General features: G+C 41.6%; 4 protein-coding genes across 5 annotated transcripts in view; 2 read left to right on the forward strand and 2 right to left on the reverse strand.

Moving 5' to 3' along the window:
• The first annotated feature begins 1112 nt into the window (after positions 1–1112).
• TG (thyroglobulin) lies at positions 1113–150180 on the forward strand. Its single transcript, XM_069005512.1, has 48 exons — positions 1113–1176; positions 2771–2879; positions 3729–3826; positions 4286–4489; positions 4722–4881; positions 9257–9363; positions 10466–10609; positions 12399–12584; positions 15900–16964; positions 18488–19075; positions 20257–20499; positions 20831–20968; positions 21515–21592; positions 22035–22147; positions 23028–23139; positions 23797–23997; positions 27691–27900; positions 30558–30712; positions 31231–31387; positions 33561–33770; positions 38388–38537; positions 40040–40210; positions 43809–43931; positions 45630–45745; positions 46370–46478; positions 47653–47850; positions 49811–49978; positions 50512–50577; positions 51281–51361; positions 53483–53620; positions 54697–54873; positions 55843–55954; positions 56470–56549; positions 58124–58267; positions 60917–60982; positions 69849–69983; positions 70850–71014; positions 72140–72362; positions 75462–75555; positions 79403–79562; positions 84209–84408; positions 118266–118430; positions 119183–119350; positions 128342–128523; positions 132630–132737; positions 144031–144171; positions 144959–145149; positions 149837–150180. The coding sequence occupies exons 1-48, from the start codon at positions 1113–1115 to the stop codon at positions 149947–149949; spliced, it is 8286 nt and encodes a 2761-aa protein (XP_068861613.1). The 3' UTR covers positions 149950–150180.
• SLA (Src like adaptor) lies at positions 86121–110533 on the reverse strand. The gene is made up of 8 exons (XM_069005513.1): positions 110363–110533; positions 104986–105079; positions 98875–98974; positions 95464–95550; positions 94039–94142; positions 92375–92506; positions 90377–90509; positions 86121–89434 (listed from the first exon to the last, which is right to left on the reverse strand). The coding sequence occupies exons 2-8, from the start codon at positions 105044–105046 to the stop codon at positions 89215–89217; spliced, it is 837 nt and encodes a 278-aa protein (XP_068861614.1). The 5' UTR covers positions 105047–105079; positions 110363–110533; the 3' UTR covers positions 86121–89214.
• Positions 150181–187890: 37710 nt separating the features above from the next.
• Positions 187891–222854, forward strand: CCN4 (cellular communication network factor 4). Its single transcript, XM_069005514.1, has 5 exons — positions 187891–188288; positions 215224–215503; positions 219274–219531; positions 221426–221619; positions 222474–222854. Exons 1-5 carry the CDS (start codon positions 188241–188243, stop codon positions 222771–222773), a joined length of 1080 nt encoding a protein of 359 aa, XP_068861615.1. The 5' UTR covers positions 187891–188240; the 3' UTR covers positions 222774–222854.
• Positions 222855–231794: 8940 nt separating this feature from the next.
• Positions 231795–288358, reverse strand: part of NDRG1 (N-myc downstream regulated 1) — a 64792-nt gene continuing 8228 nt past the window's right edge. The window contains exons 1-16 of one of the 2 annotated variants that reach the window (XM_069005516.1): positions 271493–271496; positions 257974–258052; positions 255281–255316; positions 247801–247906; positions 246251–246371; positions 243912–243974; positions 242277–242337; positions 241741–241827; positions 240525–240581; positions 239493–239596; positions 239044–239100; positions 238190–238241; positions 237378–237425; positions 235807–235842; positions 234378–234429; positions 231795–233649 (exon numbers count right to left, since the gene is read on the reverse strand). In XM_069005516.1, the coding sequence (XP_068861617.1) occupies positions 233384–233649; positions 234378–234429; positions 235807–235842; positions 237378–237425; positions 238190–238241; positions 239044–239100; positions 239493–239596; positions 240525–240581; positions 241741–241827; positions 242277–242337; positions 243912–243974; positions 246251–246371; positions 247801–247906; positions 255281–255316; positions 257974–258036 (1209 nt within the window). In that variant the 5' untranslated portion in view covers positions 258037–258052; positions 271493–271496 and the 3' untranslated portion in view covers positions 231795–233383. Of the gene's footprint in view, positions 233650–234377; positions 234430–235806; positions 235843–237377; positions 237426–238189; positions 238242–239043; positions 239101–239492; positions 239597–240524; positions 240582–241740; positions 241828–242276; positions 242338–243911; positions 243975–246250; positions 246372–247800; positions 247907–255280; positions 255317–257973; positions 258053–271492; positions 271497–288358 lie in introns of those variants that run through there. The other variant, XM_069005515.1, reaches the window with a different exon arrangement.

Genomic DNA, 288358 nt, shown 5'->3' on the forward strand with positions numbered 1-288358 from the left:
TCTGTAAACCAAGATAGAACCATCCAGGGGAAGGTTCCTTGGGGAGGGGGGCTCACTTGAGCCTCTCATTGGGGAATCTTTGATAGATATGCTAATTAGTAACACCTATAATGTTATACCCAATGTTGGGGAGGGGGTCAGAGAGGTGTGGAGACAGAAGACAAAGGGAGAGATAGACTCGGTGGGGCGCATCTCGATGCATATGACCTGGACGTGTACACCTAAGGATCCTTAAAATAAATACCAAGGTAAAATCCCTTTTCCCCTTCTAACCGTGTATGACTCTTGATTTTAAGACCAGGAAAAAGGCATCAACAAGAGGTGGCCAATTAACAATTGAAACTCTGGAATCAAAGAAATAGTATTTCCCATACGTTTTAGGATGAGGATCTTGCATGTAATTAGTACCAAAAAGCTTAACAGTCCTTATGGTCATACTAATCTTACAGCTAGAGGGTGAAGCCCAAGAAGTGAAGCTCCTTCTGTCAGGTACTTGGCTGTGTTAAAGTGCATGGTGCAAGTGGGAGTAAAAGCCAAAGATGGAATGTAATTGACTCTGATCCTCAATTCACTTTAGTCAGTGGAGCTGCATCCATACTGTTTTTCACTTAATAAATAACCACATTATGAGTTGTATTCACTCCTAATGTGCAGCATCCAGAGGCCTAACTCTGGTCTGTCCCTCAGCAGCCTCAGCTCTCTGGGAATGCAAAAATGTGCACTTCCACTGAGGAGCGCAGAGCCTGGCTGCACCCTGGGGCAGGTCAGAGCCAGAGCTCTGCCCAGGGTCACACCAATATGCTCAATTTATTTGCTGGAATAACTGAGCCCAGCTGCCACCCACTGTGCCTGCTGCCACTTGGCTCAGTTGTGCTCCCTGGAGCGGGGATGAGAACTGGCTGAGGAGAGCCAAGAGGGCAGTTCCAGCTGAAAGGGCCTCTTGCAATTTGCTCAGAAGCATCATGTGCGTCACTCACACCATTCTGTGCCCAGCCACCAGCACAGAAGTGAACCCATCCCCGTGATGGGTGCTATAAAAGGGCCATGAAGGCTCTGTGGGGTGCACAGAACTGCCTCACAGACAGAAGGGGATGGGGCTCTCCCCTCACAAGATGGGCTCCATCCCATTTTGCACCCTCTGTTGCTTTATTAGCATAGCAACAGCCAATATATTTGGTAAGTACACTTGTCCTTCTCCTCTGCCTGTGCCCAAGGGTGACTGTGATCTTTGTGCTGCTCTGTGTGTTGTCCTGATGAAACATATAATGATCTTGAATCTTGCACACTGCAAACTTAGCTGGTTGTTGAGTGCTGTGCAAACTGAGTCTGAGCTCCAGGTTAAATACTAAACTGTAAGGATCTTTAAGTGGTCAGGCTTACCTGAGTTTGTACACCTGGATTTTGGGTGGAAAAAACCCGTTTTCTCAAGGCTGGAGAAGGAGCATGGGTAAGAAAAGGTGCTGCTGCAGTGTTGTGAAGGTCCCCAGTCACATCTACTTGTATGTGCCATCATCTAATTTAGGCTTGAACTTTTAAGTTATTGGATATCTGAGTGCTGCCTCTAGTTCTTTGGCCTGAGTTTGATAGTCCTGCACAACCAGCAATTTGAATCACTGAATTAATTAGTCATTTAACTCAGATGTCTTGGTAGACCCTCTCTAGCACTCTGCACGGGTATCTCCACACATCCCAGAGCAACTGATGTTTGAGGTGACAATAGGGAGCTTTGCCTACATGTAGTTTCCTAGAGATGAGATCACCTGAAATTTTGCAGTCTCTTGAAAATTTTCACATGGTCTTAAGGGGACACAGTAAAAACTCATAGAAATGGGTGTGATTGAGAAGCACTAGAAGAACAAGAATCCTCTGTAGCAGTAGAAGTTCCATGACTTGCAAATTATTTCAAAAAGCATTCAGAATACTTATGATGTATTTGCACTGCTGTGTGTGATTGTGCTCAGACCAAATACTGGCTTAAGCCAACCTTTGGACTAAATTGCTGTGCCTGTGGGTTTGTTTTTTGTATTTTTATAAACTAATCAGTGGTATTAAGAGCATGACATTCATCAGATTTTGAGGGTGTAGAAAGTGTCAGATCAAGTAATCTGTTCTGTAAAAAAGAACTTAATGAATTTCATCTTTCTACTAAAACCACAGCAAATGCAGCTTTGAATGCATTAAATTTTTTCTAGATGGCTTCAGTAGTTGATCATTTGCTCCAGTGAAAATTGAGAGTACTCCTAATATGAATTAGTCTGATGCTACTGCTAGAAATTGATTTTTTTAAATCTTTCATGAGATTAAGAAGCAATACCTCTCCTTTTGATGAAATAGTGTGACTTAGCTTCAATAAAGAATAATTACTCAGAAACTTTAATAGTGATGTGTGTGGTTATGCAAAGGGCTCTTTTGTGGTCATAGGCATAACTAAGTAAAGAACCCCAAGTACCAGAAAATTATAGCCATGCCAGTACAGAACAGAACTAACAGAACAGAGACTAACTAAGCACAGGCCTGGGAAAGGGGTTCACCACCATGTGCTCATCCTGCAGCTGGCAGAACAGTGGGTTCGTTCAGTACCTCCCTGTGCTGTCCCACACAGAAACCCACACAAGGAACAATGGGAAAACAGCCAGGGAGGACCCCTGAACCTGGGACTGTTCCCCTGCAGCACTGGCACGAACAGGGTTTTGATGAGAATGGGCTTGTGGTGAAACCACCCTTAGGTGTTTTAAACCAACTCAGCTTTTTATCTTCTTGCTGTTTTCAGAGTATCAGACCGATTCCCAACCATTGCGTCCATGTGAACTTCAGAGGGAAAAGGCTTTTTCAGCAGGAGAAGCCTTCGTTCCTCAGTGCTCAGAGGATGGCCAGTTCAGGTAATTCATCCCTGCTATTAATGTGCTGGCATATGACATGACCTTTATTGGTAATGAGAGTTTTAGCCTGTCTTGGAGAGCCACTGCATCCCTGCACTGGAGAATGGGAAGTCCAGAAGACTGGAAGTGACTTCACTGAGCCATGTCACAGATCCAGCCTCTCCCAAATGAATTCCCTGTTGTTGGAAATAATCTCTGGGTTAAGAGGTCAGTTTAAGATTAACAGACTAATCTTGGCAGCATAATTTGCATGTTAAATACTTGGTGCAGTTTGCTGTCTTCCTACACATGCTCATGGGTGAATGTGTGAGCCAGCTGGCACAGCTCAGCCAAGTGACTGAGAACTTATCCACCCTCATAAGTGGCACAGTCAGGTTTCCTTCTAAAGGCAGTAAAGGAACTAAGAAACACACAGAGAACAGTGATTTAGGGAGCAGCATCTTGCTTGAAGGTTCAAGAAGCTAAAAAGTTAAAGTTGAGGCTGAGTACAGATTGTAATTTCTTTACTATTGTTGTTGCCTCTGGTGGCAACTGTGACCATTCTAGATTTGGTTTAGAAACTGTCTCAAAGTGTTTGGTGAATCTCAGATAATGAGAATTGGGGTTCTGTCCAACCTGCTTGCTTCTTCAATGACTTCAAGTCACATATCTGCAATTCCTGAAGAATTCAGAGAACTACTAGAATTAAGGGCTCCCACTGATTAAAGTCACCAGAAATGCAGCTCTTGCCAGTCCCATTATTTGTGATTTTAAAGTATTTGACATGGTTTGGTTTGCTTTACGGTTTTGTTTATGTCTGGTACTGACTACACACACAAAATAAAATATGTTACTTGTGATCTTCTTCAGGACAGTCCAGTGCAGTAGGAATGATCTTTCCTGTTGGTGTGTAGATGAGAATGGTGTTGAGGTTCCTGGCAGCAAACAGAATGGATATCCCATATCTTGTAAGTAAAAAGTTTCTATTTTTGCTCAGATTGAGTAAAGAACCATTTCAATCTGCATTTGAAGAGCTGAAATCAAGAACAGGCTAGCCCCAGACTTTGATGGACTCTAGTTTGTGGTAATTTTCTAGGTCTTTCTAGTGGAAGTTCTGGCCTTTCTTCAGGGTTTATCACAGAAACCTGATACACCTGGATATCTGTATTTATGAAGGTCCCAGTAAGACAAATTGTGAATAAAAGATTGATTTAGTGTAATGGCTTTTGAGTTGGAGAGCTTCAACCCCATCTGTGGTGGGCTTCTCTGTACCAATTTTCATAACCTCAAGTCCATCAATGTCCCCATGCCACCTGGGTGGCAGGCTCAGAACTTGTAGTTCTGAGAAAACTCAGATGTTGCCTCAATAAATGATTCAATGCCCAACGAGAACCTTCCTCTAACAGTGCCCCTCTCTGGTACTTTAGGCTTGTCCTTTTGCCAGCTGCAAAAGCAGAGGATCTTGGTGAGCAGATACATCAATAGCAGCAGTATCTCCTACATCCCTCAGTGCCTGGATTCAGGGGCTTTTGACAAGGTGCAGTGTGACATGGAGCTGGGGCAGTGCTGGTGTGTAGATCCAGAAGGAATGGAGATTTATGGCACCAGACAAAGAGGAAAGCCAGCACAGTGTAAGTAATGTTCAACAAAATGATGGGTTTTGTAAGTTTGAAAGGTTTGGTGTGAATAGGGACACGTAAGATTATTGAGTCCAATTCCCTGCTCTTCATAAAAACAAGATGATGCACCTCAGTGTCCCTGCTTAATGTAATGAATGTAACCCCCTTTTAGACAACAGGGTGGCCATTCAGCTGTTTGTGGGAAGTTAATACACAAATAAACATTACCTTTTTTCCCCATCAGGTCCAGGGAACTGTGAGATCCGGGACCGTCGCATTCTGCACGGGTTTGGGGAGAAGAGCCCACCACAGTGCTCAGCAGATGGAGACTTCCTGCCCGTCCAGTGCAAGTTCATCAACACAACAGACATGAGTGTTTTTGATCTTGTTCACAGTTACAACAGGTAAGAGCTCAGGCTTCTGAAGCAGGAAGGTAATCCTGCATGCCCTTTCAAGGCACCATCTGACTCCTTTTTTGTGATTTTTGCCTCATGAAGCCTTTATTCTGTAACTGCACACGATGTTATTTTCTGTTGAAGAATGGACCAAGTGAAAAAACTTTTTCTTCTGAATTAAATCTGCTGATTAAAAAAAAAAAAAAAAAGTATTCCATCCTGGCAGTTTAATTGGTGTGTCCTCACACAGCACTGGATACCATGTTGTGATCTGTATTTGGAAAAGTAGCCAGGACTACTTCTGAGACAGACAGACAAGAGCAAATGAGATAAATACAGAAGGAACAGAGAAATTTGGATGTATATATGAGGTAGGAAAGACAATTCCATATGAGAGATGAAAGCAGACGGACAAGTGGCAACATGCAAAGATGAAATTCTGGGGTTGCTCACACAGGTGAACCAGCAAGTGATGGACAGCTGTGCTGTGCACAACTGGCTGTACGTGGTTGCAGGGGGTTGGGGAGTGTTTCAGAACACAGGGTGAAATCCTTGTCTGTGGGGGCAGGAAGCTGTTGTCCTGTGGAGGAGCTGGGAATTAATACTGTGATGGAGACATAAGGGATGGGCAAGGGGAACTGCTGGGAGAGGAGTTTGTGTTGGTGCAGATATTCAGACTCTCCAAAGAAACCTTTTGGTGTCCCTAGAAGTGCCACTGACTCAGCACCTCAGTCAGCACCAGTTTCCCTGGTGGAGGGCAGTGCAATAAATATAACATCTCGTTGTGACTTGGCTCTGTAGCAGCAAAGACATTTTATTGTAAATGCCAATTTTGCTGTTTGGAGGGATTTCTTTTTTCTTTTTTTTCTTTTTTCTTTTTTCTTTTTCTTTTTTTTTCTTTTCTTTTGAAAGGCAGGTCTGAACGCACAGTGCAAATTTGTCAGCGCTTCAGGAGAGGTTATTCTGGTGAGAGCAAAATAATCTGGTTCTTTTGTTTGTTGGTCTGTGGAGTGTGGAAATGCTAAAAAAGCAATTACAGTGGAGAAATCAATGCTTTAAATTGACATTTTTTTCCTCCCACTGGGAGATTTGTCTGAAAAGACCTGTGAGATTGGATTTATTTTGTGTCTATGTCATGTAATTAATCACAGCAGGATCATTTCACTCCCAGCTGTCTGCCTTCTAATTATGGCATTGGCTTAACCTATTGCCATCATATCTGAGTATTTCAGGTCATTAATATATTTATTTTCATACTATTCCTGCCTGAAATGTCATTATTCCTTCCCAAAACCAGGGCAGAATATGGAGTTGAAGGGATGAGTTCCACAGCAAAGGACTGTAGCTGGACAGGGGTCTAAACCTGTATTTTAGGTACATATGGAACCAGTGGAGCAACTTTCTTCGGTTCCACACACTGATTTTTGAAATCTAGAGATATCATCCTAACTCTCTTTCCAAATTATTTCCCTAAACCTTCATAAATATCCCAGAATAAGCCAGTATGTTAAACCACCACCCCCAAACAAACAAATGGAGAAACTCAGAAGTTTACAGATAAGACTTTCCCAAAAAGAAGACTTCCAAAAAAAATATGAGCCCAAATCTCCTGCCTCACCCTGAGGGCTTGGCTGCTGTTATTTATTCTGTATGGACTGTGTCCAGGTCCTGCCTGGATGGGCAGCCATATAGAACACCTTGTAGCAGACTGATGGGAATTATCAAAAAATCAAAAGTCAAGGAAGATCTTTTTACTTTCTTGCCATAATCAGTAGTGAGTTGTCTTTGCTGGAAGCCAAGAGCAGAGACTCATAGTTTGAAGAAAAGTTCAACAACATTACTTTTATTTATTTTCCTGTGTTTTTGAGTGTGAGCATTCTTGTTGAAACAGATAGAGACACTATTAAGTTTATCCATAAATTAAATGTAGTCACAGTTGATTTGGACTGGCTCTGATAAATGAGGAATTCTACATTATTACTACGTATCTTGAGGGCTGTTAAAGAGTCTGAGAAAAGAAAAAATGTGGTCAGAAGTGCGTTTTCCACATAAGGTGAGAAAAGTTCTGCTCTCTTGTTTGTATGGGCCTAATTTATATCTGTTTGTAATTTATTTAGCTTTACTCTCAACTTGCAACAAAAATAACCAGAATGTCAAGATGTGATTGCACATCTGCCCCAAAGTAGCATAACTGTGCATGTGACCTCTTAATATTGAGGATGAAAGAAGCAGGATCCAGTTTTTTCATGGAACCTGTTTCACTCATGTAGAGGTTCAGATGCTGAGGTGATGAGCTCCAAGAACTTGAGCAGTGCAGAGAAATTATCATATTCCTGACTGGGCAGTGGGCAGTGCATGATAATCCAGGGCAGCTGAAAGGTCTTGAAATACTCCAAGCTGTTTATGTGTACACTGAAGACCATAGGAATCTGGTATTTATGTGTTTATACCTTATATTGTATTGTTTTCATGCTGTCAGAAGCCCCTCTGGGCCCTGAAGTGTGACATTTTAGTCTCTCTCAGCATGCCAGTGTCAGCAGTGGAGCAGGATTTGATGATCCAAAGTCGAGGGAGTCAGTGGACTTTGAAGATGTGGAAAGATGCCAGGGCAAAGCAGCACTGCACAGGGATGTGCAAATTCTGAGATGGGAGCACTGCTGGGTAACACTGGGACAGCCCTGAGGTTACAGCCCCTTCCTCTGACAGAGGTGCTGCTGCTTTGTGCATTCCCAAGCTTTCATGTCCTGTGGAAGCAGTAACATCTTCAGCTCTCCTGGCAGGAGGTGGTGCAGCTCCCAGGAGTCACCTCTCCTATGAAGACAGGCTGAGAGAGTTCACCCTGAAGAAGAGAAGGCTCTCGGGAGACTTCATAGCACCTTCCAGTATCTAAAGGGGGCCACAAGAGAGATGGAGAAGGGCTTTAAACTAATGTAGTGTTAGGACAAAGGGGAATGGCTTTGGGCTGGACGAGGGTAGGTTTAGATTTTAGATGTTTGGAAGAAATTCTTTCCTGTGAGAGTGGTGAGGCACTGGCACAGGTTTTCAGAGAAGGTGTGAATGCCCCATCCTTAGAAGTGTTGAAGGCCAAGGCTGGATGGAACCCTGAGCAACTTGGTCTAGTGGAAGCTGCCCCTGCCCACGGCAGAGGGGTTGGAACTAGACAGTCTTTAAGGTTCCTTCCAACCCAGAATGTTCTATGATTCAGGCAGAGTCTTGAAGGTGGCAAAGGCCCCTTGCTCTGCACCACTCACTTGAGCACCAGCTCTTAGCCAGACAAGCATTTCATTGCTGTTCTCAAGCTACTCATGCTAGAGCATCCCTGAGGCTGCTGGAGTGTGGCACTGAATTGAGCCTGGTCACATTTTCACAGGATGGCTCGTGAACTGCTTTTTTGCCATTAATCAGTGCCTAATCCACCAATGTTCTTATTGCTGAGTGTCCTTTCTTGGTAAAATCCTAATTTGTATAATTCTCTGAATGTCTTGAGCAGAAAATTCCGCTTCCCTGTTGCTAGGTTTTCCCAAATAAGCCACATGCATCTGGAACACCAGACCTTTATAGTATTTCAGGATAAGGGGATGTGCCCTGAAATAATATGATTGTTTTAGAACTTGGCACTTTGAAACTAGGAAAACTTATCTTTTGCCTGGAGAAACCCTAGGATGTTTGTCAGTTAAGACCACATTTATCATGTTTTTTCCAACTCTGACCCTATTAAGTTTCTGTCTTAAATAATTTCTTTGCTGGAATCTGGCTGTTGTCACTCCTAGAATATTACACTGGAAACCATCTCTTTGATCTCCAGAAGCAAAAATCAGTCTTGTAGCATGTTAAAACCCCTTTCTCCTTCTCCTTAATCAATTGAACCATGCCCTGAAAATGAAAGATATTAGCGAAGTTTTTATCAGCTTTTGTAGTTAATTCAGTGCAGAGAGCATACGTGGCATGTAAGGAAGGGGAAGCAACCTGTTATTTTAGGCATTCTGCCATCCCGTGCAGATTTGTGGAAGGAGCTAATGAAAGGGTGTTGCAATAACATTAAGCCAACGCCCGTCTATTTTACACTCTTTGACAGGCTTTCAAAGGTGAGAATAGAATTGAAAATGAGTGTTAGATGCTGAGTACATGCTTAGGAAGGGTCAGAAATCTGTCTGAAGGGAGATTACCCCCTATTTGTTTAGAAAAAATGGCATTTAGGAGACTTGTTACCCTGCTGAAAGAGCGATCTCACTCATGTCAGAGCTTGGTTGCCAAAAGGAGACCGAAGTGGCCTTGTGCTCAGCAAACATCTTTTTCCTACAAAATCAGGAATGAAACAGCTGATACTTTGTCATTATCGATGGGCCTCCCTGGGCTCTTCACAGCAGGCTACTTTTTCTTCCAGGCTCCCAAGGGCTTTCCAAAAATTCAGCTCCGTGAAGGAAACATTCCCGGAGATCTCTGGGTACTGTTACTGCGTGGACAGCCTGGGGAGGGAGTTAGCAGACACAGGTAAGTGCCTTCCAGCATCTCATCCTTTAATCTGGGAGGTGCTGAATTCCCAAGGGAATGGACAAATAGCAACTATCAGTCTTCAGATTCATTTGGAACTTCAGTTTCATTCTTGCAAGGGGTAAGACCTCTGTGACCAGTGTAATGCCCATGGGAAGGGCTGGAGCTCACTGATTTAATCCCACCCTTTGGAGCAAGAGCTTCAGTCAGCAACAAGTGGACTTGGTGCCTGGGAGCTAATCCTGTCCTCTTTGGGATGTGGAATAGGATTTCTGAATGTCCAATTTCTGCCCACACTAGAAAGCAGTGTCATATTCGATATGTCCTGTTAGCAAAGCCAGGGGAATATGAAGGGCTGAAGAATGAACTCTTTTCTTCTTGCTTAGGTAGAATAATGGAATTGTTTGGGTTGGAAGATACCTTTAGAGAACATCTACTCCAACCTCTCTACCATGGGCAGGGACATCCTCTTCTCTCACGACCTCAGGATTTAGGCATGTTAGTAGAAGGGACACTTCAGAAGAAAGAATGGTCTTTTGTAAGCAAGGAGGAATGAGGAAGTTGAGAACTTCCAGACCTTCCTTATACTGTGGTTTTAGTTTGTAATTTTTTTTTTAAGGGGAAAGATACAAAGCACAATAGCTTAAAAAATTTAGATGACAGATGAGAACTTCAACATTTAACTCCCAGAAAAGAAAGAAGTTCTCAAAAAATCCGTGCACTCACTCAGAGAAACTACTGAATGTCTTGGTTTTTAGTATGCAACCAAAATGACTGGTAATTGGTTTTGGTAACGTCAGTTTCCAAAATACCATCAATTTCTTTAGTGCAACCTGAACCTAACAAAACCACAGCCTACTGCCAGTTATGGGATGTTTCCTCTGCTTGTTTTGGTAGATGTCAAGACATAAAGGTGGTGTCTGGGCACCCAGCACTTGGGTGCAGGATGTGGTGCATTAGGGTTATGTGTTATAACTCCATATTTGACTTGTTTAGAGAACTGGATTTACTTTCCCTGAGAGTCTCCCAGTTTTGCTCCTGTGGTATAAGGTTGACTTCTGTCTTAAAAGCAGGCCCTGTGCTAAAAATCTGTGTTTCCCAGGCTTGGAACTGCTGCTAGACGAAGTTTACGACACGGTTTTCTCCGTACCAGAGCCTGCCCGCACGTTCACAGAGACCAGCATCCATCGGATCCTGCAGAGGCGATTCCTGGGGGTCCAGCTGGCCACCTCTGGCAAGTTCAGGTGTAAGTAGCACCCAGGTGATGCCCTCTAAATGAGGTGGCAGTTTTGGAGCTTATATGTGACATCTACTGTTGGGGAGAGTGGTTTTAGGAGTTTTTTACTCTAAAATCATATAATATGACAGTTTGAATGCAAGAATCAAGGTCTCTGAATTGCAGCTGGCTTTTATTCTCTGCACTGTATGTTCTTTACCAGCAGATTGTACCTGTCCTCTGATCAATGCTTTCCCACGTGCCTGCAGATCACATTATTTGAAATCCCATGAACTCTCCGTATCTCTTGCCCTGAGATTGCGGAGGTGGATTTGTTGATTTATTAAATTAAAACCCTGAGAAAATGCTCCCTAATTTATGTTGGTATACTCAGAAATAGGAAGGATTTTACACTGACCATAACATACTCCATTCCCAGGAGACCACACAATAATTTGTAGAGCCTTAGTCAGCAAGGCTGAACTTTTGGATCTGCTCTTGGGCCCATTCCTTCCCTGGTCAGGGCAGGCACATGGGGAGAGAGTTTCTCTGCCTACAGGCAATGAACTCTGCACGACAGGAGCTCAGGTACCTCCTCCCTCCTAGACCAGAGCCCAAAACAAACTGCCTTGGCTCTTGGGGAATGTTTGAATCCTGTGTGATACTTCACTCTCCCATCCAAAGTCCCAAACTCCTCTGACATGTGTCTGACTCTTGTTAAGGAGTTGCATCACCAGAAATATTAAGCAGATACTGATAGCAGTCTTCTGGCCATATAGTCACACAGTTTTTCTGGCTTTGGGACAAGCTGCTCCTTCTGGGGAGTCTGGAAAGCATCTTCCCTCTGCACTGCACAGTGGTTTTGGCTTAGCTCTGACTGTAGCTGGGGCTGCAGCAGCTGTCAGCACAGATGAAGCTGTACCAGCCACAAGATGGAGATGTGACCTCGTTCATCAGCCACCGAGGGGGCTGCTCTGGTGACTTAACGCAGCTCTCCACTGTCACCCGAAGCCACTCAAATTAGGAACGTTGTCAGAGTCCCCTCGTTGAACAGGTTGCTCTGACATGGTGTTCTCACTGCCTCACACAGGTAGCTGGGTGCAGTTGGAAAGTTCTTGAAGGTGAGAAGTGTTTAGGCTGTAGGATTCAGGTTGACATAAACAAGCAAAATTCGTGTTCAAAGTGTAAAGTCTTGTATTGGAGAGATCATACCCCACAAAATTTACTTGATGAAATTTTGCCTTCTCTGCCATTAAGACCAGTTTGACAGGAATAGGGTCTTCAGTTCCCTGCAGAGGGAAATAGAGAAATGGGGTGGGCTCAGCCCAAATCTCCACAGTCAGGTGCAGACCTGGTTGCAGGAGCAATGCCTCATTCTCTCCTGAAACATTGATGTTTGCCTTCAAAACAGTCCCCTAAGCTGCACATCTGTCTCTGTTGACCAACTTTGCTTTTGCGCTAAGGGCCAGAGCTCCCCCAGCCTCCAGCACGGTTCCCTGGGAGAGATATTCCTGCTCTGCCTACTTGCAACTATGGCTGAAAAATATATTGAGGTTTTATCTTCTGTTTTTAGTTTTCAGAAGTCAATACCTACAGTAGAAAACCATGGGGCAAACTCTTCAAAGGAAAAGAGGATGGAGAATTTGTGGTTTTAGCTGGTGACACTTGATGCATCACTGAAAACGATCAGGAAATTAAACTTTTTTTCTTTTTGTCCTTTTTTTTTTTTTTTCTCCCAAATAGGCAGCAATGGGATCAAACAGAGATGGTTCTGAAACTTCAGGCTTTCCCTGCTTACCGCGCACTGTTTTCCTTGCAGGCCCCTCGAGGTGTGAGGCTGAGCATTCCGCAGCCCTGCGCTTCCAGCACCCCTTCGTGCCGTCCTGTGCCGCCGACGGCGGCTACGCGCCCCTGCAGTGCCACCAGCGGGGAGGCTGCTGGTGCGTGGACACCCAGGGCCGAGAGGTACCGGGCACAAGGAGGCGAGGACAGCCCCCTGCCTGTGGTATGTATGGGATTTGCCAAAGGAAAAATGAGCCCATCTCTCAGCGTCTTTAGAAAGAAACAGAACAGACCAAGTCCTTTCCCGTCTCTGACAGATACAGGTCTTCAAAGATCACAAAACCTCCCTGTGGTTAAGAGTCACATTCTAATAAATTATTAAATATCATACTGCTTTTATTTTCTGTTATGACCTTTCTTTAGCGTTTTAGTTTTGCATATGGCAAGGTTTTTCTTTGCAGCTCTGATATCTGGCTCTTGACTCCAGGAACTAGGGTGTTAAGTGAGACTATCTGCGGTAATATAAGGAAGCAAATGATGGTGATTTTGTGTTTTACCTCCTTCCTTTGGTGAAATCTGTGGAATTTCATCTCCCATCCTTACTGGATTTTTTCCCAACTCTGTCACTGCATATTTTGCCATGAAAACTGCTAAATCCTGTAAAAAAACCACCCAACAAACAATTCAGAAAAGTTCTATAGGTTTGGGCTGTAAGAGATTCCACAGGGAATACACCATCAAATCAGTGCCCCAAATGGAAATGACAGCAGAAATGTCCAGGGGCCGGAGGGGAGGAGGAAAGTTAAAAACCTTTGCTCTGAAGTGCACTACCTAAATATTCAGGATTGTGCTGGAGGGATGGGGCACAGGGTCTTAATGTGGGGGCTGCCTTGGGGGAAGGCAATTTCTCTGTCTGTGAGACACAGCACAGCTTCCCATGCAGCTAAAAAAGAAGGAATCTGCCCTAGGTGCCATGGCTCCAAGTGCTCAGAGCGCTCTGGGCACACACAGGCTTACTGTGAAATGAAAACTTCAGCGTGCCTTTGAGGCTGATCACCAAGGATATTGCGAGGGAACCTCTGAGAGGCCTCTCCATATGTTGGGACTGGTTGTTTTCTCTTTGAGTATGCTTTGCTGACCCCTCCTGATAATTTTTTGAGGGGGGGAAGAAAGGGGGAGGCAATGACTTGAGGCTGCTTGCAGCTTTTATTGGCAGGCTCAGGAAATTTAGGCAGGGAAAAATTTCTGCAGAGGTTCCACAGATTAACTCCTGAGAAGGTATTTCATGAGGATATAGCTGCAGTTTTTTCAGACAGCTACATGCCATGTGTGTTTCTCCTGTTCTCCTCTGTTTTACTTCATGTTCAAAACCCATGTAGATGTGGTACTTAGGGACACAGTTCAGTGGTGGACCTGGCAGTGCTGGGTTAACGATTGAACACAATAACCTTACAGGTCTTTTCCAACCTTAATTATTCTGTGATTCTTTAATGTCTTTGGCTCTCACACTCAGCAGTATGAACACTGGAGGAGTCAGGGCCATAGGTGTGGGATTCTCACATCACCTGGGGCACCAGGCAGTCCTGATAGGGACATGCTTCTTTTCAGACCTTTTACAGTAGATTCACCCCAGCAGTTCCTTTTGTGTTTATTCTTTCTTCCTCTGCTTTGATTTGATTCAACATTGGGTAGGAGGGGAGAGTGTTTATGGCCCGTGATCCTACATTTGTTTCATATTACCGTTCTTGTGGAATTGTTGCTTGCACTAACTTATCGGCCCTCTGAGGAATGTTCTTCATCCCTCTAACCAAGAGCCAACATTGAAAACAGAAGGGGCCCATCCTACAGAAAGTTCTTTTACAAAGAAACTTCTGGGAAGGGGCCCTGAGCTCCTGTCAGGAACTGCAGAGCAGGACAAGGGTGCAAAAGCAGGAGTGAGAAAGATGTCAATCCCAGAACATCAGATTACTTGCTTATCATTTTAGCAGCTTTTTAGGTTTCCAGCTTTCATCCTTACTGTTAACAGGACTTGTGATTGCTTTATCATATTGCCTGGTTGTGGAATAAATGGAGATGGAGTGGGGAGCCCAAAGGAGGCTGTGCTGCAGGCTAAAGCTGCATATCCATGGTCGTGTCCCCTACAGGGACAGCAGTGGTGCTGAGGGAGAAAGTGTGAGAAACATGGAAAATGCACACAGCTTCCAAATATCCTCCTGCAGGTGGGAGGTGCCCCAAACTGGAGACTGAGTCCAGATCATTGTGTTCAGCCCTCCCCTGTGGGGTTAACTTCCAAGGATGTGCTTAATTGCCCTCTAGCCTTTTATCCTTCCTAGCACTCTCTGGCAATAAATTTCATTATCATAATTATGTGTTCTACATCTGGACTTCTCTGTACTGTGAGAAATACTGAATAATAATTGTCTATTGTGAATGATGTGGAGAATTCTGTTTTTAAAAACCTTTATCATATTTTTTTTTGTCCAGACCGAATGTTCTCTCATACTGGAAAAGCTGTTCTGTCCTCAAAATACTTTTGCCTCCCTTCTCTATAGTTCTGCTACTTTTGCATCCCTTCTCCATAATTCTGCTACTTTTCAAGGACAGGTAACTGTGTAAATGGTACATGAGTCAAGCTGTGCATTCCAGAGATGCAGTCAGTGCCATAACCATCCTGTCTGCCTGATTCTTGGTGTCTATATTTTTATCAAGTCTTTCCTTTTCTGCTGTCTTTGGAGCCCCAAACTTAGTCCTTCTTCACAGATGTGTTGCATCCTAACTTAGAGCCCTTGCTGCCTGTGTATCAGTGTACAGATGGGGCTGGATGCAGCTACACCTGTGACATATATGGGTATGGGTGCCCAGGACCACTGTTGGTACCCCCAATACCCTGACATTTGTCTATCTTTGGTGAAATTCTGTATTTTTTTCCCTTAGAACTCATTTGTGAATGCCATCTGGTCCTTAGAACTCTATTGCTGCTAATTTTTACAATTTGTTTTCAAACCTCTTGCAACGAACACCTTGCTATGAAACTGAAGATCTAGTTAGGAAACCTCCATAAATTCCTCATTAGTGGGCATTGTTTAAAATAAATTTCTGTTCCTCTGCAGTATATTTCTCATTCTTCAGTTCACACATTTCACCTGGATCATTGGAGGTTTTCATTAGCAGCAGGCATCCTACTGGAGAGCTAAAATATTTGGAAAAGACATTTTTCATTCTTTCAGCCAAAGGAACAGGGATGAGGATTTACACTGGGAAGCAACAGAACCAGTAAAAGACCACAGAGCAGAGAACTCGGCCATGGGGAAGGAATGTTTCCTTTCATTTTTGGGTCTTGACTGGAAAATTTTATTTGTAGACCATAGGCACTAACATTTCAAATTTCCTTATCAGTGTGCATGGTGCATAGTTGGGAAGCAGGTTAATCTATACCTTAATGTTGTTTCTGCCCCAGCTGCTTGAAAGAGAACAATAGAATTACAGGTTCTGGAGGTTCCAAAATTTGCTTTTTTTTTCTTTTTAAATCTTTCTGTAGGTGAAGAACAATCGTGCATCTCCGAGCGGCGACAGGCCTTGTCGAGGCTCCTTTATGGCCCTGCTGGGTACTTCAGTCAGTCCAATTTGTTTTCCACGCCAGATAAGCAGTCAGACAAAATTGATGGCTTCTCAAGACCCTGCCCTCCCTCCTTCAAGGAGCTGTTTCTGGACTCTGGATTGTCATCCCCACTTACACAAAGCCCGTTTGCCAGCCAGACTCCTGAGCTAGAAACCACCCTTAGTGAAGCCATCGCAGGGATGTTCCCATCAAGGGAACTGGCTCAAGTGGCACTGCAATTCACTGCCAATCCAAAGCGTTTCCAAGAAAACCTCTTTGGAGGAAGGTTCTTGAAGAATTTGATCCAGTTTAACTTCACAGGGGTACTTGGCACTAGTGGGAAATACAGCATTGGCCAGTTTTTCCGACAGGAGGATGTGTCAGAGAGGGTTAATGGCCAAGGCCCTCTGGAATCAGCTGAGGCATTTTCTCTGGAAGTATCAAAGAGGAGTTCCATTTTGAGTAAACCTCTTGTGGGCAGCTTTGGCCGCACAGTAACTCTTCAGGACAATCAGAACATGATGAAATTCCTTTCTTCTGTCCTGGAGCTACCAGAGTTCTTTACTTTTCTTCAACAAGTGATTTCCATCCCCAAAAGCATTGCTGAAGATTTAGGTGAAGTGGTGAAACTAGCACTGGGATCCAGAGACTGTGGTGAGGAGCCAAGGGACCTGTTTGTCCCAACATGCACCAAGGAGGGGAGGTATGAGGAAGTTCAGTGCTATGCAGGAGAGTGTTGGTGTTTGGACACTTTGGGTAAGGAGGTTCCAGGATCAAGACGTCAAGGCAAACATCCAAGGTGTCCCACCGAGTGTGAGAAGCAAAGGAGAAACCTGAAAAACCTGAAGCAAAGCCTGCCTGCAGGATCAGATCTCTTTATTCCCTCTTGTACTGAGGATGGAGACTTTCTGCCACTCCAGTGTTATGGGACAAATTGTTTCTGTGTCGATTTGAATGGCAAGACTGTTCCAGGAATAAGGGGGAAAGCTGGAAAGCCGATGCAATGTAAGTCTTAGGGACTGGGAATTTAAAGATACTTTCTTTTGTATGGGAATTCCATGATTCTTTCTCCATATCTGATTACATCTGGAAATAAATGGATGATGTATGCAAATGTCTCCTAACAGGAAAACAAGTCAGCAGAGAAATAGTGGGAAATACAGAGTGTGTCAACCTTGATATGCCAGGTCCTAAAGGTGGTCAGGGTGTAGGGTAGGCACACTCAAAGCAGAGGAGCCTGAGGTCTTGCCTGGTTAATGAATGTGTCATCGGTGTGTCTGTACCTCAGTGTGCAGCTGGAATGTGTAACATCCATGATGCCCAGGAGACCTGGAACATCTGTGGAATTGAATGTGACCCCTGCCTAGTGAAAAAGCCCTTTTACTTACAGGACCAAGTCACCTGGGCAAGGTCACTGGCTCATCTTTTCCTAAGAACTAAAGATTTTCAGTGCCTTAAACTACGAACTTGATTTAGTCTCTTTAGCTCAAGAATATATCCTCAACTTGGTAAGATATCACAGGACTCCAGACATAGGAGAGGGATTCAATGGCTGATAGGTTTCTCATAAGGGTCACAAAGTCAGGCAGAAAAAGTGAGTTGCAAATGACTTCTGACATCAGTTTGATAGACAATGAACTGCCTCTCCTTGCCCTTTTCTTTATGGAATATGAAGGAAGAAGGAAGCACATAGGCTGTAAATATTTGTCTTTCAAGTTTCTGTGCACTGAAAACGGCACATCAACAGGGAGAATAGACCAAGAGGAGAGCCAGCTTCTCATTTTGGGACGAATAGCAGAGTGTCCAGCAGTTGAGAGTGGTGCATAGTGAGGGAGCTCCTTTGAATAGCAGTTTGCAGAAGTAGTGGGGAGTTTGTTGTAATGATCTGAATTGAGAGAGGATTTATACCTAGCAACCCATCTGTAGTGCAATCCAAAATAAAAAGGTTCAGAATTCTCTGGAGCTCAAAAGAAAATGAGCTCCCATGGTTGGCTGGGTTTGTAGAGCTGCTTGGTGGCAACGTGAAATTTGGCTCTGGAGGAGGCAGAAAAGGCTTTCAAACAAACTCACTCCAGTGTTTTGAGGGATGGTATTTTTATATTTTTATATTCGGCAGCAGTAGAGAGTAGGAAGAGAGGACACACAATCTTAAAATTCTGGTTTGGTTCAAGGGGAATAAAATCAGTATTATTCCACTATTCAGATGGTTTCTTTTTCAGAGATTGGTTGAATAAAGAGTAACAACCAGATTGCTGAGTGTATCTGAAAATACCTGATTGGTGTGAACAGATTCAGGAAGGCATTTAGTGGCACCTGCCCCCCCAGTAAGAACTACAATCTTACCCTGGTTCACCATGTGACCTTAATATTGCTAAGCCCTCTTAGTAACAGGCCAGGAATGTTGTTGTTATTGGGATGAGTGACCAAGTTTTGGTAGTGGTGTTTATTGTACTGGAGGGTACTGGAGGGTAGGGGCATTGTATATCTTCAGTGCATTCACAAGATGTGCATGTTTTTCTTTTCCCCAGGCCCAAGCGCTTGCCAACTAACAGCTGGGCAGGAGTTCCTCAAGGCTGTGAAGCTCCTCTTGTCAGATCCACGTGCTGTGCCTCAGCTGTCCAGCATCCAGCTCCCTCAGTGTGATGCTGAGGGTGGCTGGAGGCAGGTGCAGTGCAGTGGCCCTCCCGAGACAGCCTTTGAGTGGTACGAAAAGTGGATTGCAGAGAACAATGAAGGCAACCCCCTGCCCATTGCTGATCTATTGAACACAATAGCTGGGTATAAAGAGGCATCCTCTGGAGGCTTTTTGGCTTTTGTTAAAGCTTTGTATGAGGCTGGGCACCAGAATGTCTTCCCTGCATTTGCCATGTATTCCTCTTTCACGGATCTCCCACCCGAAGTGCTGGAAGGAAACGTGACCAATGCATCTGAGAACATTTTACTGGACCCATATATGTTCTGGCAGCTTCTGACTGAGCAGCTGAGCTACTACCCAGGACCCTATACTGATTTCAGTACTCCATTAGGCCACTTTGAACTTCGTGATTGTTGGTGTGTTGATAGCAAAGGAAGAGAGCTGGAGGGAACAAAGGCAGGAGCGAACCAGGTTCCAGCATGTAAGTGACAATTTCTGGCATGTATGTAGTAGTGCTTCTGGTCTGTTATTTTATGCCACAAGAGAGGGAAGTCCTTTCAGTTGCTGTGAAGTAGGAGAAAATAACTTGTCAGAAAGATCATCAGCACTGCCATTATCACTGGACATCAGAAGAGGAATGACTCATTTCTGGTAAATAAGTGGTGCCTGAGCTTTGAGAATAAGGAGGAATAAAGTTCCATATCAAGTTTGTGTAGATTTTATAATTTGGAGTTTGGACATATAATGCTTTTGCAGAAGATACTTAGCCAGATGGTAAAGGATATTAGCAAGTGTGAAGAGTTGCTTGGAAAAAGCAGGATTACACTGTGATGTAAATGACTTTCAAGAATGCCATAAAATGAAGCAAGAGGGATTTTCTTTACTGTTTCTTACTATGTGGTCAAGAGTAACAGATATCCTCTAGAAGTCACTAGGAGGAGAGGGAGGCCAGCACTGAGTTCAGTAAGCTCTCTGTCTAGACACCTCCTCCAAAGGTGCTGGGTCCTCTTTGGGGTGACTCCTGCAGATGACCTATGTTATCAATGCCATCACTGAAATGGTTCTCATCATGTAGTATTTTTCCAGCTGTGAGGAAGAAACAGGACAATGAGTGGCAAACTGTTGGAGATTCCAGTTCTGTGGGCAAGTGGGGAATAGATGAAGGAGATTAACAGAGTTATTTTGGAGGAGCAGCTTTCATGGAGCTGGTTTGGTGTGTTGAACTTCACTTATGGGTCAGTAGGTGTATGGAGAGGACAGGCCAAGTGTCAGCTGCCACTCCATACCTAAGGGATATACCTTCATTTTCCTTTCTGACTCACACTTCTGATTTTCCACAGTTTTTTTATGGCAGCAACTGATGGAATGTTCTGTAGAGATGTATTAACTCTGTTTGTAACCAATGAGGACTTGAAATCATCAAGCCTTTGGCCGAGGACATGGAGAATATTTGTGTGACTCCTGGCACTCTCAGACACTTGCTGTTAAACAGCTAGGCACTGACAAGTGTCCTTTGTTTGCTTCATTATGCAATTCCAAACTGAGTACAGAGGGAAACAGATGATCCTAGTTAAAAGACCAGGTAGTTTTCAAATGCAGCTCTTTACTGGATTTAGATGAAAGTCATTAATATACTCTTCATATATATACTTTTTAATGCAGGTCCTGGTATATGTGAAGGTGTGAAGCAGGAAGTCATGAAATTTATGGAGGAGGCAGAGCAGCTCATTCTGGCCTCAAATGGTTCCCAGTTTGCCTTTGGAGAGAGCTTCTTGCTGGCGAAGGGGATCCAGTTCACGGACAGGGACCTCCTGCGCTCTGCTGGGCCCGACAGGACGGAGGCAGTGATCTCCCAAAAGCTGCTGTCAGGCAGTGACTCTGCTCTCCAGCTGGCTGCATGGTCAGGTGGGTGGAAAGGAGAGCTTGATTAAATAGTCATGCCCAGAATCTGTGCAAGAGCACTTGATGTCAAATGAAACTTTGCTGAAAAGCAGGTGCAAGTCAGCAGGTGTAATTAATCAGGGTCATTAACCTGCCACGCCAAGAACTGATTTCAGTAGTGTCATATGTATGACACAGTGCAAATATAAAATCTGGGCACTTACCAGCCTTTATGTACTTTAAACATTTATTAATTTGTCTTCTGAAGTATGGGGAACATTCAGGTTTTTGCAAACGTGCTTCTAATATATCCTGTATTGCGCACTAGCAGCTTTCTTTTATGTCCCTTTTATAGTCCTACACTTCTACTGGCAGAGTCATTTTACTTCAAAACATTCTGCTGGGGAAGCAGCACAGCTGGGATTTCTCCCTTACATCCCTCAGTGTGATGGCCTGGGAAACTGGGAGCCAAGTCAGTGCTATGAGAGCACAGGTGAGCAATTCCTAAGACACTCTGGGCTGTTGGAAAAAAGAAAATCTAAGAAGAATTCTAATTAAAGGATAGAAGACCAGTAGTAGTCAGACTGAAGGAAAGTGATGTGGTCCACAAGATATATGTAAATTGACTGGAGTCAAGTGGCAGCTCATTGGGTCTCAAAAATCAGTAGCTATTCAGTTGCTTGCTGCTAGTTGTGTTCATTGGGGGTTGGTCCAGGTGCTGGTATTGCTTAATGCCTTCAGTCATGGCCAGGATGATGAGTTGGAGTGCACCCTCAGCAAGTTTGTGGATGATGCCATTTTTCTGGGACTAGGTCATAGGGCTGCAGTGGGGGATTCTCACCAGAGCTGCTACATTTCCATTCACACCACTGCTCTCAGCTGAGATCTACTAGATCTCTACTAAAGAGCAAACTTAACTGTGGCTTAGATTTACTGACCCTGTTCTATGGAGCTGCTGAGGATGAAAAACCTCCTGGTATGCAACAAAGCACATTGAAGTACAACATCTAAAATGAAGCTGCTTTTCTTCCCTGGCCAGGTCATTGCTGGTGTGTGGATGAGAGAGGACGTTATGTCATGGATTCCTTGGTCTCACGCTCAGCAGAACTTCCCAAATGTCAGTTGGGTCCTCTTCCTAAATATTTGTCTTTACCTGTTCTTGCAAATTTTAATATTTATTGGAAATTCTAGTATGATATGCATGAAGTAAGGCTTGCTTTTAACCATTGCAAAAAAAGGAGAAGGAATTTTATTCTTATTTTGCTAATTCATTTAATTTCGCTGTGCATGATTTTGGCTTGCATTATTTGAGAGTGGATACTCTACTGTTGGTGGCCCTGCCTGAGCAGGGGGATTGGACCAGTTGTCCAGCCAGGTGTCTCCAGAGGCCCCTTCCAACCTCAGCCATTCTGTGGTTTTATCAAACACCGATGAGGAATTCCCTGCCTGAAACTGTAGCAGTGCCTAATACGGATGTGTGAGGGAGCTGGTGATGCAACCCTTTCCCTTGCTTTGGTCTGAAGCTTGATTTTACTTTAAAAATGTTTTCCCTCTGACAGGCCAGACTTCATGTCAGCGATCCCGAACCAATGCCTTAATTTCCAGCTGGAGACAGAGCAGTGCAAAGCTGGACACCTCTACGGCTGATCTGTTCATCCCCAACTGCCTTGAGGTGATTTAACATGACTGAGGGAGGAAGCAGTTTTGTTTACACCATGCCAAAGTCATGTGCACTTTTAGTCCATGCTCTGTAAGCACCCCTTGTACATTTTTATTAACCTGAAAGAAAAGGGTAAGACAAAAATAACAGCTGGTGTTTCCCTGCAGAAGGCAGAATTTAAATATTTTTGAGATGGAGACTGGGAACAGGAAGCTCTGTGCCTGCCCACACTTCCCTCCCACAGGCTGGCTCTGCCTGGTGCTCTTGCAGAGCTGTGCTTAATCAGCATGTCTTAATTGACTGATATCTGGGGAGCTCTTTCTTCCTGAGCCGTGAGAGAATGACAGTGTGAGAGAGAGCTGGGTGCAGATATCCCAAAAAACAGGGTCTGTGATGCTCTCAAACTGTGGCAGTGAGCAGGATAGAGACAAGCGAGGAACAGACATTTCATGTAATAGAATCATTATCTTATAGAATCACGTAATCATTTAGGTTGGAAAAGCCTGCAAAGATCAAATCCAACTATAAACCCCCATTGCTGAGTCCACCACTAAATCATATCTTTAAGCACCACATCTACACATTTTTTGAACACATTTCAAACTAGGATTTTATCGGAATTTCATGTCAATAAACTTTTAGTCTACACCGTGCTTAATTGGACTCAATGATCTTAGAGGTCTTTTCCAACCTAAATGATTCTTGATTCTCTCAGGGACTAGTCTGTCTGTTAAATTAGTTAGATTGTATTTTGTGTTTCTTTTCAATATGTTGTATTAATGGAAAAGTGTAAATATAATAAAACATTTTAACCAATCTTTGGGGTGTGGGTTTAGGTGTGTCTGCATTAAAGTACATTGCTCTGCAATGACATGTCCTTGATTCTTTGTAGACAGGAGAATACACTGTGCTGCAGAGATCGGACACAGATATTTGGTGTGTAGATCCTGCGTCAGGAGAAATATTCCAACGTGGCAGCAAAGACTTGGATGGCAATCCTGAGTGTGAGTAATGCTTTGCCCCCTGCCTGTGATGCCTCATGCTTTGCTTTCCTTTCCAGAATGCCGCCTGTGAAACATGGGAGGCTCATAGTTTGATTCCTCAGTGACAGGGTGCATACAAGCACAGCAACACAGAAAGGGTATCTGAAGATAGTTACCCTTTGCTTTCATTACACCAGAAAAAACACAGTCTAGACAAATTGATGAATAGGCTTCTATGCATTTTTTAATCTTTGATTTCTTACCACCATTTTAACTATTTTAAAATGTGTATGATCATACAATTGTATTTAAAATTACCTTGATCAAAAATTTTTACTAAAAACATTAACCTTATTTCTTTTTGCCTTTTAAATATGAACACCTAAATTATACACTATCACATTTGTAAAAAAAAAATAAATGAAAAATAAAGAACAGTATTTTTTCAACAATTTTTCTAAAATAGTATCACTTGTACATTAATCTTAGAAAAAAAGTGGGGTTTTTCTAGTAGAAGTAAAATTCCATGTTTCTATAATGATTCAAATTATTTATGTTTTCATGGTCACTTGTCTTTCTTCCTACCAACAAAACAGGCTGGAGGCACTGCTGGTAAAGTCTTTAGGTCAATTTGTTGTCTTCTATTCTGTATCTTGCAAAGAATTTCTCTCTTTACAGGTCCCAGTTTCTGTAACATGCTGAAGTCCAAAACTGTTTCACGAGAAGCTGCCAGAGGCTACATCCCCCAGTGTGAAGGGGACAATGGGAGTTTCTCCCCCGTGCAGTGCAGCCAGGACCAGGAGAGCTGCTGGTGTGTCTTTGACAGTGGAGAAGAGGTGCCAGGGACACGAGTAAGCGGAGGAAGACCAGAATGTGCAAGTGAGTTCCTGCTTCAGGCATTTACTTGTGAGCAAATCCAGGCCTGGAATTTAACCCAGATCCTAAATTTTTCCACTCCCTAGTTGAATTTAATTTTATTTCTTCAGACTTTAAATTTGCTCAAGCAACATGCTTATCTTTGTGTTGTAGCAGATATCAGACCTGCCTGGGCATGATGACCAGTTTTCTTCAGGTGCTTTGTCAGGGAAAAAGGAGAAGGGAATGGACCCTTGACTTTTACTTATTCATAAAATTGGTTGAATCAAACCAGTTGAGCTATGAAACCCAGCTATAAAGCCAATCTGAACAGCTTGCTGCAAACTTGAACCTGCTCCAGTCTGAGCTGGCTCTGGGATTAAAACCCATTCAGCTGACTAAAATAAAATTTGAAAAATGTATGCTTCTGCCATTCTGACTCTTGGCTTGTGACTAGAATTGTGAAAAGGATGTGCCAAAACCTTGCATATTCACAGAGTATTTCCTGCATGACCAGAGCTGTGAAGCACTGGAATTCACTCATGGTTTCCAGTAAGATATCCAAATGTGAGACATTTGGATAAATTTAATTTGCAATGGCCTTTATGCATTTTCCCATCACTGAAGAAAAATTAATTAAACTTTCTACAAGGCTATGCTCCAAAATGTAACGATTAGTGTGGAAAGTAACGACGTAAAAAGAAAACCTTCAACTGGTGTCTGCAGGACACTGCTGTTTTCATAGTTCTTTTGTTGGTGTTCATTTGTTTTAGGGGAGAAGGGTTGAAAAAAATTTAGGGAAACAAGACCACACAATTTGCTTCTGTTTCCTTTTGTGATTTTGCCATATAAAGAGTAACACAGGCTTGTGCTCACCATCCAAATAGATGTGGCATTTGGGGACATGGTTTAGTGGTGGAGCTGACAGTGCTGGGTCAATAGCTGGACTCAATAATCATACAGGTCTTTTCCAAACTTGATGATTTCACAATTCTATTATAAAATATCTGAATGTGTCAACCCAACTGCCTGCAAGGTTTTTATCAACTAGGTAACTGCTCAGCCAACTTGGAAATAATTTTCTTTGAACTCTCTTGTATCAATAGAGAGCTCTGAGGATGGGATTTTATGAGAAACCAGGAGACCCCATGGTTGTATCTGCCCCATGCTTGTGGTGTTGTATGGAGACGCCAGCGGAGCTCTGAGGAGATGAGCTCCAAAGTAGGGTGGTGTAGTCACCTGAATGTAGCCATCCAAGGCAGGTTTTTAGCTCTTCAGAGAAGCAGAGCTGACCACAAGTACAGTGCTGCTTCCATCCTGTACTTTTCCTAGAGAAAATAGCAAATAATAGTGATTAATGACCTTTCTTTTTTTATAATACTGAGCTGAGAAGGAGAACTGCTTTGAAACTGTAGTGGAAACCTGGCTTTACTGAAAGCTATTTGTTTCTTTTTTGCATAGAGATTGAAGTAATCTTTAGTGGTCGCCCTGGATTTTGAAAGAGCAATGGAACTTTTCATGACAAACGACTTAGTTATTGTGTAAAAATAGAGAATCAAAAGTTAGTTTTCTTCTCAGTCTACCCAGCCTTATGCCTCTAGTCTTGGGAATTACTAATAATTGTTCAGGAAAAGGAGTACCATACTGCTACCTTGGAGATCTTGTCTATCAGCAAAATAAGCTGTTGTGGTGGGAAAATATGGTAATTTTCTCCTGCAGCAAGAGAATAGATAGCTGTAAACAGAAAGTAATAACTCAGAGTGGCCAGTGAATGCCAGGAGGTTTTCATCAGTTTAATCACTTCCATTGGAGGTAGAATCCAACTCCTAGTTGACATGCACTGGAGACATGACACTAAGTACAGCCCTAGCAGCCCTCACATGCATCTCCCATCCTCATGCCCACTTCCCATAAGTCTGAGTACAGACAGAGGAGAGACAGATTTTCAGAGAAGGTCCTGGAGATGTTAATTTCCTTGTGGAAATCTTTGGAAACACCTATGAAAGAAGTGTCAGTATTCGGCTGGATTCTCATTCACTCCTACAGGACGAAGAAACAGGACAGTGACAAAATGGTGAAGGTTTGACAAAAATAATAAATGAAGTGGCATCTCTAGAGGGATAAATGGCCAAATTACTGATGGTGAACTGAAACCTCTGAACAACACCAGGAAACCACGGATCACTTCTGTTTTGGGGGCTGGTTATTTCCCTGACATAACACACCAAATCTCATCGGAATGCGCAGTAAGAGATTGTAGTAGCATTCAGCTGAGACTGGATGTGACTTGCTGGGTATAGAAATGTGCTAGAGCAATTAAGAAACCACAGACTAGTTTTTACATACTCTGTATAGATATATTAATGTAATTTCATGGCCAGGATAAGTATTACTATTTCTTTTAGAGAGATTTCTTTTGTTCCTAAAACCTTGGGAGATTTATTAGAAGTTTGTTAAGCAAGGACGCCAGGTTTCCACCTTTACTGAGAAAGAGTCTGGCTACAAGAGTCAATGAGAGAAGAGAAGGAATATAGTGGCCCCACTTACTGAGTTATTGCAAAAAAGTTGCTATAAAGGAGACTTGAACAAAAGTATGCTTTTGGCAATTCAGAGAGGAAGATATGAAATCCTTTTTTGTTGGCATTGAAATGCTTAAAGTGGGAAAACAAAGCTGTACTGCACCCACTGGATCCCAGATTCATCCTGCAATGTTTTAATACTTTAACTGAAAGTTTAATACAAAGTTTTTAATACTTCAATTGAAGTGGCTGCGTGGTTTTGGAATTAATCTTCATATCTCCACCAAAAGTGGAGAGGGAGGGTGCTCAGACATGAACCATCATCAGTGTTTGCCTCTCTCCAGTGATCAGGAAATTTGGGACTGATCTGAGCATTGCAATTTGGAAAATGATACAGCAAGCAAGTGAATCATATGATATGATAACATCTTTATATTTATTTATAAGTGAGGAAGCTGTTTTTTCTTCCTATGTTTTGTAGCTCTGGAACTCATAAGTGTTTAAGTATTACTGGATATATTTAGTAATTGAATTGGGATTTGGCTAATACTGAGTGAAGCAGTTTGTACTGATTAGTAGAAATTAATTATCATTATAATTAGCCTGCTGTAATAGTCTGTTAGTGGGCTAGCAGAGTTTGAATGACTGTACTCATGCAGAGTGGGTTGCTAGGGAAAACTGCTCCAATTACAAAGGTCTACACTATTGTTTATATATATATATAAAAAATGTATATATTGACCTGCTGGTCACTAAAACATCTTTGTGCTGCTGAAGACACCACAGTCACGAGTTCCTGATCTCAAACCTTTCAAACTTCAGTCTAAAGGGAATTGAGAGGAGGTTTGTTTGGCCCTGCCTGTTTCCATTAGAAATCTTTTGTAAAGGTTTGTTCTGCTGTTGGTTAGAAATCTCCTTCTCATTTCCTGCTTAAATTTATTCATGACTGTTCAAAATATATCTGTTCCTAGAAACCATGCACGTCCCTTTCTGGACCCAATGCATTGCCCATCACAGTCAGTATGTGTCTTTCCATCAGCTTCAGTAATCTGAACCAAGCTGACCTCAAACCAGATCAAAATTGATGAGTGGGGAAGGCACAGGGTTTGAATCTGTGGATAGGAGGGGTTTATGGATTTTTCCTACAAGTCATCATAGCACACCTCTAACACACATCCTCTTTCTCCTGTGCCTGCAGGTCCGCAGTGTGCTCTGCCATTTGGTGCCTCAGCAGTTGCCAATGGGGCTGTGCTTTGTGAAAGTGTCCCTGGGCAAGCTCCAAGCATCCAGCAGTGCCAGCTCGTGTGTCGCCAGGGCTTCTACAGTGCCACTCCCAACACCTCATCCCAGTGTGATGTGCGGCAGCGGCGCTGGGTCTCGGCTGCCCCTCTGCTCCAGGCCTGCCAGAGTATGTCTGATCTGATCTGATCTGATCTGATCTGATCTGATCTGATCTGCTGGGGCTTGGGGAGGGCTTGGAGAAGTGTAAACAGTGCAAAAATCAGCTTTTATCACAGAACTACTGTGTGAATAACACCCACAGTTATAGGGGAGTTGCTAAGTTGAGGTGCAGGAGATGAGTCCTGTCTTCTGCCATCTTCACTTCTGGCTCTTGGCTGGCCCCTGTGCCAGAAACTGTCCCTCTTGCCTGTAATAATAGAGCTATAAATACCTATTCAATCTATATGCAGATTTTTCTTGTTAGTTAAAAGATGCTGGCACCATAAGTGATTCTGATGGAACTACTTAGTCCTGGAAGAACAGATGAGCGCCAGATGTTTGAATTTGGCAGAGCTTGACTATTTATTTGCATAATCAAGTCACCCTTACTCCTGCATGTTTTTTTGCAGAAGTCTGTTCTTAAGGATTATTGTTGTATTTGTTGGCTGACTTCTGGTATTTTTCAAACCATTTTGCTTTCAAGAAAAAAATGGCACTTTAAATCTTGGAAGAATTGAGTGTCCATTCAGAGCTCATGTAATTGGATATTAACGTTGGCCTTTTCAATTACTTTAAAAAAGAGATACATTCTGATCAAAATGGCAATTTGTAGCAGTGCTGAACTTTGAGAAATACAAGTCTTTCTGCCAAGTTTGGAGCTACTTTTCATTTCCAGAATAGGTTACACACATTAATCAATCTTTAAAACTTTAAATTTCAGACTGAAACTTTTTTCTGTGATTGTGCTTGTTAGGTTTTTGTAGCACGTTATGAAATGACTTCCATGTTTGCCTGATGGCAGTGGAACAACTCTGTAAGGAGAGAGGGGAGTGTGTGTCAATCTGCTATAAAGTTTACTGTAAGCCAAGGACTTCCCCCAATAATTCATGTTTGGAATAGAGCATGGTTTTACAGAGAGAGGAAAAATTCCCAACACATCAGAAGGCAATTGAATAAACTTCACAATAATGGCAAATTCACCAAAACACTTAGTAATTTGTTCCAATGGATAATTACCCTCACTCTCAAAAATCATATTTCCTGTTCTTTATGTATACATCTAGAGACTGTGGTTAAATCAGCTCTTTAAATACACTCTGAAAAACTAAGCAGAGAGAGGGCTTTGTGCCTTGCAGGAAGAAGCAGGTTTCTGTATCCTCTGGTCCTTTCCACCATTCTGTTTGGAATGCTTCCAGCATTGCCTAGGCTTTCCCATGCTCATTTTTGGGGTGAGGGATGAGGAATTGTGCTGCAGCAGTGACACTTGTATGTGATGCAGTGAGGGTCTGCAGAGGAGCTGAATGAGGGAGAGCTCTGCTGCTTGTTCAGGCTGGTGGGATAAGAGCCAGCTCCATTTGGAGCTGAAATGACAATACGACTCTTATGCTGAACCTGAGATAACAAACTCTTCATGAAGCCTGGGATCAAAGTTACTCCATGGGAGACAAGATATTTGCATCATTTTTTTCTTGCTAAAAACTGATTAAATAGATTTTTATTTTGTGACTGATGAGCTCACAGATGTCATTAATTTGTGTGATTAGCATCACTTAGGTTTGCTATCAAAAGTTCAGAATAGTCTTGTAGACATCCATGACAACGCCATTATTCTGCAAATTTATTCTCTCCTGAAACTTATTCCCAGTTAGTTTGACAAGCTGGGTTTCCAAAAGCCCATTTATGAAAGTATTAATTGCTTTCACCATTTAATTCCTTTTTTAATAGAAGTGTTTTCATGATTGCATGTAAGAAAAGTGAAAATCGACAGGTCAATAATTCTTGTCTTTCTGTTTCTTTTCTAAGTATTGGCATAATGTCAGCTTTCATGTAGTTCTCTGGAAGTTCCTATTTGCTAAGGCTTATGAAAAATCATCAAGTAATGATTCAGATAGTCCTTATCCTTCTGTGAGTTAGTGCTCCAGTGTAAAATATCTCTTCATTATAATCTAAGTGCATCACTTGGCTTTTTCTCTAATGCTCAACCTATATATATATATATATATATATATATATATATATATATATCAAGTGTTGTAACCGCTGGACTCTGCCTAGCAGGCTGCAGCTCCCTGTGAGCTCAGTGGGGGTTTCCTAGGGCCATGCCATTAATTGCATCCCAGAGTCCATTTCAGACAGCCCCTCGATCTGGCTCTGGCAGCCAGCAGTGTTACAACACAGTGGTGATAAAGGAGGTGGAGAAGGGTCTCTCATGAGGGTGGTAAGATGGCTTTATTCACACCTTGTCCTGCACCCCCAGCCACAGAGAGAGAGACCTTGTGATCGGGGTGTGGGGTGCTTTTGTCAGGGGCCCAGGGGCGGTCCCTGGGCAGGGTTGGGGTACAGGAGCAAATAGGGAGAAACTGAGGGAGTGGCCAGGGCTAGGGCAGGCTGCAGGGGGAGTATGGCATCACAGAATCAGGGGGTTAACGGGATACTACCATCAAGCTTGTGTCTTGCTGCTTATTATTTACTACTGACAGCTCTACTGCTTTCCCCTAAAAGTGGGGAGATGATATTGATGCAACATGAGAACCTCAAATCAATGTTGTCTTTTCTAAAAGTAATTCTGAAAGGCAGGTTCCTCATTAGTGAGGTTACTAAATGCCCTTTCTACTTCATTTTTAGAGGTCCAATTATTTCAGACAGTCCAAGCTCAAACACACTTTCAACTACTCCTGCCTCCTGAGAAGACATGTAGTTCTGACTACTCTGGATTACTCCAGGCATTCCAGATATTTATTTTAGATGAGTTGAAGGCTCGTGGTTTATGTCACCTCCAGGTAATCTAAATTCCTTATCCTCCATTGTTGGTAGATTTTGTTTGTTTTGTTTGTTTTTGTTTTCTTTGGTTGGATTTTGTTTTGTATTAAAAAGAAAAAAAAAGGTGAAACACAGCATAGACCTTTGCCTGTTTGAGAGAGGTGGAAAAATGGAATATGCCATGAAATCTGTCAGGATTGGCAGCACCCTCATATGGATGAGTGGGAAAAAAAGAGGTTTAGTCTCATACCACATCAGCAGATCAGCTTAGTTCCAGCCATAAAAATCATGTCACATGAGCTTGTGCTGGTTTGGACAGAGCCCAGTATTTATTAAAAATTTGTCTCAATGGAAGACAATATTTTGACTATTCTCACAGTGAGTATGTGACTTGCTAAAACTGTATTTACTTGCTTCTGTTTTTACAGCCCCTTTTGACAGTGTTACTTTTGAACATGGTACAGTGCAAATGAATAGGGCAAGAACCAGAAAGTGCTCAGGTTGACTAACTGTGGTTTCACTTAATTCTGAATTCGAGGTAAATGCATTTGGAAAAACTGGCTCAGTTTCTGTCTGTGATGATTCCACTGTCTATGTCGAATGCCTGAGCGTGGATCGCCTGGGAGTGAACATCACGTGGAGGACTCAGCTGGAAAACATCCCAACCGCTTCCCTCCCTGACTTACATGATATCGGTAAGTTTTCTTCCTCTGATATTTCTGTGGATTAAACCTAATTTGCTTTCAAATGTTTTGCTTCTCTGTCTTTATAACACTGGTATGGTATAATTGAGCTTTTGGTGTTGATTATTTCCCTTTTCAGGCTGTGACCGCACAGTGGAAAGAAGCTATAATTGAATGTTTCTTTCAGATAGGACTGCCTCTCCCAGCTGCCTTTACTGGGATTGAAAATTACTTTATCGGGCATGAGCTGAACTGTTCCAGATGTTAATTTCCATTGGGCAAGTCCTCCGTGGTGGAAAAGTGTTTCTATTGTACTCAGAGAAACACAATTCACACACTGTTAAAAATGTAACTAATTTCTTCCAAGTTTTTTTTTTTTTCTTCTTTTTTCCTTTTCCCTCTTTTTCTATTAGTTGCATTACCTTTGACACTAAAGAATGATCCTAACATCTGACATCCTAGAGCAACTATGTGGAGACCACTGACTGGCGGATCTTTGCTGTGGTTTCCACGAGAGTTAGGGATGGTGTAAGGAACTTCTTTAAAAGCAGTCAGTATTTTCCTTCAAAATAAAAGATATTAAAAATATATCCCAAGTCCAAATGCCCTCTGTGGGCATATCAAGAATTATGGCCTGTATCGAGAGTAATGTGGCCAGCAGGACCAGGGCAGTCATTGTCCCCCCTACTCGGCACTGGTGAGGCGAAACCTCAAATCCTGTGTTCATTTTTGGACCCCTCACTTCAAAAAGGACATTGAGGTGCTGGAGCATGTCCAGAGAAGGGCAGTGGAGCTGGGGAACAGTCTGGAGCTGGATGAGGAGCAGTTGAGGGAGCTGGGGCTGTTTAGCCTGGAGAAAAGGGGAGACCTCTCTACAACTGCCTGAAAGGATGTGGGGGTCAATCTTTTCTCATAGGTCTCAAGTGACAGGACAAGATGAAATAGGCTCAAGTTGTCCCAGGGAAGGTTCAGATTAGAAATCAGAAATTTTTTCACTGAGAGAGTGGTTAGGCATTAGAATAAGCTGGCCAGGGAGGTGGTTCCTGGAAATGTTCAATGTCACTTGTCACCCCTATAATTTAGGGGTGATTATGGTGCTGCTGGGTTGGTGGTTGGACTAGATTGTCTTGAAGGTCTCTCCCAACCTTGGTGACTCTGTGTGACCTTTTCTCCAGTTTTACTGCTTTGGGATGGTGTTCCCAGCACTAAACAGAAATAGCTCTGTCTTCATGTGTCCTTCCTTCTTACTTTGGGGCTTGGAGATATGTGTCCTACAGCAATTTTTGCTTGATCAGAACTTAATTCAAAATCCTTCAGGACACAGATGGCAGCTGCAGTGGTCCTGTAGTGCCTGGTTCTATAGTCTGATATTGTTCACATCCACCCAGTTGTTCCATATTCTCAGGAAAACACAAAATGCAGAATGATAGAATGGTTTGGCTTGGAAGGGACCTTTAAAGGTCATCTAGTCCAACACCCCTGCCACGGGCAGGGACACCTTCAACTCAGTCAGGTTCCTCAGAGTCTCTTCCAATTTGACCTTGAACATTTCCAGGGGTGGGGCATCTACTGCCTCTCTGGGCAACTTGGTCAACTGTTTCACCACCCTCACTGTAAAAAACTTCTTCCTTATATTTGATCTAAATTATATTTACTCTGAATTATATCTTATAAATATTCTTTTGCCCCTGTGAATATTTGAGCAGTTTGCAGGAAGTGAATCAAAGTATAATTGTGTTTGGTTTTATATCCAACTTTTCTTTTGAAAGTGTTCCTCTTTGAGGACAGTATCTCTTTGACGCTCTCCACACTGTAAATTCCCTGTAGTACAAAAATAGCTTTTTGAGGGAATGATTGTATGGTTTCAGAAGAGACAGAGGAGAATCTCCTCTCTGTATACTCACAGCACCATCATCTCCCATTATGTTCCAACTTCCGTTACCTTCTAAGGCAGATTTGGGTCTTTCTGTGTTCGGTGGTTTTGGGTGTATTTAAACAAAGTGAGCAAAGTAAGACTATGATTTGGTAGACACTGTACAGATTCATTATGGTCAGCTGTTTGTTAACATCCTTGTATTTCTGCATCTGCCTCTGTTTTTAACTTCAAGTTCATCAGTTTCTGTGTTCCATTCCTGTATTGGAAATGTCTTTCGTGCTATTTTGTTGTATTTTTTTCCCTCTTTAGAAAATGCAATTGTTGGGGAAAATCTCATTGGAGCATTTATAAAAGAGATTAAGGATGGTGGTTTTCTGCTGCATTTGGATTCCAAGCAGTTCCAAGCAGATTCTGTCATTGATTTTCCCCGGGATGAAGAGTTTGATCTGTCTCCACGTGTGCAGCTCAGATGTAGAAGTGGGTTTCGTAGAATTTCATCTCCTTATTCACAAGGATGTGGTATGTCTTGTTTTTAGCTTTCCATTCTTAGATGTTGTCAGGAATCAGTATAAAACTGAAATTAGAGAATCATCAGTGAACTTCTGTTTAAGGTTCATATTTGAAAGGTGTGAGGCACCATCATGAATGGGAGAGATGGGAATTAGGGCTTTGCTTACTGTTCCTTCCTTGTGTTGAACCAACGATTTGGAAATTGGCATTGACATGGTAAAGAAAGTTTTGTAAACAGTTTTGTGGACTATTTTAGATCTGTCTGGCAATAGAAAGTCATTCTGTAATGTACAGGATCCTTAATAAGAGGATTTCACAAAGATAATGTAGGCAGAGATTCAGATAATGATACATTACCTGGAATAAAAAACTAGATGCAGAAATGACAGAAGTCCTGAGACTGTGAATTCTGGGGCCAAGTCCAGCCAGCTCTGATGGAAGCTTTTTTGATGCTGGCTAACACCCAGACCTAACTGCACTTCTGCCCTCTTTCCTTCTTCTTTCCTTCTGTTTAGTCTGGTTCCCTGGAACAGGCTGCCTTTCTGCTCACATCCTGCTTAGGGCTGCCAAACCTTCCTTTTCCACAGCTCCCCATGGCTGTGCCAACCTGTCCTTGGTACCAGGTCATGCTGCCAAAGTGCCTTTGCCTTAACAGCCCCACTCTTGTTTTTATCAACACCAACCTTCCTTCAGTTCCTGATTGTTCTTGCTGGCCCAGTTGTCCTTAATGAGTCCATGTCTCATTTATGCCAGTTTGCAGCGTATTCACTATATCTAGCCTTTTTTTATCTAGGGAAAGGAGAAGAGATGTACCACTTGTAGATAAGATAACAGAAGCAGGTATTGGATAAGTTTTCCAACATTGGGAATATTTTCAGAAATTCATCACTTCATACTGTGAAGCAAACCAGAATATGTGGAAAAAAATTATCTCCCTGCTTGGTGTGGTGTTCCTCTTTAAGTTCAGAGAGTTTCCTAATGCCTGGGTAAGGTAATCAAGTGACGAACCACTTTTGAACTGCTGCGGTTTCTAGCCTGGACCTTTAAGGGTAAATTGACTGCAGGTTCAGTTCATCTCCACAGTCTGAAACATTTCAGGGTTACTTAAATACATGAAGAAAAAATATTAATTCCTCCTGAGTCCAGAGTCCATAACAACTCCAGCTACTGAAAAAGATGTAGTGTTGTATTATTTAAAGGCATCATTATTTTTTAAGTAGAATCCGTCACTTAGAGCAGAACTTACAAAGAATTGGATCTTTCTGCCAAGTGCTGCCTGCCAGGCATAAAGGCCCCTAGGAATCAGCGAATTAACCTGCCTTGTGGGTTAATTCATAAATATTTGAACCAGCTAGCTGTGGAAAATGTCACTCAGTAAAGCAAACATCATGGAGATGTGGAAAAAAGGTTTCTGCTCCACTTTTGACAGAGATTTCATACTCTAAGCTGTCATGGTGTACCTGCTGCTGGACACTGGTTTGTGTAGCAGGACTGTATATTTTATTCTGAGCTGGGAATTTAGGAATTCAGCTTCTGGTTCCTCTAATACATACATATATATACACACACATATATATATATGGATATGTCCTGGTCATTCATCCTGTCTGGATCTGTTTCTCTACTAATAATAGGGATTATTAGTAAGAAGTATCACCTGTGACTACAGAAACCAAAGTTGTGTGAGGGCGGCAGAGATTCTGTATTCTCTCCTCTTTCCTGTTACAACTTGTTCTTGAAATGCAAATTGTGTTTTCAGATCCTGATCTTTTTGATGTGTTTGGTTTTATTTCACTGTCAATGTCATTTGTTTTTCCTTCAGGAAGTGTGGTCAACTCAGTAGTGACAGGTTTCTGATGCTCTCAATAAGCTTAATATTTTCATTTAGAAACATGAAACTCACATGTTTCTGCATCTTCAACTCTTATACTTTCCTTACAGTCATCTGCTTATTTAGGTTTGCATCTATTGTAGCTTTGTTTCGTGTTTTCCTGCCTGTAAAATGGGTAACATTTATCATGTGTTAATTTTTTCTAATGTGACATTTTTTCTTAGTCTCAGTCTTACACTGAGTTATGTTATGTCACAGGTATCTATTAATATAATTCTTTAAGAGTTTGGGGTAACAGGTTTTTGTTTTTTTTTTCTAAATTTTAATAGGAAAAAAGGGCACTTTCTTTGCTAAGGTATGAATCAAAATGAAGAGAGTTGGAAACTGCCAAGGAGGACTTTGGGAACATAACCCTTCTCCCCCATTTATTTCAGGAGAAAACTTGAAGCCTATTTTTAAATTATCTTTGTTTCACTATACCTTTTTATGCTAGTTCTCTTTATTTTTTAAAATGCTTGACAATTCTATCGGAGTTGCATTGAGCATAACACAACCCAAACAAAAGGGCAGGCTAAATTGGTAGGTGACTGGCAGCTCAAGACTTCATTTCTAATAATCTAGATCAAGAATCGGATATCCCAAAGTTTTCCAGTACCCCTGGAGGGAAAAAAGAGCAGTGCAAGTGTTGGGCAATGGTGAGTTGTGACAGTTTTTGAGCTTGCCCAGTGTAGTGAGAGCTGAGGCTCCTGCAAAGGGTGGTATCCCTGTGGAATCACTTCAGTGAGTTGCTCCTTACCCTGTATTTTGCAACTTGTTCCCCTGGTACACAGAAGCCAGAGTCAGGTTGGAAGTGGGAGCAGGTTCCATATTTCATGTGCAGGAGCAAGGGATTAAATTTGGTTTTTTGTTTTGTTTTGTTTTTTATATTTTAATTTAATTTTTCCTGGTTTAGGGTTACAGAGTTTTTTCCCAGTGGTAACATTTAGCTCTGAGATTTTGGTTGAAAGCTGTTCTCTAGTTTCTTATGTTGTTAAAATGTATTAATGCTTGAAAGAAGTACGGTATAGTGGTTTGTCTCCCTCGTAGGGTCAAACCAAACCTCTATGTGATTGTGTCAGTGTAGCCTGTAGCTGAAGCGAAGGGTCCCTCCAAGAGTTATAGAGTCTAGAAAATGTGATTCTGCACCAACATTTTTTACTACTCTTTGTGCTCTTTTGTCAATCCAATGTATGAAATGAAAGGCAATTTTTCTTGCTTAAAATATGATAGGAGACACAGATGTTTCTTTCACATTGTGACTAAAACTACAAAAACAGGAGAATGCTTTGAAAAGCTAAATTTGTTTAATTTTAAACTTTAATTGCTTAATTAGTCTCCTCATTCATTGCATTTTGTCTTCAATTTAGGCATGGACTGCACTTTAATTTCTGCTGTTGTACGAGTATTATGCTTTTTGCATGTGTTGGAAAACTGTCTTTAAAATGTATCAGACACTCTTGTGTATTAAGTAATGTGCTTTTGAAAGGAGAATTCTGACTGATCCAGGATTTTTTACATTCTGTAATTGATTTTAGATATGTGTTTTACCCAGAGTAATTGCCTTGATGCGTACTTGGAGGAAAATTTCATCTCACAGTTGTATTATACCAGACCTTTCCACTGGACTATTTACAGCAGATGAAGGAAGATATGATAATTTTTCTACTAGCTGTCTTTTTAGTCTGTTATAATTTATGTGCTCCCATGAGTTAAATTAATTTACATTTGGCTGTTTTGGCCAGAACAGCAATTCATCATATGGGTTGTAGTGAGAATGGCCAATATTGCATTACTGTTCCTCTCTCATGGAGGCTTAAACTTCTGTCAAGATGCAGGGCAAGAACAGAAATAAAGTTTTTCACCTTGTCAAAGTCCCAAAATATACATTTGATAGTGTTTTGAAGGAAATCTACATCTGGAAAGCAGCTGTGAAATAACAAGCAGAGGTATTGTCCTGCAAATATGTCTGTGACTCTTCTGCTTTAATGTTCATTTGAATGCTCTGGAGGGAAAGACAGTATTCCATGACATCCCAGAAGACAAAGAATTTTCTTTGTAAAATGCAACAGGTCAGCTGGAAGTATTGCTCCTGATTGTTTTGAAAATTCTATATACACGAACTAAGAACATCACTAAGAACATATTTTTGTTTGTGTGTGGGTTGTCATGTGCACAACTAGTGACTTTTAATCCAGCCATTACTGTTTAGCTTGGAAGTGCTTAACAAAAATTTCTGTAGCAGGAATTCTGAATGAAAGTGCTACCATATGGTGGATTTCTGTATGATGGTTTAGGAGTTTCTGCTCCTCACAACCTTCCTGTTTCTGTTTGTAGTGTTAGAAGTTACTCTTTTTCTAGCTTGTGTTCCTTTGTTTTCTTTCACAACTTATCCACCTGCATTATCTTATTACAAATGGATTTGACAGATGGAAATCAGGCCTGGACTTGGCCTTTCCAAAGGGCTTCATGTGCACTAATTCAAGAACAGGTTTAGGGTGATCTGAGAAAACAGATCACAGCCTATATTCCTATCATTGATGAGTTTAATGATCACTTAAGAAGTGCTTACTTTGTTATACTTAGAAATACATATATTAAGAGCTTGAAGCCTATGGGAAATCTATCAGCATTATAAATAAATAAATATACACACACACACACACACACACACACACACATATACCCACACATGTGTGTGCAAATGCCAGAACTGGTTGAATTCCAAACGAGTAATGAGGTGATTGTTCTCTTTGCAGTTGTTTGTCCTCCGGGCAGTTATTTCCAGGACGATGAATGCATTCCCTGCCCTCTTGGCTACTATCAGTATCAGACAGGACATTCCTTCTGTATCAAGTGTCCTGTGGGCAAAACTACCAGCTCCTATGGGGCAATCAGTGCTGATCACTGTAAGTTGAACTCATTTTTTCCATATCCTTTATATTCTGGCTTCAAATAACTAATGATTTTTTTTTTTATTCATCTCTAAGTTAAAAAAAACCCGACAACCTCCCTCTGGGGCTTTTTGGATGGATATGATTCCTTCTGCATACATTCAAAAGCATTTTACAAAGTACAAACTGTCTGGTGTTGTGACCAAAAATGCATGAGAAACAAGTGGTCAGTCTCATCCAGGATGTTGTGATTCCTCTAGACATGTTCGTTGTCCTCAGGAATTATATCTGAGTGTTCAGTATCAGTAAGAAACTTCTTATGCAGTTCATTTATTGGCACTTTCATGAACTCTAAAATAGTCTTGTTTTGTACAGCTCTTTCCCCTGCAAATACAAACACTTCTCACAAAGCAATTATTGAAATGTTCACTAAAACTGGTGAATTCAGCTTAAATGATTTGTTTTTTTCATGCAGTTCTGTACAGAAAATCAGTTATTAGGTCCAAATTCAGTTTTGTCTACAGAATTATCTTATATAAAAATAAGATAAAAGTAAGAGTACCAAGAATGGGCTTCTTGGGAGTGTCATTGAGTATATGGTCTACTTTGTTCTCTTTCAACCTATTTGTTCTCTTAGGTGGGATAAACCCCCCATTTTTATTGTGATGTCTCCTAACATCAATTAGCTCTTTGCCTGCAGTTGTCATTCTTCTTTTCCCTGTGTGTTTCCTGGGTAGGTGTTGGACTTGTGTTCTTAAAAGTTTGCTCCTTAGGGTTTAAAAACTTGTACTTGCAATTTTCTTTGCTCCCTGCCTGGTTTCACTTACCTTTGTGCTGCACCTCTGCCAGCCCTCTCCAAAAGCCAGGTTACACATTATCTTCCTACTTTCTTTCATTCCCTGATGTCTCCTTGCAGAGTCTGAAGAGTTTTTCTGAATTAATTGCTGTGATAGCTCTTCTCATTGCTCACAACATTCCACAGATCCACTGCAGCAGGCATTGTATGAAAATAGAGTTCCTCCTCTGTACTTTGCTTTACAGTACTGGAAATACATCAACAGAGATTTGATGCATGACAGAGAATCCAAGAAATGTTTGAAACACAAACTGAAGTAGCAACAAAGCAGTGAGACTACCATACTTTAGAGCATGAAACTCGGTGCAAATCATAGCTTAATTTTCAGTGAAATCTCTGCTGTGCTAAGGGGACTTTTGTCCTACAGCATTGATCATTGTCTTACTGCGTTGACAGGACCAGTGGCTGCACAGGAGGTTCCCTCTGAGCATCAGAAATGTTTTTACTATGAGAACAACCGAGCACTGTCTCAGGTTGCCCAGGGAGGTTGTGTACTCCTTTTCCATCTGGAAATGGTTCTGGGCAGCCCAGGTGGCCCTGCCTGAGCAGGGGGCTCTGACCTTATGACCTTCAGAGGTCCTGTCCAGCCTCTGCCATTCTGTGAAACTCTGTGGCAGCATTATCAAAGCTCCTTTTTCCTTCCCTTGCTCACTTGTAACAGGTGTCACATCCTGCCAGAGCAATGAGCAGGGCCTGCAGTGTGATGAAAGTGGCCAGTATAGACCTTCCCAGCAAGACCCTGACACCAAGAAATCCTTCTGTGTCAACAGCTTTGGAGCAGCATTGAACTGGACAGAAACAGAGGATCTGCTTACAGATGACCAGTGCTTGGGTAAGTGACAGAAGGATATTTTGGATATGTTTTACCCCACATAGGTGAAACCTCCTTATGAAGAGATTAATCACTCCACAGCTTATGGGGATTCACTGTCCCATAGTTATTCACTTTCCTATACTTGTGCCCTCTGCCTTAAGCCAAATTCCTCCTTGGTTTTGCATTTCTTGATGACACTGGGGAAGTTATTTCTGGTAAGGGAAGAGAGAGAAGCAGATTTCCTGCACTCTCAGATGGCTGCCATCTTTTGATATGTGCTGACCTCATGCTCTCTGCTTGGAAAAACCCAAAAGAATAATGAGAGGGCTAATGAGAACGGAGCAGAATTATTAATTTCTTTGTAAAATTATCCCTCATCATTATATTCATGGGAAATAGACTATTTTCAGCGATGACCTCACAGCCACAACATAACATCACCCTCTAGGCCCCTGCTGTAAGGTATCTGACTTGGGGAACACATCCTGGCAGGCTGGGGGAGGTTACTTCTGCTTGAACGCAGCTGTTAAGTGCTGGTTCTCAAGGATGAAAAACTTGAAAAAACAAAGAAAGTAATCTATCAAACAGTCCCCAGACTGCCTGCAGTAAGATCTAATTACTCCTCTCAGCCTCAAAGCTTTTGCTTTTTCCCAGAAGTTTTTATATGCTCATCATATGATTGGTATTGAATTTAATGGAATATTCTGTTTAGAAACTGATGTCATGGTGTGCTTTGAGTTAGACAATGTCTTATGACAAGTGTGATCAGTGGAAGGAGTGTGAACTGAAAGTCCTCGGTTGTGAAGAGGTTGCAAAACTATCTTCTCTTAAAATAGCTTTTTTCCCCCACTAAGCTATTTCCCACTAACTCATTCCCACTAACTCATAGACTAATCATAGTCAGGAACCTCAGGTGAAAGCCTCTGTTGCCCTCAATCACAGGATAGTTGAGATGTTTCTCTGGGGAGAGGACTCAGGATCTCAATTCTGTTACCATGAATCTTTCTGCTTGGGAATTTCTGCCTCTCCCTAGGGTGGAACAGTTGTAGGTACCTGTACTTGTTTTTGTGGAGCATGCTAGAAATATCACTACAAATATTTATGACTGTTGAAAATTCAAGGTTTAAAAAACCAGCAGCAATGTATCATAGAATCATAGAATGATTTGTGTAGGAAGGGACCTTAAAGACCATCTTGTTCCAGCACCCTTGCCATGGGCAGGGATGCCAGCTAAGAATCAGGTAGCTTGGGGCCCCATGAACACCTAAGAAATCTGTTTACTTGGTTGGGTTTTTAAATAATAATTTGCTAATTTATTTTTTTTTTCTTTTAAAGATCATGCTGCATTTCCAGAAATCATAGTGCAAAGTGAAACTGTTTATCTCTATTTTTACTTTTCCCCCCTGCCTCTGCTATTTCCCTTAACTGAATTCAGCACACAGCAAGAGAGTAGGGGCTGAAGGCTGATCTTGCTTTGACAAGAGGCAGGCACTTGGGAAGTGTCACCAAAACCCAGCTGGTCTTTGGTTTTGAGTCTTCAGACGGAAGAAGAATTGCTTTGTATGAATGCACAGGAATAAGCTGTAACAACCATGGCTCATTATTATTGTTGTCTCTCTTGTTATATTTTAGGCCACTTAACGTTTACACTTAACATTTATTATATGAGGGTTGGGACTAGGTGATCTTTAAGGTCCTTTCCAACCTAAACCATTCTATGATTCTGTGATTACAGCAACAGAAGGACCTAGAGCTTTACTCTAGTAATAAGTGAGATAGGGAATTTCTGCTCTGCACTAAGCCTGTGAAATGATTTTATGAGTGCAATTTTTTAATCTATCTTTGAAATAAAAAACCACAATTCAAGAATTTAAAGAAAGGCAGCTTTCCTATTATTTTTTCAATGTTTTCAACTTACTGTTTCATAATGCTTTCTATTTTTTCTCTACTTTTCTTCCATATCATTGTATTGAATACATATTGTATTCAATAACATGGGAGAAAAATAGAGAAAAAATATTTTCTCTTCAAAATGGAGAGGTGGGATGAAACCAGAATTAGGGGGGGAAATCAGAAGAAAAGAAAGAGAGTGTAATTTTTTAAATTTGAATATTGGAATAGACATGAGGGCAGTTTTTAACAAGGCATCACTGCACATTTCAGATGCAGAAGGGATTCAGTTTCATGCAGAAGTTAGCTAATGCTCGTATCCAAGCTGGAGTGCAAGGATTTTCTTGTGCTAACCATTTGACAAACCCATGTGGGTTTCTTTCTGAGCAGAAATGATGGTTTTATCAAAAGCACCTGCTGACTCAGCCCTGACAGTAGTAGACATTTGCTTCTGATTTAGCCCTGACTGTTTTTCTGTAAGAGTACAAATGCTTATTTGAAGAACTTATCCCTGACTTTTATTTTGTGGTTTATCCAGACCTTTCAGGGAGAGAGGCTGTGATCCTCCGGCTGGACCTCTGCGCCTGTGAGCCCAGGGGAAAGAAGGGCTGATCTTCCAGCTCTTCCATGGGCAGATGTCTCCCACAGCTAGGATCACACCAAGGCTTCTGCTTTTACCCTTTTTAGGTCTAGGCCAGGTGTTGGCTGCAAGGAGCCTGAGGTTTGCCTTCACTTGGGTCCTTTAGAGAAGTTTGGTCACCAAGGGATGATGCTAAGTCACCACATTCTTCTCTTAATCACAGAATGGCTTGTGTTGGACGGGATCTTAAAGATCCTCTACTTCCAACTCCGCTGCCACAGGGAGGGTTAATGTGCTGTGCTCACTCCAGTGTTCTGGTGTATCAATCTGTGGCCACACTGTGCCCAACCCCTTGGTAATACAGGTAGTAACAACCTCAGCAGGGTGGTGGTGGCACTGTGTGTCCCTTCACCAGTCTGTAATCCTCTTCAGGGCACAGCCAGGGCCAAACCCTCTGGAGCCTGGATTAAATTCCTCACCCCATGACCTTTGGGGTTTGCATCTCTAGACCCCATGAGCTTTTCTCAGTGTGTGAACAGTGCTGCTTGTCAGACTCCTCGCACACAGGTGCAGTGGGTCCAGTGCAGAGGGAGCAGATAAAAGGGTTTGGTCAGTAAAGTGACAGTCAGGTTTTAAAAGTGGAATGCAGGAGTAATAAAGCAGCATGTAGGACATACTACCTTGGATATCGCTCTGGGCCTGAAATCAGTGGAGATCAGGCTGTTGTGTTTCTGGAGACAAGTGATAAGGCTCCTGGATTTCTTGTCTAACCAAGTGCTGTTGGAGCTGGCTCTTGTTTCTGTGACTGTTTTGTAGAAAGTTGGTTCCCCCTTTGACTCAATAGTTCATGAACAAGTAATGAGAGATGGCAGGTCTGCTGCTGGAAGAGAAGCCTCACTGGAAAGTAAAATCCCAGCCCACTCCTGGCTAACTGATTTTTAAAACATCTTGTGACTTTTTTTTTCAAAGCAGAAATTCTACTCTCATGCCAGCCGTCTCCTGCATGATCTGTGAGGTTATGGTACATCCTTCAATGAGCAGACCTCTCTCCCCACAGAATTCTTCAATTTCTACCTAAAATCTTTGTCTGTTTGCAGTGTGGGAACTGATAATACTACCTGGTTGGGTCTTTTTTGTCTTTTTTAGTGCTCAGAAAGTTTGAAAGAGTTCCTGCCTCCAGCCTGATTTATGGATCAGAACAAGCTCAAATTCTTCAGTCTCAGTCATTTGGGGGAGACCTGCAAAGTACATATTTTCAGTGCATTTCAGGTGAGAAAACTGAGAAAAGCTGGAGAGACAACACTGACCATCATGGAAAATAATAATCTTTTTAAATGATGAGTTTATAGTTAAGTTCATAGATGAACTGTATGTTCTGCAGTTTGGCACCAATTCACTGCAAGGTATTTACAGCTTTTGGTGACCTTGGTTCAGGGTAGAGATCAATGTTTCTTTCAGAAAGAAGTCTTCTGACTTTACATACCATTTCAGACAAGTCATCTGACTTTAAAGCCAGTTGGTGTAGTTTGCAATATGGATGAGGACTGAGATTTAAACCAGGAAACATTCATCAGACTGTGCAGATGTGCAGACAAAAGAAGGATTAGGTGTTCAGGACATATGAAAACCAAGCTTTTACCTCTTCACAAATTACCTGATTGGCACATAAAATGCTTACATCAGAAGGGTATTGTAAGGAGTGCAGAGGTATTCTTCTGCCAAGTCTTACAGTCGATATAATATGTTGCATCTGGTTTTAGTTGGTTCAGAATCATCTCAAACTAAGAGGAATCACCACACTGATTTCAGGGTGCTTTGAGTCAGTCTCACCTTGTGTCTCCTAAGGCTCACACTGTGAAGGGAGGCAGAGGAGATATGTTCAAAGTTAAACCACCCTGGCAATAATAACACAGATGTCCTGTTTGTAAGGCACATAGCAAAATTCTGACTAATCAGTGGCTTTGTGTCACTTGCCATGGTCTAGCTGGAGCAATCACCTCTCCTGCTAAGAATTGAATATGTGAAGCCTTTTATGTGTTACTAGAATGATCTTCCTGCACCAGCTCATCCTGGCTGTATACTGTTAAGATTTCTTGCACCTTCCCCTGCAAATGGAGACCTTCAAAAGCAAGACACTGAACTGAGAGATCCTGAGAACGAACCTGGGGAGGAAATCATGCCCCTTTGCCAGCCAATCTGATTCCATGCTCATAGCTGTATTTTCTTTATAAGTTATGTAAATGGCAGCACTATTACAAAGTATTACTGCTGGAGTGCCCATTGTGGGGTAAGGGTTTATCTTTCCCTCTCTTAGTCCATGTAAAGTCAAATAGCTCAGCTTGCGTTTCTGCTGATGTTTTGATCTAAGTTGGTTGATTTTACACTAAATACATTTGGAAAGTGTTTCATTTGTGCTAGGAGCAAAGCTGTGGGAGTAAGTTAATGGTGAAAGTGTCAGGGCAGAAGGATCTTCAGCCACTCCTAAATCTGGAGGGGATGGCTGTTTCTCCCTTACAGTGGCCCGGGGATTGCTGCAGGGACAGCCAGCATGATTGAACAATTTGATGCTTCCCTCCTTCCTATCACTCCGATATCTGTCACAACCTCCTTGCCATGGGGTTACTGTACCAGGCAGATTGATGTGTTGGCAAAGTGGTTCATGAGAGTCCTGTCTCAGGCAAAATCATCCAGCAGACTTTAAATATTTGGTGGCTGTTTAGACCTGTCTCCAATGTTTATATCATCAGGTGATGAGCAACTTTTTGCATGAATTTAATTAAATTTAAAATCCTTAACCCTCTACTAAAATAGTTGAGTACTAAAGTTCATTTAGCTAATTAAAGTCATGTGCTTGCAGCCTGATAGACATATGGAAATCTAAGTAAACCGCAGTAAGCAGTGGAATTAGTAGCAAACATTTTGCATGTGAAGTGCTAGGAAACATAAAATTTCTTTCCTGTTTTTCAGGCTGTGAGAGAGAAGATTCCTGTGGCTTTGCAACTGTAGCTCCTGCTGGTACCGAAGTGCTCTGTGAATTATACAGCGCTGCTGAAGTCAACTTCAACTGCACCACCTCTGGACTGGTAACATCATATAATCATATAATACATGTTTATCATAGTGCTGTGTGTTCAATGTAAGTAGACAAGATCACAGAACAAAGGCAGGCTCTTACCTGACCCTTGGACAGTGCTCTTCCCTATGGCAGTAATAAATCCATGTAAGTTGGTAAAGAAACTACACCCAGATGTTTCCAGAAATGACATCTGAATACCTCAGTGTTTGGTTGAAACATCACACAGCACTGTTATTCCATCAGACAGGATATCAGGTTGATTTAAAAAGAGGGTTAATCTCGATAGTCCAAACTGGAAGTAGTCAGGTTGGTGATCAGGTCACCTGAAACAATCATACTTTTTGAGTCCCTTCCTCTAGGCCAGGGTTTGAATTCTCTGCTCTTTATCACTGTACTGTTTTCCTATTCACTACTTTCAAACAGCAATGTGTCATTGAGGAGATGAGATCTCAGTTTGATAGAGTAAAAAATGTCTTTATGAGATAGAATAAAAAATGTCCACGTGGAGTTGTGCTGTGATAACCTTTGTGGGTGCTCATTCCTCCCCACGAGTTTCTTAATAAAGAAAATTCATTTAAGGAGAGGAAGTCAATTAGGTTGGATTATTTAGCTTGCCTGTTTTCTCTCCCAGGTGCAAGGTGTCTTGGGTAACCCTGCTGCCACTAGCATCAGTGGCCTCAGCTGCTTGCTTCGTGTCAGGAACCCAGAGGGAGATGCACTGATGGTCTATTTGAAGAGAGGTACCAGATGTGAATCACTCACCTAAATCTGACTCTGTGCCCAAGCTGGTAGTTACTTCTGTAGAGGAGCATGACTAAATGTGGGGAGCATCTTTGTTTAAGAAGACACAACACTTTTTAAAGCTTGACGTTTAGTGACAGTCAAGAAACTTCATCAAGTCTTCCCTTCACATTTTGTTCCCTAGAAATAAGGAATACAGCTTTTTTAAGCCATTTGGATGGCTTTTCCCAACCACTAGTCCCATAAAAACTCGAATTCTTTCCAATATATTGTCCTATTCAGTTCTGTTGTGTTGTGATTTCTCTTTATTAAGCAGTTTATTTGAATATAGAAGGCATTATTAATGACCAGCTTGTACATAATTTAACAGTTTGCATTACTTTTGATTGTGAATTGTTGTAGTAATATACCAGCCAAGAAATAAACTGCTCTCCATGAATCCCAAAACATTTCAGCTGAACTAATGAATGCATGAGACAAATTTTATTTATTTATTTATTTATTTATTTATGGCCTGAGTGTGGCTGATAGCACCACATCCATTGTGCGTCCAGCTTTAAGCCTCATGCCAAACTGGAAGCAAGATAACCAAATGCAGAATGCTGCAGGGTTTGAGTCAAAACTCTCTGCTCTCACTGTTTTCTTTGTACTTTCTATCCAAGACTCTGAGTCTCTATTTATTAGTATTAATAAAAATAAGGATCTAAGTCTCACTTGAAAAAAAGACAAGTCCCCAAGGCTTGTTGCAATCAGTGTAATCTTGTTGATACCAGATCTACTCTAGATTTCTACATCCAAAATTCTATGGCTCATGCCCTCCTAGTCAGCAGGAGCCTTAATTGGCCACATTACACATTTTACCTTTTAAATGAGATAAGTTTATTTCATTTTTATCTGGGAGTTACTAACAGTGCTTGAAGGTGGAATATTGCCAACCTTACTGCATGCATCAGTTCAGGAGCTCTTTGCTGGCCATACATTACGACCAGCTACTCAAGAATAGTGGCACCAAAACATTTGATGATCTTGTATTGCTTCTGAAACTCAAAGTCTAGAAAAGGACTTTTAAAACTGAGTTTTGATCATAAAACTTTCAACCAGCTCCAGTCTGCAAGCAATTCAGAAGCATCCCTTGAGCTCCTCTTGAGCTTCTTTCCCATTCTGTCTACCCAGGACAGGAATTTACCTCCTCTGGACTCAAGGCCTTTGAGAGGACTGGCTTCCAGAATGTGCTGTCTGGTGTGTATCGCTCTGTGGTGCTCCCGGCAGCCGGCACATCCCAGACTGATGCTCAGCTGCTCTGCAGACAGGAGTGCAGCCGGGACTCCTGCTGTGATGGATTCATCCTGAGCCAGCTCCCCCTGGATGGAGGTACCTGATCAGGTTTCCTGATTGCACAGGAAAGAGTTCTGCTGTGGGAAACCAATGCTAAATGAGTAGAAGTCATTGCTGGACACAGTACCCCCACCTTTGCATCATACTGGTGTCAGCAGCCTGTCTCTACATCACTGGCACTTATTGGTGTTGTCAGTGTTTGAGTAATGCCCAAGACATAATCTGTAGCAGTAGAGATAAAGACCTGAGGTAGCAACCTGCTCTTGGAACAAAATGGACATTTTGAAGGGCTAAACCTGACAGAGTTCCAGCAGTGTTTGGGCAATGCTCTTTGGAACATGGTGTGACTCTTGGGGCTGTCCTGTGCAGGGCCAGGAATTGGACTCAGTGATCCCTGTGGGTCCCTCCAACTCGGCCTATTCTCTGTGAGTGTGTGACATCTCATCCTGGTGAGATAAATCATTCTGAAAACACCTCTCTCTGTACTCAGCACAGCTTGGTGGCCAGAAGGTGGTGCCTTTCAGCTGATGCAGAAGTTAAGAAGGTGCCTCCAGAGTTCTTGTAGTGCAAATGGAAATCAGCTCCCTTTTAAGAGCAGGAAAAAAGGATGCTAAACAGAATTATGTTATATTAGTGCATGCAGGAATGCTAAAATCTCCCAGGTCTGGGTGTCTAGCTAGGACAGCAAGTGGGAGTGGGATGGATGGAGCCTGGCAGAGGTGGGACTTGGGCAGAACCAGATTTTTGCCAGCAAGTTTAAGCACTTTATGTCAGTACGCACTTTTTATAGTTTAAAATTCACATGGTACTGACTTTCCCCTTGGAGATGCATTTCCTGTAGGAAATGTGAAGTTCTAAATGACATGCCTCAAGTATTTAAGATGGGCTCTATCAACAGCCAGGAGTTGGACTTAAAGATTTTTGTGGGTCCCTTCCAATCCAGGATATTCTATGATTCTGTGAAATCCAGGCATGTGCTAGTGGCTGCTATGTGACAAGCACTTATCCAGTTTGGAGTGGAAGCTAATCCTAAATTTATGAAAATCTGTGAAAATCTGTCACAAATTATCTGTGAAAATTGTCAAGAAGATATTTCCAGAATTTTTTTTTGTTTTGGCATGTCATAGTTTTTTACATCAAAATATTCTAGATGATCTTGTGAAGTCCATTTCTCTATATATTTACCATCAGATTGTGGATTCTCTCACTTGTGAGTGTAGAAGGTGAATGTTGTAGAGCTCTCTGTTTAGTTGGTGTGACCTATTTGGATCACTACTGCAGTTCAGTACTGCAGATCAGTACCAAATGCATTACTTGGACTTAAGCATTAAAAAAAAGGAAGGAAAAGGTAATATATTCAATATCTCATGTACCCAGTCCATAAAAACAAACTAGAGAGGGCGTTGTAAAACCTTAGAAGTGCCTGAGCTGTGACAGCAAGTGCAAAGCAAGAGCTGAGTATTAGAAGTTATGGGAACAGATACCAGAACATGTGGCCGTAAACTTGCTGGTCCCTCGACTCACATCACAGTGCTGGAGGAGACTCAGGCCTGGGATGACTGAAATCAGGCACCAGTTCAGGAAACCATTGCAGTAAAAATATATAAGTGCTTTTTTTGGTTCAGAACCTGAGACTGTAAGACCATCAAAGGTTTGGATGTGTCTCTGTGGTGCTATAAAGTGCTGAGAACATTGTTGGGTATTATCAGATAATACTATTATTTTATTAGGTGATAATAGTATGTGTTTGAAATCTCTGAAAAACAGCCTACAAATATTTAGTTTGGGTGTGAGTAGCTAACCTTAGCACTCCAATTTGAACATATGGCTCTGATTTGCTTATTTGGGTTTTTTTTTTTGGTAGAGAATGGTATCTCTCTCAGTGTCACAGGTTCAGTTGGCACTTAAAGAAATTATTGGGGGTCTTGGATGAAAAGCTCTGTATAGGTGCAGAGCATTAGTGGAATGATGCAGCTGTGTCTTTGCCTGCCCCTAGGTACCATTCTGTGCAGTTTGCTGAGCTCCCCAGATGTGCTGATCTGCAATGCCAAAGGCTGGAATCCAACACCAACCTCAGCCATGGGTGGGATGTGTAACAGCATGAGCTATGACGAGAAGGAGGAGAGGTTTTCCTTCAGCCTGGGAGGACAAGTGTTCAGTGGAAGTATGTCAATGAATTACCTCAATTTACATTAGTTCTCTTTAATTGTTGTATAGACTCTGCCTTATTCACCAACCTGCTCTTGTACTCCAGTGTTTTTTTCAAGTTAATCCATATCACAAGAGAATAAGAATTCTCTGACTGGATGCTTTGTTAGATAGATGGACCTCTCACATTTTGCCACGTGAACATTAATGGAAGTCAAGACTGTGTTCAGTATGTCACTCTATAGTACTTCCAGCATTTAATTCAGGCAGATCCAAGCCAATATTCTGAAAGAATGGTGAAGTCTGGAGCAAAGATAAAAGGGGAGATGCTCAGATCTGCATGGTAAAAGCAATGATGGGAAATTCAGTAAAGTTTCTCACCCTGGACCCAGACTAGCCCCATGACACCTGGGACCTTCTTCCTTAGACTTTTATACTGTAATTAAGGTGATGCATAGTCTAGTGATGTGTTTTCTATGCCATTTCTGAACATTTAAAAATATCTGTTTAATTTAAACAGCTATTCTAACAAAATTTTTTCTTTAATAGCTTCTAAGTTGGTGGAAGAGGCAGAAAGAAATTTCTCTACCTTTCAGGAAGTTTACCTGTGGAGAGGTAAGTTATCTCACAGAATTTCTTACAAAAACTTATGATGAACTGTAGGAAGTGGCAGCTGTCTATTCTATAATGGAAGTGTCATTATCACTTCATTTGATTCTGTCCAAATTAAGACACAACTCAGAAGTCAATTTTGGCAGGAATGTATAATCTGGAGTAATTCTTCTACTGTCAGTTTAATGAAATTTGAGTAAATTCTTGTGTCTGAGAACATGGCTTATTACTTTTAATACCCTTGATATCATACAGACACCTGCCTTTGTCCCATCAGTGTCCAAGTACCATAGTAATTTGGCACCTTAAGCATAATTACATGGGTTATGTTAATTAGCACAATAACTGCATTTTTTTTTTCTTTATGAATCCTACCATGTACATGGCAGAACCTGCACAAATGGTTTGTAATAATGCTTTATAAGTGCACACAGCCTCCAGAGCATTGATGCTGAATGCAGAGTGATTGAGGATGTGACATTTACTTTTGTCATCCAAACAATGCATTTTGGTTTAGGCTTTCCCCAGAGATATACAGACATGGTTTTATTCATTCTTGATTCAACATTTGCTAGAACTACCAAAGAAGTTTTCCTAAGTGATGCACTTCATATATTTGTTAAATTTTGGGAACTAGGAATTATCTTGTCTTGTGAAAGAAAGATAAAGGGAATTACTCTGCTCTTTGATTCCTGTTTCATTCCAGACTCCGATATGGTCACCCGAATGAAAACCTCTGTGTGTGAGGCTGCTGCTTTGAAGACAGAAAACGACCTTGTGTTATCAGGTATTAGAGCAATAGCAGACAGAGAAGGCAGCAGAAGACAGCAGAGAAGGGGTGCAGAATTTAACCAGAAAATATTATATATTGCCCCATATGTTCATAATTATATAGGTATTACAAAGTCCAGAGGATTTCTCTTAAGAAGGAAGTCTGATACAGGTTTTGAGAAAGAAGTTCAAAATGTAGGCCTGGCTTTATGTTTTTTTACCTTCCCAGGCCAGGCTGGAAATGAAAGTGTTAAAATGTTCTGTGAAACATGTTCTTTCAGACTTACTGAACTGGAGAGACACAGGAAATATTATTTGGCTAAGAAAAAATGTTACATAAACCCAGGAATGAAATCCTTGGCCTGGGTACCTGGGCGTCTTTACTGCTCCTGACAGTATGGCTGTAAATATGATACTTAGAGAAATCCACAATGAAATTGCAATCACAAGAGTTTCTTCCATGCATGATGGCAGTGAGGAACCTGTGAACTTCTCTTTGCTCCTTTGTTATTCCAGGGTTTGCTCTTGGTTATACTCAGTCATGCATAGGCCCAAAATAATTTGTAGGAAGTTACTGGAGTTCATTTGGGCCTTCAGCACCATAATCCTAAGAGAAAGTGAGCAGTGGAGTTTGCTGAGAGCACCTTGTTTCATCTTTAATGAACTGCAATCTTTGTTGAGGAGTCTTGATGAATGTTTGAGGACATGATTTAATATGTGCAAAATTCTAAAGGAAGTGAATTGCTGATTTTGCTTATGAAACTTGAAAGGAAGGTAAAGTAAATAAAAAACCTAAAAATGTCCATTTACCTAGCAGTGCTCCTATACAATTAGGGGTATTTTAAAATAGACTTAAAAAGAGAGGGAAAAAAATTCACTTAATACGGTTGGTGAAATTCTCTTGCTTTTACCTGCTAAGGCATGAGTGCAACCCTCAGGGTTCTTCATTTACCTTGCTGGGGCTGATGATATCATTAAAACCTGCAGTTATGCAAGGAATGCAGTTTTTACCTCCATCCCTAAGTCTTATTCTTGACACCAGCTGTTTAAGAGAAACTGAAGGTTGAAGTTATGACTTGAGAGGTAACGGGAATTATAGGTTACCTTTTTTAGGAAGTCGTGAATGCATCTGGGAAAATGTCTATAGAGCTATTATGACTTGATAATAATTTGTGAAACACAGGGTAACGTATCTTTTCTAGTTTCTGATAGAAAATTCAAAGCTACAGTGCATTTCCAGCTTGTCAGTAGGTGCTTCAGCATTTCAACAGCAATCATCATCATGTCTTTACTTTCCCTTGTTTTCATTATGGTCTGGTTGTTTCACTGCATGTAAGATTAAGCAACACAGTATCTCACAATGTTGGAACTGGGGATGAGACCTGCTGATGGCATTTGATAAATAATAATGTGTTTATGAAGAAATTTGTAAGAAATCAGTGAAGAGCATCCATCTCTTTTAATAATGGACCCTTATAGAAAGGGGATAAATTTGGAAACGGAACAAAATAGCTGTGATTGATTGTTTCAGAGGGAGCTGAGGAGATATAAATAATTTCACACATGTCTAAAGGTCACAGGCAGGTGACAGAAAGGAGTTATTTAATGTGGTCTGTGGGAGCATAAGTTAGGGGAAATGAGGTTAAATGACTGAAATAGATATTAAGCTTGTCAAGAAAACTTTTAACACTGAGAGGTGTAAAAGCTGCTCAAGGGAATGTAATGAAACTGCTACATTTTGGATTAACAAACCTAGATCGATTAAGGAATTGCAAACTTCCTCTGAATCATCATGCTTCACTGTTGGGATATTGTGTTGCACGACAGAGTAGAGAGAACCCTCTAATTTCTACGAGCTGGGATTTTCATCTAGTTTTTGGATGTTGGAAATAGTCTGGAAGTGCTGTTTTGTGCAGCTGGAAGTGCAGCTTGGTGAGGAGGCATGGCCTACAGGAGAGTCACTGTGGGTGGACAATTCTGTTATTAAAAGCAGCCTTTGGTGTATTCTAGCCCTACAAAATGATTGCAGCTGTTTTACTGTGAAAGGCAGGATTTTATACATAAATAAATTTAATTCATTCCAGATCATACTTAATTTTTTTTGGTGGGATTCTTTGTTTGTTTGTTTGTATCTCAGATTCCACAAAGGATCTTTTCTACCTAATGGACAACAGCCAGATACAAAGTGACCAGAACAGTTCTCTCCCTTACCAGCAGTATTGGGTCTTCAGGCAGAAGTACTCAGCTGAGGAAGCTCTGCTTTGGTGTCTGACACGTAAGACATCTTAGAGACTGCTATTCTGTAGGGAATAATAATTAACTAAAAGCTTTTAATAGGTGTTATAATAATGATGAGTAGAAACTTTGGACTTTGAGATTTTATGTAGAAAACACCTAAAGTTTTCATGGAAATTGCCAATGGGGCCACCTGTTTCTTCCTTACAGTCTTTGCCTGCCATGGCATGCCCACAGTTCACCATCAGGGTCCCCCTGTCACGGGCAAGAGAAGTCAAAGGTGCAGCTTGGGCAATGCTCTGCTGTTCTTGAAATATACCCCTCCAAACAGGGACATGGCACAGTGGTAAAAGAAGATAAAAATGCAGATAGTTGGGGTTAATGGTAAAGTATATTTTAATGCAGTAAATGGAGAAGATTTTCTAGCTCTACCAGGAAGTCAGTTTAAAATTAAGCATTGACATACATGTTACAGGAGCCATTGCCATGGTAATTGAGAAATGGGTTTGACAGCTTTGGTTCTTTTCTGAAGATGCTCTATTACCCTGGGGCAAACTTCAGAACAAATTGCTACAAGCAAATGTCTTGAACAGTTGATTCTAGGAAAGTTATGTGTAATTTTGTGTGGTGCTTGAATGCTCCAGAAATATTTTTTGTAAAACGTTCCTAAGACATTGTAGACATTATTGTCCTTTTTATTTGTTGGAGACCATGACTGATGCAGAGTTATTTTATGATTATACAATTTGTATATCAGATTTACTAAAAAAGAAAGAGATCTTCATAAATTAAAATATTAAAGAGAGACCAATACATTGGAGTAATGTTTGTCACTGCTGGGGAATTTATCTTCCCATTTAGATGTGCTGTAACTCCTCCACTGTGCTCTCCAGGTAAACCTGCTCCTCTAGTGCCACTAGAGCCAGAATGTGTCCCTCTTTCTCTTGCACTTTTAATTAATTAAATTAATTAATTTGCACAATTATTAGGATAATACTGAAATTCTCACTTTTAGTTGTTTCTGGTGGATAGCTTTAAGTGCTCTGAAGACATGAAAAGGAGCAGAGAGGGAAAGGAAGCCTCGTGTGTGTAACTGTTCATGACTTTGCTTCCTAGGCTGTGCCCAAGAGGAAGAGTTTTGTCGAATGGCAGATCTGCAAAATGCCACAGACAAATACTTTGTGTGTACCCTCTATCCAGAGGCACAGATTTGTGACAGCAGCATCGACCAAATACCAGGAAACTGTGCAACTGTGCTGCCCTGGCAACCACAGACACTGTACCATAAAATAGGCAAGTTTTGATATTTGTGTGTATAATGTCTGCTCTCACCCTGGTAATGCAAGTCAGTGTTTTGGTTCTTGCTTCTGAGATAAAAAGTCTACATGAATGAATGAGTCCTGCGATGGGATGGTGCAAGGGCAGGTCAGGCTGTCCGGGGTGTGGTTTTTAATTTTCAGTTCAGAATGGAAATATATTAACCATGAATTTCACTCTCTCCAACTCAGCTATTCCCAAATCAGAGGGTCCGAGTGGATCTCAAATTTGTATACCAGTTTATAGCCCTTTTTATAATATGGGTGAAATAGGAATGTCATTGGAATGTCACAATCTACCATTAAAATTTCTATGGTAGCTAAATAATGCAAAAAATTGAAAGCACTAAGTGTAATTTTAAAATTTTTAAAATTATTTTTTAGGAAATGCAGAGCTATAGACATGTGGATTTTAACTTTTGCTCTTTGAATACTTGGGAAGTTCAGTGTTTTTCTCATAGGACATTTGTAAGGAAGCTGGACAAACAAGCCTGTTATCGCTGTACAGGAACATGTAATTTTACTGTGACAAATGTGAAGGTCCACTGAACTGCACTATTCAATCATGTCATTTTGGGGAGCCCAAAGGGCAGCATGGGTTGAATAATGTGTGAGCACACTGGAGTCTTCAAATCTGGAACTGTACCCCAGTTGAAGGCCTTGTGGAAGAACTAGCATCAATACAGATCTCACAAACAAAAGGCCTGGCTGGAAGTCTTGCCTTGGCAATGTACCTTGCTCAGCTTTCAGAGCCTTCACTTGGTGAATTTTTATTCATCTTCAGGCTTAACAATCAAAATTTTGCTGTTGTAACATAGAACTCTCTTTTAATTGACCAGAGCCCAGCATAGAAGTATAGACTGGACCCCTACTATTTGATTACTTGACCAGTATTTGTATACAACAAAGTTAAACTGATTTTTCCAATTTTGTTTTTTCCTTCCAGTCACTCTTAAAAGTTCTGTGAAGAGCTTCTACACACGTGTACCTTTCCAGAAAGTAACAGAAATCTCAGTGAGGAATAAGACTGACATGAGCAGAAAAGCTGTTTCAGATGGGTAGGACATGACTGTTCATTTGTTTTCCCTGGAATTTTAACCATGTCTAAAATTCCAAGGCCTTGTTATGCAGATAAAGGTGATCAGAAGTATTGATCCAAGAATTGCATTATTTGGGAGTTTAGTGAAGAGAAAAAAGCATATGGTTTAAAGGGTATTTATAATTGAGTTACTATAGAATTATTAATTATAGACATGATAATTATTACTTATAATGCTACAAATTACTAGCTGGCCAGTTAGATCTCTTAGTAAGAATACACAAAATCAATTTAGGCTGATATTTTTAGGGCAGATATCAAAATAATAATCTAAATTATTGGATATATTCTGGTAGATGTACTATGATCAAGCATAATTTCATCAACATATGGAAAATGTATGGAAGTGTGTGTGAAGTACCATACTGGTTCTTCAGCCTTATTGTGGAAGGCATCTCTACAGGCTCTCAGTGTATAGTGCCACCAAATTCCAAATGTCTAATGATGCTAAGGGTAATGTTTTTCCTTTCCTAGGTTTTTTGAGTGTGAACGTTGGTGTGATGCTGACCCTTGTTGCACAGGATTTGGCTTTTTTAATGACTCCCAGCTGTCAGGTATTTTTCCAATTTTTATTTTTAAAATAACTTTAAGTCTTTCTTCGTTATCCAAATTTTACCATTCTTTTGCTCTGAAGAGCACTTTAAAAGCCCTTTCAGATCTCATGCACCTCTATCTAGCACCTTTTCAAGTAACCATAACCATTTCTAGGAGTTCAGCCTAATGGCACATTCCACATTTCAGAAATTATTAAGAAAACTTCATGAGAATGAGTCCTTAAGAGGCTGCAGTTCCAACAGCATAAAATTCAAACTGATAAAGCTCCAGTTATTTCTCATTCATCAGCTTCTCTTCAAAAGTGTTGCTTGATTCTTAAACTCCAGTTATTTCTCATTCATCAGCTTCTCTTCAAAAGTGTTGCTTGACTTCTTATAGCGATTTTTACCCCCTTTTATGTTGTATCATTTTTCAAAGCCTAAAGGACTCTGAAATCTAAATATTACTGAAATTAGGTGCATGCAAGCACATAATGTCTGTGGATACTCGGGGGCAGTTTAGCCTTTTGGCTTTCTTGGTTGTCTGACCTTCTCTGCTCCCAAATTTTAGTCTTCTATTTGAAGAAGAAAATCTTCAGCTGGTGTTTAAAATTGGATAGCACCCAGGTCAAAGTCAATTAAATAGATTTTAATATTTTATTCCAAATTTAGATTTAGGCCACTGAAATGTGTAACTTTGTTTTTGGAAGAGCCATGTGCTGATCAACTCTCCCTGAGGTCATTAGGATGTGCTGTTTTTATAATTCATTTTGGAATTTGAAACACTTCAGAAATGCATATTTTTAATTCCTTTTTTTGTTGAGCAGACAAAATTTTCACTTGGTCAAAAAAATGAGTACCTTAGAAAATTAATCCAGTGTAGTTTAGATAAGAATTAATGTGCAAATAAAAAATAGTTGAAAGTTTTCATACCTCCTTATGATCATATGAAATATGAAGTCTTAACTGAATATGACATGGGGTTTCCTTAAATAGTTTGAAAAAAATTACAAATTTTAAGGCACCCAACATGTAAAATGGACACATTTTTAGTTTATCTGATTAATATTTAATATCTGTGACATTTAAGACATCCAGTCTTGGCACTCATATAGTCAAGAGAACTTTCAGTAGTGATTTTAACATGAGATAAAATCTTCAGTAAAACTGTGTTTCAAACCCTCCATTATTTTTCAGGAACAAAATTATTTACACTCAATTTTGAAAGAATTCTTACCTTCATATAAGTAGGGGACATTTTTCAACATACACACAGATTTTTAATTGCATTAACCTGAAAGGGCTGCTTGCTCAAAGAGCCCTGATCTTTGCTCAGTGGGAATCCTCTGTGACCTTGGATCATAATGGATTATAACGCTGGTAACCCACCTTCCCTCACACTGAATTCATTGGCATTTTTCAAAACTAGTTTCAATAACTTGGCAGATTTTAGGTATTTGCTTCCTTTGATTTCTAAGTCAATTGAATTTCATTTAACGCTCAGTGGAATCATTCTGTGTTGTCTTTCCTCACAACACTATCTAGAAAAGGGAATTTTCCCTCCTTATTTCTATAACCATGAATGTCCTTGGCAGGTGGAAAGATCGTGTGCGTGACTCTGAACAGCCTTGGAATCCAGACGTGTGCTGAGGAAAGAAGAAGTGCTTGGCACATTTCAAATTGCAGTTCACCAGATGCTGAAGTCAAAATACACCCATTTGGCTGGTATCAAAAGCCTGGTAAGTGATGCAGGACACATGACCTTTCTAACAAATTTCTGCACATTTAAGTTTATTATTTAGCTTCAGTGTATAAAAATTCCAGCTTCCAACTGTAGGACCCATTTGCAAGGACCACAAATAGAAAAGGCAAACAAGTATGTGCAAAGGAAAGAAAGGTGCAATTTAATATCCATTTTAATAGAAAAGGAATAGAAATACCTCAAAGATGTATAATTTATTTTCTTAGATTGTATGGGGCACTTGGGGCCAATGTTAGAATTCAAATATATTTTGCCTCACTGGACAGTCCTGGTCAGGAAAACATTATTTGTTTCTCACTCCTGGGCTTATAGTTCTATCATCTGTGTGGATGCATAACCTCAAAAGGTTTGGGCTTGCTATAGAATTTAAAATTCACTTTTGGCTGTTTTGGTAAAGAAAGGACCAACACCAAATTCCGAAGTAGCCCTGTATTTTTCAAGCAGGAAGAAACCATCATGTGTTTAAACAGAAGAGCAGTTATGAGAGGTTGGGATATTTCTGCAGGAGGAATCAAAACCCCTCCTAGTCAAGGCTGATTTTGTTTTCTGTGGAGAAACAAAAGGTTCATTTCTTTGTTGAAAACTTTAAATGGATTTGCCATTTGTCACGCTCCTTTTGGGCAGATCTAGATCTACTTTGTTAGACTTTGATTTTACATAACTGAAACAATAACAAAAACAATTACCTGCCTGTCTTTTTTCCCCTTTTTGGGAGGACAGCCTGTTACTTGGTCACACAGACCCAGCTCCAGAGCAGAGAGGCCCCATGGGGGCAGGTCTGGGGATGTTGACAGAACCAGGGAAAAAAATCTGAATGAGGAGTACTTTTTCCTGCTTTTACACTCCCTTAGTTCTTGCAGAGTAAAGAAGGGCTGATAGCTGAGACAAGAGGGGGGCACAAAGCATGGATATATGTTGTCCAGGGAATGTGATAGAAACATAATCCAGTTAAAGCTGTGTAGAGATTGATCAGATATTGTGGCAATACATTGTGTTTTACAGTGTTGATAAAGAAAACCTTCTTTCACACTCTGAGTATCTGAAATATGAACTCAATGTTGAGCTGTTCAAGTCCTGCACTAGCCCTATGCCCACAGAACCATCCGTGTCCTCCTCTCATGGGACAGCCCTTGATAAAGGGTAGAGACAGCATGGACTCACTATGAAAGCTGCGAAGGGGTGGGCTGAGGGTCTAGCACTGAGAGGAAGGGAACAGCAGCCCTGATAAAGCAATGGCAGCATCCTGATGTCAGGGGGAGTTGAGAGGCAGACAGGGGTAAGAGTGAAGAATAGAAGAAAGGTGGAGCAAAGAGGAGGCAGCACAGGTGTAGATACACTTCCCTTTCTTGGAATTGTTTTCCCCTTGTTGGCAAAGAATCAACAAAAAATAAAGGCTGTTTCTCACGTCATGGACAGAAGGATGATGAAGAGGAGCCTGGGGTATATGCAAAGTAGGGAGTGTTAGGGGAGACAGTGACATTTCCTTATGCATCAAGGGAGCTACAGATGTGTTTCCACCATAACATACAGCAAGGCACAGATGTTTATGCAAATGGAGATATTTACAGACAAAAATTTGTATCGGTTTTGCTGGTGAGTTGAAGGTCTGGGAACCAGGAAAAGGAACAAAAAGGTTCAGAGGCTAAAAAAGGAAAATGAGTGAAATCTAAAGGAGTGGTTCATTGTAGGCACTGGGATGTTAGCATGAAGCAGGGTCTTTGGTTTTATTCCACAGTCTTGTTTGCAGAAGGTATTTCTGTCTCCATGTTTCATAACAGGCTGTGTGAGCTGTTTGCTGCACAGCGCTGCCCATGAGCAATTTGATTTTGTATAGTCAGAGCTGCAGCTCAGTCAACAAGGGGCAGAGAGCAGCATTTGAAAGAGCTATGGATAGCCCCAATTCTTCACTGCTGTGAACAGGAAAACCTCAGAGTTCTTAGAAACAGCTATTGGTTGCATGCATGGGAAATACAAAGTGGAAGAAATTAACAGAAAATCAGATCTGTCTTCAGCTTCTGTAGGGATTGTCATTTATTATGTCTTAGTGGAAAATGTATAACTGATTTGACTAGCCAAAGTGTTTTACAAAATATGAAGGCACAGGGGAAACTTCATTTTTATTATTTGTGATTACAAAATATTTATGGGAAGTATTAGGAAATGAGAAGTTTTGTGTATAGAAATGAAGTTTTGTGTATGATGAATTCTTATTTGAACTTTAATTTGGAAAGTGTTGTGCTGAAAAAGGCCTTGTTTCAAATTTGTGTTTTTGAGAAATTCCAGTTTGCTGGAAGCAGAGAATCTCATGTCTCTCCTAATGCAGAACCACAAATACAAAGAAGGGTATAGAAAAAACCACAGAACTACTGAAATCAGTTGCTCATAACTGCATGTGAAAAGTGCTTGTAGGAGTGTTTACAAATACAGAAATTTAGGGAAGTCTGGTTCCCTGTATGAGTTACAAAGGTTTAGATAGCAAAGCAGCCCTTGCATCCTTGCTCTTGGTGTGGAGAAGATGCAACACCCAGATCCCAGAAGTAATGCTGGAAATACTGAGTGTCAACTGCATTTTAAACTTTCAAGTATAATTGTTTTCAGATATGGGTATTTTTTTTTCTGCTTTTAGCTGACTTGAAGAGCACCATTCCTAACCTGTGTCCACCTGTTAGTTTACCTCTCAGGCCAGAAAGTGGTAAGTGTATTTATGTATTAAGCAAAAAATAGCAAACAAAAAGCCCAACCCCCCAAAAAACTTCAGTAAAAATCCCCCCTCCTCTATTTTGTACATATTGCTGAAAGACCACACCATAATGAAATGTTTGTGTTCCCCATGAGGTTACTCATTTAGGTGTTTACTCATTTTCGATAACTGTGTATAATTTAAATGAAAGAACTGTCATATCCATGATGCTGACCTAATTTCTCATACTCATCACCACACGAGAACAGTGAGACAAAATAGTTGGCAGGATTGATGAAGAAATTTATTTATAAGCGTGGATGTCATATCACTTTCCAGATACGATGAATCTTACGGTACTCACATGTGGTTTTTGAAAAGTGGGTGGACCCTCTTAATAAATGAAACTTAACTGCTGTCTTTCAGGGCTTTGTGTCTGTGGCCCCCTAAAAATATATGCAAATCCTCAGCAGCTACAGGCTGCCCTGGCGTGTCCTTTCCAGAAATACACAGCATAGCAGTGAAATGCTATGTGTAACAGAAAGGAAGAGGGTGGACTACTTATTAGAAAACTCAATTTAACCCTGCAGTTATACTGAAATTAAGAAATCACTTCCATCTCTGCCCTTGATTTTCTGTTTGATCTGAACAAATACTTAATCTGTTTGTATCTGTCTTTCCCTAAACCATATGCAACTGAGCATGCAGGAGACTTGATATTTGCAAAGATTTTCAATATTGAGTTCAGAATTTACTATGATCTGTTTTATCATCATATCTGTAACCACCAGTCATGATCAAGTTCAGTCTACTTTTTGGTAGCATTTGTACTTTTTAAATGATCATTTTAATGTAATAGAAGGAAAACTCCTGTCTTCGTAGGTAAGCAAAAATAATTTTTGTGTGAAACACTTTGAGGAGCTGGTAGGGTAGGCCTGGTGTGCAGGTTGGGCAATTCAATTCCTTTGCAAACTGTTTTTCCCATGGGATGTGGAAAACAATTTCACTAAAGCTTGCCTCCTCCCAGATTCAAGCTTGGTAGTAATTTTCTTATTTTCCTTTTACATTTTTCTAGCTTGCTTAAATCTAGGAAAATAGTGACCTAAGCAGCACTTAAGACAATCAGGAAATTAGGTCTTTCTGTCATTTGCTTTCAACTCTAAAGTCTGCCCAGAACAGTAGCCCCAGCAAGTGAGGTGCTCATCTTTAATAACAACCCTGATCTATCATGCCCTTTTCCAGGTTATCTTTCCAAAGGCAGACCAACTAGGGATGTCTCTGGTTTGCAGAGAACTGGTTAAGCAACCCCAGCAAGCTGACCCTCCCACAAAGATGAAGGATTCTGGATTAGAGTGGTTGTCCTGGGGAATGATAGCAATCAGAAGTCACTGAATTACAAAAAGCACATCTAGCTGGGAGTCAAATTAGCACCAGTTTCCTGGACACTTTGGGGCTCTGACACCCGTGGGTGGAGCAGCACATTCAAAGTGCAACTGGACACCCTCTGTCCTTCTTATGTTCTGCCTCATTTCAACAGTAAAAGTTCCAGCCTGGTTATTTAGGTCAGATTGTTATCTGGGCTGCATCACCAGAGGTTCTAGAAAATTTTCAAAAACATTGCTTCCAAACACTCTATGATTGTATGTTATATTAATATGTGCTATAGAAGATTATTTGTTTTAGAGTTGAGCATCACAGAAACGGTAGCATTTACTGAATTTTGTACATTGTGGAAATGTTTCTACATGAGGATAAAAAATTGCTATGGCTGCTCTGTGGTAGCCAGATGGTGAGTGTGAGAAAATGTCACTATTTAAAGGGTACTGCCATGAGTAGGTATGTATGTGTGTGCATGTAAACATATCTATACATGTGAAAAATGCAAATTTTTTCATCGAAAGATCAGAAAAATACTTATATTTGCATACCTTGCCAGAAGGCTCTGTGAAATCATGAAGTTGATGTTATGTCCAATCCAGAGCCTGAGTTAACTGAAGCACTATTAAGGCCTACATTTCACTGACAGGTAATGCATTGACTGCCTCATTTCCCATAGCCAGTTTGCAATGCTCAGGACAAAGTGCCCAGCACTTTGCTTCCTCCCATTTGCAGTCAGGATGCAGCTCCATTCAATATCTGTGGTGTTTGCAGCCCCGGTGTGTTGTGAAGAAACCCAGATGAGCAGACTTACTTTCAGCCTGGTGGGAAGTAGATGTTTTGCCTGTTTTACTCATTGTTCTTCTCAACAGAGAGGGTAGAGGTGTTGTAGGACCATAAAACAACAGAAAGATCTCAACAAGAAGCCTTTCTACAAGTAGCAAAAGGAAGGGTAGGGGAAACATGGGTCTGCTGCTGAATGGGGCAGGAGACCTGATGACAAAGGAGCTGGAAAAGGACAAGGTGCCTTCTTCACCTCAGTCTTTCCTGATAAGTCCAGCCTTCAGGATCTTCCAACGAGGGGGAAGACTGCAGCAAGGAAGATTTAGCCTTAGAGAGGAGGATCAGGTCGGACCAAGCTCGACATTCAAATCCAGGAATGCAAAGGGAGCTGGTTAATGTCATTCTGAGGCCACTCTCAAATAACTTTGAAGATGATGGGGGAGATTTTGTTTTCCTTCTGTTCCCTTGTCTGGGCTTTTGAAGAAGTTCATCAGCAGTAATCATCATAAAATGTCTAGACCTCTGAATCTTCAATAACAAAAGTAATTTTCAAGAATGACTTCTTTTCATGCCTTGTCATAGAGCAGGCTGCAACCACCAAGGAGATGCAAAAAAAGTCTCTTCCCTGTCTAAGGCTAATCTTGGGAGAGACTCAGCAAGAGGGGAGGGTCGAGGTTCTTGTTCTTTGCCTTGTACTGAATTATTCATCCAGCAGCCCAATTCAGCCCTGTGATTTCTCTCAAAAGCCTGAGGCTCCAGTGGGCTTTTCCCAAATTATTTCCCCTACAAACAGCACTACTGTGTGTTTCTAACACTCACTAGATACCCCATTAGCCTGTGAAAAAGAGGAATTAAGTGCTCTGTAGTGCCTGCAGGCCACTACTCTCTAGCAGGAGGGAGGTGAACTGCACAGTGTCTTCTACCTGAATTCTTGTTGATTTGTTGTTGCTTCAGCAAGTTTTGCCTACTTGTAAAAGCCTTTCTGATAGAAGGCTAAAGTCTCCAAGTCATCTCATCACCAGGCTGTCGTGTGTTTAACTGAACGCATAATTTTCGTTTTTAACTGGATGAACACTTCCGTTTACTTCTGTACATCTATTACATGGAGCAGAGCATGCTCCTGCTGGTCTGTTGTGATTTCCACGTAGTTTCTGTGATCTGAGAAATGGTGATGGAAAAATTGACAGCCTGAACTGACTGGGAAAGTCCAAGTTGTTACATTTGGAGCATTTTTTTCCCCTGAAGAAGTTCATGTGCTCTGATGACACTGAGTGTGGAACCATCTGTAGCGAGTTTCAGATATGATCTGTACCTTTAACAGTGGGAAATCATCTATTATTTTAAGACTGCTCCTGCTGAAAATGCTCCTATTTCATCCTGCAGTCTTGGGTTACTTAGGTTGGTATTTAAATAACTCTGCTCAGTTGTGTGAACATACATAATTAGGTTTGAGATGGAACTTCCTGCAGCCAGCTGTAAGCTAGGGGAGATAAGAAAATGAGTTTTTAAATGATATATTTTGTACTGTTATTTTTCAAAAATGCAATGATGTTATTCAAACAGCTTATGCACAATGTTTTGAGTTAGGGTAATTTTTATGTGTTTACAAATTAGTCTGATAGAAGCAAAACAATCCATGAGACATACTACCTGAATTTATAGAAGGAATAATTGTGCTTAAAGCAGACTGGAGAGCCTGAAAATACTCCTGTGAATGAGGGAGGGGTGACGCTGGTGACTTAACTTTGTTGTGAGATTTATTAATTGTATACAGTAATTTTTCAAATTTTAATGAGCATTTGCATCTTCAGTTCTAACTAGGACATGTCTATCTATCTTAGATTTGGCAACTGTTAGGAGACAGTGGCCCTTAAAGGGTGGTCCCTGCATGGCACTGCGGATTGCATACAGATCACGTGGGCTCTGTTCCCACTCCGTGCAAATCAAGTAATTAATTGAGAAACCACCGAGGCATTTGGATGTAATGATCTGTTAGGCCTTTCCTGTTCCTGCCTCCTGTGATCCCCTAATGATTTATGGTCATTCCCTTGAGGCAGGACTGAGCAGAGCAGTGGCTACAGGGTATTCCAACATGGCAATAAATTTCCCACAGGGCTATGTCTGCACATGGGGTATTTCCATTCCCAAGAGAGATGCTGATGGTAGTGCTGATGCAGCTGACTTTGGTGATTAATAGTATCATTTATCTTGCTGTTTTCCCACAATGTTGAGTATTTTTCAGAGACATCCTTGGTGTGAAACAAAGACAGCCTTTTTTAATCCACTTTTGGGAACTGATTTACCATGCTCCCACATAGCAAAATGGATCTCTGGGGTGGAATTACTCTATCTTTGGCCTTAAATTTGATTTTTATTGTTTGTAAATATGAGGATTTTAGCCTTCTGAAAACAGCTTATTTTAAACCTGGATATATATCTAGTACATTTTTAATATCCCCTTACTATATAATTTGCTATAATTGGCACCCTAAAGGAGGCAGAAAGCTTGTATTTAGCAGGAACATAGTGAGATTGCTCCCTGCTAAATGCCATAAATACACAGTTGTTATTTTTGAGACTTGTCTGAGGTGTGATTACAGTTATTATACAGCAGTTTAAAGAAAATACTCATTTTGAATTATACAAATCTCAGTGGATCAACGAAAACAAGAAGTAGTTCTGTTTTAGGGAGAGTATATTTTCTGCAGGTCTGCTGTGAGTTGATGATTTGCTGTCTTTGAAGATCGTTGGTGTACAGACAGGTTAGCAGACTTTATTGAAAAAAAAAAAACTCTGAACACTGGGAATATAAAGCACCAAGTTCAGTCTCTAAGTGTGTTTTGGGCTTGAGTCAGGGCTACTAATATGGCTCACAGATTTCAGAATTAAGATCACAATTTCTCTTTCAAACATATATCAGGCATACTGAACCCAGAGGTCTGATTTATGTACCTCCTTAAACTCATATTGCCATCCTCAACTTCACAAATTTTCTTCTAAATTTGCCTTGTTATTTTACTGCACTCCTGTGTCTCTGTTTCCTTATATCAGGTGTTAAATTTTGCAGCAAACTCAGAACTGATGCCTCTTTTCTTCCACTGAAATCAGTGATGAAGCTTTTGTTGACTTTATGACAAGGATTTTATAATCTCATTGCCTGTGAAAGTGGGAGGCTGAACTCCATGTCTTCAGGAAATCTATTCCAGTCTTGTGATCTTGTGACTGGAGCGGGAACAGAGTAAGACCAGCGTGAGTCTTTTTGCAAATCCAGTCTTAACCTTGCCTACCCAAGCAAGAACATCTGGAAGAGAGAGGCTCTCTGTACAGGACATCTATAATTTTGCAATAAGAGTTACGGAGATGGCTAGCTTCAGAGGGCTGTAATTATCCAATGAAAGCCTTTGCCAAAATGTGGGTTGGAAGGTCAGAGCTCAACCTAAAAATAAATCAGAAATGTCTTCCAGCCTATCAGGTGCACTGTGCATTGCCAGTAGCACAGAGCCAGTCTGTAGCTCTGCCTCGTGAGAGCAGTTTCTATATGAGACAAGTTTAGATCAGCCATGGAAAGTCGTGTTTTGCTCATGGAATGAAGTGGGTGTGCATGGCTGTTGGTGTTCCTGGATCTGCTTCCAGGAGAAGGGAAGAAGCAACCAATATCCAAAATCTCTTTAGCAGTTCACTGCTGGCTGCCAATGTCCACCGTGGTGTCATGCATGTCACTGGGTTAAAGAGTTTTGCTCTGTTGTTAAAATAAGCATTAATGTTTCTGTATCTCTCTGCATCTGAGGTCAGGTGGGCAGATAAAGGGAAATGAAAAAAATTGGGAGTCTCAGCATTTAAATCTGATCTGAGATTATGAATGCTTTGTCCAGGACTGAGAATGAAAAAAAACCAACATAAACCCCAACCCAACCCAAAGAACAGCCCCATGTGGGCGGTGGCAAGGGTGACTTTTGTGAGATTTGGGGAAATGAATAATCAGGTTAGATAGGAATGTATGATCTGTGGATGTTTGCATCATGAGTGGTCACTCTTCCGTGCCTCGCATGGGCTGCAAAGTGCCCAGTGTGCCTACATGTATATAAAATGTATGCTCCCGATTTTACTCTATCCCCCATAAAGGGATAAAATAAATATCTTCTAATGTAGAACTAGAAAGTTTAGCTTGTGAAATAGGTATAGGAGGCAAAATTCAAGTGTCAGACGTGTAAATCCAAAAAGTTTCTTTTGCTTTTGTGGACTCATTTTGAATTTCCTTCCTGAGAGAGCAAGGACCCCTCTGAATGGTTGGCCTGTGGGGAATGGAGGCACGTGAGGATGACGAGACTTGCCCAAGGTCACTCAGTGAGTCAGGGAAGCTGTGGGAAAAGAGTCTGGGTAAATATGTTCCAAAACCACTGGTGCACCCAGACCCACAGCTGGTAATTGGAAGCTTTGTCTTAACCTAGAAATTTTGCTTGTTCCCGTAGTAGGACCTCAGGTGCTGGTACTGTACCCAGCACAGGATAGCAACATGGCTCTTAGGTAAAAACAGACTTTGAGTCATATTGATAAAAGAAATATTTTCTTGTTTATATCTTCATTAAAAAAACAAACCCAAACTGGAAACATAAATTGGTGAAATTCAGTCTGGAAAAGAAAGACCTGGGGGATCTAGTAATGTGGGCAGAAAATCTCAAGAGAGGATGTAATGGTTAATTCCCCATCACTTAAAATTTATGTCTGTTTTTTAATGTATCTTTCTAAATAAGTGCCACAAACTGTCACCCTAGATGTAGAGGCTGAAATTTTGTAACTCAGATCATGAAGTAGCTCATAGGAGATGTTTTTTAAAAAGAGAAACCATTGACAATATGAAAAATAGTCATTTCCACATGACTAAAATCATTCTCTTCCTTTAAAATAATTGAATAGTCAGTTCTTAAGGGGAAAAAAATTCCAACGCAGTCATTCTGTTACACAAGTCAAGGAGTGACTGCAGGGCCATTGCTCCTGACTAATTCAGATCCCCTCTGAATGCAGTGCTGCTGATGACTTTGCCTCTCTCTGACTCAAGTCAACTTGTGGTGTTAACATAAAACAGGGCAACACCAAAATAACCTTTATTTCTACTTAGCTGGGGACCTTCATCTTCCTTCTTTCGGAAGAGTTGCTCACAAGTATAACAGGAATGGAATGATTTTGAGGTGGCTGTAGAGGACTCCATCAGATGTTTTCTTTAGCAAGGGGGATGGCAAAGGAACCAAGCCCTAAGGCACCAGCCTTGGCAGTGGTGGTAGCACATCAGGATTTTTCAGCTTGTCCTTTGTGAGATAATTCATGCTTGAGGTTTACACTTCCTAGTGACGGATGTACCTTGCAAAAGCAAAGACTTTTTGTGTCATTGTAGAGCCCTGAATTGTGGCAGTTACTTGGTGTTGTCATGAATTTTACAATAATTATGAAATCTAAGTTAGTCACTGCTATTCCCTGCCTATTTGCTCAAGGAAGGATGCAGCCTTGTCTGTGGTGTGTTTTGGGTCTTGGGTTCTCATCAACTGGACAAGTGTGTCAACACCAGGAGTTTCAAGTTGATTGTATGGACTCCAGACCTCAGCCTCAGGTCTGATGTTGAGTGCTATGGTCAAACTGTCTTTCTGTGAGGGGGGAGAAAGGAAACATTGGCCATCTTTGCCAGCCACTGATTTCTCAGTAGACTAAAAGAAACATTTAATGAAATGACAGGTCATTTCACATCTGTATGGGTCAATGAACTCAAGGTCAAGACCTGCTCACTAGGAATAGCAGAGGAACTGCTGACTTTGCTCTGTCCTCACCCTACAATTACATGGAGAGGTTAACACCAACCTACTGTTTTTGACTCAGTGGCCACAGCAGGGCCTTTTGCTTTTAAAACATACTGAACTGCTGGAAGGAACTAAAATAATTAAAGGCTTGTTCTGTCCCAAACCTTCTTTTTTGTCTTCTGTGTGCAAAATTGAGAGTTCTCAGATATTTTTATCTGTGTATGTGAAAAAAAATGTTTGTGGTATTTTTTTAAAATATATTGTGAGATAAAAGAACAGTTCTTGAGGAATACCAGAGTTAGTACATATGTGCATATGCATGCTCACACAGGTACGTACGTGTAAAATGTATATATGGAAACATACATATATGTAATAGACATGATTATAGTTATACACATGTACATATTTGTGCATATGTGCCCATGGAATTAAATGAAATCTTAATTATGTAGAAGTTACATGACATTAAAACTGGTCATAGAATTGAAATATAATTCTGTCCACCAAATCAAATTGAAATGATAAAATTAACCTCCAATTGCTTTCCAAGAAGTTAGTGGCTGTACCTTTTCAGGAACTTGTGTGCAAGCATTATGACCCATGCCCTTTAATGCAATTAGGCCTGTTAAGTAACCTTTTATTTAAATCAGTTGTATTTACATTCAAATCTGGATAAAACTACTCTAGATTGCCTATTTCTTTACTAAATACCTTTGTAAACCACGTAATATGTGACCTCTGAATATGGGAATGGATGTTCAAGTCAGTCACAGACCTTTGAATATTTAATTTATTCTCAGTAGATGCAGAGTAAGATGACGCTTGTTCACTGGGGAAATCCCCAATGCTTTTAACTCTATATTAGCTTCCTCTGAAGTTTTTGCTGCTTCTTCTAGCCATTTTATTTTTTTTTGTGGTTCATTTTACAGAGTATGTGGATGCATGGCAACCCTTAAATGTGTCATCTGTTCTCATGGATTCATCCATCTCAAACTTTGAAGTTGTGCATGTTAGTAGAGATATATCCAATGACTTCTCTACTGCCAGAGATTTTTGCCTATCTGGTAAGAAATGGTCATTCACAGCTTTACAGAAAATACTGACTTATGAGCTTGAAAAACCAAGAACAGTTTTCCCATTTCTGACATAGATATACTGATTTTACTTGTTTTTAAAGACTATTAAGAAACTACTGTTTCTTAATCTGAGAGAGGGGACCTAAAGTAGTTTAGCTAAAGAAAAATACAATAGATTTAAAATGCCATACGGTGATTAGGTAATTTTGATACCTCTTGGGCACAGAGATCTCTTACTTCTCCAGGCATTGTACAATATTGTAGCAAATAATTAAAGCAATGATGTCTTGTTTTTCTAAAGAACAATTAAGGGAAGCTCATCGAATGGGACAGATGAGAAACCCACCTGCCATTACCTAAAGCAATCTGTGGCAGGGGTGTGTGAGGGAGGGTTAACTGAGAGCTGGGAGGAAGCTGGGCTTGAGCTGCAGTAACAGCAAAGAGAAGTGCTTTTATCTACAGCCTGAATAGACAGCAAAGAGTCCTTCAATTTCACATGTCTGGGAAATCCTCAATGCCACAGAGTGGTAGAAATAAGGGAAAGTTCCCACTTACTCACTGGGGACTGTTAGAATTCAGATGAGGTTATCAGCACTTTACTAGATGATGTTTTTCTCCTTCTAAAACCTGTGACATTTTGCTGTATTATTCCATTTTAAAACCAATATAACCTTCTGTCCTTTGGCTATTTTGGAGACTTCTGGGATTTGAGGACATTTATGTCCCATTACTCAGCTTTAGAACGATATCATATCCTTGTGGCTTCACCTGTTGTAAAACCTTTCTTTTAAGAACGGTGTAACAATGTGAGAATATATTTTACCTGCTCTTTTTCTTCATGTTTCATTTCATAGCTTGTTCAAAGAACCAGTCATGTACAGTGGTTACACTGGAAATCCAGCCTTCAGCCATAAGGTGCCTTTTCTACCCTGATACACAGATATGCACCCATGGCCTGCAAGGGCAGAGCTGCTGGGTTTTACTCAAAGAACCTGCTACCTATACCTATAGGAGACAAGGTAAGAACAGGTTAAGGCTATGGAAGAAGGACCTCATCTGTGGTGGCCTGTGCACAATTCTTGTGAATGGAGGAGTGAGGTATGCCTCACTAGACATAAAGCAATTTGGATGTCTCCTAGACACTTACCCATGGCTGTTTTAGTGGAGTTACAGCCAGGAGGATGGGAAAAATATCCCCAAACTCTGTTTTAAAAATGCATGAATCGTAGTGTTGCCCTCTAGTGTTGAAACAGGCATAACAGAGGAAGTCTAGTGTATGAAAGATGTTTTAGAAAAAGTGCAGAATAGTAAAACCAAACAACAGTAATAAAAATCCAGCTCCTCCCTTTTCATCTGCAGAAGATGCTTTGATATGCTTTTCCTTTTAAGCTCAGACAATAACACTAGGAGTGTTGAAAAGCCACTGTCAATTGAAAGTATTAAGGACAATCTCTTGAGAAAACAAAAAAAAAAAAGCCAGCCAGACATCCTTGCTCCCTAAACAGGATGAAATAACATTTTAAAGAAGTGAAAATTATTTGAGAAAAAGAAGTTGTGTAGACAGTGTAGATAAGTAAAAATTCTCGTTTGGTTACATACTTATTTGAAACTATAAGTTTTGTTGGGTTTATTCCCCTTGACTTTTAAAGGGACTGCTTTCGTTTTATGTAATATCGATTATTTCATTTATTAGAGATAATTAGAACCCAGGTAACAATAAGGGGAAAGAGGAGAAAATTTTTCTTTTCTTTTCACTGAAATTCTGTGAAGTCAAAGAGAACCTTCTAGGTTGAAACTCAACAAGAGAAAAGGGGATTTATCATTGCCAAGTGAAACAAAATCACAAACTGAGACATAAAAGCTAGACTTGTGTGTTTATTGTTCTGTACAGGTTTTAGTCCCATGACTTAGAATTTTGTTCTTGCCTATGAAATACATCGTTTTAGGAGAGAAACAGCAGGAGGTATCACTCAGCTGTTTTTAATGAACTTTTTAATAGGAAAACTATCACAAATTTATCTGTGTTTCATTTAAAGAAGTGAACACTTAACCATTTAAAACTATGGGAAATTGGTCTAATTTTCATTTCTGAAATGGTACTAACTCTAAAAAAATTTTTTTTTCCTCTGTTCCCCCTATGACAGGTTTACTCCTGCCCATTTCTGAATCAGATTCAACCCCAAGTGTGTACATCCCATCCCGTGGACTTCTGATGGGCAAATCCCAGGTGATCCACATGGGATCAGAATGGAGAAACATCAGCCAGTTCCTGGGGATCCCTTATGCTGCCCCTCCCCTTGGAGAGAGGCGCTTTAGCCCCCCAGAGCCCTTTGCTTGGGTGGAAACCTGGAATGCCACAGTGGCTCGGTAAGGAACCCCCATGACCATCTGCAAGAGTGCCTGTCCCTCCAGGGATAGTGACACTGAACCGTGCCAAAAATCAAATCCCTCCTAATGGGAGAGAATTTTCTAAAAGTCCTTGCAAGGAGTTTCAAAGATAAACCGAGACTTTTCCTGGAGTTTCAATGCTGCCAGATAGTTGTTTATTAAGTCTTATCAGAGGAACAGAGCCACTAGCATGACCCAGGTACAGCACAGAGCACAGAAAGCAGGAGTGAAGTCTAATTATCAAGATTTAAATGGCCTTTTAAAGATAATTTAACCAATAGTTACTAAAAACGTATATTATTTTCATTTTCTTACCAATTATTCAGTAGCACAGGCAGGAACTGCGGAATTCTCTATCCAATCATTCCAAACTATTTTTACTGCAGAATATGGAGTAGTAGAAGAAGGAGAAGAAGGTTTAGAGAACAACAACAATCTTCCATTTTGATATTTTTTACTCTTATCTATTTACTACAAAGAGAAGCCCAAAACCTCTAAGTTTTTCACCCTGTGACAATCTTACATAGTAGTCTACCACCTAATTCACACCATTGTATTTTCTAGTTCTTGTCTGATCATTGGTAATTTTTTCCAAGGTTGGAGGTTAAAACAGTGTTGTTCAGGGGGGTAAGAACCCTTAAAAACAGGCAGAGAAATATTCTCAGCACTCTGGGTTCCTACAGATATGAAAGCTTCTGGAGTGATCACCACAATATTCATGTCCTTTCTTGCTCAGCAACCTACAGAGTACAGATAGACACAAGTTTGAGACTTTGCTTAGCAAAGAGAATAATTTCTCCATCTATATGTTAAAGCATTCAAGTACCTCAAGAAAAAAGGCAAATTCCAGTACACTCCATTGCCTTGAATCTCTGCATAACTCTCCACCAGCTGTCTGCTGCCAGTCCATTTCCATTCTGAATAGTATTTATACAGGCATTTATTTTATTTATACAAATATATTTTCCTCCTGCTGAGCCATAAATCTGTAGACATTTAATCCAACAGGGACGCTTAAATACTGATGTAGCCAGAAGCTGTGGGCCTCATATAGAAATTCTCTGCCTAGTAGCATCCAGGAGATCAGGCTGAAGGACCCGGAAGACCAATCTCTTCTGTCCAAAACATATTAAAAGGCAAATACCTGGGGAGTTGAAAGTATATTTGGCCTTTGGTGATCCCATCCTTCAGGTTGCACCTGTGCTGTGGAGGTGTGAACAGCATAACCACAGCAGCCACAACCTCGTGTACGTCGAAGGGATCTGGTGGGATGTGGCTTTTTGTTTCCTCAGGTGTATAGAGGTGTTAGTTTAGCACACACAGCACCAGTTCTTGCTGTCTGAGCCACAGTGTGGTGTCTTGTAGGGCTTAGTTAGACCCACCTGCCTCTGTGGTCTCCCCTTGAAGACCTGGGGTTTCAATGAGCAACCTGGCTGGGATTTCCAAAACAATTTAGGGACCTTAGTTAATCTGTTCCTGTCTTTTGAATTCACAGTGCTTCCTATCCCCAGTATCATTATCTTCTATTATTCATTTAAGGTTAAAAAAACAATTATTTGAGTTTATGTTTGGGAAATTGGAGAGACCTCACTTTATGTATAGAAACTGTTGAATTTTTTAGGATTCTATATTGATGCTGCTCAATTTGTATATAAGAAATTCCCATTAGCACAGTGCCATTACAGATGGAAGAGAAATATTTATTTTTCAGCTTGGACTTGATAAAAGACTTAAAAACCTTAAAAACCCCAACCAAAATCAACCCAAATCAACCCAACCCAAAACCCCAGCAAGCTATTGAAGTCTCCAGCTGCTGGAACAGCTATGGACTTGCTTCAGCAGGTGGCAGCCTTTCTCCTGGGAGCTGGAGAAAAAAAAGCCATGATAATAGGTGATGATCCCTGCTGCCCTGTGGAAAGCTGTATGAGTAATAGTGTAAGACCTATTGTCCTGGAAGGTTTCCTGCCTGGGATTTTGTATTTTTTCCGGCTAAAATGGCTTTAACAGTTTTGGTTGGAGATGATGTGCTTCACTGTGTTAGTGTGAAAGTTGCTGAGTGACATCACCATCCTAGGAATCTCCCTTATGGAAAAAAAAAAAAAAAATGTAGAATTCCATTGAGTCTGGTCCTTTTGCTTGTAGTTTTCTAATAATTTCTTCACACCTTCAGGACAAAATTTTACAAGGGCATTAAAAACGGTAATTTGGAAATAATTCTCGGAGATATTACCATCTTTTCCAAAGCCTCTTTTGGCTTCTTCACTAATAAATTATGATTTTTTTTCCATAACTCATTGTGTGGCATGGATATAGCTGTGAAATAGAAGGAACTGGCTTCAAACTAGCTTGTCACTGAACAGCAAAAATCATCCACTTGATTCAAGCTTGATATGCTTAAGCAGATGAATTTCATTCAGATGATGGCCAGAAAATTATTTTCTCTACACAGTTGGCTGCTGAATTCCTATTGAAAGGGTACTTTTAACTTTAATTGACACTATTAATGGTCTGCTGTGATGCTTAGAGCAGAGATTTTAAAAATGCATTAAAATTTGGGACTTACCAAATATTCCACAGACCATTAGAATTTAAATTAAAAACAAAGAAATGTAGCCCACAGACCACTAAAAATAACTAAAAATTTATGTAGCCCACAGATTATTCGAAATTTAAATTTATAACCAGCATTTCAGCAAAAGAGTGGATTTTGTAGGTGTGCAGCCAATAGAAGGTGGCACTGTGCCTGAGACCCCCAGCCCTGCTCCCCTTGCAGTTGGTGCTAATTTTTTGCAGTTTATGTAAAATGTGGGTTTTTTGAAAGCATATTTTCAAGTTTTAAGCATTTTAAAATGAGGCAGGGTGTCTGAGAAAGGGTTCTAGACACACAATGTGTTATGTGTGTGCATACAAACCCACACACCTATTACTAACCTATAGGTGGGCACAGTTTTAAATATGATCGAAATTTACAGATTTACAGATTTTATTAACCTAATGCATCAAAATACAAGGAAGTAGCATCAGTGGAAGAAGAGTACAAGCCTTTTTTATTGTAACTTTCTCAATCTGTGTCTCTAGGGCAGCATGTTGGCAGCCAGGAGATGGAGAGGCCCCATCACAGTCTGTCAGTGAAGACTGTCTGTATCTGCACATCTTTGTTCCTGCCACCACTGTAAGTAAGAGATGTAATTAAAGTCGATTTTTTTTTGTAGCTGAACATTGTCTCTTTCCAAAGTATTTTTAATTGGCATGAATGGCTGTTTCTCCTGTGTTGTTCACAAAGCCTGAAAAGTTAAATTAGGTGCTCTGGTGTTTTTACTGGTACAAGAGTATTCCCTACAGGCTTTGCGTTAGCTGCGTTCAGTGGCTAGGAGGACAGCACACTAAAAAGCTAGAAATAAAAGAGAGACAGGGAAACAAAACACGAGAAGAAGGTGGCAACAAAGGAGGAGAAATTAAGGACAGAGATGGCAGTGTTCCTGCAAGGAGACCATCTGTCCAGGAGACAATACTGCAATACAACACATCAACACTTACCACCAGTCAGGGACCTGCTGATGGCTTTTTTTCACCCTCATCTTTACTGTTCCCCTGTTGACATCTGTGGGAGGTCTGTTGGGAAATGAGGGTGGCAAGCAATGCTAGATTTGTGGCCGGCTCACAGAGCTTAAAAATAGACATTTCAAAAATGACTGGGCCATTAGTACAATATGAGGAATTGTCATTGAAAGTTCTTGATTTTTCTCATTCTAAACAGATATAAAAGAAAGCTTCACGTTAAAGCCAAACTAAAATGATTGGCCAACCCCTGGGGGGCTGGGGATAAATAACATGTGAATCCCATTGAAGGGTGGGCCCAGAGACAGGAACTTTTTCTTTCCACAGTACTGGCAATTTTCAGAAGGTGATGGTCGTTGTGATAGAAATTTATGAGTCTGTCATACTGCATGTCTGGAGAGAGCTGGTTTAGCAATCTGACAGCAGCACAGAGAGTCCCTTGCAGGCCCATTTTAATCACCAGAGGGACCAGCAGTCCATCTTCTCCCTGCAGCATGAGACTGTCATTTTGCCTTGAGTGCAGTCACCACTTATTGAAAACATCAGGTCGCTGTCCCAGGCAGTTTGCCATCTATGCTTAAGAGCTGCTTTCAAGATAGTTTATTTGAAAGCATTGTATTTTCCACCAGACTAAATAGGCTTGTCTCTTCTCCTTGTCAGTCCTGTGAAGTGAATCTCTCCTGCCTTTTGTAGACGTGTAAAGTACAAGTAGGTACAATCTACAAAATCAGTTTCACATGCATAAGTCTAGTCCAGGAGCAGACTAAAGTTTCTGGTTTTGCAGAAGTAGCTGGGAACAGAAGGCATTGCATTTTCCTGCCTCTTTTTGTGGCAAGCTCTATTTTTTGCTCACATACAGAGAGGTAGATTTTCAGCCCATGGAAAGTTAAATTAGCTAGTAAATACGGAATATAAAAATCTCCCAGAGAGAAGTGAATGCAGAGGTCATTCAGGAGCATTTTGAGCCTGAAAAAGAGCACTGTGCAGGGGCTGTTGTCTGTCACCAAAGGACTCTCAAAGTGTCAAGCAGTGAAGAAGGTGAATGACATCATTTTGCTTCCATAGCTACATGTACCACCGTTAAACTGGCACTTCTGGCTTTTTTCCTCCTATAATCATCACCACCTGTCACACTAGCAAAGCAAAGCTGTGCTTTGCCTTTATTTAGAAAAGGTTCAATTGTAAGATAAAGACTTTAAAATTTCCATTAAATAGGAATAGAATCTATCTCTCTTCCTACTCCATTTCCTGCACATCCCCACTGCACTCAATTCTTTACAGAACACTATTGTACAGTAGTAAAAACACTGGAGGTTGCCTGTCTTGGTCGAGTTTAAATCTATCCCTGCCAAGTAGCTCATCAAGTGTTTTACAGAAGGATGAGCAGGGAGGTTGGACCAGATGGCTCCAACACAAGGTTAACCATGCTGTCATTCCGTGATGGACAAGATGGTTATGAATATTATGAAGCTTTTCAGACTTCCAGCTGACTTGCAGCTTCCTGGTGGCTGCTGAATTTCATTCCCCCCTTAGGGTTTGCACATGGGACCTAAGCCCCTGCAGTCATGAGACCATGATGGAGCTTCTGGGCTTACCATGGCTTGGTGCAGACCAGAAATTGGAATGCTACATCCAGATGCTTGGCTCTGTGCACAGTCCCAGTGCTAAGTCTTCCCCTGAATTACTCCGTATCTGTTGCAATTGTTGTTTTGGTTTGCCATTTCCAAATTTTACTGCCCATCTTTGCCCTTCTTAAGCTTTTTATTGTGTGAAGTCATTCAGAATAATTTAATATGCAATTTACAGGTGAGCTGGAGGTCATAGTGCTATGGAGGGTGTGGACACTTGGGAAATGCTTAGTGTGAGCCTCAGGCTTAACCATGCTGAGCTGAGGGGATGGAGCAGGCTCAAAATAATGATTAATACGATTTTAGCTGACACAACTCGATGTGGTTGTATTTCAGAATGAATTTCCATGTGATAACAGATGATTTAACTTTTTTCTTCACCCCCATCTCTCTCTGTCTTGCGTGCGGTGCAGAAATGGGAACCAGGGACAAGGCACTACAAGTTAGGCAGTTTCAATTCAAGAGAAGTTCATGAGAAAAAACAACTGTCTCAGTGCTTGTAATTTCTTGTGTTTTCTTGGCAACATTGTCATGTTCACAAGAAGCCCCTGAGATGATTCATCAGAGAGATAAGTGAGGAGTGCACAAAATTTTGTGCAAATTAAGGGCAGTTGAGGGTAGTTTGCCTGCTAATCTGTGATTTTGCAGGATGCTGCAGCCATCACTACTCTGCTGCTTCTCCCATACAGCCGTTTGTTTTTTTGCTGGAGACGTTCTTTGCCAGAACAGATGGGACTGCTGTGTTTAGCTAAGCTCCATCCAGAAAATAACAGCAAGAGAGATCATTGCCCTCTAGGTGCAGGGAAAACCAACCCCAGATGTACTTTGATACTGCTGCAGGGAAGAAAAGAAAAAGAAAAAAAAAAAAAAGGGAAAAAACCAAACCAAGCTCCCCCCTTATGCTCACTGAAGAATATTTCTTTTGAGTGTTATCTTGGCAGACCTGTAACCTGCTGGTAAGTGCTGAGGTGTCCTGGGGCTGTTCTGCCTTTTTGCTGCTCATGCAGCAGCAGCCTGGCTGCAGCCCTGCTGTGTGCACAGAGGGGGTCCACACCTGGTGCTGCTTTGGGAAAAAGCTTCTGTTTCTGTGCAAAATCAGGTGGCTCTGCCAGGAGCGATGACATGGGTGCAGACCAGGACTCCTTGCCATTGCAAGAATCCTGCTGGGCTCTTTTGAGGCAGAGTCCCTCTGTGCTTCATGAGATGTGAGTCTCTCCTCTGCAGAGACAAAGTCCTCTCTGAAGGATCCCTCTATATATCTGGTAGGGGAAAATTTCCATGGGGATTGAAGGAGCATGGAGTGTTATCAATATCAATGTCAAGTGACATTTTTGAGACTAGGCAGTGTTGGAGTGCTGAAGACTTGAGAGCAGGAAGCAGCAATGCACAGCTATTGACTCAGTCTTACTCAAGATGGAGCAACCCAACAGGCCTTTTCTTTCTCCTATTTCTCACTTGTTTGAACTTTTCCTGCATGTTTGTATAAAGCAGATGTGGTCTAGCAGAGACACACACACCACATGTTCAGTGGCCAAGGCAGAAGGAGCTGGCCAAGAGGAGATGTTGGCCGGTGGAACAAAGGGGAGCTGTTAGATCTTTATACTGGAGATGGTGCCCTCTTTAATGATATATAGGTCATTGTGGACAATTTGTGGACAACTGTGGACAACACCCCTTAAATTCTAGACAGATAGGCAGATATCCCCTCTTTATGGTCACTGTTAAAGAGCTTTAAAAGGCTTAGATAATGTTCATGAGGAAGCTGCTTGAGTTCTCATCAGTGACCTACCAAAGTTGTCTACAGGAATATTGATCTGGTCGTTGTCATGGCAGGTCAGAAACATGTCAGTGTTGCTGTTCTTCCACAATGGGGGAAGTTACAACGCTGAGGAGGGAAAGACAACCCTAGATGGATCATACCTGGCTGCCATTGGTAACGTCATTGTTGTGATGGCAAACTACCGGGTCGGTGTCTTTGGCTTCCTGAGCACTGGTAAGTCATGGATTTCCAGAGCAAACACGATTCTGCATTCTGTAACACTTCCGTTTCTGATTTTTATTTGTTAAAGTTATTATTTAACTTGAAAAATCTTTATCTTTCACCGATTATTTTAATTTTTGAAAAAGTATGACTGAGAAATGGTGGAGACTTGATCAGAAGAGAAAGGGGAGTGGCTGGGGGAACAGGGACAGCAGCAAACCAAACCCAAGTATCTATATCAAAGCACTGGCTAGATTTCTGATTTCAGATGAGATTCTGGATATTGAGCTTTGCAGACACATGTGAAGATAGGTTAGTCATCAAAATTCATACTAATTCCAGTAGTCTACCATTGTGGGTATGGTTTTCAATGGTTCCAACTTCCAACCTGTTCCATCCATGAAATTTTGCTGATGCTCTCCTGTGCCCATGTCAGAGTGGGGAAGAGGCAGAGACAGATAACTTCAGGTTCATGGAAAGAAGGATGTGAAAGGATTAAAAGTATGGCACAAAGGTAGTTGGTTGGTTCCTCAGCAGTTCAGTCTGACTTCTCTGAAGGACTTGCAACATTTAATCTAAATCTGTACTGTCCTGGATGCGACTGTACATTTGCATGTTCTGTTTGCAACCCTTCCCCATGTTCCAGTATAAAGGACTTTTGCCCCCTTCCTGCCTCCTAATACCAATTGCCATTAAAAATTATACAAATCCCCATTACAAAAAGGATTTTGTCTTGTACAAAGAGGCAGGTACACATGAAAACGTGTTCTATCTCCCTAAACCTTTTTGGTTGTGCCATCTGGTCTTGGGGATTGTTTTTTTTTTTTTTTTCATCTTGCCTTTTTAAGCAAGTAGGGAACACTTTTCTACTGTCTTTCACTTCTGCCTGGGGCAGGGTAACTTAAGGTAGAGACTCATGGAGAGAAAATGCAACAATTGCAAGTGAAACTCTTTCAGTCTGGTGGCAATCCTCGGTCTCTTTAGTGTGCATTTTAATATATTTATGACCTTTAGGAAGTCATATTTGCCATATTTGAAAATACCTGACCTACATACTTTTCCTCATGATTCTTTTGAGTGTTCAATGCTAGTGATGTTGTTGATTCTGCCTAATTTGGGGTTGGAGCCACAATTATTGGTTATTGTTGCCCTTCTCTGCTTACTGTTTTGTTCAAAGCTCACTTCCAGCAAAGCCTGTCTTGCATTCTGTAAATAGAGAGATGGCACTACAAGCTCCTTACTTAGATAAGAAGTTGGTTATGGGTGTATGTGGGGAAAAAATCACTGTTTTCATCAGTGTAAGCCTGATGTTTATGAAAGTGATACCATCATTTCATTTTGTCTAGAGCCAAATGCAGTGTGGATATGTGCTGTGGGAGCTTCCATTACACAGCAGTGCCCACACATTACCCACCACCCTCCTTCAGCCCTGTGAAACTCACCTAGGTTTCTTCTTAAGTGGAAACTGCTGGCTGGGCTGAATATGATGTAGCAGTATTTATATGATAGCCCATAATTTAGGGATCAGGGAAATGATCCAGTCTCTTTTTCACAGGGTTCCACCTGCATGTCCCAAAATGTCAATACATGAGCTTGGTGTATATGGTTGGCATTCCTGCAAACCTTCAGATAGAGATGATGCGTTACAAGCAGGAACTTTTTGGGGATATTCTCCTGCTCCTCTGTACTGTGGAGCTGTGGCCAAGAAGAAATGCAGTCTTTCCTGGCCTCTTTCTCTTTGGGAAGTCCTTGATGTGTGTTTGCAAAAATCGTACAGTCCTAGACTCATAAAATATCTTGAGTTGAAAAGGATTCACAAGAGTCATCGAAGTCCAACTCCTGGCCTTGCACAGGAGACCCCAAAAACCCCACCATGTGCCTGAGAGTGTTGTCCAAACACACCTTGAGCTCTGTCAGGCTTGGTGCTGTGACAACAGATGGGTGATTATTTAAGTCATTAACCATTAACTTTCCAGTCTCTCGCCCGGTCCTTTGGAACTTTTGCTGCTGGGTTCAAAGGAGACAGAAGTTCACCCTTAGGACCTAGAAGAAGGACTGTTAGAAGGCCCTACAGTTAGAAATAAAAGTTATGAATTTGTGAATAATATTAATTTCATTGTCAAAAGTGCTGAATCCTCTTGAGTTGTTATAAATTGCAAACTAGAAAGGAAGGAGTTAAATGGATTTTTAGGGAATTGAAGGGTAGTGAAAACAACAGATTTTCTTTTGTTTGGATGGAGTTTTTGTTAGTTCTACAGTTGTTCCGGTCTCCCAGTGGCAGGGCTTTTGCAAAAAGTGAAAGAGCTCTTTTTCTTCTATGCATAAAAGATGCTTAATTTAATTTGCTGTCACCCATTAATGTGGCAAAAAGTGATGCACATTCTTACTAGTGCCTTCACCTCTCACTTTGCATTCAAAAAAAATTAAGGTGAATTACCAGTGATAGGGATGGTAAGAATTTGGAGAAGACAGTCATGTTTTTAGGTTTTGTTCTTTTAAGTTTCCATGAAGTCATATAAAACAGAATGATTTTCTTGCTTTTATTTAGCACTATTGTTCTTCTCCTGTTTAGTAATAACAGAAGGAAGCACATAAGGACTCTGGTTTCTTTTCAGTTTCCTGTGGTCCTCAGGAATGTGATCTTTTCCTACAAAAAGGCAGTGGAAAACAATCCTGGCAGACATGTTTCTTTCAGTCTAACTCCTATGAATGTCCATGCATGCATCTGTTCTCCAGTGTGGTATATTTCACAACCCAGTTGTGGGTTTTGCCAGGGAAAAAGGAACTGGTTATGTTTCCCTCTTAGGTCTTTTTGTTTAGTATACTGGTAGCAAGGCAGATTGTGTGGCTAAAATATTTACATGGATCTGCACATAAAAATTTCTTCACCAAAGAGATTGTAAAGCATTGGAACAGGCTGCCCAGGGCAGTGGTGGAGTCACCATCCCTGGGAATATTTCAGGACATGTAGGTGTGTTACTTGGGACATGGTTTAGTGGTGGGCTTGGCAGTGCTGGGTTAACAGTTGGACTTGATGATCTTAAGGGTCTCTTCCAACCTGAAGGGCTCTATGATTTTGCTTCCTTTGGAGTAGTCTCAATAGGGATGCAGCAAGCCCTTAAAATGAGATTTCCTTTTTAAAGAGTGGGTTTATTGCTGAATTGAGAACTCTGGGAACTGGTCATGGTGTGCAGAACAACCTAAAAAAACCCCAAAAAAACAACCACAAAACCAAAAAAAATTAAGCAGGGAAAGCTTTTCCTCCATTGCTTCACTGGTGTGGTTTGGACTGATCATCTGAAACAATGGCTATAGGTCAGGTTTTTGGGCCATTCAGTTTTTGGCTGCCCTACTGAAAGGCTGTTCCTGACAATGGCTGTTGTAGTGTGGGCATCTCTAAGCCCTGAAAGGTTAACAGTAATCTGTTCTGCTCTATATTTATTCTGCTGAATAAACTGGTGTGTTTGATACCTCACTAATTCATTACAGCAGTGCAAAGGATGTGCACTTTAATTGCTCTTTGCCCAAGACCTGTCCAAGAAGTGGCAGCTTTTTGTTCCACACTCTGTTAACTTCGATTCCCTAGTTTCTGAACCTACCCTTATTTTAAACTTGTACTATTTGATTTTGGCAGTGGAAGAAACAAATAGTTTCAGCTGTTTTTCTACTCACGGCTTTTCTTTTTTATCCTCTGGGTTTTTGGTTTTTTCCAAGTTTTAAGTGTGAAGAATTTTAAAACTTTGAAAATGAATGGCTCATTGTGGATTAAAAAAAGTAGACAGGGAATAATAATTTTCTCTTCCTTTTTTACAGACCATGGAGGAATTACTTATTTCTGCTTCTGTTGACATAAAATCAAGCTTACCTACAGGGTTGCATCATTAGATGCTTTCAGCATTAGTTTCTTATTAATCAAAGTATCAGATTACCACTTCTTGGTGTTGGAAAGGAGTGGTCATACTTAGGCAGGAGAAGCACCAGATTAATTATTTATTTGTTTTTATGTTTACAAAAATATGAAAAAAATATAAATATCAGATTTCTATCAGATAGACATAGGACAATCTCAAAGGATATAGACAGAAATATTATAAATTTTAAAATAATACCTGGAAGAGTGTAAAAAAATTCAAGATGTTGTGATTTATAATGATTGGTCAGGCAGGATAAGTGTAAAAGGGATGTGGGAAGGAAATATGCAATCGGATGTACCCCAGGGAAACAGTCAGTAATTCTTATAGGTCCCTTCCAACTTGAGAACTTGGCAAACACACAGATTTTTTTGTTTGCTTTTAATTCATTTTAAGATTGAGCTACTTATGTAGAAAAAGAATCATATGGCTAAATCTATGGATACCTGAGCCTGGACTCAAGTCTCCTGCCATGATGCGTTCTAGTGAAGCTTAGAAGTTGGAGTGTTATCTTTCTGTCCTTGGGACAGACAAAGAGGCACCTCCAGGGCTGCCCTGTGGAGTGGTAAAAACTGAAATGGAGTCGGTGTGTAAAGTGATTACCCTGGAAGAGACCACCTCAGACTTTTAAACTCTGGTATCAGTTTTGTCAAGTTTCAGCGGCAAGAGCTGCTCAAAATGTAACATTTACTCAAAACTTTGGTGTTTATAGTTTTCTCTTCAGCTGTATTTTGTTTTCTACACCAGGTTCTGCTGAGGTGAGGGGAAACGCTGGCCTTTTGGATCAGTTGGCAGCTTTGAGGTGGGTGCAGCAGAACATCGCCAGCTTTGGGGGAGATCCCAGTCGGGTTTCCCTGGGAGCCGACCGCGGTGGGGCGGATGTCACCAGCATCCACCTGCTCACCGAGACAGCCGATAGGGACCTTTTCAGGAGAGTGCTGCTGATGGTAAGTTCCATTCCTGCTTCAGCTTCACCTGCATTGTGAAAGGATGTTCTTACAGAGATGAGGATGTTGCGGTGTGTGGGTGTTGATTTTATTTCTGGCTTACCTTGATGGCACTTACAGGGCTGTTATTGCTGTAGATATTTTTCATCTCACCTGTGACTGTTATCTCCAGGAGCTGGATGCTTCACCAGGATGTACAAGAGATGCATTTTGGTGTTTGATTTACTCATAGTAAGAATCCAGTTTTCGTCACTGTGGTTTTTTGTGAATTATATAAATAACCTTGTTTCGTAACCTGTAGGTACAACAGCTTAGTTTCCATTCCATAAATATGGTTGCTGGTCAGCAGCTTTTACACTCTGAAACTGATGAGTGAAACTCCCACGTGTTAAGTATCCAGTCTTTTTATCAGATCTTATGACAGATTTCATTTAAAAGAAAAACCAAGTTTCAGAGAGTAAAAATCGTTTTACAGATGGGGTTGTTTCCTGTCAGCTTAGCCCATTTTCTCAGTCACTCCAAGTGATCCATATTCTTACAGCCTTTCCTGTGTTGAACCTCAGGACTCTGAGACCAGTTTTGTCAGCATCAATATTGCCATTTATCTTCACAGCCTCAGATAAGTTCACTGTGCTCTGAAATGAGGCTTAATCACCAGAGGAAGTTTATACATCCAGCAGAAATGGTACTTGGACAAAATGATCTCTGCTAGCAGTGTTGCCTTGGAACAGTGAGCAGTGGGATAGAATTCTTGGTTCAGGAAGCTGAGGGCCCAATTAAATAAAATCTTGCCTTGAAAGTAATGACATCTTAATTCAATATCTAATTTTTCTTCACTGTGCCCTTGCTTCAGGAAACATAACTTGCCTTTTGCATCCCCATGGCTCAATAAGTTTATTTGAATTGCATCACTCTAGTGGGGATGGCAAGGGAAGTTTTTGAAAATTGCTGCTCATTAACTGGGTTTTTGAGTAATTCTCAGATAATTCCTCACACAGTTCCTAGATTTTTACTCAGCTCTTGGAATAGAATTTAATTTTCTAGAAGATCCAGAGTACTTTTCTCTCAGTTTCATCCTACTTTGAAGTCACAAACCCTTTACTGACATAACTGAGGATGGGGCCTTGATGCAGTGCAATTTAACAGCTGAGCCACTTATGGAAGAGACATGCAAGGACCTCTTTTCTTATTGTTGCTTCTGGAGAGTAATTCCACATTATATCTTTTCTTTCATAAAAAAAAAGTTTAAACTCATTCTTTCTCCTACAGCAGAACACTGAATAATGGAAAATCATGGCAAATGCAATGAGCAGACAGGTGCACCAGTTCTTCCCACTTTTCTAGTGTTTAAAGCAGTTTTCTTCCTGGGACTGTGGAGACCACTGTGTTGGCAAAAGCAGCATCTCCACTGAGTTTAGAGTAATGTTAATTTCAGATTTCAGAGTAGTGTTAATTATTTATCCTGACAGCCTCACAGTGGATTTAGTTTTCTCGTGAAATACACTGACAAAATAAAAAGTAGGCAACAATAGCAGTAGCTTGCAGCTTAAAAATATACTTGATCTCTCTTTTTTTTTTTAAAGTCGTGCCAGAGTTGGTTTTTCACTTACAGCTCCTGTAAGGGAAGTGTCTTGCTTTTGTTCCAAGACACCAACATCATTCAGTCCTTTTAATTTTACTGTAAAAAAGGAGGCGCACACAGACTGAGAATAATGAAACCGAGAATATATACCAGATACAGCTTTCCTGAAGGAAGCAATACAGCTCTTCTGCAAAAGTCAGCTTTGTGCTCCTTGCTTCTGTCTTTGTTATGCATGATAAAACCATGGTGTTCTGAGCATGCAGAGAGGTGTGGTGTATGAAACTTTCTTTACTGGAAAATGTGCAACTGAAATAGCAAAATGCTTTTGAGTTTCTTGTGTCTGCCCTATAATAGCTTTTGTTTGGAACAAATCTGAAAACAGATTGTACAAGTCAGTGCAAAGCTATCATCGGGACTTTTTTAGAATTTATTTCATCTTTTGTTAATATGATCAGAAACAATTAGTATCAGTGATTATGGTCTTGTTTTAAATGATTTAAGAGTATTAGCCTGGCATTTGACTTCATCTTTTTGATTAATTGATTTCTTTAGCAGTGCAGTTTTGATGTAGATGACTGGATCAATGGCATGGATTGCAGAGCCCTTGCTGTGTTAGGTATCCTCTCCTGGCATTCCTGGTGGGTGTCAATGGCAGCTCCCAGCCTTCTTCCACCCAGTGCAAAGGAAGACACCAGGTCCCTCCTGGCCATGGAAGCAGATCAGACAATAGTGGAAAGAGAAGGTTTATTTCCCTTCTGAAACTACTGCAGTCAGGTGCAGGGCTGTCTGACATGGACCCTAAATATCCCTGACCCTGGTAATTAGCTATTCTTTCGATCCTCTTTCTTCCCTCTTTTCCCATCTCCTTTTTTCCCTCCTTTACCAGTCTCATTCCCTCTCAAACAAACCAACCACCTCTCTTGGTTACTTTTCTTCATGATCCCAGTTTTGCTACATCCCTACCCAAATTTTGCATTTCTGACACCATTTCAGGTAGATAGTGTCAGATTTGTATAAAATCACCTTGGGACTGTCATCCCTTGAAAGCTCATGTTTCCCAAAAGGTTCCCAATACAGTCTTTCAGTTAATTGTAAAAATGGCCAGACCTCTCAGAATTTCCCCATAACCATCTGTGAAATCCAGCCATCCCTATGGCACATTTAATTAGTTTTTGTTACTTTCTCATGTAATTACTGTGAGGGTGACAGAGTGTCTGCACAGGTCACCCAGGGAGGTTGTGGAGTCTCCATCCCTGGAGATAATCCAAAGTCATCTGGACATGATGCTGGGCAAATGGCTCAAGGTGGCCTGCTGGAACAGGGCAGGTTGGACCAGAGGATGCCTGGGGGTCCTTTCCAAGCTGAACTGGTGATTGTTGAACCTGTCAACATCAGAACATGCCTTATCCCCTTCTCACAGAGTGTGTCCAAGTGCTGCCAATTGTGTGGGCTCAGGGATTCTTTGTCACCTTCCATCAAAGATACCTTCTGGCACTGGTATTGCAAGGCTGGGTGCTTGTACCAGTTGCATGCTAGGTTTTCCATTTTCTAAAAGCAACACAAAGCAACTACTGAATATTATTTTAATGAATAAATACAAATCATGACTTAGAAATCTGTAATGCTCCCCATATACATTTCATGGATAAAATGCAGTCACTGTAATGTATGAATAATCAGTAACAGTAATTAGATTATACAAATGCCTAGAGTTCCTGAGTTTCTTTTGCTTTTGGAGGTTCAATGTTTACTGGCCAAATTATACTCACCCTTTAAGTTCTGAAATATGTTTAAGTAAGCCGTGAAATATTTTGATCTCTGAACCTTTCTTCCTAGTGCAAATGACCTGATTGATACAAGAACTAAAGAGCAGGTAGATTTTTCCTAAGAGGTGTTTACAGGTGAAATATATTTTTATATAATCTCTCCAATTCTCTATTTCTCCAAACCTTCATTATCCAAATCTGTGCAAAAAGGTACAAGAGACTATTGGATTGAAACCAACTCAGCTTGAGAACATAGGTTGCAGCAGACATGAGTGATTGCTCAGTTTAGAAAGCAATCACAAGGTAGGTTCAAAGGAACATGCTACCTGCTCTTTTATCACTTAGAAAAGGGTACACACCTGTAAAAAAAATAAATGAAATTTCAGAAAACCCTCTAATCCTTAAGTGGTTTGATGGAAAGTGTAATTACTATTTGACATAACTCTCTTCAGACAAGAAATTAGGAAAAATCTCTAACATCCACTGTTACTGATTTTTTATCTTAGTTTAATTATTTAAAAAGCTACTATTAATATAAATATTATACATAAATATGTGGCTGACTTTAGAATTCAAAGTTAAAATATCTTCCTGTACACATAAAAGGTCACACCTCTGCAAGCCAACCTTTGCTGTTAGACACAATATTATCACATTTTACTTTTCACTTAAACACCCCTTTTTTCTCTGTTTTATCTGCTTTACTATAAGCAGCTGAGTTACATTGTTTGGATATGCCTGAACCCCCACTCAGGGATAAGTAGGAACTGCATTTCTCAGTGAATTAAACCTGTTCTTCATTTCATTACTATTTTATGACACTGCAGGCCATTGCCAGCAGATTAATTAAATGCTACTTGTAAAGTCTGTGACTTTAATTTTTTCTCCTAAAAGGTAAGTATGGAGTCACTATGATCAGGTGTTTCTTGAATGCCAGATGTTAGATACTTTCTTGGGGTTATTGATGTCTTTCTGACCCATTCTCAATGGCAATGCATAAGTCTATCTTGAGAAGAAAAAGGCTTCTTTTTTCAGTGTAGATAGGTTCTGTGAAGAAGGTTTTCAGCCTTATGGAGAATACCAGAGTAAGACTTAAAAATTTAAGTTCTTGAGCTGTAGTTTGTCCTTCCCTGTGCAGTCACCTTTGTACAATGCTGGGCATTGCCCCTGCTGAAGAGTCACCTTCACCACTTGGCTTTTGACTGAGAGTCTCTCTCAGTTTATCCTGCTTGTGAGCCATTTCTGGTGCACTGGGAACATGCCCAGCATATGCCATGGCTGAGATAGCACCCTTGAGCAGGCCTCTGGTTAACATTCAGAAGAGGAAATGCAGAAGCACTGCAGGATTTGGTCACCAGCTGGGCTGATTGTATTTCTCAGCTGTCAAAGGACTGCAGAGCCACAGGATGCTCTGGTTTCTCTTCCAATTCGTCAGTTTTTGTTTTTTTCCTGTTTATCTTAGTCTTCATAGTATGAAGGCGGCAAGTGAAGGGCACTCTTACGTTTGCTCCCTGTGTATATGAGAGACTGGGATTTCTTCTTTCTGGCACTTGCAAAAGAAGTGTTGTCATCCTCTGTTAGGGAGAGGTAGGAAGCAATGCTTTCTCTCAGGCCATAGCTGAGACAAGAGTCATCCATTGCTGCCAGGGTGCTTCTGGCATCTTCAGTCACCTCCAGCCTTTAAAATAACAAAATTTCATTACCATTGGACTGAACCTCTTGGGATAATATTAACAGTTGTTAAACGTAATAATGTTATTTTCATTGTATAAAAACCTTCCTGCCTCATAAATCACTGAGCATTTCTGTCACTTAGCATTTCTCAAAAAAACAGTACAACAGTTATATCTAAATATTTTTTGGTACTTGAAAAGGAAGTATCATCTATATTCTCTTCTTAATCTGTAGGAAAAATTACCTCAATACTGCACAAAATTTTCTTGCCTTCGTAAGCACATGAATGTTTTGTGAAGGAAGAGTAGTAGAGGGAAATATACACTTCAAAAGTAAAAGGTGCTTTTGTTTCTGAGGGTGGTTGTTTCCCCAGCTTCTGAAACCTGACCTACTTTCTCTTGTGGCAGTTGTGATATTAGAAAACTCATTAATTGGGCTGTGTGTTAAGAGAGGTTTACAGGAAGGTTAACAGGAAAGGTTTATTCTGGGATGATGTGTTCATTGCAGCTGTGCTGCTTCCTGGTGTGTGAACAAGGGGGAGCCACTTCTGCCTGCCAGGGCCCACCTGTGAGCCACTGCACATCAGTGGGGATGGGTCAGCAGTGGTGGATGGTGGATGTCAGTGGGCTTTGTGACCTGGCTCTCACACCTGCCCCTTGGTGAAAGGACTCAGGAGTCCCAAAGGGAATGAATGCATGGATAGCTGGATAGGAGAAATTATTGAATGCTAACTGTACTTTCTTTAAAAGTTAAACCTAGATTATCAGTTAGAGAGCTGGGCATTCGTCTTTCATGGGTTAGCTTGATGTCAGAAGATTGTCCAAGCTTTAAAACTGTTTTCAGGAGAAGGAAATAAATAGCTATGTCTTCTGTGTTGCAAGTGCAAGTATATACAAGGCTGGGAAACACCCCTGTTGTTTCTGGCAGCCTGTGTTGTATGTGGTACCTGTGAATGTTTCTCCAGTTGAAATTTTTATTGCGCATCACCACAGGAGGAACTGGATTTGTCACTGTGTTGTTGTTAGTGCACTGGGTAAGACAAGGTGTTGTAAGGACACAGCAGAGACCATCAGCAACTTCTGAATAGGGAAATGAATACACAGACAGTTAATACTTGCATGCTCAAATAAACAGTTTTGAACTCGGCAGTAGCAGTCAAAAAATTGTCTGTTCTCAGCAAGGACACAGTAACACAGGTTTAATTTTTTCCTTTCCTCATACGTTTGCTTTTTAGTTTATTGTTGAGGATATTTCATGTAGTACAAGTGAGCAACTGAGATACAGAAAGACAAAGTGACTTGCTCAAAGACTAGAAGGAAGTTTGTGATGGAGCAGAAACTTAAACCCAGTTTTTCTGAGCCCTCAGTGAGTTCTGCTTTTGCCTCTTATTGTCTCAGCCATGAGTGCAAAAAATATCAGATTGGATTGTGTGTGCACCTATTCCTCTGTAGAACATGACTGTGGAATGAATCGAGGTTCACGTGTTACTTTCATCAATGTTTCTGCTCTCTACACTCTTCTTGCTCCACTAGGAACTTCACAGATTTTCTTCTACCCAAGAAGAGAACATCATGGCTGAGTGCTGGTTTTCTACATCTCTGAGCCTTATTTTGGGGTGAGATTCTGTATAATCTCGTGGTAGGGGAAGGAGGAGAGCTAAATCTAACTAGGTCTCCTCTTACACCTATAACTCAAGTAAAAATGTTAATGGTTACAAGTTTTGGGTTCTGCCCCACTGCCGATTTTAGGCTTCGACTGTTTGCTTCAACTGTTTTTCTAAATGGTAAAATATGTTAACTAGTTAACATGTAAATACATATATATATCTCCTGTCCAAATTCTTACTCCTCTCTTTATATCATTGGACTTGAAAGTTTCATTTGCTTCTTTTGAATGTGAATATGACTTTTCTCCTCATTTTATCAGTGTACTCTTTGGCCAGCACACTTTTTGTTTTACCTATTAAATACTCAGGTATAGTAACTTCACACTTTTAAAATTACACAGCACCCATTGCTTGTTAAAGAACAGAACCTATTGTTCTCTTGTAACTTTTAGGCAATTCATTTTTTGCAATTTCCTTCCTCATTTTGGAATGTTCTCATTATGATGCATGGTAACTGCAGCCACTTAATTGTGTCGTTTGTCAAGTTACCTCTCTGACACAGGTTAAATTGCCATGAATCTGGAAAACTGTCATTGAAAAAGGTGTCATCCACTGGACTGATATTAGTAACAGTGACAGCTGAGTCTACAACTGAGTTAACAGCATGAACCCCTTGATGTAAGTTTTGCTGATAAATTCCAGCCATGTGCTACTTCTAAGAAGCTTAAAACATTTCTGAAAATTTTCTGCTGAAGACAAGGTTGTGTGCTCTAGGGGTTCTTAAGAGAAATGTGCACAGAGAACCTGGTGTTGCATGCCCTGGTGCTATCTGGCAAATAAGTGAATGGCAAACATGTTCATGTTGGCAAACAGAGTCTGGAACCCAGAATTCTGGGTACATGGCATCTGTACAGCTGAACATTTTTATATGCTCACACTTTGACTTTAGCTGTGCTCTGAGAGGGGCCGGGCGTCCCTGACCTGTGCTGACCTCCAAACTGCATTTGGAAGTTCTCTAGGGAAGTGCCAGACCCTGGTGTTTGGCCCAAATAGTGTTATTGACATGGCCATGTAATATCCTGTACCAATACAGGTAGAGCCTATTTGGCTTTATTTAGCTGAGTTCTTGTATTGATTTCAGTTATTCTGTTAAGGGCAGCATATTTTTACTTAGTATGAAAAATAAAGTTAAAGGTATATACCAAAACTTTTTCCATTGCTTGTTCTGTGGCAGTATTTGCAAGTCTTGGACATAGACAAAACTTTGTGTTCTGGACCTTTGATAGATAGTTTTACAGTTGACAGTGGAAAATACGTTTTTTCTGCACTTGTTTTTACCTGAGTAGTGGTTGACAAGGTCCTCAAGGCACTGGAAGGTTTGCCGTGGAGAGATGTAATACCAGTTATTCGGAAGGCGGAAGATCCTGTAATGTTTCACTTGCCTGTGCCTCACTGACAAGGAATATAACCCTGGAGAGAGAGAACTAATTACACCAAAGTAGGGCTGCAATTCTGGTTGGGGATCTGTAGCAGAATAGAGTATCTGTAAGATGTGGTGCCATTACCCAAAACGTCTCAGAAAGAGCTGAAAAAACCTGAGTGGCCATCCTAATTCATACTTATATAGTATACTTTATATGTATAGGTCAGTATAATAAAGGGTATAACATGGCCTGAGATTCTGGGTGAATTTAAATTTCCGGTGTGCTTTTCCTTTATTTTTGCTGGTATGGAACCTTTTGAAATGGTGTAAAGGAAACAGGCCTTTACAGAAGTTGTTTGCCTTCCACTGAATAGGGAGCTCAGACTCACAGGCTGGTATTCTGATTTAGTCAGCTTCGAATAATGCGGTAGCTGAGACCTGCTAATGCAGATCTGCCAGGAAACGGCCACTTGGATTTTTCTGTTTCTTTGCTTAGAACAGTTTTGCAGCATTTATTGGCAAGGAATAAACTGAATGCTAATCTTAAATTTCTTTGAATTTAGTATAGATATTAAGAAACTATTGGCCTGTGGTATGCAAGACATCAGAATAGATGATGTATTATTCCCTTTCATCCGTAGTATTATGGTATTAGGGTGTGTTCTGGTGCTTCAGAAAAGGAAGACAGCACATTGTGCGTGGGAGATTTGTTCAGCCTGGAGAAGAGGAGACTAAGGGGAGACTTCATAGATGTATTCAACTTCCGCATGAGGGGGAAGTGGAGGGGCAGGCACTGATCTCTTGTCTCTGGTGACCAGTGGCAGGACCCGAGAATGGCCGGGAGTTGTGTCACGGGAGGTTTAGGTTGGATATCAGGAAAAGGTTCTTCACCCAGAGGGTGGTTGGGCACTGGAACAGGCTCCCCAGGGAGGTGGTCACAGCACCAAGCCAGACGGAGTTCAAGAAGTGTTTGGACAATGCTCTCAGGCACAGGGTGGAATCCTTGGGGTGGTCTAGGGCCAGGAGTTGGACTCAGTGATCCCTGTGGGTCCCTTACAACTCAGGATATTCTAAGATTCTGTTTCTATGTCCCCATTGAAGAAAACGAAAGTATAACATTGGAACAGTATAATTCCCATGTAGCAAAAGAAAGAAAATAAAATTGAAGGCCTGTCATTTTTTAAAAGTAAATAAAAGACCCTCTCTGTTTTTCTAGGAAACACACTTATCAGCCACCCCCACTACTAGGTGTGTGTTTTCCAGCTTCTTGAATCAATCTTTTGTGGACCAAGGCAAAGCTGTGACTTTTCTTCCATTGAAAATCCCACTGCCTCATGAGGTTTGCATGCGACCAAAGTAAATAATAGTGTTTAAACAACTGTGTCTTGTTTGTGCTGATGCCTGTGGAACTTTCCATGGCCATCAATAACCCTGTTTCCAGTAGGTGACTGGTGAAGGCTGGCACACTGTACTGGGTGCCTTCACCTTCCCATTATATACTCTTTCCGGCTTTGGACTGAGCCATATGAAAACTGTTAATGCCTGAGGTCAAGAGGGAAAGAAATCTGTATTGTCTCACCTTTCCTAGTTTCACTCTCTCTGATCATGAAGGATCCGACCTTGGTGTTGGGTAGCTGTAGAAGTTCCTCTGCTTTTTCTCTTCCCAGCCCTTCAAATAACCAGCTGTGAAGCAGGAAAAAACAAATTCTGAAATTTGGACACCAGTGAAACAGAGACCAGCATGTGGCTGTGAAAGTGCTACATTAGCCAGGAAAAGTGACTGCATAAACAACATTGTGGCTTTCTATAGTTATTCTCTCAACTATGTTCAGGCATATTTCTCCAGTTTATGGAGAAAATTTTGCTGGTTTTGAGTTCCATTAACCTTTGTGAGGTTAAGAGAAGAGTCATAAGGTTTGCACTTGTTAGGGAAAACAAAACTTTCTCAGCTGCTTTGATCTGAGTTGCTGGGGGCAGATCCATGTGGTATATTGATGACATCTGTGGCATTAGTTAAATCTTTCTTTTTCATTTAAACCACTTTTGTTAACCCCAAATTGTATCATGAATAAACCCCAAATAAGTCTCAATTATTTTGCTTCATCTAGGGAACAGTCCAACCATTTAAGTTAATGGGCTTTGTGGACAAGGGAAAGTGGAATTAGTCCTACAAATTTTCACCATAGCTTGGTGCACTGCTGTGTTTTGCCACAGCCAGTGTCTGACCATGCAACTGGGCTTGCTCAGCTGGTCTACAGTTACTGGCATTTTATTTTAAAGTTGTTCTGATGTCTTTGACCCAGTCTGCTGTCACTGAAGCTTCAGAAAGTAGCTTCCATTACCTCACATCTCTGCCCTGCCTTTGGGAAAGCATCTCTTTTTCAGGAGGATGTAAAAGCATGTTAAAATTTAAGCACTTGCATAGTTCACAGTGACATTCACAGTTCATATCCTTAAAATTAAACAGGTATTAAAACATTTGCCAGAAAACTTTTAAGTGTGTGCTTTAATGTTTTTTTTCCCTGAGTGGTGTCTATGGCAACAAGAAATGTCTGAAATTTCCTTAGTTCTTCCAGTGAGAAAGTTCACATTCTTGAATGACTTATTAGTGTTTCTATTTGTTCATTTTGGCCTGTTTTTCATGAACAAACCTAGCTTAAATTTTACTCCTTGTAAACATTAAAAACCCATTCTAAATAGGCTCTCTTCATCAATGTCTTAGAGATCAGTCCATGCAACAGAAGTAATTTAATATCTTATATGCCATTTGAGGTGGTTTTGGCTCTTTCCAGCTTTTAAAAGAAGGATTTTCCTTTCCATTAATCTAAATTTATATGTGGATTTGATGTTCTCAGTTTTCAAAAGAGCTATTTTAGACTGTCAATAAATAAAATTTCTGTCTGTCAAGTCACTATTGTCATTGTTTGGATTACAACTCTGAGTAATCAGAGGAGAATATGTAAAAATGTGGTGTTGAAAGGCTGTGGGAAATGCATTTACTTACCCATGATAAACCTTTGCTACATATTTTCCTGGAATATAGTTTTCTCGACCCGTTGTAAGGGAATGGACTCTCCACCAGCCTCCTTCACTGTGTGAAAACATGAGAAGGGTATTTTCAGATGTATTTTCAGAGTTTGTCACCATTTTGGAAATTAGAGAAGACATTCAGTTTAGCCTGCAGTCTTCTGTGTGTGCTCCTGAAACTATGTATTCAGAAAGGAACCCAGTTTGGTTTCATTTAGAGTAGTTCCATTTCTAAACCTACTTGAGAATAAATTTGGACACAAAAATAAGCTACATTTGTTCCATTTAAATTACGTAAGTAATAAAATATTTTTCTGTAGTTGAAAGAAGAAGGGTAAATACTCAGTGGTTAAACCATGCTGTGCTCTGCCTTCCCACAGCTAGACTTGTACTGGTGTCCAAGATACTCGGTTTACAGCTGAGTGTGTTGTGTCTGGACAGCCATGTGAGACCAGGGTAGGGGTTCCTGGGAAATGGAGCCTGTCTGCTTGGGAACAGGCTTTCAGTCCAACAGAACCTCATTCGTGGTTTACTCTTTTCCTTGTCTTCCATGAGTTGCAGACCAGACTCCAATAAAAAAAGACCTTGTAGCTGAAGCTGCAGACATATGTATTTTCTCTAGTATATCTTAGGTTATTGCTGTGATTCTGAATGCTGCCTTTGGCTCTTGAATCCCTTCAGAAATACAGGGTACCAAGAATTTTCACAGGGATGTGTAGAGCTTTAGTCATAGTGCAAGGATGCTGATGACTGATGGCTTCTCTCCACCTTCCTTTTAAGAGTTTGAGTCCAAATAATAGTGTCTTGTATTTGAATGCTGGTTTTGTGGATGTTCATATAAATGCTCCCAAAATAATGTCCAGACTGCAGAGTCTCAGTGTGTGTCAAAAGAGCTGAGTTGAAATCACTCAGGTTAGATGTCATGAGTTATAACTGCTGAAACCATCGTCCAGAATGTCTGTGCTGAGGGAAAAAGGGAAGCATCTACTGGTTGGAGCTGGAAATTTCAGGATACCTCAAAAGTTTTGTGTTTGGTTTTCCACCTAAAGTGAATTTATCTATAAAAGCTTTAGGTTATTTTGGTCTTTTTTGCCCCCAGGACTCTCCTTGACAGAACCAAGAGTTGCAATAGGAAAAAACTGGAGAGACTCGTCTCTCCCTCCCTCTCTCTCTCTCTCTCCCTCCAAACTTTATTACTAAACCTGAAAGATCCCTATGATGATTAAAAATCCCAAAGCATCACATTTCTCCTGGGGCAGGAAAGACAGAAATTATGTAGATTGGGGCGAATCTTGGAGGACATTTGGTTTGACTCCTGGCAACCAAATGCCGTTGTTCATCTGGTAATGAAAGCTGCCTGACCAGTGTGGGGACTGAGAAGCTGTGCCAGTGGTGCTTATCTAATTCTGCCAGCCCAGAGCAGTCACAAATGTCTGTGAGGAGTTGCATTTCCTGTGGAGTTTCCATATGTCCTGTTCCTGGCAGGGCTGGTGGGGCTAATTACCACTACACATCATTACTTTGGTAGAAGGCTGAAAAGCTGCTGTTGTAGGATCAGTAGGTGCTGCCTGCTTATGCTGACTCTTCTGTGGTGACTCCTCATCACTTGTGCTCTGGTCATGCCATGCTACTCTTCTTTTTTACTGTATTTTACTTTAAATGATGTGGGAAAAAGAATTACAGCTTATGAACAGGAAGAGGCTGTAGGCAAACAATTCTTACTGGCATCAGCATGTGCCCCAGTAGGGGAGAACAGGTCCTTCATTAGGACACAGTGGTTTGCACAGAGTTTTGGACTGTCCTGTCTTCTGTGAACAAGCTCATGATTCAAAACAGGAAGAGGAAAGTTCCCATCAAGGCTTTCTTTGGCTCTTATTTATCCATCAGGAGAAGTCCTTGATCACTGTACAACAAACACATCAAAAACTTCTGGTGCAAGAGCCTGCTCTTCTGGAAGTTGTTCCTGCAGTAGATTGTACTTTGCAGCATGTGTATGCACATGATGTGCCACACATATAATTGCCATTGATATGGGCAAAGGCAGTCACGTGGTGGTGTGAGGGCCTGTAGCTGATGAAAGCTGAGAGTGAGGCTTTAAGCCAGAATTTCCAAGTTAAAAAGCAGTTGTTGTACCATGTCATGTATGTTCTGCAAACTGCAGCAAGGTTTATACCAGAAGCTACCAGAGAATAATTCCCCTGGTTTAGAGAAGCTCTCCATCAGCAGAAAATTTATCTGGTGGTACTGTCTGAGCCTTGGGACTTTTCGGTTCAGGAAGGCAGGGAAAGCACTGTGTCAGCAGAACAAAGGTGCAGCCATTCTGGGTCAGACCAAAAGTCCACATAGGGCTGTGTCTTGTGACTGACAAAGGCCACTGCAGGTCATGGTGGCCTGGAGAAGAGTCTGAGAGTTCATCAGTCATCTGTGATGATTCTCTGGAGTACCTCTCTCCTCCAGCCATTTGACTCTCTGGTTGAGAATTTTTTTTAAATGAGTTTAGAAGTCCTCCGAGGATTTCTCTACTGTTAATGTGTCTGGTCTCCCGTTGAATCCGTCTGCTCCACCAGCTGTAAAAATGAAGTCTTTCATTTCATTTTGAGCAGTGCAAATAGTGGCTGTGGGGCCAAGTAACTTCCAAGAGGTCACTGTGTGCTGATACAAGTTGTGCATAGAACATCAGAGCTGCTGGCTTCCATTTTTCAGGAAGTGCTCTCATTCCCGTGTCTGGCAATATTTGCGCTATGCTTAATGTCTGAACTACTGCTCTTAAGCCTACTTCCCTCTGGGGTTCTTAAACTTTCTGAATGGAACTGGGTGAGAAATTGCTGACTTCTTTTTTTCCCCATGAAGAAAATGCAGAATCGATTAAAAAATAGAAAAAGAAGAACAAAAACACCACTTTTTTAAAAAAAATTTGTTAGATTTGCCTTAAAGCAAGATGAAATTGTAAGACTTAATCATAATGGAGTTGTTAGATTAAAAAGGGTGAGAGAGAAAACGACAGACACACTTGACATAAAGAAATTCAGAATGATTTTTCTTTTCTATGCGATTCAACCTATTTTGGCTCTTACTAGTTTTCCACTAGCATTTAGAGAATACTTTGTAGTAATCATTTTTCAAAGCAGAATTCTGTTCTGAGTCTTATTTTAGAATAGAGTCTGAATACAACTTGAGAAACCTTAGAGAAATCTAAGGATCAGTGAACAATCTGTAATCCCAAATCCTTAAGCTACATGGAAATTTACCTTATGGCTAAGCATCCTTCCTTGAAAATTCTGAACTCAGTTCATTTTGCTGGACTGCATCCAGTCTGGGCCAGGTGCAGAAAACACAGCTTTGTTTAATTGTATTAAAACCTAATTTAAAAATAAATTGATCAACTTACTCTGATAGCACACGTAGTTTTTCCCCTACATGAAATATAGGTTGGCTTATGTCTGCTGAAGGATAGTCATAGAGAACAGCAAGGAAGTCACTCTCCTGACCTGTGAAAAAAGAAAGAAAATGTCACTTAAAACAAAGGTAGAGTTCTGAAACAGAAATAGATTTTTCATTAAGTATGATAGATTTTATGTAGTAGGTCAACAATCTAACAAAACAAAAAATCTCTGAAATGTCACCTAATTAACATAAAGAGCTAAAGATGAACCTATAAATGTATGAGGAATGTGAAGATACTAGAAATGAAAAAAGTCATGTGGTTAATTCTAAGCAACTAAATTTAGACCCCTTTTTCTAGTAATTACAGTATTTAAAGGACATATTCAGTTTGAAAGTGAAAAATTAGTAAGTATTTATAGTATTAGGAAGCAACCCAGTCTGATTAATGCCACTGTCTCTAATTGCCTCCAGTTACAGTTTTGTTGCATTATATTTAAGAAAAGGAAGATGCATGTTGAATTGTTCCATCGTTTAACACCACTGATACTTTTCAAAGGTGTGAAATTAGTTTAGATCAAGGTCAATGAGAGCGTGGCCATCATTGCCCATTTCCATTACTTTTTAAAGGAGCTTGATGAACATCCACTGCACTTTGTTCTCACCCTTGTGTGGCAACCAGTGGTAGCTCAAGATGCCCTGAGCTTCAATGAAAGAAAAGAGGCACACGGGTGTTTAAGATTAAAGCATAGTATGATGGCAATTTGCAGAGCTGAGATCAGCAAAGAGATGAGAGGATCTTTTACATCCGCAGGGATGACTCTGGGTCTTGCAGCCCTGCGTAGGAGACGTGCTGGGTCTCGTTTTCTGCAGCTGAGAAAATGAGGCACTTTACACAAGACTGGGACTATCAAACATAAAATGCTCCTCATCCTGCTGGAATCTGTGGTGCCCAGTAAATGCTGACAGCTGGGAGATACAGAAATGTGTCATGCTGGGTGTTTTGAGCTCTTTGGCAGAAGTCCTGGCGAGAGGGGTTGTGCGACACACTGCTTGCGTTTCTCCTGGAAGCAGTTCCTTCCCTCTGCACATTGCTCTACCCTCTACCAGCTCACAGAGAGACAAAGCTTCCCTCTGCCTCCACTAGGATCAGTGCCCTGATCCTTTGGAACACCATCAGTACATTTGCAGAGGTGGTTTGATCTCCATACTTCCCTCTCTGTGCAGCCCAACATGTGAAAAAATGGGTGTGAATTCAGGGTAGGAGAGAAAGAAATCAGAGAGATAGACATATCTCTCTGTAGATAACTGTATCTTGTTAGTTTTTTCTCATTTAATATAGATTGCTTGCCAACTTCTCTTTAAGAAAAACAGCTTTCTAGGGAAACCTAGGCACAACATCCTGAATGAATGCTGAAACTGGCTCTGTGTTTTCAGCCTATGTGTCTCAGGGCCTTAGAAATAACTCACAGTGAAAACAATAAAAGGCTGAAGGAATGCAGAAAAGAATCATAACAGGTTACCCAGAGACACTGTGGATGCACCATCCCTAGAAGTGTTCAAGGCCAGGTTGGATGGGGCCTGAACAACTTGATCTAGTGGATGGCATCCCTGCCCATGGCAGTGAGAATGGAATTAGATGATCTTTAAGATCCCTGCCAACCCTAACCATTCTATGATTATTTTGAGAGTGTGTTTATTATTAGTATTGCCATAGTTTTCTTAGTTGCTCAGTGTCACCAAATTATACAGGACTAGTCCAGTACAGCCAATCACTGTGATTTGTCTAATGCAACTTACTATACACTTAGTTCAACCCTGCTGAAAAAATTCTGTGTTAAGCCTTTGATGGCTTCCTTGTTCTGCACAGAAAATCTAGTGGCACCTTCCTGTCTATGAAACTAATTAGTACCTCAGGCTAACAAGACATAAACATTGACTCTGAGTCTTTTTTGAAAAAACAAAATCTTTACCCAGAGCTACTACAAGAAATAGAAGCCAGAAGGTGCATTTTAAAAATAGCAAAAGGAGGATAAAGTGCCATCACTTAATTTCTCATTGCAGGTTGTAATACAGCATGTAACACTACATGGAATATAGCTTTTTTTAGCTTAAGGACAATGTCTTTAGCAATGCTTTTTTTAATTTATGCTGTTTATTTATAAATATTCTGTTTCCATAAGGAAAGAGTGGAAAACAAGTGCTTTTCTGCTCTCATTCCTTGCTTACTGGTTATTTGCATTTCATTACGCAGTGGGGTACATGACTTTTTCTCTACTCTAGAAAGACCTGTGTTACTTTGCTTACACTTTCATATCTATATTAATTTTTGTTTCAATTTTGCATGCCAATTTGTAGTTCTGAAAAGGAAGGAATTTATCAGAGTTCTATCTTCCACATGCATGCAAATGTTACCTCTTAAACTGCATACAGTTATATAAAAGTATATATGAAAGGAAAGGAGAGAACCCCCTCCTTCTTCACTTCATTTTGATTGGTATTTAAGTCAAACCTCACTGGGTTTTTTGGTCATGCAAAATACCCCATCACACTCTACAACATTTCACAGAACCTGTACTAGCTCCTTACAAACACAAAAGCCTGGAAACAGGAACTAAACAAATTACACTCTTTCTCCACACCTAATTTTCACAGTGATCTAATACATTTGATCTCATGAGCTCCCCACACTTTCAAGATGTCAAAGTACAAAAGATTTGCCTGAGTTTATCTAACACAAGCTCTCCTCCGCAGTGCAAGTGTAGGTTACGTCTGAAATGGAACAACTCAAAAGTTAGAGTGGAAAGAGCAAAGCACAATCATTTCCACTGAATCAAGTGTTAATTCTGGGCGGTTTTTTTAGGAGTAGGAAATTAATGTGAAATACATGCTAATTTTAGATGTCTTCACACCTGCATGTCTTGCAAAGTGTGAGACTGAATATTGTATCCTTCAACTTATTCATTGGGAATGGACTGTGAAGCATTATTAGAGAGTAAGAGCATAGGCAGAGCATCCAGATCCAGCTCATCGCCCTCAAAAATATGATGTGCACTGATGTGGTCCATGTTGAGAGTGGGAATGAGCTGTTTGGAGTTCAGCTCCATGCATCATCCAGCTTTACTGTCCAGCAGAAATATTATGATTTATGGCATGGTGTGCACCAGAGGGGGTGAAGGAGGGCACTTGTGCATCTAGGAGTCTGTTTGTGCAGCACCACACAAAGGTGTGGCTGCAGAGTCACACTTTGGTACCCAAGCTAGATCTAAATCAGCCAGCTTGGGAGCTGAGAGTTATGCAGATGCAGCCCAAAAGGATTAACCCTTGATTCAGGGTCCCAAAGGAGGACAGAGAGGGGCTCACAATCCTTGATGTCCCCTTGCTGCTCTGGCTACTCTGTCATCAGTCCCTGGGTTGTGCCAGGGATGCCTGTAGAGTGTGCTGGCAGATGGGGTGCAATCATCTTTGGGGTCCAAATGCCTCCTTGGGAAATGCAGCTTATACACTTCTCCCTTTCTCAGGACCAAGACTGGCACACTGGTGGTGAGGAAAGCAGAAGCTTTTGCTTTCAGTGCAGCTTTCAAGGGACTGAAACAGGTCTCCTGAACATTCATTCTGCAGATCAAGTCTGCAGGCTCCAGTTAGTTGTTTTCTTCCCCCTTTCTGTTGGATACTCTTTCCTTTCATTCTTTCCCTTCTGTTTCAGTCCTTTGTTTTATTCAGTCCCACTGAAATAAGCCAGTGTCAAACCTACATCTCCTATTAACTATTTTGACTACTGAAAGTCCATGGATTGGATCCTGCACCTCAATTAAATCAAGTCTGTTCCTGGCCTGGTGGAAATCTTCTGTGTTTTGTGATGTGATTTGGAGTTTGATCTGCTCAGGAAGGCAAACAGATACAAGCTCACTGGATTAACCCCAACAAACACTTAGTACAAGGTTCATTTTTAGAAATCTTTTTTCATTGGATTTGAATGACAGTACTGATGTTTGAATTCCCAACTTTCATTTGCAACATCTAAGCCACTATAGAAGATGCTGGTCTGATCCAGACTAAGACATGGATGGATTCAAAGAGCTATGTAGGCTGATCAATCTTAGAATCATAGATTATCTTGAGTTGGAAGGGATATTTACAGGCCATCTAGTCCAACCCTCTGTAATGAGAAGGGACATGTTCAACCAGATCATGTTACTTAGAGCCCCATCCACCCTGACCTTGAAAGTTCCTACAGATGGGACATCTATCACCAATCCAGGCAACCTGGTCTAGTGTTGCACCATCCTCACTGTAAAAAATTTCTTATAAGTCTTATTGACTTATATCTAGTCTAAATCTACCCTATCTTAGTTTAAAACTATTATCCTTTGTTGTATCACAACAAACCCTGCTAAAAAGTCCATCCCAATCTTTTTTATAAGCCCCCTTTAAGTAGTGAGGACTGCAATAAGGTCTTCCTGGAGCTTTCTCTTCTTCAGGCTGAATAACCCTAACTCTCCCAACTTTTCCTCATAGGAGAGGTGTTCCATCACTCTGATCATTTTTGTGGCAAAGCCCCTGCCTTTGGATGAGTAAACATAGGTATCTGGTGCAATTTCAGCTGTAAGAGTATCTGAGATTTCCCTATGCCCTTGGCAGGTGCCACTGCAGCTACAGGAGACTTGTTCTCTCCCCCCATGGTAGCAGGAGGTCAGGCAGGATTAACACCACACCTTTCTAGATGTGCTAGATGTGTAGGAGAGTTCAAGTAGATTGAAACCTGAGTTTCTAAACGGATATTTTCCCCTTTTAATCATGGTGCTATCAGTGTTTACTGAATTGTCTTTTAGGGGTATGTTCTATTTCCATCACAGAAAGGGTTGCAGTTGTTTTTAGCCCTGCTAAATTCTGACTTTTAGCATGTGCAGGATCAGTACAAACTTGGTCACAGCCATGGCATGTTCATCAGTGATGGTCCTGCTCTGAGTGAGTGCATGTCTCTGTTTTGGTGTTTATATGTGGTGTTTGTGTCAGCAGTTGTTGGGAATAGCAGCATAAGGCACTCTTCTTCACGGAAAAAAAAATTAGTAATATGCTGAGCAGTATTTGGTTTCTGCTATATCAGGACCTCTAGGGCTGCAAGGCTGCCCATCTCAGCTAGTTCCTTACCATACTAAGAGCAGAGCTGGGTTTCCTTGCAGCAACAATGAAACCAGACTGATTCCATATCCTTATTATTATGAGCAATCCGATCAGAAAATCTTTCATGGAAAACCCCAGAAATTTAGATTAATGCCTTCCCCCATTCAAAAAAAAAGACAACTAAAAAACCCCACCACAAACCCAAGGGAAAAACCCAAAATTGTTTTATCTTCTTCACCTTTGGGGAGTGATTTATTGCAGCTCTTGTGCCATCTGCCTGTATTAGTGTACCATGAGGGCTGAGGCTGTACTGACTCTCCACCCACTCGCTCCCAGTTTGTAGCAGCAGATCACCAAATCCCTCTTTCTTTCCTCCTCTGATGGATGACCTCTACCAGGCTAGAGAGGTGGCAGGGAGGGATTTGCAACCTGATTTTTTCACATGTGGATCCAGAGGGCAGATGTGCTATATTCTGTTTTGGCAGCTTGCCCTATGAAACTTGTATTCCTCTATAGCCTTTATGGATAAACCTGGTGACAGGTTGGCTGTGTGCTACTTTTAATGCAATTGTCTGACAGTGGATGGAAATGAGCTTCAGTGGAAGCATAACATCATTAAAATTTTTAACCTTAAATGAAGGAACCCCAAATTTCAAGAATAAATTTATATAAAATATCACATGCAATTATGTCAAAACACAGCATTCCTTGTTTCTCAAGTAGCTTTTCAGTGCTTTCTGATTTGGAAGGAACATCTTTCAAGGAGCACCAGCAAATAATATGTTTAACATTTGGGGTTTTTAATTAAAGTGCTTCTTGGAAAATGAGCTAGAATGTAGCTAAATATAAGCTCTGTCTGGTGGATGCCCTCCTTCTCCCAGGGCAGCCACGCACTTGCCTGCTCTTGTCAGGCGGGTGAAGACAGACACATGGCTGAGTCTATCATGTAGCGTGAACATCTTTTTCTCCCAAAAGGAATGAAATGAGTGCTTACCCGTGTGGCTCGGCATGTTTGTTTCCTCAGATGCTCTTGGAATTTTCACAGCATTTCCCATTGTGCTCGCTAATTCTGTCAAAGTTCTTCGGAACTAAATCAAAGCAGACATTGAAATTTAACATCACAATAACACCTGCTGTGCCAACAGATGAGAAATGACCTCGTTTGGGCGTCTCCAATTTCGCACAGTTTTGCTTTTGAGAACTCTTGTGTCAAATTCATGCGAGAGTTTTACATACTCACTAAACTCTCACCACTCTGGTGCTTTTATCAGGGGAATAGCAGAAAACCACAGCTAGCTCAGAAGAACATGATGTAGTAAAAGTTTCCATTACCAGTACCTCAGCACAATAGGAAGTAACAGCAGAGCTGTGCCCATATGGGCATCTCATATACAAAATGTATTTTCAGCATTTGGGGTTCTGAGGCTACAAAGGATCTAATTAGACTGATGTCCCCGGTTTTCAGCACTGTGTGTATATTATGTTGGTTTACTACTGAACACAAAGAACATAGCTTGGTAGGTTTGGGCTTTTTTTCTGATGCAGTTGTGCCCTCAGCAAATGTGGGCTTTTTTTTTTCTTTTTAAGTAACACCTTGCCTAAAAAAATGTTTGCCCTCAAAACAGTCCTCCTGCATAAAGCCAGCAGTGTAAGTTCCTCAGATACTTATCTTCAAAAGTTTTGGTGGTTGTACAAGAAACAGTATCAGACAATTGTGGAATTAAATACTGTGAGAGGAACAGTTGCTTCTCACAGTTTTGCTGCAGCCATCCTAATTCTCCCCGACAGAGGGCAGAGAGAAAAACATTTTGAATGTGGAAGGTGTCTCACGCTACAGGATATTTTCAGAGGCAGAGGATGACAAGCTGTATCTATTTAAAAACTGCTATAAAGCAAAATGACACCACCATCTGATGGGCAATTATTTTTTAAAAAATATATTCTGTCCATTGCCCTGTGAAAATGTTAACATGAACTCTAGCAGCATCGTGTGAGTATTCTGCATCTTGTGGCCTTTTCTAGCTTAAATATTTCAAAGATGATTACTGAATTTGGTGTGCTGTTCTTCAATTCCACAGGCTAGAGCCTGATGGGGTCATCTGGAGTGGTTTCCAACCTGAGAAGTAGAACTGCTGACATCAGCAAGACTTTATTGCTGATTGTCTTTTGGAATAAGATTGCCAGAATTTCAGTATGTTGATTAATATCATACATTTTTAATGTCTTACAGACAGCTTGGGAAGACATCCTACAGAATAAAATGCCATTCAAAGGAAAGAAAATTTGTCCCTTATATAATGCAAGGAGCTCAGTGCTAGAACAGATGGTAGTGCACAGTTTGACTCCACCTCATCTGCTTTCCAAGCTTCTTAGTGCTTGTTCCCAAAGGCTCTTTGCTAGAATTCTCTATTTCACTGGCCAAATGGCGCATCACCCCATCTCTTCATGCACTCAGAACTGGCTTGTGGCACATCTGGAGGGTGCAGCTGTGCCAATGTCTTTCTGATGAATCTGAAACCTACTTTCACAAGAACAAAAATGTCTTTCATTGCCTGATAGAAGAAGCCTAGAACCTGAATAAAACAGCACCCTCAAATTTAAATAAACTACTTGGGTACTCATGTTTTAAGAAAAAGGTCTCTTGATAAAAAAAAAATATATATCTTTCTCCTTGTAAATGCACCTAAATTTCTAAAATTGAAACTAGAATTCACTTTGTCAGGCACTGTCTGCTTGCAAGATCATAATTTCCTGATCTAATTATGACTATTTTTCTGCAAGACCCAATTTTAATTTATTGAATAATTTTCTTACTTTTATCCCATCAAAGATAAGAGGTAAACCATAGGAGTAGTGCAGCCAGTACTTTGGCTACAGATGTTATAGATGTTCCTGGCTCATCTTCAAATTAGCCAGAAAAATTTCCTGGACACAGCAATAGAGCTCAACAGGGCTGAAAAAGTCAGCCAGGATAGTGAGATAAATACCTGGACTGATAACCTCTGCTGAACTCTGTGCTTTTGTAGATGCATTTTTGCAGTATTTTAAAAGGGAAGCTCAAATCCTGGTCAGTGTATAGAATCTAAGATACAGTTAGCAAAAATGTTGTGCAAGTCCAGATAGATGGCAAGAATGACAGCATAAACATCTTATGTCAATCTGTAATTTTGACACATGCAATTGATATTTAGATGAGAATTGCTTGAATTCTGTGTCCCAAAAGTCTGGGGGAAAAAAAAAAAAAAAAAAAAAAAAGAGTCCTACCTCTAAGTACCACTTCATGCTGGTTTTTTTTTATTTGAAGGCTGGGGAGAATGTCATCCTACAAGTGTCAGGGTTGTGACCAAGGGCCTTTTTCCTACTCCTAATTTCAGGTGTGCCCAAGTCACTTTGGAAAGTGATACATAGTATTTATGCGTGGTGGAAAGACTTCCGAAAATTTTACTTTGGGCTTTCAACCTTTCTAAAAGCACAGCACATTTCACCAAGACACCTTCATTTTCCTAGATGGTATTTAAGGATCTAAACTCTAAACATTGCTTTAAAAATACCTGAAGTGTTTTTTCAGGGTTGCTTATACGTTGTTTGCAATTAAACCACTGTCTAGTCCAGAGGGATTAAATACTGGACAATAGGCAAGGTCCTACTTGGTATTTTTGCAGAGCACAGCCTGGTTCACTCCTGCCATACCACTGCTGTTCTCGAAGCACCCTGAAGTCAGCGGGACAGAGCGTGCAGCTCCGTGCTGCTGCCTTAGACATGGAAGAATCTGACTTGTGGAAAATGCAAACGTTGTAATGTTCTTTCAGTAAGGGTGAAGAGCAGTGACGTCTTGGGCTTTGCCGTCACTAACGTGGAACTTTGCTGAGTCTCATTGCATTTTCCGTGCTCTTTTACTGTCACTACCATTGGTAGCATAAAGTTGTGAAAGGGACAGAGAGTTCAAGGTGTTCTTCAGACTCACAGCAGAAGTGCTCAATAAATATTAAAAAATGGAAAGCTCTGACCCTTGCTGTTAATTCACTTAACCAAAGTGATTAAAAGGAAAATGAGGCATCATACTAGGTTTTACTACCAAGGCCACTTATCATTATGCCCATGGACAGAGTGAAGGTTCCAACAGTCCAGTCAAAGGTGGTGGAGTGAATGTTCTGAGGTATGACTCAACCTTCAGATATCTGAAAATGGGGTGCAAATGGAAGGAACTGGAAATTGTGTTTGAAATAGGGCAAGCAAAAGATAGTTTCTGCTTGCTTGCTGGTGATGGCATATCTGTTCTAGACTGTTTCAAAACTAAGAGTGTACAAACTGGAGTCATATTTCTGAAACAATGTTTCCTCAAACCATTTACTCTGAAGTGAGTGATAGAACTTGATGGCTGAAGTATCTTGTGCTTGTGTTGAGTTATTGTCAGCACAGTACAAATCCATTCCATCGCTGGATGATAAATTCTTGTGTCGTTTTCTGAAATTTTGAGACACTCTGGAAAACTAGGCTTACTGGAAGCTTTAAAGATCTTGTGAACCATTTTTTTTTCATTGAAATCAATAGAAGAGCGGTAACAGTTTTATAGGGGATAATCTTCTGAAATAGCAAATTTGCTCCAAGCACTGCATCTCATTTGACCTTATTGAATCAGAATAATTTGGGTTGGAAAGGACCTTTAAAAGCCACCTAGTCCAACCCTCCCTCCATGGACAGGGACATTTGCAATTAGATCAGGTTGCTCAGAGTCCTGTCCAACCTGGCTTTGAATGTTTCCAAGGATGGGGCATCTAACACCTCACTGGACAACCTGTGTTTCACCCCCTTCATTGTAAAAAATTGTTCCTTATATCTAAACTTGATGGCAGAGTTTGGTTTACAAGTAGATGCCATCCTTCCATCACAGAAGCAGATAATTATGCCAGATCCAAAGAAAATAATTCACTGAGGGTGATTTGGGAAGAATTAAGGAGAAATGATAGACTCTAAATTCACTGTATCTTATCTAGCTGGAGCCCTGCATGGAGTGCAGCTGCTGTTCAGCTCAGAGGAACCACTGGGCTGCTGGGAACCAAAATCTGCCTGCAGCTCTTCTGCCCACCGGCCACCTCCTCAGTGAAAATTTGATTTTAACTATTAAGATCACATTTGCAGTGTTGCAAGCATTGGTCCTTCCTACTTTCCCTTTTCCACTTGTGCACATGGTGTCCAAGGAAAAGCGTCCGCTGCAGCCGTGGCTGTTTGCACACAGCTATCAGGGCTTAGGGATCTTTGTTGCCAAAAGGAAGGTGAGGAAACATCTACAGTCCCAGTCCAGCTTTGTGTCCTATTTATCAGAACTCTCAGCAGATATTAATTCTTCACCTGTCAAGACTGGAATCCCACTGACCTACATGGTGTGACCCCAAAACCTGTGGTACAATTTTCCCCTTCCGTTCCTGTGTGCAGCACATGTAGCAATAACTTCCTCTGGCAGAATTTGTTCTCTGAGAAAACATGCTTCTGCAGCAGTTAAATAGCATGGAACATAAGAAAGCCTGCCACTTGGTGAGAACTTTTTAAAAGTTATATGTAATATGATTGAGAATTAGTAAATATAAAGAAATGAAAATAATAGGAATAAAAAGGCACATGAGTAAAGCCCTCCTACAAGGAATACTGTAGACTAGTAAAATTAGAACATTTATCATTCCTGAGATGCTATACCCTATTTTATTTATTTTTTCCTGATGTTCACATCTATACTGCCAAGGTTTCATGATTTAATTCTCAATAAGGTTCACAGGTAATGTCTGAATCTCATTTAGCTTGAATATGAAAGCACCGGCATCCTGTTATTTTTCATGTGGGGAAAGAAAAAGCAAAACAACTTAGATTTCAGAAGCGGTATATTTTTTCTTTTTGTGAATATCCCTTAATTTATCATTAATCAAAATGAACATCCTTTCAGCTTTGAGGCTCTTATACTTTTGCACTTAGAAAGAATAACATAATACTCTCATCAAAGTAATTCATAGACACATGCAAACATGAAACAACACAGAAATACCACACTACGCACACTTCTAACACTTTGAATAAAAAACCCACTTAATGTGTGGGCTCATATTTTTGTATAGAGAAATGCACTTTGCCTCAGCATAAGGTCCTAAGCATCTATCTTACTCTGAGGTTTCTGAGTAGAAATACTCCTTGTCCTATCTTTAGTACCACTCCTTATGAAAAGGATCAAGGCAGGCTCTTCTATTTCTGCCTTCGGTGGTACTTGAAATCCACGGTCTGAATACTGTCATTGTTAATGAAATAGAACACCCTTGTATATAAAAAAAATTGAAACATTTGGTCTCGTATGCAGATAATCTAAAATATATCACAACAGTGATTACCTTTAAATGCTAGGCATGGCATTCCAGGTTGCAGTATTTCTGAAAAAAGCCGTAGTCATAGTACTGCTCTCATGCTGCCAGCAAGGTTTAGCTGATCAAGTCGAGGAGCAGCCGGTCGAATGAGTGTGTTGTGAAGTTCACGCTGTCATGTAGAGCAGCATTTGCCAAACAGGCCACATACTTCCTCTCTGAGAAATAAGGAAGGCTCAAAGTGTTTGCAACAGATGAGGTTCCTGTTGCAAGTCACTACTGAAGGCACTTTTTATCTATGGGCTGAGAAAAACAGGGAGGTTTTCAATGTATTGCATCAGGGCTGGTTTTAGCAGATATAAAAAATGAGGAAAATAACCCGGTTTACATTACTTACAGAAAAAGGGTTTATTTTTTTTTCTTCTTCTTCTGAATTTATTTATCCAGTAATGCTCATTCCCCAACTGTTTTGTTTTATGCAGTTTTGCTATTTTTTTTTTCTGACAGACAGGAAGAGGCACAAAGCATTGTTTTCACTCTTATTGAGTCTCTATAGGAATGCAGCCTTTGCATTACGCTTCACTCTGTACCCCAAAATATCTGTCTGCAAATATTTGAAGCTTAAGATCAGCAATGAAGAAATATGGATTGAAAGCCTGTCTATGAAGCCCATTTTCTCATTAGTTGTAAAAAGTGCAGAAGCCTCAGGACCATCCTCATCTCAGTGTCTGAGATGGAGGAACCAAGATACCGGCCTGTTAAATAACTTGAGTAAAGGCACTGAAGAATACTGCATTGTGGCTATGAATATAGAAGTCAAAGGGATTTATTAAGGTTTTCCCTTTGCTTTTATAATCAAGATGTGATCTGAAAAATTCATATCCGTAATGTTGTATAGGAAAATATAAAAAAAAAACCAAACCCAAAGAAAACAAGATAACCCACCAGAAAACCCAACAAGCCCAAGTAGATTTCCTATTTCACACCAGAGTAGCTCCAAATAGGTACTTATGTGGGAGCTGTTGTGTAACTGCTGTTGAAACCAGGAAACACTGATCAAATCCCCAAAGCTGTGCAAAAATTGGTAATTTGCTAATTTCAGGAGAATATTCTTTCTCTTTGATGGGCTGTACTAGCAGTCCTCAGTCTGAAGGGACAGGAAAGCACTAGGGAGTTTGATAAGCTGATCAGTCCATAGCACAGCTCCATGGTTGCCCTGGCCAGTTATATTTGGATTGTTTAGGACCTTCTTGCTTTCTTCAAATCACAAGGATGTGACATGCATGTCCCTTAATGGCATTCACCAAACTGATGAACAGTGTCTCTGGAATTACTAAAATATCATGGGTTAGGGGATGTCTGCATGTGGGAATAGGCAGAGGCAGAGACTTTTCCTGATCCTTCTCACCACCCTCTGCCTTAGGCTGCCTCTGACGATCTTTGTGCCTTTACAAGAAGTAAGGTTATATCCTAAGATGCACGTGGGAATGGGCCAGGTCTCAGACTCAGCAGGAGAGACTGGTCACACTAAAGGAGAGGTTGGACTTGCTTGATAGAACGTGATGTGCTGGAAACGCAGCAAATCACAGACATAGTTTGTACCGTGCTTGTAGAGGAACAGATGAGTTTGCAGAGGAGGGAGGTAAATAGAATTCTCCATTTGTGTGTCATTTCTGCCTGCTGCTGGTGGCTGTCTGCTCTTGTGTAATGATGAGAGCTGGTTTACCCTTTCAGTGCATTTAGCTAATACCATGTTTTAAATAGGATAATTGATAAGGTAGTGTTTACATCTAAATGGAAGAAAGTGCTTAAATGAATTAAGTGGGGCTTTGTATGTCATCTCAGTATTCATATCCTGTTATTCAAGTCACTAACCTGACACAGGCACTCTGTGAGTCACTTATGAGAGGAACATTGCCCCTGCAGGGCTGCCTCTGGATGTGAGCAAAGACAGGTTTGCAAAGGGTGATATACAAAAAAGAAGTCTTCCTTCTTCAAAATGTTATTTTTGATATAAGAAAGAAAACCCTTGCCTTCCCCCCATTCTTATATGGAAATTACAGTCTAGTAGACAATTATGGAGGGAAAAGCGTTTGTATCTCAGTCTCCCTTTCCATTGCTGGACTGATCTGCCAATTCCCAGTTACACGCCCTGTGCTGGTGTTTTCCAGGTGTCTGCCAAATGTCTTAGCTGTGACAGAGACTCCCTAAGCTGGTCCCAAAGTTTTCTACTTCTTTAGGCTCCTGAAGCCAGACTTCAGGAAACCCTGGACAAATGACATTAATGTCATCACACAGAGCCCTGCAGCCCTGGTGTCTTGTAAGCACTTGTCACTATGCAGAATTGGATGTCTAAGGAAAAACAGTGCAGGATACTGGAAAAAAGCCCTGCAAAAAAGAAGCAAATAGGCTCCAAATTAAAAACAACTTCTGAAAATATTTTAAATCCAGTGTGTTAAAGAATAATCTCCTATAATTACTAGAAAAGTGAGTCAGTGGTCGCTTAGTTGCATTTTGCTTATTTTTGCAGGGAGAAAAACCAGGACTTAAACAGTATCTTTAATGTTTAACTGAAACTGAAGACACCCTCAAACAGAAATAAGGTGCTGTTGTCTGTCCATGAAGTGGTTAGCTTTATGCACAAACTGCCAAGGAGAAGGCTGCGGTGTCCATTTCTCCATGTCTCTGAGCCCAGCTTAAATACTTCATGCAAGATCAGGCTTTAGTCAAACATAAGCCATGCTTTAAGTGATAGGAAGCACTTGAGCTCAGCAGTCAGGAAATGGAAGAGCCCTGGCTGTCCCAGAGGTCAAACCAGATGGTCTGACAGATACTTCTGGCTGGGAACTGTGTGCATCTGAGCCTGGAGAGTGGCTATTTTTAACAAATAAAATATTGCTGTACAGCTGGTTCTTTTGGGAAAGTAGAATTCTCAGGACAGTTTGCATTAGATGTCTTTTGATCTCATTTTTGGGTGGTGTTATTGTAATTGCTGTTTGCGTTGCCTATGGCATGGTTCAGAGCAGACAGAAAGCCTGCTGTGGTGGCAGCCTTCAGAGAAACTACATTCACTTGCAGGGAGTGTGTGTGTTGAGGAGACAATGTGGCTCAAGCAAGAATTTAGTTTTCAAGTTAGTTTGGAAAAAAAAAAAAGTCATGATAAGAGGAGAGGAAGCTGGGTTTGGGTTTTCAGAGTGTGGGTGATAAAACCTAGTTCCAGTGAAGTTTCTAATCATTTGATATGTTCTGAATAATTTTTGAAAAATTTTGCAGAAGTGAGCTTCCAAACTAAATGAGGAATCAAAAGACATTCAGCACTGCAGCTTTTATGGCAATTGTCTTTTCCAGATATGTTGTGAGACAAAGGTACAGAGTACAGTGATAGTACTGTGGTGGGTTCACTCTGGCTGGACACCAGGTGCCCACTAAACCTGTTCTGTCACTGCCCTCCTCAGCTGGCAGGGGAGGGAAAATATAATGAAATTCTCATGGGTCAAGATAAGTACAGGGGGAGATCACCCACTGGTTACCATCATAGACAAAACAGGGAAGTTAGTTTAATTTAATTTAATTTAATTTAATTTGTTTAATTTATTACCAGTTAAACAGAGGAGAATAATGAGAAGTAAAGCATGATTATGACTCTCTGTAATTTTCCACTCTCACTCTTCCTCCCAACACTACAATTACTTCATTTAGGCTCCCTCACTACCAAAACTTGGTCACACAAACCAAGCACAGGTCCATATATTCTTCTTTATCATCTCATCAGAATAGCAGCAAGAGCTTGTGGAAGAAGAATTGGGACAGTCAGGGATAGCATCAATGAAAATCTGTTGAGCTATGATGTCCCAAAAGAGAAGTCTGCAAGAGGCACCAGCCCCAGTTCAGCTGGTCACAGCCTGGTATCAAAGTGAGAATTCACCTTCACATAAAACTGACTCATCAACTTCTCACCATTGTCAGCTGCTACATTTCCTAGTGCCTGAATTTCTACTGTATAGCTGAACCTCTAATACTGAAAAGAGAAATTAAGAAATGTTAACGATGCTCCTGCTCCCTGAACTAAATAGTACTGAAGGCTTTGCCTCCCATTTTCAATGCCATCCTTTGTTGCAGCAGGTGCCATTGCTCAACACTGTAAAGTTCCTCCTATTCCTACAAATTTCGGAGGGCAGTGTAACAATGCTGTTGTGGATTGTGTAACACAGCTGCAACTGCTTCTTCTTAGCAGCTCAGTACTGAACACTTTTGACTGGGTTGTTGTGAAAAATGTCATCAGAACTTCCTCTGTTGACAGTGGGTCCATCTGTGAGGACAGCTAAAACAAGAAGTGTGTGTGGCTTCAGTTCCCTGTAAATCCCTTCTAAATGATGCTGAGATAGGAAATTCCCAGTGATGAAAAGGTGGCTAATGACTACAATTTTATTGTGAAGGTCATTTTTTTAGAGGTTTGCTTTCAAAAAAAAAAAACTCTGCAGGAATATCTGAAGATTTCACTTGTTAGTTTTAAAAGTGAATTTTTCAGCTCTTGTGTTCATAGGTACAGGAGAATTCCTGGTGAATTAAAAAACAGAGGACTAGCAAAAAGAACACAGTATTTGTTATTCTTGAGCTGATCTCATGATTTTTGGTTTTCTGATTCATGATTCTGTCATGTTGATGGTAATATGGGAATCATGTAATGGAAATAAACAGGCCCTCCACTATTTCTGCTTCTGCCTAAATAGTCCTATTTTTAAAAACACTCAAGTCCTCTATTACTGGTTGCTGGGACTAATCCCACAAATAAATTATATTTTTATAGGAAAATAAGGAAATGCTGAGTGTAGCTCTGTTATTCTCCGTGTCCTGAGCCAGCCTCTAATGTGGATTCAGTGTTTAGGGAAGATTTCTGTTTAATGTGAAAACTGCAGGCTCAAAAAAGAAAGAAAATTATTTCTGGGCAATGCCAGCTTCTGTTCTCACTTATTTGTTCCTGAGGGGGGTTTTTGGCAATGATGAAGAAACAACCCTGAATTTTGATGTGAATTTGAAAAGCACAGAACTGGTACAGTTTTGCTTGCATAACTTCTTCCCTAAGAGGAGCCATGTTTTTAAAGCCTGAAACATATTTTGGAAGCACCTGGGAAGGAAGCATAATGGTGTTGTTTTCAAATACTGCTTGACTGATGCCTTGTGTTTCTCTATCACCTGCTTCCAGTCCTAGTAAAAATTAAACATGATTAAAAGTTGTAGACACCACATGTCTTTCAAACCCCAAAGATTTGGTCTCTTTCAAACCCCAAATGCCAGACTTGCTTCCTGAGTATGAGTGTTACCAAAAAAAGCAAACTGAGGAAGTGGCTCTTAACATGGAAAATGGAAGAAAAAGTACAGAATAAAGAGCACATAAACCCGTTGTAACCACTCACAGAAAGAAGAGAAAATATCCACAGCCAGCGTAAGGTTCCTTCAAGCTCTACTCCCCTCAGAAATGTATTTGCAGAAGTTTGGGGTTTTTCTTTTACTTGTCGAGCTTCGACCATATCTACTACCAGCCCACATGCATCCCATGCTGTGACATGAAGATTTGCCTGCCCAGGCTTTTACTTCTGCCCCCGTGGTAGAGAACTTGTGGGACACTTCTATCCAGAACCTTTTGTAGTCTCTTACTAAGTACATGACCTTGGGGCAATCTTTCAGGTTGTAGATATCTGAGACAGGGAAACTTTGCACAGCTTTTAAAATCTCTGGGAGGAGATGTATTCAAAATCAAGCACACACCAGGATGTTCTGCTTGGTCCCAGTAAATTTTTGGATTCCATGTATCATCTGATTTCAGTATTCTTTCCCTACCAAACCTGGCCTTTTAATAGGGCAACTTCAGAATTTCCACAGAAACTTACACTTTCAAAATTTGTGAAACTTCTGGTGTTGTGGAAACTGAAGTCCTTTAATTTTTTATGATTTTATTTTGTTTTGTTTTAAATGAATGCCATTTGGAGCTACTGGACACTTGATAAAGCATGCTGGTCACGTTCAGATCTTATGTAGAAGAATATGTTTGCCAGATTAGTGGGTAAATATTGTGCAATCCTGGATTTAAATTTTCTGCTATATTGAGGGGGCTCATAATTCCTTACTCCAAATGAAATGCAAGGAAACTACTCTTCTGAGAGAAGCTGACATGTTGTGTTATCCATTTTCCAGTCTCACTCATCATAGCTCTGACAAACCTGCTCTTCCAAAGGCCAGGTTAAAATACATGGTTCTCCTTCCGTGTGCTGGGGACCCACCCACAGACAAGATACTCTCATCAAAGATATTTTTCTTTCTCTCTCATGACCAGCTGAGTCAGTGCACCTAGTCAGCAGCTGGCAAATATCGTGCCTTACAAACACAAAATAGGCCACTGCAAATCCCATGAGAGGATAAAGCCCATTGCTCACTCGAGTTCTCATCTAAACTGAGTGCAGAAGTGAGCAATAAGACCAAGTGGTGTTTATTTCTTCTTCTTTAGTTCTTCCATCCTCTTAAAACTCAAGATGGCTCTTCTAGTAGCCTACATTAAAGAAATAGGCTTTTTCTTTGCTTATCTGCAACCATCTGCATCTCAATCATTAAGCTAATAACAGCGCTTATTTTCCAGATCCGTTAAAAAATAAGAGAAACCTTTTAGGAAGGTAGCACTGGAAATTCGACATGCAGTGAACTAAAAAGACTGTCTCTATGCCCAAACAATAACCTCTTTCTCACTATTTTTGGAAACCAATTTCTCCAGTTGTGAGAAATGGTATCCTATTAGTATCAATGGCTCTGCTTGTTTGAAATATTAAAAATGTCCTGGGTGCTGGCCAGGACTGCACAGAGTTCCACGGGCTCAGAGGTTTGAGACAATTTCAATTTAAGGATTTGCTGTTGTTTTCAGTTTCTTTTTAACTTGCTTTTGCAGACTTGTAGTTATGCTTTGAGCAAATTCAGTAAGAAGTTAATCAGTTCAATAGATCAGGGTCTTTCATGTCATGCATCTAGGGTGTGGGGTTTTTAGAGGACAGAAGCTAATCTTAGCAGCTGTTATAGTACACTGATGCAAATGTTTGGAAATTAGTCATTTGAACCATGTCAGAGCTATTCCAGCCTTTCTGTTCTAGGTCAGATCTTATCAGATTTAAGCTAATTTATCTGCATTTTCAACAGGTAGTTTTCTTGTTTACTCAAAAATGTTGTGCCATCCTTTCTTGTTAAGAACATTTTCTATGTTGGCATAGCTGTAGGAAAAATGTGAAGAGTCTGGGGTAGAGACTGGACTGTAGCCTGTGCTCTGCTTTTGATCTTCATGCCCTGGTTAATCTTCTGCAGTTTCTTTTAATCTTTTGTTCCTCCTTCCTCCATTCATAGCACTTCCAAACTCTCACTGCTCCTTGTGTTAGCTATCTTCAGTTTCTAGCCAAAAGTAATTTACGCTCAATGTGAATACCTAATGCTTGTTTGTCCTTGAACCAGCATTGTCCCAAGGTAGAAATAGCTCTTCTTTATGGACATCATGCCTGCTCTCTGTCCTTGTTTATCAGAGCTATGATAAAACTCTACTTAGTCTCCTCTTATAAGATGGGCTCTCCATTCCCTCATGTGTCTCACAGCACCTTCTTTATATCTGCTTCTGTCTCAGTGTTTCTCCTTCCAGCAAAGTTTTCAGAAAGATTTTTGATTTGGTTAGGGACATAATGTAGACACATCTCAGAGCTTTTCCAAAATAACCATGGCAAAGCTGGAAACAGCCAAACCAACCCTTCACACCTTTGCTTTGATCTTTAGAATTTGCTTATTTTGATTTAAAAGCCAGTGTTTTACCTTCTGCAGCTGGACAGATTTTGCTTCTCATCCTTTTTTACCAGGGGACCAGGTGTTCTGACAACCTATGTTGACTGATACTGTGCGGTTTTTTTTCTAGGGAGGCTCAGCTTTTTCTCCATCATCCATAATTACTACAAGGAGAGCACAGACCCAAGCAGCAGCCCTGGCTGAAGATGTGGGATGCCCTTCATCCACAAGTGAGGAAATTGTAGCCTGCCTTCGCCAGTTGCCTGCTCGTGTCCTCAATGATGCACAGACTAAGGTACAACATAGCAAAACATATGCCATTGGCAGGAGATCAGAAAGTTTCCATTCACACAAAGCTGTGAGAAAGCTTAAAAAAATAATTTACTCTGAATCCTTGTGAAAGAGGAACTGGACTATTTTTGGTGGAGGGAAGTTGTTGTCCATGACATCCATCTCTGAGCTATGAATACTCACAGTTTGATTCTCCTTTAGACTAAATTCCTTTTACACTTGTTTTATCATGTCTTCTAAAATAAATCTAAATATAGTTTTTTGTGTTCTTTCAGTTGCCTCTTGTCTGCCCCTGGGTGTTACCCTAGAGGAGAGACAAATGTCTGTAGCTTTAATAACAGAATTTAAGCTGAAAACTAAGCAGGGTGGGATGTCAGTATTCTGTATCTGAAGTGGGAGGCTTGTGAAAGCTGCAGTATAAATAATTCTAGAGATGGATCCTTTACTCACAAATTAAAACACCCACTGGCAATAAATTTTCTGATGAGGACCAGCATGGAGTCAATCCCTCATTTAAAATAACATTTTTATAAGACCATCATTTCTCTTGGCCTCTTCAGCTCATTTTACCCACTGAGATTGTCATCAAAATCATTGTTTCCTGCCAATGATGAGTTTGCATTTATAGTACTTGGTAACTTGTTCACTTGAAGGGTATCAGATCAGTTGAATTAAGCATAAATAAAATAGTATTGAAAGGGTAAGCTAAATTAACTGCACAATTCTTGCTTTTTTTTTTTTTTTTTGCCAACATAGCTGCTGGCTATAAGTGGCCCATTCCAGTACTGGGGTCCAGTGATGGATGGAATTTACCTCCAGGAATCTTTGGCTAAGGCCCTGCAGCGCCCTCGGCTTCAGAAAATAGATCTGCTCATTGGAAGTGCTCAGCAAGATGGGCTCATCAGCAGAGCCAAGGCAATTAAGGTGGGAAGACACTCCCTGTTAATGAACTGATGGTATCACTGTGATTACGGTGATGACAATAATCATATGCAGCCTGGAGAGATGCTTTTTGAGTCTACAAGTTGTGAACTATGTTCCATGGAAATATGCAAATACATTGTCCTTTTCCAGTCATAGTCAGGATGATTAATGGCATAATAATATTTGTTGATTAACATTTCTGTGGCATATATGAAAAGGTAAGAGATCAGAAGTGATTTAGCATTTATGTTTTACTGTCTTTAAAATCCTATTTATATTTCAATCTCAGTAGTATCTCACAAAGAAGAAAGCAACTTGATTATGAGTTTCTTCACTACACAGCAGGATTAAGTCAGCATTTTGGGGTTTTTTTAGCAACCTCTTTCCTCTGTTGCCTCCTAGAAGTACATTTTCTTGTAAAGATGATTCTAAATATGGACTAACTGTAACAAAGAACAGCACTGGCCTGATGTGTGGTTTAAGGTTTCCAGACATAAACTGGTGAAACTAAAAAGAATTGCATCCATGCTGTACTGTCTGTTGCTATCTTGCAATAACTGTGGATTTCATCTCTTAGAAAGCAGTGAAAGGTCAGTCCCAGCTTCTCTCTGCTGGTAGTAATAGCACGTAGACCAATTCAATTCAGAATTAATGGCCCACTTAAATTAAGTTCATATTACTTGTTTATTCTCTATCAGAACTTTCCTGCTCTTATTTCATGTATTTTTCTCTTTTGGAATCAATTGGAAGGAAGAGAAAGTCATAGGAGAAAGGCACAGAAGATATAGTGTGATGCTGGAGGCCTGCAGATAATGATCCAAACCCTGTGAGAGGGGAATAAACCTCAGTGACCTCATTACAAGTCCTGTGATGAAGACTAGGAAGTGAAATTATTTCCTTTACCACTGTTTCTGCATATTACAATTGTCTGCAAAATTGAGATGAAATTCCATGATGTATTAAAAATTCTGCAACAAATCATGGTGGTGGTGAAAGGCACAAGTGCTAAATCCCAGCACTGTCAGATTGAAATGAAAAGATAAAACACTTGCAACTGAGAGTGCTGCAGAAAATTGTTGCCTGCCCAAAAAAAAATCTGAAATATCTTTTTTTATTTAAAGGCTTGCAGAAAATAAGATTGGAAGGGAACTCAGTATGCTGGTGCAACTCAACTGTAAGAAAGGGTCATATCTACTGATGATATTTTTTAATGCACATTTTCCTTTATTTCTCTTCTCCTGTGGCTTCAGGTTTTTAGGACTTGAGGGAATATGAATGCTTTGACCACTCTGCATTCCTGTCTGGGTTGTTTTCTTAAAGACCTACTGTAAGATTAAAGTTTCCTGATTTCTCCCTTGTTAACATGGTTAGGGCATTAATTGCTGGGAAACGGTAATGCTCCTTCCATCACTGAGCTATTTAAGAATGTGCATTCTCCAGGCCCTCAGCAGTGTTTCCAGGTGCTGGCCACGACCATGTATGGTTCAGTCTGATGATGAAGTCCTGAATAAGCCACAGATGTATTTAGCTGCAGGGACAGAAACTAGTGCAGATGGTGTTTGTTACCTGGAAGTCTGTGCCCTATTTCCTCTGTCACAAGTGTCATTAGAGATCTTTAACTTGTGCTAAATGTCCTCTCCCCACAATAGACTTCAAAGAAGGATTTGAGACAACCCACACCATATCCCACCCATCTACATTATTAATTTTAAGGGTTCCTTTGAGGTAAATCTGACTTGCACCTCTCTAGGAATACTCAAATCTGGTTTTACTGGTACACTAAGGAGTGTGGAAAGGCTTAGCTGTTGGACAGAGCACTGAACTGAACCTGGGGAACCAAGGCATCAGTAGTTTGCCGTTGACTACAACCAAAGTATTTATCTGTTCTAAAAAGAGGGAACCAAACCTCCCTGGGGTGAAAATCCCCCTATGGTTGTGTTCCTGCTCTGCAGAGAGAACTATGCATGTATTTCAGTAGACAAACACAGCTAAAAGGTGCTCTGGCAAGTGTATGGATTTGGCAAAGTCCTCAATTTCCATCTTCTTTAGGATGACTGATTTCAGTGTAGACAGTGCAAAGAGTGAGGGGTAAAAGCATTTACCCCTCTGACTTGCTTCAGTGGTTTCTGGGAGTAACTGTGCTGGGAAATTCAGTCAGGAAATTCAGTCAAGGACTTGCTCTACTAATCCTAATCCCTGTTAATACACTTTTAGCCATTTGGATGTAAGCAAGCTTGAGACATGATGCAAATCTTATCATCTTAGACTGGAGCTGCTTTCAAATTTTAGAAACTCTTTGCACTCTTCAGAGGGAAGTGAAAGTGAAACCTCCAGACCAGAAAGTGGAAAATCCAGCTGGCACCATGGTGTTCTGTGGGGTCCTACTGGCATTTGGTTGTGCTGGGTGTCTCTGTACTCCCACCGCAACGCTGTGCTTGTCCTTATTAAGGTCTTTGCTATTAAAAATGAAACAGAAAGACAGAAGGCACCATTTATGTGCTAGCAAAACATTTATGTTCAATTTGCTTACAGTTAAAGGCTGAGGTCTCTCAGTGATGTTTGCAGCAGAGGATATGCCGATGAAATGTCCATTTTATGGCATTCACTGAAATGCTTATTCATGTGAACTGAGACAGATTCATCACTTCCTGGAGCACTTCCTACTCATCCCCAGTGCAGCCATCAGATGGTTGAAACTAAGTGAGAAACAAAGCAGAGTTTGTTAAGGGAATGGCAAGTGGTAGTATAATGCATTATTACGTGACATATGGAGTGGTTAAGCCTGAACCCATTTACTGCAATTCCCATGGCAGATCTTCAGGGAATATTAGCTTTGAGCAGTCATAGATTAGGGCAGCTGAGCAGAAACTTCAAAAAACGTTGATTTCAATTCCCAACTGGACAAAATTTTATCCCTGTCCTTTATGTGATGCTCAGGTGGGAGGACCTAATGGCATTAAATTTATGGATTCACTCATGCTGCTTTATGTCTGTGTTTATCTGTATATGCATGTAGGTCAGTATAGCCCAGGCTGTATCCTCCATATGTTAAATGCCTGCTATGGAATCTCCACTTTGCAAGGATTTAGTTGAAAGACTGAGGTTGTACTTCATGTGTTTTCTTTCTTTTTCTTTCCCTCCTTAGTACAATCTAGTGGGGTGCAGAACCCAAATCCAGGACATAGGGGAGTGTGTAGATAGAAATCTAGTTTATTTTCCTCATGTAAGCAAACAGATCTGTGCAGGACAGAATTTCCATCCTGCACTATATTACAGTCAATTTGTTTATGGAAAAAGGTATTCAGCAACATACAACAGGTGGCAGATATGTGTATATTTATTGTAATGACCAGGGGAGAAGTGTTCTCCTAAATGCCATCAGTGAGGAGAATGGGCTGAAATCAACTATTTGCTCCACATTGAAACTAGTTGGAATTCCTGGAAGACTCTGCTAGTGGCTGGCAGATCTTTCATCATCTTTTGTGACAGTGTTTGTCAAAAGCCATTTAAGGCCTGAGATCTGTACATACACAGTTGGTTAGTTAGTGTTATCACTATTTCAGTTTGCTGGAAAAGTACATTTTGTCCCTTAGAAGATGTAAATATTTGGTCTACCTACTGCTACAATCTCTTTTTAAGTAAAACACTGGGCCAGATTCACTCATATGCTCTATAAGCTATCCTGTAGCAACAAGAACAGTAAACATTATTTAACTCAATATTTAGTCAATGTTTATGATGTTTTTGAATCATCAGAAGAGTAGAAAGGGGTGCACCTGCTGCCTTTAATTATTTTCTTACATACTTTCTTAGAAAACCCCATTGTAATTCTGAGGTCAATTCCTAATGCCTCTTTAAAGGGTAGCAAAATGTAAATTATTTTACATAATGTGCAGCTGTTTTTATTAATCTGGTAGCAGCTGTTGTATCTACTGTGGTTTGAAAATTGTTCCCTGGTCATATATTTTCTAATGGGAACATATGTTGGACATGGAAAATCAGTTGAACTGAATCTGTTTCTGGGAAGTTAAAATATTTTGTCTTTTTAATGTTTAATGAATTTCATTTTCAGCATATTGCTTTGGTTTTGGCTATCATGTTTAAGTCAGATGTTTAAGTTATACTGTAGCCAAAGCAGCACTTGAGAAATGGACTCAGGTTGTGCTATTTTAGTGCTGTTTGAGGGATGAAAATTCTCACCATCTCTTACAAATGCTAGTTCTGTTCATCATCCATCTCTGCCTGCTGAGCCCTCTTTCATCTGACTCAACATGTCTTGGGGGCCCCACAGTGTTACAAATTATTGCTGAGAAAACTCTGAAAATTGCAGAGTTTTTGGGGCATTTTGAAGACCACAGAAACCAGTACATAGGCACAGTGAATCATAGAACAGAATCATAGAATACGTTGAGTTGGAAGGGACCCTTCAAGATCATTAAGTCCAACTTGTGTCCCTGCACAGGACACCCCAAGAATCCCACCACGTGCCTGAGAGCATTGTCCAAACACTTCTTGAAATGTGTCAGGCTTGGTGCTGTGACCACTTCCCTGGGGAGCCTGTTCCAGTGCCCAACCACTCTCTGGGTGAAAAACCTTTTGCTGACATTTAAACATTAACCTTCCCTGACACAACTTCAGGACCCATTCCCTTGGGTCCTGTCACGGGTCATGAGAGTGTAGAGATCAGTGACCGCCCCTCCACTTCCCCTCACAGGGAAGCTGTAACTGCAGTGAGGTCTCCCCTCAGTCTCCTCTTCTCCAGGTGGAACAGACCAAGTGACCTCAGCTGCTCCTCATACGGCTTCCCCTCCAGACTCTTCACCATCCTTGTAATCCTTTGAATGGTCTCTAAAAGCTTAATGTCTTTTATTTTATATTGTGGTACCCAAAACTGCACAAAGTTCCTGAGGTGAGGCTGTCCCAGCGCAGAGCAGAGCGGGACAATCCCCTCCCTTGCCTGGGTGGTGATGCTGTGCTGATTTAGTAGCATCAGCAAACTTCCTTTGAGTTTTGTGTCCAGGTCATTAATGAACATGCTGAAAAGAACTGGGCCAAGGATGGAGCCCTGTGGAACCCCACTAGTGACCAATCACCAGCCTGATGTCACCTCATTCCATGTACCCCTTGGTGCCCCACTCATGAGTCAGTTGCTCACCAGTCACGTATCACAGTTATCCAGGTGAAAGCTGGACATTTTTTTTTGGAAGGATTGTGTGAGAGATAGTGTCAAAAGCTTTACTGAAACCCAAAGAGATTACATCCACTGGCTTTCCCAGACCAACTAGGTGGGTTACCTTGTCATAAAAGGAAATGAGATTTGATAAACAGAACTTTCCCCTCATGAAACTGTGCTGGCTGAGACCAATGACTGCACTTTCTTTCAGGTGATTTTCAATACCTCTCAGAATAATCTTCTCCATAACTTTACTGGGTACTGGAGTGAGACTGACAGGCCTGTAGTCTGTGGGGTCCTCCTTCTTGCCCATGTTGAAAATCAGGACAATGTTCAACAGCTTCCAGTCAGCTGGGACCTCTCTGGATTCTCAAGACTGCTCAAAAATCATCAAGAGAGGCTTTGGAATGGCATCAGCCAGCTGACTGATGAGAATTTTGATGAGAATTCTCAGCTGAATCCCATCTGGCCCCATAGATTTGTAGGGATCCAGCTGGAGCACAAGATCCTATTGAATGAGGGCTTCGGTGGATCGATGCCACGTTCTTTCCACAGGGTCCCTCGTGGACCGCTGAGGCGGCGCTGTGCCAGCCCCCACGCGGGCACACCATCTCACCCTCGCAGGGGGTCGCGAACAGCCGCTCACACCCACAGTCTGTGCACGAACCGGGGCAGAGAGGCGAGAGGGGTTCTCTGCGAGCAGTTCCGAGGTGTTTAATGGCAACACACCCGAAGGGAACAGAGGCAAGAAGAACTGCCAAACCAAAAGCCCATGCCTGTTTTATCCCGAAAACTCCCAAAGGCGGGCAGAGCATCCAAAACCAAAAGTCTGAGGGCTAGGGGGCAGAGGCAAGGTTGAATGACAGAACAGGGGCCAATGGGAAAAGGGATGGGAGGGGGAAGAGGGCCAGTGACCAGCAGAGTCTAGACAAAGGGAGAACTTTCTGGCACAGTGTTGTAGGGTAACTTGGGGGGTATAAAGTGGACTTAGCCACTGTAACAAGATCCCACACAATTTCACAGTTAACTGGGAGATGATCTTTCTCACAGTCATGGTCTTCTAGCTCAGGGCACTGGGACCCCCTTGGTCCATCAGCTGCGTTGAAACAGGGACGAAGAACGCATTAAACATCTCTGCCTTGTCCATGTCCCTGTGTATGAAGTGACCATCTTTATTCTGTAAAGGGTTGATATTATTTCTACACTGCCTTTTGCCATTAATATGTTTGAAAAAACTCTTTTTTATTGCCCCTCACATTTCTGGCAGCTTCACCTCCACTTGAGCTTTGGCCTAATGAATTCTCTCCCTACAGTAGCAAGCAGCATTTCTGTATTCTTCCCCTGTCACCTGACCTTGTTTCCACTGGGCATACACCTTCCTTTTTTGCCTTATTTCCAAGAGAGGATCCCTGTCCAGCCAAGCCAGCCTCCTGCCTCTTCTCCTTGACTTCTGACATTAAATACCTAAGGCTGACCACACTAAGATCAAAGGACTGTTTAGCACAAAATGTTGTTTTCAGCAGTGGTTAAAATAGGCTGTTTGTAAGAATAGAGTAAGCGAATCTGATACTGCTGGTAAGTGCTCTCCAAACCTCTAGCACCTTGCAGGTCAGGGACTTCCTATACTGAATTATCTTCCTGTATTTAAAAACTATCTTTTTTTTTTTTTTTTTTTTAAATTCAAAAACTCGTCCATGAAACTTCATCTTCACCAATTTTTGGCATCCACAAAACCATGTGTCAGGGAGTTCCTTAGCTTAACCATGTGTTGTTGTACAATGATCCATCTCCTTTTTCTCCTTTTTTGTGATTTTCAACCATAACTTTGATTTGATACTTGACCATGGATGAGACAGTGCTGGATCAGTTCCTAGGTTACATAATCAATACCATAAGGTTTTTTCACTTTATTTCTCTCTGGTTTAAGTATCCATGACAGATGTAGAATAAGGTAACAAATAATTTTTAAAAAGCCAACAAAATGAAAGTATTGCATGAAACTTGCTTGTTCGGGTTGATTTATACACAAGAGATTGGGCTTTGCACTGCCACAGAAAAGCATCTTTTCTTACCCACAACTGCTAACCCCAGTCTCCAAATGAGAGATTCTTAGCTAGATAAAACAATGCTTCTGCTGGTTAGTAGGAAGCTGAACTGATGTGTTCTGAAGCTGTGATGGAAAAATTACTTTTGAATTCAGTGAACTTGCAGTCAGGTCTTCACTGATCATTTCTATTTCCTGCAGAAGAATATACGTGTCCTTGATGGTTTTCAGCTGAATGATTCTGCAGGCAAGAGTGCTGTGCAGTTTCATATGTGGCATTTGTGCACATGAAGTGACGTGTCCGGAGTGAGCGCCCCATCTTTTTCGATGTACAGCTGTGTTACTAAAGCTGGCACCCCATGACTCTTTCACATTGCATGGGCCAAAATCTAGCAAAAGAAGAATCTATTACAAATGCAAGGAAAATTGCCAAGATCTTCCTGGACCTTGGTATACTTGGTAGAGTTTTGAAATCCCTTAAAGTCACTTAATCAAAATGCACAGAGCATTAGTATTCTAAGGACAAACCTCATCCTCAGCACATGGGAACTTATTTTCCATCTTTCATTTCTGTGAATCTACTGAAAAGTTATTATTCCATCTGTACTTTCTGTATAGGGTTGTGGAAAGACCTTCTAGCAGCATGATGAAAACCAGCTGTGGGCCATCAAAATAATATATTAAGTAAAGCATCTACAGTAACTAAACTGGGCAGACACTGGCCTAGTTTGCATCAGACTGACTGCCCAGAATAATAGAGGTGGTTTGGTAGATCTTTTTCTCTGGAACTCTTATCCAAGTTTAAACCAATATGGACCTCTTTAGAAAGGACTTGATGCACAAGGAAGTTCAGGGTTGATATTTCTTTTTGTGAAGTTGTTCTGTTTCTGAAATTGAAATAAGTTTTTTAAAACAGTGAAAAGTTTGAATTGATAACATAAAAAACTTCCTCAAAGAAAGATGTGTTGAAAAAATTCCAGCGGTCTTTAGCTTTGGTAAAAATATGTTTGGACACACAGTTTGGCATAGAATGTGGTCCCTGTGACGTGGGCACTTTGCTCTGGGGAATCTGCCTTTATGTTAGGGAAGGTTTCAGACCACAGATCACAGGGAAAGGGCATTTCACTCTGTTGGTTTCTCTGAAAGGCCCTAAGGGTTATGAAGTTTGAAGATCATGACTGTTCCCTGCACTGGGATTTTCAGGAATGGAATTTCTCTTCCAGGTCTAAGGCCGATGTTATTCCAGAAGGGACCTAAACACAGAACTTTAGAGCAGCCATGTTTCTTTGTAGGTGTTCCCAGAAGAGGCAGAGTGACATAGCTGTGAAATGGCCTATACATGTTTGCTTTCTGGAGCTTTCAAAGTAAAAGATCAGTATCTCCCTCTCTCTCTTCTAGTTTTCCTTCAGGGAGACCATCAGAAAGACAGAGTAGGACACACATGCAGTGGAGGACTTTCCCTTGGAACTACTTCTGTGAGAGCCAGCAGGATTTCTGTTCTGTTAGAGGTCCATTGGCACAGCTTGGTACCTATGATTTGGACTTACTAGATCAGGTTTTCTGTCCTATAGTATGTCCAGAGGAAGAATATTTCTGGTTGGTGACTGTTTTGGGAAAGCAAAAGTAGGACTGTCCCTTACTCAATCCCCTAGGAATCAGAGATCACAGCAGAGAGGACTTGTTCCAGCAGAGGGAGATCTGAGCCTACATTGTTCCACTAAAAATTTTATCTTTTGGTTTTGTTTCTGAATTCCATGTATGCACTTTTTCTCAGAAATTTGAAGAAAGTCAAGGAAGAGCCAACAGCAAAACAGCCTTTTATCAGGCTCTGCAAAATTCTCTAGGAGGAGAAGAGTCCAACTCATTCATTGAAGATGCAGCTACGTGGTATTACTCCCTTGAACACTCAACTGATGATTATTCATCCTTTTCCAGGGCATTGGAAAATGCCACCCGGTAAGAAAGTCATCCTAGTACAACTGTGTGATTGGGGTTTTGCAAGGTTTTTTTTTTGCTTATCTCAAATGTGCATTTATATTCTGAAAAGCTTGAAAAATTCTTATGCAAATGAAAAGGAAATGGGGAATATTATTTCATTTTCTGTGAGGTTTCCAGTGTCATTGGTAAACAGAAATTGAACTAATTTTTGTGTCTTGTGCAAAGTTTGACATGTCTTTCTAGAATTGTATATTGAGTTCAGACTACTAATGCTTCTTTTTGCATTTTCATGTCATAGATGTCTGGGTTGCTTGTATACTGTGCACCAGCTGTTTATTGAGTTGTCTCATCCCTGTGACAGTAGAATTAATACATTGACTTTTATTCCCAGTACCCTAATTATACAGTCAGATATTTTTCCTTGGTGGCCAAATTTGAAAACTTTGTTATCAGCAATTATATATATATTTTTTTTTTTTAATGAAACCTGCAAAATACATTTCTTCACCATGTCAGGCGCAACTTGAAGCCATTTCCTCTTGCTTGTTACTTGGGAGAAGAAACTAATCCTTACGTCACTACAACCTCCTTTCAGGCTGTTATAGAGAGCAATAAAGTTCCCTCTGAGCTTTTTTTTTTTCCTCCAGGCTAAACATCCCCAGCTCTTTCAGCTGCTCTTCATCAGGCTTGTGCTCCAGAACATTCCCCACTCCATTGCCGTGCTCTGGACATGCTCCAGCACCTCATGCATGTCAGCAGATGAATGAGCAACTTGCCTCCAGTAAATGCACTCCTATCCTTCGCATTGAAATTTTGCATGGACCTTTGAGAAGTGGAAGTTGAGCTGTGGGCCATGTTCACACCACCTCGTATATGTGCATAGCCTTGATGCCTAAATGACATCAGGGTCCAGCAGTTCTGGTTAAATCAGTCTGCAGAGTCCATTGTCCACTGAACTAAGACTCACAGCAGTCATGACACCTTTGGTCCGCCACAGAGCCTGGTGGATGTCTTTAGCTTGGGTCACACGCTTGTGTGGTCTGTGGAGAAGACTGGAGTTTGCTGTCTTCCCCATGGGCAGCCAGTTTGCTTCAGCCAGTTAAAGATCTTAAACTGAGAGAGTGGTTCAGTTTTTCTGAAAGGAGACAAACTAAGGAGAAATTTCCTTCCTTCTCATTTTCTACCTCTGAGCAAATTCAGGGACTGAATGTTTAAGTGGAACAGATTTTCCAGAAATGAATCAAAAACTTACCCTATTCCTATCTCTGCTTCATGAGCAGATGCATTATGAAAATTCTACTTTTCTAGTGTGATGTGGTTTATAAACTGGTGGCTTGAATCCCAGTGGGCCTGTCCAAGATGTTTCACCTCTGTTCTGAACTGAGTCATCATACCAACAGGCTCCTGGTATCTGCACTCTCAGCATTTTCTGTCCCACTGTGAGCCTGTCCACAACACCTCAGAGACAGGATTTTCCTCTTGTTCCTCCGTCAGAGCTGCAGAGCATTGCTCTGGGGGAGCCTCAGGGAGCAGGAGATGAACAGGAGCCAAGATTCTCTTGGAAACAGCTGATCCAGAAAGTGGACAGTGGTTTCTGGGTGGTCCAGGTGTGCTGGTACACTGAGGTCATGGAGTAAACAAGCCAGAGGGTTGTGGGCTGAGCTTTGTGCCATTTATCAGCTCACACATCTTGCCACATTTGCCCTCCCCTGTAGCCTGTCCCAGGGATGGGCCTCCCATCACCATGACATCTGGGGCCACTGCCTGCAGTACACATGGAAGCACTGTGGTTCATGGGCATCAAAGCCAGAACTTGCCTTCAGTCTCCTTCCATCACCACTGTTACCCATGGGGGTAACTCTTTAGATCAGTGATGTTTTAAGCCATAATAAACCACTGTAGGTCTTACATTTTAACCATTCTTCCCATCCAGAGATCCTTCTATAAGGAGCTGTTACAACACAGGGCTGTCACATTTGATCATTGACATTAAGCCCAGGGCTCCATGTGGTGCAAACATTGACTTTTGCAAAGCTGCAAGGGCTGGCACACCACTCATTTCCAGCAGGAATAGGATCCACAAACAGCTCCTCAGGCTCAGCAGCCTCCTGGGCACAGGGATTACCTGCTCCCTTATGACATGAAGCAAAATGCTTTGGCTAAGGAAAGAAGTGAGTGGCTTATTCTTGAGCAAGCAGAAAGCTGAGTAGTGAGAACAGGGCATCTGATGATAATACTTTGCTTTAAATGCTTTGGAAATTTCTCCAGCTACAGCAGAAAGTGAGGGGAAACAGTAGGTACAGAATGAGAGTCACCTGTAGCAGCATCACATACATGGTGGAGAAAACAGGTAATTGGTTCTGGGTTTTTTGATGATTGGTTGGGTGGTTTGGTTTGAGTTTTTTTTCTCCTTAATTTTGTTCTTTTTAACAAAAAAACTTACTACCAGCATAGATGTGTAAGCCAAGAAAAGTTTTATGTCAGGAATTAACTGCTAAAGTTTTAACAGGATTACAAAGTGTGATAAAGCAACATAAGTGGTTGTTATAAACTACATACATTGTGCACATTTTGTGGTTTTAAAATAATTCCACTTTTAAATTTATTTTAGCTGCAATTCTCTGGTATTTTTCCCAAGTGTAAAATTAGTTTCATTTTCTTTTTCTTTCCTTTCCTTTTTTCTTTTCTTTTCTTTTTTAACTCTGGTATTCCATGCCAGTAAGAGACAGACATTTCATTTTTTGTGGTTACTATGTATTTAGGGCTTTTTCTACTTCCTCAGAATAGCTGACTTTTTTTCCCTCATAGCACCAACTGAGAATCAGTTTTAAGTGGTGCAATGTATCTCAAAGCATTTCTTGAGAGCTATTTCTCTCCCCAGCCTCTCTATTTTTCAAAGACCATTTGCTCCTCTAAAGCCCCATGCTGGTAGGCATGTGAAGAGCAGTAATTTTTGTTTCATATGGGTGTTGTCAACCATAACTGTCAAAGAGCCCTGTGGTCAGTCAACCCAAAGCTTGTGGTCCCACAGATGAGCTTAAAATAAACTCTGCTGAACCAAGATAGCTACCCAAACAGTGCCTTTCATAACCATGCTAGTTAAAAATAGCAACATGTTTTTATGCTTCTCTGATGCTGTTCGTTCTTGCACCACTCTTTTTTTTTTTCAACCTACCAAGTCTGAAGGAGAAGCTGCTGTTTCAGATTCACTAAACTGGGAATTGAAACCACCCACTTCCTCAGCAGATATGTTTGTGTGCACTCATGTAGGTAAAGGTATATAAACGCCCACAGCATGTGCTGAGTCCTCAGGCACATGAAGAATGGGGAGTGGTGCTATATGTATATATAATACCACCTTGAGGAATCTAGATACATTGCAGTAAGGTCTTCTGTCCACTACCTGCCTCTCTTGAACCGCTTGTGCTTCTTCCAGCTACTGCTCACCCCACCTTCCAGCCCCCCTTCTTGGGGCAAAGGAAGGCAGGAAGGTTTGGATACGTTTGCTTCACTTGTACCTTTCAGACCTGGTGTTAAACTGATCATTTAACTATCTCATTGTGCTCTTATTGGTTAATCTTTCTCTCCCAGACATGTTGTACTAGGAATTCCATATTGATGAGCCCTGCAGGTTATCTTCAAAAGTGGTCTCTTTCCTCTTCCAGCTCTGGAAACTCTACCCAAAAAATCACCCAGACACAAATTCAGAAATTACATTATTAATCCTTAACACAGGAAATATATAAGACCTTACATTAGATGCCATTGCAACCTAGTGGTGCCAGAAATAACTTTAAACTATTATAAGCATGGGCCCTTATAAACTAGACTAAAGTGAAATCGGGTTTTTTTTGCCAGGATATTTCTTATGTGTCAGATCTGGTTTATTTACTATCACTGTTCAACACTCCATAAAACAGCACTTTTAGTGAATTCTAAGCAGTATCGGTCTCATAGAGCGTGAATGTGGTTTCCTTCAGACGATTTGAAGGCAGAGATATGACCTGCTTTGGAAAATTTAAAGAAAACTATCGAGATAGAGGTCTGTTGCTTGTGGGGTTGCTTGTGCTTCCATTTTTTCCTTTACACAACTGTGTCTGTTCTCTGCTCCTTCTTTTTATCAGTGACCAGTTTATCACATGTCCCATCATAAACATGGCAAATCACTGGGCTTCTGCTTCTCGAGGAAATGTCTTCATGTACCATGTACCTGAGAGCTCCTCACAGAGCAGGTAAGGAGATGGATTTTATTATGTTTCTTGGATTATTTAGAGTTTGTAAAACCAGGGCTGACTGCTTGGATACGCTATGGAGTAAATGAATAGATGTAGGTATCTCAAATAAACAGTTCAGATGAGCAAAGGAGGGATTGGTCTCTAATAAATTCTTTGACTATACAGGAATGCTTTTTCTGAACTGAGGCATTTCCCATGAGATGTCTAAATTGAGTTTCCCCTTTCCAACTTACCTACCTTGGCCAGTTCCAAAGTCAGCCTTTCAGATTCCTACTCTGTATCTGATAAATATCCCACAAAGAACCAGAATGTGGTTCAAGTCATTGGGAGTCCACAGCTCTCAAGATAAATGGGATATCATTTTCAAATAACTCAACATTAATATAACACTGCCCTTTTTTGAGGTCAGTGCAATTGTACCCCAGTTGTACTGACTGGCCTTCAGTGTGGATGAGCTCTGGGATTTATTCCTTCCTCTCCAGCACTCCAGACTGGTGACTGGTGCCGGCAGACTGTCTCATGGGAAGAAAAATATTTTTGCACACAAGCATTTGTGGACTCAGGCTCTGTGTCATCCTTCATTTTAGAAGCTTACTTGAATAATTGTCAGCAGGACAATTATATTTTCGGCAGAAAGGCCTAAATGGCTGTGGGAGATGCAATGTCTTGTTGGGCACAGAACAATCTGGTAGGCAGAGGCCTTTAAGGTGACCTTCCCTGGCTGTATTTTAGACCCAGCCCCTCACAGAAGTCAGGAAGAGGCACTGATGTTTGCAGGCAGTGGTCAGCACTTTGGGGTGCCCTGTGACTCACCAGAGAGGCTCTGGCTCTCAAAGGCTCAGTGACCAGAAACTGCAGCAACAGTTGCCCCTCCTGTTCGCTGAATCCACACCCCAGGGCAGCAAAGCAGACAGGGATGCTCGTCCTCATACTGCTTCCTTATGAGGAATCTGTGCTTGTTTCCTGCTCCCTGTACAGCCCCTCATCTCTCTCCAGGAAGGCTTTTTGTGACCTTTTCCTTTTTCTCAGGCTTCCTCCAAAAGGGCTCAGGGGAGGGACAGTGGGTTCCTACTGGCACCATTTGATCCTGTGAAGTTCCCTGCAAAGTGCACCAGTTTTTTCCCTTCCTGATAGCACAGTGAAAAAGCATTTGAAAGAAGCCAGCCCAGATCTAGGTTACAGATGAAGGCCATTATGCTGTGGTAACACAGGCTTGCTTTCTTTTCAACTGAGGAGTTAATCCTCAGGGAGCCATTATTTTTCTGGCAGCTCCAGCGGGAATGTTCACAGTGCTCCATTTGGCTACTGATAGGCCCAGATCAGTGATTTTTACAAGGCTCCAAACAGGGCTGAGCTATGGTATGCCAAAAATCCGGCCGCACAAAAAGAAAAGATATCTTCTCAAATGAGCTAGCAAGTTTTCTCTTGCTTTGAAGAATGACAGTGACCCAGCCATCTACTATTAGATCTTATTTGTAAGTAGATTAAATAGTTCTTATACAGCTTAGACTCACTGGCTTTGAGGTGGTGATTTTGAATTGATAAGAATTTTCTCTACTATCAAGCCGTATTTAAGATTTCTCTTGTGCTCGTGTTATTTAGCTCTCCTCACACTCTCCTGTGCAGCAATAGTTTACATAGCATGTAGCTACAAATTTTTATAATATTTATGTTGACACTGGTATTCAAAGCTAATTACTTTAACTATAGTGCTAAAGTTATTAGTTTGCTTTTTCATAACCCTCTTTAGAAGAACAAACAAAGCCAGAATGCTGTCTGAAACTTGCAGGAACGTGAGGCAGAGGCTCAATAGCCTTAAGTTAAGCCACTTGCAAGGAGAAATGACCCAACTTGGTATGCTGTATGACATTCTTACTCTTTCTGTCTTTTTTTATCCTTAAGTGCCATTAAAATAAATGCTGTTTAGGTTGCAAAGCAAACACTTTAACAGAAGTTGCAGAATTCAGCTTGTCTGTGTATGGGAGGATGTCAAGTAACACTACAAGGTGGCTATTTATGAAGTGATACCCTCATTTTCCTAAGGGACCCCACACTAGGTCTTCTGCTGAATACATTGCAAGTGTTTTGTTTAAATATTGTTATTCATTCATTCATTCGTTCATTCATCCCTAAATGAATCTTCCTTTATTCTTCATCCCAGTTTTGCCATGACACCCTCTCTAGAGCATTCCTCCCTCCATGCAGTGTAGGTGCATTGCAGGCTGTCCAGCAGCCTCACTCATGCCAGTACTGTTGAGAGAAGGAGTTTTGTGTGGGAAGGTGGCTTTAACTCCTAAAAACTGGGAAACCATCAGGAATCTGGAACCAGCAAAACACAGTTCTTGGGAATATTATTGGTGATTTGTCTTACCAGACTAAAACCAATGAAGTTCATGAAACAGCCTTCAAGTAGAGTATATAAACTTAATCTTGGGGAAAGATCTAGCAACCATGTCCCTGCCTTCCAAGGGACTTTCATAACCACTAGAAATGAGTCCTGACAGTTTTCAAGTTCTTCTTTGAGAACTGTGACTCCTAGGAGGAGTAGCAGAGGTATATACTCTCCCAAATAACCTACAGCTTAGGCTGGAAGGCAGGATGTGCATTTGAACTTGCTCAGCAGAAGTGAGAATAGAACCCTGCAAACATTCTATTAAATGCCTGAATGGAAGAACCCTGTTACAGCCATTTCTTTGTGTTAAAGAATGAAATAGCCAAATTATGATTTGCACACAGTAGTCGTGTACCTTTCTGATAGAACAATGATTTCTCAACCAGTTTGCTGGTATAGAAACCTTCACTTGTAAAAATGGGAATAGGGTAACATAAAAGATAAAAAACCGAGGGTTTTTTACTTTACTAAATTGTTCCTAAGAAGTCAGTTTACGCAGGAGATGGCTCTTCCCTCTCTGTGTTTGCAAGCTGTATCATAAAGATTATGATAATATAATTATATATAATCGATAATAATTGCTAATGGCTACCTCACATGAGTATTGGAAAGAGTACATAAAAATAATGTCAAGATAACTACAACAATAGGAGACTATTTATTCTTGGACAAAATATTCTGTCTGGGGAAACAGTCATTCACTAATTAAGATAAGGCACCATATAACAACCTATTCTTCAATTTCTACTTTGTCACCTCTCTCCTACTTTATGTGTCTCCCAAAATTCGCAACAGAAAAGAGAGTTAAAATGAAAGGATGAAAAGGTACTGCTATTTCCTCTTGTTTCACAAGGAGCAGTCACTTAATAACTAGCAGCAAGATAAACAAGAGGGAGGGAGAAGTCAGCCAGTAAAGACAGACTCAACCACAATGATGCAAAGTGGACAATTATTGAACAGGGAGGAATTTTTACCAGTAAAACTCATTAGCCAAAGTTTGTCTCTCAACTGGATGTTTCTAAGATGTACACACACACACACATTCAAGCATGCATAGATATGGGGGTAGGGTTAAAAAGCCTGCTCTAACTTGATGTCTATGACATATGTGGAAAATCACATAAAACCATGAACTGAGAGTTTTTGTATAGATAAATTGATCTTGCAGAGAGCAAAATAATATCTCCTTCCACGTGGTAACATTCTCCTGAGTTTGGCATTACACCATGTCTGCTTTAGTCTTCAGTTCCCATTTGAACGAGGAGCCAACTCCCACATTAATAATCTGTGGTAAAAATATATACATGACCCAGCTGCCATTTTCTCACTCTCTCTTTGAGAACACTTAGGCCTTGGAGTAAACATTTATTCTAAACAATACAGGAGGAATGTGACTGCTCAGCACTGCCTAGGATTAGTGGGGAGGGCTGGAGGATAGCTTTAGTTATGGTAAAGAAATGTGTGATAGGAGAAGTATGTTTTGACAGGGATATTATTAATTGTACAAAGATTTGCCTTGTTAACCCTTCAAGAGGTTTCTGGGGGATTTTTGTAGCTAACATGAAGAAGCATTGCTTGCCATGCCAGCACAGTTTCCAAGTCACACTGTGGTGCCAAATGTTCTGTCTTAAAGATGGTGGTTAAAAATCAGTGCTCTTCCCACTGAGGGGGCCTGATCATCAGCTGCAGCAGGATGGAAAAGCATCATAATTGTCACTGAAACAGTCTAAACTGAGACTTAATGAGGCTTTATCTTCCAATCATTAACATGACTATAATAATTGTCATAAAAACTTTTTTTAATTGTGCATGGGACAGATTCACCCAAGATTAAGGAGCTGCTGTCTTTTTTGAGTCATTTTAGTCAGGGCTGTCTTTACCTCCTGACTACGCACTCCTGTGTACGTTGGTGTGAGTTGTTAAAAGGCTGCTCTGTGCCAAGGCTCACATAGTTGGCTGTGTTTTGGTGACACTTCTTAAGATTCCTGTAACTGAAGGAGAAAACTCCTGACTGATAAAACAAAAAAATGTTTGTGTATAAACCCATTCAACTATGTGAAGTATTCTTGGTTTCTATTTGTTATGGATGCTGTGGGAATTCTGGCTATACTTCATATCTCTTTAATTGAAGGAGACATTTCTACTCTTTTCATTTCACAACAATTATATCCCTGTCCTTTAATCCATCTACCACTTGCTGTCCACTTGATGCTCTCCTCCTGTCTGTAGCTGTTAGTCCATGAAAACCAACACATCACAGGTTGGGGGACACAGTCTAAACTGGGTACTGTGCAGGCCCCTGGGCTTCAAAGAAAATGATCTAAACACAGAGGGCAAATAAGTAACCAGTGGGATGGTGACAAGGGCAAGATGCATGTTGTTCCATAGCTGAGCAAGCACCACAATTGCCTCAGGTAGCTATGTCCACTTACTGCAACAGCAGCTTGTCATTGTGCTCTGTAAAGCTCTACTCATAGTCATCTCCTAAAAGTTGTTGTTTTGGAAGTGCCTCTCATTCCTCTGGCCTTATCCATTGCCTTGTGCCAGCTGCAGCTATGAAAACACTGTCCCACTGATACAGACACATCATGCCATGCCCAACTCTTTGCAAAGTTTCTCTGTTTCTAAAGGCTTGGGGTCTGGACAATTTGTTTTTTCTTCCCATGAAGTAGTTTAGAGGCCTTTGGAATTCAGTAGATTTTCCAGATCTTGTAAATTAGCCATAAATATGCAAAGGCAAAGTACCAAGCTCAGAAAAAGCAGAAAACAGCTTTAAATGAACTAAAATTCAGCTGAAAGACTCAGGAAAGTACAAAACAATTTTGGAGCTACATATGCTGCACTGGGACAGGCAGTTCCTATCAAATGTAATCCACAAGATGAGCACAAAGTCAATGCATATTGGTGCTCTGGGGTCCTTAGATGTACACATAACCTTTTTCTGGAAATTCATCCATTCATTCAGGTTAGGAGTAGCCATACTGAACAAATGCATGAATTTCTGTCTCCCAAAAGTCCAGTCAAGTGTCAGCATGCTTATTACTAGATCTTAAATACAGTAATTCCCTGACAGATTTGTGTAATCTATGCTCTTTAGGAGTTCTGACAAGTTGATAAAAGTGCTTTCTTTCTTCCTGCCTCAAGATCTATGATATTTTTTTTCAATTTATGTGGGCTTTCAGGCTCTTGAATTTACTATCTGCTACTTCAATTTTATTTTCTTTAATTGGCACAGCTATAATGTAAAGTGGAACATTGTGTGTATTGGGAGTAATTCAAGTGGAAAAGACACAGCAAACTCCAGAATACTTTTGCAAGTCACATGTATCTAGAGGGCTTTTTTGGTACAAAGGTGGATAAACTTGGCAGTTTAATCCTGTTAGGAGTTAAGCTTTTTCCATATGTCCTGATTTTCCTGAAAAGAAGAAAGCAAAATGTTCATCTGTTTTTCACATCCTTTCCCCCATTTGTTTGGCAGCAGTTCATAATGAGAGGAGACCAAGGATCCAAATGCATGCCTAGAACTGCAGAGGTCACACCAGGCCTCACATTGGCTCATTGAATTCCTATAAATATTCAGCTATCCTTTGATTATTTTTTTCTCCCTGCAATCACATACCATTTCCTTTCATAAAATGTGTGGATGTATATAATTTTAAAAATTATTATTGCTTGGCATCAAAATGAATATTTCAGTTCAGGCAAAGTGCAGGGTTGGTAGGCTGCTCCTCTCCCATGATATGGATGAGACAATGCGTGTGCACAGCTCAGGATACTGGATCTGCAAATATACTCTGAAAAAATCTGCTGGTATTAATGTCAAGATAATGCAGATGGGTGCAAATAAGCACATTTAATATTTCCAATAATTCTTTCAAAAAATAATTTTAAATCCATTTACTGAAAATAAACACAGAATGGGGCCAGAAGAGCACGCAGGGAGTGGCACATTTTATGTAAATCATATCCTCTTCTCCTGGGACTGGGTTGTTACGAAATCCTATTTCAACTCAAATCAGCAGGAGATTCATCAGCAACCTATGAGTCTGGGTTTCACCTGTGCTGTTCAGCTCACTCAGCATGTAAATAACCTGTTTTCACCAAAGCCAAGTGACATGGAAAAGGTGGGGTTTTTTTCTTTCCCAGTGATAGGCCTGTCCTTGCCAATGGGATACTGAACAGGGCCTTGATTATGAGGCTGGGAACTCCAAGCCATGAGCCCTTCTCCAACACAAAATCTTTCACAGAATTGTTAGAATGAGCAGTTATTCTCATAAAAGTTTACATTAAAGGATAAATTATTTTCTTATCTCACCAATCTGTCACAGATTGCCAACATCTGCTTGGTTTGGTGACTGACATGAGTTTGAGTACAAAATTTCTTCTCCATTTCTCAGATGATCACTGGTAATTCTGGATGAACTCTAGCTAGTTACATTTATCTTGTTATTTTAAAATTTAAATGATTGAATTGCAGTGGGAAGTTTGGTGTTTTGGTATCATATTGGATATCGTTAGAATTTTGAGCTAATTTACCTTGGCTTCTATCTGCATGTGGAGGTTTAGAAAAGAACCAAAAACTACACTAAGGCAACTAAGAATAGAAGCTGTGGCTCAAAATGCTTTGAGATTAATTGAAATTAGTTGGAAAGGAGAGTGAGGACTATTTTTAAATGAAAGGAAGAAAAGAGTAATACTAGGCTAGAGTAAGTCGTTAATCATCAAAATGAGTTTCCAGTATGAAATAATTAGCCAGACCTAGAACAAGGACAAGGTTCAAAATGAGATCTATGTCCTAATTTACTGTGGATCACACTGTGAGGTCCCTGCAGCCCCAGCTCTGAGTTGTGCATTCAGTCCTAACATAGAATAGCATGATAGTCTGCCAGACCATATTCTTCTGTTCTGACTTCCCTGATCATGGATTGCCAGTAATGACAATTCCATTTTGCTAACAAAATTTTTGAGGATTTCTGAGTTGGGGTGGTGGTGGTGAGGCAGTTTGTTTTGGGGGTTTTTGGCTGGTTTTATTTGTTAGTTGTTGTTGATTTGGCTTGGTTTTTTTCTGTTCAAAAGCTTGTGATTGAGATGCTAATTTCAGCTCTTGGACGTGGGGCCTTACATATGCTCTCTTTGATTTGGAACCAGAATTTAAACCAAATCAACCATAACCGGGGTAGGTTTTGTTCTAAATTCTGATCTACTCATCTTTTACTCTTCCCTGTTGAAGTTGTTTTTTGTATGTGAAAGTAGCCACAGCTCTGTAGAGAGGGCAGTGGAGTAACTGATGGCTAAGTAATCGCTTTTTTTCTTTCCCACTTGGAAATTTAAATGGAAAGTCCATCTTAGGTTTAAGGAAAATTTTCTCAGAACCTATACCTTCCCAATTAAGTGGCTTGGCACTGGATAATGAAAATTCCCAGCAAATGGTATTTCAGGGTTATGACAGCTGGTGTGGGGTCAGTAGCTCTGACCCAGGAAGCTGTGACCGGTCCGGAGAGATGGTCCCAAAGAGATCGTCCTCCCGAGGCCCGGTGTCTTCCCTCAGCTGCTGGCAGGAGGGCCCCTGCAGAGGCTGTCAGCTCTTTAGTGATTGTCAGCTCGTGATTCCAGCTCAGCTCTGCAGGGCAGCCTCCAGGCCAGAGCAGGGAGAGAGAGACGAGAGGCCCGTGTGGCTGCTCCGCACGAGGCAGCTTTATTAGTTCGGCGAAGGGGAGCCAGGGACGAGCATCTCTCTGCCCTCGCAGGGGCAGGGGGCTTTATAGGGATACAGGGGGTGGGTGTCAGAGGGTAAAGGCCAATGGGCTACAAAGGATCTGCATAGGGTCTCCCAGAGGATTCTGGGTCTGTCTTATTCTCGCCATAACTGAGAGTAGCTCCCTTTCCAGGGGAGTTCTGCTGGGAGGTTTAGGCGCTCTCCTTATCTCAGCAGACATTCCTCCAGGGCGGGGGCTGGGCATACCCCACACAGGGTCTGCTGTTAAATTGTTGGTTATAAATGTCACAAAGTTTCTGATTTTACTGTGTTTTTCTGTAAACTGAACTCCAGTAGCACCTTCTTCTGAGGTAAAGGAAGAAATCCCCATGGAGAGCTCATTTCAGTGTGAACAAAGTTGTAGAATCTGGCTTCTAACTTCCCCATGGCTACATTTACTGGTCCACCAAATAAGAAGAGATATGAATCTGTTTTTAAAAATATTGACATCTTAAAAAGCAAAGCTATGCAGAGAAGATCTGAAGTGACACCTTTGCACAAAGTACTATTCCTGTGAAGTCACCAAAGCCAAGATTTCATCCTTACATATAATTGCATTCACTGCTGTTAATAACAGTTTTGTTCCTTGAAAAGGGTCTTCTGTAGAGGAAGTTAGTTGCTATTATTTTGGTTTCCTTAAAAATCCCTTTTGCCCTTGTTTCTGCAGTTGTGGGGCCTTCATATCTCCATTTAGAGCTGCTGCTGTTGAGCACATGCATGGTATCCTGGGAGTACAGTTTGGAGCAGCTCAGGAAATAAAAACCTCCCTTCAGATCTGGCAGTGTACAACAGCAAAGCTATAAATATTTGTGTCCCTTTCTTTCTCTCATCCACTTTTCTTCCAGTGAAAACAGTGTCACTGCCTGGTGCTAACTTGAGTATGCTCAGAGCTCCTACAAGACTCCAAAATCCTTGTTTGGGTTTTTCTGGCCATTTTTTACTTCCCTCTGGCCCCTTATGACCCAAACCATTCTATGATTCTGTGATTCTATGATTCTATGATTCTATGATTCTATGATTCTATGATTCTATGATCAGTTTGAGGAAGAAGACAGAAATATTCTCCTGATATTTTCCATCCAGCTACCATCTAGGTGTTTCCCAGTTTTCTTTCCTGGTATTCTGTGCGTTTATATATGTGCCTCTTTCCCCTCTTAAGCTTAGGTATTTTTCCTCATCCTCATGTTTTCTTTCTCATCAACCAGAAATATTGAAAGTAGCCTGTGAAATTGTCAGGTTTTGTATCACTTTATGTCTCTGTATCAAACCAAGTACAGACATACAAATAATTTTGAATGAAATGAATTATTTATGAGATTGCTGAATTTTTAGTCTGGGCTTTGAGTTTAACAGTTTTCACCTCCAGAAACCTGATGCTGAGAACAAAGTCTCATTTGGGGGGAAACCCTAAATCCCAGCTCACTTGTTTTAGCTTCACAGCTAAGTTCACCTCTGCTATGCCTTCCCTAAATGAGTACATTTGTCTGTTCATTGCACCTCAACTAATTTCATGTCCTCTAATCTAATGAAAAGTGACTCTTTGCCAAGAAAATTGCCTCTTTAAGTATGTAATACCATTGCTGCAATACTGACACTAGAAATTGCTGTTATATACTGGGCCAAGCAAATTATTTTTAAGGCAAAATTATTAAACTATGATCTTGCTTAATCCTTCTATAAACATTTGGGGAAGAAAAATATGCTTTAATCTTGTTTCAGTTCTACATTTTTTGGTGAATAATCTGTGAATAATTCACTTTCCAGATGCAAAGTATTACTGAGGTATTATGATAAGACTAAGGAAAACACAACCAAAGATGTATTTCATTTAAAGGGCTGTGTGTTTGCTTTTCAAAATAGAGGCTTTGGTGCCACCACTCATAAAATGTGAAGCAGTTATCTTGCTTTCAGACCACCTGCCCATAATGGTTTGAACTATTCTCCTTGTTTCATTGGAGGCAGTATCAGGGTCATACCAGTGCTGCTGCATTTCATGTCCAAAGATAAAATAGTTTCAGTTGTGCTACCTTTTGACAAATGCCACTGCAGATGAAATCTTGTTGAGTGGATCTGGGATTTGTTTATTCTTGCCTCACAGACATCTGTTCCTTCTCCCAGGTCCCCTGATGCTGTCTGTCTTCATGCAGCATTAAACCAAGTCAATAAGACCTTTGTCTAAAAGTGGAATATGGAAAACACAGTTGGACCAGGCCAGAAATATCTCCTCTTGTGCTGTGGTTCAAAGCTATGTGTAGAACATAGTTTAGTTATAATTTTATTAGTAGAAGTTGGCCACTGTTTTTTCTGCAGGACTTGACGATGTTGAGGTGTGTAACCTTTGCTAATTAGGTCCTGCAAGTGTTGGGGTCTTACCTGGCCAGTCTTGTCTCTGAGTTGTTGAAATATTCCTTATATTATGTGTTATATATTACATGGAACTACACAGCAGTTGTTCTTTCTTAAATCTGATCTAAGTGATTATCTCAAGCTGTTTTGACTTGTCTCCACATAAAAACTGGGGAGAGCAGAGTGTATGAACCAAAACCACCCAGCCAGCAGAGAAATTAGATTAAAGCTATGTCTAAGAGAAATCTTCATAAACATCTCCTATTACATCTTTTCTTATCCAGAATCCTGGCCACAATGAAGTCAATGGAAAGACTCCAACTGCTGCTAAGAAAGGCCAGAATTTTATTCCAAGTCTGTGAAATAAGCCAGAATTAACCTTCCGTTGTGGCTGCCAGAATCCATGTCACCACTTGCTTCCACTTTCTGAATTTAATTGTAGTGAAAATCTTTACAAAACTTAAGAGGCATTTAAGGAATACCCAAGGGACTTTCTCCCTCTATCACTCTCTCTTATACACCCAGTTAATTTAGGAACTGTGCCCTAATGCGTTCCACAGTTTCCTTTTGTAACAAAGGTTAAGGACCCTGCATTAACACTAATGGCAAATTCTCCTTGTTATTGCTTGCTCTTCTTTTATGTTTTGGATTGAAAAACTCCCACAGCTCACCACACTCTAATTAATGGTCATTAATAATTTACAACTTTGCTTTATTTCTGAATTAATTTATTTCCCTTTCTTCCACAAATAAATAAATGATGGTTTTAATTATCTTTCTATAAATATTTGGTTTAGCTCAGGTCAGGAGCTCCTGCTGGATGTTCAGTATGCATTTGGTCTGCCATTCTACCCGAAGTATGAAGTACAATTTACTGAGGAGGAAAAGGGCCTTTCCTTGCAAATTATGCAGTATATCTCCAATTTCATAAACTCGGGGTAAGTGTGGGATATTTAAGAATTGCTGTGACTGGGGAGATGGTGAGAAATGGAGGGAGCGTAGTCATTCCAGACCCTGCCCTCACTCAATCATTCTCCATTTCCTCTACAACTTGTAAGCCTACAGTGGGACTTAGTCCACATGGTTGGAAAGTCGTGGCCAAGTTATCAAGCAGAGCAGACACCAAAGATTTATGGTATGAGACTTAGCTAGGAGGAATAGAAATTTCATCTCCATTGACCAGCTGCAAATTCTACTAAAGTACATGCAGGCTTCAAAGGCCTTGCTGTTGTTTCCAGAGCTTAGTTCTGTGACCCCAATTCTGAAACCTCTTGGCTAAGAGCTCTCTTTTTCACAGAAGAGAGGGGGAAGCACAGAAAGACACAGTGCACCCTTTACCAACTACTCTGTGAACATCCTTCTGTGCTACTAAGCTGTAGTCATGTTTGAGAATGAGGAGTATCTCTGGAAACCTAGCATGGGAATGGTGGAAACAGTGACTTAACATGCTTTTACAGTATCTTGGGTTGGATTGGAATGAAGGGCTGTTGAGGGTGTTCATAAGCCTGTGTCTATACAGGTTCTGTCTACCTCTTCCTTAGGAAGTGAACCAGACTAAAAAGTTACTGTCAGATGAGGCATCATGAATGATTTACCTATCTGGGCTGAATTTGAACCCCACTGGTCAGAGGGACTGGATACACATTTCCCTGACCCAGCCAATCTTCTTACCCTTTTACTGTTCATGTCATTATTTTCTAATGATAATTTCTCCCACTCCCTTAGAAATCCAAACTACTTCCACAGTTTCTCGAGAAGAATGTTGGGGGTGATGCCTGCCTGGCCTATGTATCTGCCAAGTAATGACGGTGATAACTACAAGGAATTCACCGTATCTTTGCCGACTCTTAAAAGACTGAAAAAAGCAGACTGTTCCTTTTGGTCTGATTATGTCAGGAGGCTGAAAGCATCCACAGGTGAGAAGACTGTTTTCTGATATTAAATAAACCCTTAATTCTCTGCTTAATGTTTTTGTCTGACTGCAGTGCTGTTACATCACTGTGGAAAAAACACATTTCACAAATTAAACATCTTGCAATGTCCAGAGTATATAGTTAAGAATGTAACACTAAACAAATTTACTTTATAGCAGATAATGTGTACTAAAGTTTAATTGTCCTGGAGTTTAACTATCTAGAGAAATATTCCTATTATGATGATAGAAGATATGAAAAAGCCATATCTTCTAATAATTTGCTCTCTATTTACAGTCATAATATAGGCTTTGAGTAAACTGGAAGGCTGCATATACAAGCCTCTTTTGTCTACTGGAAGCACCTAACATGAGAATGTTGAGATTCCTATGCTTAGGAGGAGCACAAATCATTTCCATCCACTGTAAAGTTGCAGCTGAGGCTTTAGTTATATCTCATTATGGTTCCTGCATGCTTTGACTTTTCACTAGATTAGTTTCTTTGACTTTTTTTATAGCTGTGGTGATTATGCCCCTTGCATGTCTCCTTTTATATTTGCCATAAATTTCAATGCAGCTATTGGAGCCCTTCAGTTTTTTCTTGCTGCTGTATAACCAACTCTGCTGAGATTTCAATCTGTTGCCTGTCCTGAATTTATGCTAGTAAATAAACTCCCCTTCATATCTGTGTATCTTGTAAATAAATATGGATACCCTCAAGCAAAGCAAACAAAACCATCCCTCTTTGGCAGGCAGAGATGTTTTGAATTGTTCTTGGAGGCCTGCAAGTTTGCATGTGTTTTTTATGTCCTAAGGATCCATCTTCACAGTGAACACAGTTCAGGCTCTCTCTGCTTTGGGGGCTGTTGAATTTCTGAGAACAAAATGTACTTTCCAAGATGTGGAGCTACCCAGGCTATCCATGCCTGGGTAGCTCAAATGGTCTGAGGCTGATATTTGAGTGACACAAAACTAAAATGTCTCAGAACCATCAAGCTGGTGGTTCTGATGCAAACACAGAGCAGCAATTCTCCTGTTCAATAGACATCCTCAGTCTTTACTCATGGTCTTTCTTCCAAAGTGGAGTCAAGATTTTGTTGTCAGCCTTTTCTCAGTTTCCTGGTATCCCTCAATGTCTTCCAGGTTCAGAGGGGATACTTTGATCTCTCCAATGGTTTTGTGCTGATTGAGATATTGCTAATTTTCAAAGCTTTATTCTGATATTTAAACAGTCCTGGAAATAACTTCTGGATCTTTTTGGACCTCACCTCACAGCCCTGTGGCTGTGAAATGCCAGACTGAGCTGAAGTCACAGCTCTGGTAGAAGGACTGCTGACCGAGCACCACGGACAGAGACTATTCCCAGCACCTACGGAAATTCCCCCCAAAGGTGGGAAAACATCCACCAGGGCATATTGTTTTTGACATAGACAAAACCATCCAAAGTGGCACAAGAACACAGCATTCATGTATGGGTTAGTCCAATGATCTGTCTAGCTCAACAGCCTGACCTTGTCAGTGACCAAAGCCAAATACTCGAATCTTAAACATAAAAATAGAGGGAGGGAGAGAAAAACACACTTGAAGAGTTCACAAAGTTGACTAAAATTTTTGAAAACAAGCCATAAAGTGTGAAATTTATGGAGTATGGATTCTTAAGAAAAGGTTTAAAAAGTACATGTCAAAAGTACACGTTAATCTTCAAGCAGAACTGAGTACACCCAGCTGGCTCTTTAAGCCAGTATTTGCTTGACCTCAGCACCATGGTAATGCTGTTGCATGGCTGACTTCGGCTAAATTCCATCTCACAGCAATGGTGGCTTGACACTTTGCTTTGATAGTAATTTTTAATCTCTTCTCACCCTGGAATACTAACATTTCTCATACAATTTAAATAGATATCACATCAAACCCCTTACTGCTCCAGACCCTTTAGCCTGGGATGGTAACAGAGACACTGTGGGTCTCTTGATGACAATCTGAAAGCAGTTCGTTATGAAAAAAGATTCATAATGTTCATTGGTTCACTTAGAAAGATTGCATAAAACTCAGATGATGATGGCTGAACACCCTCAATTTCTTTTTGAGAGGATGTTGTGCTGAAGTTCATGCCAAAGCAGTGTCGGTCCATCAGTACAGGTTCATCACTTGCATTGCCCCCAGAAATTGGATTCTGCAGGAATTGAGTCCCTATGCATCATGTTGCTACCTCGTTGATGTGTCTCCTTGCACCTGAGGTAGTTTGCTGTACCTCCCTTCAGAACTGAAGCACTGAACCTCTGTTGTTCCCTGTCTGCTCCAGCCTCTGTTCCTGGAGTGCTCTCAGGCTGTCCTGTGGGACCTTGGCATATATTGAATACCAGATTTGAGAGAACAATGGTGCAAACCATTTTTGGATGTTGTACCTTGTACTCTTTCCTGAGGGGGATCTGTCAGCTCTGTCAGCTACCCTGAGATCCAATCTATCACTTTTCTGCCTTTCAGAAATTATAAATGTTTGTGATAGTGTACTTGGATTGTTATTGTGGATTGCAGTTTGTGGCCTCACACCAAGTAGATGGAGTTTACAAGTGTGCCAGCAAGGATCACAGATAATGAAACATTCCAGTTTTCACATCTAAGCACAAAGATGAACAGGATCTAGTCTCATGCAATCTCGACTAGCTGTGGTGAATCCTGTTTTATCCATCTCATCTTTGCCTTGAAATCAATATTTTTACAGCTTCATATATCATCTGGGATCTATAAGCAAAAAAACTAAAACATATTTCAATAAAATGAAGAAGAACTGGACAAACCAGTGATCATAAAATATAACTGGAACTGGCATTTCAAAAATTTTTCTTGATCCTTTGTATACTTCCATGGGAAATGTCTTGACATGGAAATGTCAAATTAGGGATGACTAAAGGCTCAAAGCTCAATATCTCAGTCCAACAGAAAACTGAGACATTCCTTGCTGTGGTTTAAGCTAAACTCATAAATTTCAGTTTCTGGAATAAAACCTCTCAAATTTAGAATCTTAGATGTCTTTTAGATTATTCACTGCTGGATCTAGAAGCTGTTGTTTATATATCCATCTTACTGTTACCTGTAATTTTCTTTCCACTTTGTAAAAATATTGTCCAAGTTGGTGTTTCATTTTGTGGTCAGGCCATGATACTTAATGACAGAATGTATCATTTGTTCCTGGCACATAATTGGAATGTGTGTTGTTGCATTTGAAGATAGTTTAAGAAAATTCATGTCATAAATGCAATGATTCATCATAATATTTGCTGGCAGTGCCTTTACAAACTATGGAGGGAAGTTTGAATCTGTTTCATTGCAGATAAACTAAAAATCTCTTGAAGTTTTGTTTGAGACCAGTTTGTAAAGTTGACATTTTGGGAAGTTTACTTGGGGAATTATGAAAGTGGTGGTGCTTGAAGACATTTGGATTTACTAAATGAAGTTCCCTTGGTTGCATTTCAAAGACATGCTTTATATTTTGAATTATGACGGTTTCCACGGGAAACATCTAAATGAGGAACAAGAAGACTGGCAATTGTGGAAAAAAAAGAGCTGTGGATGGCTTTTTCCAGGAAATGTGTTAATAACTTGAAATTCAGTTAAAAACAGGAGCTCTAGAATGTTTATGTATGTTCAGACAGATGCCTGAATGCTACCATTCCCCTTACGTAGTGTGGTGGACTGTGTGCCTAACAGTGAGTGCTTTTATAAAGGGCCTCTCACTGCATCCCAAACAGGTGGAGTTGGATCCAGTCTACATCTCTTACTCCTCTAGCTGGTATCTAAAAAGAACCAGTCCTCCTAAAGTGCCTCTGTAAGCAGTCTTGCAGCTGGGGAGAAAGAGCTACCTTTAGTGTCTCACTGAAAGCTTGTCTGCCTAACTCATGTGCCTAAATTTCGACCTTTAGGCATATTTTACATGACCAAATTAGCCAGATTGGGCTGTATATGTAGAAAATTCAACAGGTAGCAAAGCTGAAGCCTTCTCCATGAGCTCTGGGATGTCATGTGTAGCCAAAAAAGAGTCCAAATAAAGTAAGAGTGTTTACAGTTCAGACTTGAATCAAAACTGAATCAGGAATTTTGTGGTTAGCATTCATCTTTTATCCTTTCTATTCACACCTTCTTTTTGGAAATCTCAAGTAGAAAACAGATTCCTCTAGTATGATGGACATCTGTGCAGCAGTGAGAGAACTCTGGCTATGAGACATTAAATAAATGCCCTGAGTACACTTTCTTGACACAGTTTTGTGGTGTTGAGGCAACTGTATCACTGAAATAGGGTTGAAGCCTAAAATCACAGAAGGTAAAAGATAACAAAGAAAAGATCTGTTGGAGATGGGTGCTTGGGGCTTTTTGTATTACAGACAGACAAAAAATTACTCTTCCCCCCACTTCCTACCTGGTAGGGAAGTATCAGGAGATACTAAAGTCTTGCATGAGTGGAGAGAAAACTATTATGTATTCCAGAGGCAGTTATTTAAAGCACATTACCATGAGGTGATCCACCATTACTCTAAAGCACTTTGCAAGTGGACTGCAAACTGAGAAAAGTGGCTTCCTGAACATTTATAGCTACATAAAAGGTTTTTAGGTGTCATTGATAAAGTGTGTACCCTGTATCTTGCTGCCTCAAAGGTATGACATCTATTTTAATCTTAATTGTGTTGTCTTTTCAGGAGGTGCAGGTGGTGGAGAGCCATCTGCAGAAAACAGCCCTGATGAAGCTCCCAGTGAAGTTACCTCCCTGGAGAGCCAGCCCCTGAGGGCTGAGGTGGCTTACAGCAGATAGGGAATCACAGGGCTGTGGGGTGGGTTTGTCACACAATTGTGCATCCACACAAGCATCTCACACCAAATGGACAATACTTCCTTTAGTTGACTTTCTCAACAAGTAAAGAAGACCTTTCAATAAAGTAGTTTTCAAGAAAATTAGTGACTATGGCCCAAAATAAGCACTACAGCTATTGTTTTAAATCAAAAGAGACTGTACTTTGAAAATATAAAGTATCAATAAAAACTGCAAAACCAAGACAAATACAATTGGTCTTTATTTCTTGCAACTACACAAATGCCAGCATATTGTGGTACCACCAGCCAGAAAAGGACATACATTAAAGCACCTAGAAGTCCCTCACTGATGACTTGTTAGATGTTGTAACTTTGTCTTTTTTTATTACTCATCCTATCACAAGCTGCTGGTAGGAGAGGGAGCCTGGTTTGGCTACTACTCTAAAATGGGAAGGAAGAATAATTTAGGAAGGTAATGATGGGTATGCATTGAGTCATTCACATTAAGTCAGGCACATGCAATACTCAGCTCATGATCCCCTGTGAAGTTATGTCCAAGACCATTGGGGTAGTGCAGAGCACATAGCAGAGATAATAAAGAATATGTTAATTGTACCTTAGATAACACTGTCCTTGGAACATTTATCTGTTTTTAAGAAGAAGGTGAAATACACAATAGTTTTGGAAGCGTAAGGAAAATCATAGGATACCTCTAATACTCTGAAGGTATTTTGGATCATGTTGTTAATTCATTGCTGGGACCATTTGGCAATAGATAATCTTCAGTTGACAGTATATCATACACGTGTCCATGAAACCTCACAGAAAGTAAAATCAAGGTTGCCCAGTAGGACACAAATTTCTTGTGCAGTGGTGAAATGATTTAGTAAAACAACTCATAAGGGTTTGTTTGCTGCTTGAGCCCTCTGCCAGCACATGAGCAGCTGTCTGCCCTGTATCCAGGTTTCCAAAGGTTCTACCAAGACAGAAAAGAAACCTGTATAACACTCCTAGTTCTTACATCCTGTTCAATAAACAGTAAAAAGATTGGAAGAATCAAGAAACTTGTTAACTGGCTAAATATAAAAGAGTAAAGATGGAGAACTCAAACTGTGTTTTCCGTCATTAACTTCACCTAAACTAGGTAACTGGCAAAGGAAAGAAAGAAAAGAAACCATTTAAGAACTTTTTTAAAAGCCAAGATCTTAAACATGTATCTCAACAGAGGATGCATTCTTTGCAATAACTATAGATACAGCAGCTCTGATTCCTCGGGCAAGACTGGGTTTATTTTTGCCCAATTTGAGAGCTGATTGTTGGTCACAGCAACTCCAGTATTATTCTGCTGCGCGTAGAACTGGTAAACAGAGGACAGATTTAAAAGGATTCAGTATTGACTCATGCTGATGAAAGTCAAATATATAATCTTTTCCCACTCACTATTCAGCTCCACCTTAAGCCCAGAGATGTCTCAGGAATTTGAGAAAAGATTTTCATTTTGAGCTAGGAATGCAGTAACTTAGCCTTGTAGCCTCCTAATTACAGTCTTGGCCATCTGGTAGGATTGATAGATAGGCAGGTCTGACTGGGCTTTTTGGTCACCTCTCCTGAGATATCCAGCTCAGCTGTCAGTTTGGTAAAAGTTACTCTTTAAGTACAAAATTTGTGTAAAATATCTTTATTTCATAAGTGACTGACTGCCCCTGTTAAAATGGATGCAGCTCTTTAGACTGTTCTGTCTCTCTACAAGTTTCCTAGAAACCTCTTTGCTATAGCCCACTGTTGGTTTCCTCCTCTAAAGAAGCATGGAAATGCTCTTCCCTCTTCTTCCCTTCTACTAGTCCTGCTCACTCTCCATACCTCTTTAAACTTGCTTCTGTCAAGGTACATTTTGATGCAGACAAATGCAGTCTCATGATCCCTTGTGTTCCTGTAATTCCACATTTCCTCATCTTCCCATATCTTCCATCCCATATCCTTAAGCTCAAACATCTTTGAATTCTGAGATAACTTTTGCTGTAGCATGAGTGATTCAGTCTTTTTGGCTGTGTCTCATCACCTTCCTGATTTTACTCCTCTTTCTTATGGGGAACCACACTGTTAAAAATATCCTGGTCAAATCCAACAGGAGGTTTAATTAGAAAAGCGTTCATGTGGACTGACAGAGAGGTCAGGAAACTTTAGCCTTAGTGATACTGAGAGGCCAAGTCTTCTCCCACATATAATTCCTAGTAAGAAAAATACATTCCCAGACTATTTAGGTCATGGCTCTTTAAACTGAAATCCCAAAGACTGCAGTGATCTGGTACGGAACAATGCTCAGAAGCACGATGACTGGAGCCATGCTTTCCTCCTTCCTACTGGAAATGGCTATAATTTTTTGAGAGCAAAGCATTCTTTGAAAGTTCCTATGAGCACACATACAGACAAGTTAATGCCATTTAAGTTATTTAATCTGAACTTCTTGAAAGATGAGCCATTTGAACATTTCGTTGTATGTTGCTTTTAATACTTGAATATCTAACCTACAGCATTTTGTGTGATTCTTTTGCACAGGAGATATTGGGCAACAGAGAAAAAATGTGGAGTATTAGAAATATTTTACCATGCAGAGTTGGAAAGAAAACAACTGACTAAATGGAAATGCTGGAACGTAGATTGTTTTCCTAAGTACTTAACACATAGAGCTGGAACCTGACAGTTGTCATCCTGCTATTACCCACATCGTATAATTCCCTTGACTAAAATTAAGGACTCAGTCTTTCACCATAGCAGCATCATAGCCAATGTTATGTATTATATAAAAGCTCACATTCTTTCCAACTTGCTCCAGCTACACTCTATAGCAGTGGCTTATATAGTAGTGATTAGATATTTATGGACCATTTTTGCTCCCTTTGTGAAGCTAAAAAAAAAAATAAACCTGATCACAAAGCCAAAGATCCTCCACATGGTTCTCATTTGGACTTTGAAACACAGACACCAGCCTCGCTGGGATTTTATAGAAGGTTCAGGAGTAAGACAATTTGGTTAATCCGAAGTGTGACAGTCAGGGCTTTCAACTCTTCCTATTTCTCCTGTTTCTATGTTTTTATGTGAGGTTGATCTGGCCCAAAGCTGAGGGGTCACTACTTCCTGCCCCTGCAGATGTGAATCTTCTAGCATGGCCTTTGGTCATGATGATGTTTGCTCCTTCTCCTAGTTTTCCAGATGCCCAGGAAAGACCCTTGGATTCCAGCACTGGCTAAAACTCAGTGAACTTCAGCTGAGACCTCATGTGCCCTCAAGGACAGTTAAGACAGTTTTGCATCAGAATTCCTGACAAATCTACTCATTCTTTGAGAGGCTGGTGTATGACTGGGTGTGGAGAATGCTGTGTTCCACAGCACAGATTTTGAATCATTACAAAAGCTGTTATTTTCTGGTTTTAAGGAGACCTCCTTTTTCTTCCTTTTGTTATTCCTCATATATTCTGCCCTCACGGCATGGGAGACAATGCCTCAGGAGTTTATCCTTCCTGCTTCTTACACAATCACTCTACAGAGAATCTGCTGAGCATAGGTCAATATAACTGATAGTATCTTATAGGCCTCTGATCGAAGTCAGATGGGACTGGATATTTTTAAACACTACAGCTGTTTTTCAAAGCTGACTAAGGAGCTCTGTAAGTCAGATCCCACTAACCTGTAGGGAATTTGGATGCCCGGTTCCCATTATGGCTTTGAAAACCCCACCCAACATCTGTGCAATGGTCAGTGCTTATTTAGGAGCCTTTTTCCTTTCATGATGAGCCGATGGCCACAGACAAAAGCACCATTGCAACTGGCAGAAGTTCATGGACTCACAAAGGGAGAAATTAGCTTGTTGTTTAGATTCCTCGGTTAAGATTGAGATCTTTAGCAAGACAGACCAAAAAAGCTTGCTTTTATTTTTCGTTTCATGTGAATAAGACAGCAGGCAGTTTTCAGGGGCAGCCAGCATTTTCATGACCATTATTAGCACACAGGTACTGTGTCACACACAGAAGTAATGCACACCTCCAAAGAGACCCAGATATCCCTATTTTAAACTCAGGAAAGAGTTCAGAGGAGTCACAATCAGTTTACAGCAGCATTTTATATGTACCACTGAAAGCAGTGATCTGCTCTGCATGTGTCAGTTAAGAGAAATGAGAGCCCCAGTTCAAGAGCAAAGAGACTGGATGTTCTTCTACACTATGCAGTCACAATTGCTCAAATATGTCAATTTTAAATAATAGAAGGATGACTTTTCAATGAGAAGTCTTTTGTTTATAAAATTTTGGCTGGACACCTTATAAACAGGATACCTAGGTAATGCAAGGATTTATTCTGGCTCTGAAGAGTTTACTCAGTACTTCTATCCTAAAACACAGGGAACACAAGTCTGCATTGATAGCTGCTCTTTGGAGTGGCAATTCAAAAGTTAATGGCAGGATGCTGACTACCTGCGAGATTCAACTCTGAATAAAGCCCAAGTTCAGGTGAAAGATCAGTCAAATAACTAACAATTGACTGGTTGGTTTATTGTAGGAAGAGACCAAAGCAGCATCATTTAAATTCAGCATCTCAGATCAGCCTAAAGTCCAAAAAAAGTCCAGATGGGTGTTTTTCATTCAAAATGCCACCTGGTAGCGGAGTAAGGTGTAGGACAATTACACAAGTCAGATCCTGTTTCACAGGGTGTAGGTCAGCTTGGGGTGGTGACCAACAGCACTTTGTTCAGAAGTAGTAGAGGTGTTTCCAGAAATGCTTGCTGCAGGGGAAGGATGGACCTCTTCCTTTCATCCAGAAAGGAGGCAGTCACTTCCCACCATGTGCTGAAGAGAGCCCTATGTCATGTCCCCATTTAGTCCATATTCACAAAGCTATTTAGGCACCTAACCTAGCACTTTGGGAGCTAAGCCTAACACCTTCATTCTTGTCAGTAACTCCTACAAGATGTGGGTGTGGAATAAGACTTTCAAGACCAGCCAGAGTTGTGCCTGACAGCCTGGTTTCTGTGACTCCAAAGCTCTGTTTCTTTCACAGTTTTTGTTGCAGCCTCCTGGGCTGTCAGAACTTGTGGCTGTGAGACAAAGGTTGAATCCCTTGGACATGATGATGCAAGGGCTTCATGCCCACCTATGGGAACACTCAAGGACAAGCAGTCTCAGGAGACAGGGTGCCATGGAACCAGTTAAAAGATCATCCTGAAAAACTGTTTCTGGCCCAGCCAACAGTCAAAAACCCTGTCACAAGCCTGACTGCTTTCAAAGACAGCAGTTGGCTGGCAGGAGAGAAGGCAAACTCTGACAGACGTGTTTGTTTCAGATCACTTACATGGCAGTTTGCTCCTTTCATGCCTGGTAATAAACGCCTGAACAAGGGCCGGAGCTCTTGAATTTGGCAGTGATCATTCTCTCAAAAGCCGTGGGCCTGCCTTTCAGCTGAAGTCAAAAATGTCACCAGAGCCGGAGGCTGCAAGCTGCACTGATTCACATCAGTGGCACTCGGAGTGGTGACTGTGTTTATGAGGGAATGGATTATTCCTTTGCCAAGATGCCACAAGTGCTTCAAAAGAAGCACTCTCTCTGAGAAGCCATTTTTCATCAACCCCCTCCCCACAACCTTCCACCCTGGAGTCCAGCTGCAGATTTACACCCTTTTTATCACCTTTTTGGAATATATTAGCATGCTAAAAATAGACCCCTTGGGCTATGTTGAGCTCTCAGTAAGGCCATTGTCTCAGAGACTGGATCTCAATGAAGCCTGGTGGAAGACTAGAAAGTTAAATATTGATTATGATTCCCAGGGATAAGGTGCTTAGGATCTGCCCAGACAAATCTAACCCACTCCTTTAATCATCACCTTTTATTTTGGGTGAAAATCGCCTTTCCTGTTATTCTCTTCCTTTTGCATACAGTTCTCCACAGCTGACCAGGTTGGTTCTGGTGGAGGATCTCCTGCTTCCCTTTGTGTACCTGTCAGTGATCCAAAGCTGGTGACAGTGGTTTAGCTTCATTCCAGCTCCAATTAAAGGCTGGGTGTTCCAAAGTAAGACCCCAAACACACCCACATGGGTTTCTTTTATCATTTGCTTGAATCCTCTTTTTCCATCACCTCGTGGGGGCTGCAGGACAGGGATGGAGTGGAAGGACAGGTAGATTTTAGGGTACAGCAATGTAAAAAATTACCCACAGGAAAAGGTAAATTAGAGGAGATCACATTCCTACCCTGGGCATGATGCTGCCACAGGTCAGGTTTCTGTGAGAAAAATGTCCTGTTTATGAGGACACTGGAACTGGGGCAGTAATTCTGGACAGATCCTTCTGCACAAATCAGCTTGTACTAGTGAAGAAGCACTTCTATATCCCACAAACACCCCTCCCCTCCAAGAAAAAGAAACCACTTTTCATTTATAATGGTGGCAGTTTTGCCAGCACAGAAGTGTATCAAGAAATCCACGTTCCCCAACTGATTTTGGTTTCATCACAGCCCCTGAGCCAACAGGAAATGCTATCCTGGAAGAGTCCTGCTCCATATCTGCAGCCCTTCCTGGGCTTGCCAGCACACAGCCTCTTTCCTCCCCTCTCTTCCTCCTGCTCTCTGCATGTGCTTTTGCTCTTCTCTTTAACCCCAAATTATTTACATCCACTCTGTCCCATTTCTTCTCACTATGTTCATTTCACACAACCCTTCTCCCTCACCTTCAAGCTGAGCCTCTGATTCAAAGCCAACAGCTGGAGTGCACTGCAGAATCCCAACAAGGATTTCCTCTGCTCTCCAGGTGAGAATCCTCACTTATCAAGGTCTCCAGGCCCTGCCCATTTTGGTTTCTGTGCTGAGATTCTGTCCTTAACTGCAGCAAACGCTAACAGAAATTGTTTATCCGCTGTGGGTAGAAGCTTCTGCTGAGGGGAACTCGGATCGATTCCACTTTTCCTGGGATTTACTTCTCATTCCATGATGAATTTGAATAAAAAAATAAAATAGAGGGAGGAAAAAAATTCAGATTAATATAGTGTTTTTAATGTTAAAAGATGCTTGAGGAGTTAGTTTAGTGCTTATTAAAGGGATGGAGCTCTGCAGAAAGCAGATGATTCACAACCCCTAAGAGCAACATTTAGGGGTAGTAGGTAAAATCTAATGGTAATAGCATAAAGGAAAAAAAAAAATAAACAAAAACTGCACTGCACTGCTGCCTGAGACACAGTATCTTTAATTCCCACTCAGCATTTTCACTCAACCACCACAGTAAATAGGTCTGTGAATGAACATCTGATGAGATAAAAGAACCTGCATAACAGCTGACATCAAAAGAAAAGCCCTTTTCTTGCCTAATACATTGGAGACGTTGTTTGAGAACAATTCATCCAAGTGAAATTCTGGCCACTTGTACTGCAGCCAGATCAGAAACACTTCCTGCAACTGGCCAAGAAAGTGCCTGGCCCTGGAAGCAGCATGAAGTTCTTGGTACTTCGAAAGAAAACAGAAAGTCAAATAGAGCTGAGGTCTCCTCCCACTGAAGCCCACAGCTAAAATCTCTCTGGCTACCCTGGTGAGAGCAATGGACAGGGAAGAGCAAAACAAACTTGTTGACACTGCAAGACCACCAAGCCCCCGCCTTAGAAAGGGGGAGTGATGCAGGGGTGAACCTGGTCCATGGCTAATTTAGAAACAACTGGGGCAAAATTCCAAACCCCCAACACCCTGTGACTGCAGTGCAGACAGAACTAGGACAAGAGGTAAAAGCATCAAACATCAGATCATGATATTTGATCACTAACTTGGGTGTTCCCTTCTTGCACGAGGAAGGACGAGAGATCTGCAGGGACAATGAGAGGGGGGCAGATGTCCACGTTCAGGGAATGAGTAGAGTTTTTGTCAGAGCATCAGCTGGTGGTGCTGGGGAGGAGGAGGAGAAGGAGGGCCAGGGTTAAGCAGGATGAACAGTTGAACACAAAATTCTCCCTGCAAGTGCAAGTCTCCTTCCAGGGGTGTGCACCATGAGACAAGCCAGAGACCCAATGCAACTGAAATATTGCTATGATTTCAGAGGGAGATATAAATAATTAGCTATTTGCCAAGTCTTCTTCCAAGTGCAATGTGCAACAGGCGTGTTCTGTGCCATTTGCTAGTACCTTTTAGACAAGAGCCCAAGGTACAATATTTTCAGCGAATCCTGGGCAGGAAGAGTGTGCTGTTCTCTGTTAGGAAACTACTTTTTATATATACACACATACCCACAATATTTTGTCACCCTGTTAGGATACAGTATAAATTGGTCCACATGGCTGTGAAGTCTTTATACCACTTTTAAATGCCCAGCTAACAGCCCAGAAACACTCTGAAGGCTTTCTCTTGTGCATCATCATCTCCTCATCTTTCACAATGCCAGACCATCAAATTTACTCTTATATGTTTGTTTTGCCCCAGTGGCTGCAGCTTTCACTGGGCACTGTTTATTTGGCTGTGGTCTGAACCTGTAGAATTGGTGGCATGTGAGGGACATTAATTTTTATTAGGGCTCTGGGTCAATCCCTGCAGACAGGCAGCAAATATGATGACTATGGAAATAAGTTGCAGATGCGAAGAGCTGCATCAAGACCTCTTATCTTAAACTCCCAAAATACAGAGTACCATTCGTAGCTAAAGCGAATCTTTAAAAGCATTTATCAGCAGCAGGTTGCTCTGTCACTCTTCTAGACAGCACTACTCTCCTTGCTTATGCCTGCAGAAACTGCAGATGCCACAGAGATCCATGGATCCACAGCAAAATCCCAGTGAAGGAACTGGGAGGCTCTGCACCAGTACTGGGGTGAGCTGATAAGGGCTACGGAACCAGACATCCTTCCACAGATATCTGCTGAGTTTTCTTTTTACTTTTCAGAGTCTTCTTGTGAACAACTTTATTAAATGAAATGTCCTCTGTAGAAATAGTGTTAAGTGACATAAAAATAATCACCAGAGTTGTGACTAAAGCCTGAACAGATGAGGCTGTTGGCAGTTTCAAAAAAGCATGTTTCATCTCAGTTCTTAATGGCCAAAACTGTCAGGAGAGTTTAAAACTTTCCAGATTGTCATCCAGTAGCTGGTGAGTCAGACAAAGCCTTAAGATGAAGAGATGAAGTTTTCTTTCATTTTTCTTCTTTGCTGAAGGAATCCAAATATTCAAAACTCTGAAAAGGCTCAGGCTACCATTCAGGGTTCCTTTGGGATTAAAGGTTGATTCTCAGGGAAGAAAAATGAAGTGTTTGTAAAACCAATTGCTGCACAAAATGCAGAAGAGAGAAAAAAAGAGGAAGGATATGGCAGTGTATTCCTTTTTGCATAAGGCCTTGGCTGTTTGGGGAGATTTTGTTGTGGAGGATGCAGTCACTCTTCCACCACAAAGACCAAGGCAGAAATTTTCAGTCTTTAGACTGTTAATTTGAAATAGTAGAATATTTTCTATATTCAGTTCCAAAGAGCAAAAAGCACAATACAAAATGTGAGTTTCATTTTTTTTCTCTTTAATTGACTGGGGGAAAAGTCTATCCAGAAAACAGGAGTCCCTGAATCATTTGCTTTTGCAAGCTACTCAAAGGTCCTCATTTCATCATCCCTCAAGAAATCACCAACAATCTGGGGCCAGGTGTTTCACTACTACTCCAGATGTCTGGATGACTTCAATAGTTTCTGATCCTCATCTACAGAGTAATTTGAAATGTTTTATCCTGACAAAAAAATATTTATGTCTCTTCCTGTGTTCCCTGATATTATTTCTTGTCCCTCCGAAGTAACCATTCTGAAAGGGAGGATGATGTGAAGTCATGCTGACAATCCAGGGCCAGGAAACACAGGAGCAATTGCCTGTCTTGCACAGAGGATTCATCAGGGTAGGAGGTCAGAGATAAGTTCCAGCTTTATTTAATTCACTAATACAGCTGTAGCCACTGTAGATAATGGAAAGAAGTAACTACAGAAAACTACATTTTCTAAGATTTACTAAAAAACATCTCTCTTTTTTTGCCCTATAATTTACAAAATGTCAGGACTAAGTTTTTCTGGAGCCTTTCGAAGGTAATGAGCACCCACAGGTGTTGGCAGGGGATGTGTCTCCAGCTCAGCAGGTTCCTTTGCAGGAGAGACAGAGCAGCCTAGGGCATAGACTGAGGACTTCTTCCAGAGCTGATGTACCTCAAGGATCAGGTGTTTCATGGCCTAAAAGTCTAGCAGCTGATTACCAGCTACTAAGGGATTCTTGTGAGACACCCCAATCTGGCTCCAGGACTCTCACATCCTAAAATGTTCTTGTGAGCAAGAGACGTCCCAGTTCAGATTGTCTCTCTTTTGGGATGAATCATCAAAGTGGAATCCTAGCAGTCCCATCTGCCGTAAGGACCATCCACATGGCAGTCAAAATGTTACCCACTCTCCTCTTCCTTCAGTCATCCTGAAGACAGAGATTTGAATACATTTTGAATAAAAATTTGAAGTGACAGGTTTATCAGGATTTGATTTTTTCATCTTAGTCTTTTTTTTTTTTTAATATGAAGAGTTATTTTTCCTTTGAGCTGTGTTTGAGTGTCTCTGTCTGAGACAGACAAGGAGCTAAGAAAGGGGCAAGGAATTACTGAAAACACAGATGAAAGATACATTTCCAACTTGGGCTTTCTCTTGAAGATCAGCTTTGGGGCCTCTTCTTCAGAATGAAGATTCTGTATTACCTGACTACTCATCAACATCAGCCAGTTATGAATGCACAATATCAAGGAGTTCTTGTTCTGTTTGGTTAATCTCTGACTGTTTTCTGTTGTAGTCCCTTTGAGAGGACCCTGGTTCCACATTGTTCTCACAGGCACAGTAGCCTGACCTGCTCTCTGAGCAGCTCCTCTGACCTCTCTGAGCCTGAAGACGTTCCTTGCCACAAGCATCCCAAACACTCTCTCCTCATATAATGTGCTCATATCAGGATTCCCAGCTTGAGGCATTTGGCTCAATCACAGCAGCTAAGATTTCTTGGAAATTCAACCACAGTTTCATAATTCTGAGGCATGAGTTCATTTTTTCTTTCGTGTTGAGATGTGAAAACGTGGGTTTCTTGTCTGCTGTGATGGAAATTCCATTGTGCCGATGGCTGTATGTTCCTTTTGTTCCCTAATCCTGAAAATGCTGGATGCTTTGTGGGCTTCTCATGTGATAAACACAGATGTATTCTCAATTATGTTCAGCGCCTGCATTAATGAAAAGTTTTTCATTTCAACCAGAGCTAAACTTGTATTTTTTCAATAAGACATTTTGTTTCTAAGTGTTTTTAATTCCAGTGTGACTAATATAACCTGGAAACCTGGAAGCTGAACATTCCCTTTACTCCAATTTTTCACACAGCCAAGTTCAGAGAAACTTTTACTAAAGAAGCAATCGACTCTTGGATGTTTCCTCTTGTCATCACATCACCAGTGTCGATGGCTGTAGCCAGTTACCTTTGGTAACAGGCGAGACACCAGTAATCCCATCCTGGCTGCAAAACCTTTCAGAACCTTGTGCCACTGTCAGATGTATTCGGTTGAGTGAATTGATAAACAGTGCTCAGATTTGTCAGGGCTAAGAGTTTTGGAACTGAATAACAATTACGCTTTTGAAGACAAAATGAGCAGCCCTCCTTACTAAAGACTGAAGAATTTTAGGCCAGGCTCTCATTTTGGTTTAACAAGTTCCATTCATTACTTCTGTCTGAAATCGATTAATCAATAAAGGCACGATCCTACGCATGTTTTAGGTAATTTAGATGTAGCTAGGAGGCTCAACACCATGTTTGAAATTGGATGCTTTTGAAAATCCTCCTAATGAAAAGCCTACTGTCCCCTTAAACACTTAATGTCTAACCTTGGCTACAAAGGCTTCTGCCAGGCTTAGAAGTAAAACTAAGTGGGATTTGTGACTGACTGAAGAGGATTAATTGACCTGTTTAAAAATGCTCTTTTAAAAAAGTGTGCAGTTCTGGGTGCTGCAATGTAGGAAGGCTATACTCTGTTAGAGAGTATCCAAAGGGCAGTGAGGATGGTGAAGGGTCTGGAGGGGAAGCCGTAGGAGGAGCAGCTGAGGTCACCTGGTTTGTTCAGCCTGAAGGAAAGCGAGGGGAGACCTCAGTGCTGTCTGCAGCCTCCCCAGGAGGGGAAGCAGAGGGGCAGACACCGATCCTTCTCTCTGATGACCAGTGACAGGACCCGAGGGAATGGCCTGAAGAAAAGTCAGAGGAAGTTTAGGTTGGATATCAGGAAAAGTTTTTCACCCAGGGGTTGGTTGAGCACTTGAACAGGCTCCCCAGATAAGTGGCCACAGCCCAAACCTGACAGAGTTCAAGAAATATTTGGACAATGTTCTCATGATGGGATTGTCAGGATGTTCTGTGCAGGGCCAGGACTTTATTGGCCCTTGTGGGTCCCTTCCAACCCAGTGTATGATTCTATAGTTCTGTGAAAAGTGATTCCACTCCCCAGGGTCCTAGTGAACAAGTCCAATGATGATTTCTCTGCTACGCCTTTTTTTTTCTTCTGGGAAAACTTGCTGAGGATAGTTTACATGCCACTGCTGACCCATGTGGAAAGACACATTTCTTATGGATTGACAGGCACTCTCTTCATTCATTTATGCCCTCTAAGATATTATTTTTTGCATTCAAGTTTTTTAAACAACATAATTTCCATTTATATTTCAAATATAGAATCTCAGTTATAAATCATCAAGTAAACTGTGGTTTCAGGATGCCTGATAATTACCAAGGATCCAAGAAGGCTCAGCTTACTTTGCCACTGCTGAAATATCCCCAGGAAATTAAACTTTGGACACATTTAAATGACTTCTTTAAGTTATTTTTCATACATTTTCTTTACTTGAGAACCTAGAGTTTTATGGCAATCTCTATTTACAAGTCATGAATGTGAAGTCTGTAGCTATGTCTGCATATTTGAACCATCCTTCAAGCAGGGGGTGGGGGAAGGGCTCCTACAAAAAAAGTGAGACATGTAGAGAGGAATTACAAGTTCCCCATTTGCAGAGAGAAGGGCACCTGGCACACTGTTCTTCAAAGCCTTTTCTAAGCTCTGAAGCATAGAATCAGTGACATGATGAAAAATATGAAACAAGTGTCTACAAGAACCAGAGTCTGAACTTGGACTCCTTCAATTTCATATCTCAGTCATAAAACAATCTTTATTTTCCTTGTTATGCTTAGACAAATACACTGTCACAAGGTCCATTTGCCATCTTTACTCTTCTTGAATTTCCACTCACCTTGTTTTCGTTACAGATTCTGTTTCTAATCTCTTTGTCCAGCCAAAATTTTTTTCTCCTCTGTCAATGCACACATGGAGGATCTGCTTTCCTGGTGATTCATGAGCTCTGGGACCCACTGCCTGGAGATTGCCACTGGATCCTGGCCAAGGGCTGTCTTTGAGCTATGTCTGCAAACATGGGTCAAGGTTCATGTTCATTTTGCAGGACTATAATTAGCACAGCAGGTTTAGACAGGAAACTGCTCCCTCTAGTCCCAATTTCAAGGCAATTAGGGTTGTGCTTTTTCACCATGGTGCTTCTGAGCTAGACCCTGTCTGTCCCACAGCAAGAATAACGTGGGAAGCACCCATTACTGTGTATTGTTGTGGCTTGGCACGAGGAAAGAAAACACATGTTCTATTTATACCTCAGCATCAGACATAGGGAGATTGTGGTGAAGATTTTCAGTGGGTTTCTGTTTTCCAAAGATATTGGCATGTATATGTACGGCAAGCAGGAATCACTTGCACAGGGCAGAAAATCAATCCTTAGTTTTCGGAGGTGTTTCCATCGTGGATATTCTGCCCTTCCAGTACTGTTCCAACACCAGACTCCTTTAAGATGACCATGTGTGTTATAAGAGCTAATTTCGTAAGTGAAATGTTTTAGCCTCATTATCAGATCCCAGAGGGCCTTAACATCCAAAGTTCAGGAACAGGACAGGAATGAGATGGTGGAATTTGTCCTTGCACAGACGACACACATTGTTTATGCCCGCTTCAGTGCTATTTTGGAGCACTCTTTCATGTATGGTGTCTGCTCTGGCCTTTGCAAAGGTTGGTATTTTCTCAGAACATTTTCATGCTGAAAGGCATGCCACAACTTGTGGGGGCTCTACTGAGGGCATAATTAGGGTCACCCACAATAATTAGATTATACATCTGTTATGCCTGGATTCCAAATGGTGAGCTAGGCTCCCTCTTCAGTCAATCCCAGAGGCAAATTGTTCTCATACTAAGATAGGTGTTTAAAATAAATTGGCTCAATCCCCAATCCCTGTCTTCTTCTGGTGACTCTGGAATGTTGACACAGTACGATTCTCTTAGCTTTTATATAGTCAAATTGATGAACTCTGCCTTTATTTCCATCCTATGTTGTATTTACCAAGAGTGGCAGGACCAGACTCTCAAACTGGTAAGAACAGACCTTGAAAAAGAATGATATCTTTTAAAGACCCATAATTTTTGTTTTTCTTCAAAAGAAGGTTTTGAGGTCATGTGATTTTGCAAGGCTTTGCTTGTTCTTTTAAATAAAAGTACATTTCTAACCCTCATGATTCGGTTGAAAAGGCAAGTTTGTTTGAGTGAAAATGTGGCAGGCAAATGAAAACAGTTCCAAATTCTGAGTGTGGAGCAATGCTAGCCTTGTCCTGTAGTTTTTGAATCAGTGGTGGAACTGGGATTACTGGTGAAGAACTAGCAGAAAAAGGATCTGTCTACTGTAATATGCTCGTCCTCCATGCCATGACTGAGATACTGTGTTATTAAATATACTGTGTTATTAAAGAACAGCACTTGGAGAATGGACAACAATGCAGATTGCAGCCATATCTTCTTTTATTTTCTGCCTATATGAGATATTTATCTGAAGGGGATTTTATCCCTAGTTCTTGAGCAAATTATTGTGATTAACAAATATTCAGTAACAAGAGTTGTGAGATTCTGGATAGGTTTTCTTTAGGAAAAATTTATATTCACCACACAGTAAAGAAGACAAAAGAAATACAGAAAATCTCTTCTAGAACAACATGTTTATGATATTAAACCAAATATAATTAGTCACAGATGAGTAACTTGCCCAAATAAATTCAAATCCAAGAACAATAAATCAATCATATATAAAACATCTCCATCCTATTCACTATAAACAATGATACAGAAATAAAAATAAAAAGAGGACACAAAAGATTTCCCATTAACTGGTCTTATAATGAGAAAAAAAGAGAAACTTTTACTAAAAAAGCAATCAAATCTTGGATGCTTCCCCTTGTCATCACATCTGATGATTAGATCTTTCATGGTTTCAGTCTATGATGGACTTCTCATCCCATGACCAAGCTTGTGCTTTATTTTGGAAGACATGAGCTGCTTTAGTTCCAGTAAACCCCCATAGTTTTGTCTCAGAAATGCAAGCTGGAAAAACAGGTTCTACTTTTGAACTTCAAGTCTGTATTTCATTTTAGGATGAAAGCTTATTTTAGCCATCATGGGGCTTCAGTTGCCCCATGGTGAAAACATTGCCTGCCTTCCCATTTTTGATAAACACTTCCTAATCATCCATAGGTTAATTTTTTATTACATCCTGCCCTAAGAGAAGAGACATTCTAAATCCCAGAGTGCAGAATATTTCAGCATCACAGTCTTTGTTGTGTGTTCCCTCTGCAGGGACGGAGGGCATCTTATGTGAGGAGCAGCTGCTAAATATTTAAAGATGACAACTTACATAAATGTTACACTCCACACATCAATATTTAGCCAGCACAGTCCCCTATTTCAGTTTAACAGACATTCCATCATCCCACCAAGCATCCCAACCAGTGCTTTTTTTTTTTTTTTTTTTTAAAGTAGGAAAGAGAAGGAAACATTTTGTAATCATGGAAGGACAGTTAGCTGTGGAAGGGGAACATAAATTATCTGGGCTGCTGCAGAGCAGTCTTACACTACTGTCTTGTGAGACATCTGTGATGCATATATGCAGTGGGAATGAACACATCCATTCCTGGCAAACCAACCTCTCTTTGTCTTATGTCCTGTAAAAATGTGAGCCTAAACTGCCATGAAATAACACTCCCTCATGAAATAACATGAGGTCTTAATAAAGTACGACCCTCTGGAATTTTTAGTGTCTATGCTAACTTGCAGGCATTCATCAGGATTAGGAACATTAAGCTGGGTTCAGACTTGTTTGTGTGGCTACAGCTGTAGTGTTAAAATAGGAGAATAAGCCTAACTGTGCTGTGGTCATACCTAAAGTTTAATTGCCAGCACCAAAGCTGTTCCAGTTTTGTCCCATGCCAACCAGCACTTCAATTCAGGTGTCAGTAGCAGCCTGTTGATGGCCTAGGGGTGGACTGGTGTATCTGCCTGGGAAAACAAAACCACATTAATGCTCTGGGCTGTTGCTCTTTGTCCTAGTCTATGTTTAAAGCATATCTGAATAACTACAGGCTATGTGGTTGTCCCTTGATGTAGAAATAGCTCACAAACCCCTTCAAAATGGAAATTAGCTTAAAAATTGAAATTAGTTTCTAGACTCACTAGGTCTGTGGCAGGAAAAGCCACTCACTGAGGACGTTGCAGGAACCAAGATATAACTTGGTTATAATAATAGTTTATTACACTGGGTTCACTGAGGGCACAAACTTCTCCTAGAAAAATGTGTACTCTTTGTACAGAGAAGCCCTTGGTTTTGGGAACCCTCACAGGTATAGTGGTTTTCCTCTGAGCAGTCTGTCTACAGCTGTGAAGCTTGGCTTGATGTGCTTTGTGTTTTAGTGGTCTGGATGTAGAAGGGTTAATCCTCTGCCTCTCTCTTAGTCATGTTGCAAGACATGGGAAAAGAAAAACACTGTCCCTGTAAAAATAAATTCAACTGTAAATAAAAGCTAAAATAGCAGTGAAGCAACTTTACAAAGCCAAACAGTTCACATTTAGATGGTATGCAATTTGCTATAAACTTGGGTTGCTATTAAAGAAGTGTGTGTGTGTGGTAAATACCAATTTACAATGAGCAGCAGGATGTCAGGATAAACTGTAATCTTGGACAAGGCCAGATGAACCAGGCACTAACAAGAACAGCAACAGCAAAGCTTCAGCTCTTCCTCAGCTGATCTGCTGTGCCTCTCTGGGATGTACTGTTCATCAGAGCAATGCCAGAGTCAGGCTGGTCATCATGGAATCATAGGGCAGTTTGAGGGGGAAGGGAACAGAAGGATCTTCTTGTTCCAACCCTCTCTGCCTTGGGCAGGGACACCTCCTACTAGACCAGGTTGCTCAAAGCCCTTTACAATCTGATGCTGAACTCCTCCAGGGATGGGGCATTCACAGCTTCTCTGGACAACATGTTCCAATGTCTCACCACCTTCACAGTAAAGAGTCTTCCTAATATCTATCTAAATTTACCCTCTTTCAATTTAAACTGATCTGAGCTATCACCCTATGAAAGTAATGCACACAGGCCAGGGAAAAGCATGCACTCTGTGTGAGTTTCAGGATCACATGCACATCATATCCTACTGACAGGACTTGCATTGGAGCAGCTGAGCTACTGTGGATGCAGCATCTCTTGATCTCTAGGGAATATTTGTTACAATGCTCCCCATTACACAAAGGCAAATATTTACCAGTTACAGATCAGCTGCCTGGAGACATATACCCAAATGTATTTTGTTTAGTTTACTTGCTGGACCACTGCTCCTCAAGCAGGAAAACAGCTGGCCAAGGTTCCTGCAGCTTTCAAAGAAAGTCGGTCACCTGGACAATCCTCATTAATGTGTAATGAACTTCTCTCTGAAAGCCTCTACGCCTTCTTTTTTTCCTTCTCTGTATTTCTCATCCTTTGACAATGTAGGTAGCCTAAAATTAAAGCTAGCTAGGCCAAATGTGGAAATAAGTGATAGTTCAAAGTCACCTGGAAACCTTGTGAGAAAGTTCTGTCTCCTAAGACCTTTGTTTAGTGCTTTATCTTTGTATGTTGTAGAGATAGAATGAAAAAAAAAATCAAGCAGTAACGTTTAACAGCTTTGCTAATAACATTGCCATATTTAGACTGCCCTTGAATTATTTGAGTGTTATTGTAAAAAACAGAGTCTACTACCAGATTGGAGTATTCAAATAACATTAAAGATCACTCAGAGCTAATAAAATATTTTCTGATTGACCCAAACTGACTGCATGTGGAGGGACTCTTCAGTCCCTGAGGGATCACAGTGTAAGCACAACATATGACATATGCTGTAATACTTAAGCAATGTGGAGTGAATTAGAGGTAAACTGGAAACCTTAATTAGGCATTTTCATTACGGTCATGGGTTGCAGCCAGGCCTAGAATGTTATTTAATCATAAGTTTTGTGGGTTTCATTTCCATGACCCTTTTCCAAGGGAAATGATGGGATTCAAGTAACAGAGGATGCTTCTTGCAGTGTGTAAAGAGTATGATGCATCTCAAATAACATTCCCATTACACATTGTGAAAATAACAGTCATTTTTTTGGTGTTTGGATGGCTGTTGGGGATTCCAGGCTTCTTTCACCATTTATGGATCCTGGTATATTCTACAGTACTGGAAGGGGAAGCTTAGTGAAAGATCAAGTGGGTTGTGTGTGTGTTAGACATGAATTGAAAAATATTTTTTGGTTATTTCAACTTTTAAAATGTTTACTATGAATAATTTATGAGGAACGGAAAGATTAAATCTCTCTTAAGCCTAGAGAAGTAAACACAGAAGAGTCAAATGGGAAGACTTCAGTTGCACGGGCAAGGACATTTCAGGCTGCATGTATATTAAATGTGTCTATTATAGCCATTCAAGGGGTGAATGTGACCCCACAGTCAAATGGTGCAGAAACCTTGTGCCCACATCATTCTCTGGTTGTCACGGTGCACAGCACTTGGCACTGGTGTTTTCCTGGCTTCAGGTGCTCTGTGCCTGTGAGATATCATTACCAACTTATGTGCATTAGTTCTACTTCAGCTGTTCAGAGCAGTTTATGAACCACTGTGTGGACCAGAGGTGTTTTGATGGAATGGGCCTTCAAACTACTTGACCTGCCTTGGAGGACTGTTTGTGTTGGAGGATGCAGGGCTGGTGTGATGCTTGGAGCTATGTATGTTGCAGACTGTCATGGTTTGACACTGGCCAAATGCCAGGAACCCACGAAAGTTGCTCACTCACCCTCGCCTGCCACAGCTGAGCAGAGGAGAGAAAAATTCAGTGAAGGCTTCATGAGTTAAGGACTCAGAGAAAACATTCCAAGGGTAAAACAGGCTCAACTTAGAGGTACAAAGTGAGTTTATTACTAACAGAGCCAGAGGAGGATAATGAGAAGTAAAAATAAGCTCTTAGAACACCTTTTCTTCCCCCAACCCCTCCCTCCTTCCCACTGACAGCTCAAGGAAACAGGGCCATGGGAGTTTTGGTTCGTCACCCGAGGTTTCCTTCTGCCACTCTGGGAGAGGAGTCTTCCCTGTGAGGCCGTGGGGTCCCTCCCACGGGAGACAGTTCTCTGTGAACTTCCCCGGCGTGGGTCCACTCTCAGGAGCAGCAGCCACACCACCCCTGCTGCAGCCTGAGCCCCTCCCATGGGCACACAGCCCTCCCAAAACTGCTCTGCCGTGGCTCTCTCTTTCCATGGGGTCCAGTGCTCCAAGGACAGGCTGCTCCAGCCTGGGAGCAGGGCCCTCTCTCTCCACCGGGTCTCCCACTGGATCACAGCCTCCTCCTGCTCCGGCATCCACCTGCTCCGGCACGGGCACCTCCTCCACGGGCTGTGGGTGGATCTCTGCATCCCCCATGGACCCATGGGCTGCGGGTGGATCTCTGCATCCCCGGTGGATCCCCAGGGGCTGTGGGTGGATCTCTGCATCCCCCATGGATCCCCAGGGGCTGTGGGTGGATCTCTGCATCCCCCGTGGATCCCCAGGGGCTGTGGGTGGATCTCTGCATCCCCCGTGGATCCCCAGGGGCTGTGGGTGGATCTCTGCACCCCCCACGGATCCAGGGGCTGCAGGGGCACAGCTGCTTCACCATGGGCTGCACCAGGACCTGCAGAGGCACCTCGGCTCCGGTGCCTGGAGCACCTCCTGCCCCTCCTTCTCCACTGACCTTGGTGCCACCAGGTTGTTTCCCTCACATGTTCTCACCCCCTCCTCTTCTCTGACTAGAAGAAAAAACTGTGTCCACTTTGTTTTGATTTTCTTCTTAGATATATTATCACAGAGGCATTACCATCATCTCTAATTGGCCCAGCCTTGGCCAGCAGCATTTCCATCTTCAGAGCCATCAGGGATTGGCTCTGCCAGACACGGTGGAAGCTTCCAGCAGCTTCTCACAGAAGCCACCTCTGTGGCTCTCCTTCTATGGAAAACCAGGCCATGCAAAACCAACACACAGACTTACTTGTCCTCTTTAGTGGGAAGAGCCCTTAAGCTGAACTGTGCCCCATGGCAGGTTTTGTGTTGCAGTAAGAGATAGTTCACTCCAAAAGAAGGCACAAGTTACAATCAGTATTAAGTCAAAGTGAATGATCAAGGGAACAGACTTGAAAGTATATTTTGGGTGGTGATATCTGTTATCTGACAGTGGGAGTTTATCTCCCAGTATTTACTAATCAAGAGTGGAAACATACAAGTACCTCACTCAGAGATTGGGGTCAACCAATAGGTCATGTAACTCTTGTTGGTGTTCATATTTTGAATCCTGCAATCTGAAATAATCAAAACAAGATCATAAGTGTGGGATTAGTAAGTGGCCTCAGAAAAACAATAGAGAAATAAACACAGAACTTTGAGTTGCAAACATGTTTGCAACTCCTCAAGAGAATTTCCAAAAAAATCATATTTTCCAGCATCTTCAGAACACTTAAAAAAATGCGGAGGAAAGTCAGGAAATACAGCCATGAGTTTAAGTTTCCTATACAAATGTTCAATCTGTAATTAATTTAAATGACTACAGAAATCACATTTTCTAGTAGTTTCCTAAAAAGTGTTCCAGAGGCGAAGATCACAGCTGGTGGCACTCAGCCCTTGAAAGAACAGCCAGTGATGGCTTTATGGAGAGGAACGTGGCCTGCCAGGAGTAATCCCATCATCTGCAAAGAAATCTTCCACAGATTTCAGTAGTCTCCTTTGCTCCCTGTGTCTCCTGCACTGCCTTCACAGCCGGTAGGTCACAACATGCTCAGCAAGAGCCTCAGTGGTGATGCAACATGAGGTTGAGCAACACAAATACTTAACCTAACCTTGTCACAGCACAGGGAGAATTACAGAGACATTTGTCAGACTTCCTGCACTATTCTAATCTTTCTGAGAAATGCAAGAAGAGCCTTTTTGTATGCTGGTCTTAAAAATTTCACTTCAAGGAAGGCTAGGGTTAAGAGATTTGCCTGTTTCTTTTATTGTGTGGAATTCCAGATGTATTTACCTGAGCTGCAGTTTAGTCATAAAACCATCATTTTTCTGTCACAGGTGATTCTCAAGAAAATTCTGTGAACCTGTTAACAATACTGAGACATGAATGTGTGGCCCCATATATTCATGTTTTACATAGCACGGCCTATGTCAGTAAAACCCCACTGACAGGAGTGCAGAGACATGAAAGCAGGAGGCAAAAAAGACAAGATCTCTCTGCAAACTCACCTGTGCCCACCACATCAGGGTCAGCAGCACAGCACTGCTTAACACCTGGCAGGCTGTGGCTCAGAGGTTTCCTGCAAGGGCTTCAGACCAGCTCTGTCTCTGCTCTCTGCTCCAGAGCTTGAGACACAGCTCGAGCTGTGCTGCTGCTGCTGAGCATGGAGACTGATGCAAAAACATTGTGGGATTCTTCTCTTACCACAAAAAAAGGAGAAATCCATGGGAGCAGCATATTAGAAAACCAAGCAAACAAACAGTAATGTATGAAAAGAAAGCTGCTTTCTTCCTTCAGTAAAAAAAACCCTAAATTCCTGGGAAACTGCATATTAAAAAAGGAAATAAACAAGGCAAAATATGCAGATGAAAAGTTTATCATTGCAAGTAAAGTTTTCAGGCAGTTAAGAACATCAGATTTATGATTGCATCTGCAGCCTTCACTGAACTCTACTTAAACATAGACATTTATTATACAATTTACTTATTGTTATCTGTTCCTTTTCTAAAGAAAAATGCAGAGAAAAAGTTGACAGTGGCCACACAACCAGGCAGTGGCTTAAGTATCCTAATAATTAAACCAGTACCCTGTGAACTGCTCTGATGGACTCAGGTAGATGCTTGAACAAAATCACCAATAGATTACTTGTACTGATTTACATTTCTTAGTTATTATTTTTGGATGCTCCATGTGTTTGTATGCTGGGAATCTCCTCCTGAAGTTTCAAATTCTTTTTATCATTTGTTCAGCATTTCTCATAGCAGAAATGGAAGCAGTGAGATTTGCCCCTGAACTCAAGAATTACAACTCAGAAAGAAAAATCATCAGGGGTAGAAGTTGGACTTTATTGATAAAAAAGGTGTCAAAACATCAGAAAAGAAAAAAAAAAAGCACTCTAGTTTTAGTTAAAAAATGCAATTGGCAAGTAAAAGCAGTGGGTGAAAACAATTTAAAAATAAGATAATATTACAAATGAAAAGGTTGGGAATATGTTTTGGGATTTCTCTCTAATTAGGTGGTTGATAAGAGAAGCCAGACACTATCCAGAGTTAAAAGGGCCAAAGACAGGAAGAGGGAGAGTTTTTTTAAGTATATCAGGAACAACTTAAATGCCAGTAACAATGAGGGCAGTGTGCTTCTAGTCTGTGTTTGGGAGCAAGCAGGGTGATACACTGAGATCACATGAGGATGACAAACTACCTTCTGAACCTGTAGGAGTTCAGGGAACAAGAAACAACAGCAGATCTAGATGACTTTGACTCAGGCATCTTAAAGTGAAGCTGATGTGGTGGTGTCTGGTTCCCTGATGTTTCCTTTTAATCTCACAATACTGCGGAAACGACAAACGACTGGAAAAATGTTAATTCACTGCCAAGGTTTGTTGAAGACAAACAAGACAATGCAAAGATAGGCTCAAAGCCAATGAGCTGTTTGTATGAAAAAGAGACATGTTCATAAATCAACAGTAAGGCTCAAGGCTAGGACTGCAACTGACGACTGTTATTGACGTGTTAATATGCAAATGACTCTTATTTAACAAAACTGATTCTTTGCATATGGCAGTAAACTGACTGAATAAGGAGACTGCATAGCTTGAACATGCTCTAGATATTTTAGGACTGTAGTACCAGATAATATTCTAAAGAAACTATGATAAAATATGCCCTGTACAACACTGAAGCACAGATATTAATGGATTAAAGAACCACTTAACTGGCAGTTATCAATTTATTTACTTTTTTTAGTGAGTAGATTTTATCAAGCAATAGATGTCTTAGTGGATTTCACAGAGACTGGTCCAAACCCAAGTTTTTATCAGCACCTTTGGGGTTGAAACCAGAGCTTCCCAATGGCATAAAGGTTGTCAGACTTCTACATTTTTCCTGTGGTTAGGAAATAATAAGGTGATGCTGAAACATTTTGTAAATTAAACCCATTCAAAGTAAATGCAAGTGAAGAAAGGTGGCAGCTGAGTCCTAGAAGCACAGACCAAAGCAGACCTAGAGACAATATTGGATGCACAGATGAATTTGAACCTTTAAGAATGATGCTGGGAGAAATGACATCACTAATGTCATCATCAGACATACACAGAGGAGGAAAGTGAGTAAGAGAAGGGATGTGATTTCTACCTGGTTTTGTAGAAGCAGTGTGTACTGGAGTACTGCACCTTGGCCTGATAACTCTGTTTTTAAAGGGATGATGAAAAATTGCAGAGGAAGCAGAGAAAAGCCATAGGAAAAAAAAAAAAAAAACCAAAACAATAGAGCATTGTGAGAAAATATCTCACAATGAAATAAGCAAGTTGTTAGGAAATTTGACTTCTGTAAGTTACTGGGTAAGAAGAATGAGGTGCTTCTTGGAGGCATGGAGAAAACATCAAGAGAAGTTGTGCAGAATACAAAAACTACCAGTTAACATGAATCAAGCTTAGGGTGGAGGCAAGATCTACCAGTCTCTCCAAAGGAAGATTGATTAGATTGCTGAAACAAGTCAGTGAGTGGTGGCTGCTCAGTCTCCTGCTGTTTCCAGCCATGACTGGATGCTTTTCACAATAATCCTTCAGCATGATCTGATTGCAGGAAAATGGGTGATATTCTGTGACTTCTAATTCACAGGATGCAAGAAAGGTGGTCTTAAATCCTGTAAAAATGGCCCTGCTCTGAGCAGGTAATACATAAGGTGTATCTATATATTACTGTACAGAGATTTCACAGCCCACTTCATTCATATGTGTAGGCATATCTTGGTTTTTAAAAAAGGATTATGAAGCAGGATACATGAGTTCCCCAAAGTTTCTCTATTCTTTTTGACCTATTTTTCTTCATTTATTGGTAGCAATCAAGCGTATCAAACCTGGCTGGTAGCTCTGACTCCCATGTATGTATCTGGTGTTGTATAACCATCAATGAGTCATTTCCACCACATAGCAAATTTCCTCATGGAAAAAAACAAACAAATCCAATCCCCCAAAACATTCAGTTCCCTGGAAGGGTGACTTCTGCAGATTCTCAGAAGTCAGTGAGTAGTTCTGAGATCACATAGAGCCCATCTCTGTATGTGACCAAACCAATGCAGGTTCCCTGTGTGGTCAAACTGAGACACCTGGTTTAGTGGAAGATGCCCCTGTTCACGGCAGAGGGGTTGGAACTCGATGATCTTTGAGGTCTCTTCCAACCTAAACCATTCTGTGATTCTATGACTGTGATTCCATGGAGAACCAAGCAGTAGTGTCCATGGGGTTGAGGGGATGGTTCATCTCTGAGGCTTTGATATGAGTACTATATAGGGCCAAACTGAATGCATTGCTCTGGCCTGCATTGCAATTACTTTTATGCCATATAGTAAAGGAAAATAGATACCTCTGGTTTTTTTAGGATACAGCCAAGCAAATGACTTCAACACATGCATAAGATGGACTTCATCCCATAGAAACTGTGACCAAATTGGGGGAAGATGGGTTTCTATTTCTACCATTGTACAACTGTCTAAGATGAAAAATTATTTTGAAAAATTGAACATTCTACCTTGATGCAGTTCTGCCAGTCAGTTGTTTCTTTCCTCTTTTTGCTCTCGTCTGATCCTGGAGTTAAGGAACAGCTCCCAGGATTCTGGCCAACTGCACATGATAATATGATGATGTAATAAAATTTCCTCTCCATGGTCCATATGTGCTAAGACAGAGACTATGCAGATATGCCATATTTATAGGATAATGACAATATTTCCTAAAATAGTGCAATTTTTTACTGCTTGTGCTGGGCTCCAAGTCATTACCGCATCTTTCAAGCAGTACTTCCTTAACCTCGTGATTAGTAGGGTGAATGCAAGGAAGTACTGCAAAGAATTGCTAAAGATGAGAGTCATTTATACAAAAACTCCTTTTTTTTTCTGTTTACAAAGAGCGAATATGGCAGTCACATAATCTAGGGTTGACCTCAGATCAGCACGTGCAGAATGTCAGGGATATTCAGCCCTTCTACATGTACTCAAGCCCACTGGAAAGGCAGCTCTCAACAGGGCACTGCTGTCTGCCAGAAATGCAGTTGGGGAAAGGCTTGGCCTGGATCCCAAATGCAGGGTCGCAATCTTTCATATGGTGACAAGTTTGAGTCCTGGTTCACATCCCAGGATCTCCTGGGAAAAGGGAGTTCTGCTGCTGTCTCCAGTGCTGGTTCCTGTCAGCTGCTCTACAGTAGGTATGAAAACTGCGCAGCAAACAGAAAGAGTAGGCTGAGGATCTGGTGTGCAAATCTCTTCTGAGGGCTCAGCCATTCTGCATGGGCAGGCACAAAGCTGTCTCCAGACACATATTGTATAAACACCTTCAGTTCATAAAAAGGTGTAAGCAAATATCATCAGCTGTAACCTACCTCTAACCTTGAGCCCACCTCAGTGTGAAAAGTTGGACTGTGTGATCTAAAATCCCTTTGAGCATTATGTCTATGATTTTAAGAGTTGTGCCTTTCATACAACAGAAACTACTCTCTAAATGCTGGATTCTCCAGGGAGCTCCAACTCCCTTATGCTGCTTTAGGAAAGCAGAGCAATTAACTGCTTTAGCTTGCTTTATAGCTGCTTTGTGTCCCTGGGGCAGTGCAAAGGGCTTTGATGCATTTTCTCCTGCAAAGCCCAGGGCATGCTAATGGTAGGTGTAAGAATAGACCTTCTCACCTGGGACAGGGCAACAGAAACAATCATGCCCAGGAACTTTCCAGAGACCTCGAGCACAATGAAGGACACTGAGCTTAGCATTAGCTGAGGAAGAAGGAGTATACATTTTATGGAGTTTTCCAAATAATTTGCCAAAAGTCTCACTTCCAGCTAAGAATTGGTACAGAAAATGCTGCTGGATGTGCAAGAACTAGCACGTGTGTGGTTTAAGGGATAAGCTGTGGAAAAAACTATATCATCGGGAGCTAGATTTGGGATTTATATGCCCATTACAACTCCATGTTCCATGCTGTAATAATATTTGATTATCCCACCAGCCAGCAGCCCAAGATCATGAAAAGTTCATGCATAAGAAACATCTGTTTTATCATTCATGACAATAATTCAAAGAGCAGATAATTTACTCCAGCACTTTCTTCACCACATTTCTCCACAGGAACGCACAGTGGAAACAGCTATCCCTCAATAAGTACTTGCAGCTCCCAGGGGAGATGACACAAGAAATGCCAGAGTTGGTCTTGTTGGTGCAGATGTGTTGCCATTATGACTTTTTCTAGAGCAAAAGAGCAAAATTTTAAGAAAAGGTAGGAGAGGATTCATGAAGAGTGGTGTGAGTTTGAGACCATTTAATATCCTGTTTCTCTTCAAAATTCCCATGCCTCAGTTTTCAAGGAGAGTGTAAGAAAGAGACATCTATAACTGAATACAGAGGGTTGACATCTTTCTGTCATTTGATGGCACAACTCTTTGTTAGGCACCTGCTTCTCAATCCAGTGCAATACTGAGGTTTCTCTTTGCTCACAGAAGCTACAATCCTAGAATATTTATTCGGGTGGAAATGAGTTGTTAGAAGATCCTGGTTTCTCCCAGTCTCCAGCCTGGAGGTGAATCACAGTCTATGCTGGTATCGACTGCCAATTCCATGCATCAGACAGATGCTCAATGAGGATATTCAAGAGGTGAAAATTAGGTCAGTTTACTAAAGATGCCTATAAAAGAATTGGGGACATTGTAGGGACAAAATCACAAAAAGGCAAAGCACAAAACGAAACACAACTAACAAGGGAAAGATAGCAAAGAGCTTCCCATTAATATTTCAGCAGAAGGAAGAATATGAAGGAGGAAGCCAGTCCTTCACTTAGTGAGGGAGGAAAGCCAATAATGCCTGGAGGGCTGAAGTGGTTAATGCCTTTCACCTTTCAGCCTTCACTAAAATTGCAATGAGCCCGTAACTAACATGGTAATACCAGGGAGTGGGGAGGAGCTACTCAACTGACAGCAGGCAAAAGGCAGGCTAAAGGATTTCATTAAAAACACAGATTTTTTTGCTCTGGTTCAAATTGCAAAACTGGCTAGCTGCTCTCTTGAAGGATGTGTGAGCCCTAGGAGGGAGAGAAAAGGGCAGATATGGGTCTGATGTTCTGAAGGAAAGGGAAGAGCTAGGGAATTATCAACCAATCTGCATACTGTCAACACCTAGAACAACAATTGAAACAAGTAGAACAGACCATTTTGGAACACTCTGAAAATTTAATTATGATAAAAAGAATACCAGACTTGACAGATCTTGAGGGTATGGGAGACAGAGTATGTACTGTAGAAGAGGGTGAAGTTGCTGTGATGTGATTTCACCTTTACTGTAGGAGGCTTTTGCCACTATCTCACATGAAATTTGCTCAGGTGAGTTGGGAATTTAACCCAGATTCAGTCCTGTAGTGTGGATGGCTATCTGATAGGAGAGCTATCCTCAGCAGGGGTTTTCTGTGCTGCTCTCTTGTACTGGAGGAAAAGCTGGAGAGGGGCATTGGAATGTAGCCTGGGGTCTTTCAAAATATTTCTGTCTTGAACAGCAGGACACAGGGGCTACATCTGCTGATGGTGCAAGTCTAGGGTTGAAAATAAAAAATCCCACGGAAATCCTATGAAATAATTATTTCATAAGCGCATTCAGGACAACAGCAGGCATGGGGTTTCCTCAGGCTCCTCAGTTGTATCAACAACACTGACTTAGTTATTTTCTCCAAGGATGCATTAACAGGATTGACATGCATTTATCATATGAAAATTAACACGGGGAAAAAACAGAGATGGGGAGATTTAAGGCCCTGCAGGTTACTCATCCTGCCAGGGCATATCTGGGGGTAGCTGCTGATGCTGAAATTTTGTTGCTTTTGTCAACTATATTATCCCAGCAGATTTAAGTGGTGTTGCAGACATCCTCCCTGCTCCGCTGCAGTGGTGACCAGACTGGCTCCCCCAGATGTGAACAACAGGGTTGTGGTGTTCAGCTGAGGCCTGTTTTGGTTTGGCAGTCATTGACCTCAGAGGGAGCAACCACTGCAGTGGGAATAGGTGGCTTCCTGCAGAAACAGTCTAGGCCATGAAGAAGGAAGTGGGAAGTGAACTCTAGGAAGTATAAAGAGGGGTTGTCTGTCTAGTCCTAGTGCTAGCTGGTTTGGGACACTTCAAAGGAAAAGAGAGAAGGCTGCAGTTGATATATGTATGGTATCTTTAAACTCATTGAATTCTGCAATGAAAATCAAAGAAAAGATTTTTTTTTTTCCCAGTGTGCCTAAGAAACAGTGGACCTACACTGCAGCAAGAGAGATTTAAGGTAGAGATTGGGCTTAACTCTCTGAGGAGAGGGAAGGCTTGGAACAGGTCACTGCAGAGACAGTAGAGGGAAGGAGCTGTGCTCACCAGAGACAAGGTTAGACAAGCATCTGTCAACAAGAGTTTAGTTAATGCAGGTTGTGCCTTGAGGCAGAGGAGACATGAGAGGGACCCTTTAGTCTCTTCCAGCCCTCTGACTGTGAATCCCCTTGCCTCCCTCTCCTTCACATTTTTTCTCTTCATCTCCAGAGTCTACTTGCTAGAGGCTCAGGACCTTGGCCCTGCTCCCAGCCCACATCCTTCCCTGCTCCAAAAAAACTCCGGAGTCCTGAGGCAGGAGAGAGGGTGTGATGGCTCCCACCTGAGGAGGTCCCTTGCCAGGAGCTGTGCTCTCTCACGGGTACCCTCATGGAAGCCAGTCCTCTCCATCACCTATGTGGACCCTTTCCCTGGGCACGTTTCAAGGACCCTGACCCAGCACATGGTGAATAAATAATGCCAAGAGGTTTCTAACATGCAAAAGGTCTCCTAACTTGGCCACCTTACTTGTAAGCTCAGCAACTGCCTTAAGACTACCAAATGGGTCAGATATTTTTCTACCTGAGTTGCCTTTGGGAGGTAAGAGAAGATGAAGACAACAGTCCCCACTGTGCAAATAAAAGGGTGGTTTTCCTGGGGGAAAACAAACCAACCAACCAACCAAAACCAGACACCATGCTGGCCACAGTTTTGCTCCATGTGAGGACTACAGGTTTTACCCTCTGTATATTTTTCTGATGCTTAAACCCAGAGATAACCAGTGCAGCCTAAGAAGCACAGTGTTGTGGATCCCCTGTGAGGTTTCACACAGTGTCCCAAAATATATCTTCCTTGTCCGAATTACTTTTTGGAAGTCTGTCCTGGCTGAACATATGCAGCCCAGCAGTTCCTCAGGGACTCAACGGCTTTGGGTGAATTAAAGGGAGAAGGACCAAAGTCGTATTAAAGGGAAAGAACTGCCAGAATCTATTTTTTCACATGATGCAGAAAGAAAGCATTTGGTGGATCGAGGTAGAATCAACTGCTCCAACCTTTCCCTGAGCATGTGGGGTCAGTGCCTTGATCCACCTGTTCTTCTCCTTTTCCCTCAGGTTGAATTCAAGTCTATATTGTGTCTTCTGCTCCAAAAGGGTGACAGGAGAAGAGGAAGGAAAAATAAGTCCAGAGGGAAACAGTGATCACTGTGTGTGCTGCCCTCAGTCTAGGAGAAGGTGGAAAGTTTTATCACACTGGGCAGGGATGGAAAAAAGTAGAATTGATCACAAAGATCAGAGCTTAGGGCAGTGATCTGCTCTGGCACTCCAGGTGTGATACATCACCTCCTGCACCCTGTTTCCTTTCTTTGCATCGGGATTGTTGTTTTGTCAATGGTGTCCAAACGAAATTAGGAAACAGAGTCATAATGCTCTTAATTTTCTAAACCTGACATTGAATGGTAGCAGACATTGTGGTGAACACCTTCCAGGGCATGGAAAAGTAGTCTATTATCTTCATTATCATATTTTTTAAATTCTTCAATGCAATTGTCAATGGTAATAAAAATGTATATATTCTGAATGCTCCCCATATGTGAGACCTCCTTCTGCTGAGGAGGTCTAAAAGAGCTCATATCATCAATTTACTCACCTTCTTGAGGCAGAAATACTCTGTGTCTACTGGAAAGTGACTGTATCTTTGCACTTTGAAAGCATCCAGACAGGAATTTGGAACGGAATTAGTGTTTTACTTCCTAAGGTGGTAGTGTGAAAATGGATACCTTTGTTTTCAACTCTTTTGCTTTTATAACCAAGATCAAATTAACGACAAATATTGGCATGGGGTGGAAGAAGAGGAAGTGTAAAGTTCTGCTTGCAAGAAATAAAAAATAAAAATATGAGAACTTGAGAGCGTGTGGACTATGTGTGCCTAAAGTAGAAGTATTTTTGTGAGCACTACATCAATAAAGCCGCTTTCCCCACAGATTTGTGTCTGGTGGCTGACTGCAAACTCCAGCTGAAGCTGTTTTCCTGCAGTCTGAGTGGTCTCAGCTGTGTGGCTTCTCTGTCTCTAAGGGTGTGTGAGTAAACACCACTTTTCCCAAAGGTGTGATACTCCAGTGGCCTCTCTTATCTTCCTCGGTGCCTCCTTTCACAAAACAGGAATGCCATCATCAGTGAAATACCCAACTTTATATTATACACAAAATTTGACTTGGTTTTGCCCAAAAGGCTTAAAAATTACTGCAAAGGCACACAGACAGACAGACATGAACACGTACAAAGTGATTGCATAAGCTCCATTTCCCCAGAAAACAGACTGAAAGCAGCTCTGTTGAAAGGGAAACGTTTACTAACCAAATACCACAGGAAACTTTGAATAAAATGTTACCAGAGTTAGAATGCAGAATTTGGATACTTGGGCCATGGAGGGAAAATATTTGGTCCTCAAATATTTCATGTTTCAAACAGGTTTGATCTCTTGGGAATTTATTCATAACTTTTCTAAATATCCCACAAAGTTTCATTATTATTTTCTTGAATAAGAGAAAAGTATGATTTCTCTGCATTTACAACACTTGGGCTAGAAGAGCAGACCTGCTTTCCAAAAAAAAAAAAAAAACCAAGGACATCTCAGACAGGAGATGGTTCTGTTTCATAGACTTCATTTACTCCTTGTACATTTAAGGCAATTTCATGGGCTTGTTTGGTCGGGTTTTTTTCCCTACAAATATATGTGTAATCTAACCCAATCTTTGAAATTCACAGACATATCTACAGTTCTGGGAAGCCTCAGTGTGTGACTGAAAAGTTCAAATCTGAGTCTAGTCTTCTCTAGACTAGAATTTCCAGGAGAACAGAGGAGATTTCCCCTCTCATGTAGCCAATTCTATCCCAGAGACTGCAGAATGTTGCAGTGCTAGTAGAAATAAAAAGGGCCAGACTAATGTATAATTTTGCAATTCTGTGGTCACTGATCTAGTGAATAGAATTTCCAGCATGTGGACATTATCTGTAGTGGGTGACATCATTTTTTGGAGCACATAAAAAAAAAGACTTGTCCAGACCATGATATGAAGCTGACAAACCAAAGTGATCAGGCTGTGCCATTTCAGGAATGTGTGCAATATTTGTTTGTGTTCTTCATCCTTTCATAGTTTGTTAGCCAATATATTTACCTCTCTTTTAATGGGCATCAAAAAAAGCATGTGCAAGAGGTAAGCCCAAAGATTAATTCCTCCCCTGCACTTCCTGCATTTGTCCAAATAGTTGAATTAAAATTTATGAATAATGCATTGCACCCATGAATGCCACAAATCAATGCAACTCCAGGGACTTCACACTTAAACCAGCTGAGGCTCAGACTCAATATGTATTATTAAGCCAGCTTCTTTTATTGGTTAGTAAATACTATGTAAATATTTATTTCCAGAAGACTACTTTTCTACTGCAAGGAATTATTAAGAGTTTGTTCAAATTTCTGGCAGTTTCCTCATTGTTTATAGCCTGTTCATTTTGGTCATTAATTGTTCTTGGAGCTTGGTATCTTACTTGTATGATGGTTTTGTGGTTTTGTTTTTATGGGGTTTTTTTTTGGTGTGGTTTTTTTTCTTGGTTTGATTTTTTTTTTTTTCTTTTAATTATTGTTATTAATTTTTATTCAAAGTTTTATTTGAAAGCTTTAATTAAGAAATTGGTGGGGGTTTGAGTGCAGATATTAAGACAGACAATTATTCAGAAAAAACACTGGATACGCCAGGGTACTGTTGTTGTTGTTAAAAATGCCTGGTACTAGTTTAAAACCATCAGAGTATGTGTTCTGCCCACATAAATGTCCATCAGGAAATTATGAGAATTTAGGAATAGATGAACACAATAGTGAGGCCATTGCTTTTGAGAGCAATGAAGAAAATACAATATGTCACTGTCATCAGTAACTAAAAATCCAATATAACAGATTTGCAACCTGATATAAAGCTCTACAATCTTTTAAATGGGAAACTACCAAAAACAGTATTTTAATGACTTGTTTCTTAGCTACTGTCATTGATGCCTGTACAGTTTTGCTCACAGTGGAACAGCTCAGCTGCTGTCAGCCAGATTAGTACTGCTGAAATCAAGGGAGTCACACAGACTGACACCAGCTGAAGACCTGTCCTAATAAACCTGACTTTATTTATGGGAGATGAAACCACAGTCATGTCTCCTCAAAGGCAAGTCTCTCTCAAATGGTGGGAATAAATTGTTTTGTCTACATGAATAAATTAAATATTGAATGTTCCATTTTTCAGACTTGGCTGCCACCTCAACTAAATCAGTGGAGCTGATTTACACCAGCTCTTTGGAGAAATGACCAGCTGGTCCTGGAGTGCCGACAGTCAGGCTGGTTTACCTGGACCAGTTGATTTTCTGTTTATCAGCTGGGTGTGTGATCAGCCTCACAAATATTCTGGCATGAGGAGCTCATGCCACACAACATGGTGCATATGCACTCAGTAATGGAAACCTGGGCTGAGTAACATTCCAAGGGAAACCCCTTCATCTGGCATTTTCTAAAGGACTGAGGGAATTCAGTGCTGGATTTACCACCTTAGCTCCTGGAACCTTCTGCATCACTGTATCAGGGGGACACAAGGCTGAACAGGAGCAAAGAAGCTTTTGTCTCTCTAGCCACAATGTGATTCCTGTCCATCTTCTTCTTTGGGAAGATTCTGTAGACAGCAAAAGAGTGAGTCCTCCTGCAGTACTGCAGCTTCTTTCACTCAGGTGTCAGTTCTCATCTGCAAAAGCCAGCAGCTCTGAAAATGAGATATTCACCTGTGTTGGAGTGGGGCTGGCTGAGTGTTCAGATGCTTGATGTTATCAACAGTCAGCTAAAACAGAAGTTCTCATGCTCTCATTTCTAAAGCTTCTTTGATATTTCAAAGGCTGATGTAACTGTCCTTCCTGTCACCTAAGTAGTGACAATAACAACAATAATTGATGGTGCAGTTTGATTTCTGCACCTCGCTTTCCATTCCAGTATGTTCTTCCTGAATCCCAGCCTTCCTGCTGATGAAAAGGGCTGTCACCTTCATCACCCTGGCATGGAGAAAAGCAGAAGAAAAAGCAGTTTCTTGATAGGAAACTAACACAGCTACTTGTTTGGCTCATTTAAAAGTCAGATTCATGACGCAGCCTTTACCTTTTATGAGTCAGGAAAGTCCAAGGTGTTTTTTTTTTTCCTTGGACTTGTAGGCAGACTCTGATCTCACTTATTTACAAAGGAAATCAGCTACAGGCAAGGAGTTATTCCTGCCACACATTTGCAAGAGAAAATAGCACCCATCCTCCCTGAGCTCTCTTTTTGTTCTTAGTAGTCCCTGTGTTTTTTGGCTGGCTACAGCCTTCCGTAAAAGTGTCAGACACATCAAACAACATAAAATAAATCAAGCTATTTCCCAGTTTATTTGTTCTAAGAAGACTATAAAATGAAGTCAAATTGAGAAACCTGCTTATATGTTTGAGAGGCATAAGGGATGTATTGAGGAAGAAGTGATATTAAAGTGTTAGCCTGACAGAATCAGAGCTAGCTTGAACTGGGACATGCTGCCTGTTTCTTCTTCACTGTGGATGGCTGTAGAGTGATGGATAGTGGCATTCACAGATATAATGTCCACAGAAAGGGAAAGGTAAAGAGATAAAAATCATAAAACTATTAAATTCAAGGTCCAAAAATCCAATTCAACACAGAGAATTAAAAGCAATGTGGCTTCCTTCTTGTATTAAAGAGAAGAGTCAGCAGTGGTTTATGGAATCTTTGCATATTTATATGTTGAAAGAAGGGGCTGAATCCTCATCGGCCAAGCAGACATTGGCAGAGAGATGAAACCAGCAAACTCAGACTGAAATATGGCTCAAATGTTTAATAGTGAATGTAAGTGAACTCATCAAAACATTGAGTGTTTTTTCCATCATTTGAAGATCTTAAATTGAAGTCTTTGAATTAGACAGAGAAGCGTCTTTAGAGCCTCCATTTACTGGGGCCAGTACAAGGCTCCCCAGGATCAAGCTGGGGAGATACAGGATTGCAATGATCTCTTTTAGCATTGTCATCCTTAGAGGGACCTGAGAGCTCACAGAAGACCAGATTTGGGCTGCTCCTATCAAAGAGTTCAACAGGAGCTGAAATGTCCCTGTCATTTGGGATTTAGTGAAATAACCTTACACCCAGGCACACCTCAAAGTGCACCAGTGTGCCATATCCACACAGGGATCGCTATCAGAAAGGCTGCTCAGGCAGATGGATGTCTCAGCACCCCTGCCCTGAGGCTGCAGGCCCAGTCCTTGAGCCCTGTCTCGTCCAAGCTAAGACAGTGTCTGGTTTATGGTCACCACAGGACAGACTCTCACAACACAAGTGCGGTGGGCTGTGGAGCTTCAAACAGCCAGATGTCCACATCTACATGACTTCATCCTTGCTGACACACTTGACCACAGCATTTTCTAAGGAATTCGCCGAGGCAATGAAATATGCTAAGGAAATAATCAAAGAGAGTGAGATAACCGAATGTTTCTTGGGAAAAGACCCAAAACAACAGAATACCATTTTAATGTCATTTCTGAAGTGCTCTTTCCCTTGATGTTGTCATCTGGTACCACAGGAGCTTCGAAGTCTTGTTGCTCCTTTATTTGGAAAGTTATTTTTGCTAAACCTGCTATCATGGCTCCTTCATCTCCAAGCCAGCAATCACAATTTGTATGAAATATTAAATACTATCTATCAGATTTACATCTGATCCATTTACCCTAGGCTAACCCAACTAGCTTAATTTTTTTATTTAAAGGCCATTTTGCCTAGGACAGGGGAATGGCACTCTCAAAATACTCCTTTCACTTCAGAAAGTATCAGGTTTGGACCCAAATTCTGGCACTCAGTGGCATCCACATACAGATTATCATGACCTGGGTGACACCAAGAGAGCAGGGTTTATTTTAAGTTACTCAGCAGAGAAAGAAAATCCTTATGGCTGAGTATCAACAATGTACGAGGAAGGATGTGCTGGTGACAGAAGGGTGAGAGAGAACTATTGAAATAGAAAAAGCTGGAATGAACAGAGGAGGAAGTGAGGAAAAAGGGGTGGATATAGATGAGGGAGAATAGACACAGTCTTGGAGGAACCTGACAGAAAACACAGTCCTGAGCCTGGTCTTTAGGGTTGTGAGTCCTGGGAAGGGGCTGTGGTAGGGGTGAAGGTGCTGGAGGAGGAAGACAGTGCGTGGAACTTCCTTCAGTTTGCATTTAATTCCAGTTGAATTGTCTCCCAGAGACAGCTGTCTGTCCAGACTGTCACACAAATAATCTGAGCTTTTAGAGTCCCCTAATCCAGCTGGTGTAAAACCTTTAAATTGCCCATGTCTTGTCACACAGCATGAAGGGATAGAAGTTGTGACCAGAAGTTGTGTGTGACCAGAAGTTACTGGAGCAGATTCCTCACCCTCCCCACCCCACCCATCAGCCCCAGCCTTGAGCATTCAGCTGTGCCAGGTCTGGGGAGCAAACCCCACACAGCACCAGATCCCCAGGAGGGCTGGGATAGAATCATAGGATAGTTTGGGTAGGAAGGGACTTTAAAAATCAACTAGTTCCAACCCTCCTTCTATGGGCAAGGACATCTTCCTCTAGACCAGGTTGCTCAGAGCCCCATATAAGACCAGAGCCCCTGGTCTTGAACACTTCCAGGGACAAGGAATTCACAATTTCTCAGGACAACTCGTTCCAGTCTCTCACGATTCTCACAAGAATTTCTTCTTAATATCTAATCTAAATCTATCTTCTTTCAGCATAAAGCCATTCCTCCTTGTCCAATGACCACATGAAGACCAAAGGACCCTCCCCTGCTCTCTTGAAGCCCCTTTAGATCCTGAAAGATGCTATAAGGTCCTCTTGGTGCCTTCTCCAGGTTGAACAACTCCAATTCTCTCAGCCCTTCCTCACAGGAGAGATTCTCCATCCCTCTGACCACCTTAGTGGCCTCCTCTGGACTCACTCCAACTCAGCTCCATGTCCTTCTTATGTTGGATGGCTGCTTAGAGTGGGGGGCTGAGAGTGGCTCATCCCAACCCAACCTGGCACACCTGAATTCCAGGAGGCAACCAAAGCTGAGCAGAAGTTAAGGAAACATCTTAGTTCTAGTTTGGCCATCAGAGTGATTCACCCACCCATCACTGCCCAGCTTGTCACATCAAGCTGAAAGTTTTGCCTACTTTTAAATTTACCTTGACACTTATTTTAGCCCATGAATCAACTCTTTCTTGTGTTTAAGACCTCTGAAACTCTTTAACAGGATTTTCATTCCCTTTGCAAGTACTGATTTTCCTTATAATATTCTACTTCAGTTTAAGGATGAAAGAGACTTTAAATCCTTTCAAATTCAGATTTAGAATAGTTGGGGAAAATAGTATACCTGTGCCTAGGTAAAAGGGGAAAAATACATTATAGATGCCTCAGCTAAAATCAGGGTATACATTAGCAGGAATACAGGTGATCAGAGAGTTTGGGGTGGGGTTTGAGTTCAAGGTGGGGTTTTCACTGCCATGTACCTGGACAACATTTGTCATGCCCACTGCTGGCACAGGATAGAAGTATGACTGGGCCCAGGAGTATTGCACACTCCTAAACACTGAAATCATGGAAGGTATGTATGGCATGGCAGGGGACCATGTGATCCAGGGTTGCTCTGTAAAGAGGGGAGTCCCAAAGGAGTCAGCAGACTGCTTCCCACAGGGTGTGCCTGCAGGACAAATGTCCTTTTGCCCTTCAAATGAAGTCACTCTTTTAAAAAATCAAATAAATCAAACATCTGTGAATAATTGTATACGTGTCATGTCATTGAGTGTAACCAGTACAGCCAGATCAAACATTTCTTGCTGTACTAGCTACATTTCAAGAGTCTGAATGCCATGAGCAACATGAGGGATGAGCTTTGAGCTTTTTGGAGCTGTGCTAAAATCTCAGCATGTTGGACCCCGGCGCTGCAGCTTTCCCTTTAAGAGCCCTTTGGCTCACGGCAATGCACTGAAATGCAGGAGGTGGGACAACACCACACACAAAAATGAAGAAGTGAAGGCAGGAAAAGTTTCTCCAGAGGAAAAATGCAGGGCTTGTCCCTCATCGTGACGTCAGATCTGTCTTTAATAAAATCCCCAAAGAGCCAAGAGAAAAAGGCAGAGTGCCTAGGCTAGGTTGCCAGTTCAGGATTGCTCTGCATTCCCCAAAGTGGTGTTTTTATTCAAAACGGCTCTAAATCTGGGTTCAATCAAATGTATTTAATCCCGGCTTCCAGGGATGAGGTGGCTTTTGCCCTGGATTGTAGCAGCAAGCAGCATTTTGCAGGTGAGTTTGGAAACTGCCGGGGAGACCTGTCTTCTGCAAACACAATTGGGTTTAATGCAGGGTGGGCTGGGAGAGCCGAGTGCAATGTGTGTGGGAAGGTGGGCACTGGAAAGTTTTGGGGAGGTGTGAGAGCAGGAAAGGAAAGGTGAGCTGGGGGGAAAGGAAAGGAAAGGAAAGGAAAGGAAAGGAAAGGAAAGGAAAGGAAAGGAAAGGAAAGGAAAGGAAAGGAAAGGAAAGGAAAGGAAAGGAAAGGAAAGGAAAGGAAAGGAAAGGAAAGGAAAGGAAAGGAAAGGAAGCAGAAGTGTCTCAGAGTTGAGCTCTGCTCAGCATCCAGGTGGATCAGCACAGAAAACTGACAGGTTTTTTTCTTTGTATTGTTATTATTTGTACCGTGGGGCAAAAGAAGGATGAGGAGATCCCCCACTGCTGCCTGAAGCAGCACGGCTGAGGCTGTGAGGGGATCGGGCAGGAGGGGAAAGCGCGGCGGTGCCCAGGGGTGCCGGAACCGAGGCGGCCCCGGTGCCGGTACCGGAGCGGGGTGGGCGAAGCCGTGCCGGGAGCGGGGCCGGGACGGGAGCGGGGCCGGGACGGGAGCGGGGCCGTGCCGGGAGCGGGGCCGGGACGGGAGCGGGGCCGGGACGGGAGCGGGGCCGGGAGGTGCCGCCGGCTGCTCCCGCAGGTGGAGCCGCTCCCGCCGCTGCCTCGAGGCCGGAGAGGGAGGAGGGCTGCATCCCCCTCCCGGTCTCCTGGAGCTGCCTGCCCACGCAGCAGCAGCCGCTTTCCTCCTCCTCTTCTCTGGAAAAACCTGTCCGGGGAAGACGCTTCTTTCCCGAAGGTGCCGGAGTTTTTCTTTGCTTTTCCCGGTGCGTGGCCGCAGCTTGGGTGGAATTCCCGAGAGAGAGGGCTGGATTGAGAGCAGCCGTGGGAAGCGGTGAGGTCCGACGGAAGAAGCAGCGCCTATCCCCGGAGGGGGAGCGGTCCCCTGTCCCCCATCCCCGGAGCCAGCGCTGGACTCGGGGCTCAGGGAGCCGTGGGGATCCTGGCAGTGAGGGGGATGTTAGGGACCCGTTTGGGCTGCCCAGCTTAAAGTGGGGTGTTCCCTGAGGCAGACACGTGTAAGCTGTGTCTGAGCATCCCTTTGCTTGGAGCGGCGTGACATCAACCGCTCTGCACAGGGGATTTTGCGTGGCAGAGCTGCCGGCACCGGGGGCTGGCTCGTGTGTTGTGAGATACAGCCACGCTTTAAACCAGGAAAGCACCGCGTGGTGCGGCACAGCAGGCACACCTGTGTGACAGCAGATGGCACAGCGATAAGTCCTGCGTGGATGGCGAGATAGATTGATAACAAGGCCTCTTCTGGGAAATAAAACACAACACAAAACTGGCAACCAACAAACCGCACCTCTTGTGCTCCCGAGGGAAGCTGGTTCTTACCACAGCTGATTTTTGTTCAGCAAGAAAAAATTAAACAAAGGGAGCTGCCCCCCACCCCCCAAACACTGTCACTAGAGGAGATCTGTGTGAGCCTTGTAAATTGTACAGTGGTTGTCCTGGGTTCCCTTGGTATCAAAGATTTTTGTAAAAAACCTGCTGTGGCATGAAAATATGTGTGAGTGCATGCAGGCACATGCGTTTGTTGAGGGGGTAGGCAAGTGAATGCAATCCAGATATTTCTAGCAGCATGTTTGGTCTAAAGAGTATCTAAAAAGAGTTAAAACAGTATAAAAAATAGCCTAAAAAGTCTCCTGGGTCTCAACAGTTTCAGCTCAGACTCTCCATTGAACAGAGCAGGTGAAACTGCTCTCTGGAGCATTCCGGGACACTGTCACCTCCTGAACACGCCCATGGGGCTGGACCTTGGAAGGTTGTGCTTAGAAACTATTGAGTAGGGATAATTTCTCCCCAGTAATGAGCTGGCTTTCTGTGGGCTCTTTCCATGCCTGAACTGGGATGTTATGGGGGATTGGTAGGCTGGTGAAAAGCAGGTTCTGGTTTGTCATATATAAGGGAGTGAGGAAATAGGGATGAAAAGAGTGCAGAGCATGGATCAGTGAGAGGGGCTGGGGAGAGCATCTGAGAAGGAGTATCAGCCTGTGTAGTACTTAAAGGACTTTTGGGATCAGAGAAGGCTTAGTTTGGTCTGATTAAGGGTGATGTCTGAAGAAACAAGGAATATTGTAATTATTGTGGTATATTGTGAATATTTAGCTGGCATGGCTACCCTGCTTATGAGATACTTTGGTTAAGTCATGAGAGTCAGAACAGATGAGTCCTGGCAAAGCTCCAACACTGCCCCACCTCATCATCCATAGTTTTTGTCTTTGCTGGCATCATCACAACAGTGATAAAGACCTTTCCAACTCTGCAGTGACATCCATGGAATGGTAGCACCAGGAAGGTCACTGTACACACTTTGCAAAGCCCTGTGGGCTCCCTGGAGACATATTACTCTTCATGTATAGGAAGAACTATGGACAGAAAAGGATGTTCCACTGGGAAAGAAGAGGGTTGACTCTCTGGGTTAGATATAATATTGTTCCAGGGAGAAAGGCAGAGGAGATGATATGGGAAGGTCAGGCAGGGCATTTCTGAAGGCAGCTCTCAGGTTCTGCATCCCCTAGTACTGTTTGAAACTACAGGCAGTTACTGAGTGCTTAGAGTTTTATCAATAGGGGCTTTTTATTAGGACAAAACTGCACAGGTGATGGGCTTGTGAAGAAAAAAATAATTGAGCATAGCTGGAATTTCAGGCATAAGTTTTGAAAAATGTCCTGAAATACTTTTTTTTTAACACAGAAATAAGGACGGAGACCATGGGAGCCTAAGTCCCTTCAACCAGGCTGAGATTACTCAGTGCCTGAGTAATTTTTTCAGAAAGGACTTTAAAAGTGGATACATTGGCTCCTTTCAGTGTTGCACATTGAGGAGTCAGAGCCAGCATCTTCAGTCTCTAGTCCTGATGATTCAGAAGTGTGAGACCACTTGTTCAGAAAGGGCAAAATGTCCTAAACCAGGGTGAAGATTAACGAAATTATTCTGCACTTTGTAGAAAATTAGTAGAGAATAGGAACAGCATTGGGGCTCTCTAAAACATTTGAAGTGGAAGAATGGGTGATGTATGGAACTGAAAATCTAAAATAAAAAATAATAGGGTGAATGCAAACCTGCGGACTTCTCAAATAGAGAAAAAAACAAAGAATCAAGTTGTTCTTCATCACATCAACTAGTAGGCAGGTATTGATTTATTTGATGTGATGGCAGTCATGGTACACAAACACAAAGGTTTTGGCTTTGGTCGATGGGAGGGAAGAGAGAGATGGTCAAAGATGGTTTTATTTGGCACCATCTCCTTTGTGGGAACCTATTTCATGACATAGTATCTGATAATGACCCAGGCTCAGGGCTGCCTCAGGCTGTGTTAAGAACCACAATGTGTTGTTTTTCCTTCTTTTATGAGATTTATCTGTACAGATACAAAGCCAAGAATTTAATCTTTAAAATATTTGGATTTGTTAGTAGGAAAAAATTATTACATTTCCTTGGGCTCTTCCAGGAAAAAATACATTCTGACCAAACGTAAACAAAAAAACCCTAAACAAAGCAAAACAAAAACATAAAGAAAAGAAAAAGTGACATCTTTATTCTTGCCTGCAAAAATCCCATGCCTCTCCAGGGAGGGTGATCTGAGGTTTACCTGTTAAGTGCTTCTTAACAGAAGGTTCAAGGTTTGCACCATGGCTGATGGGGCACAGATAATCTCAGGCAGCACAGGATCAAAGCTGCTGTGCCTTGTCCCTCACACCTTCCCACCATTCCCTCTTGCTTGACAACATCTGGTTACCAGAGATACATTGGATACACTTCTCTGTAGAAGGGCTCTTACCCTATACTTCCATAAATTGTAGATGTCAATTAAAATTGCTCTGGTTATAGCAGCTGAAGATTCAGCTATGAAAATTATCATCTTGAGGCTTGAAGCTGGCAGACACAGCTCCCATGGGTATGGCTGCATCGTGCATAGGGCCTTCCCAAAGCTGATCTTTCATTTGGCAGTCCCCCCTCACACATCCACTTGCAGAATGAGATCATGGCTAAGGCAACATCCTGAAGGTAGCACTGAATGTTCTTCACACAGATCAGAGGCCCACACCCAAGTCTGTTTCTGATGAAGATGCTTCCTATGTACACACACACACACACACACACACACATGCAGACACACAGAGTTTCTGCTGAGAGAAGCAGGACCTGATGCGTTTTCTTCATAATTTCTCTTCTTCCAATTTCTCCTGAATTTGCTTTGGTAGTGTGAAACAATCTCTTTTCCAGCATCAGAGCTGGGGATAGGAATTGGCTTCCTCACCCTCCTCACAGTTGTGCCACTGCCTGTTTATGTCCCCTGGGGCAGGTCCTGTCCCCATTCCACACTGCAGCTGTCCTGCCTTCAGGAAAAGACATTAGTTATAAGTGGTAGCTATGGCTTTTAGCAAAAGTGTGAGATTTATATGATCATTCTGTATGTCTGTCCTTTCAAAGAGTCATACACATTTAGTTTCTCCTACCTTCCCCAGGTGCTATGGTCAAAATTTTCAGAAGTCCTCCATACACCCACATGGGACATTTCTTTTCTTTCTTCAGAAGCTCTGGGCTCCCATGTTGGGATGTTAAGAGTTGCTTTAGCATCTTACCAGGGCTCAGCTTACTGAGAACTGCTCTTTTTGGATGTCTCAGTGTCCCAGAGGGGTCTTGAGCATTCCTGTCTGGACAGCCCTGGCTCTCATGCATGAGTGGAATTGAATCTGTTTATAAACCCAAGAAATAATGTCGTGTATGTGAACCTTGGCAGCTGTGGCCTGGCAAAAGCTGGACACCCACAGCTTCAGCTGAAGATACATTTGTGTATTGAACCTGACAGTGTCTCATGTTGTGGCCCAGAAAACAGGGCGAGGTTTCCTCAGTCTTTCAGATTTGTCAATAGGAGGTTTGGGTAGGTACCCTGGATGAGCTTGTTCCTCTTGCTTCCCCCTTTGTTCTCTACTAATATAGTTCAAGCATCCTCATTCTTATTGTCCTTGTCTTAAAAGCACAATTTTCCCTTTCTGTTGAGTAGATACACTGACTGGTAACTGCTAACTTGGCAGTGATAGGACCAAAGAAAATATATCCATTTGTTTCCTTTCTGTGTTCTGATGTCCATCAGGAATTTGGACCCAGTTTCTTGGACTGGTCTTCCAGCACCCAATTTCCCCATCATTCCCTCTCCATGTGTTGTGCCACCCAGGTTTTGCTGCATCCTGAGGTGTCTTCAGCTTCCCATTGCTGCAGGTTGGCAGGAGACTGCAGATCTGATTTTTATGGATATGTTGCAGGGTCAAGGGGCTCTCACTGCTGCTTTAGCAGCTCTGTGCAGGTATTCTCCAGTGCTGCTCTGAGTTTCCTTAGCTGTGAGTGAGGATCATGGGTTCTCTTGCAGCCTGGTGGTCTCCCAGCTTTGGGATGCACCTCTGCTGGTGTTCTGTTATTTATTGCATCCGTACTGAACCCTCATGTGTGTTCTGGCATCCTGGGTGATGCTTCTGGAGTCCTTTTAATCCCTTGTATCTTCTCATAGACTGCTGCTGGGCTTTGTAATCCTTGCGTCTGGGCTAGGTGTAGGAAAGGGAAAAAAGACATTTTTACCTCTGTGGGTGCCAACCACTGGCTCTGGCCCACAAGTAAATACTCTTGTGGATGGGGAAGGAAAGGAGAGCCTGTAGGCTGAAACAGCTGTGGAAGAAGATAGCACTTAAGCTGAGCTTTGCAGCACAACTTGAGTAATGAATTTCTAATACTTGGGTTGGTAATGCATTCCAGGACTGTGTGGTCATTTCAGTTCCTCTTCTCTTTCTCAACAGCTCCCACGTTGTTCTTTTGTTTTATTAGTCTGGGTCTGTCATTCCACTTAACCTATAAAGCAAACAAGAGATGAGCACGTTGGAAAGCCAAATTTCACAAAATCCAGGATGGCAAGCAGTGAGCCCAAAAGGAAACCTGAGATGTATTTGCAGAAATAATTGTGGGCTCATCTACAGAGGGCTATGAGTCACCTGGATCCTGATGTTGCTGGACATCTGCACAGTTAAGTCTTTGCTGTCATGGAGCGATTCTGGCGCTGCAAAAGGACCTTATCCTAACAGCTTGTCTTGCAAATTCACAGAATTTTCTAGAAAAAATGTCTCATGCTTGGCAATGGGAGGACACAGAAAGATCCCTTGGTCCAGCGTTTTGTTGACACTCAGATGTATAGAACACACAACACCTGGAGTGCTTTGGCTGCTTTTATACCTTTTGCTTAGAGCTGAAACAAACTCCTCCTACTAATCTTAAAGCACACTTGGCCTCTCCCTTCCAAACATTTTGAAATAATCTCCAGTGAAAGACTTCCAGGTAGAAACGATGGGTTGGTTTTATTATTACATGTCTAGCATGCAGCTGTGTAGCTTGACTCAGTTGGTATTTACATTAGATTCAGAAACATGTAAATATCATGTGTAGCCATAGAATTATAGGATGGTTTGGGTTGGAAGGGGCTTTTGAAGATCATACTGTCCAACCCACTTGTAACGAGCAGGGGCATCTTCAACTCAACCCAGCTGCTCAGAGCCATCCAACCTGACCTTCAGTGTTTTCAGGGATGGAGCATCCACCACTTTTCTGGGTAACCAGTGCTGGTGTTTCCCTTGCAAAAATCTTCCTTATGTCTAATCCAAACTGGCCCTCCTTCAGTTTAAAACCATTACCCCTTGCACCTTTGCAGTATCCATTTATAAGGAAAAGAACACAGTAAAGTCAGGAGTAGTAACCTACTTTGTAGTTCTGTACAATACCTGACAGAAAATCAGCTAAATGCCACCAGGAACAGTGCAGCTAGCTTTGACCAAAATTGCTCTGAATGACTCACAGACTATTGTTATTAAACATTTCTTTTCTATTTTCATTAGAAGGTAGCAATATTTTATAGCTGCATGTGAAGTGTTGCACTTCCCCTTTTCTAGAATCTGTAAATGCAACTCACACTTTAATTTCTGAGTGGCTTAAAAGTTTTGAATTGTTCTATGCTCTACCAGTTTTCCAGACTACCATCCTGCTTTTCTTTTTGTTGTTTTCTTACTGAAGCTTTTTGAGTAACAAGTGATGGCAGGATGGGTGGGGGGGGTTGTTTTTTTCTCTTGCTGAAATTTCCTCTTCTCCACACATATATCCTTAACCCGTGAAAAGAAGAATATAGAGAAAGAAATGGAGCATGGCTTTGCTGAAACACAGTTTGATGCCTTTTGGGGACAACACCAATCACCCAATGCAATGACTCCTAACTTGTTTTATCCATGTAGGGACCAGCCTTTTGCACTGGGTGGACAATAATATACCAGGGCTCTGCAGGGAGACTGGGAACTTCCCTAGAAAGTGCCATGACTATCCTATAGTATCTCCTGGCTGTGCTCTACACCCCTGTGCCATTATCACTGCCATGCCTGATGTGTCCTTGGCATTCTCACAGCTGTGGGTACACGAGGTCCTTCTGTATCTGAGGTTTTTGGGCTTGCAGATCCTTCTTTCTGTTTTTTTCACCAGTATATTCCTGGATGTATGTGATGACCAAGCAGGCTATAGCTCACATTTAAGATCACCAACTTGTATCAGCTGTGACAGAGGGAACTCTCTGTATCTGGGCTGATAGGCAGGCAAAGATGTCGAAATCCATGCGGGGAGAATTAAGTTCTCCTCTGAATGGCTGGCACATGCTCCTGGCTGCCCCCAGGCTACCAGTTCCCTGTGTTTAGAGTAACAGCTGGGTCGTTTTAGCCATTTAGCAAGGAAGGACCAAACCACAGAAACTGCAGCCAGTGCTAAGAATCTGCAAGTGGACTACACTATAAAACTCTTTGGTTACATTTTAATGAGAGGAAAAAAAAGGGTGGATAAAAATAATTAGGAAAATATCCAGGTTCCATTAACTATTTCAGCCATTCAGCAGGTGATTTGTTGATAAGTACTGCTGGCAATATTTCCTGCTGGACCTTGGACTTACAGGGCTGGATCATACCCACAGCATCAGTGTGGGGGCTGATAAACATTGATGTAAGAGAATCAGGGCAAATTCAGTTGGCTCCTTTCTCTGAGTTTTATTTCCACATTTGACCCTAGTAGTTAAATATAAAATGGCATCCCTGCTATTTAACACTGCAGTTCATTTATGAAGACTGTTCATTATTAATTTTCACTGTTTTAGTAGAGTCCCAAGGGTACATTTTTAAAATTACATTTATTCGAACATTTGTATGAAATGAACATACAGCGCAGCAACCTCTGAGCCTGACAAAAGGGTCATAGGTAGTGGAATTCTGGAGGTTGCTTGACTTATACACCCAGATTTTGCATCAAGACCTGTGCTAGTTTTGCTCAGTGCACTGGGGTTCCCCACAGGGGCAGTGTGATCCTGCTCATGAAGGCTGGTGAATTCCTGGCTCACCAAAGCTGCCTGGGTGTGGGTGAGCTCTGGGGTTTGTAGTGGAACAATGCATTACATGCCTAGTTTCAGGCTCAGATAAGTTGCTTCATCTTTTTTAAGATGATATACAATATGCTTATTTCTGTGTGTTTTACATATGTGTGTATATATATAAAAATACACATATGTATATACCCACCCCCCTTGTATTTTTTTTGATTGTGTCAGTTTTTCCATACGTATCATACAGAGAGTCTGCTTGCACTTGAGGAGATGTTTGTGCCATATTTTTGATTGTTTCTCCCTGTCCCAGCTATATTAAAATGCTTGCCTGAGTATCATCTGGGAGGCTGGAGTGTTTGATTAGAGAAGTAAATGGATATTACAGCAGCAAAGTTGAGATTCCTTTAAAACCTCTGCATCCTCGATAACTGTAACATTTTATAGAGCAATTATTAAATAATTGAATTTGTTTCATTCCCATGTGACTATATGACTATAAAGGGGTTGATCTTGGTTTCCTTGTTCAGCCTCTAACACACAGGAGAAACTTCCTTAGAGAAACTGCCTCTGCAGTGGGAGCTGAGAGAGGATATAAATATCCTGGCTTAACACCTCCCTCCCCCTCCCCATACGCTTCTCAAATGTGGTTTTTCTGGTACAAATGGTGTCTGCGGAGCAGCCTTGGCCCAGGGGGATGCTCGGGAGAAGCAGGGTTCTGTGCAGGGCTGCCGGGGAGCACCATTTGTACACCAACACTGCCCTCGCGTGTCGGGGATGTGGGAGACCAAATGTCAGTAACCACATAATTAGCAATTCATCTTTATCCTCCGAGGGGCCAACCGCACAGCTGGTGCCCTCCTCCATGGGTGGAAGCAGCAGCGTTAACTGTTTAACGGCTGAGATGTTGCCACTTTCCAGGTGGAGTTGTTTGGGATGGGGAAGTGGCAGCAATACCCCCGCCTGAGCAAGGTTGTATTTTGTTTTGCTTTGTTTTGTTCTGTGTTTTGCCATTCGTAGTGTCAGCAGGTCTCTGGATCACAAACGGGAATTTTGTCGACTGCTTGGTTTAGCCTGGGCCCCAGCAGTATCACAGGTGCCTGCAAACAAGAGGGATTCATGTGTGAAAGACCCACTTCATCACAGATCCATCAAGCTATAAACTGCTGATCACCAAGGATGTGTGGGATTTGAAGGTGTTGGAGAGATGAACAAGTTCTACCCTTTTGCAGGCATCAGGTGCATGTGAGGGTTGAAACCCAAACGCTCAGAAAGTGGCTTTGCTGAGCTGAGAGCACCTGAGAGGCAGCTCAGTGGAACAATTTCTTTTTTGCATGCAGTAAGAACTCAATGACTTGGTTTATTAGCTGTGTTTAGGAGGAGGGATCATGGTATGGTTACAGTGTAGGAACAAGAAATCTAAGTGCTATTTCTGGCTCTGCCACAGACATCCTGTCTGCCTTTGGGACAGTCACTTCACCTCTGGGGCCCCAGATTAATACAGAATTATTTAATAATATCACCCTCATGAAAGTTGCTTCGTTCCACCATGAGTAATCCCTCTTAGAAACAGAATGTGACACACTCTTCTAGCTCGTGCAAGTGACACATGTGCATTCCCAGTTGGAGAGCTGATACCTTTAAGTATACCAGCTTTCATATTTAATTCTTGCATCAGTTTTTTAGGTTCATTCTCTGGCATCTCTTTTTGCATCAGTTTTTTAGGTTCATTCTCTGGCATCTCTTTCTACCAAAGCCCTGAATTTCAATTCTGTTTCCACTGACCTTGGGACCCAGGGGATTAATTCTCTGGCTAAATTCATTCTTTTTCTATACTTATAATTTTACTCCTTTTCTTTTTTTGTTAATGAATTTGTGCCAGGAAGTGTTCTCTTTTCCGTACTTGTAGTTTCCACTGTATTTAATTCAAAAGCTATGGTTTTGCCTCCAAAGTCTTGTAAAAGTCAAGGCCTCTCTCTATTTTCTTTCTTCCCCATTTGCAATGTGTCAGCTTTTGTTAGGGGTGGTAGGGAAGGTACAGCTGCTTTTTGGGGCTTTCTGTTGTGTGTTAAAAGAGGATCTGATCTTCAAGCATATCTGGACTAAAGTCTGGAGAGCAGAGCCCAGGCTGGCTCAAGAGCTGGCTCTGACTTCTTCTAAGCCCCCTCATTCCCACTGCACAAATTTGCTCTTTTTGCTTTTTCCGGGCCAGGTCTTCAGGAACAGCCTGTTCTCCCTGTTCAGGGACTCATAACCCCCCTTCCTTCTCTTTCATAGTACATGGGACAAGATGCTGCCCGTAGCCATCACTCTGCTGGCTGCTCCTCCACAGCAGTTCTCACTAAAAAAATTAAAAATATCTCTTAGAAAAATTGTTTGGATCAACCCATCAGCCAAGCCTCACATGGGAGACTTATCTGGGTGATCTCTCCAAGCTCCCTTTGGCTCTCTCTCCCTGCTGGCTTCTCATCCCTGATGCTCTGCTCAGCTGCTGCTCTGGGCAGCCAAAACGTGGCTGAGAGAACCCCGTGGTGTTCTGTCAGCACCGAGGACTCGCTGCTTCCCAGGGCCTCAGTGTGGGGCTGCCAGGGCAGATGAACCCCAATTAGTGACCTCGGGGCCTGGGCACCCACAGCCCCAGGTGGCCTCACCTTGGCATGGGGCTCCAGGGTAGGATTCAGAACTGTGTCACAGTGCAATGGCCCTGTGAGCTGACACGAGGGCTTAACTGGCTCTATCCAAGCCTTGCACGCCAAATATTCTCAGCCAAATGCTGCTGATTTTCAGAAAAGGAAAGAATTCTTTTCCTAGCCATGAGCTAGCAGCCAAGAGAAGGAACTTTCCTGTGCCAGGTCTGTGGAATTTTAAATGTGAGCTCTATGGAAATCCAGACCAACACGGACTAAATGTGGAGAAATTGCCCATACAAAGTAAGGTAACTTTACAAATCTGAGAGAACATCAAGGTGAAAATTTTGAATCTGAATTCAAGGTTTTCTTTAAAGAATGCTATCAAGTAGCCAAACTATTAAAAAGAGATTTCCCTTAAACCAGAGCTGCAGAGACAATCACAGAACATCTGTTGATGGGAACTTCCTCATGAACCCCAGTTCAGAGCTGAGGAAATACTGTTTTGGAACATAACCATTCTTTTATTCTCTTCTCACAAATGTTGAATATATCTTTCTGAGATATTTGAATAGTCGTCATTCTAAATGATCTTAATATTATAAACATACCTGCTACCTCCTGGCAGTTCCCCTGGATTTTCAGCCTCTGCCTGTGGAAACCCCCAGTGCTTTTTGGTATTTTTTTAATCTCATAAAATTTTATGACCATCTCATTTCCTTTTAATGCTATTAAAGTGTAAATTATGCACATGCCCTACAGGTTTTGCTCTTTTTTTTTTTTTTGTCAATCTATGTGGATTATTTGGTGATGTTAAAATCTATGGCATGAAATGATAGATCAACATTGACCCTGAGTTGGGTAATTACCTGAAACAAAAAACACCCCAAACAAACAGGATATGGATTTAAGTCCCTCTTAACGATTGAAAATAAGGTTAAAATGTAGCAGAGTGAATGTAAAACCCAGGCATCCTCTCTTCACAGCTACTACCAAGCAGGTAGTATTTGTTTTCTCTTCTGAATAGGGGTGTTAATGTTTGTGGGCTCTGTGAACATGGGGTGTGAGAACCTGGTCCTTAAAGGTCAGCCTCTCAACCACATTGCAGTTTGTAGTGGACTTGAAATTATTAGTTCTTGACTTACAGAATGAGTGTATTTGGAAAAATAAAATGTTGTTCTTTCTCATTTTGCATCAGTCTCTTTGTCACAGGTTGGCTTGCTTGTGTGTCTGTGGTTTGTTTTTTCTAGTAAAAGAGATTGAGTAGGAAGGATACTCCAAGTGCTGTGTAACAAAATTCAGTTTTTATACTCACCTTCTGATAAAAATGCAAATGCACTTCCTGCCATTTTTGTAGAGTTCGGATGAACTGTATCAGAAATGGGAGTGGGGGGAGAGGAGGTAGAGGAAAAGTCCTTTTGTATCACAATTATAATGCTGAATTCAACTGTTTTCTTGGAAAGCTAATGGGAGCTCTGTGTAGGGTCAGGAACCTGAGACAGATCCACACCAATGTTCAAACATCTCTTTGTTTTTCTCTATTTTGTGTCTGAATTCATATTGAAACCAGTGAGACTCAGACATTCCTCTGAGGCTGGGAGCTTGGCTAAAGGAACTGAGAAATAGGAAATTGAAATTATAACTTCTTAAGGCTATTCAACCATGGAGAGTAGGGGAGGTAGGAGAAAAGTGGCCTGGACACCAGGCAAAATGTGGGGGTGTATGTTGAGAGATGGACAGTCACAGAGGCCTGGCCCACAGCGCTTTGGCTGCTTCTGGCTCAGCTCGACCTAAGGGCCTGTCAGTCATCCTCATGTCAGTAAATTCCCATCATGTGAGACTTTCTCGAGCCTTGAATAGGCTTTATGTCTTCATGGTGGGCTGGAAAGTGGATGCTACTGCTGGTAAGTGCTGTGCCAGCACACAGGAAGCTGTCATCTCTCTGTCCTTTTTAGCTGCAGAGTTTGCACACTTGAGGTCTTTCTTTTTTGTGTTAAATCTCCACTGTTAATCTCCTTGGTTGGTTTGAGAAAGAAAAGGACAAGTTTAAAAATGCACTTCTGACTCCAGATTGCAGCTTCCTGTTGATGCAGCTGTGTTTCCTACTGGATGGCTCTGTAAACAGACAGTTTAACCCTTCAATCTTGCAGTTATGTTGCTTCAGCATCACCAGTTTCTCTCCTTAAAGAAAATTTCCTCCCTTATCTGTCCAGAGAATCCTTTTATTTCTCCTTCTTCTTTTTGCACATCCCACACATTGCACATCCTGCTGTGGCTTAACACTTCATTCAAAAGGAACAGGATTTCCTCTTGCTGCTGGTGAAAACCCTTCTGTCCTTCACAATCCCCACTTTGTCATATTGTATTTGTGGAGGGGAAAATAATTGCACCTTCTAAGTTTAAGCCACAGTAATTGAAATCATTAAATTCCCTGGCAAGAGCACCAGCAGAAAACCAATGTATCAGAATTCTGTAAAGAGGATTTTTAGTGCATGAGATGAGAAAGTGTCCAGCAGACTTCAGGTTGGGATAAATTACATACCAGGAGTATTTCAGCCCTTCATACCAGAACAAAATCCTCAGCTGTGTCTGTTTTCATTCTGGGTCTGTGCACTATTTAATAGATGTCATTGGTGGTATCACACCCTATTTAATTGATGCTGCTGGTGGTATCACACCCTTTGGCGAGGACCTGGTTGCATCTGGCTGTGCCATCCTGAGTGAAACCTCTCTTCAACTGGACCTACAAGCATATCCAGCCTGAGGAATATGGTATCTGCCAGGTCATTGTTCCCCTTAATGTGAAAAAAATTGAGAAACCCTTTTTTTCTAAAGTAGATGTCTTGAAGGTGTTCAGCTGTGGTGTTCCACAATATTTGAACTCTTCCAGACACATCTGAAAGTCATATTCAGAAAAATTCATATGCTAAAAGCTGAATACAGACTTTTCTGTCGGTGAGTGGATAGAAATTTGTTCTTCCCAGGCACAGCACGAACAAAGCCCTGGGCTTCTAGCCCTTGTAGCACCTCTGGGTTTCCTGCCTCTCCCCATCCATACTGATGTCTTCATAGGGGAACTCTTGGGATCTCCCTTGCCCTCATTCATTGCCATCTCCCTGGGGGCTGCATGTTCCTCCATGGTCTGGGCAGCTCACAATCTTCAGAGCAAGAAGCAAGTTCCTTGTAGCAAAAGAATTGTTAACCACTCCTGCTCTGCAGACACAGAGAGGCTAAAAGCTGAGCTCAAATGACAAAGCCATGCCTAGTTTTCCAATCTAGAGTTTATGTTCTCTACCTTTGGCTGCATTAAAATCAGTCATTTTATGCAGAGTTGTCAAGTGTCCTGTGAGGTCAGTGCAATGATCCCCTCTACTGTCAGCAGAGAGGGGCCCACGGTTTGCACCCAGCAGCTGTGAATGCAGCTCTTGCTCAGAGAAGCTGAGGAGAGTGGGTGGGTTTTGACACATAATTTCCCCAGTGCCAAAGATCCCAGTGATCTACTGAGTGTCTCACAAGTGTGGTTGCTGCTTATAACCAAACCTGAAATTTTCTAGAGCACTGCACAGTGAGCTGGTGACTTGCTCCAGCATATTTTTGGAGCCAAAATGCTCATATATTTCACTTCCAGGGGGATCTGTTTATGGACTAACTCAAATTTATTTGGCTGTGCAAATTATCTGACTTTTGTTAGCATAAATATTCTTTTACAACATTGATATTTTAGTGTCTTGGGGTGACTTTATGATGTGTATCCCCTATCACCTGCTCTATGCCCAGACATGAAACCTGTGCCTTTTCTGTAGCTTGAAGGCAGACCTTTAAGAGATGGGGGGAAGCCGGTGGAAATCCTTCAGCGCTGTGTTCGAAAACAGAGATAAGCTCGCTGGCTTCTCCTGCCCTGCTGCTCTGCTTCTGCAGCAGGGAAGAGAGTTACATTCCTTTTGCTTTTTAGCTAGTTTCTTGTTCATTAGCTAAAGTATGGAGCCCTGGGACTTTGGCTTCTTCTTCTTCTTCTCTTCTGAACTGATCAACAACAGCAGAACATTGGCCTTACGCCTCAGCCCGGAGGGGCCCACACCGAAACCCCACCTCCAGAGAGGAGAAAGCCACAGCCACAAAGGACTCTGAGATCTACCCAGGTTCTCTCCACAGTGAGAGGTTCTATTATTTAGCATTATTCTTTTCCTGAGCCTGTGTGAATTGTGTTTGTTAAATAAATAGCTTTTTTTCCTTTTTCACTTTCCTCCGAGGAATTTTCTTTCCGAACCTGGTGGGGGAAGGGGTGGCTGAAACCTGCCTTCTTTGGAGGGGGCGTTCCTCCCAGATCATTTCCCTTAATTTGTCTCAAACCAGGACGTTTATTCATGCTGTTCTGCCTGTCACTTATCCTTTGCAGTGACTATGAGAAGCAAACAAGATGCATCCATGTGCAATAGACACGTGGCTTTGTGGTCTACATTAGAAAAGGAACTTCTGTTTTGTAGTTTTATTTGTAATTATATCTTACTGCCTCCAGGTCCCAGTCAAAACTGATTTCCTCCCTTTCTCTTCCTCTCCCCAGCTATGTCCCTCCAGCTGAAAGAGTTTGGGTTGTTCAGCCTGGAAAAGAGAAATCTTCAAGTGGAGTCATTGTGGCCTTCCATTACTTATAAAAGCAGCTCATAAAAAAGAGGGACAGAGACTTTTTACATGGGCAGATAGTGATAGGACAAGGGGGAACAGTTTTAAATCTGAAGAGATTTAGGTTAGATATTAGGGAGAAATGCATTACTGTGAGGGTGGTAAGGCACTAACGCAGTTGCCCAGAGAAGTTTTGGATGCCCCATCTCTGGAATCACTCAAGGCCAGGCTGGTTGGCACTCTGAGCAACCTGGTCTAGCAGATTCTTGCCTTTTCTGGGGGAAAGCTGGTCAGATATCCTCTTGGTTGTGTAAGAAATGAATAACCTCTACATCCACAGAGAAGAAAATATTAGTTTTCTACCTCTAATGGGATTAATTGACCCTCAGATTGCTGCGTGCCTCAAAACCTTGCCCTCCAGATGGGCTTGTCTTGAAAGCAGATTTTCTTTTCCTTTCTTAAAGAAAAAGTGGAGGTTGGTTTGCTTGTGGTTGGGCTTGTAGCTTACATGAAGTTTATGACAGCATTAAGAAAATTAATAATATGTAAAAACAAGTCATGTTTTTACATGTCTTATTAGATGCTCGCTTGGAAAGGCAGTGCTGATGTTGATTTCTAGCATGATCCCCAGATAGGTTAAAGTCTCTCCTGAGGAATTTGTCTCAGATTGGCATCAGCTTTAAGGAATTATTTTCATTCTAGATGGCATTCAGTCTGTGGGCTTCTGAAGTCCTTTTACATATCTCTTAGATTCAGGTACAGTACAGCATTTCACACCTGACCACCCCTGAGACTGAGTTGAGGAGCTGGGTAGGAATATCACCAGATGTTTTCCTAGATTTCAAAGAAAGAGGATTCTTCTTTCTGACATTGTCTGTTTTGGTAGACTACAAACTACATGTGCAGGCTTGTCACTTGTAACAGATCATGTAAAACACAGCACAGGGATCTGTCCTGGATCTGGTATATCTGGTGATGAGTACATTGAGTATCCGAAATTTACAGTCTCCTCCTTTCTGCTTACAAAGCCTGTACTCCAATCTACTTCAGTGTCTAAACTACCACCTAGAAATTCAACAAATTACAGATTTTTTTACTGTTCCTTTCCATCCTCATAGTTTTAGGCCTAATGATCTTTGATATCATCATCGGGAAGAGTCATTGTGTACATGTTTTGGCATATAATGTCTCTGCTCCACATGTTGAGCTAGTAAAGTTCTTCAGATAGGCTGGACTTGTTCCAGGGATTTAGCCAGATAAGCTCAGCAAAGCTTGGGAAAAGCAGGCCTCTAGCTAATCACAGTGCTCCTGCTAAATGATCTCACCATAAAATTGGCAAAGCTGTTTGTGCTGATCTCAGTTTAACTTCTAATATGAGCTTACAGCAATTCATCATTTCTCTAGCTTATGGACCACCCTGTGTCTGGCTTGCTGCCTACCTGCTGTGCATGGGCTCAGACTCCCTTCCAACCATGTTCTTCTGTACATTTGAACTCATGCAGAGCTTGCAGCTACATTTCTATTGAATTTATTTGTTTTATTTAAAAGTCCTTAGTCTATTTTTGCATATGTGTGTGTTGTTGTTTAGTGGATTTCTGCTTTTTAAGTCAGAAGAAAAAATGCTCAGAAGTGTGTGCTTAGCATTCTGCTGCTTGCTCCTCTTTTTAAGCATCAGGTGTCTCTGCTGCAAAGGGCTTCAGATTCCCTTTGGAGAATGTTTTCTGCACATTCTAAAGCACAGTGACAAAATACATAATTAAATCTATTGGGGGGATTTTAAGAGGCAGTTGTTTGACATTGGTACCTTGTGATATGGCTAAAAGCTTGATACCAGCATTAGGAAGAAAACAGATTAGGAAGATAATGGCTCTCCAGGGAATTCTCCACTTCAGTTCCTTGAGGATGTGATTTAAAGCAGCATCTGCTCTATGCTGTGTGTCTTTTCATACTTTCCTTCAGATCTCTGAACTGAAGATTATTTAGATGTGTGTCTGTGTGAATAATTTCACAGTATATCATAGAGAAATGACATGGGAACATTGTCTAGGATTTTCAAAGAGGCAGAAGGGACTTACATGGTGTTCCACCCTTTTAGGAAAGGGGAGCACCCAAGATTCTTCGGTGTTCATGCTGGAAAACAATGACAAAAGTCAAAGAGTCCATAAAAGTTGACAAAGTTTCATTGGTAAATTACTCACATTGCATGGAAATTGGTATACGTTAGTCCCTGTTCTCCTACTGTAAGCACACGGCAGTGGGTTTTGGATAAAGGGACAGGGTGAAAGAGAAAAGAGAGAGAGAGGTGGATTGGATTAAAGAGGGGGAGAGAGAGAAAAAGGAAGAGAGGAGAGAAGAGAAACCTCACCAGTCCTGGTGATCTGTCTGGTGGGGTGTGCAGGGTCCTGGGGGGCACACTCACCACAGCTTCATGGAAGTACTATTTTATTGATAAATCTTCACTGCCCTGGAGATAAGTTTCTCACTTTCTATGGAAATTATTTAGCATGCACAGACAGTCTGTTTTTCTTGACTTTTCTGGGAATGGGTTGGAGGGCTTTGGGGATGTTTGGTGGTCTTGATTCCCCGTACAGTCCATGCCAGTTTCTCACCCTCATCCTTGCCCTTGTGCTGTACTGCCTTGTGTTAATCTCCAGGAGCCAGAACAAGGACATTTATCCCAGAAAAGTGCTGCCCCTACCTGCCTATGATCCCTTCTCCACATCCTATTCTTCCTCACAGTGTGTTATTACCAACACCCTTGGTTGGCTCCACAGCTATTTGGCTGTTGGTGTTTGAGACATCCACATTATCCCCTTATCTTCGGTGATTCTATGACTTATAGTGAAGGCAGAAAACCCTTGGAAGCAGCATAGGCCATTCTGCTGTTTCTGTCCTGCTGTCAGTATTATCAGGTGCCCCCAGAGGGTGATGGGGGAAAAGGTAGAAGGTGCTCAGTTCCCTTTTCCTCTTCGTGATCATGTGGGCACTCCACTTATCTCATGTTCATGGTTCATCCCTCACCCTGCCTTAACCATGTCATATGACTTTTACTCACAGGGAGGTTTTGTGGTTTGTCTTCTGTGTGAGTCTCTTTTTCCTCTGCACCCTCAGTGTGATGACAATATTCATGCACTTCCCAGATGTGTTAGCACTGCCACAGTCCTATTTTCAGGGATTTCCAGATGCCTGGTGCTTGTTCAGAACATCAGAGCAACCTCTTGCTGTCTGGATGCATCTTCAAGGCCTGTTTCCCTTCTTTAATTTAAATACCATTTCATTTGATCTTTGGAATTTGACCTCTTTTTTTTTTTTCTCAGAGAAACTCATGGTGGGGGATATCAGCTGAATTTTTCACAATGCAGATGTGAAAGTATCACAAGCTAAGCTGAGCTGTGGTGGAGACCAAGGTGTAAGTCTTGTCCTTGCAAGCACAGCACAGCAATCACGTGGATGGGGTTTGCTGGTACTTAGAACTGTGCTACTGCCATTATTCTTTTCCCCTGCTTGGTGTAAGATAAAATCTGCTGATACTCCTCTCCCACTGTGTGTTTCACTACTTTCCTGATCTGGTTTTCTAAAAACAGCCTCAGGCACTAGTTAAAGTCTGGCTGAATATTTGGATTCCATGATTCTGTAAAGAGAAGCTGCTTTCCTCACAGAAGTATGGCCAGACCACACCCAGATCAGGTGAACAACCACTGTACTGTGGATGCCTTTGCTTCAAATGTACGAATGCTGCTTTAGTGATCCTTTTGTACGCACAAAACCAGCTCACTTCAGATGCTACAAGAGACTTTTGCCATGATTTTTCCTGTCAAGGGGTAAGATAATGTATACCACTTCAAGCTGGATCATAATATTCTACAGTCAGACTCTGGATTAGTTTCAGGTCCTCCTCGAGTATGCAGAACTCTGGCATCTTCTGTTGGCCCTAGGGACGTTGCTGACCTATGTCTTCCATCTGTATTCTCTGTCTAGCAGATCTCATAACATACTATGAGCCACAGTTACCAAAATATGCCATGCTTGGCACAAAATATCCTTTCATGGTGGCACTCAATATCTGGAAATACTGCTGTTTATTCAGACAAGTTGTAGGTTCCATCTGTTTTTAACTTAACCACAGGGATGTAGCAGTGCAAAGACTGCTCATCTTTCATGGAGAGTCTTGAAATGGCTTTGATATAATGATACAACGCTGGCAAATGACAGCTATGTTTTTTGGATGAAGCCATGCATGCCATGTGTTCCAAAGGGGCCATTAAAGCAGCAGTAGCAGCAGCTTCTTTTTCCTTCTGTTATCTTGAAATCTTCCAGCTACAAAACCAGATTTATGGTAGCTTTCCTGTTATCAAATAAAATAATAATTAGCTGTCAAATAGCTTTTCTTTGGCTGGGCTTATGATAGGGGATGGGATGGTCCTGAAAAAATAGAATTCTTCTGTCTGCATTATATGCACAATTTAACAAATAGATCAGTTTTTATTCCCTGAGCCAGAATGCAGAACTGAATTGGTGAAGATGCCTTGTTGGTGGTTTGTGTTTGTGGGCATTTTCCACCTGTGGATTTGGCAAGGTGTGCACGCACAGGCTGCCAGGAATGCTGGTTGTCCGTGCCCTCTCGAGGTCTGAGTGCAACACGTGAGGATGGAGAATCCAGAGCCTCCCTGGAGGACCTGTCCTGGTGGTGCATTGCTCTGCTAGTAAAGAAGTTGCCCTCCTGGTGTTCAGAACCTCCCCAACTACATTTTTTGGTTGCTGTCCATTGTTTTGCCCTCTGCTACCACTGGGAAGAGTGGACTGAGAGCAGCCCAGGTGTCTCAGTGTCTCCTTTCTGTTTCTGACCATCTTGGTTGCCATCCCCTGCCAGGTCCCATCATACATCATTTAAAGTGACGGTTCAAGACTGTAGCCCAGGGAATTAATCGCTCTATTAGTAGCTCACCAAGACCAGATTCTTTTCCATATTGCATCCAAACAAACTATTTAACAATTGCAAAATGAGAGCAAATACCTAGCCCTTAGTATGGATTTCAAGGAGTAAGGAACTTTGATAGTTGGAAAATAAAGTGACCAACTCAGAAATTCAGAGCTAGAGAGAAATAGTTGTGCAAACTTGATATGGAGGGAAAGTTGCTATTTAAGGGAAATAGGGATGCATGACTTCATCAGTTCATCAACAACTCTAGGGAAGATCAGATATTAGGATGAGCAAACTGTTTCAGATCAGAGAATTTAAACAACATTGACATTTAAAAATGAAAAGTCATTTTAAGTCAAAATTCTCTTAATTGGAACATAAACAGAAAATTCAGGATACTTGAAAATGTAGATTTAAATTTTTATTTTTTAAAAAATCATGAAAAATCATGATTTTTAAAAAAAGTCATGAAAACCAAGATAATTTTGAAGAACTTAATGAAATCAGTGCTGTTCTTGCCATGGGGAAAAAAAACCCACAATCAACCAAACGAACAAACAAGTGGAGCCTTTTGATTTTTCTTTACTTTTTATGCTCAGCGTGGAAGAGTGTCCCCAAGAGGGTAAGAAGATGAAAACTATCTTCCTTTTGATTTCAAAGGCATGACTGAAAAGGAGATAAGCAGTTTCAGAACAAGGCCACTTGCAAAGTAAAGCCTCTGCCAAAGCAGTCTGATCTTGTCTGGAGGCTGGAACTGATACTGGTTTTGCTACCCAGCTTTTGGCTGATACATCAATATCTTGTACTGGGCAGTTTTTGGATGGTTTTTAACTCTGTGATCTTGGATGGTCCACACACACTTTCCCTTTCCTATAACTGAAGTCTGTCTGCCTGTACCTTCTGGAGACTTTTCTCATTGCTCCTCCAGATGTTCCCTGTTACTTTTCAGACTCCAGTTCAAGCTCATTTCACGGGATGAGCTCATTGCAGCACGAGACATTAAAATGCTCTTAGAGCACAGAAATTGTGCTGTTTAATATCTCTGTTTGTGGAGTCTCAATTTGTTAATAATGCCCAAACATTTTTAGGTCACCCTATTCTAAGTAAGTGCTTCTTCTACTGGGTCACAGTTATGAAACATCAGGTTGCTTTCTAACAGGGAAGTTTCTCCCCTCTGAATACTCCATGGAAAAATATGAAGAAAATGGGAGGTCACACTGAGTTTACCAGTATGAGCAATTTTTTGGTAAAGAGATGAATGTATGTAATCTTTACTCTGTAATTGTCTAAACTGAGTTAGAAAAGATTATTCCAAACATAGTCTACATTCTTCCCACAGATACATTTCCCAAAATAAAGTTATGGGAAGCTGATTGTTCATCATTCATGGATCCACAGACATATAATGGTTGGTTCACTGGGGATATTTTATTTTCTTAGGCTATTGAATGTTTTGCTTCATGCAGAATGTTCCTTTCTGCTCAACCTACCATGCATAGCAAGAATAAATCCAGCTGGCACCTGACATCTTTAAAACTGTCGTATATTTTCTGGGTTCAGAGTCTGTTATTTCACAGTGTGTCCTGGAGATTTCATGTCTGGGATCATTTTAATGAGGTATCTAGAACCTCATGCATGGGGAAGCTTAGCCCTGAGTAATCATATTTACCTCTGACCATTAAATTACATGTCCTGCAGAATCTGATTTATATCTCTGTCCTGATGCTACTTGTCCCTAGCATTAGCTTGTGACAGTTTATGAGCATTCATGGGGACTTAGGGATTTGTTGCAAGAGTTTAACAGCAAGGAAGTCCTGATGGTACTGTGATTACTGCTGATCTCCCTGTAAGAACTGGCTTTCTGTTAACCCATCTGTTTTTGATATAATAATAATGCAAATATTAAGAAATATTCAGCACAGAAGTTTCAGCTGAGCAAAATCAGGAACAAACTTCTACCCTGAGGGCCTGATTTAAGCCCACTGATGTAAGCCAGGTCCTGTTTTACATTGCCATCTCTCTGACAAGCATTATGAGTTTTTAACTTCTGTCAGCTCTGGGATGAAACTAAGCAATCTCTATGCTTGCCCAGAAATACAACTGAGGGATGAAAGGGTATGTGGCTTTATTTAATGGATTATTTAGATTTCATTTTGTCTTTTCATTTTTTACTTATTTATTGAGCTCCAGATGCTGGTGTTCCCCTGGGAACCTGCTACATCAGGTTAGTGTTAGCAACTCTGGGAAGGTGCATGAGTCTCCTGGGGTGCCTTTAAAACAATTTTGGCTAATGGGAATATTTAGGGTGGTTCTTGGAACTGGAATTGGCTCTACAGGCATTTCTGCCCGTGCTGTCTCAATAGTTCAGCCAGTAGGTGGAACCAGGGGAAAGCAGATGTTTTACGTACAAATTCTCAACCCTTTCCTAGGAGATGCATCCCAAAACGTCTGCATAAAATTGTGGTTTTAACTTCAGTGTTACTCTTTAGAACAGTCAAATTCCAAATCTGGAGTTATTTCTAAACAGTGACAGGATGACATTGTCAGACCTTGTAGTATGGAGAATGTTTTAATAAAATTTCCTCACTAATCATTTTCACTTGTGAAAATATATCAGAGATAGAGAACAGTAGATAATCCAGATCACATCGTATCCCTTCATTAATGACATCTGGCATTTGCTCAGAAAGGCAGTATCAGGAATGTAGGTTAAAAATATTTCTTGAATGTGTTCTGCTGTGAGAAATTAAATGTAGTCCACCCAATGGCATGTTCCCTGCAAAACACAGCTTGGGCAGCTCTGAGTGAACTAAAAAGTTCTCCTTTGAGATCAAATTACCATCAAGGAGAAAACAGTAAGAGGTGACAAAGTACTGAAGTTTCTGCCACCGTGGAACTGTTTCTGCAGCTCTGTTGATAGCCAGAGGAATCCAATTTAGAAGTCACCATCTTTTCTGAACATTTCCCATCAATAAACTGGAAGGGAAGAACATGGATAGTTTCTCCCTACTTTCACCAAGCTGATGAGAAAAATACTTGAAAGAAAAAGGTTTTAAGAGGAAGATCTTGCAGTACTGAAACAGTACACATGAATGTATTTTTAAACGTCTGTAAAATCTAGAAGCAAAGGAGTATATTGTGATGTTTTGCTGCTTTAAAGCTAAGGTGGAGGCTCCTCATGTATTATGTAAAAGTGCTGCAATAAATCTGCCTGGCTTGTAGTTTGGGCTATATACACTAGTGTCAACACCATAGCTTGGGTTTTCCAGTTTTCAAAACTAAAACATACTTAAAATTGCAGTGTTTTTTGACAGATTTAAAATATACTTTGCCAGTCGGAAGAATGCGCTGCTAAAATGCTGCTGTCCATTTTGTATCTTGAAATCTGGATAGTAAAACTCCTGGCTATTAAAAATACTCAGTTTGTGGCTATGGCAGACAGTGGGTAATTTTTTATTTTCTCTTTCTCTCGTCTTGAATGTGAAGACAGAAATTAGCTGGAAATTGTTGCTAGCAATCTGCTCTGCAGATGCAAAAAGAAAGTAATTTTGAAGCTTGCCAAGCATAAATCAGGAGTGACTTTAATAGAGAGTTATCAGGCATGGCAGGGTGAGAAAGGCTTCATCTTGTTTTAATGAGAATGGGTTTGTACTTCCAAAAGCAGAAAAATTAGAACTCATGAATAATTTTGGTGGAATATTTTCTCCTTGGCATCCAAGATAACAAATCTGTAGACTCCAAGATTGAAGAATAATTAAATGAAACAGGTTAATTACCAGTACTTGGGAAAATTAATTTCCTAACAGGCATATTCTTTCATCTTTCTGACATTTTAAAACAAATTTGTCAGATCCCCACTACTTTGACTTTTGGTGTTTATTTTCTCTTTGCTCTTATTTCAGATTTCTTACAAAGTCATTGTCCTCCTATGCATCATAGTGACCATAAATACACAATTCTTGAAACCTTAAATTACATTTTTTTGTTTGTTTGGCATTTTTTTCTAGTGAAGGATGGCCATTGGGGAAGGCCCTTGCAGTGTGATTTCCTGTTGATAGCACTCATGGAAAGCATTAGTCATGATGACTTAACCAACATACTCATTAATAAGGAAGGGTCTATTTTCTAAAATGTTCTGGGACATTGAAGTAGTAGGGCTGAATAACTTTTCCAAAGAGACTTAGGTATTCCAGTGATGACAGCTGACCACGGAAATGGGAAAGCCAATACTTTTATAAATCTACAGAATTTTTTCTCCCATAGCGAAGGTCTGAGGAACTTAGGAGGGGAGAGAGGAGAGCTTGGAGGCACTACAGGTTGTGCACTTTTAAAGACTCTGGTGGACAACAATTTACAAAGGCTGGGTTTTGCTTAGGTGGGGATGGAGCCTCGGACATGATGCCAGTTCCATCACTCCAGCCTACCCTGTTTGTAAAACCCAGGAGTGATAGTACTTTGATACCTGTCCACACTGATTATCTGAAGATGCCTGTGTAGCCCACACTGTGTCCTTGCAATGGACTCAGCCACACCACTGGACATTTCAGCCAGCACATCCAAGAACCACAACAGGTCCTCTCTGTAAGGACACTGGAAAGGCTTTGCTGGCCAGCTCAGCTTTCAGACCTACGGAGGGACTGTTAAATACTCCAAACTCCTTCTATCACAAGCCACCAAATGTCTCCTTTACAAGAATTCATCCTCAGTCCTTCACATATTAACTAAACCTGCAGGAGTATCAGGGCTCCTCTTTGCTACGTGTGTTGGCTCACAGGCCCTTTCATATCTGCACAGGGAGAAGCTGTTTGCTTGCTCATGTTGACAATAGAAACAAGGGACGGTGAAGGGATTTACTTACAGGGTTGGGCTGTGGCAATGAGCTCTTTAAATAGCTGTGTGACTTTTGTCTGTGCATCTGGATCTGATTATTAAGCACTTTTTTTAATGATCAGCAACAGAGTAAATAGGTTTATTGCACTTGAGGAGGCCTCTCTTCTCAAGTGGAAGATTATTGCACCTACTCAAATTATTGTGAGTGGAATGAAAAATCCTATGATTAAAAGGCCAGGGCTTTTCATCAATCTGAATGTTCCTCTTTTAACAACTCTGACAGCATCAAGGAGCCTTAAAGTGGGAGTAAATTATATTGGTATGTTTTAGTTTAAACATGAGTTTAAAGGTGTTTTTAAGCCAACTATCAGGCCAACTGTTTGTAAAAGGGGCCTTAATGGAATCGGGAATTATGCCCAGAGCAAACACATTGTCTATTTGGCAGTGATTAGCAATGTGTTCACAATTTAGTGTTCTAAATATAGGACAACCAATTATCAAGATATTTAAATACACCTTCAGATACAACAGTAGTGGGTTTAGAAATGTACTTTAATAAAATCCGAGCCCGCTAACAAAGAAACTGTAAAAAACAGTAAAGGGTCTTTGCAGAGGTATCCTGATGGGTAGCTCACCAGCTGTGGGGTTGTAATTCTTGGGGATGTTTTTACCCACAAACTCCTGGGTGAGGCATTTTCTTCATGGAGAGTTGTTGGAAAGCCTTTTGTTTGAGACATCTCAAACTGCAAAGAGGACAAAACACTGGGGATATAAAGTACAGTACAACGAAGGAAGCAATGGATGGAATTGCCTTGGCAATTTCTAGAGCCTGACTTTCCTTGTCTGAAGTTTTTGAGGTTGCCCACTTATTTTTTGCAGCACTATAAAGTGCTTCTAGACCACATGTGCCCAAGCAGTGCCATGTTCCATCTGCTGCTGACAGAATGTGAATAACTCCATTTGTTTCTCTGCCTGAGATACCGTGCCCTGCTTGACCCCCATGTACAGCACGGGTTTTCTGTGCAGTGATCTTCTTGGAAAAGTGAAATCTTTACTTTGTCACTGGGCTGATTTTCACCCTTCCTGCACCACAAATGTGGCTGGTGCTGTAAAATGTCATCCAGAGTTTGCTCTGCAGAGTGACCCAGAGTTTAACAGTGCAGAATGTAATGAGCCTCTACCTTCTGTGGGTTTTGATATAAACTACAGTGTCCCAGTACTCCACGATCTCAGTAATAGTGACCCGGAATTGCATCACTGTGTTACATGATATCCCTTTTCTACCTTGACTAACCGTGATCAGGTTTTTTATCTGATTATCAAGTTTTGAATTGACTTGCAGGCTGATTTGTCTGAGTTTTTTTTAGTCAGCTGAGGACTAAGCACCACAGCGTTTTCAGCCTCCATTTCTCTGTGACGCTTTCCAAGCTTGTGTTTCTTTATTTGCAGGCCACTGCTCAGACCTCCCTCACCATGACCAGCGCTGTCCTGGCCACGACAGAGACCTACACACGGACTCAGTACTGCAAGTGGCCCTGCGAGTGCCCCAAGTCCCCACCCCGGTGCGCAGTCGGCATCAGCCTGGTCACAGACGGCTGTGACTGCTGCAAGACGTGTGCCAAGCAGCGTGGAGAGAGCTGCACTGAGGCTGACACCTGTGACTTCCACAGGGGCTTGTACTGTGACTACAGTGGAGACAGACCTAGGTACGAAATAGGAGTATGTGCACGTAAGTGATGTACATATATTTTTGACTTAGATATACACTGGCACCTCCCGTCAGTCTGAGCAGGGGCTGAGATTTATCTCATTAGATACCTGGCTGCACAGTCATCAGCTCCTCCGTGCATCACCTTCCATTCCCTTGTAGCTATCTTTGTTCTCAGGGCACTTGGCTGGATGAGAAATGACATCTGAATTCCTGTTCTTTGATTTGGCTGCAGCCATGAGTAAAGACCAACCAGCATTTGAAAGTCTCCATACATGCAAATAGATTATTCTGTACTCCCTGTAACAGGAGAAGGTGCTGTACTGGGTTGGGGATGAAGGAAGGATAGGTGGGCAGCTGGATTTAAAAGCAAGCAATATGGGCACCTGCATGAAAACCATGACATTAAGGAGACACTTCTGGCTAGCTCCCTATAGTGGATAGCTTGGAAGGATAGCATGTGGTCTGTAGAATACCCTGTCAAGAGGGTCAGGAATGAACTATCTCCTATCAGAGCTTGTCAGTTACAAATTGAGGTCTAAGCCTTGATTTTACAATGGCTACAGTCAGGTTAGCCGCTACGGGGCAGAAGGATTTCTTCCTGCCTGCCATAACAAACTCTTGGTTCCATATGGCTGGAATGCTTTTCAAGAAGAAGTGCAAAAAGAAATTAGGTAGTGTTTTGTGTGTTGAGAGTATATTCACTTGTTCTGGGTTCCAAAACATGAGGGGGAATCTGACCCTCTCATAAAAGTCAGAAATTATTGAAAACCATTACTCTAGGAATGATTAAAAGCAGAAGGAACATGAGCACAACCACACAGGTTGCTGATCAGAAAGGCTACTTTTTAGTAGGTTTTTAGAACATATGGTCATGGCTTTAGGTTCATAAACAGGAAAAAGCCATTTAGCTGGAGGGTCTTCTGGGCTGGAACATAACACCAAATGATCTAAAAGAAAATGTAAAGGTGAAAGGAAACCTGGAGGAGAGCTGACTGAAATGGACAGACAGAATACCTGATCCACAGAAGAGGAAAAGAATTGCAAACTGTGGGGTTCAATAAACTTAGAATATGAGCAGAGGTTACACAGGGGGCAGGTCTGAGGAGTTAAGAGGTTCAGGGTAGCTGGCAGATTCTCAGAGAAATTATACTAGGCATTGCTCTTCCTCAGCAGAAGGGTGGAAAGTCTAGTAAGAAATGACCTTGGCTTTGCACCGGCTCAGCCACAAAAAAAAAAAAAAAAAAAAAAAAAAAAAAAAAAAAAAAAAAAAAAAAAGAAGCAAGCATGCAAAAGGTGGAGTCTAACCAGGTTTTTTTTGTAGCGTACAGGCAAAATAACAACAAGAGAAGTTACGTGCTAGGAGCTGTAAGCTTAAACAGTGATTTTCAAGATTAGAAAAGATTAAGGTTAAGAAAAGAGGATATGAGATCATTCAAATGTATTGTCTGGAGTGTCTGTAGAACATTCATGGGAGGTCTGTAAGAGCAGGTTAGACAAACATTGTCAAGAATGACATCGTTACAGCTGGCCCTGTGCTGGGAGAGGAAAACAGGCTGGATGTTGTCTCAAAGCTATCAGCCTTCCTAGGCCTCTTTAAAGGTCTTCACGTTGCTTTGCATTTGTTTATTTATTTTAAATGGTTGTTTTTTTAGTTGGATATCTCTTGGTTTTCTGCAGTCCTCCCACACACAGGCACTCAGTGTGCCTGTGGCAGCAGCACTGTGATGAAGGAAGATTGACTCCCAGCTTTTCCAGTGAGGTTTGGAGGGATTCCCAGTCTGTGCTTTCACTTCCCTACTGCCATGACAATGTACCCCATTATTTGACATTTATGGTTATTTGGTGAGGGGTGTTATGGTGTGCACAGCTGAGGGGAACAAGAGGAAGGTCCTTCCATGGCTAGGACGTGAAGCAGGTTGTCTCTGAGTGCCAGAGAAACCTGTGGCTTATCCCTTGTTTTCAGCACCCAGGTAGATGCACATGACAGGGTCTGCTGACATGGTTTTTTTGTACCCTGGGCCACAGATAGGCTGCATCAACCCCACTCTGAGCCCAGCAGCTTCTATCCTGACCTGGTGACTGAAAGCTCCTGTGAGTGGGAGTCCTGCACCAGGTGTTGTTGAGGACTAACTGCTGTGAGGAATTGGCTTTGCACATGGGTCCGTCCGGCTAGATCTAGAGAATCCAGGGCGTGAAGGGCTACAGACGATATAATTTATGGAAACTAAAGATGCTGAAAGAGTTAGGAACTGGTGTTGGGAAAGGTAATGGGGTCAAACTGGGGGAAATTCAGGCTGTATCTGGACTGACATATTGAGGTGTGTCCCAGGATCTCACCTCCCAGACCGCAAATAGGAAACCTGCTGGGAGTCACTGCAACTCTCCTTTTCTTGTTGGCTTTTCTCTGCACCAAAGCAGAGGCAGGAGGGTGCTGAGCACAGGCCTAGGGGGTGAGGCAGGTATTGTGCATGTTGGGCTGGGAATAGGGATGTGCCTCCAAATCGCTTTATTTTGATTCAGACTCAGGGAGGTTCTGTGTGAAGGAATTCAGCAGCCCCACTGTCTATGTTTGGGGGTGTTCTCATGGTGAACCTCTGGGTTTATGAGACCTGCAGGAGACTGAGTTAACATAATCCAGGAGGAATATGCTCATAGGAAAACACCAGGAGATACTGCATTTTCTTGGACTCTCATAATCTGTGCACAACTAGAAATCTCTCTGAATTCTCAGGCCCAGCTCCAGCGCTGAGTGATAACTTTTCAGTACAAAGGCTTAAGCATTACAAAAATTGGAGGTGACCATGAACTGGAGATCTAGATCTGTGCTTCAGATTCCAGCAGCTCTCATTTTTGTGCAGAAGAAGGGATTTGTGCTTGATGTTTTCATTCAGCTCATTCTAAAAATAGGGAGCCTTTGCAGAATTTTAATCCAGCATTTAAATTTGTGTTTTCCGGAAGCAGCTCCATTTCTGACCAGACTCAAAACATAAGCAACCCAACCAGTGCGTGTGCACTGCCTCCATGTGACCAAACAAGAAACTGAAGTTTGAATTTTCCATTGGAAGCCACCATTTCCAAATAACTGTCCATAATTTGAAACAAAACAAATGAACAAAAAAAGCTGCTGTGTGATTCCTTTTCGTGGGCGATCAAAAGGCTTGACATTCTTAGGGATTTTATAAAAAAAAATACATCAAATATTTATTTTTATGGCTTTATAATGTGTACCTCATTTTCCAAGAAAACTACTCTGTGATAAACTGGGTAAGATCCAGTTTTCTAAATGTAGGAATCCAGTGCCATTTAGGTGCTCCTTTGCTACCTTGTTTGTCCTCTCCGTCTGCTTCAGACATACACAGGTGTTGTGAACAGCTGTGTCATATGTGCAACTCCATGAAGTCCCCTCTTATGTCTCTGAAAACCTCAAATTTCACTGAATACATTTTTAAATTACTTTGATTGCTCCCCATGAATAATTCCTACCACTGTGCCATTAAATATTTTTTGCTTTTTTTTAAGTAAGAATTTGTGGATAAAACTTGTTTTATTTTCTAACTTATTTTTTAATTGAAGCACTAAAAGGTTCTCTTGTTTTTGCTGTGATTTAGAATGGAAACTGTTTCCTAGATGATATGACTACACCTGGCTCAGCACCAGGCTGAACACGTCTCCCCGCAGCACTGCCAGCCCAGGGATCAGCTTGGTAAAGGAACGCATCGGAGCTGTTTGTTGCCAGCATTAGTTTAATGGTGCTCTGTGTGTTTTTCTCTCTTTTTCTTTCTTTTCAGAGATTGTTGGTGTAGGATGTGTCCTCAATGGAGTCAGGTATAAGAATGGGGAGACGTTTCAGCCCAACTGCAAATACAACTGCACGTGCATTAATGGGGCTGTGGGCTGTGTTCCCATGTGCACAAACTCACGTCCTCCACTTGTCTGGTGCCCAAACCCCAAGCTGATAAAGATGGCAGGGAAGTGCTGCGAGCAGTGGATTTGTGATGACTCCAGGAAAATCAGGAAGACATCTCCACGTCACATCTCCTCTGCAGGTATGGTGGGAGTGAGGCAGATCTCTCCTTTGCCATCTGGCGGAGTCTACAAGCAAAGTATCAGCTTGTACTGCCAGACCTGTCAGGTGAGGGACACAGAGCCTCCCACACAGCATGTGCTGAAGCACAGGACAGGCAAACACCAGTGGTGTGCTAGAACTCCTTAACAGCAATATGGATATGGATGCCCCTTCCCTTTTCAAGGCCAGGCTGGATGGGGCCCTGAGCAACCTGATCTAGTGGGTGGCTGTCCATGGCAGGAGAGTTGAATTGAGAGAATCTTTAAGGTCCTTTCCAACCCAAACCATTCCATGAGTCTATGAGTATCATGCAACCATTCTAGAATTCTGCATGTCAAAGCCCTCTTTGAAGGACACATCTGCTGGAACTCTGAAGATGTCACAAGTCCTTTTTAACTCTTCTTTTTTTTTTTTTTTTTTTTTCCCCCTCAGTTTGGACTCTCTGGGAGAGAGAATGGATTCAGTTTAATTTGGGACTGAGGCTTTATTGTCTGGGTTATATTGCTATTGTAGTGCAATTTTAAAGCCTCTGTATCTTGGGAGCCTCAAACTTACACAGCACCCTGAAGGCAGTTATTGTGTGGAAATTTCACTGTGAGTCAGGCTAAATTGTCTTTCTGGTAGTGCAGCTTTTCATCAGTTCTGAACTGATGACATCATTAAACTTTCTTTCCTCACACTCACATTTATAGTAACGATCACATAGTCCACTGCACAGAGGTGGTATCATTTGCCTCAAGCATGCTTAATGCTTAAGATGGACTCAGCTTTCCATATGTCTTAAATTTATCATCAAAATGCCCTGTGATGCACTGTAGTGAATCCATCCAGCCACATTAGCTCCATATTTTAGACCATCTCACAAAAGCAGAGCTCAAGGAGAGGTAGGACGGTTGTTGTAAACAAAGATTTTGGTTCCTTGGTGGTAAGAGTTCTTTCCCAAACCTTGGTCTGTACTTTTGTTGCACAAAAACAAAGCCTCTCTCTTCATTTTGTGAGTTAAAACCACCAGTTTAGCCCTCGATTCTCTGTTTCTGATAGCTCTGAAATGTGAGGTAGGCCCAGATTCAAAATATGTACTACTGAAACTGGCCACATGTCCTCATGGCCTGTGTCCCAAAATGGGCAAAATACCACTTTGCTTTCCTGACTTTTCTCCTGTAAGAAGTCTTATAGAAGTCAGACTAGCAATTATTACATTTAATATAATAATTAATATAATAATAAATATAACAGTGAGCAAGCTCAATGCAGCAGTTTCTACCAGAGTTTTGCCTGTGGATGGTCCTGTGAGCTGTAAAGCAGTGGGGACTTTGGCTGAGGCTGGGACAGAACCTGAACTGGGGTTGTTGGCTGCTTTCAAAACAGAGCCCACCCTCTCTTCAAATGGCTGCTGAGCTCTCTGAGAGCTATTGAAGCTGTTCTTCCTCCCAATGAAAGGCTGTGGCTGCTTCCCAAGCCCTCTGCCATCCAGCAGAGACTGTTGACCACTTTCTGCTACAGGGAACCAATTGAATGGGCTCAGAAATAAACCTTCATGGTGAGATCAGATCTCCACCCGCTGGCTCAGGCTTCTGTAATTGTTTATATTGTGGCAGCACCTGGGGGTCCCAGACAAGGACCCCCTTGTGCGAGGCTGTGAGGGGGAATAAAGGAATGAGCCCTGGCCCCGAGCGCTCACAGCGCTGGAGAGTCTGGCACAAGTAGGTCAGCACAAAGGGGGTGGGATGAGGGGGTTCACAGGAATGCTGAGCCACTTCGCTGTGGTTTAATTATTTGGGTTAGCGGCCTGAATGTGCAATGAGCTGGGAAGAGGGTGTTTAATATGTAAAGCTGCCTGGGCTGAATAATGTGGGGTTAATCTGTCTCTGCAGCATACGAGGGAGAGGATGAAGCCTGGCAGAAGAACTGCATCGTGCACACCTCACCCTGGAGTCCCTGCTCAAAGACCTGTGGGCTGGGCATCTCCACCAGGATTTCCAATGACAACGACCAGTGCCGGCTCCTGAAGGAAAGCCGCCTGTGCAACATGAGGCCCTGCGAGGTGGATATAACCCAGCACATCAAGGTGGGGACTGCTTCTTTGTGCACCACTTCAGCTGGACACTGAGTCAGCCTTTCTTTGGCAGCATTCAGGCCTCATGAGGCTGCACTTCTACATGGACTTACTGTGCTGCAGAGTTCCAAAATTTATCCTGCCTGTGCTGGTATGAAAACCTTTCCCTGAGAGTTTTAACTTCAGCCAAAAGGTCCTTGTAAGGAAAGCCAAGCCAAGCCTGCTGTGCTCGATGCTGGCTCAGACAGCCCTGTACTCAGCTGGCAGAAAAGCAGTGCTGCACGTCTGGTCACAGCTATGAACTCTATTATGCAAGTATCCTACTTGCAGCTTTTGGGTTCATGTGTCTAAAGGTGTAAATCTTTCACACACCCTAGGTCAGGGCTGTAAAAGTCTTTCTAACACTTACAAACCCCTTTAAAAATAGGAATCATAGAATAGAATAATAGAATCATTAAAGTTGGAAAGGATGTCCAAGATCAGTAAGTCCAACCTTCGATTGAATACCACCATGCCCAATAAACCACATTGCAAAGTGCCACGTCTATTTGTTTTTTGAATACTTCCAGATATAGTGACTCCATCACTTCCCTGGGCGGCCTGTTCAAATGCTTAACCTCTCTTTCAGTGAAGAGATTTTTCCTAGTACCCAATCTGAACCTCTCACAGTGCAATTTGTGGCCATTTCCCTTTTTCCTGTCACTATTAACCTGCTAGAAGAGGCTGAATCCCCTGTCCCCCCTGATCTCCCCCACCTTGCCACAACCTCCTTTCAGGTAGTTGTAGAGAGCAAGGTGAGTTTTATGTCCTACCTGTGTCAGCACTGAATATTAACCTCTTTGTTTTTATTTTCTTCTCTTATTTAGCCTGGGAAGAAGTGCTTGGCTGTCTACAGGGCCAACGAACCCATGAACTACACCATCTCTGGATGTGTGAGCAAGAGCCCATACAGGCCCAAATACTGCGGCGTCTGCACAGACAACAGGTGCTGCACACCCTACAAGTCCAAGACTATTGAAGTGAGCTTTCAGTGCCCAGATGGAACTGAGTTTTCCTGGAAAATCATGTGGATCAATGCTTGTTTTTGCAACCTGAACTGCAGGAACCCCAATGACATCTTTGCCGACTTGGCTCATTACCATGATTACTCTGAAATCGCTAATTAAATTGGCTGAATGCTGGAATTGACCTGATGCTCTGATTTTACAGAGGTTTTAAAATAAAAGGAGAATCTTCATCCACTGCAAATGAAAAATTTGTTATTTTCCTGAGTTAGGATGTTAAATCTCTTTGTTTTGCCACACTGTTTTTGAAGATGCCTTAAACAAATGGGATTTTTTATTCTAATAGGTCTTCATCCATTACCAGCAGCCAGAAATTCCTTTATGCACAGACATTGAGACTTAAATGACAGTTCTGTTGGCACTGTCATTTACTAGGCCAGCAGTTTAATTGCCCATAGGAAGGAACAGTACACTAATATGACAACAAAAGTATGGCTGTCATTAGCTTAAACATAAGATTCAGACATCCATATTGTCATTTCTTGAATGTGGTTGTCTAAGCTGGAAGACTGACATATATGTTTTATATTCAACATTAGACACCAGAATTTGATGGTTTGACCCTTGCAGCTAAGGTCTAGCATCTGTCACACTGAGATCAGTCCTAGAATCACCTCTCTATTATTCTCAGTCAGATCCTACTCCATGGTGAATTTTATGGGAAAAGCCTAGGGAGAAGAACATTTCTCCTGAAATCTCTGTGTGATGAGCCTGTCTCTCACTACTACAGGCTGGGTCCAAGAACTTCTGCGTCCTGCTCTCCTTGGACTCACCTCAGTCTCTTAAAGTATCTTGTGTCAGGAACATTTTCACAATTCTCTCTGCCTGCTCTGATCTTGAACAGCCTGACTGAATCCAAAACAGGTGCCCCAGAGTGAAAATCATTTTCAGGATAGGTCATCTAACAGCCACCCCAGAGTGAAAATCTAATCCACAGGTGATGTATAGGCTATCTCTGCAGATGAAATGTAGTGAGCCAGATAAGAGATGAAGGACAAGACCTCATGCACCCATTTATTCAGATAGAAGTTGTGTGGTCTGTGTCCGGGGCCTACCACTGCCTCCTGCTCCCCATGGTGTTACCAGCACACTGGTCCCTCTTCCCACTGCCACCTTGCCAGTAACACAAATCATTGTTTTACATGACTGGGGTAGAGGAAAGGAGATGTGCTAAATGAGAAAACTGGCGTTGGGCTTCCCATCAGCTCTGAGAATGTGTGGATGCAGGAGGAAAGGCAACCCTTGGCATAGCTTCTGGTGCATTAATTCCAGCAGGGCTTCTGCTCAGAGTGAACATCAATCCAAACATTTTCTACAGAAATGGTTTCACATGCAAATGTCAGCTAAGTGAAGAAAAAAACCCTGTCATTACCTTTCCAGGTAAGAAATTTATCATCACTGAAGGATGCTGGAGCCAGTTTTTTCTCCAATAAATTGTTAGTACAGCAGCCATGCTCCATGGCATGTTTGCTATTGCTTCACTTGGGAGAGCAGAATTGTGCTTCTGCATGAACAGGAGAATTGTAGTATCCACTTCCAAAATCCCTGGTGGCACAGTAGAACTTCTGAGTGACACATGATCTGGAGATCTGACCAGTACAGGGCTGAATTTGTGATGGTGCAGTTGCTTATTTTGCTTTACTTTCAGCTGGCAGATTTTCTGCCTTCATCTTGATAACCCAGCAGAAGCTTGATTAGTTTCTGGGAGACATAAATTTTTCTGGCTATGATAAATTAAAGTTCTTGTGAGTGGGCTGAAAATAATGCCATACCTATGTAAAAACAATTAGGAAAACTGCTTTATATCTTCAAAAGCTCTTAACACGAACAGCATCTTAGTTTGTATATTAGAATTTGGCCCAAATATTTTTCACAGAGCTAGGTCATTCCTGAATTTAAAACTTTATTTCTTTTTTGAAACTTCCATGAAATCTCCAGTGGCAGAAAAGAAGGGTGATCCCTGCCCGCATGTTCCAATGCAGGTGCAAAGCACCTCTTCTCTTTGTTTCTCTGTTGGTAAGGAACCTGAGGCTGCCAGCATTTTGCAAGATTCAGCCTCATGACTGCCTTGGCCTGGATGATGTGACAGCAGAGGTCATACCTGGCTTATTTGCCTCCAGTCACATGAGACCTCAGCACTTGCAAGATTGAGAATGTTACGTTTCAAACTCCATCCCTTGGTAAAAGAGAGTTCCATGTGAACATACAAAAAAGAGGCCTTGGCCAAGAAGATGACAATGTTTTCCAAAAAGAAAAATGGTTTGTATTGAGATTCTATAGGGAAGCAACACTAGGACCTCTTTCTCAATCAGATCTCCTAAATATGGCTTGGAACCCTGTGTTCTAATTCTTGTCCATCTTAAAATGCCATATATATGTGTGTGTGTATATATAGACATATATGTATGTGCATCTATAGAAATAAATACATATATAATTATTTATATGTGTATATATACACACCTATAAAATATTATGTGCAGGCACCTATATAATGTATATAATATTATATATAAAGCCATATAGAAACATGCCCGTGAATATATATATAAATGTGTATATTTACATATATATATTCCTATGGTGCATAAAAAGGAGAGCATGTGTAATATGTGTTTATATGTACAGTCAGTCTTTCTCTGTCTTACATGTACACATAAGGAAGGAAGAAAACAGGACCAGATCATGTATAAAAAACTGTGTCCCTCAATTGGCTTGCTTTGCTTTGCAATTAGTTAATGCTGTAACCACAGCAATCAAATGCTGCAGTGGCTGAAACATATGGCTTTCACTGCAAGATAAAAGAAGCTATTGAAAGCTAATGCATGACCAGCAGCTCCAGTGCGTGTCAGTTTTTAGTGAAGTGGATGCCTGGAAACCACAGATCTTGCCCAACGCACCCAAGATGTTTCTGTTTCTAGCCTGGTTTCCTAAGGAAACCAGGCGTATGCAGCCACACTGTTCATTTATTTGTCTGTCAGGCAGTCCCTTTGTGGGAAATGTCAAACAAAGCAGGCAGAAGTGTAAAGATCTCAGAAGCATTGCAATTCCTGCAATAAAAAATGAAATCAAAGAGCAGGGCAGGGAAAAGGCCCACACATTGTCCCCATCAAGCCCATGCACACCTTCCACGCACTCAATGCACCCAGCACATCTGCAGTGTGGCCCACCCACCCCAGCAGCAACATAAAGGGGATTTCGAGCAGATTTGCCAGCTGGAAAAAAGTAGCCATGGAGGAGGCAGAGCTGAAGGAATCACGGACAGGGAACAGTGGTTATTACACTGCTGTAAAGGAGTTTTGTGGGGACATTGGACACAAATCTATAGGAAACCAAGCATTGTTAGCTCTACTGCTCCTCTTGTGCAACTGGTTGGCTCTGAACAGGGAAGAGCATCACTTGTAGCCCATTAACTTGATCTGCACTCTGTGGTGCGTTTGAGATCCTTTGTTTTAGTGGATGTTTACAAGCAGATTAGCCCTAGGACTAAGGCAACAGATCAGCTTTAGATTCAGTTCCCTGGCTCCCTCTGTGCCTGGGCAAATCATGTATCTTTACAAAAGTACTTTTGTGGTTACTGTTTTAATTCCTAGAGGACCTAGATCCCCAAAGGCTTTCATTCATGGATCCAGCCCTTTGCTTCCCTTTTCCTCAGGACTTCAGAGCCACAACAACAAGGCCCTACTGTTCTTGCCTCTGCTGAGAGTGAAAACTCCTCCAGCAGGAACTGATGCTCATTGTACATTTGTGCAATGGGCCTAGGTCTCTGCTGGGACCTGAAAGCGATGCCACCATCCAAGGAAGAATAATTATAGCACTGAGGAGATACCAGGATCAGACCCCTCTGCTGCAATGGTCAAGTGAAAGGCTAAAGAAAGGATGAGAGTGACAACTTTTCAATCCAGCCTAAGCCAAGACAGTTTGGCACACATCCAGCTCATGGCAATCATCCTGTTGGTCCTGTAGGCTGGGTCAAGGATGAAGGGTGGGATTTTGAAGGTCTGCTCATGTTGGTATGAGCAGCAAGACTCCAGCTATCTCCAGTGACCATAGCCATTAGCCCTGTGGAGGCTTCACCAGAGTCAGAACAGTAGCTCAAGCCACCTTGTTTGGGAGCCCCAGAAAGCACGTTATCTACTCACTAAAGAAGTAGGCATGAAACTTATTAAAATGCCTTTCCATGGAGTGGAAATTTAAATGGAATTTAAAACACCATTTTGGTGTGCATGCCACTGGACACAGGGTATAGTGCAGTTGTTGTATTTTTGATGTGTTCACTAGGGCTGTGCTGTGCGTATATAATATTCCAGGAAAACTACAACATTCAGAAAGATTGTGTCATCTTATAAATTAAACCCTGGGATTTTTTTGTCCCAGCTTTCTTGAAGGAATTTTGAAACAAGCAGCTTATTAAACTGACAGAGACAGTGTTCTCACTATCTAGAGGCGCAACCCATACATTTACCTTCTCAAATTGTGACCTTCCAGTTTTAATGTTTCGACAGAGTTATTTCTGTAACTTTATATACTGAAATACATGAAAAATTAATGGGAAAACCAGATTGGTTTGGCAGTGTCAGTCTGAATTACTCCAGCTATATAACACTTTACTTGTTTGTAAAGCATCATGGTGAGGTTTCTTAAGATGGCATGTTGCTGCTGTGGTTTAAAGATCTTAAATATGTGGCAAATGGTTAATGAATCGGTGACTCACACCTCATTTAGAAGTTCAGGCAAGAAAAAGAAGGTGAAATATGTCTGTGACTGACATTTCTTTTGCTTTTCTAATCTCCTTGCCTGGCCAATGTCTGAGTGTGCATTTGCAATCTGTGACAAAGCTGTGAACTGGAGGACACCTAAAAGTAAAGAGCCAGTAATGCGGTAAAAATTGATGGTCTGAGACCATTTCCTCCATTGTGAATATTTTGGCAGCTTGGGAAAGCCAGTTATTTCCCAAGTCACATTCCTTTGCTGGTCTGTTTCTGGCTCAACATTTGGGATTTTTTTTCTGCAACACTCTTACTGGACTTTGGACAGAAGTCTAGAGTCTTTGAGCAAATTGAAGTGAGTTACTCAGACTGCCTGAGCATGTCTTTTAAGAAATTGCAAGAGTAACCTGTTTGCAACAGCCATACGAACTGAAATTGTTCAAACAAGGTTACTAAAGACATGGAGAAAAGCATTTAAATTAAAGAGTCATTGTTTCATATCCCTTAGTTTACATAGCCTCGGAGATAACTCCAGTAAGGATTCTACCTTTTAATTCTAGGAAAAAATGCCTGTAGTGTTTTTCCACAAATCAAGCTTGCCTTCCAGCCTGAAGTATGTTACTTGCCTTGACAGGAACTTAGTCCAGGACAGGAGGCCACTCAAAGTGTCTGAGATGGGTCAGTTGGGCTTGTGTGTCATGAGAAAACGCCTTCTCCTCATTCTTCCCAGCCTTCTCCTTCAGTGTGTCTTTTTTTATCATTTTTTGTTTTCCAGGAAGGGCAGTCCTCTACATTTTTAAGCATTTTCCAGTCAACTGCGCCTCTGGCAATAGCTTTCAACAAAGGTACCATATTTTGCTGCTGTCTCTACAGGCACCCAAAGTCCCATCTGGCCTCTGCAGCCTCTGCTGACCCATGTGGCAGCTGCCCAGCACACAATCTTGTTCGAAGGGCTTCCTGACTGCTTTCACTAGTCTGGAAACCCATCATCTCCTGAGTACTTCGCACTTTCCAGATGAAGTGATGACCCTGTGTGAGGCTCTACTTCTGTAGGAACTCCCCTGCCCCAAACACACATGAGCAGCAGGGAGGGAATCACCATAGGATCAGATCAATGTTAAACATTGGCAGCTGGTGATAAAGAACTCAGATTTTTTTGGATTTGGTCACTAAACTAAATGAAAACATATTGCAGTCATTCAGTAAACGACAATTTCCTAGCTGGAGAGATCTGTGTAGGTCTGACAGTGTGCATCTCACCGCTGTGTGATGGGCTGGGTGGCACCTTTGCATGGAGCAGGCTCACCAAACCCTACAAGCAGGTTGGCTATTCCCTGAGCCAGTGCCAGGTCCAACAGCTGGGGCAGACCCACAGCTCAGAAGCCCCATCCTCCCTGCCCAGCATGCTGCATGTAGGGGGCTGGGCCTCGTGGGGACCTGCACACAGAGGTACACACACACACACACAGACAAGGGATGAAGAGCCCAGGCTGGTGGCATCTCTTGCTCTTCTCCGGGTGCCCTGGCTCATGTAGGCTTTGCCAGGAGCTGCCCCAGCCCTTCTCCAGTACTGCTGGCCAGCAAACAACCCTGCCCTCCCCCAACCCCCTCCACACTGACCTTGACCTCAATACCATAATCCACTCTAGCCATAAGCAATTGCAGAGAGTGGCAGGGCACCCAGGGATACTTTTTGCAGCTCTATTGCAGGTCACGGGTCACTGTGGTGCTGCTGCTTGCAAAGGAAAAGCTGCCTCCTAAACCCTTTCCCAACCCTTGGGCTCTTTTGGACATGTCCAGTGATGTCTGCATCCAGTGTTTGATGCACATCCCACAGTCACCAGTGCCAAAAATATGTAGGGTGTATGGGATGTGGGGCTGCCTCTTTAAATGACATCAAAACAACAACTCTCCTCCAGCCCCTAGGAGTGCTGGGTAAGTGAATGATCCCCACGCTGAGTTGCAGAGAACAGACATTGAACTGTTTGGCAGTTGCAATCAGAAGCCTTTTTTTCCTTTTTCTTCCCCCCAACACTGGTCAGCAGCTGCATTGTTTATAAAATGAATGGAGCCCTTAATGAAGCAATAGATAGAAACACTGAGAGGCTGTGTCTGTCTGTTACAAAGGGCTGAGGGGGAAGGGTGGAGCTCTTAAAATCCCCTGACATCCTTTCTGTCAGTTATTTAAACATTAGGCATAGCAGTGATCAGCTACCAACAAAAAGTCTATATTTGGCTCAGTGGAAACGCTAAATCCACACATCAAAACAGCTGTTCATATAGACAGACTGGGAGAGGCCTTCTGTTCCAGTGAATGTGAAATAGTGCAAAATAGTGCAAAGAAAAAAAAGCAGACAATACGTGGGAAGGGGGAGGGCCAAGCTCAATGTGCAGTGCAAGCAGCACTGCTCAATGTGTTGTACTGATGGATGCAACAGACCCCCTCACAGGGACCCGGAGGATTGCAGCAGAGCCTCTGCCCAAGATGCAAAAGCACACAGGGAGAGGGTTCCAGCACTGGAGAGAAAAAATAAGCAGCTTTGCTATAAACAGTTTTCACTCCAGCTCAGTCCATCAGTCACAACACATGACATTAATCATACACCTCAAAAACACATCTAGGTTAAAATTTGCAGCTGTTTAGTCAATAGAGACTCTTAAAGAGGAAAGCAGCAGCATCCTTCAGCACAAAAGTCCTGCTGCCACGACCTGGCATTGGCACATCCTCTCCCACTCCCCCTCTGCAAGGACAGGGAGTGGGAAAGAGATCTTGAAGATTAGTCAGATTTTTATACAGTAGATGTCAAGGGCCAGGCAGAGGTGGAAATAACTTGGATTTCAGCAATGACATCCCTTGTATTAGTGGTTTTGAAGAGTACCACTGCAGTGATGATTTGGCACTGAGATACAACTAATGCAGTCAGGAAGCCTCATGGTTCCTGGGAGCCCATTCTGTTTTCTTTCATAACCCCAAAAACACTGTGAAGGACAAACTGGTTATTTTCTGGAAAGCTCCTGTTATCCAGTTAGAATTTCCTCTATGCCACAGTAGCTCCTTCCTCCCTGATGGCCCTTCACACTTGGAAAAAAGTGAAACCCCAGCTCATGTTTTCCAGGTTAATGACACTACAATATCCAGGCTAATTCTGTCTCCAACAATAACACAGAAGTCTGCTTTTGCAAGGCCTGGGTTTTTTATAAAAATTTCTAATAAATCTGCAAGCCACTTTAATCTCTTCATTTACAGCACAAGTTAAAGACACCAGGAGAGCAGGACTGCAAGGAAAGAGGAGTCATAACTTCTTGTAAAAGGGAAGACACCACTCCTCTGTGCTGCACTCCAGCTTTTATGTGCAGGAACACAGTGTTCTTTGCCAAATAAACACTTATGGTTGCAAAGCTGACATTTATAGTGGTCCTAGCAACTCCTTGCTGCTCAGAAGTGCTTGCAGATCCCTTTGTGCCGCAATAAGGCTTGGATGCATTCCTCCCCATTAAACCAAAATAAACTGCCTAGGCTTGACAGGCACAGCATGGTGTCCTTGTGGAAGGAATGATTAGCCATTCCCAGAAAAGCTCAGCAAAGAACATAACTTTGCCCTTCTTTTGTAAGATGAACTGGCACAAGTTCCTCCTGTTTTCACTGGCACTGGCTGTCAAGTCCTTTGCTGGTATCAGTCCAGTCATGACTGCTGAATCATCACATCTAGCAGAGCCTTGGCTCAGACATGACAAATATTTGCTTTTGCATCATTCTATCACAGGATTTTTTGAGATACAGGAGGAATGAGCAGCCCAAAATAGACCCAGCAAAGTCATCAAGGCACCTGTCCCTGAAACCAGGGAAATGTTAAGTAAGTCACTAGGTTAATCTTTACATTCCTGAAGTTACATTCTTCTAAGACCTCCAAAAGGAACCAGCTTTAGAAACTCCAAGCGGCAGCTGCAGTTTCAGTCAAGAGGCCTGAATAACTCCAGATATTCACGAGGAACTCATCACATCAGTGGATTTACAGATAAGACTGGGATCAGAAAGGATGCAATGAGTGTTGCACCAACTCCAGTGAGGAAGTCAGACCCCAGATCTGTGCACTAGACAGTATTTTATCTAGGGAGACAAAAACAAAGTTCGAACAGCAAATAGTACTCTGTATCATGGCTCAATATTTTTCTAGGATATATTTCTATATATCCTTTAGTACTAAAATAGCCAGCAGCAATGCTGAAGTGTGTGGTGTTTTCTGAGAATAGACTGGAGTGAGAAGTGGGGGAGGAAAGTTCTGAGCAAAAACACAGGGAATGACAGAGATATGAGCAAAACCAAAAAGATTTCATTGATACAAAAGGATGGAAAGAATATATTTGGACTGAAAAAGATTATTGTACTCCTGGTAAAAGATGAAGACACCAGACATTGCAAAGTTACAAATTTATTTGTTTTGAAATAAATACAAATACTTCATTAAGAAACTTTTCTTGATAGACTTTACACAATAGCTTTATTCTTTCTGGAAATTGTCTGTTCTTCCCACAAAACGTTATGGATATTCTACACAGGAGCTGAAGTTAGTCAATATAAAGTAACCTAGATGGTGTTCTTCTGAACAAGCAATCCCAAAGTATTAACGTTTGCTATTTAACTGCTCGGCATTTGAGCTTTTTGTCTGTGTGAGGGCTGCAATTCAGCAGGTATACATTGGAGCTTGGGAAATCTTGTCCCACTAGCTATGGAAGGACAAACTTAAGAACACCCAACTGTGACATTCTGAGTGGCAGAAAGATATCAAGCCACCAGCTTCAAAGAAAGCAACCCAAGGTATCAGGAGGCAATGCAAAGAAGCAGAACCAGCAGATCATGACATTTACACAGTCATTAGACACTGTATTCCAGAGATACAGTGTTGATGCTCCACCACTTAGTGGAATATGCTTTTCAGCACCAGTGAGATCTCATCAGTTTCAAATCTAGTAATTAGTGGCAGTTGAATGTACAGTATCTAATTACATGCCCATTCCACAGTTATTCATCTCTCCTGACAAAGAACAGCTGGATCTGTCTCTGCTTACAGAATTCCAAATTTATCACAATTGTGCTGGACATAAAAAACTTGAGCTGCAAAGTTAAGAAGCTTTCTGAAGGAAAAATCAAGCTGTTTCTGCTTAGCTGGCATATACAGCTACCCTAACTTCTTACAACTACACCAACTTCTGCAGTTTGGTAAACCCTTTGGCCCAAGTTCCTAAACAGGAAATCCCACCTTGCTTACCAAATTTAAATCCTGTCCTCATTTGGCTAAGCAGGTTTTAGGGTCTAGGAGGGGGGGAAGGAAAGGAAGACTGGAACTAAATCTCAAAAAAGTGAAATGAAAAACCTTAAAGATTTAGTTCATCTCAAAGTCACATTAAAATTGCCTATTTTAGTAGTATATTATTGTACATAGGAAAACAGGCTTGAATACTAATGAATTAGAAGGCCTATAAATGCACGATACGTTAACTTTTCTATCATTTGAAGTCAAGCTATATACAGTGAATTCAACTCCAGCTTCAACATGAGGCCATAACACATTTGTTTCATTTCCTTTTCTTAAAGTCATCCTTAAAAGTTATTTTTTTCTCCCCCACTGAAACTCATCTCAAATTGTGCCAGTTTACTTCAAGAGAATAAGAGATAAAGGGGCCTGTAACAGCTTTGATTTTAAAGGAGGGTATTGAGCAATTCTAGTTTGACTCTGAAGTGTTTACAACCACATCAGCTTTTGGCAAGTATCCTTTAGAATTTGGCATCCACTGAAGGAGGGCACAATAGCAGCAGCTGTCTGAGATACAAGAATAATGATAGAGCAAATGAGATGCTTCTTTTCTTTGGTCCCTCTCAGACCCTGGTGAATAGAGTTCATCCTACAGAATAGCTAGAGTTTAATACCAGTTATGTTTTTGTGATACACAGGGGGCATCCATTACTTTTTCACACTGCCACCAGTTAAAACCTCCCACAGCCATCTAACAGGACACTTCCATGGACTTGGGGCTCGATTGTTCAGCATTGCTTGCCGAGTTCGGCGTCAGCTCGATCCGCGTGTCTGTGTGGGAGCGGTTCCTGGAACCATCCCCAGTGTGGGATCGGCTCCTCGTTCCCTCCCCGGTGTGAGACCGGCTCCTCGTGCCTTCCCCGGTGTGAGACCGGCTCCTCTGTCCTTCCAAAGAGGTTACACTGGAGCCAGAAGCGGTGCGGGACCTCATCAGCCTGGTCATGCTAGCGGAGGGCACTGGAAGAAGTGTCTTTCATTAATACCTTGTTTCACAGGCTTGGAAGGAAGCCCTTGCCTTCCTCTTGGCCTTAGCCACCCTTGGAGAAGCCTTCAGGGTTGAACTGATACTTTTCCAGGTACCTCCACATGAAGAAGTACCTCCCCTGCTCCAGGCATGTACTTAATGAGACCAAATTATTACAGCGAAATTAGTGGCCAGCGCTGAGGGATTCAGGAAGCTTTAGGGCACATTGCTGTGGCTGCAAGAATCCAGAGGGAAACTGAAGAGACTCATCAGCCCTCCCATCACTTTCCAATATTCAGTCTTTGATGGCAACCCAGGCTCACAGTGCAACCACACAACAGCAGCTGTCAGAAGCAAATATGGGAAAAACAAACAGCTACAACTCAGAAATCTGAGCCAATGAGGTTTTAAATGTTGTATGCAGTAGATGAACCATATCCTGTGATGCCACGAGGGGACACTATTACAGACATCCACCTTAAAAACACTGAGATAAAGTAAAAGAGGTATTTGTGGGTATAAGCCATTTACAAAGCTCTCTAATAACATCACTTGATCTGAAAACCCTTTGCCCAGATACAGCATTTGTTTTTTTCCCCCCTGGCAAATGCATATCCAAAAGGGAAAGGGTGACACATCTGGGATCAAAGACTCTCTGGGTACTTAGATGCCCAATTAACGTTGGTAGCAAGATCAACCATTCCATAAAACCAATACTTACTGTATCCCATTCCCTGAACAAAGTATTTGAAAGCTTCAGCAAGCTTGGCAGGCTGCAAAAGAGAGAGAGAGCTATCATAAGCAGTGCTCAGTAGGTTATATCACAATGTTATAGATTCCACAGATGCCCTATCTTAACAGGGACATCTTAAATGTTTTCTGGGTTCTACTGACTATATGAAAACTTCTTTTATGAGAAAATTCCACCATTCCCCTCCCTAGTCTTCACCCCATTATTTTACTAATTGAATTACATGCATTTAAGAATGACATTTCCAGAGAAGAGAAGTGGTCTAAACCTGGCTCAAACTTGAGTTACTTGTGCAGTTACTGAAGCAACAAAAGTGAACAAAACTAACTTGTAGAAAAAACTAAGTTGTTTTACTTTTGTTCCCTTCAGTTGAAGGGAACAAAAGTAAAACAACTGGCCTCACAAAATGTACAAGGCAGGTCATACAAGACCAGTAATTGAGTAATTCCTAATCACCAGAGAACAAATTCAGCTATTCAGAGCTGATAGTTACATTTATAGGGCAAGAAAGCTCACCAGGAATACACAAGCACAACTGCCTACAATTGACATTCTTGCAATGAGGCACTCCCTGTTTCAATTTCACAGTCTCAATTATTTCACATGAAAATATTTTTTGCATAATCCTCTGAACCACTGCAAAGAATGGACTCTCTATAACAGAAGCAATGCACATACTACCATGTGGCTTTAAAAAAGCCTTTTCCCAGCTCCCAGTGTTGTAGCATACACTACCTGTACAGGGGCTTCAGCTGCAAGCAATTCCAAATTTAGCTGTTCCTTTAAGTTCACAAACACCACATTATATTGTATAGAAATCTGTTTAGATGTTATATCACATTCCAAAGCTGATTTACAAATCAGCTCTTTTAGTGAGGCAACACAAGAGTATAGGTAAATTTTAACTTTGCCAGCCTTTATTAGCAGCTTGGAACTTATGACTAAATGTGTTTTAGAAACTCCAGTTCATCCACAGTCAAGCTGAGTCAGTGTATGCAAGAACACAGCACTGTTTTCCTGTCTCCCACTTTCCTGATGTATACTATAAATAGTCCAAGTAAGAATGTTGTTAAAATGCTAGTGGCTCAAGCCTTAATTCATATTATCTTAGTAAATAGGCATAAAATAATACCTCTGCATTCCCACCTCAGGTCTTTACTTGCTTAAGACTTTATTAGTGAAAATAATATCCCTTCCCAATCTTAGTTTTGCACTTCATTGCTCTTTAAAGGAAATAAGAAAGCTCAGATGACCAACTGACATCATTATTCATGAAATCATGACCATCCTTTTGGCTGACATTTGGGAACAGCAAGTACTCTACAGGAAAACACTCATTTGTTGCAGTCTGACACCCTGCAGAACATGATTAGTAGGATTTCCGCCAGCCAAATCCTACCTGGGAAACTTGGGGGAGCCCTCCACAGTCAGCCATCTGAAACAGGATGAGAACAGCCAGTTAGTGCAATGCCAGAGGAACTCACTTATGCTTAGATGGATATATTGAAATGACCTTTTTAGCTATCTGCCAGAGAAAACACTTCCTTTTGTTGGGTGAGTAACATACACGTGGATGAACATATCAAAGCAAGCTGTTAAATGTTTATGAATGCTGTGACTGCTCCCCAGAAAACCACAAAGTGTCTTGGCTGATGCTCAGGCAAAGCATCAGCTGGAGCTACAAATGGTTTTTGCTGGGCAGCAATTACCAGTTTCTTAGAAACCAGCCCATTAGTCCTGGTTGCAAGTTCAGCTCTGAACTACAATAACATGACTCTGTATTGACCTGGATGACAAACAGGGTAGAGAAAAACACCTAAAGCTCAGAGGTGAGAGGGGAAAAATGATTTGCTCAGATCGCGGATGGCAAGCACCACCCTGACTTGCCAAGGGAAGCAGGGAAAGCCAAATGAGAAAAGCTATCTTGAGTGCATGAAATATTTTTGGAGCATTTCATTTTTCCTGCCACTCCACCCCTCAAAGTCAACCCAACAAAAACAGTCCTGTTCCAAGGAATACTACAAGCTGAAAACAGTAGAGTTGTAAATTACAGGAAACCCCAAATCCTATCTAGGATTAGTTAACAGCAAAACAGGCCTGCAGCAGGATCTGGCATCAGCCATATCCCTGGACTGAGCAAAGGCTGGCCACTGATAAAAGGTCTGAGATAATGTCAGTAACTTTCTTAGGGTGTCTGCCACACCATATTATAGGGCAGCAGTGTAACTTCTCAATGTTAAAAGAAAAAAAAAATTAAAAATCTTTATTTATTATAATTTTCACTGACCAGTTCAATAAAGAGATGCACTAGAAGTTCCCAGAAAAGCATGACCAAACTTGTTTCACTGTTTGCATGCTATTACTTCATCAGTAACAAGCTGAAGATTGCCCCCATAATCTGAATGCTAAATATCAGCCAAAGCCTTTGCATTATGTTCTGCTGTTTGGAAGTGCATTTTATCCAAATTTTTTAGAAAATAGCATTAAGATATTCTGGACTGTACCCTCATAAAAGGCAGGATGACCAAACTGGCTGATAGATTAGCTGTCAATTCACCTGATACTTCTGCTGAGAGGCAAGCACAGGAACAGAATGAACTTGTTTGCAGTCCTACTCTGGTCACAGTTTTTTCAAACCTTTCAAAATATCTCAAGATCAGCTTTGCCAGCTCTAGTTAAATTCATTATGGGTATGTGAAATACTGAACATTTCAACTCTTATCCTTACTATTTTAAAATGGAGAAGCTGAGAAATTCCCTGCTGTTAACTCTGACAAGAAGCCCCTAGTCTTGTTTATTCCACTAAAATGCTCTCACCCTGAAGGAGCTCTCTTTTCACATCAGAACCGGATTCTCACTGTGTTACGGTATTGCAACACATCACCCTGGTTCTGCTTTTGCAGCTAATCCAATATAATTGTTTTATATGAGAAGAATGTTTACTTTAAAAAGCACAGGTTTTGTTATTACCTTCAGAAGTGTGGTCCTTGTTGGGTCCAGCTTTGAGTTGCATTCAACCTATATAAAATAATAGCAGCATAAGACATTGTACACAAGATTTTAATTATGAACTCTTGCATGAAAACAGATTTAACACCTTGTTTACTGGCTTAATAGAGACTAAACTGACTGTCCTATGATTCTGTGTGAAGACTATGTATACATAATACGTATCTTTAAACCCAAGTAGGTCAGCTCACATTTTTAACTGCATTTTTTCCATGTACAAACCGATAGTTGGGAATTGGAGACTTTTTTCATCTGTTTCTGGGACTCCAATGGAAACAAGTGTTGTTTATCTTGTGATTTGGGGTCATCTGGTAGCGTCCCAAGTGGTGAGCAGCCATGTGGCCACGGGCCAGCAGACCGGGCATGCCTATTAAGGCACAACATTTGAAGTCATCCAGTCATCTGGGGCGAGTTATAATGGTCAAAAAGAAGTTCTTCACTTCCAGAGTGACCCAGGGCACAGCTCCAGCACCACACAGCAAGTTAAAATACCAGCAGCAGATTCCTCTCTAAAGGAAAATATTTGTGGTTCACTGGAACTGCTGTGGTGATTGTTCCTAACGTGGTAGCTATTAAATAATGGTGCACAGCAGAGGGGAAAAACACCATGGAATTAATGGCAGCTCTCCTGTGGTCTGGAAGAGGAGAGCCACCAGGCTGGATTGGTAGCCAGCAGGGGTGCTGTGTGGCAGGAGCTCTGCTGGCCTCGTGCAGCCCCCTTGGCTCGCCCACCCACCCTCAGCAGGGTGGCAAAGATGGCTCGAGGTACCCACCACAGCATCCACCGCCGGGGAGCTGTCACCGACCACCAGGAGGACAGGACACCTGCAAAGAAGCACACACAAGTGGTGTTATCTCTGCCACCCAGCCTGGACTTGCCCTGAGCTGCATTTTGTGTCTCTGGAAGGGTGAGACAGTTAAGTGTGTGGAAAGGATTTGGTTTGTATTCCTGACACCTTAAACATATATCAAATCCTGCATTAGCTGTGGATCCACTGACATTCCTTGCCTGAGAACCTGATCTCTTCCCCAGCTGGCAGCAAATTAGCCCTTGACAGTGCTCTTATTCCTTGCTTTACAAGAAATTGAATGTGGGCATCAGCATCAAAGTCTCATGCCTACCACCCTCCAGGCCCTTGAGCTCCAACTTTTGGATCTGTCCATCCAATCCCAACCAGATTGTCAGAGGAACAGTCTCCTGTGCATAACCATCAGCAGCTGAGCTAGGAAAGACTTGACACCTATTATGTTGTATAAGTTGCAGCATAAGCAAAAAGCCATTAGCAGAAGATCTGACAGTCAGTCATTCTCATACCTGCTTTATCTTCCTGAATATTTTTGGTTGGTTGGTTTTCAAATGGTTTTAACTTGGGGTTTTTTAGTTGTATAGGCACAGCTCAAGCGCCTTCAGAGCTACAGTTTCCATTAACTATAACATATTTCTGCATGAAGCTAAGTACACCAACTTTTCAAGTACTTTGTAAGCCCAAATTTTGCACAGTGACAGGATGCACAGTGATGAGAACAACTTAACTTTCAATTTAAGTATGTTTGCCAAGTCTGAAGAGAAGAGTTCTTCCTAATGGCAGCCCCTGACTTGCAGTAACCTCTCAATTAAAATACTTACTGAAGGGTGACAACATTTACTCCAGGAACAGGGCGCTCAATTTCTAGGTCTCGCCGACTAAAAAAAAAAAAAAAAAAACAAAAAAAAAGGACAAAGGCTTTTGATACACTGGAATTTTATAGATACTTCTATATTCTTCTAGTTTAGAGAAAGCAGACACTCACATGTTAATTTAATCTGATATATATTGTAGCCTCCATAACTGATATAGAACCACACTTAGACTGAAGGATCAATGTCTTAGTTCAGTCCCAGTGCACAATCTTTCACCCCACAAGTGCACAAGGTCCTTCTCCAATAAGCAAACCACCTGAGATCCCTAAAGGCACTGTTAGGCAGAACTTCATACTGGGGGAACACATGTAATCCCACCACACAAGTAATGTCTCTAAAGAGCTGGACAGCCTCTTAAAAAAGTTTCCAGTTAGAAATCAGGTAAATGTATTTACCTGTTGTAAGAGTTGACAAAGAGATGAAGGTTGGTTTGATTCATATCATTAATAATATGCTGACGGTAAGTATGGATCAGGTCGTGGTTGCTGTGAATCTCTTCCTAAAGTGGAGACACAATCATTCAGAATAGGGGCTATTTTCTGAAAGGATCTGAAGACATGTGACAGTAGTTGTGTATCAGACTCATATCTGCACAACAGCAGTGCGTGCACCTTGAGGGAAGGGACCACTTCCAGCACCCAGTGAAGTCACCCAGAATTAATATTATCTTCTGATTGCAGTACCACAATTTTCTTTAAAACTCCAGGATTTTGTAATGTTAAAATCTCACAATTGCAAAACACGTAGTGCAGATGGTTACAGTCAGACAAGTGTGAGATTTTAAACTAAACAAAAAAAAGAAGATTGAGGGTAAGAAGCCTAATAAATGTTTCCAGGACAAAGCAGATGCTGAAGGCTCACAAACATGTAATGTGGAACTCAATTTCACAATAGTAAATAACTAAGCTTCGAGGACTTCAATCAGTAACATTTTCAAACAGTTGGGTTCTAAAGTCTTTATAGATTAGTTCCTTGTTCTGCTGGAATGGAGTTTTCCATTGCATTTACTAACAATGTCAAGCACAGCAAAGTAGCCTCAGAAAACAGTCCAGCACTTTGCATAAGGCTTGCACTGAAGAGCACCATTAACACTAATAACCAGCTGTCACAGAGTTACACGTATATTATATAAAAATGCTGAGGGGTTTTTCAGCTCAGAACATGACCATATACTCACATTTTAAGTGTTGGCTGCCTAGACAGGGAGCTGCCCCTACTAGAGTTTTCACAACTGAGATGCACTTGAGTACTCAGGACACAGCAAACCCATGGCAGAACACACCCTCAAAATGCTAGGGACACAAGTGTGAATCCTATCTCACAGTTTCACTTCATCCTTTATTGTTTAAGTGAAGGCTTTTCCCCTCCCAGCCCCAGGAGGTAAATACAGATGACTGAATACACCAGAGGAATCTTTTGAACTTTACCTTTCCAAATAGATGTGAAATGACCATGTCTGGCAAAGCGTTTGTCCAACCTGAAATCTGAACAGCAAGATTATCTAAGTACCTGCTACTGACACAGTCCCTGAACAAATGACACCTTCCAATTACCCATAAATAGACCAATGGATGTTTCCTGCTCTCTCTACATGTACAATACCCTAAAATGATATTTTGCCCCCTCCATCCAACTAGAACACCTTTAGGGGTTCACGTTTGAGTCATTCTCATCAGATGTCTTCACTAATGCAGTTATATAGGGAACACACTACTAGAGGCATAGGTGTATAGGGAATCACTCCCTGCAGGAGCACCAAGCAAACCAGCCAGATGGGAGTCATTTAACCCCACTGCCCACTCTCCTCCCTAACAACCCACCCTGACAATGCGATGGAACTGGTACCTTAAGCTCACAACCCACAGTAAGTGCTCCTGCTTTGGAAGGACACAAGAATATAAGGCACCTGCTGTACTCTTGAGGTAATACTTGAGAGGTGGAAGGCAGAAGCACAGATATGTAAGAATTTCAGGCAGTGAGGAATTGGGTGAGAATTGAAATGGGTCAGAAGTTCATTTCAGCATAGAAAAGTTACTACATTTCATTTAAGTAAGTTTGTCTGTCAAAGTATTTTGATAAATTTGATCTGGGAATATAATTAGAAACTAAGCCTTGAAAGAATGTTACATCCTAGCTCTGCAAGCTTCTCCTAGGAGTTTCTTTTATGTCAACATTTTCTGGTTGTATGAACAATCTGTCCACATTTACTGTAGCTAATGCTCTTTTCTGAGTCCTTTTGGCATCTAAGCCTCAGATGATTGAAACACAGAAGATGCTGTTCTGGGCATTTTTGTGTGCTCTACTTCATATTTTGGACTGTGCTGGTAAACAAAGCCATGGTCAAGAAAGATGTTTCCAAAACTACCATGTCTAGGTAAACTGTTCTCCCCAGCAGCTATGAGCTCTTAAGAATTGTCCCAGCAGCTCCATTGTGCCACATGTATCTGTATCTGTTTTCTCAAAGTACTTATTTTTATCACTAGCCCTGTATGAAGTATTTTTGCAAATGGAAGAATAAACCCCAAAGGAGTTACCCCAAGATATTTTGTATCTGCAGCCATGCCTTGACATACAAGATTGCCAAGCTCCTCATGTTCCACAGGCTTGCAGTAACATTTATTTTTCTAACTTAAAGATGTTTACCTTAGTTGCTGCCCAGTCCATCCAACCTTCAGCACAAGGGTTTACGTTAATGAGAACTAATCCCTCCACCATCTCTGCATGGTTTAACTGCAAAAGAGAAGATTTAGGATATCCTTTGCAACTTGACAGTCAGCAAAAAAATTAAATTAGCAAATTATGTCCTGGGGAGGAAAGTGGTAGGTCCAGTTTTATCTTGCAGAAAACAAGCATATGTATGGGAAAAAAAAAATTTCATTAGAGCAGTTCAACTGAGCAGCTGGAGAACATTAGGATTTAACTTTTTCTCCACCCTCAGTTTAAATAGAGAACTCCCATTATAAAAACCTTCTGCAAATTAACTGGGTAGAGCCCAGGCCTTAAAATGGAAAATCTAGGTCTTCTGGATTAGCTGTCCTGCAGATTGTGGTATTTCACTTAAAAGCCTGGCTTGCATACTTAACTGGGCACAGCAGAACAGGAATTCTCCATGCACGCTATGGTGACAACATGTGAGGGAAATTGGGTTTGAGGCTTTAGGGAAGCTCCACAAAACTTACAGCAAATCTGGTTAAAATGTAGGCACCAGCTCCAGTTCCCATTCCTATGATGGTCTTCAGCCTGCACAGCAATAAAACAGAAGAGACAAATGAGGAAGAGTGCTAAAAATAAATTACATCAGTAGCCTTCCTCTTCCACATGCCAGTGTGTATCTACAGAAGGGTGGGCTCAGTTTGGGCAAGCTGTTGGCCCTCAGCAACGTCAGTGGCCCCAGCAATATTTGGAGGGCCCTGGCCCTCATGCATTGCAGGGCAGCAGCCATCCTCACTTATCTTTAAGTAAATATACTGAGCAGCCACAGCATTGTTCTGATCCTGGGAGGAAATGATTAGTCTCTGCCAGAAAAACTTGTAAGATACAGACCTGAAATCTGCAGCCTGAATACAAAGCTCCCCCCTCCCCGGGCTCTCCCTGCCCTCCCCATCACAGCTATCCAACTGGGGCACTGGTTCCTCTCTAAAAGGAAGCGGGCAGGGAAACATCTCCTGCTACCCAGTCACTGGGGTGATGAAGTTTAAACTTCATAACCAAACGGGGCAGAAACAAACCAAATATTTGTATTAACTGAAATCAGGTTTAAAGCATTACCTTCAACGTCTTAGAGAATACATGGAAGGGAAAGCTAGACAAAACCACTCAGAAAAACAGTTATTCAATGCTTTTAGGAAAATACCTGAGGATAGTTTTCATTCTCATTAGGACTTTGTAAATACACTCCAGTTTAATTGATTTTCAAGATGCTGATGTTATTGATCACATTTTTTTGCGCAGTGCAACTGAACTGACAGCCCTGTGCCTGACATTAGGCAGTTCAAAAAATACACATCCCCTAAAGAGGTGGAGAGGTAAACTGGTCTGCAGTAAGACCTGGTTATAACTGAGCAATGTCTAAACTGGGGAGCTGGTCCAGCCTCTGTTTTCCAAAGCTGCCTAAACCTGAATGCCAAGTTTTCTCTCCTTGTTCTGAAAACCCCTTGGAGGTGTCTATCTGCCCTCTCCACTGTGTACCAGGAGCACAAACTCCACAGAAAGGGCATCTTTCTCACCTACAGCTCCTGCTAAAGCTGAGCTTTAAGGGAAAACAACCCCCAAACATGGTGCAGGTAGACAACCCAGGAACACTGTCACTAGGTCTTTCAACTGGTAACCTGGCATCTGCTCTTGGTAGTAGAAGAGGCTTAGGGAGGTCAGACAGACCCCCTAGGACATTCAAGCCACAGGAAAAAAAAAAAAACAGTAAATGTCTTCAGATGGGACTGTGCTTTTTTTTTTTCCTGCTTAACCACACAGGAAAATGTGGGTTGCTACAGTGGGAAGAACAGATTGTCTGTGCCCTGCCCCTGCAAGGGGGATGCAGAGAATACTGGAGGAAGCCCCTAAATTAGGCACATGGGATTTCTCCTAAGTTGCTTCCTGTTTAAAAATAAACAGACATTTCAAAAAGGGCCAAAAAATAAGCTCGTTCAGAAACCAAGGCAAAAGCAATCCATCTGTAACACAGGAATCCAAAACAACCACAAGTGTAGTTCGAGCAAACAAAATGCCAGACAGCCAGGCCAAAGCAAATGCCTGCTCTTTCAGTGAGCCACATAGAGAGAAGAATGAGAAAAATAAGTAAACAACTCTGCACTCACCCAAACTGTTTCAGGATTCCAGGAATCATTTCAGCCAGCTGATCCATGGAGGGATACACATACCTACAAGCAGCATGTTTTTGAGGAGTTATTACACCATGTCCAGCAGTGTACACTGGCATATTTAGAGACACAGTGATCACTGTAGATGTAATAGCAAATGCTGTCATCATGAGATCATTGTGTATACGAGCTGAATTTAAATCAGGAGCAAGCACAAGTAATTTAGCAGAAATAGGAGCATAATCTATATATGTTCTATGTGTTACAGGACAATGGATGTCTAAGACCAAAACAGACCACAATGAATCTTTCCCAAGGAAAGTTAACACTTTGACCTTATGAAAAAGTTTGAACCAGAGAGATGCGTTTCCAACCACATTCACTAGGTTTGTATTTCTGGTCCACCACAAAAAAGTTCCCCTGTATTTCAGAATCAGGGACTACAGAAGTGAGTTCCAGATATTTGGCAAAATTTTTTAGGGACACAAACATTACCATAGGATAAATGAGAACAGCTTTCCATTACTATTGATGGAGAAAATGAAGGCATAAGAAAGGCTATGAAGCTGCTGAGGAAAGCTCAATAAAAACAGCTGTTTCTTACTGCTCCTGGCCTTTTCAAAGCAGAAACAAAACTTTGAGGGAAGGAAATTCTGAGCAAAATCTCAACTGAGTATCATGTGGAAAAAAAAATCTACCCAGAGTAGAGCTGGAAAACATCTGCCTAAGATGTATTTAAATCTGTGCTTCCCATCAGAATTACACTTAATTATTCTCAAGTTTAGCCTCCAAAATATAACCAAGCAAAAACCACCAAGGACTGCAAAATGTTTTATTTTCTTAGATTTTCTTGTTGGTAAATTAAACCTTGTCATGACAAAAGCTGGTGTTACTGCAACAGCTTTGGTCTGGGAGACTTTGTTGCAGCCTTTCTTATTTTCTTACTTACTTAAAGGAGACCTATAAGAAAGAGGAGGACAAACTTTTCAGCAGGGCCAGCTGTGATAGGAAAAGAGGTAATGGTTTTAAACCAAAAGAGGGTAGATTTAAGTTAGATCTAAGGAAGAAGGTTTTTTTTTACAATGAGAGTGGCAAACCCTGAAAAAGGTTGCCCAGAGAGGTGGTGGATGCCCCAGCCCTGCAAACATTCGAGGTCAGGTTGGACAGGCCTCTGAGCAATCTGATCAAGTTGTCCCTGCTCATTGCAGGGGGGTTGGACTAGATAACCTGTAAATTTCCCTTCTAAACCAAGCCATAATTCTATGACATAATTTAGGCATGCTGGTCTCCCAGTTGAAGGGCAGGCAAACATAAAACAGCTTCTTACACGGCCATCATGATTTTATCAAGCAGAAGTCTTTACCAGCCACAGATCATGACGGCTGCCCTCTGCAGCTAACTCAGAAGCGATAACACCTGTCCAGGACACGAGGGCTAAGGCACTTAAAAGCTCATGATTTAAACAAATGCAAAGAAGGGATGACTGAAATAGCTTTGTAGGCTGCTCTGATAGACAACTGGGGCATTGCAGCTAACAACAGCATCAGACCAGCTTAAAAATTAAGCAGGGAAATAGACTGGCTCATGCAATAAGGGTACTTATAAGCTCCTTAATACGTAGTTCTCACAGAACAACTGGTCCTTGCCTTGAATCCTCCCCTTGGCATGTTGGCTGCTCCCTTCCTCAGCCAAGCTGATTCCTCTCCAAGGGGCATCTCAAGGTAAACCTGTCTCATTCGACCTAAACAGGCCAAGCCTTTTGGCAATGACAGTGCTCAAGGTTTCCAAGAGTTACAGCATCGGACATGGTACAGTCAGGAATATGCAGATATGACATTCTGTGGGGGGTTCATCACCTTGTTATTGCCCAACAACTTGGATTTTCCAGGTAGGTCATCAACTTATCAACATCCACCATGATGCCATTTCACAAAGATCCACAGATTTAGGAAGGACATTATGTAGGGGTTAATGCCTGTCTTTTTTACAGTAATAGTTTAATTTTGTATTTTTTATTCAGGATGTCATTACAAAATAAGCTAATTCACTATTTGAATTGACAAGATGTAGATATCTGTCAAGGAATTGCTTTACAAGCAGTCCCACTATCAGAGCTAAAACACAAAACTGCAGCCCCAAAGTCTACTGTGAACTGGCACAACAAAACAGAGCTCTCAGAACTCCAGTACTTTAGAAATAGAGTGTCAGGATTTAAGTTCAAAAGCCAACTACTGTGCTTACTGCAAGTACCTTTTAATGAAATCAAAGATCAAGACTCTTTTTCCAAAAAGAGGATAACTATGAAAGCATGGGCTGTTTTTTCCCAGACAACTCACCCAGCCTGGAAAGATGGTGCTCCATCCTGCTGGCCAGGTGCATCCACATGGCAGACTGCAAAGTGCTGGGTGATTTCCTGCATATCCTCAAAGTTGAAGAGAGGATTGAAGCAAGTTTTATCTTGGGAAGGAAAAGAAAATAGGAAATAATTATGCTGAAGGAAATACTAAGTTTTCAGCTATAAAAATAATTTATTAACCTATCCTGCAGGTTAATGAAAAGTTGAATCGATCAGGTCAGCTAAGGTTTGTCCAAGTTATTTTTGTACCTACTAGAAGTATTTGCTTACACCTAATTCCTCAAAAAATATTCTTTATGCAAACTTAAAATACTAACAAAATGTAGCCAAGGGTATTCATCCCAGGTTTTGTCTTAGATTAAGTTATCAATTTCCTTGTCCTTTTAATTTTTTTAAAATTGTGTCAAAACAAATAGAGGAAAAAGAATATTCAAGGATAGAACTGGGGCTTGGCCTTTTGCCCAAATATTAGAAGTTAAACATTATGTGATCAGATGCTGCAGACAGCTCAAGACAAAATCATCCTTCTGGGACACTCAGTGCTGTAGACTCCAAGTTTTGAGATGATCTTATTAAGAAATATTCATGCAGGGAGAGCATTAGGATATTTTCCTTCTGGTGTGGAAAGCACCATCTTTGAGATGCCTAGAAAATGGTTCAATATTCTGTGTGTGTTTCTGAATGTCCTCACACAATATATATGCAAAATATCTTGGCAGAATATAAAATGCTTTTAGCTCAAATCAGCTTTAGGAGAATATCCAAGTCCAGGAAAACTTTGTAACTCTGGAAAGAAAAAGCTCTAATTCAAAGTTAAGTTCCAGATTTTCTCTGCCCTGATTCACTGAAAATCAAAACTAAAGACAATTCCACAAAACACAGGCAAGAAAGCAGATTTTTTTTTTTTTTTGGTCTTACTAGTAATATTCACCCCCTTACAACAGCCAGACTTTCAAGATCTGCAGGTGGTTTTAAATATTGATAGCTAATTAAGAAACAGTGAATTGTGTGCAACAAGTATGTCTGACAAAAGATCAAACTAGACCAGGTCTGGATATTAGCTCATTATATGACAGATAAGATAAAAGGCTGGCTAAGGACACAAAGCCAGCACTCATCTCATACTGACTTGACATATAATGCATATAAATCCAAGCAGCACGAGACTGCTTATCAGACAGGACCCAAAGCCCCAGCAGGGTTGTTTTTTCAGTCCTGCTGGCAATATACCATCGGCCTCCTCTTAAGATTTTTTTGCAAGATTCATACACAGTTGCTATGAACTACCAGAGGTCTTTTGCCCCTTTAACTGAAACGTTCCAATTATTTACTGCACAAGGATTAAAAAAAAAAAAAAAAAAATCTCTGAATTACACTTGCTGTGAGAGTTAGGTGCCATTAAACAGCTTCCAATGCACACAAACAAACAAGGACCTGGGAAGGGTTTCCTAGCCACTGCTGCTTTCTCACCTCTGATTATGGCAGTGCTGACACAGAACCTGTGCTGGCAATTAAAGAGTCTACACTTACGGTTCAGCCCGATGTCGTGGTAGGTGAGGATGGCCGGGCGGTTCCCCCTGGGAGTGCCACACATGGTGACACGGACTGAGCCGTGCATGGTCTCCACATCTTGCTCCTGGGAGAGGACAGGAAGACTCTGTCAGGGATTGTCCAAGTGCTCCACGGCTGCTGCAGCAGACCCTGATCGACCACAAGCACAGGTCCTGCCCCATCCCAGGGTCTGCTCTGCAATCCTATGCTAACACTCCCTGTTCTCCCCCATGGTGGGGGCTCTGTGATAACATTTTACATTTGACTGTCACCTACTCCAGCCCACATAAAACTACAGAAGCACTCAAGCTGCTAGCTCTAACCACATGCTGAGGGAATAGTTAAACACTTTAACCACATTAAAAGGCAGGATAAGAAAACATAAAGAAAGCAGTTTGTTATAGTGACACCTGAAATAACAGGAGCTTACAACTATGACTCGCAACATTTGCAAAAGTACAAGTCACCAAGATAAAATATTTCTGATTTCTAGGAAAAGAACTCTAGCTGAGCAAATAACCACTATTCCCCAAAGAAAGCAGCATTAAGTAGCTTGTACTTGCTTATTTGCCATAAAGATTTATCATACTGTGAAGCCTTGTGATTGCAGTAGCCTTCCCCAATAAAAGTGACAGCCACATGTGTTTGTCTTATGGCTTGTGATGTTCAGACCTGAGCATAAACCCAAGTGCCTAAAGTTTGCTAATAGAACAAAATAACCATGACATTACTGTGGTGCTTATCAGAAAAACAACATTAAGAAATAAACCACTATTATTGAGGATAACAGGAGTTTATACTACTTATTGATCTTAACACCAAGGACAGCATCATTAATAACCTAAAGTCCCCCTGAGCACCATCTTCTGAATCTCTACCTAAGTTAGATGTGACTTACTCAAAAGATGGAAAAGTTTTTGTTTCTTTTGCACTTGAACTTCAGATGAATATAAACAATTTGGTATTTTGCCAATGTGTATAAAGGGAATCACAAACTCACTGTTCTTTCTGACACTTTTTACAGTACAGTTACACTCACATAACAACCAAAGAATTATATAGGTAGCAGCCAGTCTTTGCATCTCACCAGAATCCTTTATTTACTGCACAGGACAAAGCTATGATCCATGTCATTCACCACTGCCTGCTGCTGCAGGGCTTGCTTGACTTGTTCCAGGCAGTAACACCCAGAAGCAAAATCCAAGTTAAATTCAAATCTATTAAAATTATGTTGTAGAAATCAGAGGTGTACAGCCTCTGCAAAAACCTTTTTTAAAAACCTCTTCCAATATCTCAGGTAATAATTCAATCTAAATCTCAGCTCCTTAATTTGATACAAGGAATGCACTGCACATTTTGTTGAAAATAAGGATTCTAGCCAACACCATTCTACATTTACTCTATTTTCTTTTTAATTACACAATTACATCAATTTTAAGTTACAACTGAAGCACTGAATCAAGATCTAAGCCCCTTGTACATGGGGACAGATGAGCATTGCTGCTCTCTGAACTATACTCCATCAAAACTCTAATTTTCAGCTTTTATATCTCCTTAGAGACTCATTCCTCTGCATACTCACTGCATTACTTATCAAGTAAGCTGTATCTTCCACATCCAGGACCATCCTTAGGCAAAACAGGGTGGCAAATCCAGCAAGTCAAACAGAGGACGGGTGGCAGGTTTTTACTTTGCCCCAGCATGAAACTGGGTTATATAGACAAGCTGCTCTCCTACATAGGCTTATGACTCCCATAATGCCAGCTGGGGAAACCAAAACAGACTAATTCACGAGGATGTCATTCTTAAATAGGATTTGAGCCAGGTTTGATCAGGGGAGAATATACTCAACAGAGGTCAGACATCAAAGATGAACTAAGTCCCTTCCACACAATGTAAAAGCGCCAAATTTCAAACCTGGGAATTAGCAGAGTCTTTCCTGTTGCTGTTTCCATCAGGTTTGGAGAAGTTTAGCTTCATTTTGCATTTTGTCATCTGAAATGCTGGAACACCCCAAACTTATGCTAAATTAAATCAGAATTGAGTTCTTTCCTAAAAGCCAGGGTTAAAGTTTCCAGTAAACACAAAAGACTAAAAAATTAGTGTAAGTCACAATGATTCTGAACAACAAAACCAAGGCTTTTAAAATGTTTGATATCTAGTATTTTCCAAAGTAGATAAGCAACATTTAGTTTAAAGGATTCCTACATCAGCACATGAATGTCACCACGTTCAGTTTTTCACAGAAAATATGGGAAATATACATGGGGTATGTCATTAACATCCCTTCCAACCCAAGCCTTTCTACAATTATATTTTAATAGTTGTCGCGGGTTGGGTACACAATAGTGTATGTTAAAGATCATCTAATTCCAGCCTCCTGCTGTGGGCAGGCATGCCACCCATTAAATCAGATTGCTCAGGGCCCCAATAACATTCTACATCATTAATATATATATTTGGGTATTATCATTATACAATACTCCTGACGAGATTTTCAGTGCCACTACATAGCAATTAATAACAGCTGAAATTAATAATGATGGCAATTAATATTTTCCACATTCTATTCTCTTACATTTAGCTAATTTAAAAAAATAATAGTTTGGCAATCTCAACACAGTAATGAGGGTAAGCATTATTGTGTAACATAATTCCTGCTGAGTGTAGAATATTGAAATTATTTTCTCCTCAGTTAGAGACTAATAGGCATTTCATATAATCAGATTTGTATTGCTAGAGCCTTCCAGTAATAACAGTGAAAATCCAGAACCTGTTTTCTTTGCAGGAAGCACCTTCAAGATTCAGGATCTTCCTCCTTCATGCATGAAAGAAAAAGTCTGTTCATGGTAGATAAAGCCAAACCCTTGAACCTTCACATCCCACTGACCGCCACAGCTAATTCTTCTGGAACTGGAAGCCTGAGTCTAGTTCAACCTCAGTGTCAACTAAAAATAGTTCAGAGACAACAGGTGACCATGCTCCCAACAACTGGCATAACAGTCAGTTTAACAATTGGCTCAATTCCTCATTAGCATCACAGTGAGTCCCTTAATTCAAAAGGGTTGTGCTATTTTCCTGTAGCACAAATTCTTAATGGGAAATACACATAGGGGTCTAAAAAAACAACCAATTCAAACCAGTTTGTTTGGTGACATCAAACCAACAACTTCACATCCCTATTGATCCTATTAAAGATCAAGAGATTTGTCTACGTGATGTAGGGACGGATGTTTTCAAAATGCAGAGCACTGAAAACAGATGGCAGCACATCCCAATCAACATCAACATTATAGTAAGAGGCTCTTCACCAACTGATTTGTATTAAAACACTATCTTGGAAAAAAAAATCCAAGGTACACTAATCCGATAGAAGGATAAAGACAAACACACCATCTGTTCACATCTCTCACTTTAACAGAGGTGCAGTCTTATCTTAGTGCACTAAACACAAACATAAAAATACTTCCAATACATGCAATTTAAGGGAGGCTGTCTCAGTTTGAAGGAACTGGTACATTCTAAAATAGATTTTATTTTTGCTTCAAGTGACCTTTTTATTTTTTCATGAGGTTAGAAAGGGAAGACAATTTGTTATCACACAGGAGGGCTCATTTATTCCTTCCTGTCTCAACCCTGGCTAAGGAAGATATGGATTAAAAACATGTTTATGAACAAGTTGTTTTCTGAAGTACAAAATATGCAACCAAAATATCTCAGATATCTAAAAAGGAAAACTGCACATGCACACTTTGCTAAATATTTCATATTTTATATTTTAAGTAAAATACTGCATTCCATCACAATTATTTTAAATCTTTCAAATATACTTAATCCTCAATTACAATCTCATGCTTTTATTTTAATTCATAACATTATGACGGTTAAATACAACTCCCTTCTCTTGCCTTAGGACTGAGGAAAAAAGATTTAAATAGCTTTTAAATTGCTAGGAGACTGTATATTTTAAATTCATATTACTTAAGAACTTCACTATAGTAATACCTGCATAGGCTATTTTTTTACTTCTCTTTTTCAATTTCCTGCAGATTGAAAAATATTTGAGCTTTTAATGTGGTATTTCAATGTCAAGTTTCAAATCCCCTTTGCCCTGAAGTTCTTTAGCATTTTCCTCCTAGTTTTTTCTACTCTAAAATAGAATTACAATTCATCTTACACTTGTTTTCTCTAAAACCCCAATGCCTACATTTCCACTTATTTTTCTTTTTTTATTTGTTCACATTTATTTTCTAAACTAGCAATATTAAGAAAAAAGTTCCCCAAATCAGGCTGGGAGTCAGGTACATTAGCAAGGATGATGACTTCAGATGTAAATGCAAGTGACCCTGCTAAGGTGGAAGCCAAGAACAAAAACTTTGGTGCAGGAACTGACACAGATTATTGTGATAGCTCTGCCCAGGGATTCTTCCTAGTCCGATTAGCACTGGGTCATCCTGCTCTGCCAAGTACAAAACCACAGCCACCCCCATCCCTTTCCTTCAGTGTCCCAAAAGGATGAGGAAATCCACATAGCAGACTGCAACGCCCCAAACCACGTCCAGCGGTGCCAGCGGGAATCCCACCCCCTCCTGCCACATGCACCAGCTGATTCATCTCCCCTTGCAGGGCAGCTCTTTCCCCAAGCAGGCAGGAGGAAGGAGGAAGTAAAGCAGAAACAGATCTTGCATGCCTATAGATACAAATGGCCACGAGCCATGGATTGCAAGGGACAAACTCATCTCTGCCACCTACAGCTGCCACACAGCTCCAAGTTTTGCTGAGTTTCTGAGCAAGCAGAGTCCTGATGGACTGAAACACAGAGCTGGGAGAAGATACACAGTGATGAGGAGCCAGGGCTCCACTGGCTCCAATGCTACTGAGCTAAAGCACACACAAATACACCAAACTGGAAATACAACTAAAATGTGCTTGGCGTGAAGACAACAAAGCCACACAGGCCACAGTGCCCTGCACCGGTTTATCATCAATTATGCTAAAACAGGTTTGGCCAGGAACATTCTCCCTCTTGAGACACAGGGGACCTTTACTTCAATTTCCAGGTAGGTGCCACAGACAGACATAGTAACAAACAAATTGCTGACTAGAGGTAGTTCAGAGCTGTCAGTTCTTTCATCTCTGGTCTTGGTCATCCCTTGGTAGCTTCACAAAGACTTTCCTCCGGAGAATAACCACGCACATGTGTTGCAACACGTGCTTTCAGAAGGGCAATACCCCACTATACAGTGGCTTACTTTAAAAATGGAAAGCTATGTTTAACTCCAGTCTGTCTAAAACTGCATGTGAAGTAAGAATCTATTTTTTGGTAAACCTGAGTAACTATGTAAAATTTAGTCTTGGAAGGAAAACACCTCACAGACAGCTCTTTTTACTGTTCAGGGGCAGAAACAAAGTCATTAACTGAACACTGCTTAACTTGTTCCCAGAATGATGGACCAACTTGCAGTGGCTTTGGTGGACACCCATACCCATACGCAGGCATTAAGTAAGCAGCTCCATCCTGCCAAGCACCAATACCTTCCTTCCCTGGCCAAGCCCATCCTCTTCCCAAGTGGTTCATAGCAGAGGTTGCTCAGTAAGAGCACACTTCAGCTTCAGTCTCAGTCCTGAGTGACCTGGGTGCCCTAGGGCCACACATGAACTTCTCTAATGAACCAAGCAATCACATCTCTCATAGCAGCTCCAAACCACTTTTTCCACAAATCAACCAAAAAAGAATTTAAAGAAGAATAGGGAGGGCACTCGTGTCTTTAAGGACCAAAGCTGTCTCCTTTACAGTCACAGTTCTTAACAAAATGCATTGAGACTCTTCTTCCACATTTTTTCTTTCTGAACTAGAACAACCAAAGATTAAACTCTTAACAAAGATAGATCATTTAAAAAAGTAAGAGCTGGCAGAACAGAGCTAAATGACAAGAACCACTGCTCTGGATTAGTGACAGTTAATCCAAAACATGGAGAAAAAAAAGCAAAAAGGCTTAGCGAATTTGATCTTGCAAGTTTAAAAAAATCTATATATACACATGGTTTACAAACCAAGCAATTTATTCTAAGAATAGAAATGAAATATGGGTCACTTCTGGATTCTTAATCAAAATACTGCAGTATTCCTGTTAGCAGACTTAATCTGGGATTCAATTTATTTAGACCAAGTGATCAATCTGGACCCAAACAGAAAGCTTCTCCCATGCTGTGCACAGTCCTGCAAGCAGCTGCATGGTGACAACTTTAACTTACATTTATCAAGATTTCAGGTACTGGATTTCATTAGAAAAGATGAGGGGGAAGATGCAGGATTAGTGTAAACTACAGTTTTGCTACAGAAGTAAGAACCATTGAAAGATGAAAAAAATGTCCAAGATAGCTGTCTCCCTTGGTTTCCAAGGAAAACTGAATTTGCGCTGTATTTTTTAAGCAATTGTCACAACATTGAATAAAAATACAGACAGGTGCTAATAAAGTACAACATGCAGTAAAGTAGAGAAGGGTTATTTCCTTGAAGGACTTGAACAGAGGCTAGAACAATTTAATAGCTTTCCTTATTCCTTCAGAGTTTGCCTCCATTTCTACACCCCCTGATAAAAATTAGACACCCAGTGAGCCTCTTTTCCCAACACATACTCCTTGTCCTCAGCAGTGGGAAAACACCACTCACACTGCTTGTCAAGGCAGGTACACCCTCCCTGCTCTCCATCCCACTTCAATCCAGCCTGACTCCTGCAACCATGCAATTCCTTAATCTCAGCTAAGAGCCAGCAAGGACAAACTTCTCTGTCAAAAGCCCAAATAGCAATAAAATTAGAGGATCCAGGAGAGTTACCAAGTCATTTCTCAAAAGCATGACACTCAGGGAAAGTGAAGGGCCATTATGTGACCTAGTGGTGTGCTATGAACTTGTATGTTCTGGCTTTAAATAAAAATACAGAGACACCATCATTCCTATTACTGACAAAATTGATTGCTTAGCACCTTCCACCACTCCACAGGCCTCAGGAATATTTTGGAAAATTTCAACAGCATAATGGGATGCGCCCAGAGGAACATTTCCTCTGAGGAAATGCATGCACATTGCTAATGAAAGCAAATTAACAGGGGAAAGTGTGCGTCCATGTGGGAGGGGAAGATATTGTTTTCACTACCACGGCTGAAGATTCTCATTCTCTTAGCAAGAATAGAGCTGCTTGCAAACCAGCCACCTCCTTTGACTGAAACTTTCTCAGTTCCAGTCTGAAAAGGTCCCCTGTGGTCCCCTTCACATTGCTACAGCACAGCCCCATTCAGACCCCTCTCCCACAGTAACAGCATTCCTGGCAAGCAGGCAGTCCCTTCTGGTCACATCTTGCTGTTTTCTCAAATGTCAATTCAATCTCCCCTCTTGCAAAAAGGAAAAAAAAAAAAGAAAAGAAAAAAAAAAAAAAGAAAGAATAATAGCTTTACTTGCCTGAACATCGAAGTCTGGAAGGAGGCGAGTTATAGCCTGTGAAGAGATTTGAAAGCATTAATGGAAGTAACTTGCAGCTTGCACAGGGATCTGTGCTTGGGTATGTGTTCTAGCCCACCAGTTCTGTTGCTGAGAGCTCTCTCTGTCCATTCAATAAAAGCTCTTCTGATGAGCATCAAAATTCACCCAAGAGCTTTTAAACCTACTAATCTTCATGGAGAAATGAAAGCAGTAAAATACTAGATTACAGACCAGCAAAATGAAGGACAAAAGCTGGTGCATCCTCAGTTATTGTTAAATCTCTGAGCAATACACTCAAAAGGAGCAGTAAAACACTGAACTTTTCTGCATTGCTTACTGTAGCAATGGGACAGCCAACAGCCTCAGTCCTGCCTGGGATGGGAAGTCTGTTCAAGAATGCACTGAACACTTGCAACTCAGTTAAGCAGTCATTACTGGAACGTGGTTACAGGATGTGGAAGGTGGAAAGGGTCTTATTCCAACCCAAGTTAGTCTTTGCAGTGTTTGGGAGGCTGGATGGACACGGAGAGGTCCATTCCAACCTGTCAGATGCTATAGCTGCTAGTGACAAGCCCCTGCACCAGCCGAGGATCTCCACCAGGAAAGGAGTTAGGTGACAACCTCCCCACCTCCAGGGGCCTACAAGGCTTATAGCTTCAAAGTGTCTTGTAGTTACCTCCTTTTGTTAAGGGACAAGAAAGAAATCAAACTCTTATTTCCACTGCAGGGCTGAAAATAGAGGGAAGAGCAGCCAAGCAAACATTTTATGCTGCAAAGTGCAGAAGAGGCCAAAGCTTGAAAAATAATACTGAGATAAAAAGGAAAGCTTAGAATCCTGGCAAGGAGGTCACTCAGCCTCAGAAACCCAGGTAAATTAAGGACAGATGTCAGAAGCACTATAGCTGCTTTCTTAGGCAGTACCATCTCAGATGGGGAACCCTCAAAGCACTGCAGTACAACCTGTAGTTCTCACAGCTGTAACTTTTAGGCAACTTGGCAGTCTTGGGCATGCAAACAACTACTTATTTCTGACTGAGCAGAAATAATTTTACACAGCCTTAGCTTTACACAATATGCTGTGTTTTAATCTTGCTGTACTGTTGGTTTTATGACCTTTTAAGCACAGCATTTCAGCCACTGTTGTCCCAGTGGGACCCAGAACTGAAGGGAATAAGTAAATGTGGCATCTGTACCAACAGCATATGAAATAAGACTGATCATTGCTCAGGAGCAAAGACTTGGCTGTAGCAGAAACTCAAGCACAAGCCAGGACTCAACTCCAGAGTGCATCACCCAATAAACCACTCAAAACCAGCTCCACTGTCCATCTTAATATGGACTGAGCATCCTTCAGGGCAACCCTTTCCACTTTCTCAAAATACACTCAGTAACTTCCTTCATCTATGTTAAAATGGCCACAGAGGAATTCAAACTCTGTCCTAAGTTTGCCCCATGCAGACAAAATTTAAGGCAACATCATGAACAAGAGCATACGGGGATCGTTGTCAAGATTCCAACTTTTGATCTATGTGCTACAGAAAACCAGGAAGTTAATCAGTATTTTAAGATATTTCTGAACTTTATAGCAAAGATAGCTCAGTACCAACAGGACTTCTGCTTAGAATCTCCTTTGCTTTGGTAATACTGAACAATGTGGGCATTAAAAACAGGTCTTAGTCTCTGAAAAGTTGGAGTGCTGCATTCAGTGGTGGCCAAACAAGCTCTGCTTTCATGCAATGGCCTTGGCAAAGCAGCTGTGTTTAAAGTTTCTCTAGCCATTTCACTGCAGTCACAAGTGGAAATTATTTTCTGAAGTGTTTACATGAAAGAGGGAAGGAATAAAAAAGGCCGTAGGAGACAGAGCAATGAATTCTAGTGTGTAAGACCAGGAAAAAACTCAACACATAATTGTCAAGAAATAATGTCATTGGGAACAGGAGAAAAATCTTAGTTTTGTTTCAAGAAAACGTTGAGATTTTTTTTACATATTACAGTGAATTTTTTGCAATGAACATACCAAAACAGAGTATGGCTACCACTGAAGAGTCAGATAGACACTGAACCCAGATTTTGTTGATACGTTTTTGAAAAAAAATGGTGCAATAAGGGGTGAAAAGTAGCGTAACAAGGCTTATAAAAAGAAAAGCTGGGATGTTTCTATACTGCAACTCCAATGACTGCACCAGGCCGTGGGTTGTACACACCCAGCCAGCTGTAACTCATGGCTCAGTGCACTCAGAGGGGACTAGAGGGGGCTCAGCCCTACCTCTGGACTCAGCTGTGCCCAAAGGAGATTTAAAGTCTCTCTCCATGAGAGGCAGCTGACAGAGCAAAGTCTATGTTGAGAAGTCTGTAGCTATAGAGGGATGTACATGAGATTGCTCAGCTGGCATCATTTGATACAGTTAAAGGCATCCAGAGCTGTCATTATTCAGAGAAGAAAAAACGTCACCATCATATTAAAGGCACAAAACCAAACAACAAGTACAAATAATTAAGGCTCAGTTTTGCACTATTAAAAAAAAAAACCCCAAAAAACTATTCTTACTCCATCTTCAGTTTTCCTTGTTTCTTCCATACAATATATTTAAAATAATCTAATATTATTATGTGCAGTTCCAACAGCAGTCCTGACAGAAAACACAAGCTCTAAAATGCTTTAAAATAATTACCTCCTCCTTCTCCACCAGAGGTTTCACCTCTGCAAGGTGAGCATCCTGGAACTCTGTTGACATGGTCAGTAGCTGATATCTGCAAAGAGGAAAAGAGATTTGTTCTCAGCTTGCATCAAAGATTAAATACAGGAACAAGTAAAGATCCTGCTCCACCCAGCCCCCACAGTGACCCACTCTTTCAGGTTATAGTTTAAAAGACCTCTGCAAAAAGGTTATAAAATCTCTTGTAAAATGCCTCCCTGGTTTATTTATATACACACTCCTGCACAATACAAGATTAAAGAAATATTAAGACTGCAAGATCAAACAGAAGTTTGGCAGCTTCAAAGCAGGGAATGCAGAAGGAAACAGGGCAGGGACCAGTGGAAAGAACCACGAAAACTATCATTCCACAGGTGAAAGAAGGCATAACCAAATCTACACAACTAACTCCTGGAGTTTGCTTGAATATTTGTTTCTAAAAACTTTTTCCTCCCCCCCCCCCAAAGTATGCAAGGATCCCTCACTATCCCCCAGATTTTTACAGTGAGAAAACTGAACTGGACACAGCATCATTAGATTGTCAGGTTGATGTGCTCCATTCTTCAGGACAGCTAAAAATCAGATACTTCTTTAAGTGGACACCAACAAGGTTCATGCAATAATGATATTTTCAAAACTGTCAAAGGAAGGAACAAGATTGCTGTATCCTGCTGTAGGACAGGACTTGCATTGTGATGTCCAGCCCTCAGCTGCAGGAAGCTTAACTGGTAACACAGACACAGCCAACCCCAAGAGAGGTGACTGCCAAGACAAACAGTCAGAGGTCATGGCTCAGGTGCAGTGCACCAACAGCATCTCAGTTCACCAACCACATCAGCCCAGACAGGGAGTCAAAAACAGCATCTTTTCATTCTCATGACAAAGATAAGGCACCAGAGTCCGAGGGCTGTTCCCTATGAAGCTGTAATGAATTACTAGAAAGTTCTTGAAAGAGATACTAGGACTGTTGTAGCAGCAGGATGACAAATACAGAAGTCAAAACATATCCTTTAGCCTGCTGGAGAAATGCATATCATGTGGGGTTTGGGCATCTTTAATAAATTTCCAATTTTGTCCATCAGCAATACACAATTATAAAACAAATTAAATATTTACTTTTTAAGAAAAGTTTAGAACCATCTCCAGTAAAGCATACGAGTAAGTGTACTCAAAGCAAGACAAGAGGCTGAAACACATTTAGGAATTATTGACTAAGTGTAACTGAACATATTTTAATTATCTTCTGAAGATAAACATAGAACTACAGAACATAATTTACATCGATTCTTTAAACCATGATTTCCCATCTCCTGACTTAAATCTGATTTAAGCCCATCACACTGTCTACATAAGTGACTTGATGGCACAGGAAGGGCTGTGAAGCCCACAGGAGCACCCAGGCAGTGGCAGCAGCATTATTTTTCACTCTGGCCCATGGGTTAACTCGATGCATTTGTCCCTGGGCAAAGATGTTCTGGTGACAGGAGGATGGCTGGATGCTGCAGAAAGCTACGAAGGGACACACTCAGACTAGAAGAGTTAATGCTGGAAAAACATGGGTGTCCATGCACATGGAAATAGCTTTGGGTTTAAGGAACCCTTCTTGCTAGCTATGCACCTGGGGAGATTTTTGGTAAAAATTAGACTGGGGATTTTAAATTTAGAGAAACATTTCATTAATATTTTACACCACCAGTTGAGGCATGAAGGCAGGACCAAAACTGATCCCGTTGCCAGTGCTCGGTAATCCAAATTTACGAAATGACATCAGAGGTACGTAAAAAGTCAGGAGACTTAAGTGGCCCTGGTTCACCCTTTTCTTCAGGTTTTCCATTGTGTTTGGTTTGTTACAGATTTTAATCACAAAATAAGCACAAAAAAAAATTTCAAAATTTTGAGCAACTGCAACATTTTAGCAAACATTACATGTTTTTGGGATTACAGCCTTCTAGGTAGTCTGCCATTCTATACAGTGAGCCATTGTGCATGGCAGAGAGGAAAAAATAAATGCTGTTGTAATATTTGGAGGTTGAAATATTTATATGCAATTGAACCTAAGTCAAATGGCTTTTTTTTTTTTTTAATATTGCACCTAATTCTGCAATAGGGACTAGAAGTGCAGGAGGTTTTTCTGTGGTTTGCCCATAGGGGAGGATAGTAAGAAGCCTGGTCCCCTGCTGCAGTTTTCCAGTAAGAAGTGGCTCAGGGAACAAAGCCACAGCTACTGTTTGTGGAATAGAGATGTTTATATGGGGCACTTTCAGATTTTCAGAGACTCAGAGCATTGACTACAAATGAGCAATAAAACTGTGCCAAAAAAAGAACAAGATGGATGCTTTTTATAGCTTTAAAAAACAATCCTGTTTTCATAATAGTTCAAAGTTGTTGCTCTATGTTTCTGAAAGAACCAGCATTAGGAAGTGCTGACCAGCAGATTGCATGACTGCCACCAAGTCTGCTGAACAAAAGCCTTACCTACACCAAGTTCTCACTTTTGGAAAGATACCATATCTTGGAGCCATAATGTTTTCAGAGCAGACATTTCCAAGCTCTGGGTTTTCCTTCTGTGCATCAGGAATACCTGAAACATTCCTACCAAGCAGCAACCTTGTGATAAGGTGGGATAACAACATGCTGTTTGTTCATAAGAGCTGGCAAACAAAGCCCTGCTGACAGCACTGTAAAAAACATCTTATTTTCCAAGGAGAAAGATGGGGAAGTGGCTTTGTACCACCCTTGTTCAGCACAAATTTTATACTTTCTAAATAGGTGCTTTGTGCTGCCCTCTGTTATGTGACAGGGCAGCTCAAAGCTAATGTATCTGCGCAACTCTCCTAAACAGATACCATACAAGCATCCCTTTATACACATTTCAAAGCACTTGCCTCACAGATGCCTTCCAAAGACAAAGTTCATTTATATCTGCAAGCAGTAGTGTAAAGTTGCCAACTTGGAGAAAAACAACTTTTTTTCACTCTGCTTGGCCAATTCAGCCTGCTGAGAGGTCCCAAATTTTCCTCTCCAGGAAAAGCCACTTCCACCCAGCAGCCACCTACCACCCTGTACCCAGACACCTGTTGCAATTGCTGCTCAGAGGTTTGTTTTAAAAGTATTATACTGCTAAGAGAAAACGAAATGTTTAAGACACTTCTGCAGCTGGTAAAGTGCTTTAAAACTGATGGCAACATTTGCCAAGTAATAGGAAGGGCACCAGACTCTAGGAAGCAAGGAAGGTGTGGGGAAGGGTGAAGTCATCTGTGCAATACTGTGTTGACTGATTTCATTCAGAGGCCTTTCTGTCCCCATTCCAGCCCAATCTCACTGCTCCAAAACCACTGCAGGAATGGTCATTACCAAGGCTATTAACTCAGAAATCGGTATCAGGAGCTGGATTATTCTGATATTAAAGGTTCAGAATATATCTCCTTTCCCTATGTATCATTGCTGGGGGGACAATCATTGCTGCAGCCTTGTTTTGGTAGCAGAAGGTACAGGATAAATGTGCAGCCTGGCTTGGTATAACAGAGATCCCAGCAAAGAGACTAAGAAGGCACCCATCAGGCCATCCTCAGACCCCAGCAATGTTGCAATCATATATACCAAACATTAGGTAATATGCATATATGTGACCGAATTCCTTTCAAGCACTGAAGCAAAACAAGTTCCAAGACCCTCATTTCAAACTTCTTGTTTCTGAAGGCACATGTAGGGTTGGCCAAGCTTGTGCCATGGGGTGCATCATCAAGCACGATGGCCTCACACCCATGAAGGGCTGGGGGCACTGCTATCAGCTGTACAGGATTTCTCTGCTCTCACACCCAACTGGTTTTTGTTTCTGTGCTATGATAGAAAACAAAGAGCAACAAAAGGCTCCTGCCTGAGTGTTTCATAAAAAAGGCAATTTCCTCAAAACTGCTTTTTTAAACACTGGCAACAGAGATTATTCTCCTTTTGAGTACTGATGTATAGAAGGGTAACCAGAGCATCTTGATGGCATTTTCATCTCTGCTGGCTGAGCAAGCAGGAGGGACAGCAACCACATTGCATATAGGATGAAATACTCATGAGCATCTAATGGTAAAGAGGGAAAGAGTTGTGGACACTGAGGGTTGCAGCTCCCAAGAACTGGTGTTCTCTTTGGAGAGAGAGGGACCACGTGAAACTTGTGATCCAGGACTGCAGGTGGGAGGTGTTTTTAAGCCAGTGAAATCACTCTGCAATTTGTCCCTTGAAAGCTACAGGTGTCTTCAGCACTGTCACCAAAGAAGGTAGGAAGGACAGGTGGCAGAGATTTTGTGCACCTGTAGCAGCTCCCAGAACAATTAAGAAAGGATGAGACAAGGATGGAGAGAGCTACAACATCTCCAAAGCTCTGAAAAAGCTGATTGGTAAATATCCACATCAGTTCCAGGTCAGAAAAAAAAACCAGGCAGCTCAGGCCTCTGACAATGAAGGAAAGTTACTGTGATGCTCAAACAGCCTTTGAGCCTTCCACACAGTCAATTAGACCTCCTCCAGTCACTAACAGTAAATGCTGTAAACTTGTCTGACTGGCCTAACAAACATGGTTACTGCAAACTGGAGAGCAGCTTGAAAAAAAACTTGTGTCCACTAAGCAGAGACTAAACAGAGACAAGGGGACATCAAGACAAGACAGTTCATAGCACCCAAGTACAGTTATGGGCCGTAATACATCCCTAAGTGCAGTTTACATTTCAGGTAGTTTGTAACAAAGTTGACAAATTTAATCTTCCTGTTTGTGAATCCAGTGATTCATTTGCAAGCATCCAAACAGTTCATGCATAAGCATCTGCCCCCACACTGCCCTGTTTAAACTACTCTTTGTTACAGGCATTGGTATCACGAGGCCCTTTGTGTACAGTTACTGCTTTTCTCTGACATCGTTCCACACAATAAATCATGAAAGAGGTTTTGCAGCAGTTCCTCCCCTTTAAAAAAAGGCAAATGACTTTTGACAGTTAAGTAGGATCTGAATAAACAGTTTGAGCAGGAAGTTTCAAAAGTTGAAGACGCTCAGCTACCTGGGACTCCCCAGGCTTCCTTAGCCTCCAGTTACACATTATCTCAATTTGGAACCAGAAGTTAATAACCTGAGACGAAGGAAGTTTGAAAGCAGAATGTTTAAATAACCTGACGTTTCAAGTGAGAAAAGGTCAGTAGTCAAAGCATAAAATCAAATATTATCAGGGAACTGAAACAGCTATGCTGCCTGGTGGTCTCCAGCTCATAGATGTCCTGTGAGCTGCAAATACCCAGCCCTCTTTAAGCATAGCACACTGCTGATACTCAACTTCATTACTTTTTTCTAACCATTTTACTTTTATTTTCTTTCAACCCTCATTGTGAGTTACTCCACATTCATGTTTTCCTGAAGGCCCTAGTTGAAAATGAGAGCTGGCATCAAAAAAAACCAAATGCAGATTGTTAGAATAATGTAGCATAACTGATTATTTCAACGCCAGAAAAAATAAGAAGAGCTTAAAGTTTTAACCATTTTTAAGTTTACACTTAAGTTTACACTTACACTTATCTGATTAGGAAACCAAAACCTTTCAGCCAAGAACTCGAGCCCTGCACCAAGTAACAGCCGGGTGAAGCCACACAGAGCCAGCTGCAGGGACAGAGCCAGCAGCTGACCCACCACAGAGGCACAGCTGGGGGGCCACAGCATCTCCCCCAGCCTGTCTGCCAGTGGCTTGGGCTCTCTGCTACAGAGAGAGAGGAGACCTCCAGGCTCAGCTCCAGCCCACCTCCTCTGTCTTGTTTTCACTCCTGCCACTGGCTCCAGTGCCTGATGGACACAGCTCAGCTGTGGTCACTCTGGGATCAGACACAGCTTTGAAACTGCCAGTTCCTCAGACCAGGGGCTGGTCACTCTCCACACACACATGAACCATGCTGGCAGCTGCACATGGACAGTAGCACCGAAACACAGGGAGCTGGAAGCAGCCCTTCTGTCTACTCAGCAGATGTTGAGCAAGAAACTGTTGCAATACAGCTTGCACAACCTTCTCACTGCGGGATGCAATGAAGAATGTTCCTTAGAAAGCTTGGGGTCCTCCCATATCTCACAGGAGTAGAAGCTGGCTGTGGGAAGGGTTGGTGAGCTGGCCAAAGGACACCCCTGCTGTGTACCCCCTCCCTGTATAATGAGCAGCCATCTCTTCCTAGCTGGCAGGGAAATGCAAAGCCTCAGGGCTTTTTCCTATTTTAGCAATCCCTAATACTGCCTACACTATAACATCGCAACTCCATGAGGCACAGATTACAAACCCTAATGAAGTTCTCCAAAATTCATGCTTCTTTAGCATTTGGCACCTGAAACTGCCTCAGGTCATACCTCTGTCACAAGTGGTTTTGTCCAATAATGCAGAGTAAGTGTTCAAGGCCAGGTTGGATGGGGCTTTGAGCAACCTGGCCTAGTGAAAGGAGGGTTGGAACTAGATAATCTTTAGAAAGACAGATTTGCCCATTCACACTGCCAGTGTTTTGCTTTAGCTTTAAAGGGCTCCAGGCTGTGGGTGGCAGCACTGCAGGGTGGAAAGGATGAAGAGCAATCAGCTGCTTTCCTAGGCTTTGTTGCCTTACACCACCCCGGAGCCAACCTGTCTCCTTCCACTGCCCCAGCACCCTCCCACTGGCCATGCACAAAGGTCTAAAACACAGATTAAAGGTGATGCACTGATACAGGACCTGGCACCTGCTGGGCACCAGGGTGTTGGGCTGGGCTTTGGGGGCAGAGGAAACAACAGAGATGTTACGAGGGGGCAGAGATGGATTAGGCATTTCATAACATGGAAGAGATGGCTTCTGCCACAAAGATTATGGTCTAAACAGACAAGAAACAAGCTATTGTTCCTGCAGCTCACCAGTGTCAGAACAAGCTCCCTGCCCCCTCCTATTCTCAATCTGCCATGCTTTAATAGTCCATAGCTGCTGCCCAGCTGCAGCTACTTCAACAAGTGGGTGGTTCTGTCAAAGTTAGAGGCAAAAACATACCGAGATTATTCCAGAAGGGAGAGGCTCACGGTATACTCAGAGATGAGGAATGTTGTCTGGCTCTCTAGGTTGCACCCTTGCAAGTATACAGTGGATTCTTTTTATATGTTTTGCATTTTCACATTGATGTTGCAATGATGAGGACTTGAGTTACAAAGCATCACAGCTAAGGTGATGATGTTTCTTAATTTACATTTATTCATGAGGTCATCCTATATGGGTTGCAGTTTCTGAGTACATAGAAGACTTGTTCTACCACCTATTAAAATTGCTTGGTCATTACTATTACAAGTTCTCTTTCTAAGCCCTGCCAAAATGTCTGGGCTGAAGTTTTCCATGATGAGTGCATGAAGGTTTTTATTTGTTTGTTGAGGAGAAAAGTATAATTTATGGATATTATTCTGTTCCCTTTTCTAGGATGAACTTTAGCCTTCTAGAGCTTAATGTGAACTCAAACTTTGCACAAATGGTCATTGTGTTAAGAGGCATCTTTCATTCTTCCCAAGCAAGTCCCTTTATAAAATTACCCAAATTTAAGCATTTTCACATGCTGAATTACTTGGGACTATATGTGGGCAAAAGCCTTCCACTGCCTTCAAGCCTCAGCACCCAAAGATACAATATGATCTTCCCAAGGGCTGAGCACACAACCTGTACCACAAAAGGTGGCACTGGTGAGGGGGTGTCTAAACCAGAACCATCCAGTACCAGAATACTCCTTTCTTCTCAAAATAAGCCCTTCCAAAATCCTTCACAGGGGGCAAAAGGCAATTCACCATCCTCAGCTGACTTATTTAAAAGCCTTACCCTTCTACACTCCAGGTTAGTACCTATTACAGGCAGAGAACTTTGTTATCATTTTCCAGGCTGTGTTTACAAGAAGGGTTGGAGTTCTACATGTTCAAGCTTTTATATAGCTTTGGGATTTTATATAAAACTTCATAAAATTCACAGTGTTTCACATGGAAAGAAAAAGTGATGCTCTTGAACTGAATCATCTAGGAAAGATTAATATTAAAAGTCATCATAAAATTCTGCAGTGCTTCTACTGCATAATTAGTCCCATAGCCCAGAATGCCACAGCTTTGTCCAAGGACACAAACACATCTTAAAATTTAGCAGGGATATGTTTCAGTACATGGAATGCATGTTTAAAGCACTCCAGAACTATGGCAGCAGGAAAACGACATCATTAGTCTGACAAGGTGCACACAAGCTACCTGAAGGAAGCAACCCAAAACCCCTCAGCAAGAGCAATCCTTCCTTCCTTTAACAGTGCATTTCCCATCTGGATGTCTGTTTATGGTGTTCACAAATAAAAGTTCCTTTGAAAGTTGCATCCTACTTTGCTGATTGCTTTTCCATTGCACCTTATGCCTACCGGTAAACACACCAGTCTATACATAAAAATATATTACTACTTCTTTGCTTTGAGTACCATTGCCTCCACCTACAGAGTCTTCATGAGAGCATTACAGTTTAAGATCCTCATTACTTAGTTTGTGCTTCCTAAAATTCAAAATTTCTTAAAGTCAGGTTGTAAGAGTAGTGAAATGGCAAGGACAGAAAAATCACACGCACAAAACCAAACACCAGGGATGGCTGAAAGCAAATGGAAAGATTTGTTTTGCCATGAATTCAGTTTTCATGCTACATTAAGTCCTAATGTTTGGTGTTTCCATTAATTTCTGCATCATCTGTACAGGTCTAGCAGACAGGCCCTACACATCCATGGTAGAAAATAAGCTGAAAAAGCTATACTTTTGAAGCTATACTTAGGTCAGGCAGGAAGCAGCCAGTTGAAGGCTTGGAAAAGTAGTGAATACCCAGTTTTAAAAACAGGTCTTGAAAAGGAAGATCTATATTGACCAACTTCCAGCTACCAAGAGAAAAAACTTGACGGATGAAAAAGATATATTAAAATTTTGACAACTAACTGAAAGGAAGTAGCCTCAAACCCTAAAGAAACATAGGAAACGTGATCAGCCACACAAAATAAGAGCAGCAAAACTGACACACATCCTGCTTAGTACAAAGAGATACAGCTGTGGAAAATTTCTTCAGCACAGGCAGTCCAGCTGTGCATCAGCAAGCACACAACAGAGCACCTCTGCACGGAGAACACCCCCTCTGACGACAAACTTCTGGGCATTATCCAAAGGCAACACTCTCATGCCAGCTGGGAAACAAAATAGGCCTGAACCTGCAGCAGCCCTGAGAGAAAAGTAAAACTGAACTCATCGCCCTCATCATACAACATTTGTACATTCAAGTCTGACACTTCGATAATTCCAGGCTTTACTTTTTTCTGTACTCCACACTTGCTGTTCTGGATTAAATGTCAGATAATGGTACTGATTCACATGGACTCTCAGTACTGAGTTTAATTATGTCATAATAACAATTTAATGATATGTGAACACATATTCAAGAAAAGCTCGGAATAGCTCCTTACTGCTGCTTAAAAACCACAGCCAAAGGAAATTAGCAGTAGGGATTACCTCCCACTAGCTGTCCCTCACTGAAGTCACCCAGGGCTCTGGAAGTGACACAGATAGGGAAAAAAGCTGTCACCATTTGAGAGAAACACCAAGTTCAATAGCCATTATATTCACAGCCATTGATTTCCAAGATGTCTAACCCAGATTTTAGTCATCCAAAAGAACACACGCCACTGAACCTGAAAATGGGATTGCCTTACTCTTAGTCTTTGAAACAGTTGCAGAATATTTCCCTTAACTTTCCAGCAGCAGCAAGTAATTTACCTAGAACTTTTGGGACAGAGCTTTTGGGGTAGAGGGCAGAGCTGCTCCTGGACCTGAGCAACCTGATCTAGTGGGTAGCATCCCTGCCCATGGCAGAGGGGTTGGAACTATGTGATCTTTAAGGGCCCTTCCAACACAAGCCCTTAGTGATTTTATGATGAGCTACTGAAACTGGAGATCAGCCCCCACCTAACTGTCCAGGGAAATTCTCCACAGAGGCAGGACAACGCCATCCTGCTTTAGGCAAACATTCAAAGGCACACCTAAAGCTGAAGCCAAGGGCAGTCTCTATGTGCAATGCCATCTATGTAGGAAACAGTGACAGGACGAAGTGGGCTCTTCTGTACATCTGCATTTCTAGGTGCTGTGACTCAACATGAAAGTTAGATGTAAAAAGTCAGCTGGAAATCATACTTCATCTCCAGAACTAGCATGTCATCCTTGTTAATGCCAAGCAGTCACATCTCCTGTATTTTGGAAGGTTTTCCTTCAGAGCAATCAAACCAGAGCAGTCAGAGAAAGCCACTCTTTTTGCATATTGCTGTGACTGAACTGATCCAGGCCACTGCTTCCCCAGGCTGTGCTCTCCCTGACAGCAAACAGGCTTTTGCTGCCTTAAGCTTCCAGCTGTGCACATGATGTAAACACTGCTGATCCACCACAATTAGAATTTCTATTATTTTTGAGAGTTTCACAGTTTCTACTTGTGTTCATTCTGAAGATCTTCAAGCCAGCTTCACCCCTTCTGTATATTTTCTTTTATTTTTTGTCTATTTTGAGACAATAACAGCAGGAAATTTCTCATTACATATATGTTCTATGTTTTGTGCTCTAATGAGGTTAAGTGAAAAAACAGAGTTTTTTGTGGGAAGCTAGAAGGTTGTCAAAATCTCTTAAGCTGGGCAGGAAAAGATGTATGTTGCACTTCAGTCAAAGAAATTGATCACTTAGGTTTAAAAATCTGAACCAAATAATTTTTCTTCCAACACTTCACTGCTAATCCCACCTGAACTACAAGAGCAAATTACTTGATTGCCTTAAAACTACTCTAAGGACCAAGTTCCCTTGCCAAAGTGTTCCAAAAGGTGCCCTGTAATCTCCCCATGTAATTGTCATAGTCCAAAAAGGAATATTCAAAGAGCAGAGTACCTCCTACTGGAGGAAAGACAGTATGGGAATCCTGCTGGTTTTAGTGAGTATTCATGCAATCTACCCAGATGATCTGTTACACAGTTTTAGTGTTCTTTTTTATTTTGGCAAGAAAAAAAAATGCCATTGTGCAAGGCACAAACAGAAAACTTTAGGACCTTGTTTTCTGGTAGCCCAGGTGCTGGTTCCAAAACACAGGCAGCACATGTGGCAGTCCTTCCTCAGCAGAGGGTGACACTTCTTTGGCTATTGCCTGATTCTGTGGACACCTGATGCTTTGACATCTCTATCTTGCTGTCATGCTGGTGAAGAGGTCAATGAATGCAGGAAATAAGTACACAAACCCTTCTTTCTAAGGGAAAAAAATTAAAACCCTAGTTTTTCAAGACCTTCTACACCCTTCTTCCCCAGTGTGGTTCAAGGTCAGTCATTTCAGTGTGCCCTTTCTCAGGGGAAGAGCTCATCTTTTTAAAAGAGCACATAATGACAGGACAAGGGGAATGGCTTTAAACTTAAAGAAGGTCTATTTCAGATATTGGAAAGAAATCCTTCATTGTGAGGGTGCTGAGGCCCTGGCACAGGTTGCCCAGAGAAGCTGTGGATGCTTCATCCCTGAAAGTGTTCAAGGCCACGTTGGATGGGGCTTTGAGCAACCTGGACTACTTGAAGGTGCCCCTGTCCATGGCAGGGGGCTTGAACTATAACTAGATAATGTTTCAATCAAAACCATTCTATGATCTCTCGGTTCGGTAATTGTAGAAAATCTTGTTCAAAGTTTTCAAAGTTGAAATCAAGCCTATTCAGTTATCTGCTGCATATTCAGAAGCTGAGGCCTCCAGGTTCCCAAACCATTATGCCACTGCATCTGTTCAGTTTTTACTGAAAAATATGAGGTATAAAAACCAGACCCCAAGGAATCTCTCATTACTACATTAAAACCTGCTTTCACTGCATCCGTGTTTCCATATTCCTCCTGAACACATTCATGAGTTACTCTTCTTTGAGGGCATGGGGCTCATTAGTACCCTGGGAAATGTACAAGCCTTTAAGAATCACTATTTTTGCTGCATCTACTCCGAGTTTTACCATTTCATCCAAAGTCATTAAATTCATGCTGTGCACAGAACATCATGCAGCATTAGCTGCCTGCTGTTTACTCAAGTACTTGTGATAAAAACCCAGTCATTCTATGTCAAACTACATTAGATTCTGGTTAAAAGAGCACAAAATTAAAACAAGCAACAAAAAAAAATCCACCAAAAAAAACCCCAAAAAAACAAAAACCCAACAACAGGAAAAAAAAACCCACAAAAAGTCCTCCAAAATCAAAAAACCAAACACATTCCCAGAGCCAAGTTCAAAGTGCACAGGTTAATTCCACCGGCTGAAGTTTTGATGTAAATTGTGCCTGTAACAGCCAAGGCTAAGAACAGCAAGGCAGGTTTCTCAGATGTTTACCTGAAGCACTTGATAGCTCCTCTTTACAGGTTATTTCCATTGCTTGCCCTCAACAGTGAGTTTTGCAGCAGCTGAGTATCTTTGACACACTTGAAAACACACAAAAATGCTGATAAAAAGCCAGAGGAAACCAAAATCGTCAAAACACCATGCAGAGAACCTGAACAGAAAGCTTCAGGTTGTCTTTGACCTCTTCCATGTCATTTCAATTGCATTTTCTAGGTTCAAAATACAGTTCATATTTAAATAGGAGAACAAAAATCATCAAAATAACATAAAGTGATAAATACTTCTAGCTGAAGTCCTGTTCTGGGGATGGGGTGCTAAATAGGGCACTATGATCTTTGTGTAATAGTGGGTCATGCAGTGACCAATGCCAGCTTGCAAGTGTTTCATAGGAAAACTGTACCATGATGAAAAGCATTAACCAAAACCTCTTCCTTAGCAGAAGTGAAATCCCTTATTCCATCAAGCCCAGTGCGTGGCTACGCCTCCACTGCAAACACTCCCCTCGAGTGCTCTGAGCCGAGCAATGCCTGGAGCACGGGTGGCGAACTGTGCCTATCGTCACACACGATGACAACAACCCCACTGAAAGAACTGACCCGACACCGATCAAGGCTGTCCTGCGCTCCAAACCCAGTACAGAGCTGCGAGAGCAGAGAAACACAAGCACTCACCAGTGGTCAACCTCCGTAGAGAAAGTATGAGCCTTGGCTCCACAGCTGTTTTCTAACCCAGCCCATCCCATCCCGCTGCTCCCCGGGAGCCTAGACCTTGGCAGCAGCATCCCGCAGCCGCCCCCGCTGCCGGGAAGGGCCAGGGTCCGGCTCGGGGCGCGCCGTGCGCTGCCCCCTGCAAGCGGCTGAAAGCCACCCGCTCCCCCAGCACCTGGCAAAGACCTGCGAGGGGCGAGGGGAAAGGGATTTAGTTTTAAGAAAAAGGAGGAGCGTGATGCAAGGATGCACACTCGAGGGGACTGCGAAGTCCGCGGGGGTGGGTGAATGGATGGACAGAAAGACAGATGGATGGGTAAGTGGATAGAAAGACGGACAGATGGATGGGTAGGTGGACAGAAAGAAAGACAGACAGAACTCTCTTACTTGCCGTGCTCCCGCTGTCCCCTCGCCGCCGCTGCCGCCCCACGCTCCGGCCGCTCTCCGCGGCCCTGGGGTGCATTTATAGCCCCTGCCCCGCCCGCCGGGCGGTGCTGCCGCCGCCGCGGGCTCCGCCCGCCCGGCTCTGCGCTCGCCCCGGCGGCCGCGGGCGTTCGCGGCGGCTGAGCCCGGGTGCGCGGCCCGAGGGGGCCGCTGGCTATCAGCAGGGAGCCCCGACGCCCACCCGCAAGCCCGGGTCCCCCCTCCTCCCTGGCCGCGCAGTCCAGGCGGAGGGGGGCTCAGCGCTGACATCGCATTCCCGGGCAGGCTGCAGAGCAGCCAGCGGCGGAGATCCGCGCCCCGGGTCCCCGGGTAGCCGGGGCTTCACACAAGCTGGCGAGGAGAAGGGAATGTGTGCAAGGGCTTGCCCAAGGACCGAAGGAGCAGCAGCCTTGGGAAAGGCTGAGCCGAGGATGGCGACAGCAGGGTCCTGGCACAGGTGGTCAAAGTCCTGCGGAAATACTTCTGTATAGGTATAAAGTCCGTTTACCAGGGTTGCAAAATCTTATGCTCACACATTAAAATAACCACTAGGAAGGAACTGTAATTGCAGGAGGGAAATAATGCCTTTGCACATTTCTGGTGAAGTTCAGAGGGTGCAGCAGGTGCTGCAAGTGGTGGGTGAGTTTCTCAGTGAACAACCCTTTGGCAAGAAGCGCAGCTAATCGTTTATTCCAAAAAGAGGCCCTCGCCTGCTGAGCAAAGAGTATCTCTATACACAGTTCTGTGTGTAGCCATCCACCAACAGGCAGATGTTAAACTGCCACGGCCTGAGCTGCTTTTTCTGTGACTTTTCTGTAAAACACTCATCCCCCAAGTGTGTGATTTCACTTAACAACTTCACTTTTATGGCATGTTACAGTGACCCAAACAGATGAAATCCACAGCATACTGTCATTCCCCCTCGTGCAGTGGCCTGAAGAGGAAATAAGAAATTCCTCAGACTCTGAAACCCTGTTAAACTCTCAGCCTCTGTTTTCTCAGCTATATAATAAGCTTACTAAGTCTAGTCTACAAAAGCTTGCTGCTGTTCAAATGCATCTTAGCTTCTCTTCTCCTAAGTCAGCTTCGGAAGCTGAGTCAGAAACTGCTGCCTTTGGAAATGGAACCCTGGAAGTCTGGTTCCTTTTTCACCACAAAATTATGGGAGATCGTGTTGTGCAGCAATAACTCTGAAGTATTACCAAGTGTAGAATAAAGGAAATTTCTTATCTTGTTTTCTTCTCTTTGATTAGTTAATGTCTGCAAGGATGAAAAATATTTCTGAACAACGTAAGAGAAGCATTTGTTATCCTAAGACAGCACTGTTCTGGATGTGCTTTCTTTGTTTTTTGAATGATAAAAGGCCTAATCTTTTTCATAATCAGTTTAAACTGTGATGCCGGGAAACCAATGAAACCATCACAAATAATTTAATTTGCAACTGAGCCTATTTTGGAGTCATATCTTCAAAATTATGTCATCAGGTCACTGGCATGCTGTGTTTGTTATGGAAGGTCTGTCTAGCTCGGTGCACTGAAGTTATGGAACGAGTGCAAATGCTAGAATGAGAACATGAGCTTGACTAATTTTCCAATAGATTAATCGTTCCTTCATCTCATCATGAAACAATATCGTAGCTCAGAAACATTCAGTCCTTCAGAAAACAGATCTAGGGCAGTGTCTGAATTGTATGATTTGGCCCATCCTCAAGCAGGTTTTCAATCTGCTGTGCTTGGCTGCTTTTTGGGGAAGGGGCTGAAAGCTTCAGAGATTCAGATGGAATGAACTGTTCTCTGTGCACTAGGTGCAGACTTTTGCAGTTAAAAAACAAGTACTGAGTCCGGAATGGACTGGAGAACTGAAATGAAGTGCTTTCTTTTGCTTTGGCCTTTGCAGTTTCTTTGTTATTTAGATCACAAGCAGTGTTGGACCCTCAAAAATGCTGAAGACGTGTAGGTAGAAGTCCCAGGGAGTAATTGCTTGGAAAGCCTGGTAATCTGTGCATCCAAACAGCACCTTCACTAGGTCATGCACTCTTGCCAGCTATTTTGCTAGTTATGGCTGAGAATAACACAGTGATTAACAGTCACTTTTGAGAGATTGGTGGATTGCGAAAGAAAATGAAGTAATTCTAAAAATCCAAGTTAGGAAGTATTTTACTGTGTGAAGATGTAACTGATAAAGTTTGTGCTCAGAGATCCAAATTCTGATCTGTGCCAGAAAGGAGCACAGCTGAAAGCTTGGGGAACATCACTCCCCTCTGCTTGAAAAAGTCTGCTCAGAAGACAGGTTGGGAAAACAGGAATTTCCAGGCTTAATTTGCCAGTGCCACTGCCTACAATGCAACAGCACAGCCTCAGTGAGTTTTCAGGCCGTGCTGGGCTGCAGGACTGCTCTCACTGCATTCCCACAGCAGCTGAGTGGCTCCTGTAGCAGGAGCTGTACGTGTACAGACGTGTGTACTTTAGGAACTGCTTTGCTGAGGAGACAATACAAGCTGCCACCCACGTGGGCCCTCTGAAATCCTAATGGGTACTTCTACTGTAAATATTATTTCATTTAATAAATCAGCTCTGAGCAGCTGGCATGCACTTGTCCTTTCGAGAAGAGCATCTCTGGAGGGGTGGCTGCCCTGATGCAGATCTCCATTCCCATACCAGCAAACAGGCTGTGCAAATGAACCTGAAACCTCTCCAGTGCTGCTGGTGGCTTTCACTTGAGGTCACAGCACAGGTCTTCAAGTTATTTAAGAGTAAAATAAACAAGTTCTTGATTTACTGTTTTATTTTATTTTACTAAATTGGGTTGTTGTAGGTATCTGCACACCCAAGGAGTGAAAGGCCATAATTCCATGCTAGTGAAAGTCTAATCATATGTGCTCAGCCGAAACCTGCCTATGTGTTCCAGTATCTGGCAGTAACAATATTTCAGCATTTAAATAGCACTTTAAAGCCATTAACTAATCAATGCTAACAAGGCTCCAGGGAAAAGAGGGTGGTGCAAATGAAGAACCACCAGAGTAGAGACCTGATCCAAAGTCCACCAAAGGGTATCAATTCCATCCATTTCAATGCTATGGAAACAGGTTTTAATTATGAGACTATTCTGCTTTCCCTTGACATTATATTTCTTGCTATGCCAGCATTAACTCAGGAAATTTCAGTGGTTGTGCTGCAGCAGCAAAGAAGGAAAAAAGAGTTAAATAAAGTGGGAGCACAGCGTTATATTTTGCAAAAAATGTTATGCATTTGTTTAGAAAATCTCTGCACACTGCTTACATTTAAGCAGTGGTAATATTATTAGTCACTGCAAAAGAAACTGGGTGTTCCCTTGTTCTTGCTAACAATACAGGAGGGATAATTTTGGATTAAGCTACATGTTTTATGAAAAATATACTTGATGTTTGCTGGTTCATGTTAAAAGAATTCCCAGTGTGACCCATCAAATATCACACCCTATCCACTGGGAATTTTATTCTACTATAGCCTTTTGTTGTTGTCTTTGGATCCCTCGATGATGCTGACATGTAGCCATACGGATCAGTTGTCCTTCCAAAAATTATTCAATGCAGCTTTGAACCAAGGGCATTGACCTCAATTAAAAATATAAATAAATAACACCACAGACTGAAGATTCACATGCCTTTGTCAGAGATTTGCCTGGTATTATTCATATCCCCACTTAAGTACTTATTTCCAGTTTGGAAACTGCTTTTGGCAGGTTTAGCTGCTTCAGCAAAAGCATAGATGGGGGGGGTGAGTCATTTATTTGGTCTTGCATTAGGAACTTCCTGCCATTTGCAAAGGAAGTGGATTTTTTTAAATATATTTCAGAAGACTGTGTTCATCTGTAATGAATGGGGGGGGTTGGGGAGGGTTGATCTGTTTTGCTTTGAGCAGGTTTGTCCCTTCAAGAGGTTTTGGTGGAGTATTTTAGCACAGGGAACATTTCTGTAGGAAGCTCTGTTGGTTGGTGTGGAATCCGTGAGCGACGTTCACAGCAGGACTCAGCTGCCGAGTGACGCAGCTGCCCAGCCCCGCGTTCACCACTCAGGCTTTTGGTCCAGTGCACATGGACAAATAAGTGCCTAAGAACTGGGTTTATGACAAGTCAACATGATGGCTGGTAAATATTAAAGCTAGCCAAGAGAAAAAGCCAAGAGAGACAAGGTCTAAAATAGATTTTATGTTTGTTTCCACATAAAGTTTTTGACTATGAGTTCCCTCTAAGATGAATACTTCTGGTCACTGAGAGTTTTCTCTGGTACTGCCTCACAACCCAGAGACTTGGTGTCAGTACCATACTCAGTGGTGTTTGGGCACAGCTCTTCTTCTAACCAGGAAAACGTCTCAGCCACAGCCTACAGGGTGGGTGTACATCCATTGCGCAATGCTTGGCTTGCAATTCCTCTTGAAGGAGTTAACACATTTTGTAAAAATAATGAAAGTTCTTCAAGCCAAACAGGAAAAAGGAAGAATTTGGCTCTGCAGCTCACAGATGTCATTGTAAAGGCAGAGAGATAGCTCTATATCCCTGCTACAGTTGGAAGGGGAATTGGGATTTGCTGCATACTTCCACTCCTCCTCCAAACAGAAGAGGCTCCAGTTGCAATATCTAGATGAAAACCTGTCTTTCACACCAAGAACTCATAAAGAGAGCCTTCATTTTTAATCTATCTATTGTGCAGAGGTTAAGCCAGTAGGGATTCACTGAAATTTGCACAGGATAAGACAAAAGGAAAGAAATCCCAGCTGGGGTTTCAGTTAGGATCGAGAGCAACTCCTTTTCCCAGGGTGGCAGTGGTTTCACACACATCCTGATTTGGTAGCAGCCCAACTGGGGTTTTAGAGGTCTCACTGGTACCTGTGTTTCAGACTATGGGTCCAAATGCAGGGTCCTTCACCTGGGGAAGAATAACCCTGGGCATTAGTACAGGTTGGGGGCTGACCTGCTGGAAAGCTGCTCTGTGGAGGAGGATCTGGAGGTCCTGGTGGACAACAAGCTGTCCATGGGCCAACAGTGTCCTTGGGATCAAGAAAGCCAAAGGTATCCTGGGGTGTATCAGGAGGAGCCTTGCCAGAAGGCCAAGGGAGGTGATCCTACCCCTCTCCTCAGCCCTGGAAAGGCCTCATCTGGAGTGATGTGTCCAGTTCTGGGGCTCCTCAGTACAAGAGAGACATAGAGCTCCTGAAGTGGGTCCAGTGGAGGGCAACAAGTTGATTAAGGGACTGAAGTTTCTCTCTTACAAGGAGAGGCTGAGGGAACTGGGCCTGTTCAGCCTTAAGAGGAGACAACTGAGAGGGGACCTCATCAACGTCTATCAGTATCTGCAAGGAGGGGTCAGAGGATGGACCAGGCTCTGCTTGGTGGTGCCCAGCAATAGGACAAGAGGCAATGGGCAGAAACTGATGCCCAGGAAGTTCCACTTGAATATGAGGAGGAACTTCTTTAGTGTGTGGGTGACCCAGAACTGTAACAGATTGCCTGGAGAGGGAGTGGAGCCTCCCTCACTGGAAGTATCCAGGAGCTGTCTGTGCCATGTGCTCTGGGATGACCCTGCCTGTGCAGGGAGGTTGGACCAGGTGACCCCCTGTAGTTCCTTCCAGCCTTACCCAGTCTGTGATCCTGCGACTCTGGGATTCTGCGAGGTTCAGGTGAATTCACCACAGTCAAAGTGTAACACACTGATGTAGTCTCAGTTTGTCTGCTCCGATGGGTCCTTTGTATATCCTTCTTTGTCACCTGCTTGCCACTGTGCAGAAGTTTGAACAGCACCATGCACTGTGGCCCATGAAGGTCCCTGTCCTTGCTGATGGCCCCAGAAGGGTGTGTGTGGTGACCAGCTACTCACCTACCCTCCAATGGTCCAATGGTCTAAAAGAAAGCTGTTTGGGGCTGCTGGAGGATCAGAGAATTGTTTTTGTGGGTGCCTGAGCCTTTTGCATGAGTTTGTTTGTTCCTGCTGGAGGAATGTCATACTATTCAGACCTGTCCACCTGTTAAACACACCTGTATGGACAATTGTATAGAGCTTGTTCTTTTAGTGATCTGTGCTAAACATGCAGATAAACACAGTAAGTTCCTTACAGATGTAGCTTTACCAAGCTGGCATGAGATATTGTTTTTCATGTTGATACTTTTTGTGGTTTACCATGGGCAGGCAAGGAAGTACAGAGACATGTTTTAACTGTGAACTGAAGGCAGTGCCTTAGTCCTACACAGTGGTCAGAGGCAGGAGAAATGAAATGTTTAAAGGCTCTAAATATGGGTGTATTTTTCTCAGCTCTCTCAGAGATGGGTGGCCTTCTCCATCCCAACCCCAAAGAGAAAGTTTGTGTTTGTCAGAGTTTCCTCTGCCTAAGGAAAGCCAATTAGAAAGTACTGCCTTCAGCATTAACATCTACCCTTTGACATTTCTTCCCCTTGAACTTTTCTTTCCAAAATGACCTACAAGAAGACAAGCTACACAGACCACTAATTAAGCTTCTGAAGCATTGAGTGAGCAGAGATTTTAACAGAGCCCAGCTAATGCCCACAGTTGGTCATTCACGCTTCTTGCATCTGTAATCCTCCCTCAGTCTGCCTGGCTAAAACCTTGGGGTGCCAGGACTCCATCCCCATTCCCTCCATGATTCTTGTGGGTCCTTTCCAAGTCAGCATATCCTGTGGTTCTGTGATTCTGTGATTTGCTCAGTGGGGATAATCTGACTGACCAGCCACTGCAAATACTGTCCTCTGCTGCAAATTCAACAGCAAATTTAAAGTACCTGTAAGTTGTAAATGTCTTTTCTTAAAAGCTGCTCTCACATACTAGAAAGGGGGGATTCTCTGAACTTGACCATTATGAACCCTGCTCACGTCCACCCTGGAGGCATAGTGTTAGGGATGTTCAAACAGAACTCACTTGGGGGCTGCACAAGCACCTTGAAGGGGGCTTTTTAAGTCATTTATGCAAAGCAGACTTTGCAGTAACTTGTTCTTTAACAGGAAGGTGTGATCAAGGAGGTGTTGTGTATGAGTCTATGCTCTAATACATTAGGCTATTAGAAACAAGAGATTACAGAACTTGGAAGCCACCAGGAAATCTCCTGATTTAAAACACTTTGCTGGTCAGTTTATCTGAGTTGCTGCAATTCTTGCAGTGACCAGGGCAGAAGGCACCAAATGCACTTTGGCTTCTTTTTGATTCTCTGTGGTCATTATTTGTTTGAGCAAAATTTCTCCAAAACTGAAGTACAATTACTCCCTTCTCTCCTTTTAGCCCCCATCTTTAGCTGTTATATTTTTAAAGAAGTTCATCTACTGGCTAGAAATCTGGAAAGTACTTCCCTCCCCCCTCACCTCTTCCTCCCACTCAGTCTGGCTGAGGCATTGTTATACACACAAACACGTAGCCCCGAGTTCATCTGTGTGTACCAGAATCCTTCCCATTCCATTTTTCACAGCCTCACTGAAGGAACATCCAACTCACATCTCAGCTGAACTCTTGAACTCACCAAGGCTGAGATAGCTCAAAATCAAGCAGAACAGGCTGAAGGGTGCCTATCAGTTTGAGGAGCAGCTTAGCAAGTGCAAGTCAGAATTCTGTCCTCACTGATGTCTGATAAGGAAGAGCTGGTAAAAGGCCTGATCATTGTCTAATCTTCCTCATGTAGAAATGTCATGTGCCCTCTGCTTGAAAATGCACTGAAAAGTGTGTGTCCTTTTGCCCTGAGCAACACATTTACAGAGCAGTAACAGAGCCAAGCAATTCACTAAAAGAAAATCCAGTCCTTCAAGACCCTAAATGCAGTGTGTCACTTGTGATTTGTTAGATGGCTGCTGCTTTTTATTCTGAAGTTGTTGGTCACATTTGCTGGTCTTAAAGCTTTGAACTCAGATCAAGGAAGTACAAAGTAATATTGTTGGTTGGCACTGTGTACTCAGAGCTGACCGCACCAACAGGACTGGGACCACATTCATGTTCTTGGACTCCTGGGCATAAAACACAAACACCTGTGAAACACATGCCTCAGGTTTCTTCCCTGTCTTGTACCCAGGTAGAGGAGACAAGGGTTGGAAACACTTCTTACAAGAGTTTCAAGGAAGATGTCAGAGAGGACATAGATAGGACTCAAGCAGCAGTTTCTGATTGCAATCTGTTTAAGGGATCACTTGATACTTCTTTTGACAAAGAGAGGCTGTAGCTTTAAGTCAAAGAAATGGAGGGAGTAAGGACAGAAGAAGAGAGCAGTAGGTAAGCTGATTGCAGCTCTTGCAGCAAAACTGGACATGTTCTTTTTGCCAGCCATTTCCAAACAGTTGCTCAGAATCAAACAGCCAGCTCTAAACCAGCATTTCATTCATTTAATAGCTTTAGAGGCTGTTCCCTATTAAACAAGGCATGGTAAATCTGTTTCAGATTAGCAAAGCAAATGAGTCACAAAAATATCCCACTTTGGTGTTAAGTTTTGGCCCATACAAGCTGCATCTCAAACAGATGCTGTGTCCATTCTGCTAAATATAAAATGGCCAGACCTCAGTGTCTGGCCCTGAGACCAAGTGGCATGGCCTGACTTCAGCCTTCGGGCGAGCCCTTTGTGTCAGACTGACCCCACACATTGTGTGGCACTTGGCCCTGGCTCCCTTCTGTGCTGCAAGTGGTGTCCCTTCAGTCCTAAGATTTATCTTTATTTTTGTGCTGTGGTTTTGAGTTCAAAGGCTCTGGAATAACCTAAGGGTGGTGTTGCAACCCACAAGAGTAATGTTTTTATGGCCTGAAGCTGAAGGGGTGTGTTGCATCCCCCAGGGTATGCATGGCGCTCTGCAGGAGGATGGGACAGCCTTGGGAGACTTCGTAGGCTGCAGTGTGGTCATCTCCATACTGCCTGGTGACAGGTCCTGGGAAGAAGGCAGGCCAGAGCCAGCCAGCACAACAGAAATTCAGCATGTGGGCAGGCAAGGATCTGGGTATCGAGCTCACACCCCACCCCTTTTAGCCTGCACACATCCAGAGGAACTGAGCAGGTTCCTCTGTGCATTTTATTATCACATGCATCCACCTGGAGTTAAACACTGAGCAGAGGACAGCCCCTGCAAACCTCTCAAACCTTCAGTCCTCCTCAAAAACTTCTTGCTAATGAAGAATTGCAGCAGGTGAAGCACCACCTCTGCTGACAACCTCTGGATAGGTGGAAAACACTGGGAAATTTCAGCAGCATTTCAGTTTCTATCTGCCTGAAATTGGGTGCTAAAAGGAAGGCAGTAGTCTTGTTTCTCACAATTTTTGATATGTTTAACAGCTTTCAGTTAACTCAAGAGCAACTCTGATAAGTTTTTTTAACAGAATACAGACACTCCCATAAATAAAACATAACTTCTGTATTTTTATCAAAAAGTGAATGTAAAAGTAAAATGAAGGATTTCTCAAGATACCACAGAATAGAGATATTTTCAATCCAAATCATACCTCCAAGAAAGCTTTCCTCAGCTTAAGACAAAAAGGACAGAGGTTTCTTTGCTGTAGGAACCACCTAGTTAGTGAAACCATCAAAGATGAGTGATTGCCAGGTTGATGTCTACCATCTACAAAGCATTGTGTGGAGGTTCCTGACATTTGTCCTTGGAAAAAGGACTGCTGGTGGAAAGACTGGCTATGTGAATAAAGAGAATATGGAGAATATATCTTGTCTCTGGTAACATTTTTGACACTGTCACCCACAGCATTCTTATTTTCAAGTTGACAAAGTATAGGCAGATGCATGAGTGTGCTTGAAAAATGGTTGTGATGCCAGGCTAAAGTGTGTCATAATCAGTGTCTTAAAATCCATCTGAAGGCCAGTAACAAATGGAGTATTGAGGATGTCCAGGATTTTTCAATATCTTCTTCACTGATTTGGATGATGAGACAAGGGGTGTGCACCCTGCAGCAAATTCCAGATGATGCTTAGCAAGGGAGAGTGACTGATATCCCAAGTGACAAAGCTTTAACCCAGAAGAACTTTGAGGAATGTGAAAACTGTGCCAACAAGAACTTCCTGAAATTCGGCAGGGAGAAGTGCTTGGGGTTCTGTGCTTGGGGTGGAATAACCCCACACATCAGCAGAGGCTGGGAACTGAATGGCTGAGGCTTTATGAAAGGGAATCTGGATGCCAAAATATGTAAGGAGGCAATAGTCTGTTCTCATTACAGGTGGTGCAAGCAGCACATGGAATTGTATCAGGAGAAGCAGATTCAGGGCAATTATTGTCTCCTTTATTCATCCCTGGTGGGACCAGTTTTGGACCCATCAGGATGTCAAGAACCTTAAAAACTCAGCAAAGGGCTACAAAGATAGTAATGGGGGTAGGGCAGATGACCTTCAAGGAGAAGGCTAGGGAGCTGAGCTTGTTTGTCCTGCAAGAGGAGACACAGGGATGGTCTAATAGCAGCCTACCTCTATGTGACAGCAAACTGGAGGGATGATGAAGTAGTGGCACAGAATATAATGGGACAACAGCTACAAATCATGACTTGGGGGCTGAGATAGGGCTGATGTTTAAGACAGTAACAAAAAGCTAAAGGAAACCAAAATAAGTTCTGCTCAGTTAAATGAGCAGGCCCAAAGGAAAGCCATCATAGGAGGGCATAGAGTAGATCCCAGCAGTGTTGGGATCACCACTATAAAGCAGAGTGAACAGTGAAGGGTGCCAAGAGTGCTTAAAAAGGTGAACTCTGGAGGCTCCACCTACTTGCCAAAATAACCAGTTTCTGGATTGAAATTCTACTGTGCAACATGTCCTCTGGATATGGGACGAAGGCTTAGAGTTTTAAAAACGCAAGGCAGAAATTTTTGGAAGAAAAATGGTCATTTCTGACCCACTTCTTAGTGTTCAGAACAAGTGTCTAATAGAGGAAACACCTGAGGGTTGATGTGAGCAGGTCAACATAATTTAAAACCTGTAAATATATTTCTTTTTTGAACAAATAGGTGGTCAACACTGTCAAAACTACAGCTAAGGATGGGCTTTAGATCAGAAAACATTGGTTAAAGTTATTGTTATGGGGTGGCTGCACTGCCTTTTTCCAGCTCCCATTGTCGCTGGAAAGATAAGAGCTCACTGTAAATAAAACTTGATTCAGAGGCATGAGACTGGGGAGCACCACCTGGAGCAGGAAGGAATTCTGGTGAAAATGCTGAGGGCGAGGATGTCACAACAACTGAGGACTTTCAGGGCTGTGTTGGAGGGTATCCAGTGAACAGAGATAGAAAAACCCTAAGGCCTGCCTTACTTACAAAAAGCACAGGGCAAGCAGAGTAAGAAGGAACAACCAAAATAGTGTTAACAGCAGCTGGAAAAAATGCCTCTTAAAGGGCTACTTGTTCTTGTTTTCTAGGAAGCACAGTCCTTCTAGTTTGTATCCTAAATGGCCCTGGTAGAGGATCCAGTACTCAGACATACCATTGCTCTTTACTTCACAGCTCATTTCATAGCTGGTGATGCCCAGCAGTGATCACAGCCCAGGGGGCAGGAGCCCCCCCAGTTTCTAGTGAGATACACCTGCACAGGCTGCTGCTGCTGCTTCCTGTGTCCTCACTGCTGTGGACTGATCATCAGTGGTTTTAAATGGAAAAAGCAGCTTTTCAGGAAGGGTATGTTGATGCCTGTTACCTCATTGAATGCTCTGTCTGTCAGCATGGCTGATGATTTAATTTAGCTTTTCATCACCCAGCGCTGAGATATAGCATCCATGGGTGCAAGGCCGCAGGTGTTTAATAGTGTGTAGCAAAGGTTTACAGACGTGGCTAATTATTATTCACTAATTTTGGTATTACATTGCTGGGTAGAGCTAAGTTTAGGTTAAGGTTGGTTTACTAAGTTAAGGCTAATTTATTAAATTAGGGTTAATTTAGTAAGCTCAGGTTAATTTACTAAATTAAGGTTATTTTACTGAAAATTAATCTCGAGAGACATTTTGTGGCAAAAATTACTATTGAAGTGGTGAGGAAATTCCCTATCCTTTTCTGCTAGGGAGCCAAGGCCAGAGTATAAGTCTTAAATACTTTGAGGTTATTGGTAATTGCAAGTACTGGGACTAGCACAAATGTTAGTGTTGTGGGATGAGCAGAGTCTAAGTGCACGTAGGCACACTTTGTGTAAAGGCCTGAACATTGTAATCCACCCACTGTGGTCTGTGGTACTGGATAGCCTTGCAAACAGGGAGAATCTATCCCAGAAAGCAGCATCATGTATCATGGAGCTTGCACACATCTGAGCCACGAGAGCAGAGATCTGAGCAGGATGATTAATACATCACCCTGGGAGAGTAATGTGAACATACTGAAACAAAACATTTTATTCTTAAAGGGCCTGTATCTGAAAAGATTGCCTGCACCACATTTTGTGCCCCTTCAGCTCTGAAAAACCCTAAGCAAACGGATAAGGGAAGAAATAAGAATACTTGTTACTGAATGTAGGATTTCCTGTTGGTGTGCTTTCCCTGATGGAATGCATTTATGGCTTTGTTTGTCACATACATTGTTGGTTATTTTTATCTCAGAAGAAGCTCTTTAAATGATCAGAGTTTAAAACAGGATGAAGATCTGTTGCAGTTTTTATTCTCAGTTTTCAAACATGATATCTCAAGCTATATTTGGACATAATTTCAAAGCCATCTTATTAGAAACTTGAATAAGTCCTGAAAAAATTTCTTAACTCAGAAAGGAAGCCTTGACCATAACTAGTTAATACATTTTAAAAATCATAAAGATCTGTCTGCAGCAGTATTTTAAACTGGGAATTACAGTGAAATGGGGAACATGCTTTAAAAATTTGTGTAAAGTAGTATGGACATAATCAAAAACGTTTAACTAGATTCTTTGACTGCAAAAGCAGATATGCCATATCTGATTCTTCCTGCTGGGTTATCACTGCCATTAGTTCCAAGACAGAAAAGCCCACAGGAGCCAAATTTAATCTGATGTTCTTTCTGTGGCGTTTGATGCAGGCTGGGAGAAGAGACAGCTCCTGCCCCACATCCCTGGGCAGCTGTGAAGCTGCTTTACAGCAGTTTATTCGCAATGGTGAAAGGAGATTTTCTAGATCTTTTCTGTCTGTCACTATTAGAAACTCAAGACAAAGGCTGAATGCAGACTTGAGCTGCCTGAAACCCATTATTGACTGACTTTCATCAGGTTTTAGGTTAATCCCAGTCTTGGCCATGCTGAAAGCTCCAGATGCAGACATGAAAGCCAGACCATATCTGTTCCTTCTCTGTGTGTATGATGGTTTTCCAGGAAAGGTCCCAAGGACTCCTGTTATACCTGCAGGAAGCCCACCCAGGTCTGATCTGCCACCTCTCCATGACCTCAGGCAAGAGCTCAGGTAATGACAAGCTTGAGGGATAAACACTTGGCTGATGGAGGTATCTGGTGAGTTTTACCCCCAAAGCACAAGATTAGTAACCCTGTCTGCTGGAAATCAGCCTCATGGTAAAGTCCTTCAGGCATTTTTCTAGGTGAGACAATCCACATCCTTGGTTTGGACCCTGCTTCATGCAAATTTGCAAGAGCAAGTTATCAAAATTTCTGGTCTAGGGAAGGTGTTGCGGAGAATGGATCCTCACCTATACCCAAGTGGCTTCAGAGAAGTGTCTGGCTGTTGGGGACCAGCCACTGTCAGTGCTGCGGTGTAACTTGTGTTCCCTGCCTGGATGATCACACAGAACCAGCAGCACACTAAAAGCCCAAGGAGAAAAAAAGCCCAAACAATAACTGTTGGTACCAAAAGTGCCCTTGGTTCTGCAGCTGCCAGTGCCTCTTGCTAGAAGTTTGTCAAAGAAGAACTTTCTTCACCAAAAGGGGAAGTGTCCTTTTTTTTTCCCAGCAGCTGCAGTGTACTGAACTAGACGTTTTCAGAGCCACATCATCTGTGTGCCCATTGCCAACATCCAGCAGTTATGTTATGTACTCAAGACTTTTCCTGGCAAAGTATCAAACCTCCCTGGAATAATCTGAAGGGGCCTCAGTTCGTATGTTCCCTGGTACTGCAGAAAGGCTGAGTCTGTGATCTGGTAAATATTTAAGGTTAGGATTAACCACTATTTTAAAACACCTCTTTCTCATAAACATTCACTTATGTTATGACACCCGAAGTCCTTCCTGCAGTTAAATAACAATAATGATTCATTGTTGCCATTGATGTGTGTTTCTGCTTAAATACTGAAATCAGTTCCTCAATATAGGAGGTTTGTTTATAGAAGTGGAAAAGGAACAGCATATCTATCCCAGTCTGACTGATTGACTAAAGATTTGAGGTGCTTTCAGTTAAGAGGAAAACCTGGGCATTGTAGCATATTCTTTGTTCAATCCTTTGGTTTTTTTTAAATTTTATTTTTAATGGGAACAGATTCCTGTTTTCCTGGTCATAAGAGGGAGGGATGTAGTAGCAGAAAGCATGAATAAAAAGGGGTGGGAGGGATCTGGTAGGTGAGGTAAAAGTCAACTTTGTCTTCTTTAGACTGTTTCTCACTTCAAGGATAAACACTTGGCATAGTTTCTGGGTTTTAAAAAACTGAACTGCATTTAAGATGGTTTTAAGTCTAGGAAGCTGTACTGAGGAAGTGGGTAGCCCAGCTGGCAAGGGCTTTGGGCAACATGGGCATACATCACTGTCCTAAGTAGACAGAAAACAAGTCACTCTGGAAGTTGAACATGATTTTTCCTGCTTACTGCTTTGTGCTCAACCTCCTCACAGTGCAAATATTTAATTATTGCATTGTGCCCAGTTTACTAATGGTGTAAATATTTCAAGAAGGAAAACAGCATAAACATCACCAGAACATGTGGAGAAGGGAGGCTCAGACATCCTGGAAAATAGGATGTGACCCTGCAAAGGACTGAGAGAAAGTTTTCATCCAGCTTCCTACAGAAAGAGGATTAGGGAAGCTGAGGAGGTTTCTCATATTTATGACCATTTAAACAGCAAAAGACTTCAGAAAAAAAAAGTACCAAAAGCACTGTAGTGCTGCATTAAAAGGGATTTTAAAAAGATACTAGATGGAAACACTACTGGAAGTACTGACTTACTGTAAACATTTGAAAAAACAGGCTACTATCCTCAAGGCTTTGAATAAAAGTCAAGGCGTTAGTCTATTGACAGGAAACCAGAGTTGGAAAGAAACTCACAACAGTTCCAAATATTACTTTTTTCCCCTTAAAGTGAGAATGCTGCCAAGCAGCATTTAGTGGAAAGAACAGAACATGTATTTTCATATCATATTATAGAAAACTACAGTTGAAGAGGACTCAGAATGGGAATCTGTGCCTCTTTGGAAAAAGGGTCAAGTAAAAGTAACCATTGCTTTTCACCACTTTTTAAACCTCTTTTAAAATCCCCCAGAAATAGAGTTTGGGGGTTTTCTAGGTTCATCTGAGATACATTATTTCAAGAAATTATTTTTCATTTTTTCTTCCTGTTAGTTCTTTCTTATCATAGGCTGAGGGCACTTGGAGAACAAGTTTTCCTTCTAATATGTAACACTCTTGATAACATTTCCAAGTACAGGAAGACTAGCAGTTTTCAGGCTTTCCTCCTCTGTGTGTTTCTGTGGTGTTTCTACTGGTTCTTTTCCCCATTTAGTATTGAAAAGCACAACAAACTTTATTTTTAAAACATTTCCTCATAAGTCTTGTTGCCTAAAGGACTTGCCAGGGTCATAGCTCTTCACTCTCTGTTTTCTTTACATCTTTTTTAACTTGCAGTATACAAAGCTGGCAGTGAAATGTGGAAGTCAGAGGTGCTGAAGGATCCTCTGGATTTGTTACTCAAAGGACATAAATGAAGGGCAAAGTTTATCTCCTATGTCTGACTTACAGTAGTCCTGCCAATATGGCCCAGGGTGATGTTTGCTTAGTTTCCCAAGTATCATTCTCTTTCATATTCAGTTTGTAGAGCCTATTCTCTGTTACTGTTGCCTTAAAAGATTCTCTTTTTTCTCATAACTAGTCCATAATTTCTCATTTCTATGTTTTTAATAAATTCACTAATTTAAGCCATTTCTTCTGCTTTGTGAGATCAGTTTGAGTGTTGAACCTGCCTACACATGTTGATGCCAGTTGCTCATGTAAATTGGATTTCTATTTTAGTGATATAAATCACAGTCTGAAAGGAGCTATTTTATGCCATCTCTGTTGGGTAGTAATTATTGCACCATGCTCTGAGTCATATCACTGAATTTTGTGGTTGCTTTATAGAATTATTTGTAGACCATCTGTCCCAAAGCTTTATTACTAATGCATTGAATTACATCAGATGCTTCCCTGTCATCAACTTCGAGTGTGGTGGATTGACTTTGGCTGGCCAACAGGTGCCCATCAAGCTGCTCTTTGATTCCTTCTTAGCAGGACAAAGGGAGAAAATGAGGTGAAAATCTTGTGGGTTGGGATACGAACAGTGAGATCACTCACCAGTTACTGCCAAGGGTAAAACAGAACTGACTTGGGGAAGATTAATTTAGCTTATTGTCAATTAGTAACAGTGAGAAACAAAAGAGGAACTAAAAACACTTTCCCTCCATCCTCCTTCTTCAGGCTCCGTTTCACTGCTGACTCCTCCACCTCATCCTCCTCCAGAAAGGCAGGGATCAGGGAGTGGGGGTTATGGCCAATTCATCACATGTTCCTGTTATGCTCTTCTCTGGCTCCGGCGTGGAGTCCCAGTTACACAATCCTTCATGAACTGTTCCAGCATGGCTCCTTTCTACAGCCTGCAGCCCTTCAGGACCAGACTGCCCCAGCATGGGCTCCTCTCCACAGGTCACAGGTCCTGCTGGAAGCCTGCTCCAGCATGGACTCCTCACAGGCTTCAGCT

This window comes from Aphelocoma coerulescens, chromosome 2 (genome assembly GCF_041296385.1).
Source record: "Aphelocoma coerulescens isolate FSJ_1873_10779 chromosome 2, UR_Acoe_1.0, whole genome shotgun sequence".
In the NCBI taxonomy this organism is placed as follows: domain Eukaryota; kingdom Metazoa; phylum Chordata; class Aves; order Passeriformes; family Corvidae; genus Aphelocoma; species Aphelocoma coerulescens.

Bases quoted from the DNA above. Each gene is read 5' to 3' on its own strand.
- TG (XM_069005512.1), top strand. From the start codon at position 1,113: ATGGGCTCCATCCCATTTTGCACCCTCTGTTGCTTTATTAGCATAGCA. The intron at 46,479-47,652 runs GTACCAGATGTG...CTGTCTACCCAG, and splicing joins GATGGTCTATTTGAAGAGAG to GACAGGAATTTACCTCCTCT. The intron at 84,409-118,265 runs GTAAGTTCCATT...TTTTTTTTCTAG, and splicing joins TCAGGAGAGTGCTGCTGATG to GGAGGCTCAGCTTTTTCTCC.
- SLA (XM_069005513.1), bottom strand. From the start codon at position 105,046: ATGGGAAATGCTGTGAAAATTCCAAGAGCATCTGAGGAAACAAACATG. The intron at 98,975-104,985 runs GTAAGCACTCAT...CTTTTTTCACAG, and splicing joins AAACATGCCGAGCCACACGG to GTCAGGAGAGTGACTTCCTT. The intron at 95,551-98,874 runs GTAAGTTGATCA...GTTTTCACACAG, and splicing joins AAACTACGTGTGCTATCAGA to TGAAGGAGGCTGGTGGAGAG.
- CCN4 (XM_069005514.1), top strand. From the start codon at position 188,241: ATGAGGTGGCTTTTGCCCTGGATTGTAGCAGCAAGCAGCATTTTGCAG. The intron at 188,289-215,223 runs GTGAGTTTGGAA...CTTTATTTGCAG, and splicing joins CAGCAAGCAGCATTTTGCAG to GCCACTGCTCAGACCTCCCT. The intron at 221,620-222,473 runs GTGGGGACTGCT...TCTCTTATTTAG, and splicing joins ATATAACCCAGCACATCAAG to CCTGGGAAGAAGTGCTTGGC.